Source organism: Rana temporaria, chromosome 5 (genome assembly GCF_905171775.1).
Source record: "Rana temporaria chromosome 5, aRanTem1.1, whole genome shotgun sequence".
NCBI lineage: Eukaryota > Metazoa > Chordata > Amphibia > Anura > Ranidae > Rana > Rana temporaria.
In genome coordinates, this window is record NC_053493.1 from 369,803,035 (window position 1) to 370,091,392 (window position 288,358).

At 45.6% G+C, this 288,358-nt stretch overlaps 1 protein-coding gene across 1 annotated transcript; it reads left to right on the forward strand.

Moving 5' to 3' along the window:
* The first annotated feature begins 99,950 nt into the window (after positions 1-99,950).
* On the forward strand, positions 99,951-224,995 carry BAALC (BAALC binder of MAP3K1 and KLF4). The gene is made up of 3 exons (XM_040354818.1): positions 99,951-100,674; positions 199,528-199,691; positions 224,253-224,995. Exons 1-3 carry the CDS (start codon positions 100,482-100,484, stop codon positions 224,361-224,363), a joined length of 468 nt encoding a protein of 155 aa, XP_040210752.1. The 5' UTR covers positions 99,951-100,481; the 3' UTR covers positions 224,364-224,995.
* The last annotated feature ends 63,363 nt before the right edge of the window (positions 224,996-288,358 follow it).

Below are 288,358 nucleotides of genomic sequence, written 5' to 3' on the forward strand. Positions count from 1 at the left end.
ACAGGCTGGCAGGTGTTGGGCACTGATTGGCAGCTGATGGGCACCTTTTGATGGGGCTGTGCTGATAATCAATGTGCTGATTATCCGCACAGACCCCCCCCCCCCCTCTGACAGGGAGAGCCGCCGATCGTCTCTCCCTGTAAGTGTGAACCTAGGAAAGACGTTTACCAGCACTTCCTGGTTCACGCGATGATCAGCTGTGATTGGTCACAGCTGATCACGTGGTAAGAAGCCTCTGTGAGAGGCTTCATACCACGATTGGAGTTGAGGTGTGTCAGACTGACACACAGCACCTCTGATCGCCGTGCTGCACTCTCCCGCAGGTGCCCGCCGGCTGTGTTATCCTGATCAGGTCACATGACGCCCGGTCAGAATAACTAAACCACTTTGCCACCGTTATTCTGCTATATGTCAGGTGGCAAGTGGTTAAAAAGGGAACAAGGCCATTTGTTATATATCTATCTATATATATTGTGTTTGGTTTTATATATATATACCTATATATCTATCATAATCCGTGATTATAAAAAAGTATTTGTGCCAATGCTGCAAATTATTGAACTGCTTTGAAAGATAAGGCTTCCTTGTTTTGCTCTGCATAGATAATGTTATCTATGTTGCCATAACAATGGGGAGGACCTTCCTCCATCGCCGCTCGTTGTTATGGCAACTTGCTAAACAATCGGCGCTACGGCCGCCGGAGCATCGCGCATGTTTAAAATCAAGAGGTGCATGCTGGTTACCCAGCATGCACCTCTTGATCGGTTATCCAGGAAGAGGTTGTGATTGAGCTTCATATGCCCACACTTATCTTGACAACGGATAGAAGACGATCATCTAAATTGTAAGATTAAAAAAATATATGGGCCAGATTCACAAAGAGATACGATGGCGTATCTCCTGATAGGCCGTCGTATCTCCTGATACGCCGTCGTATCTCTGAGATCCGACAGTCGGATCTATGCGACTGATTCATAAGAATCAGTTCCGCATAGATCTCCCTTAGATCCGACAGGTGTAAGTGACTTACACCGTCGGATCTTAGGCTGCAATCTCCCGCCAGCCGCTAGGTGTCGCCTCGGTTTTTTACGCGTCGGATATGCAAATGAGGAGAACCGCCGATTCAGTAACGAACGCCCGCCCGTCGTTTTTTTTTTCACGTCGTTTGTGTTCGGCTTTTTCCGGCGGATAGTTACCCCTGCTATAGCAGGGGTAACTGCGGCGTATCCTATGTTTAGTATGGCCGTCGTTCCCACGCCAAGTTTTAAATTTTAACGTCAATTGCATACGTCGATTCAGAATTCGGCCCGACGCAGGTTACGCTCACGCTGAAACCACTGACGTCCTAGCGACGTCAGTGTGAGCAATGCACGCCGGGAAATTTAGCCGGCGGCGCATGCGAATTTAAATCGGCACGGGGACGCGCCTGATTTAAATACTACACTCCCCCTAGCCGCGGAATTTGAATTCCGCCGGGGGAGTTACGATCCGCCGGTGCAAGTTTGGAGGTAAGTGCTTTGTGAATACTGCACTAGCCTCTCAAAATTGCGCCGGCGGATCGTAAATCAGATAGATTACGCGGATCTAAAGATCCGCTAATCTATCTGAATCTGGCCCATATATGTTTACTATTCACTAGTAAATATAAATATATTGGCCCGGATTCAGATACAATTGTGTATCTTTAGGCGGGCGTAGCGTATCTCCTATACGCTACGCCGCCGTAACTTTGAGAGGCGAGTATGGTATTCAGAAAGATTATGCTCCCGAAGTTACGGCAGCGTAGCGTATAAGGACCAGTGTAAGCCCGCCTAATTCAAATATGAAAGGTGTGGGCATGTTTTATGTAAATTAAGCGTGACCCCACGTAAATGACGTTTCTAACGAACGGCGCATGTGCCGTCCGTGAACGTATCCCAGTGCGCATGCTCCTAATTATGCCGCAAATAGTCAATGCTTTCGACGTGAACGTAACTTACGCAAAGCCCTATTCGCGAACGACTTACGCAAACGACACAAAATTCGACGCTGGCCCGACGTCCATACTTAACATTGGCTACACCTCATATAGCAGGGGTAACTTTACGCCGGAAAAAGCCTTACGTAAACGACGTAAAAAAATGCACCAGGCGGACGTACGTTTCTGAATCGGTGTATCTACCTAATTTGCATATTCAAAGCGGAAGTCTAGGGAAGCACCCCTACTGGTCAGTGTAAATATTGCACCCTAAGATACGACGGTGTAGGAGACTTAGGCCGCTCGTATCTAGGCAACATTGAGGCGTATCTGATTCTATGAATCAGGCGCCGAGAAGCGACGGCCCGCATTCGGAGTTCTGACGGCGTATCTGGAGATACGCCAACGTAACTCCTTTCTGAATCCGGGCCATTGTATGTATGTTATTACTGCTGTGTGAGGGGAATAAAATATTAAATTTGGTGGCCAGAACTCCGCTTTAAGAATAAAATAATAACTGCACATATTTAAGGAATGGTGCTTTGCATTAGTAAGATGCACTGTGCCCCAAAGGCCGGATAAAGGCAAGCAAAATTTCTGTCTAATTGGGCAACTATGTGGCAAATGTGGTTTAATGTTGATAAATGTAAAGTTATGCACTTTGGGGCTAAGAATATACATGCGTCATACATACTAGGGGGAGTACAACTGGGGGAATCAATGGTGGAGAAGGATCTGGGGGTTTTGGTAGATCATAGACTAAATAATAGCATGCAATGCCAAGCTGGGATTTCCAAAGCAAGCAAAATCCTTTCTTGTATTAAGAGAGGTATGGACTCCAGAGAGAGAGAGATATTATTTGCCCCTGTACAAATCATTAGTAAGACCTCATCTGGAATATGCAGTTCAGTTTTGGGCACCAGTTTTCAAAAATCTATCGGGGAACTGGAGAAAGTGCAGAGAAGGTCAACCAAACTGGTAAGAGGCATGGAGGAGCTCAGCTATGAGGAAAGATTAGAGGAACTGAATTTATTCTCTCTGGAGAAGAGGAGATTAAAAGGGGAATATGATCAACATGTACAAATATATAAGTGGTCCATATAGTGAACTTGGTGATGAGTTTGGTGTTGAGTGTTTCACTTTAAGGTCATCACAGAGGACGTCTGGACGAAAAGAGATTTCATCTCCAAATACTGAAATATTTCTTCACAGTAAGAGCTGTGAAAATGTGGAATAGACTCCCTCAAGGGCTGGTTCTGTGCAGCGCAATCAATTGCTTTAAAAAAGGCCTGGAATATTTCCTAAATGCATATAATATAACTGGAATATTTATAGGTAAAGTTGATCCAGGTAATATCTGATTGCCTCTCGGGCAGAGGCGTATCTAGTGAAAATTGTGCCTATGGCAAGCACTGAAACTGCGCCCCTGTCAAAACATTTGAAACCCATCTTTCAGATAACCAGGGACATGGCGGGGACAGAGAGGGACAGAGAGGGACACTGGGGACCACTAGAGGCTGGTGCTGAAAGTTTTTGGGGCGCGCACATGATGACTTAAAAGTTTTAAGTCATCATCATGTGCGATTGTGTGTGTGTGCCAGGCATCAAATATAGTGCTCAATATGGAATAAATAAATTATAAATATACATAGCCATAGATATCATTAATAAAGTGATTTGTGCAACAGCTGTTCACAAATCACTTTATTACAGTTTATTTATGATATGACTATGCATATTTATTTAATCCACTGAGCATTATATTTTGCTGCTTGCTTCTGGTTGGCAGTTGGCACACATGAATATGATGACAAGGATCAAGTAGTACCTGGCTGCTATCCTTGGTGCTGCTGCTGGGGCCTTCTCTCCTGTCCTCTCTTCTCCTCACCTGACGTCCCATTCCCCGCCCTGGGGATAAGATGATTGAGCATTAGGCTCCGCCACCGTACGTGGATCCGGTCTGGCCAATCATCGGCCGTCATGGGGGCACCTGTCACTCCCCTCCCCAGGCAGAAGGAGAAATATTAGCAATTGCTATGCCGGAACCGCGCTCCAGCAGGGCGGCCACAGCGTCAGGAGATTAGTGCGGGAGGCGGCCGCGGGAGGACAGGTGGTGGTTTTTTCATGCAGGGGGTGGCTTTTTGCTGCCCCCCTCCCTATGGCGCCCATGGCACTTGCCATGGCTGCCATACCCTAGATACGCCCCTGCTCTCGGGGGATCGGGAAGGAATGTTTTCCCTTGCTGGAGAAAATTGGATCAATTGGATTTTTTCCTTCCTCTGGACCAACTGTGGGTATAGGATTGTGTATACAGGATTGTATTATTATTTTTTTCCTGTTATTGGTTAAACTAGATTAACTATGTAACTAAGTAAAAGGCCACATCTGGCCTGCGGAGTGCAGTTTGGAGACCACCAGTGGGCTTCTTGCATCATATGGTAATGAGGACAGATTAGGGTCATAGGTCAGTCATTGTCCTGAGAAACATCTAAAAGGTAAGAAGTATTAAACAAAATAAATAAATAAATACCAATGCAATGTGAATGGGATCCCATCTCAAATTTGACTGCATAAGTGATAAAACGCTTTAAGGCAGAATTTAAAAAACAAACCAATTCCTCCATCCACACATTTAATATGCATGGGGAAATCCTCCCTGCTGTTTCACTGGGCCGGATTTAGATACATTGGCGCATATTTATGGCGGCGTAGCGTATCTTATTTACACTATGCCGGACCAGCGTGGAGAGGCACGTACTGTATTCAGAAAGATATTACTCACCAAGAAGCGCCAGCGTAACGTAAATTCGTCGGCGCAAGCCAGCCTAAGTCAAAGTAGGAAGGAAGTGGGCGTGATCCATTTAAATGAAGCGTGACCCCATGCAAATGAAGGGCTGAACGCACGGCGCATGCGCCGTGACGTCAACGTATGTCCCCCGTCCCTCTGCACATTCTCACAACTACGCCCGGCGTAACCCCTGAGATACCCCGGCCCACTGCCTACGCCCAGTGCATAAATACGCCCAGACATGCACCCGTCAAGTGCAAAAGTACACAAGCATTTTTGGGTCCCAGTACTTTTGTCTTTTGAATTATGTCTGCACCAGGGAGTTTTACGGACCGCAGAATGAAGAACTTCAACCCTCAGGAGAAGGCTATAATTATTAATGGCCTCTCCAAATACAGAGCGTGCCTCTATGGGGCACAGAGTGGCACCACAAGCAAGGACGAGAAAACCAAAATCTATTTGGAGATCACCACCCAGGTGAATGCCCTCGGCGTGGCGGCTAGGAAGCCCAAACATATTCAGAAAAAAATAAATGCTCTGCGGCGACTGGTAAAGGAGAAGCTTGTGGAAATCAGGAGGCATGCCACTGGCACAGGAGGTGGACCAGCTGCTAAGATCTCCCTGACGGCTGATGAGCTGGTCGTTGCCAGGTGCCTGGATAGAGAGCTGGTGGAGGGCCCGGAGGGCTATGATTCTGTGGATCAGCCCTTGAGGACAGGTAAGTGTGTTTTATCTTCTTTCTGGTGTGTAGCATGTGTGGGGGGCAAGGGAACATGTGACAAGTGTGTGGGTCCACCAACATGTGAATGTTTTGTGTCATCCACAGATGTGCAGGAGGGAGCTGGGTCGTCATCGGCTGATGTGCGTCCCACGCCATCCATGGTGGAGAGTGCCCCTACCTCACCTCTTGAGGAAGTGGAGGAGGAGCACGTCGGTATAGAGGATGCGGTATACCTTGTGGAGGAGACCCCCATACCTGGTCCCTCCCAAACATCCTCCCCCATCAGGGATAGCCCCTCAAGGGCCACCATCCCCATCAGGGATAGCCCCTCAAGGGCCACCATCCCCATCAGGGATAGCCCCTCAAGGGCCATCCCCTACAGCCGGCCCCAAGCCTCTCCTGCCCCTAGGAAGGCTACAAGAAAATCAAGGGGTGATCCAGAGGAATTCCAGGATCATCTGGCGAGGGACCAGGCCAGGCAGACCCGCCATATGGGTTCGCTAGTGGGTGATCTGCACCGCGTTGCAGAGAGCCTGGCCTCCTCGGCCAAGAGCCAGGCTGCCTGCACTGTCGCTGTGCAGGAGGCCCTCACCCAGCAGGCTGTACAGAATTCCACCATAAACGAGAGCCTGCAGGATGTGGTTGGCAACGGCTCAGCCCTTCTGACCTGTATGATGGACCTGCAGGCCACCACATCAGGCCTTGTCACTGAGGTCCAGAGCCTGGCAGCTGCTGTCCATGAGGAGGGGAGGCAGACAAGGCGCCACCTGCGCAGCAACACCACCCGCCGGATGCAGGCTGCAACGAATATATATCTCCACCGCATAGCCGTGGCATTGGAGGGCAGCCAGGCAGCCAGGGAGAGACCGGGGGATGTTCCACCACCAGACGCCCCACCCCCCCCCACCTGAGGCCCCCCCCTTCAGGCAACTGCGCACCAGGAGCCTAGGCACCAGACGCAGCCCACGACAGGGCCGATGATTTTGTTTGGGATTTTATTTTATACTCAAGTGCTGAGTTTTGTGATTTATTTTTAGACTCAGGTGATGAGTGTTTTTATTATTTACACTCAGATTATGAGTTTTACTTTATTTTGAATCCCTGCACACGGGGAGTAGTGCAGGCTACAGTGTGACTGGTGTGTGAATGTGGGGGGTGACACTCCTGCTGGCAAAGGGGTGTCACCCTCGGTCGTTGGGGAGAATTTATCCCCACGACCCCTGTGAATGTGGTATGAATGGTCAGCGACATAATTGGAGCCTTGCCGTGGCGTTGCTGCTCCCAAGTCCTGCATGGTGGACTTGGGCTAATCCAATATGATGAGGATGTGGGGTGTGTGCTAGGGACCACAATGGTGTGCATGCGTGCATTCTCCTTGTGCCATGATGAATGTGTGTGTTTCACTTGCAAAGAAGCCTACCATGAGGCATCTCCTGACTGCTCTTCCCTCAGCAGACGGGGTAGCCTCGGGCAGGGGGGAACTGTGTGGTTCGGGGGTCAGGTCATCACGTAGATCAATCTCCAGGCCCTTTCTCATGGTGTAGTTGTGTAGAATGCAACATACACCGATGATCTGGCACACAAAGTTTGGGGAATACAACAGGGTACCCCCAGACATATCCAGGCATCGGAAATGGGACTTCAGGAGGCCAAATGTGCGTTCCACCACTGCACGGGTACGTGCGTGTGCAGCATTGTATCTTCTCTCTCCTGTGGTTTGGGGATTCCGGAATGGAGTCATGAGATGGGGCCCATCGGCTATCACCTGTACGTTGATGGAATGCCAGTGCTTACGATTGCAGTATATGTGCTCTGTGTCACGGGGGGGGGGGGGGGGCCTTAGTGCCACGTGGGTGCAATCAATGGCCCCCACGGTGCGTGGGAATCCTGCAATTCTGTAGAACTCTGCCATTGCCTTCTGCCGCAGATGCTCCTGGGTGGGTCTGATGAAGTGGTGGGACATGCGTCTGAGGATTGCGGGGACTACCTGGTGCACACATCTGCTCATGGTGGGTTGTGAAATCCCAGCCACTACTCCACTTGTTCTTTGAAAAGATCCACTGGCAAGGAAATGCAGTGTTGCCAGTACCTTGACCAGTGGCTGCACTGCATGTACGCGGTGTGTCTTGCTGGTGATGTCATCATGCAGGGTTGTGGCTAATTCCAGGATGGTAGCAGGGCTGAATCTGAAGATGCGATACACCTCTGATTCACCCATGCCAAAGACGTCAATGCGCGTTCGGTATATCCTCTCCCGTGCCCTCCTACGTGCCCGTAGACGCAGTAGTGCTATGACCACGGCTGCCCCTGGCCTGTTGGCATACAGATGTGTTGTCCTGCAAGTGTTGTTGCTCAGGTCGTCTGTAACAGTGCTGCTGTAGCTGCTCTCCAGCTGACCTGTGCAAGTCTGGTGCAAAGTTACCCCTGCTTTATGAGGGGTAACTTTGCGCCGGACATTCCACTTACGCGCACCGCACGTAGCCTGCGCCGGCCAAACGTACGTTTCTGAATCGGCGTAACTCACTAATTTGCATATTTGAATACGAAATCGATGGGAGCGGCAGATCCGTCCAGCGTATATATGTGCACCGGGGGAGAAAAGTTACGCTGGTAGGAAGAAGCCTATTTTCAGGCGTATCTGGTTCTGTGGGTACGGCGCATAGATACGACGGCGCAAATTTACACTTACGCCGCGCATCTCGAGATACGCCGGCGTAAGTGCTATCTGAATCCGGGCCACTGTATACAGACAGCGCCCCCACCCCCCCAACCCCCCATGTCAAAATACACTGATCAGTGCTGCAGCTGATTGGCTGCATGCACTAATGGAAGCAACATTTTCCAACAAGCCGGTTCAACAGGAATGGCCATACATGGATCGAAATTCACCAAGTTCCTGCTGAACCGGTCAACTTTCAATCCATGTATGGCCAGCTTTACTTTCATTTTTAAAACCTCTTCTGTAAAATTGTAACTGGTATCTAACTGTTTGCTAGAAGCAACACAAGAGTTCTCAGTGCAGACAGGTCGATAAAGGAAGCACAGTGACCTTTGGATGTTATGATAGCATGTTACAGCAGTTGGGTTGATTCACTTTAGAGCCATTCTAAAACTATCAAACTAAATAAAAATTTGTTACGAGAGTTTAGGAGATGTTTTACGTATTTGTTCATTTTTTTTTTTTTTTTTTAAGAAAATGACACATTGCGTCTTTGCTTCGGGTAGCTTGCTGCTATTCTCAGACCTGTACTTTGATAGAACTGCCCCCGGAATGACCCTGATAACTTTGTTTGGTCTCTGGTGTCTGAGAGATAAGGCTTCAAGCTATATAGTCCCAAAGGAAATACAATTATTTAGAGCAAAAGTGGATGATTGGTCGTGTGTTAGGCTGTTTGTCTCAGGTACAAGGGATTACTCCTCAGCAGAATTTCTTGATAGTGTTACAGAAGCATATGGAAGGGAAGAGATTGGCAATTTGATGGGAACATTTACCTGTGATTTTGGTGTATTTTCCTGTTCAAATGTGTCTTGTCAAAATACAGTATGCCATGCACCTGTTCTGGTATATTCTCTGACTATAGGTAGCTTTGTTTCCAAAATGAGGCCTGTCTACGCTTGGTTGTCTCAGTTGTCTGAAAATGCATAACATTTTGTTTTTGTGTAATGATGGCAGTATGATAAGAAGTTAGGCAAGTGCTAAAAGATGTCTCCCCTCATCACCTTGAAGGTACTTAAAGCGGTATTAAACCCAAAAACAAACAATTCTTAGATGTGGTGGCTGCATTCGTTGTCTTTTCCTTATCCAATATACAAATAGATAATATCAGCAAAGGACCCCATAAGAGTCCTGGTGGAATTGTGCACATATAACCAAGTATACAGTATAGATTAAAAAATAGAGATACCTCCAGATGGATGTTGTAGCAAAGTCATGTTGCAGGGGCCCCTGAGCATGATGCAGCTACCAGAAGACCGAGGTGATGAGGAGACCATCCAGCTGTTACCCAACGAGCCTGGAATGCAGTCCTAGTTATGTGGCAATAATCGTCTCTTCTGATCTGGTATTAGTAGCATGAAATCTTTCTGCTTCCTCCTTTCAGGATCTTTTCCCAACAACCCCAGAGTCAGTGTCATGGAGATAAGGCTGTACGCAGAGCGCACACCCATATCTCCTGTGCTAATAAGCACACATTTTGTCTAATGATATAATGCATCTGTAGCGGCCTGCTACTTTCTAGCCGGCGCTGCTTTAGAGGGTAGTCTGAGAGTTAGTTGACTCAGACGGTATGATTTTTTACTAAATTTGGGCCTCTGTTCCAGCCATGGCTGTACTGTGAGTGACCACTATTGTTGTCTGGGGTGCTGTTACCATCCCAGGCCAAGGGTGGAAGCAGTCAGGTCAAGGTGCTTTGGGTGTTCCCCTTCGGCAGCCAATCAGAGGGAGTTGATCGTCCCGCCGTGCATGCTGGGGAGGAGTACTTAAGGGACAGACGTCATTAGTCATGGGTCGACATTGATCATGGGTCTGTCGTCCCACCACCCCCCGTGTGTGGCACTCCTGGCCGGGGGTGCATGTTCAAGTGTTCCTGGCTCCGGGACTACGTTGGTCCAGGGTTGTGATCCACTAAGTAGGCCCGGTAGTCAGACTGGGTCTATGCTTGCAGAGTGGTCCTGTGCTGTCCGTCCTGAGGGAGGAAGCCACTCGATGAAGAACCTGTCTTGGAGAGCACCGAGCAAGAGGCTAGTATCTCAGAAGAGACTTTGAACTTCATCGAAGGACGCACCATTACTGAAAGGCTGAATGATGGTCGCCTGTCAGTTCTAAGTTCCTAAGAAGTTAATCGGGAGAGGTCCTGGTGTTAAATCCTGTGCTGAGAGGATTTTGACCGAATACAACTCCATCTTTGGGAAGGTCTGTGGCAGAGACTTTACCAAATTTCCGTGTGACATCCTGGCTGCTAGGCTAGTGAGAGAGGCCTATCTGGGTGCACAATACCCGCTCTGAGTGGTGATGTGGTGATGAAAGCTGCGTGTTTGTGAACAGAAGTTATACACCTGAACCTATTATCTATTACCCTTCCACCTATTTAACTACTACTTTTTATTATTTTACCAAGTCTGGCAAATAAAGCAAAGAAAAATAAGTCTTAGGCCCCGTACACACGACCGGATCTGTCCGCTGGGATCTGTCCGCTGGGATTTATCCGCGGATCAGTTCCAGCAGATAGATCCGGTCGTGTGTAGGGCCTAGCGGACATTTTCAAGCGGACATTTGTCCAGCCGATAAAAATTTCTTAGCATGCTAAGAAATCTATCCGCTGGAAACCTGTCCTTCGGACTTATCCTGTCGTCTGTACAGACTCACCGGATAAGTCCGTCCAATCCCCATCCCTCGCATGCGTCGAAATGATTCGACGCATGCGTGGAAGTATTTACCTTCCAGGGTCGCGCACGTCGCCGCGTCGACGGCGCGGCCACGTCACCGCGGATGTTTTCCGCTGGGATTTTGATCTGATGGTGTGTACAGCCATCAGATCAAAATCCGCCAGCGGACATATCCGATGGAAACAATCCAGCAACTCCTTCGGGGGTAGTGCTACACATCTTATCTAGCACTCTATTTTCTGTATATACCCAAGTAAACAGACCTCACCACAGCTCGTAATCTCTGCTCCATCAGCATGACTGCCCTAGGGAGCAGTGTGCCTGGCTCTTTTATTCGTAAAAGACAAAAGCTATGACACACAGGAAGTGATCGCCACAATAGCCAATCGCTTCCTCAATACAAAATGACATCACAGGAAATGACAAACAGGAAATACTTCCAACAGGATTAGTTAATACAAACAACCAATGAATAATGGCTAAAGGATTTCCTATGGATGTGTCTGAGCAGAGACAGGGTGCATGGAAGCTAAACAAAGAAGTCACATGGCTTTCAAACATGGACTCCGTCTCTGACCATAACAACCCAAAAGCTCCCGTATTACCGCTCATAGGAATCCTTATTCTGCGTTGTTTCAGAGAACAACGCATACCCGGATTATACTACTGTTTCTTGTGGATGGGAGGCTACCTGCAGGTGAACGCCATGAATCCCGACCGTGCTAATCAGAAACAGCAGAGACAAGAGCGTACATCCTCCTATAACCAATAATGTAATTGAAGAGCGAACATATCCCCTCCAGATGAACATCTGTGCTAATGCACAGGGGCCCTTTCTCTGGCGGACATATCCCCACTCTGCAAACACCTCTCTCCAACCTCAAGAAGTTTTCCACTACCAGACGGGACTCAACCAGCGTCAGTCTGCCCCAGTCAGCTCTTTAGAGCATATTAAATATATCTTTATAACATTTCCACAACAGTCAGAAAGTGACATACATGACCATACATTACAGTGTGATATTAGCATGTAACACAGTCAGTCAGTCAGTCAGTCAGTCAGTGTCAGAGGTGGAGTAGGGTGCTTCGGACCTTCCGTTACGAGCCTGCTCCCACCCAGACCTGACAGTCAGCTACTAGGCAGACTACCATTACCTGTCCTGCACAGGGAACAGCTACTAGGAACTACTGGGAACCAGGAATCCAGCTCTCTTCTCTCCTCGTGGACTCCTTCATTCGCCGCAGGTAAGACCCTGCCTCTCAGGGCCTACCATCCAGGGGAACCACTGACGGCCGTCCTTCTCAGGGCAGCCGTCACTCAGACCCCTCACTGCGGCTCTCTATTCCCCTCTTGGGCTCGGCATCCCCACTCGCACGGCCACCCACGATTGTGGTGGCCCCTAGACACCCCACCTGGGTGTATTCTCGGCGCTTCTCGGCGTTTTTTACACGCCCGCGCCAGCCTGCTACTTTCCGCGGCCGCCGCGCCTCAGGAAAGTCCGCGGCTTCAGCCGCGGCCCTACCGGCGCTCCGTCCGTTTTCTCCCTGCGCCTGCCACCAATAGTGCGGGTCTTTCTGATTATCGCCCCCGCACCCCCAGAGGTCCCCTCCACCCCCCTGCTAAGCAACCAGACTGGGGGAATCATTTTCTTACCAACCTGGTTGCCCCCCCAGCCTGGGTCCTGTATCTTTGCCTGGCGGCCATCTTGGTGCACCCCAGCAACAGTGACACCCAGCATCCCCCCCCCCCCTCTTTTTCCCCCTCATTAAGTTCAGCAGTCTTTGACCCAGGGCTTGAAGCCGATCGCCTTTAGGGATCAGGAAGGAATTTTTTTTCCCTGCCGCAGCACATTGGCCAGCTTGCCCAGGGTTTTTTTTGCCTTCCTCTGGACCAAGGACTGCTGAGAGCGAGGATTCTCCGAATCCTCTCTCACCGATCACCCGCACCCCCGCCCACGGTGACTGGCAACAATGGTTAAATTGCGATACTCTGCGGAAACCATTTGGGGTCTGAGACAATTCGCAACAATATTACCTGCCGTCACCAAAAAAGCCTTAAAATCAGATCAACTTTTGAGAATCGATCGACGATCGATCATCAAAAATTTCAACCATTCAACACAGCTCAAGCACATATCATGTGCGTTGCTTAACACTAGATCAGCAGTTAAACACCGATCAGAAATCCATGATTTCTTACTACAAAACGATCTGGACTGCCTCTTCATTACAGAAAGTTGGCTGTCAGACGATTGCAACACCATTCTTGGAGAACTGGTACCAGCAAATTATCGTATCCTAACGGAAAATAGAATAGGGCAAAGAGGAGGAGGCCTGGCGGTGATTCATAAGTCTCATATTGTAATCACTAAACCGGTCCTTCAAAATCCTCTACCTTTTATGGAAACTCTTACGCTTCAACTTCAAGCTCACTCTCAGGAGACCGTTCACATTCTCCTCTGCTATAGGCCCCCTGGGCCCAAATCGCATTTGATTTCAGCATTAACGGAGTTCATATCCACTTACTCCCCTTAACAGCAATCATCTTTTGCTGCTCGGGGATTTCAATTTGTGGGCCAACTCCTCACAGGATCCCATCGCGGATGCCTGCATCGACCACCTGGAAGGGTTAGGTCTTCAGCAACTTATATGCGGACCCACGCATGCTTCAGGTCACACTCTCGACCTAATTTTCAGACAAAATCTGAAAATAAACATTCTGGGTATTGAACCTTTGCCATGGACAGACCACCATGCAATTAGCTTCATAATTCCCAGAATTCCACTAGTCATGAAAGTACCCAAGCCGGTGACAATACACTGGGCTAGATCTCAGAGGAAGCTCCACTCGGAACTCTTCAGATCTACCCTGGGAAACCGAATTGGGGCTATTCCTCCTCAGCTAGCAGCCTCAGATACTTTGGATGCCATAAATGCAGCTCTGCTACAGTCAGCCGACTTAGCAGCACCAAAGCGCAAAGTCCGCAGCCGGGCAAAAAAGTCCAGCTGGTTCAATAACCAGCTGTCGCTATTGAAGCAAGAGCGCAGAAGGGCGGAAGCCGCCTGGATAAGAAGTCCTTCAGAAGACCGCCTCAACTTCTACAAAGCAGTAACTACACGATATCACAAGGAAATTTTCAAAGCCAAGAAACTTCACTTTTCCACGGTGATTAACAGCGCAATGAATCGCCCACGTGAACTCTTCAGGATGGTCACCCAGACCATGAATCCGGGATGTCTTGAAGTCCCCACTTCAGACACCCAAGAGTTCTGCAATGAACTATCGGATTTCTTCATCAACAAAATTGAAAAAATTCGGGTAAGTATTCGGCAAAACAATACTCCACTCAGCCCCCTATTCAATCAAAACACCGACGGAACGCCTCTACAATCAACTAAGTTCACTTTGGAACCCATCTCCATTGATACCACAAAAAAATTCATTGGTGCGCTGCGCAACAGCACAGCACCCAATGACATCATTCCCACCAAGCTACTGAAGGAATGTGCCGACATCCTGGCGCCTCCGATCACACAGCTTATAAATCAGTCATTTAAGGAAGGCATAGTGCCTTCCTGCTGAAAGAGGGCACAATCCTGCCGATCTGAAAAACCTAATTTGGATCCTATGGACCCAACTCACCGCCGTCCCATAACAGGTCTAAATGCTCTGTCCAAGATAATGGAGAAAGTGGTGGTAAATCAGCTGCAACAGCATCTGGATACCCACAACCTACTCGATCCATTTCAATCCGGGTTCCGTCCCGGACACGGGACAGAAACGGCCTTACTGAAAATATGGGATGATGCGCTCGAGGCCGCAGACGAAGGAGAATCGTGTCTCCTGGTTCTGCTGGACCTAAGCGCAGCCTTTGACACAGTAGACCATAAATTGCTACTGAGACGACTAACAGAAGTCGCCGGAGTCTCAGAAGATGCCTTACCATGGTTCTCCTCTTTTCTCGGAAACCGTTCACAAACAGTGAAACTGGGATCTTTCACGTCAGAAAAACGCGCGGTGCCATGTGGGGTCCCCCAAGGATCCCCCCTATCACCGGTGCTGTTTAATATCTATCTTCGTCCTCTCTTTGATATTATCAGTAGCCAAGAACTACTCTATCACTCGTATGCAGACGACACGCAGTTGTACTTTCGCATCTGCCAAAAAAAGGATCATCATCTCAGATTAGAGAAATGTCTCTCTTCAATAGAAAACTGGATGACTAAGAGTTATCTCAAACTCAATAGCGCTAAAACAGAACTCTTTATGTTCAATGCCAGTCGGAAGAGACAACCGACAACTAACTGACACCTTCGCCCATCCTGGGTCAGACCATCTCCCCTAGCTCCAAAGTCAAAAGTCTAGGAGTCACGTTTGACACCTTCATGACAATGGACGCACAAATAGGGTCAGTAGTCAGCGGGACGCACCATTTGATGCGCCTTCTACGCAGACTTATTCCATTTATTCCCAAAGAAGACATAGCAGTCGTGGTGGGAACAATCGTGATTCCAGACTGGACTATGCAAATGCCCTTTACCTCGGGCTCCCCAAGTACCAAATCGCTCGTCTTCAAGTCGTACAGAATACGGCCGCTAGACTTGTGACTGGGAAAAAAATCTTGGGAATCAATCTCACCTTCGCTGAGATCCCTTCACTGGTTGCCAGTGAAAGACAGAATTGCATTCAAAGCACTCTGCCTGACACATAAGTGCATCCATGGGAAGGCTCCTCGATATCTTTGCGACAAGATCAAAACGCACAATTGCAACCGCATTCTGCGATCCACCGACCAAAATCTGGTCAAGGTTCCTAAAACCAAATACAAGTCCAAAGGAGAAAGAAGGTTTGCTTTCCAGGGCCCCAGGCTTTGGAATGCTTTGCCAACCAGCATTCGGTTGGAGCAAAACCACCTGTCTTTCAGAAGGCAGATCAAAACCCTGCTTTTCTGAAAGGCATGAGACACTAACAACTAGCGCCCAGAAGCGATTCAGTTCGCATGTGCCGCGCTATATAAATTTTTCATTCATTCATTCATTCATTCATTCATTCATTCAGCAGCTGACAATAGAGGGCAGAAGATCCCTACAGACATAGAAGTGCTACCAATGCTAGCTTGTTTTTGCAAAGGTGCAATCTCCACAGCTGTCATCCTTATCCTTGCTGCACTATTAGGCATGCCACTGACCCAGTCCTGGCACGTGACATACCCTTATTTATTCCTAGTTAGTGAGCAGCCAACATCTTGCATATGCTTGAAAATCTTTTTTGTAAGTGAGGTTTCCACACTTCCATTCAACCTATATACTTAGATTAAAATACAAATATCACTCTAAAAATATGAACTACCTAAAATTGGACAGTGTTAATTAGAAGAGCAATCAATGGTGTCAGTAGTGTAGAGGACGGTGTCAGTATTGCAGAGGACGATGTTAGTAGTGCAGAATATGCAATAACATGCCCGGCAGATTGATATACATGAGGAGGCTGGGACTTAAATCTAATTGTCAGGAACTGCAGCACAGGGATTACTCCACTGCTACCCAATAAACATGAACTAGTTCTGTTCTTTCCCCCAGCCCCCAGCTGCTGCCCCATAAACACTAGTCCTGCTCCTTCTCCCAGCTGCCAAAGTCCTGTCTGAATAATGTGTTCAGGTTTCAGGCAGACTGAACCCCGGACAAATGACTCAAAACCCAGACTGTCCAGGTGAATCCGGGACAGGTGGCAACCCTATAAGAGAGGGTTGGAGGAAAATTGGTAAAAGATGACACTACGTTTATAGCTGAAAATAGAGAGGAAAAATAATATATTAATTTCCACATTTTATTTGAATTATTTCCAGCCTACTCCTATTAATCTAAACCATGTTGAAGTTTGTAAACTTACTTTGTGAATATCCCACACATCTAATTCCTTGGATTCTGTGACACGTAGTCACTATGCCCTGTAAGTAGGCACTGCTGTGTCACACATTTCACAGAGCCTGCCTTCTGCACTACAGAGGTGCTGAGAGGGGGAGTTTCAGGGGGCAAAATCAGTATAGGAATCTTAGTTTGCAGGCAGCAAGGTACCATAGCATATGCAGTCCAGCCTTTCTTAACCCGTGTTCTGCAGCACACTAGAGTGCCGCCAGAGGTCCTCAGGTGTGTCACAGGATCAAGGGAAGAGAAGGGCTGTCAGATGAATCCGATCTCCGCGAGCGCATGCAATTCACACAGTTGCAAGATGGTTGTAGTGCAGCACAGTCACCCTGGGTATAACTCCAGCTACAGCCACAGCATGTGTACACCCCAGCTGCTGCCTTTACAGCTAAAGGGGGAGCAGTTGGAGGTGGTAAAAACAGCTTAACCATGTAGTTTTACCTTCCAACCTGACATGTGAACAAGCCCTTGGTTCACATCTGTGTGGATGTGTGCTGTGTGTAGGGCAGCCCATTCATTTCAATAGGCTTCCCTACCCACACAAATGCAGGGAAAGAAGTCCCCTGACCCTTTTTTTTAAATTGCGCCGCACCAAAAAACCATGATTGCCAATGTGTGGGGTACCATTAAGAATTAATGACACTCCTTAAAAAGCACAGCATTTGTCTGTGTGTCAAGAACGAGTGCAATTTTGCGTGTGTTCTGTGATACACAGTTACGTGAACCAAGCCTTGGCCTTTTCAACGGCACCCCGACTGGAAAAAGGTTAAGAAACACTGATGTAGTCCCTAGGAATGGGAAGTGGACAGCAGAGGAGCAGCCACAAAGCATGCTGGGAATCCAAGAAGTTATGAAAAGAGACGGACAGCAGACAAGCAGCACTCACAGCATGAAAAGAGATTTTTCACTTAAGCTTATATTGGATTGTCAAACTATTTTTTGTATTGTTATTACAATGCTGATGTTAAAAATGATGGTTTATGCTGTGATCATGGAACTCCTTTAGAGGCATTGTATACTTTCAAATAGTTTTGCTGTTTTAACTAGATATTGTTATATTCCATGTGCCATTTGTTTGCCTTACCTTGTAATGCTGGGCTCACATGTTGTGGCTGCATTTTGTAGTGTCAAGACTAATCGATTCCCCTATATCCCTGTATTGCTGCAGGTAGCCTGTCCCCATTCACCAGAGGGACAGACAACTTCTTGTTCTAGGTCACAACAGTGTCCAAACAATTCCTCACCATCTCCTCTCGGTTGCATGTGGTAGTGCTAATGTGATGAAAACACCTCTTTCAGCATGGTGCGATCTCATGTCTGTGTTAAATCGAATTACTGTTTAGGTCTCACTTGCAGAGCACTAGACTGAGAGACTCAGGGATTGTGGGATATATAGTTTCTTCACAGGAAGTGTCAATTCTCACACTAAAGACAAAGATCATGCATTAACCTGTGCAGTGCCATACCACATGCCTCATGTTTGAACACTAACAGAAACTTTGAACACTGGAATGTGTAGATTTGCTGTACTGTTGGCTGTATATATACAGGCATTTCCTCTCACTTCCCATATTGACTATGGCACAGGTGGCAAAAACAAACCTTACAGGTGTTATACTCCCTTACTTTATTCAAAAAGGAAAAAAAAAGTTTTGCCTATAGATCTACTGTAAGCTTGCAGGGATATGTGTGTGCAGGTGTATATACAGTTATGCTCATAAGTTTACACCCTGGCAGAATTTATGATTTCTTGGCCATTTTTCAGAGAATATGAATGATAACACAAAAACTTTTCTTTCACTCATGATTAGTGTTTGGCTGAAGCCATTTATTATCAATCAACTGTGTTTACTCTTTTTACATCATAATTTCAACAGAAACTATCCAAATGACCCTGATCAAACATTTACATACCCTGGTAATTATTGCCTGATAACATGCACAAAGGGGTTTGAATGGCTATTAAAGGTAACCATCTTCACCTGTGACCTGTTTGCTTGTAATGAGTGTGTATGTATAAAAGGTTAATGTGTTTCTGGACTTCTGACAGACCATTGCATCTTTCATCCAGTGCTGCACTGATGTCTCTGGATTCTGAGTCATGGGGAAAGCAAAAGAATTGTCAAAGGATCTGTGGGAAAAGTTAATTGAACTGTATAAAATAGGAAAGGGATATAAAAAGATATCCAATGAATTGAGAATGACAATCAGCAGTGTTCAAACTCTAATCAAGAAGTGGAAAAGGAGGGGTTCTGTTGAAACCAAACCACGGACAGGTAGACCAACTAAAATTTCAGCCACAACTACCAGAAAAATTGTTCAGGAGGCAAAGAAAAACCCACAAATAACTTCAGGATTATATACAGAACTCTCTGAAAATATGTGGTGTGGCTGTTTCAAGATGCACAATAAGGAGGCACTTGAAGAAAGATGGGCTACATGGTCGAGTCGCCATAAGAAATCCATTACTATGCAAATGCCACAAAGTAACCTGCTTACAATACGCCAAACAGCACAGAGACAAGCCTCAAACCTTCTGGCACAAAGTCATTTGGAGTAATGAGACCAAAATTTTGCTCTTTGGCCACAACCATAAACGCTACATTTGGAGCGGAATCAACAAGGCCTATGATGAAAGGTATGGAGGTGGATCGCTGATGTTTTGGGGATGTTTGAGCTACAAAGGCACAAGAAATTTGGTCAAAATTTATGGCAAGATGAATGCAGTATGTTATCAAAAAATACTGGAGGAACATTTGCATTCATCAGTCTGGAAGCTGCGCATGGGACATACTTGGATATTCCAACATGAAAATAATCCAAAATACATGGCCAAGTCGACCTGTCATTGGTTCTGGGGTGGCCATCTCAGTCCCCTGGACTCAATATCATTGAGCCACTCTGTGGAGATCTCCAACGTGCCATTCATGCAAGACAGCTCAAGAATTTACAGGAACTGGAGGCTTATTGCCAAAAGGAATGGGCAGCTTTACCATCTGAGAAGATAAAGAGCCTTATCCACAAAAACCACAAAAGACTTCAAGCTGTTGTTGATGTTAAAAGGGGCAATAGACTGTATTAAGGAACTGGGGTATGTAAACTTTTGATCAGGGTCATTTGAGTACTTTCTGTTGTGATTATGATTTAAAAAGAGTAAACTCAGTTGATTTATAATAAATGACTTCAGCTGAACACTAACCATGAGTGAAAGAAAAGTTTTTGTGTTATCATTCATATTCTCTGAAAAATGGCCAAGAAATCATAAATTCTGCCAGGGTATGTAAACTTATGAGCACAATTGTAGGGGAACAAATTATACCATAAAACTACATGATCAATGCATGTCTTATGCAGGTGAAAAACAGGTGAATGCAGGTGAAAAACACAAGGTGCAGGTAGAAAGGTTTATAGTGCCTTCAAAATCTTAATACAAAAGGTTAAATAACAGATTGAAAAGATGGGACTTTAGCTAAAAATCATGAAAACTAAGATTATGACAACAACAAATGCAGCTTCAAACTTCAACTTCAAAGTCGATGGTGAAGGCATAAAGATAATAGTCAGGTTCTTCCTTCTTGAATCAATTTTTAAGAAAATAATTTGGTACTCAAGAAAAGCTGCACAGGCTGTCCCTTGGAATAACAAGGATGAAAGACGTAGAAAAGAACATTAAAAGTGCTCATGTGTCTAAGTACGAAGATCAGAACTGACCAGGCCATGTTTTTTTCTGACACTCTGGGCTAGATTCACGTAGATCAGCGGATCTTTAGATCCGCTCGATCTATCTGATTTAAGATACGCTCCCGCAAGTTTGCGAGGCAAGTGGGTAATTCACAAACCACTTACCTCCAAACTTGCGGCGGCGGATCGTAAAACCCCCGGCGGAATTCAAATTCCACGGCTAGGGGGAGTGTACTATTTAAATCAGGCGCGTTCCCGCGCCGATTTAAATGAGCATGCGCCATCCGCGAAATTTCCCGGCGTGCATTGCTCCCACTGACGTCACTAGGACGTCAGTGGTTTCGACGTGAGCGTAACTTGCAACGCGCGGGTTTCTGAATCGGCGTACGCAAACGGCGTAAAAAAATTCAAACTCGACGCGGGAACAAAGGCTATACCTAACATTGGCTGCGCCTCATAGAAGCAGGGGTAAGTATACGCTGGGAAAACCGCTACGGAAACGTCGTAACAACACTGCGTCGGGTCCGCGTACGTTCGTGAATTCGCGTATCTCGCTGATTTACATATTATTCAACGTAAATCAGCGGGAATGCCCCTCACGCCATTTTCAAATTGAAAATAAGATCCGACGGTGTAACACAGTGTAACACTGTCGGATCTTAGCCATATCTATGCGTAACTGATTCTATGAATCAGGCGCATAGATACGACCAGTTTAAGTCAGAGATACGACGGCGTATCAGGAGATACACCGTCGTATCTCTTTGTGAATCTGGACCTCTCTGCCTTTGAACTTTGGTGTTGGTGGATAATTCTACGAATACTATGGACAGCAAGGACAAAAATTAAACCTTCAACAAATCAAGCAAAACCTTTCACTAAAAGCCCAGAAGACGAGGCTGAAGCTATATTATTTTGGAAAGAACCAGTTCTTGCAAAGGTTAAAGGGAAAAAGGAAGAGGACAGCCAGCAATATAGTGGATGGATACAGTTACAGACATTCTTTTTCTTTACAAATGTTTTATTGAGGTATATCAGGTGAGTACAGAAAGTGTAGGTACCAAGATGCTTCCGTTACATTTAAGGGACAGGATAAAAAATTACACAAATACATCTCTTGTGTCACCTTTTAACAAAATATACAGCTAACAAAGTAACAAGAAAACAAGGAGAAACAAAAAAAGAAAATATACGAAAGGAAACAATGTAAGGGTTACAATGTGAGCAAACCAGATTGCATCTGCAAATTATGATAAATGGGTAATGGCGGATCATGTTTAGGGCAAGACTTTCGCCTGTAGAGTACTCATCACTACTGAGTATGTAAACTTGAATGGCCTTCAACCCATCTAGTCATTGGGAATAAGAGCTAGGAGGTCTCAAAGCCCAGTACATATTAGATGGGTAGACTAACTTCCCCATTTGCGGTCAAACATGTGCATAGTATCTAGGAGAGTATGATGCGCTCTCTCCATCAATCTGATGGATTCCATATGTAGGAGCACCTGTGACCATGATATTGAAGGGTGACGCCAGTTTAGGGCGATGGCAGTTACAGACATTCTTAAAGTATAAATAAAAGCAAACTCCTATGCCGCGTACACACGATCGGAATTTCCGATGAAAAAAGTCTGATGGACTTTTTTCATCGGAAATTCCAATCATGTGTGGGCCCCATCAGACTTGTTTCCGTCAATGTTTAGAAATAGAACATGTTTTATTTTTTTCCGATGGAAAAAAAACGATAGGAGATTCCTATCGTCTGTGTGCAACTCCGACGTAGAAAAAAACCCACGCATGCTCAGAATCAAGTCGACGCATGCTCGGAAGCATTGAACTTCATTTTTCTCGGCTCGTCGTAGTGTTTTACGTCACCGCATTTTGGACGGTCGTAATTTGATCTGACAGTGTGTATGCAAGACAGCTTGAACGGAATTGCGACAAAAAATTCCATTGGATTTTAGGCCATCGGAAATTTCGATCGTGTGTACTTTTTGGGGGCTGGCTAGCTGGTAGTTGTGCTATGAAATACATTTTGTTTTGTTTGTTGTGTGCAAAGTCCTTCCATGTGCAACTTGCTCCTAAAGTTAGGTATAAATTGGAGAGGTTACCATTTTTGTTTAGCTTGCTGGAATTGGCCCTGGCACACAATATATGCCTTCAGCTGCCATTGTGCTCTACTGGTGTGTTCCTGGACCTTAAGGAGGAGATCCCTCCAAGCATACCTGCTCCTAATTTATCCATTATTTTATATGTTCCAACACAGAGACTCTTATAGACTAAACTAGTGTTGTACAGGGACTCCCTGACAGGGCAGTGCAGGGAGTCACTCTCACCCTCACACCAGGAATGAAAGTTTGAATCCAAAATTTAGAATTTTGAGTTTCCATAAAAACGGGAACAGAGGGGGAATTTTCCAATGGGGACACTTGTTCCTTTGATTACTGTCTAATAGCTAGATTCAGGTAGGGGCGTGCAACGTTAGGCAGGTGTAGCGTATGGCATTTACACTACGCCGTCGTAAGTTAGATAGGCAAGTGCTGTATTCACAAAGCACTTGCCTCCTAAGTTACGGTGGCGTAGCGTAAATTGGTCGGCGTAAGCGCGCCTAATTCAAATGAGGATGTGGGGGGGGGTGTTTTATGTATATTAACTGTGACCCAACGTGATTGACGTTTTTTACGAACGGAGACATTTGCTCTTGGACCGGCGTGTGATGTCAGTGGGGTCAAATGGGACACAACGCGTTTCAGAGCATGCGCGACGTCACACGCCGGTCCATGAGTAAACGTCTCCACCAAACGAAACACCCATTTTCTCCCCTGGCACCTTGCAGTTTTATAGCCCGGACTAAGAGACTGCCCTCGATGCGCTTGGAGACATTACCACGAGTTAAACAATTTACTTAGAGGTGCTTTTCTGTTCTTTTTTCTATGTCAATACTGTGAGCTGGCTTCACTCCTGAGAAGAGCTGCCTTTTGTGCTTGTTTTTACATGGAAAAAGACTTTGCCATTTTTATCCAGCCTTCAAGATCCACAAATTATAATTGATTGGACTTTTTTCTCGTGGACTTGTCACTACTCCAGCCCTTTTTTAGTTGTTTTAGTATTATTCATTATTATTATTTCTACCTTGACTATTACTTTTGTGAGTCTATTATGTTGGTATCCTAAGCGCTAGCATCCATTGATCTCCAGGAGTCAACTTCAGCTTGAGAGCCCATTCACACAGGGGCAACACGACTTCCAGCACGACTTTGGGAGGGAGGCAACTTGGACACTACTTGAGTATGAATCATCAGGCAACTTACAAGGCAACTTCAAATCGCCTCCAGGACAGGAGGCTTTCCAGTGGCCAATCAAACAACAATCAGCTCTGTGGGAGGGAGGGGGAGGGAGGGGTTTGCCTGAGAAATGTATGTTCTCTTCCTGTATTGTTGCTTCAGTTAAGACAGTGATCTGACTTCTGAGGCGACTTCCATTGAAATCAATGGGTACAAGTTGCCTACAAGTCGCCTAGAAGTCGGATTGAAGTACAGTAGTACAGGAACCTTTTTTGAAGTCGGAGCGACTGCAGTAGTGTACATTAACCACTTAAGCCCCGGACCAATATGCAGCCTAAAGACCCAAGGTGTTTTTACAGTTCGGGACTGCGTCGCTTTAACAGACAATTGCGCGGTCGTGCGACGTGGCTCCCAAACAAAATTGGCGTCCTTTTTTCCCCACAAATAGAGCTTTCTTTTGGTGGTATTTGATCACATCTGCGGTTTTTAGTTTTTGCGCTATAAACAAAAATAGAGCGACAATTTTGAAAAAAAAAGCAATATTTTTTACTTTTTGCTGTAATAAATATCCCCCAAAAACATATATAAAAACATTTTTTTTCCTCAGTTTAGGCCGATACGTATTCTTCTACCTATTTTTAGTAAAAAAAAATCGCAATAAGCGTTTATCGATTGGTTTGCGCAAAATTTATAGTGTTTACAAAATAGGGGATAGTTTTATTGCATTTTTATTTTTTATTTTTTTTTTACTACTAATGGCGGCGATCAGCAATTTTTTCGTGACTGCGACATTATGGCGGACACTTCGGACAATTTTGACACATTTTTGGGACCATTGTCATTTTCACAGCAAAAAATGCATTTAAATTGCATTCTTTATTGTGAAAATGACAGTTGCAGTTTGGGAGTTAACCACAGGTGGCGCTGTAGGAGTTAGGGTGCACCTAGTATGTGTTTACAACTGTTTGGGGGTGTGGCTGTAGGAATGACGTCATCGATCGTGTCTTCCCTATAAAGGGAATGACGCGATCGATGCGCCGCCATAGTGAAGGACGGGGAAGCCGTGTTTACACACGGCTCTCCTCGTTCTTCAGCTCCGGGGAGCGATCGCGACGGAGCGGCTATAAACAAATAGCCGCGCCGTGGTCCCGGATCGCTCCCCGAGCGGACCCGACCTCCGCATGTAGCGGGGGGGGTCCCGATCGGACCCCCCACCCGCTAATAGGCGAGGACGTACGTGTACGCCCATGTGCCTGTACGTGCCATATTGTGGACGTATATGTACATGCGGGGGTCGGGAAGTGGTTAAGATGGCTCCATTCACTTACATTGATTTTCTCATGCAGCGCGACTTGAGGCGACTAGGGGCGACCTGGGGCGACTTGAAGTCGGATCCAAAGTCGTCCGTGTGTGAATGGGCTCTCACTACAATTATTATTAGTAATAACAATAAATATAATAATAATAACAATAAGTAAGGCTTGAACTTCCATTCTTTAATTTAGGCCCCCTCATTATGCCCTATGCCAGGGATATGCAATTAGCGGACCTCCAGCTGTTGCCAAACTACAAGTCCCATCATGCCTCTGCCTCTGGGTGTCATCCTTGATGCTTTCAGAGTCTCGCTATGCCTCATGGGACTTGTAGTTTGGCAACAGCTGGAGGTCCGCTAATTGCATATCCCTGCCCTATGCGTTATATAGCATGTTAAAGTGGTTGTAAGGGCAGAAGTTTTTTTTATGAATTAAGAGGGGGCTGTGTGCAACAGCCCCCCTCAGTCCCCCTAATACTCACCTGAGCCCCATCTCGATCCTACAATGTTGCACGAGAGACTCGGCTGCCCGGCAAGCTCCATCTTCATTGGCTGAGACAGCAGCGAACCACCATAGGCTCCTGCTGCTGTCAAAGTCAGTGAGCCAATGAGGAGAGAGCGGGGCAGGGTGGGCCATGGCTCCATGTCTGGATGGAAACAGGAATCAGCTCAGTTGCCCCTATAGCAAGCTGCTTGCTGTGGGGGCACTAAAAAGAAGAGAGGGGCCAGGAGAGCCAAAGAGGGACCTGAGAAAAGGAGGATCTGGGCTGCTCTGTGCAAATCCACTGCACAGAGCTGGTAAGTATAACATGTTTGTTATTTTTAACCAAAACAACAAGACTTTAGTATCACTTTAATGTGCATTGCATTAAAGTATACAGTAAACAAAAGACAGAGGGAATCACCAGCAATGCAGTCAATTATTATTAAATGTAAAACCATAAAAAACATGTAGCAACCTCCTAGATAGGTGCTAGGATGTAGTTTAATATAGTGTGGTCTTCTGCTTATCAGGCGATTGTTAGGTAAAACATTTATGGTTAACTTTAACCATCATGCTGACCAAGTTTCCATAAAGGAAAAGGCTGCTTCTGTTTTTTACAAATCCAAAATGCTCATTTATGGTTAAAATAGTGGTTAGCCTGGTAAGAACTAACATTATGTATTAGCGTGTTAGGACTATTTTGAGCTGACATCACACAATCAATCTAAAATACTCCAATAAAAAACAGTATACTGTAAATAGAATCTGACTTTCTTTCCATTATCCTGTATAGGTCAATGTGACACCCTGACAAGACATGTCTTTGCTGCCTGTGTAAAGAGTCACACAGAGCGTGAAATGAGAGTTTACAGATAAGCATCATTTATGCTGTTTTTTTCTATGCTCTGTCCTGTTAATTAAATCATAGTCTCCTAGCACGGGTAATATGATTAAATCTGATAAAATGCTGCAGCTCATTATTTTCTAATTAACTATTTCTGCTGGACAGCTGATGCTAAGGCCCTGTACACACGATCAGTCCAAACTGATGAAAACGGACTGAAGTTCAGTTTCATCGGTTCACCGATTCATTCAGCAGACTGATGGTCTGATGGACTGATGGTCTGATGGTCTGATGTGCGTACACACCATCAGTTCAAAAACCGATCGATTCCAACGCGGTGACGTAAAACACAACGACGTGCTGAAAAAAACAAAGTTCAATGCTTCCAAGCATGCATCGACTTGATTCTGAGCATGCGCGGGTTTTGAACCGATGCTTTTGAGTACTAACCATTGGTTTTGACCGATCGGCCAGGCGTCCATCAGTCCGATTTTAAAGCAAGTTCTAAAACTTTGGTCTGAAGGACAAAAGTCCGATGGGGCATACACACGGTAGTGAAAATGGAAGGTAGATGGCGCTTAACCACACAATAGTGATTGTGAAATGTGGAATACCACACAACAACGTGCAACAATTAATAATAAAATACGTTTCCAAAAGCATATGTGAACAGTGATTGCTGAAACAATATAAATCAATATACAGCAGAAATGTCCCACACAGATGTGCATAAATACGCAGATTCCTCTGCAGTGTAAGCAAAAAACACTGAGGTTCACTGTGTTAAACACCAAAAAATAATAAAAATAAAAATAGAGTCCCAATATCATGCATAGAAAGCCAAACGAATCTTGACAATTACTGTGATCTTCCTAGTGGAGAAAAGTAGAAAATGCCACCACCATACTTTTCAAATTTCACTTGTTTCCACCCAAGGTGCTTTGTATATAAAGTGCTCTTACCAGAGCCTGTTGACCACTTTACTTAAAAAGATGGTCATACGGGCTAGTGCAGGATTGTGCCTACACACACATGGATATGGACTATTGAATCTCGTTTCCAGGCGTTCCAGATAAGGATGATATGCAAAAAAAGAGAACCGGTAGACGCCGATAGCGTAATAACGTTTTAATAATAAAAACAACTAAAAACAACGGAAAGCCAAATGGCCTCTTACTTCAAAAGTGCCTACCTGGCACTGGGACTGCAGGCCTGTCACCGCCAATCTGCGGTTCAAAACTTGGGTTATCAGGATCGGATACCACCGCCGTAGTTCCACCATAAACTCCTCCCTGTCAGCTTCACCAGAGCGGGGGGGCGTCTCGTGACCAGGACTGCCTCCAACGTCCGTTTCGATTACTCGTCTTCGGGGGGGGGCGTGCCTGATCACAATGCATCTCTGTATTTGTAGTCAGTATGGCTACTCAATTGTCCAATTAGGGAAAGTTCCAAACTACACAGCCCCAGTGCCGTTTAAGCATTCATCAAAATCATTAACAATACCATAATCAAGCAAATGCATACATTGAATAAAACATCCTTACAATAGTATTGCAAAATTTCTTTCTTAACCACTTCCATACAGGGCACGTATACACCTTCCCGCCCAAGCCAATTTTCAGCTTTCAGCACTGTCGCAATTTGAATGGCAATTGCGCGGTCATGCTACACTGTACCCAAACAAAATTGGCGTCCTTTTTTACCCACAAATAGAGCTTTCTTTTGGTGGTATTTGATCACCTCTGCGATTTTTTTTTTTTTTTGCGCAACAACTAAAAAAAGACCGAACATTTTGAAAAAGATTACGTTTTTATTTTTTTCTGTAATTTTATTTGTAAATAAGTACGTTTTTTCTTTCAATTATGGGCACTGATATGGTGGCACTGATGGGCACAGATGAGATGGCACTGATGGACATCGACAAGGTAGTACTGACGGGCACAGATGAGGTGGCACTGATTGGCGGCGCTGGTATGCGGCACTGATGGGCACACATAGGCGGCACTCATGGGCACACATAGGTGGCACTGATGGGCACTCATGGGTGGCACTGATGGGCACTCATGGGCGGCACTGATGGGCGCTCATGGGCGGCACTGGGCACTCATAGGCGGCACAGATAGGCACTCATGGGCGGCACAGATGGGCACTCATGGGCGGCACAGATGGGCACTCATGGGCGGCACAGATGGGCACTGTGGGGTGGCACTGATTGGCACTGTGGGGTGGCACTGATGGACACTGTGGGGCGTCACTGATGGACACTGTGGGGCGGCACTGATTTACTTGTTGCCAGTCAGTGGCCATTTGTGGGCACTGATTGGCATCTTTTTTTTTGGCATCTTTTTTTTTCCCATTTTTTTTTTTTTTTTAACTTTTTTTTTTTCCATTTTTTTGTGTTTTGCCCTTCCCTGGTGGGCATCCCTGGTGGTCCATGTGGCGATCCGAGGGGGGGCTGCGCTGATAAACAATCAGCGCGAACGCCCCCTGTCAGGAGAGCCGCCGATCGGCTCTCCTATACTCGCGTCTGTCAGACGCGAGTGAGGAAGAGCCATCGACTGCTCTTCCTGTTTACATCGTGATCAGCCGTGGTTGGACACGGCTGATCACGTGGTAAAGAGTCTCCGTGAGAGACTCTTTACCGAGAACGGTGTTGCGGGGTGTCAGACTGACACCCCGCAACAACGATCGCCGCGATGCGCGCCCCGGGGGCGCGCAGCGGCTCAGAATCCTGAGGACGTCATATGACGTCCGGTCAGGATTCTACAACCACTTTGCCGCCGTCAATCTGTCATTGGCAGGCGGCAAGTGGTTAAATAGCTCCTGCACGGAGCTAGACGAAAAAATAAAAAACGGCATCTCTCGGGTCCCTCCGGATGTGCAATGCAGCCATCCAGAGAGCATGATACTCAAAGGTAAACAAATTGAAAAAAATGTTCACTCCGATTGAGTAAAGGGCTGGTTGGATCAGGTGGATCTGAATAAATGAAATTAGTGATGTTGTGATGTTAACATAGTATGCAGCCTGAACAGAAGGGATGTTGGAAAAACGGCCTCCCCAGCTCCCCTCTGCACGTGCATGAGCAAACCAGCGTTTGAGCAAAAAGACAGCTAAATTAGTCTAATCTGGAATACCATAACAACATCCATGCTCTACCTCCAGATGAAGAACCCCTACTGTCTTTACCCCAGAACTAGTGATCAGATGGACCCAACATCCCACAAGAAAATTAGGAATACCGATATATCTAAGGGGCAGCTAAAAATCAGTCATAAATAGAACAAAGTTGGCAGAAATTTACCAGCATACTGATAATCAAGGCGAATCACCAGACTCGCCAGATGATACATATAATAAACCTTTCTACCCAATTGTCTCAAGGTGTATAACAATAATAATGGAGAGACATTACAGATTATATGGCAGATACGATGACTGACCAAATAAAAATATATAATCAAAAAACATATTATATAAAAGGTCAAATGATATAAGAAAAGGGCATGAAGCCCCCATCCCAATTACTACCTCGAACCCAACCTGGGGGAGATAGACTTGAACTGGATAGACATCATAATATCCAGCTCGCGATAGAGCAAAAGAAGATTAATAAACCTGGTAATAATTTCAAAGACCTTAGAAAAACATTGAGGAATCAATCATTGGCCAAAAAACAATTCAGATCTAGCTCAATGTTGAGACCTGATGGTTGCATTGTGCGCAATCTATGGACCCATTTCATTTCATTTTGAGAGACACTACGTGTCATATGGGTCCCACGCCAATTCCTAGTGATTTTGTCAATAGCATAGAAAGTGCAAAGACCAGGGTCACTGTCATGATGACTGGCAAAATGCCTTGAGACGCTATGATTGGGAAAACTCTTTTTTATGTTCGCCAGATGTTCGTTTACTCGTGTCTTTAGTTTACGTGTAGTTCTCCCCACGTACTGTAGAGAGCATGGACACTCAAGAACATACGTAACATGATCTGACCCACACGTAATAAAAGGCTTAATCTTGAAAGATTCACCCGTAGCATTAGATTTAAACTGGGTCAACTTTTTACTAGCACCAGACTTGCGTGTAGTTTTGCATGCTTTGCACCTTGTACAATAGTGAAACCCTGATCCGTCCAAAAAGGTAACCAATTTCTTTGGCGGATCTGGGACATTGGGAGCAATTTTATTTACACGGTAGGTTTGGACTGATGAAACTGAACTTCAGTCCGTTTTCATCAGTTTGGACTGATCGTGTGTACAGGGCCTAAGGCCTTGTACACACGACCAAACATGTCCGCTGAAACTGGTCTGCGGACCAGTTTCCGCAGACATGTCCGACCGTGTGTAGGGCCTACCGGACAGTTTTCCGGCCTAGCGGACAGGTTTCCAACGGACAAAAGTTTTTTAGCATGCTAAGAAACTTGTCCGCTGGAAACCTGTCCGTCGGACATGTCCGCTGGTTAGTACGTCTAACCAGCGGACCGAAATCCCGCACATGCGTCAAATTGATTCGACGCATGCGTGGAAGCATTGAACTCCCGTGTTAGAGAACGTCGGTGTCTTCTACGTCACTGCATTCTCTGTCCGCGGGGATTTTGGTCTAATGGTGTGTACACACATCAGACCAAAAGCTCCCAGCAGACATGTCCGATGAAAACGGTCCGCGGACCGTTTTTATCGGACATGTCTGCTCGTGTGTACAGGGCCTAAGTGTTTCTGTGCAATTACTCCACTGTTAAGCAGGCCATACATGGTCGAATTTCGAAATAATTTTCTTTTGAAAATCCGAAAATGTGTGCGTTTTGTGATCCGATGGTTCCACCATTGATTTTAAAATTTGACCAACCAAGCCTTCAATTTCACCTCCTGTTGCTACGGAAAATAATTTTTGTGTCTGGGAATCTTCTTTTCTTTCCGGGAATTTTCTTTTTTTGCACATGCGCATTTCTTTTTCGATTACATTTCTCGCACGATTCCCCATCATTAATTAGAAAATCGTAAATTTTTCAAAAAATTTCCAACATTATTAAAATTCAATGGCCGCACAAAAATTGGCTGTTCTTAGATAAGATTTTCGAAACAAACTTCTTTCAAAATTCGACCCATGTACTGTATGGCCTGCATGAATGGATTTTTTATATTGTTATGAGCAAAGTTAATTAGGGTTGCCATATGTCTAAAGCCGCGTACACAAGATCGGACTGCCATCAAACAAATCCGTGGATTTTTGTCCGAAGGGCGTTGGCCGTGAACTTGTTCTGCACACAGACGGCAGAACATTTTTCATCCAACATTCACAAAACGACATGGTTTTGCTGCTCTTCAGCGCCACTCTTTGGGCAACTTCTGCTAATGTTTTCTGATTGTTAGCATTGGTTCGGAGCATACGTGTTTGTACTTTGGATTTTAGTCCAACGGATTTGTGTACACGTGATCGGATAATCCAACGGAACACATTTGTTGTCGGACAATTTGGGAGCATGCACAGCCAACAATTGTTGTCGGAAGTTCTGACAACAATTGCCCGATGGAGCATACAGATGGTCGGATAATCCGACCATAACACGTCTGTCAGGCAATTGTTGTCTTAATATCTGATCGTGTGTATGGGCCTTAAGACCCCAAAAGTGAGATCTCCGTTCTCTCTCTCTCTCTGTTCTCAGCGACAGTCCTGACAGTCTCTGCTTGGGTATAAAGAGGTTTAAAAGGTTATGCACATGATTTTAATTTTGTTATTTGATTTATAAAAAAGTTTCGGTATAATGCCAGGAATGAAAAGGAAGTACATAAGAGCACTGCCTAAAATAATTAATGTTTAATTAAGCTTTCCTCACAGAAAAATACCGCATCTTGCCGAAGCGAGCTTTGAAGCTGAACTGCAGGCATTTACAAAATGCCATGTAATGCAAATTGACCAAAAGGTATGCCCAATATTTTTTTTTTTATCTTTTACGGTCTTCAGTTTCTGTTCAAGAACTGGCTTCTACCGAGGTTCTTTGGCTGCAGAGCAGTAATACAGTTAAAGGAAAACAACAACCTCTGCTCATGATGAAAGGTTCTATGAGTTTATTTAAAAGAAAAAAAGAATAAAGTGAAAGCAAAGAGAAAGGGGTTTGTTTGGGACTTTTAATGAGGCACAGGAAAAAAGATTAGAAAGTGGAGAGATTACTGTGCACAAAGGTACCACTTCACTGAAAGGAAGGGCTTTTACAGCAGTAGTAAACCGCTGAAAAAAAAACCCTGCAAGACAATGGCATACTGTGCTAGTATGCATTATGAAATACTCACCTTAGAACGAAGCCCTCTCATTGGCGACCAGTCCCGCTGAGAAGGCGGAGATCTTCTCCCGTCTTTTCTTCCGGGATCGCAGGCTCCAGCGCTGTGAAGGGCCGGAGCCGCAATGACGTCAGTCCTGCGCATGCGTGCAGGAACCCTTGGTTCTGGCAAGAATTTCTGAAGGTCCAGCATACCATGTGCCACTGACATCAGGAGACTGTTAGGCCTCGTACAGACGAGCGGATATCCGATGAAAACGGTCCGCCGGACCGTTTCCATCGGATATGTCCACTGGCGGATTTTGATCTGATGGCTGTACACACCATCAGATCAAAATCCCAGTGGAAAACATCCGCGGTGACGTGGCCGCGCCATCATCGTCGCGGCGACAGCGCGGCCACGTCACCGCGACGTGCGCGACCCTGGAAGGTAAATACTTCCACGCATGCGTCGAATCACTTTGACGCATGCGAGGGATGGGGATCGGGCGGACTTATCCGGTGAGTCTGTACAGACGACCGGATAAGTCCGAAGGACAGGATTCCAGCGGATAGATTTCTAAGCATGCTAAGAAATTTTTATCCGCTGAAAATCCGTCGGCTGGATTTTTATCCGCTGGAAAATGTCCACTCGGGCCTACACACGACCGGATCTGTCTGCTGGAACTGATCCGCGGATAAATCCCAGCGGACAGATCCGGTCGTGTGTACGGGGCCTAAGTGTAGCGCCAGTCTCATGCGGCGTACAGGGCTGAGAGGCAAATTAGTCTAGCGCCCCCATAAAGCGGCTGCACCACTCCGGTATGCGGGCGGCTGGCATTCCGCAACTGTGTCTAATTTTGACTGCCCTATCATCCTGGACCACATACCTTCCTCATTGTGCTATATGTTTTCTGCTGCATCACTGGCATGGTTATATCTTCTTAGTCCTCTCCATAAAATTATCAGAAATTTGTGCTTAAAGTAGAACAATAGGCAGCACTTTTTTTTTTCATTTTGGATAGAGTAAGGGAGGGTTATAGCCCCTGTAATTTTTTACCCTCCCTGTCCCATTGCAGAGATTTCCCTTTACTTTCTGCCCCATAGCCAAGGGAAGTGAGAAGAAAACTATGAAAATTAAGGGAATCTATCCCCCTCAAGCCCTCCGAACTAGTGTCCCACTCGAAAATGTCAAGGTGGGGCTTAAACAGAAAGAGGTGTGGCCTTTGCAGGAATGGGTGGGTCATATTTAAATTAGGGGGTGCACGAGTTTACTCAGGCCTAGGCCAGCACAAAACCTAAATATACCACTGGCTGTAGGTAAAAATAACAAAGCAGGGTTTACAACCGCTTTAAACTACAATCCTGGACAGTTGCTAGCAGGGCTGTGGAGTCGGTAGATAAATGTTCCGACTCCGACTCCTCAGTTTTATGTACTTCCGACTCCGACTCCCCGACTCCGACTCCTCTGTATTAATATGCGAATGTATTTTATACATTCCTTGAGGGAAAGAAACGCAACCTACCACAGGACTACTGGCTGGGAAGCCAACAGTCTACTGCAGGGATCTTCAAACTACGGCCCTCCAGTTGTTCAGGAACTACAATTCCCATCATGCTCAGTCATGTCTGTGAATGTCAGAGTCTTGCAATGCCTCATGGGATGTGTAGTTCAGCAACAGCTGGAGGGCCGTAGTTTGAAGATCCCTGGTCTACTGTATTGCACAGTTTAAGCAAAAGACAAACACAATGAAAACAATCAAGTGACTGGATAGTAGCAGCAGGCATAAACATCAGGAACAGGATCTTTACCAGTTCAAAAATACAAACCACATTATTTGGTTGTTTTAGAACAAAAACAAAGCTTATCTATAATGAACCAAAAACAAAATCTGCAAAACCTAGAAATGGTTTATATTAATCTTGAAATGTAGTTCTAGGCTTAGCAAATGCAAATCAATTCAATGTAGAGTTCTAAGGAAGAGAATTGCCTCTGCCAGATCCTCTTTCATAGAGGCTCTAAAGTCAGACTTTATTATTTTTAGGGCTGAAAATAATCCTTCGACACTGACTTGGGTGTGTGGCATTGCAGTAACTATTCTGGCCACATCACTAACGATCTCTGGATAAACAAGGATGGCTTCTTCAACAGTAAGTTTTGATGAGCGATCATACTTTTCAACTTCTTTTAGTGCTTTATAAAACTCCTGTTGGAATTTTTTTATTTGGACACTTACTGGTTCTCTAACATGCGTTCCCTGTAAAAGCAGAACACAACACTATGGAAAGTATAAGTATTGCAGCTCCTAATTGTGCGTTGCGTGCCATATAGTGAAGCACATGAAAAGCATGCTTCTTCACGGTCACTTAACGTGTTCGTTTTGCGGTTACGTGAGGCACTGCATGCATTGGTCTTTATTCTTACAGTAGAGAAGTCATTAATTATAACTTTTTGTGAATTGGGACATTTAAACTTGCTTTTTTTATTTTTTATTCCAATCTAAATTTAGTAGGAGTCGGAGTCGGAGTCGGTGCATTGTTTGCCGACTCCGACTCCAGGTACCCAAAATTTCCCCCGACTCCGACTCCTCGACTCCGACTCCGACTCCACAGCCCTGGTTGCTAGGTAAGAACACCTTATTAGCTTGACTGGGTCGCCGATTCTTGCTGCAGAGTATATTGCACAACAAGACATTTCAGAAGAAAGAACGTCAACTAATAACATATTCTCATTCACATATTCACAGTCATTCTAGAAAGCCTATTATTACAGTGCCTTGCAAAAGTATTTACCCCCTTGGCATTTTTCGTGTTTGGTTGCCTTTCAACCTGGAAATAAACTGGATTGTTTGAAGATTTGCATAATTTAATTTACAGAACATGCCCATAACTTTGAAGAGGTTTTTTTTTAATTGTGAAGCAAACAACGAATAGGACAAAATAACAGAAAAGGTCAATGTGCATAACTATTCACCCCCCTAAAGTCAATACTTTGTAGAGCCACCTTTTGCGGCTATCACATCACCAAGTCGCTTTGGATAAGTCTCTATGAGCTTGCCATATCTTACCACTGGGATTTTTGCCTATTCCTCTTTGCACAACTGCTCCAGCTCCTTCAAGTTGGATAGTTTGCACGTGAGAATAGCAATCTAAGTATGACTACAGATATTTTATTGGATTGAGGTCTGGGCTTTGACTAGGCCATTCCAACACATTTACATGTGTAGCGCCTGTGTACTTTTCAGTACAGGTGCTATCTCAAATTTAGTGGAATGAGAGAGCTATTTGCTCTCATCCATGTTGTTTGTTTAAATTTGGCTGTCGCCAGCCCTGGACTGTCCTGTGGGTCGTTCTGTGCTCCAGAGATGTAGTTCCATCTCTGGATGGCAGGTGGCGCCAGAGGGGTCCGGGCGGAGGTGCCCTTTCTCCAGCAGCCAATCGGAGTGTTTCCCCCACGGGGCATGCTGGGGGAGGGTATTTCTGTGGCAAACGCCATTTTTCGGGGTTCTTCGCCCGTTCCTGGTTCCAGGTGCGGCACCCACCTTTAGGGTCTGCGCACATCACGGCCCCCCGGCCTGGCCTACCAGGTCGGGGCGCACGTTCGACGCGGAGTTCCTGACTTTGGGCCCACATGGCCCGGAGCAACTGATGCTGCAAAGGGACCCAGTAATTTACTGGGTTCCCTCATCCTATGAGAAGATCCCAAGCGAGTTGTGCTGTTCGGTGGGGAGTCGGTCTGAGGTGAACCCGGAGGCAGGTGATCCAACGGGGCTTAGATGATCCATCGGGGATCTGGGTGACCGGACACTGACAGGCTGTATGCTGCAAACTGTCAGTTGATGACCCCTAGCTATCAAGTCTACCTGAGGGAGATTCAGGCGAAATTGTGTTACTGGAAGGATTCGCTCTACCATTCAAGTTCCTGAGTACTGGGCCTGTGGCAGAGGTCTCACTACTAATCTAAATTTTACTAGAGCCAAGTCGGTGGCAGAGACTTGTTCCTTTCCAGAAGTTCTAGTGACGCTCCGGCTGCCAGGCCTGTGAGAGGGACCTGTCCGGGGGCACTACACCCACTCCGGCTGGAGTGGTGACGAAGTAAGGGTTGCTATTAGAAGCAGGACTGCTTCCATGTATCTATAGGCCTGAATCTGCAAAGTTCTCTCCTTTTACCAATCTGTCCTATCTACCTCAAGTTTCTTGGTCGTGTTGGGCCTCAAATAAAAGCATTGAAAACTTCACCCTGCTATCTGGACATTCCGTTATTGCTCCTCTCCATCATCATCATCCCTGGACACATCATAGAGGTAACCTAATTACGCCGATACCAAATCTAACCAGCGGCTCCTGAGGGGGTAGGGCTACACATGTTTCTCCTTAAACCACTCAAGTGTTGCTTTAGCATGATGCTGCCACCACCAGGTTTCACTGTGGGGGTGGTGTTATTTGGGTGATGTGAAGTAAAATTTTCATCTCATCAGACCAGAGCACCCTCCTCTATAAGTTTTGGGAGTCTCCCATGCCTTTTTGCAAACTCAAAACGTGCCATTTTGTTTTTTGCTGAAAGTAATGGCTTTCTTTGGGCCACTCTGCCATAAGCCCAACTCTATGGAGTGTACAGCTTATTGTTGTCCTATGTAGATACTCCAGTCTCTGCTGTGGAACTCTGCAGCTCCTCCAGGGTACCCTGTGCTGCCTGTCTGATTAAAGCGGGGGTTCACCCTTAGAGGGCACTTTTTCCCCTTAGATTCCTGCTCGTTTTTACTAGGGGAATCGGCTATTTGTTTTAAAATATGTGCAGTACTTACCCGTTTACGAGATGCATCCTCTCCGTCGCTTCCGGGTATGGGCTGCGGGAATGGGCGTTCCTTCTTGATTGACAGTCTTCCGAGAGGCTTCCGACGGTCGCATTCATCGCGTCACGATTTTCCGAAAGAAGCCGAACGTCGGTGCGCAGGCGCAGTATAGAGCCGCACCGACGTTCGGCTTCTTTCGGCTACGAGTGACGCGATGGATGCGACCGTCGGAAGCCTCTCGGAAGGCTGTCAATCAAGAAGGAACGCCCGCTCCCGAAGACCCATACCCGGAAGCGACGGAAGAAGATGCAGCTCGAAAACGGGTAAGTACTGCTCATATTTTAATACAAATAGCCGATTCCCCTAGACCGAACGAGCAGGAATCTAAGGGGAGAAAAAAAAAATTTAATACATGGGTGAACTCCCGCTTTAATGCCCTCTTTGCCCGGTACGGGGGTTTTTGATGTGCAGCCGTCTCTTGGCAGGTTTGCTGTTGTGCCATGTTCTTTCCATTTTGTTATGATAGATTTGATGGTGCTCCTAGGGATCATCAAAGATTTGGATAGTTTTTTATAACCTAACCCTGACTTGTACTTCTCAACAACATTGTCCCTTACTGTTCATTGCAATTGTAGTCCATATTGCTACAAGCAGATGCACTATTTGACTGGGCATCTACATGGAAAATGAGGTTTAATGTTGATAAATGTAAAGTTATGCACGTGAGGGCCAAAATCATGCAAGCATGGTGCCTTCTAGGAGGAGTACCAGAAGCAGAGAGAGTACAGAGAAAGACAATTAAACTGATAAGAGGCATACAAAAAAACAACCTATGTTGATAAGGGACATCTGTAGATAAAAAAACAAACAGCAGCTTTGACCAAAGTTAAATAATGCCGTTGCTATAAGTGTAGGCCATGTACAAAGCAAGACTGGAAAACTTCTAGGACATTGCTAAAAGAAGCCTAGTATTACTTGTCCACCTTCACCATCACAGAAATCAAGATAGGGAAAGGGGATATCACCACTCCAGGTAGGTCAGATAAAGGTAAAACCTCTCCTCCAGTTTGGAAGCCACAGGTGCTGGCAATGCATATAGCAATGAAAGAGGAAGAAGTTCTGGACAGCCACACGCCCATTATTCAAAAAATATAATCAAAAATACATGCCACAGCAGAACGGACAGAAGAACTGACGCGTTTCACGCTAACAAACAGTGCTTAGTCATAGCTCATGAGTCATGAGTCATGAGCAAATGCCATACTTATGTTTGTGAGTATGCAAATGTTTTTTGGTATTTAATAAAGTTGTATGGTGGTAATGCCCTGAGCGTTTGTGCCCTCCTGTGTGTGTTTTATGCTGATAGGTGAGTAAAAATAGTACAGAGTACATTTCACATTCTGTGTCAATTATTCCGAAAAGAATACATTTGTCTTTTCGATTTTAGTTTATTGCAATGTATTAGAAAAAAAATCGAATTCTTAAAGAAACGTACATTTCAATTAAAGCTGCAAAAAACTAGGAAAAATAACAGTACACAGTGTTAGTAATTTATGTCACCGTTGATTACAAGGTCAAAGTCTTTTACAATATTAATATAATCATTGCAACGCATCTCTAAAGACTGGGAAGTAATCTGTAGAAGTACATCTGTTAGTTTGTCCAATGTCATTTTGGAATAAAGAGACCTGAGAGCAGCGTAATCACTGCAAGGTTCCAATCTTAACATCACACCCTACTGTGAGATCATACTTCTAAACAAACAACAAAGCTCCAGACTATGTAGGAAATCACACATATTGCCCATGCCCAAAATGAGAGCCAATGTCACATAAAGGAGAAAGCAGAAACACAGTAAAAAAAAAAAATCCACTGATACTGTATTGGACTTCCCCATATAATAAAGGAGTTACAGAGTTAAAAAGATCACTCACTATTTAGTAAATATATGTTATTTCAAGTTTTTTTGGGATAAAATAGAAAAAGCTTAAATTTCCAGTTCGATTTGTGTCCCATAAGAGAAACGTCTCTGTACTTCCTGTCCTTAAGGCCTAGTACACACGAGAGGATTTATCGAGGATTTCCGCGGATTTGGATCCGATGGAGTGTACTCACCATAGGATCGAAATCCGCGCCGAAATCCCATCGCGATGACGTGTCGCGCCGTCCCCGCTGGACTGGATTCCAGCGGATAGATTTCTTAGCATGCTAAGACATTTTTATCCGCTGGGAATCCGTCTGCTGGATTTTTATCCGTCTGAAAATGTCTGCTAGGCCGTACACACGACCGGATCTATCTGCTGGAACTGATCCGCGGATCAATCCCAGCGGATCGATCCGGTCGTGTGTACGGGGCCTTACAGTATATCACCGAAGTTAAGTACCCAGTAGTAGCGCTATATCAAATAAAACAGGCATCAAACCAGGTGGTAAAGGCAAACTTAATATATTGTCACCCAGTATGGTTGGCAACTAGGCAAGTATAAAATGATTAACAATGATAATATTACAATTTAGCATACAAAGTGATTAACAGTTAGGCCTCGTACACACGACCAAACATGTCTGCTGAAACTGGTCCGCGGACCAGTTTCAGCAGACATGTTCGGTCGTGTGTACGGCTGACCGGACAATTTTCCGGCGGATCGGACAGGTTTCCAGCAGACGAATGTTTCTTAGCATGCTAAGAAACATGTCCGCTGGAAGCCTGTCCGTCGGACATGTTCGGTCGTCTGTACGACTTATCGGACATGTTCGCTCGGCCGAAAGCCCTCGCATGCGTCGAAGTGATTCGACGCATGCGTGGAAGCATTGACCTTCCAGGGTCGTGCACGTCGCCGCGTCATAGTCGCGGCGATGGCGCGGCCGCGTCACCGCGTATCCTGTCCGCGCGGATTTCGGTTTGATGGTGTTTACAACCATCAGACCGAAATCTCCGAGCGGACATGTCAGATGAAAACGGTCCGCGGACCGTTTTCATCGGACATGTCCCCTCGTGTGTACGAGGCCTAAGGAGTAGGCATAGGATGACATCTGGCATCCTGATTGCCATAAACAGTAGCAAGGCCACCTCAAGTGCAGCAGTGAGCAGTAGTACAATTTAATCTACCGAGTGCTGGAACTATACTGCCAGAGCACATTTATGGCATTGACGCTAGTCCTAGACCAACTGGGTATGCACTGTCCAAAAGAAAAGAAGGATATAGCAGAGGGGGCAAAGAAACAAATGGGCTTGCAAAATAATTATTATAGGAGGGGCAGTCCTTTGAGATGTTCTTCTGCCAGCTATCGTTGGGGCCCTTTAACATGCTTTGCTAAAGAATATTGCATGAGATATTTGGGTAATGTATCCAAATATTGCATGCAATATGGAAAATGTCTATTCACTACAGGTTTATGTGGTATTTAGCACACAAATAAGAAACACTCGATGAATATGGAATAAACCTGTCTAAAAGTAGCTTCACTTCAATTCAATTCTGCTTTTAACGAGCAGCGCCCTCTGATTCCTACTGTATTAAATTGTATTGTAATTGCACTGTCTGCCCCAAGTTGTAAAGTGCTGCCTAAACTGTTGGTGCTACATAAATCCTGTATAATAATAATATTCAATTACTAGCTGGTTGTTAGACAGCTGGCACCAGCTGGTTTCCTTAACAACCTGTGAATAGTTGGTTGTTAAAACGGTTTAAGAGTCAACAGCTTCAAAAACTATAGCTGCTGACTTTTAATAAACAGACACTCACCTGTCCAAAGATCTAGCACTGACCTCACCCGACCAGTTTCTTCACCAGTCTTCAGTCCTTAATTGTGGTCAACCGGATGTGACTGCTTGCGACTTCACAGCCTGTTGCTCACTGTGCCTTGCTGCACTGAATGGTCCCACAGTTTTCTGGGACCTGTGTTAAAATCAGGTACCCACTAACCCCCCCCCCCCTAGACAAAGTGCCAAATAAATGGGTGGGAGGAAGAGTGTAACTTTCCCTTCTGGGTAAAATTCTGCTTCACATAAACAACAGAGCCAGAACATAAACAAAAGAGCCAACGGTAAAAACTCATGCCAAAAACGAAAAAAAAAAAAACGGCATGAACCCCTCCCAAAATTCATACCAGACCCTTAGCCAAGAATGCAGCCTGGCATGTTAAAAAAGAGTGGAGGGAGCAAGCGTGCAGCCCCCCTCCTGAAATATACCAGGTTACATGCCCTTAACAGGAGGAGGTGCTGTGCCACCTTGTCCCCATATTGATGAGGACAAGGGATTCTTCTCCTCAACCTTGGCCTGCCGGTTGTTGGGATGTGGGAGGGTGACTTTTTGGTATCTGAAACCCCCCCAGATCCCAGCCACCCTCATGTGAGGACTTTTAAAAAAAATGCTTTTTATTTGACTTGTTAGAAGGGGGGGCTTCCAGACTCTAATAGGTCACCCCCCTGCACCCACACAACTACCAGTCAGCGGTTGAGGGGAAGAAGCCCTTGTCCTCACCAACATGGTAACAAGGTGCTTGCCAGAGGTAATCCCCCCGGCAGAGCACATCACTCGTGCATGCTCGTCCTCCCTCTTTCCTGGCCTGCAGGGCTGCATGCTCATATAAGGGACTGGATACTTAAAAAGTACCGGTGCTAGTCAAATTTAGAAGAGGATAAAGATGAATGAAATTAAATTTTGTGATATTTCAATGAAGTTAAAAAAAAATTAAGGAGAAAAAAAAGGTAAACATTGTGAAGCTCTGTAACAATGAATCACACGCCCCTCCACAGTGCACACTTGTAGGTGTACATTATACAAAGCAGTGGCGGCCCGTCCATAGGGGGCACCTGGGCGCCGCCCCCCCCCCCCCCTTGTAGTCACAAAAAATTTGGCCCCTTTAAAAAAAAAAGGGCCTTTAACTTAGGCGCCGGACACCAGTGCCCTAGGAAGCGCCACACCAATGCAATCACAAGATTGCAGACGTGGCGCTTCATTTGCGGGCTTTTAACCCGCCTTGCGGCGCATTGCAAAGCGCCGATTAGCTTCCCGTCCCTGGATCCACTATGGGCGCCGGGAGCATTGCTTTAGCTGTTACTTCCGGGTGACGTCACGTCGGCGGCTCCATTCTTTGCACGGCCCGAGCAGAGCTGCGAAGAAGAGTAAGAAGAGCTGGCCATGCCGGCCATGCCTCGTGTATGCAGATCTGAATCATCTCACTCACAATCATCCTGTCTGACTCCTGGTCCCACCCTGATCGACCCCAATAACTTGTCAGTCAGCAGTGCACTGGAGTGGCAGTGCATTAACCTGATCCCCACCCATTCACCTCAGAGCCTTATTGTAGTTACACTGCTGATGGGACTTGTAGTTCTCTTCTCCTGGGGCTCAGGTGCATGCAATCCACCATCTTTGTCCAGTTTTTCTCTCACTGCTGGGACTTGTAGTCCCATAGATGGTGAATTGCATGCACCTGAGCCCCAGGAGAAGATGGAGAACTACAAGTCCCAGCAGTGAGAGAAAAACTGGACAAAGATGGTGGATTGCATACACCTGAGCCCAGCAGGTTATAATATAAGGCTCCGAGGTGGATGTCCACCTCGAATGCAGACTGCCTCCCCTGTGTATCTACCGCTCTCAGTGCCATCATGGGGTCCCCAATTTCCGGGCAGCGTGGGCTCAAGGACCAGCTGCTTTGGGGAAAAAGCAGGGGCCCCCAATGCAGCTGGGGCCCCTGGGCAGTGCCCAGGTGTGCCCTCTCATTAAGACAGCCCCGCTGGTGGGGGGGGGTGATTGCTGTGTCCACCACCCCCCTGCTATGTGTATAGTGTAGCACTGTAGCTTACCTGATTGGGGGGGTTGCAGAATGCAGATACGTGCTATTTACTAGGTGCAGATATGTGCTATTTACAGGTTGCAGAATGCAGTTACGTGCGATTTACAGGTCGGAAACCCCTCATTATGGAGGGAACCCCTCATTTTTAACAGTGTCATTTATCAGCTTGTTTGTGCCGATCTGTAAGGCTGCGCATGATCTGTGATGCTGGGGCTTTATACTCTGTCCTGTGATGCTGAGCTGTATACTCCTGAAACTATGAGTGGAAGCAAGTGGAATAGGTGGATTATATAAGGGGCGTGGCTTACAAAAACGGGAGGGGCCAAACATGGAGGGGCGGGGTTTTGCGCCCCCCCATCCTAAAACTTTACCAGCAGCCACTGATACAAAGCATAACACCCACTGGTACGAATGGATCCTTATCGCTGCTGTAGAAGCTCCCTATTTTATCAAAGGTTAAGAGGAAATGTTTTGAGCAAAAATGCCTAATTATTACATCATAACGCCACCAAGATTTTACAAAAAGCAATCATGTAAATGTCAGTGGACTAGGACCACTGACATGAATTATAAATAACCTAATACCTTGCAATTTCAAAGAACATCTTGTGCGTACCGTATTATGCGGCTACAATTTCTGAAAAGCAAATTTATGATTCCATGATTTGTTTGTTTCTTTGTTTCGTCAAAGGCGAGTGAGGATTATTGGAAGCCTCTTGGGGATTGGGAAGTAGGAGGCTGTTGCGCATACAAATACACAGAGACAAATATGGAAATGTAGAATTACTTAACCGGAGAGAAGTGTGCAGAATAATAACTTGTCTCTCTGCAGGAAGGCATCGAGTGTCACATTCATTTACAATTAACAGTAACCTTATGAAGATGGCATTTCATTATTCTCCATGTGCGGGATGATACAATACAGCATCGCCCAGGAGGAAGGCAAGGAGCAATGATAGGCAGATGAAATCCTACTCAACCGGAAATTTCATTGTAATCACATCTATCACAGAGCTACTCTGCAGAGCTTTGCGGAGGCAACCACTGATTCTGGGCATTTGTCTCGGGAAGTTTTATACCATTTTAAAGCTAAATCAGTAGTCTCTATTATACATATTATGACAAACCCAAACAGGACAGGGGCTCTGGGAGGGGACTGCAGGGTGGCCTCTTGCCTACTGAATACGGGCCCTGGCTTTTACGGGAGCACTACTCTTTGAGGGATGTGTGCCTGAGGACACTTGAGTGTTGTTGCTTCGGATTCAAGTCCATGTCTACCCAAAACACACAGACTCTGGGAACTGGAGGACGGAGGTACATGTTTGGGGGCCTCTATGACCAAACCAGCAATGACTGCTTTAGACTGTGACACTCAGAGCAGATGTTAATATGATCAGCTCAAAGCAACAAGGGGGTCTCCTGATTCTGATTCTTAAGTTGTTACGTGTTAAGTGTCTTGTCCCATTGTGTGCCTCCTAGGTGTGAATTCCCATTGTTAATTGAGTCACCTATTGTTTCTGTCTGACCATCTCTTGGAGATGTGATTAATAGTGTGACCGCTTTACATTGTTACCATACCATTGTTGGATGTTTATGCCTATGATAATGTGTAATGTAATTTGTATCCAGGGTTGTAGCCTTGGTGCCGAGTGGTGGGCCCTGAGTCACCTTGGTTGCTAGTTGTTTAGTTAGATTAATGTTTATGTTGGTTGTTCCTTAGCTACGTTAACCTACTGGAAATACTCAAGGCAAGATACAAATCCAAAGGAGATCGGAGATTTGCTGTCCAAGGACCTTGACTGTGGAATGCACTACCAACCACCATCCGACTGGAGTCGGACCACTTGGCCTTCAGGAGAATGATTAAAACTCATCTCTTCTGAGGTAAAGGGTTTCCTTACAGAAGGAATGGAAACAGCGCCCAGAGGCAAGTGTTGCGCTCTAAGTTTTTCACTCACTCACTCATATTCCTCCATACAGTTTTGTTTTACAGGGGTTGGGCTTGGCCCCTTAGTTCCAGTGAAGGGAACTCTTAAGGTGTCAGCATACCAAGACATTTTGGACAATTTTATGCTCCGAACTTTGTGGGAACAGTATGGGGAAGGCCCCTTTCTGTTCCAACATGACTGTGCACCAGTGCACAAAACAAGGTCCATAAAGGCATGGATGAGCGAGTTTGGGGTGGAGAAACTTGACTGGCCTCAACCCGATACAACATCTTTGGGATGGATTAGAGCGGAGACTGAGAGCCAGGCCTTCTCGTCTGCATCAGTGCCTGACCTCATAAATGCGTTTCTGAAAGAATGGTCAAATATTCCCATAGACACACTCCTAAACCTTGTGGACAGCCTTCCCAGAAGAGTTAAAGCTGTAAATCTGCAAAGGGTTGGCCAACCCAATATTGAACCGTACAGACTAAGACTGGGATGCCATTAAATTTCATGTGCGTGTAAAGGCAGGCGTCCCAATACTTTTGGTAATATAGTGTAACATTGATCATATTTATTCACATGATGTGATAACACCATCAAACTCAGTTTTACACTTTAGATCCATTTTTTCTTTCCTAACACCAAGCAGTAAGAAGGGCAACATGACACTGACTACCTCAAAGCCAGTGAACAGAAGTCCATAACCACTTAAGGACCCCTTCACGCCGATATACGTCGGCAGAATGGCATGGCTGGGCACAATCACGTACCTGTATGTGTCTCTTTAAGCCCAGCTGTGGGGTCGCATGCGCGCCGCCGGCACGCGCAAGCGACCCAGTCCGAAACTCCATGACCGCTCCCTGCGGGACCCGCGGACCCGATCGCCGCCGGTGTCTCGCTGTCAGGGACTCACCTCTCAAATCCAGAATCCTTCCAGAGGGTTAAATCAGCGGCGCGCAATCGCGCACCGTCGTGTGCCTGTGGTGCGCGCGCGTGCGTTAACGGCGCGCGCGTGCACGGCGGGAGCGCGCGCAGCGGGGCGCGCGCGTGCGCGCTGACTCCTTGGCGCCAAAACGGCTTTAAATGGACACTGACAGCTCCATAACATTGCTGTCTGATCTACAGTCTCTGAACGCTGTTACCCTGAAGAAACCTGATTATCTGCTATCACCTATTTGACCCGGCTTGTTTGACCTTCCGCACCTCTCCGATCCTGACCTCGGCTGCTATCGACCTACCTCTGATTGATCCACTGTTGCCTGACCTGCCTGCCTGCACAACGACTACTCTCCTGCTTATCCCATCTGAATACCTGAACTCTCTATTGTGATCCGGCTTGTTTTGACCCTGCTTCCGTCTGCTGTCTATTAACCAGCTTGCCTTCTCAGTTGTTGCTGTGAATCTTCTGTCAGTGTCGCGGACCCTTCTTCCGGTTTCAGCTCCAGTCTACACTTCCAGCAGTGGTCTGCATCTACTCACCTATCCAGCCAGCCGGCACTCCTACCCCGCCAGGCTTCTGAGTCTGCTGTTCCATATCCAGCAGCTCACAAGCCGGAGTTGTAAGAGAGGCCTACTCCTACCACCGGGCTCTGGTTACCAGGTACGTGATACATAACAGTATCAGACAGCCATGTCAGAGCCCTCAGGAGTGGCCCCAGCAATGGAGGAGATTTGTAAACACCTCGCATCTCTCACCCAAGCTGTTAAAAATCTACAGGACGGCTACATGCGACTGGAAGGCCGAGTACAGAATCTGTCCGGAGACGCAACTCCTGAATCTTCCGCCAGATCGTCTTCATCAGCCGCTGCTCCAACTGTAGTGATGCTACCACCCGAACCCAGGGTTCCGATGCCAGAGCGATTCACCGGGGATCGCTCCAAATTCCAGAATTTCCGCAACACCTGCCAATTATATTTTGCTCTCCAACCTAGGACTTTTTCTTTAGAAGCCACAAAGGTGGGATTTGTGGTGTCGCTTCTTCAAGGAGAGCCTCTAACCTGGGCGCACCGACTATTGGAGGAAAATGGCACCAACACTGAGACTTTACTTGCTTTCTTTCAGGCCATGGCACAACTCTATGACGATCCTCAGCGAACTGCTACTGCTGAGGCCGCCCTGCTTGCGCTTCAACAAGGCCGCCGAGCCGTTGAGGAGTATGTTTCGGACTTTCGCCGCTGGAGTGCGGACACCCAGTGGAACAGCGCAGCTCTGCGTCACCAGTTCCGTTTGGGACTTTCAGAAAACTTAAAGGATGAATTGGCCCGTATTGGGGTTCCTGATACCTTGGAGGACTTAATTGACAAATCCATACAGATTGACCGACGCCTAAGTCGCCCTGTATGGGTCACTACTAAAGCACCCCTGCCTGCCTCTCGCTACCAACCACCCGTTCATTCTAGTGCGGCCAGCTCTCCTCCTGATACCTCAGAGCCTATGCAACTTGGGGTCATGCGACCCACTCTGCCTCCAGAAGAACGAACACGTCGTCGGCAGCTAAATTTGTGCCTCTACTGTGGTGAGCCCGGTCATTATGTCGCCAACTGCCCCATCAAGATGCGTAAGTGTCGTTTTTCTGTTCCTGTCAACGTCTCCACTCTCTCAACCAATACAACACACCTTGCTCTTTCTCTGTATTTACAGCTCCCAGGAAGAACGATTCCGGTCAACGCAATCATTGACTCCGGCGCCTGCAGTTGTTTTATTGATGCCACCTTTGCCAGTCTGCACCACATTCCTCTTCGAAAGAAAGACTTCAGGCTTTCAGTTTTTCTGGCCGACGGATCCCACATTAAATCGGGTCAAGTGACCCAAGAAACCCTTCCTCTACCGGCTTCTACTTCCGCTAATCACAGGGAATTATTAATTCTGGATGTAATCTCTTCACCCTTGTTTCCAGTGATCCTTGGCATTCCCTGGCTCCGGGTCCACAACCCCCAGATTGACTGGGTCTCTGGAACCTTACAATTTCCTTCCCAATACTGCCTGGAACACTGCCTTCCTGGATCTTCCAGTTTCTCTCCAACCCTGTTATGTCTGAACACCGACCCCAGTTTATTTCAGTCTGTTCCGGAGCCCTATCATGAGTTCCTCGATGTCTTCAGTAAAAAGGGGGCCGACTCCCTACCTCCTCATCGCCCCTATGATTGCCCGGTAGAACTACTTCCTGGGGCCGAGATCCCTTTTGGGCGCATCTTCCCCCTATCCGAGAAGGAACAAGATGCTCTAAAAATCTACATCGACGAGAACCTAAATAAGGGGTTCATTCGTCCATCCACCTCACCAGCAGGTGCTGGTATATTTTTTGTCGCTAAAAAGGATCAGACCCTTCGACCGTGCATCGACTATCGAGAGCTCAATAACATCACGGTTAAGAACCGTTATCCATTGCCACTGATACCCGAACTGTTTCAAAAATTAAGGTTCGCTACTATCTTCACTAAACTGGACCTGAGGGGGGCCTACAACCTAATTCGCATCAGGGACGGTGACGAATGGAAGACTGCTTTCCGTACTCGGTATGGTCACTACGAGTATTTAGTCATGCCATTCGGGTTATGCAATGCTCCTGCCACCTTTCAGCATTTCGTCAATGACGTGTTCAGAGACTTTTTAGATATTTTTGTCATCGTCTACCTGGATGATATCCTGGTCTTCTCGGGCTCATTAAATCAACATCGAGAGCATGTTCGGAAAGTTTTGAATCGTCTTCGTCTACACGGTCTATATGCGAAAGCAGAAAAATGTGAATTCGAGTTGCATACCATCCAATTTTTGGGCCTAGTGATCTCCCCGACGGGAATTGAGATGGACCCCAAGAAAGTGTCTGCTATCCTGGACTGGCCGGTGCCCCTGGACAAGAAGGGGGTACAACGTTTTATAGGCTTTGCGAATTTCTATAGACGTTTTATTAAAGGATTTTCTACCATTGTTGCTCCCATTACACAGCTTACAAAACAAAACTTCAGTTTCCGTTGGAATCCTGAGGCACAAAAAGCCTTCGACACGCTTAAAAGATTCTTCACGACCGCCCCAATTCTCAGCCACCCAAACCCGGCTCTACCCTTCCTCCTTGAGGTAGACGCCTCCGAAGTCGCAGTGGGGGCCGTTCTCTCCCAACGCATGGGAGACAAAGACCGAATACATCCCGTAGGTTTCTTCTCCCGAAAACTCTCCCCTGCGGAGAAAAACTATGACGTAGGTGATCGTGAGTTATTGGCCATAAAGGCCGCTTTGGAAGAGTGGAGATATTTATTGGAAGGAGCTTCACACCCTGTGCTAATTTATACGGACCATAAAAACTTGGAATATTTAAGATCAGCCAAGCGATTGAAGCCCCGACAGGCTCGGTGGGCACTCTTCTTCTCCCGTTTTTGCTTCCACATCACTTATCGCCCAGGTTCAAAAAATATCAAGCCAGATGCTCTGTCCAGAATGCATGACAACCCAAAAGATACCTCCACTCCTGACACCATCCTACCAGAGAACAGTTTCTTACTACTGCACACTGACCTGCTTTCCCTGCTCCGGAGAGCATCTTCGGACTCTTCCAAACCTCCCAACATTTCTTTAGAATCCCGAGATGGACTGTTCTGGAGAGGAAGCCAGATTTTTGTCCCGGAAGACATCCGAGTAGAGGTTCTAAAACACCTCCACGACCATCCAATGGCAGGACATTTTGGGGTTCGTAAAACACTAGAGCTGGTGCGTCGCACCTTTTGGTGGCCTGGATTAGAGAATTTCTGCAAATCGTACATCAGCACATGCCCTATTTGTAATCGGAACAAGACACCTCGAAACCAAGCCTGGGGTTTATTGAAACCCTTACCAGTACCCGACAGACCATGGAAAATGGTGGCCATGGATTTCATCGTAGAGCTTCCTTGCTCCGAAGACTGTACTGCAATTTTCGTGATCGTGGACCGTTTGACCAAAATGGCCCATTTTCTCCCTCTAAAGAACACACCTTCTGCCGTTGAGACTGCTCGTATCTTTATTAAAGAAGTCGTTAGGTTGCATGGGGTACCCTCCAACATAGTATCAGACAGGGGAGTTCAATTTACCTCTCGGTTTTGGAAGGCCCTCTGTGAAATATTACAAATTGAACTCGCTCTTTCTTCAGCATATCACCCCCAGACCAATGGGCAAACCGAACGAACCAATCAGACTCTGGAACAATACATCAGGTGCTTCACTACGTTTTCTCAGAATGATTGGGTCTCTCTGCTACCTCTAGCGGAATTTGCCTACAACAACGCCAGTCATTCTGCCACTGGACAATCCCCCTTTTTTGCCAATTATGGTTTCAACCTAACTTTTCTACCAGATTTTCTTTCAGAATCTTCAGTACCGGCAGTACAGAATACAGTGGAATTCCTCAAACAGAACACCAAATTACTACAGGAAGCTGTAACCAAGGCCCAGGCTGACAGCAAGAGGTTATTTGACAAGAAAAGGAGAGGAGAGCTGGATCTGAAAACAGGGGACCAGGTATGGCTTTCTACCAGTAACCTCAGGTTAGCTTGTCCTTCTAAAAAATTGGGACCCAAATTTATGGGACCCTTTCCGGTCAAAAGGAGAATCAACACGGTTTCATATGAACTTTCTTTACCTGATTCTCTTAAAGTGCACCCTGTATTCCATGTCTCTTTATTGAAACCTGCAGCTCCTGATCCCTTCCCTAATAGGGGTACAAGGCCTCCTGAACCGGTTCATGTTGACGGATGCGAGGAATTTGTAGTAGAAGCCATCCTGGATTGTAGAAGGCGACAAGGACAGAACCAATTTTTGATTAAATGGAAAGGCTACGGACCAGAAGAAAACTCCTGGGAACCTGAAAGCAACATCCATGCCAGAAGATTGGTACGTTCATTTTTTCTTGATCATCCTGACAAGGTGGCCCGACTAGGCATCCGGAGGCTGCCCCTTGGGGGGGGGCAATGTCAGGGACTCACCTCTCAAATCCAGAATCCTTCCAGAGGGTTAAATCAGCGTGCGGTGCGCGCGCGCGCGTGTTAACGGCGCGCGCGTGCACGGCGGGAGGGCGCGCGCGTGCGCGCTGACTCCTTGGCGCCAAAACGGCTTTAAATGGACACTGACAGCTCCAGCACATTGCTGTCTGATCTACAGTCTCTGAACGCCGTTACCCTGAAGAAACCTGATTATCTGCTATCACCTATTTGACCCGGCTTGTTTGACCTTCCGCACCTCTCCGATCCTGACCTCGGCTGCTATCGACCTACCTCTGATTGATCCACTGTTGCCTGACCTGCCTGCCTGCACAACGACTACTCTCCTGCTTATCCCATCTGAATACCTGAACTCTCTATTGTGATCCGGCTTGTTTTGACCCTGCTTCCGTCTGCTGTCTATTAACCAGCTTGCCTTCTCAGTTGTTGCTGTGAATCTTCTGTCAGTGTCGCGGACCCTTCTTCCGGTTTCAGCTCCAGTCTACACTTCCAGCAGTGGTCTGCATCTACTCACCTATCCAGCCAGCCGGCACTCCTACCCCGCCAGGCTTCTGAGTCTGCTGTTCCATATCCAGCAGCTCACAAGCCGGAGTTGTAAGAGAGGCCTACTCCTACCACCGGGCTCTGGTTACCAGGTACGTGATACATAACACTCGCGATCAGTCACCGGAGCTGAAGAACGGGGAGAGGTGTGTGTAAACACACCTTCCCCGTTCTTCACAGTGGCAGTGTCATTGATCGTTTGTTCCCTGATATAGGGAAAGACGATTAATGACGTCACATGTTCCGCCCCGCCCCCCTACAGTTAGAAACACATATGAGGTCACACTTAACCCCTTCAGCGCCCCCTAGTGGTTAACTCCCAAACTGCAATTGTCATTTTCACAGTAAACAATGCATTTTTATAGTACTTTTTGCTGTGAATATGACAATGGTCCCAAAAATGTGTCAAAATTGTCCAATGTGTCCGCCATAATGTCGCAGTCACGAAAAAATCGTTGATCGCCGTCATTAGTAGTAAAAAAAATGTATTAATAAAAATGCAATAAAACTATCTTCTATTTTGTAAATGCTTTAAATTTTGCGCAAATCAATCGATAAACGCTTATTGCGATTTTTTTTACCAAGAATAGGTAGAAGAATACGTATCGGCCTAAACTGAGGAAAAAATATGTTTTTTTTATATATTTTTGGGGAATATTTATAATAGCAAAAAATATAATATAATATCGCTCTATTTTTGTTTATAGCGCAAAAAATAAAAACCGCAGAGGTGTTCAAATACCACCAAAAGAAAGCTCTATTTGTGGGAAAAAAGGACGCCAATTTTGCTTGGGAACAACGTCGCACGACCGTGCAATTGTCACTTAAAGCGACGCAGTGCCGAATCGCAAAAAGGGGCAAGGTCCTTAACCTGCATAATGGTCTGGGTCTTAATTGGTAATCGATACTGCCCTCAAGCTCAATTCTGATTGGTCGGACAGGAAATCCCTCACGGGTCAAGGAAGATTGCTGCAATTCCATGACAACCAGGGTTCTCAACAATAAAAGAATGCAGGAATTGAGCTGAATGTATTTTTGCTCTTTATATTTGCAACATGGTGTTTGCACAAGCTTTTCTACCAGTAAATGGACCAATCTTCCCTATAATTATAATTTCCCCCGATAAGCAGTCTGCAGTATTGGCTTGGCTGTGTCAATGTTTGTTTGATATGTCTCTGGTAACTATGGAATTATTAGCCAGCTCTATTTGAAATCTAGTAAAACAGGGATTACTAAAACTAAGCTGACTCTACTGTAATAGTATGGAGATTTAAAAAACTGTGTGTAAAACACATCATTTGGATGAATATCCTCCTTAAAGAGCATCTAAACGTAAAACATAAATGTTTTTTAAATGCAAAACAGTGCTTCATTGGTTCAATAGATTTCAATGGAGAAGCTCCAAAAAAGCATGCAGTGCCTTTTTTCTGCAATTTTTTTAATCTGCCCAACAACAAATTGTCCAAAAACAAAATGCAAATCGTGGCAAAATTGTTGTGAAATACGGCAACGCTGCGTGTGCAAAAACACTAAATGAACTACAAAAAGCACTGCAGAAACGTATCTAAGGCAAACTGCATAGGTGTGAACCAAGTTTTAGGCAGGCCATACGTGATGTGATTTTCTTTCCTACAACCATGGGTTGGAATCCCTCCTGCGGATCGAGGTATTGTGTTCGGGAGAATACGTGACTATTGCTAGTGACTATAGCCACTGACAATAATTACATGTAAAAATCTGACATGCTGGTTGCACCCTTGTTAATCGATGGATCGACTTGGGTACAATCAGTCTGCCCATAGATGGTTTGAATCCTGCTAAACTGGACAAAATTCAAACCATCAATGGCTGTCTTTAGGCCAACTGTGGGTTAGGACAGGGTGCCCCTTTTTTTTCTTAAAATAATAAAATATGTTACCGTGTTTCCCCGAAAATAAGACCGGGTCTTATATTAATTTTAGTCACAAAAAACACACTAGGGCTTATTTTCAGGGTAGGGCTTATTTAAAAATTCTCTGTCCTGTCTTCCCCTCAGGTCTCCCCCCCCCCCACCCTTATCATGTCAGGAGTCCGGTTTTTTCCCCTTTCCGTTTTTTAGATGTTAAAATCTAAAAATTCTGTGTCCTATCTTCCCCTCAGGTCTCCCCCCCCCCCCACCACCACCACCCCCTCTTATCATGTCAGGAGTCCTTTTTTCCCTTTACATTGTCCGTTTTTTAGATAATCAATTCTGGTACTGTGGTTCAGTGCAGTTTTATACTGGTACGGTATAAAAGTAAAAGTACCTGTTTAACAGCTTTTACCGGTACCGGTATTCTTCTCTTCTCTGATGATTACTGTAGAAGAAGAAGTTTGGCTGTGATGACGTCAGCGCCCTCGTCAGCCGCCTCCGTGCACTAAAGAGGGAGGGGGGTGCAGATGTCCGCAGGAGGAGAGGAGGAAAAAGAAGAGCCAGTGTGCTGAAGACATCTGGTGGGAGGAGGGGAGCAAACAGAATAGCCAAGATCCCTGGCTGACGCTCGCACAAGAGGAAGCAAGAGCAGACATCAGCCGGGAGGAGAGAAGAGGACCTCCGGCGGGGCAGCGGTGGGTGCAAACAAGTTTTTCTTATATATAGCAGCAAAAGGGAAATAATAGCAAGCAATTAAAAAGTTTTTCACAGAGATTGACTAGGTCTTATTTTCGGGGTAGGGCTTATATTGCAGCCCACCCCGATAAACCAGCTAGGGCTTATTTTCGGGGTAGGGTGTATTTTCGGGGAAACACGGTATATTCCCTCTGTGCAATGATAAGGCATGGCTTGTGATGCTCTCGAGCCCCGTACACATGGCCGGGATTCCCATCAGGAAAATAACGTTGTTTTTCCTGACGAGATTCCTGGCAAGATTTTCTTGCCGGCCGAGTGTACACACGTACGATTCAAAAGAACCACTGTTCTTTTGAATGGCACGAACGCGGTGACGTCATCGACTATGACGAGCATGCGCTTATCACATTGGATGCCGTCGCCGCCATCTTGCTTCACCCTACCTATGCCTTGGAAGCTACCGCGCATGCGTCAAACTCATTTCGAGCATGCGCGGGTTTCCATTGAGACAGGTAAGTATACAAACGCTCGGGTTTCTCGGCAGGAAAACACTGCCGAGAATCACAATGAGAAAATAGAGAGCAGGTTCTCTATTTTCCTCGTCTAGATTCTGGGCAGTTTTCTCGACGAGAAACCTCAAAGCCTCGTACGCACGCACAGAATACTCGGCAAGAAAGCTCGGCCAGCAGTTTTCTTGCTGTTTCTGGCCAAGAAAACCATGCGTGTGTACGAGGCTTTAGAGTTCACGGTGAGACCAGGAGATGAGAGGAGCCGTGTTGCAGCCAGGACAGGGCTGGAGTGGTAAAAGTAGCCAAGTATTTGTTTAGGGACTGGGGGTGGGAGAACATGTAGTGGGGCCTTTATTACCCTAATGCATGGAATGCATTAACATAGCTCCCAACTGTCCCTAATTACGAGGGACTGTCCCTGATTTGGAGAAATGTCTCTCTGTCCCTCTTTCCCCCTCATTTGTCCCTCAATTTGGTCTGATCTATATAGTTGTATATAAAATGCACTTTTCCAAAAGTGTTTCCCAGCGCTAAACCTTTCATCCAAATTCTAAATTTCTGCATTTGTAAATGTTAAAAGCAAATATAAAGGAATAGTAGTGGTTAATAAAAAAGCCCTTGTGGATTTAATTAACCTTTTTTTGGTTAATTATCCTTTAAGGGGGTGTGGCAGGGGGCGTGCCCCTTGCCTACATACGTTTTCTAGTAGGTGTCCCTCATTCCCATCTCAAAATGTTGGGAGGTATGCATTAAGGTAAACAACATTATGAGCTTAGAACTACTTTATGAATTCTGGCTAAGGACTAGTGATTTATGGACTTTGCAGGCACACGATAATTATGAAGAGAAACTAGATCATTTATCATAATTATCGTGTGCCTGCAAAGTCCATAAATCACTAGTCCTTAGCCAGAATTCATACAATATTGGGACGGTGGCACACAGGTACCAGTGTGTATCCTCAGTATCACCCTGAAGGGATACATGTTAAATCTAGCCCTTGTTCATTAGAACTACTTTAGGCATAAAAGGACACATAGGCAGAAAATTTCACTGAAAATGGTCAGGAACAATAACATGGAACCTAAAACTGAAATCCAAAACATATTTTATTCATATAAAATGTTTACCACCAATACAAAATGTCATGTAGGAACCCAAATTTAAAGAAAAGATGCTCCCGAACTTTACTTGCAAAACTTGGTATCCTCAGGGTAACCAGGATCTCACCAGAGGCGCTGTGACGTCACCCTCCCCAATTTGGTGTACGGTAAGAAATATATTTTTTCACTTTCCTTCACAGGTGTTTTGTTTTAAATGTGACATAGAAGGGCAGGGGGACTATTTAATAAGCAGGCTTTGAATTTGGGTGAACGCTCTATTTTAACCACTTCCCCTCGGGAAGGATTTTACAACCTTGATGACCAGGCAACCTTTTCCTATTCGGCACTGCACTATTTTAACTGGCAATCGCGCAGTCATGCAATGCTGTAGCCAAATTAAATTTATATAATTTTTTTAACACAGATAGAGCTTTCTTATGTTGTATTTGACCACCACTGGGTTTTTTATTTTTTATTATATAAATGAAAAAAGACCAAAAATTGTGAAAAAAAAACCACAATATTTTTTACTTTCTGCTATAAAACATCCAATAAAATTTAAAAAAATGTTTATTTCTTCATGAACTTAGACCAAAATGTATTCTGCTACATGTCTTTGGTAAAAACAAATCCCAATAAGTTTACATTATTTGGTTTGCGTGAAAGTTATAGGGCCAGATTCAGAGAGAGATACGATGGTGTATCTCCTGATACACCGTCGTATCTCAGGCCCCGTACACACGACCGAACATGTCCGCTGAAACTGGTCCGACGGACCAGTTTCAGCAGACATGTTCGGTCGTGTGTACGGCCGACCGGACAATTGTCCGGCGGATCGGACAGTTTCCAGCGGACAAATGTTTCTTAGCATGCTAAGAAACATGTCCGCTGGAAGCCTGTCCGTCGGACATGTTCGGTCGTCTGTACAGACTCACCGGACATGTCCGATCGGCCGAAAGCCCTCGCATGCGTCAAAGTGATTCGACGCATGCGAGGAAGCATTGACCTTCCAGGGCCGCGCACTTCGCCGCGTCATCGTCGCCGCGACGGCGCGGCCACGTCACCACGTATCGTGTCCACGCGGATTTCTGTCTGATGGTGTGTACAACCATCAGACAGAAATCCGGCAGCGGACGCAGCGGACATGTCCCCTGAAAACGGTCCGGCGGACCGTTTTCAGCGAACAGATCCGCTGGTGTGTACGAGGCCTTAGAGTTAGGCCGGTCGTATCTATGCGACTGATTCAGAGAATCAGTTACGCATAGATATGCCTAAGATCCGACAGGTGTAACTGTGTTACACCGTCGGATCTTAACTGCAATTTTAAAATGGCCGCTGGGGGCGTTCTCGCTGATTTACGGCGAGGATATGTAAATCAGCGAGATACGCCAATTCACGAACTTACGCGGGCTCGACGCAGTCACTTTACGTCGTTTACGTAAGCGTTTTCCCGGCGTATACTTACCCCTGCTTCTATGAGGCGCAGCCAATGTTAAGTATGGCCGTCGCTCCCGCGTCAAATATTTTTTTTTAAGTCGTTTGCGTACGTCGATTCACAAAAGCGCTGGACGCAAGTTACGCTCACGCCAAAACCAATGACGTCCTAGCGACATCATTGGGAGCAATGCACGCCGTGAAAATTCGCGGACGGCGCATTCGCATTTAAATCGGCGCGGGGACGCGCCTGATTTAAATACTACACTCCCCCTAGCCGCGGAATTTGAATTCCGCCGGGGGATTTACGATCCGCCGCCGCAAGTTTTGAGGTAAGTGTTTTGTGAATTACCCACTTGCCTCTAAAACTTGCGGCGGCGGATCTTAAATCAGATAGATTACGCGGATCTAAAGATCCGCGGATCTATCTGAATCTGGCCCATAATGTCTACTAACTTTGGTATACAGTATATACTGGAATTTTTATTATTATTTTTTTTAATACTAGTAATGATAGTGGTGATTGGCAACTTATAATGAGAGCTCTCTGATTAGCGGGCAATCAGTCATTTCATTGGGATCACAGGACAGCTGGGGGGCGTGATCCAGCGCACAGCGGCTGTCCTGCTGTAGTAGATGATGTACGTGGGGTGGTCCGCAAGCAGTTATAGTTGAGGTTTAGCTAAAAAAAAAAATATTCTTTAGGTTAAACTTACCTATAATGAGCTGGCTGCTGAATTCTGTAGCTGCAGGGCTGCCCTGTCCTCTTGCTGATGCTGAACTTCTGGCACTATGGGGGTTCACAACTTCAGATCTCTGCGCTCAGCTGCACTAAAGATGATCTCACAGGGACAGTCACACGCGCACTCCTCCCTCTTCTACATTGAGAAAAGTTCTTTCACTGATTACAGTGCCTGTAACAGGGTCTGTGAATGGAGGAGTGTCTGATCAGGATTCTCTCCCCCATTCACGGATTTTTTGCAGCTCCCCCCAACTGAACTATAGCAGGCCACATGAAATAAACATCCTTTATTTAAAAAAAAAAAAAATACCCCAAAAATTTCACTCATTGTAAATCCATTGTCAATCAGGATGCCCACCACCCACCGACTCACTAGAAAAAAAAAACAGCTGATGGTGCCACTAGAATGACAGCGCCCCAAACTTTTATCAGCTATTTAAGGGAAGGGGTGGTGATACTGGTGACGTCATTGACCAAATACTGTCCTCGGTAGGTTCTTACCAATTGTCTATACAATCAATTCTTTCTGAGTATGCTATATTGCAGAGATCTGGTCTCATCTATTCCCTTTGACTGAGTATGTACAATACAGGTGCAGGTCTGTCACCATTGATGTTGTTGCCGTATTCCCATTTCAATACTGATATCAATTCTTTTAAATAAAAAAAAAAAAAAAAAAAAAAATACTGTTGCTGTACATTGTGATATGTCAGGAATGTAGTCATTCAGAATTGTAAAGGTGTTTTTTAATGAAGCTGTACTGAGAAAAGGGGATGTGTCATTGCTTGTGTGTACATTTCAGCTTGAGCTTCTGAGCTGTGTAAACATGCTTTTTACAACAGGAAGAGAAGAAAACCTTAAAGAGGAGGTCCAGCTTCCTTCAGAAAAAAAAAACTCTTGGGTGCTGCCGCTGCTATTTCTTCTAAGGGAAACTGACAGTGAAGCCTTGTGGCTTCACAACCAGTTCCCTACAGCACATGCACAAAACACGCTGCGCTTTCTAAATGGTCTGGCGGTGGAGAAGGAGCAGGGGGGTCGAACTTCCAGGTGATCATGACGTGGCGCGTTTACCCGGAAGTGGGAGCAGGTACCTGTCAAAAACAGGTACCTGCTCCCCCCCGAAGGGTGCCAAATGTGGGGGGGAGGAGCATGGGCATCCGCTGAAATTTTTTCAGAGGGGGGCGCTTCGGCAGCAGCGATACAGTCGCATTTTACCCTTCGACCGCTAGCGGGGGTTAAAAGAGCCCCCACGTTAAAATGTAAAAACACCCCACTGTGCCCCCTGCATCTTTCAATATCTCTTTGTCACTACTGTGTACCCCCTCTCCACAACTGCACCTCTGGACCCCTTTACATTACACAGCACCCCACAGTTTTGGACCCCTTTACATTACACAACACCCCACAGCTCTGGACCCCTTTACATTACACAGCACCCCACAGCTCTGAATCCATTTACATTACACAGCACCCTGGACCCCTTTGCATTACACAGCACCCTGGCCCCCTTTACATTACACAGCACCCTGCATTACTGGCCCCCTTTACATTACACAGCAGCCCTTTCTCTTGACTGAAACACTACACTATATTGACAGTATATTTTTTTCAGGTCTAAAAGAGGAACCTTTTGGAATGAGGGACAAATGGATTTAATTCCAGAAGAGGGACAGGCACTCTAAATAAGGGACAACTAGAATCTATGCTGTAGGCTACAACTCTGTGTTGTGTTTGCTCTGCGTTTCCAGACTTGCTAAAAAAAACATCAGAAAATAGTCTAGTGTTACCTGTGGCAACAGATGTTGGAAAAAACAAAGCACAGGCCTGGTAAACAATATCAAACAGCGCTCCTCTCCCTCTGTCCTCTGGCGCTCATATTGTATGTCACGGAGCTGGATCTGTGTGCAAGGTCCCGTCCCCCTAGTTCGGCTCGTGTGATAGGCGGAACACTAGAAGACTATCAGACGAGCCGAACTAGGGGGGCGGGACCTTGCACACAGACCCAGCTCCATGACATACGATATGAGCGCCGGAGGACAGAAGGAGGGGAGAACTGCAGTTGCCACTTAAAGCTGCCCCAGGGCCAGTTCGGCCCTGCTCCTGGCGCTCCTTGGAAATTCCAGGGGGGGCAAACGACCCCCCTTGCCCTATGGAGGGGGTGCCCATGGGGAGGAGGAAGATAAGCGGAGCTTGCACTTTTCAGTGTAACTAGGAGAGAGGAGCGGGCCCTGCACTTTAAAAACACGACAGGCAGCCTAGAGCAAATGTAGATCCTATATTTGTATATAAGAACAGAAAATATATTCCAATAATTCATATTTACATTTAAAGTTGAAGTCTGAATTACTTTATGAATAATAAAGAGCCATATAACACATGTGCTTTGGTACCAACGTCTGTCTGCACTTCAGTTGTCCAGTAACCAGCACTGGAATCTGCAGGACATTTACCAGCGATACCACGCAACTCATGATGTCACTCAGCCTCTCTCATGCTATTGACATCTTTGACAGCATCAGGACACAAAAAAAAATGTTTCCCAGTCAGGGTTTGCAATCATACAAAAAAAAAAAAAAAACAAGAATAAATCTGCGCTATCTATGTGAAAAGCTGCCACAAACAATCTAGTGAAACAAGAAAGTGATGAAAATATACAAAAACAATTAAGTGGCGCTAGAAAATGATGATGTTGAAAATGTTATGACAAGGTGAATTGTATAACAATGTGAACAAATAAAAAGTCCATATATAATAAATCAAAAAGCAGTGGGTCGCTGAAAAGATGCACCGCCAGTGAATGATCTCCTATGATGGACGATTGTAAACACCACGGTGAAATGGAAATGGATAAATATGTGAAAAAATAACCACCACCGGGAGGGGAGGCTTACCGGAAATATTGAACCCTAATAAGCATACGCTTAAAGGGTCAATATAGACTGTATGTGAGTTGGTGGAACCACATCAATCGGATCTGGATACACAGAGGAAACGATGGCTTGAAAGCATCACTTTAAACCAGAGCAGGGGGAGTGACAACGTCTTGATGGTAACTCCCAAGAGATCAGACCGTATCCAAGGTACATAAAAGAAAACAAGGTCGCATAGTGTAATACCGTAATATTAATGACATTTATTAACGGTTAAAAACACTTACAGTTCCGATGAAAACAAAGGGCATCAATAAAAGGTTGCGCATGGCAGCAGCAGAGTCCCGACGCGTTTCGCAATAGTTTGCGATCAGATGATGCAAACTATTGCGAAACGCGTCGGGACTCTGCTGCTGCCATGCGCAATCTTTTATTGATGCCCTTTGTTTTCATCGGAACTGTAAGTGTTTTTAACCGTTAATAAATTTCATTAATATTACGGTATTACACTATGCGACCTTGTTTTCTTTTATGTACCTTGGATACGGTCTGATCTCTTGGGAGTTACCATCAAGACGTTGTCACTCCCCCTGCTCTGGTTTAAAGTGATGCTTTCAAGCCATTGTTTCCTCTGTGTATCCAGATCCGATTGATGTGGTTCCACCAACTCACATACAGTCTATATTGACCCTTTAAGCGTATGCTTATTAGGGTTCAATATTTCCGGTAAGCCTCCCCTCCCGGTGGTGGTCATTTTTTCACATATTTATCCATTTCCATTTCACCGTGGTGTTTACAATCGTCCATCATAGGAGATCATTCACTGGCGGTGCATCTTTTCAGCGACCCACTGCTTTTTGATTTATTATATATGGACTTTTTATTTGTTCACATTGTTATACGATTCACCTTGTCATAACATTTTCAACATCATCATTTTCTAGCGCCACTTAATTGTTTTTGTAGGGTTTGCAATCATAAAATGCAGATTTCATAGGGGGACCTGAATGACACCATGAGCTGCATGGTGTCAGTCGTAATTTGTCATCAGTTTCCAGTGTTGATTGGAAAACAAATGGAAGGAAGACAGAATTCAAACATAGTGCTCTGCATTTCTCAAGGTATTGTACATATGTCATATGGCTGTTTAAAGTGGAGCCCCCCTCCGCTGCCAAATTTGGGACCTTTTGAGGGGTGGGGGCGTCCAGTGTTGCCAACCGTCCGTATTTTTACGGACAGTTTGTAAAAACTGCATTTTTTCCCCCATTCGTAAATGTCAGTGGTTGCAGGAATGTGCCAGTAATAATAGCTCAGATCGGTTTGGCTTGGAACTGCGCAAGGAGATTGGAGGAAGGGGGTGATTGGAGGCAGTGGGTGATGGTGGCTGTGGTGGCACCGCAGAGGGGGATGGAGGCAGGGCGTGTTGGTGGCACCGTAGAGGGTGGGAGATGGAGACAGGGGTTGTTGGTGGCACCGCAGAGGGGGATGGGGGCAGGGGACGATGGAGGCAGAGGGTAATTGGAAGCAGGGGGAGATTGTGGCACCGCAGAGGTGATGGAGGCAGGGGGTGATGTGACTAAAAAATGTGCCCTTATTATATAAAAAATAACAAAAATATGTTTTCTTACCTTAATATCTACCTTAAATCACATTGCTATTTGCCTAGCATACTTTTTTGTAGCCTAAATACTGAGATTTGCACCTAAAGTAAAAACGTGGCTGCGCCAGTAAATTTCGGGTGTCGTGCCAATAAATTTTAATCTGGGGGCGTCTACCTGGATTTGACAGGTACCTGCTCCCACTTCTGGCTCAGTTAGATGCTGTGAAGTGAGCCAGAAGTTCGTCTACTCTACTTTGCCCCTCAGCCGGCCCATTCACAGAGCTCATCGCGATTCGCGCATGCGCAGGAGGAAACCGCCTGAGAAGCTGCAAGGCTTCACTAACGGTTTGACTTAGCTGAGATGGCTTAAAGGGGTTGTAAAGGTTTGTTTTTTATTTTCTAAATAGGTTCCTTTAAGCTCGTGCATTGTTGGTTCACTTACCTTTTCCTTCGATTTCCCTTCTAAATGTTTTTTTTCTTTGTCTGAATTTCTCACTTCCTATTTCTCCTCAGTAAGCTTTCCACCATCATCCAAGCGGTGATTAGTCAGCCAGAACAGCTTACTGAACACCTTACTGAGGAGGAACAGGAAGTGAGAAATTCAGACAAAGAAAACAAAGAAAAAAAACATTTAGAAGGTAAGTCGAAGGAAATGGTAAGTGAACCAACAATGCATTAGCTTAAAGAAACATATTTAGAAAATAAAAAACAAACCTTTACAACCCCTTTAAATGAGGACATCACTACAGTATTTGTAGCTGCTGACATTTAATTTTTGAAGGGGGCAAACTCCGCTTTAATATTCATAGAGTACTTCTAGGGTCAACTTCCAATTGTATCAATGCGTTAGTTATATAATTGCTGCTTGCATGTCTAAACAATACTTATGTGTGTTAAGATGAGAAAAGTATAGCTAAAAAAAATTAAATAGTTTAAATTCTTTCATGAATTGGCTTGGGCTTGTGCTGTGGATGAGACCTGAGCGCTTTTTTTTCTGTCTTTATTTCTGGAAACTGCTGTAGAAAATCAGGTCAGAGTGGTTTTTCAAGAAGGGTCGAAGTTGAAAGTATGTATAGAGTAGCTCAAGCTTTCATCTTCAACCAATTAGCCAGCATTTGTTGTAGTAAAAGCCAGGAGTCGGACCAGAGACCTATTGAGTCAATAACCCTCTATCTTGGTACTTTGACTTTCTGCGTAGAAAGATTATTTTTTTCATTAATTGCAAATTGAACTCTAGGCAATGGTCACTCCAATTTAAGCCTACATTGTATGTGTTTTATAAGTTTTGCCCATTGGATGCGGAACGTTTCATGTAAGATTCACAGCATTAAAGTGTTTGTGAACCCTAATAATTGGAAAGATATCTCTCATGGGACTTTGATTTATAAGGAGACCTCTCAGTAAAAGAAAGTAACATAAGCTTAAAGTACCATCATCCTAACCTAATTTAGAATAAAGATAGGGTTCGTTGGCAGTGGCGTCTCCAGCTTTCATATTTAGGGGGGGCACATGGGGGGACAGGGACAAAAGTAGGGGGGGCAACTATAAAATGCAATTATATATATATATATATATCCTGGGGCCCTTTACTACGATCCCACTATGGGCCCTTTCACATGTTCTGCAGTGAGCTCCCTTCCTACTATACTTGGGCCCCCCAGGGTGGCAGAAAACAAGAGATATATGTCACCAGCACACCAAGAAAATATAAGGGTCCAAAGCAGTGGGAGAACTATCAGGGTTGCAAAGGTTGTCTTGCCACCGGGCCCTGGTGTTCTGCCACAGTGGGGATCCCCAGCTGTCCTGTCCCTGCTATTTACAGAGCTGGTCTGGCGTCTGTCTCCTTGGCAGCGGCGGCAGTCTATTAGGACCTAGTGCTGATGACATTATGGGTGCATGCAGGGGAAGGCTGGCACTATTGGTTATAGAGAGCCGAGCCCCCAGATGGTCACCTAGCAGCAGTAATGCTGTATAACCTTCTCTGTTGACATGCTGATCGGCATGTGATCCAGGTGATGCTCCCAGTTAGATCTAATAAACACAGTATTTATTAGCATCAAGAGTACAACCACATAAATATAATCAACAGTATGATCAGCAGCCATGTGGGCTCTATGCCTGTAAAGTGTGGGCTTTAATCAATAAAATCTCTGATATTTAACACTAGGATTTGACTAGGAGCATCACCTGGATTGCATCCCGATCAGCATGTCAGAGAAGATCCACTGCTGCTAAGCAACCTGCAGGGAGCTCAACTGTCTACAACCAATAGAGATGGGCTCGGGTGTGTTTGAAAGCCCACATGCCCGATCACGCCAGGAAGCCGACACTCCACAGTGCTAATCAATGTATGGGCTGCCTAAGAGCTAAGACCAGCCATAGACAGTTTAAATCTCAGCTGGTTCAGCAGAAATTGGCTGAGATTTGAACCATTAATGAGCAGATTCTCTTATAATTATCACTAGTGGTTGCTGTATAGTCACTAGTGATAATCACTGTTTGTCGGGAGAATATAATTGCTGGGCAGGAGGGATATTCCCCTGTCACCACTGTCTGTTGATGGGGGAATCATGCAAGTTTCTTTCCTGCAATCTGTAGATGCAGAAAATAAATTTGCACCGTATATTATCTGCCTAACTGAAAGTGAAAGTAAATTGTGAATGTTTTGAAAGAACAGGAGAGGGGGAGGGAGACAGATCGGGGGGGACAGAAGGGATGGAGATAATGTAGTTCAGTGATTACAGTGTACTGCAGTCTGCAGTGCACACACTTAAACACGGCCCAGGCTAGAATATGTGGTTGTGTGAGCGCTCACATTATGCAGTGTCGGCGAGCACAGGGATGGGGAGGAATCCCCCGCAGAGCTGACTGGGGACGCTCTCCCTCTCGGGGAGCAAAATACAAAAAAAAAATTTTTGGGGGGGGGGGGGGCATGGTGGGGCACAGCATGATGTTGGGGGGGTCAGGGCCCCCTCTGGCCCCCCCTAGGGACGCCTCTGTTTGTTGGGACCCCAGAGGCCCAAGGAAGCCAGAGGGGTAGATGGGGGCAGGTGGACTATATCGGTACTAAGTAAATCAGTTAAGCAAGGAAATATAGTAAAGGTAAAAAAAGTTAAATTTATTAAAAGTAACATAAAGGAGATAGGAAGTACACAATTTTTTTTTAAAATTACAACAGTATTGATTTAAAAACAGATAGATTATACGACCAGCCAACACGTCATAGAGATGGTATAAAGCCCTAATCTGAGGGCGGCGATGAGGCGGAGGGGGTCGTATAGATCAGGATCTCAACTAGTTTCGCTACTTGTGGTAGCTTCATCAGGAGATATTGGTCTGTGCAGACAGATCCACTCGTTTGGGGAAGTCTGAGCCCAACGTGGAGAAAGTTAACTCGCACGGGGTATGAGATGGTAGGAGAATCCCAGCAAAGTAAGGATCTGTGACAACTGTGTAAAATATTCTAATTTTTAAGGCCCTGAGACCTGTCTGGTAATAGGCAGAGACCATAAGGGAAACGCCAAATACAATGCTGGTAGGAACCAGTTGAAGGTTACCAGCAATGGGGGTAACTTAAGTGTAGACCAATTGTGGTGGATGCACCGTAAAGCGTATCTCAGGGCTGAGTGTGTATCGCCTCACTCGGCCCTGAGATACGCTTTACGGTGCATCCACCACAAGTGGTCTACAGACCTGGATATAGAACGGAGCAATCAACACTGCTCTGTATAGAACCAAATTTGCTACACGTCGCCACTCTGCTTGGAGTGGGTAAAGTGCCCCCGGACAGACCCCTATGATAGGCCTGGCAGCCGGAGCGCCACTTCTGGATAATACTGGGAGGAACAGGTCTCTCTCACAGACCCGACTCTGGGGCCCCTGCCACGGGCCAATTTCAATAGAAGACTTGGGTGAATAAGGAAAAGAGAATCCTCCCAGTAGACTTTTCTATAAAGAGTTCCCAGATGACAGCAAGCATACCTGTCAGTGGTCCGGACACCCGATCCCAGACTGGGATGGGTAACGCACCTGGAACGGGGACCCCGCGAAGACTCCCAAACACATGACCCCTGTCCCAGATATATCCTCCCCCAGCATGCCTTGCGAGGCATAAACTCCTCCAATTGGCTGGGTGAGTAATGCTCTGGTTGGAGCAATTTATTTGGGGTACTGTCTGGATACCAGCATTGGAGGAATGGAACTATGGACTAACTTCGAAGCCAACCCGTCTGGGGTCTCCTCCTGTGTTAGTCTCCTGCCGAAAGGGGAGAGATGTAATGGTATGGCCCGTGGGACCCAGAGGCTCTTGAAGGGTGTGGGGTACTCCTGTTTAAGCTTCACCAATGACTCTAGGGATGTCTAGGGTCATCCTATGTCCACTAGGGGCATAGGATGACTGAGAAATGATATCTTGGATTACATGAGATGGGACAGTAATGATAATTCACAATGTATTGCAGGATATCTTGAAATATTACAGGTGGTTGATTCTGAACCCAACAGGTCAATAGGAGAGTGACTCATTCAATGTGGAACATAGACTGTTAAGGGGGTAATTAAGTCTGCTACTGTCATGTAAACTAGCCTTAGTCTGGCTTCTAAAGACCTTTTCATTGTGTGATGTTAATTAACACTGTTTTGTGTGAATTTATATTGATGATAAATGTGTATTGTATAGCAGGTGAGATAGCTGGAGTCTTGATGTCTGTCTTGTCAGCTGTAGCTATTTAGCTCATGTGGATTATATTAGTGCCAGAAAGTCTGACTAAATATGTGTATTGGGCTCCTTGTGTCATTTGTGGGTGGAGTTAAGCCATTGTTATTTGGTTGCTGACTGTATATAAAGAGCCTGAGTTTACCATTAAAGGATCTATCCGTTTTGAACCAGAGAACAGAGCAGTGTGTCTCGTTTTCTGGGGAATCCATATGGGCCGTGTTCGTCTGCTGGATTGTGGAGTGTCGATAGCTGTCGTGGGGTTGGTGGAATGGAATATCGTAAACGGCGTTAACCCCTGACCGTTACATGAGGGTATACAACCGCTTTAAGAAAAAAATCACAAACCTCAAAACGTCTAAAAAACATATACAAACTTAAAAAAAAGCTTAAAAAGCTCAAGCTCTAGTGTGACGTGGGTTCAGTAGCGCTCCCTAAAGCCATGGCACAATTTGCAGGTATTAGGTAGCCAGTCTCTTTAAAATGAAACATATGTAGCTCGGGTTATCATAAATAAAATGTATGGAATGATTTCTTGCCACTGCAGCAAATCCATACTAATACTGTTTCACAAATCCTTTAAATCTTGCCTATCTGTTTATCAGACACTATTAAATATACTGTTCTTATAAGGACAAGAGATATATGACCCGCGTGGATTCCTGGAACAATAGGTGGCTATAGTGAAAAAATGGATATTACCGCGCTTATCAAAGGAGGGGAAACAGAGAGGGGAAGAAAGGGGGAGGGGAAATGAAAGTGATGAGAAGTGGAGGTACAGCTGCGGCACTGGAAGGTGTATCAAACCATAAGCAATTGAAAATGGGGAGGGTAGTGCTGCGCTAATCAGTGGTGGATGGATAAGTGAATAAACAGGTGGGGGAGGGGAATGAAAGTAGGTGTAATTGAAATGAGGAGCAATATAGCCCAAATGGCATCAGCATAAAAATAAATATAAATGATCAGTGAACAATAACAGTAATGGTGCAAATCATATAACTACACAGGTTCCTCTTAATGTGATGAAATACACTATAAGTAATGGTGCAAAGAAATTCCAGGTAACTGTGCTAAGTGACACTCCTATACTGGTGATAAACAGTCCATCAACAGAGTTTGAAAAATATTAACAAAAAATATAAGTAAAATTTCAAAAGTCCAAGAAAGCAAAAGTGCAAGTGTAGGTCCGCAATATGGAGTGAGAGGAAAATGGGTATCCAGTGATCCTTTTAGGGTAAGTAAGGATGTCCCCTTACCTTACTGCTGTAAGGTAACAGCATATAGATCCAACCACATTAGATGGTTCACTCGATGGGCTCTGATCCAACAACGGCAGGTCCTCCTTGGAGTTCTCGTCCCAGATTGGTCAGTTTCTCGCCCCAAAGAAATAAAGCATCGATGGTGTGATACCGTTTTAAAAATTTTAATTCTCAAAGAAAATAGACAGGGATACTCACATAATCCAAAATACAATTGAGCATGTAAAAAAGAGGGGCAATCTGTCGCCAACGTCACCTCCGATACCTCTCAGTGGACTCATGCGCATTCGTCACTATCATGTGACTTCCTCAGGAGTAGTGAGAGGCATAAATGGGATCCTTTTTATAAGGTGACTTGTTTAGTAGCCTACTAAACAAGTCACCTTATAAAAAGGATCCCATTTATGCCTCTCACTACTCCTGAGGAAGTCACATGATAGTGACGAATGCGCATGAGTCCACTGAGAGGTATCGGAGGTGACGTTGGCGACAGATTGCCCCTCTTTTTTACATGCTCAATTGTATTTTGGATTATGTGAGTATCCCTGTCTATTTTCTTTGAGAATTAAAATTTTTAAAACGGTATCACACCATCGATGCTTTATTTCTTTGGGGCGAGAAACTGACCAATCTGGGACGAGAACTCCAAGGAGGACCTGCCGTTGTTGGATCAGAGCCCATCGAGTGAACCATCTAATGTGGTTGGATCTATATGCTGTTACCTTACAGCAGTAAGGTAAGGGGACATCCTTACTTACCCTAAAAGGATCACTGGATACCCATTTTCCTCTCACTCCATATTGCGGACCTACACTTGCACTTTTGCTTTCTTGGACTTTTGAAATTTTACTTATATTTTTTGTTAATATTTTTCAAACTCTGTTGATGGACTGTTTATCACCAGTATAGGAGTGTCACTTAGCACAGTTACCTGGAATTTCTTTGCACCATTACTTATAGTGTATTTCATCACATTAAGAGGAACCTGTGTAGTTATATGATTTGCACCATTACTGTTATTGTTCACTGATCATTTATATTTATTTTTATGCTGATGCCATTTGGGCTATATTGCTCCTCATTTCAATTACACCTACTTTCATTCCCCTCCCCCACCTGTTTATTCACTTATCCATCCACCACTGATTAGCGCAGCACTACCCTCCCCATTTTCAATAGGTGGCTATGTTGGATGAAGCCAGACACTGCAGGAAGGCTCACATTAATCAAAAGACTGATGTTGGTAATAAAACCCACAAGTATTCTCCATTCATCTACAGACTACAGGCAGCGCTTCAACGTACATCATGGAAAAGGAATAAATGATTAGGTAGGAGAAGCTACTTCTATGTCTGCATGCAAACAGCTAAACTTGCAGATTATAAAGAATAAGACTTTTATTTGCTGCAACAAAGCTTAGTCACCCCCCCTTCCCCAGTCTGTGACTTGACAATAAAGGAGCAGCTGCAGACTGATGAGCTCATGCCTCTACTCTCTCCTCCTCTTTGAGTGTTCCTTGTAGTATATTTGTATAGCGGGATATCACCCTTTTTAATGTGATATAAAGACTACCATTTGCTGATCGAGAAGCTCCCTCCTGTGGCCGAGATAAGTTAGAGCCACCTGTTGTTTACTTTTTGTCCTGTTACCACAGAGAGTGCTGGGAGATTGAGTACAGGGAGAAAAGAGACTCCATTTGCCCATGTCTGTTATAGACTACATTACCGAGAGAGCAACTGTACAATCCCAAAATGCCTTGCCTTCCTCACGGCCTGCTAGGGGAGGTAATTTAAGGGAGAGGACGTACTTGGCGCGCTCTCTCTGGACCGCCTCTTTAACCCAGGAGGACACCTGTGAAAGTGTCCCCACGGAAGTAGGCCGGAATTGAGGCCTACCTACGCCCGGGCAGGGCACCATTGAGGAAGAGCGACAGGACCCTCTGACGGAGAATCGGACGGGCTTCCAGTATCCCTGTGACCTGTCTGAGGACCGGAGGCTGCCGTCTAGCAAGACTGTGATCGGAGATCGCGTACGGGGTGTCACGGAAGGACAGGGCCTGAACTGGTTGGGTGAGACGGGCGCCTGCCCAAGACCTACTGCACCTCATGGCCGGGGGTGCGTGTTCAAGTGATCCTGGCTCCAGGACCACGTTGGTCGGGGGTTGTGATCTACTGTGTAGGCCTGGTAGTCAGACTGGGTCAACGTTCACAGAGTGGTCCTGTGCTGTCCGTCCTGAGGGAGGAAGCCACCCGATGAATAACCTCTCTTGGAGAGCACCGAGCACGAGGCTGGTATCTCAGGAGAGGCCTTGAACTTCATCGAAGGACGCACGATTGCTGAGAGGCTGAGTGATGGTCGCCTGTCAGTTCTGAGTTCACAAGAGTTTATTCAAGAGAGATCCGGGTGCTTAATCCTGTGTTGAGAGGATTCTGGAACGAATACGTCTCTACCTTTGGGAAGGTCTGTGTTAGAGTTTCCGTGTGACATCCTGGCTGCTAGGCTAGTGAGAGAGGCCTATCCAGGTGCACAATACCCGCTCTGGCTAGAGTGGCGACGAAAGCTAGGCATGCTGGAAGCAGGAGAGTTTCTGAACAAAGTTATACACCTCAACCTACTTCCTATTACCCTTTCCACCTCTTCAACTATTACTTTTATTCTTTTATCCCGTTGGGTAATAAAGCAAGGAAAAAGAAACCTAAAGTGTGGACATTGAAGTTCTTCTCGGCTCTCAGGCTCCCATCTAATACCCTAGACAGCGAAGGAATAGAGGTGGCATGCCACCCAAAGCGGACCAGCAGCTCCTTCGGGGTAGTGCTACATAAATACTGGGCCAGATTCACATAGAGATACGACGGTGTATCTCCTGATACACCATCGTATCTCAGAGTTGCGTCGGTCGTATCTATGCGACTGATTCATAGAATCAGTTACGCATAGATATGCCTAAGATCCGACAGGTGTAATTGTGTTACACCGTCGGATCTTAACTGCAATTTTAAAATGGCCGCTGGGGGCGTTCTCGCTGATTTACGCCGAGAATATGTAAATCAGCGAGATACGCCAATTCACGAACGTACGCGGGCCCGACGCAGTCACTTTACGCCGTTTATGTAAGGGTTTTCCCGGCGTATAGTTACCCCTGCTTCTATGAGGCGCAGCCAATGTTAAGTATGGCCGTCGTTCCCGCGCCGAAATTTGAATTTTTTACATCGTTTGCGTAAGTCGTTTGCGCATACGGATGGACGTAATTTACGTAAACGTCGAAACCAATGACGTCCTTGCGACATCATTTGGAGCAATGCATGCTGGGAACATTTCCGGATGGCGCATGCGCTATTCGATTGGCGCGGAAACGCGCCTGATTTGAATAGTACACTCCCCCTAGCCGCGGAATTTGAATTCCGCCGGGGGATTTACGATACGCCGCCGCAAGTTTTGAGGTAAGTGTTTTGTGAATTACCCACTTGCCTCTAAAACTTACGACGGCGGATCTTAAATCACATAGGTTACGCGGATCTAAAGATCCGCTAACCTATGTGAATCTGGCCCACTGTGTGTATATATATATATATATATATATATATATATATATATATATATATATATACATATACACACACAAGCTGATAGGATTATTTGCAATACACAGACTACTTTCACATGTTTATCAAGAAAACATCAAAAACACAAGTTTCTCAATACTGTACCTTTATTAAACAGTCACGGTGTAATAAAGCTGTCTCTTTGTAGATATACAGTGAGAGACTTTGAGTAAATGGTCTGAAATCACACAATGTGCCAATTATGATAACATCATCAAAAAAAAGATCTGACTACACCTAGATAGAATTTTATCTAACTTTTAATTAAAATGTAGCAATGATAGATCATAGAGGTATTGCAGCTTTCATTCCGAAGGAGAACAAAAGACAAAAAAATTCACAGTTTTCAAGGACACGTACTAATCCTATGTCCTGTTACCTTAGTTATAAATTCATATTTAATTGCTTCCTAAATTCTGAGCCTGGCTTCATTCTGCTTCTGACAGCTGACATTCTATACCACTTACAGCAGGATAGGGTGGGTATGGGTAGAAATAAATTATCCAACCAGGTCAGCAACTACAGATCATTGGGCCCCATTGCAAAATTTTGAGGGGGGTCCCCCAGTGACCTTTCTCAGTGGCATTGTAACAATACATGTTGTTATTCTTAACTTAAAGTGTGACGAAGGCGCCTTTCACAAGGGGTAGAGGCCGGCAGCGGATTCCCCCGCTCAGCAGGGTATCTCTCTGCTGATCCACGTTGAGTAGGCAGATGACAGATCCGTATCCACTCCGCTGATGCAGAGCAGACACAGACACAGCCCTGTTCTCTGTTCTCTATGGGGCGGATCAGTTCCATTCAACTGTCATCCGAACGAACCACCAGATGGATGGGAAACAAATCCCTATCCATCTGTTTTTAGAGGATGGGATCGGATTGAATGCCTGCGGGTGACACAACGCTGATATCCTCCACTCCATAGAGCAGAAAAGAGGTTCCGATCAGGTATTGCTGAAAAACTGACAGGTGGACCCGATTGGAACATCTGTGTGAAAAGGGCCTTAATCAAGGACAGGCAGATGAACTGTCAACAAAGTTAGTACACTTCAAGGGAGCAGTGCTGTGAACAGTGGTTGTCAAAGAATAGAGGGGCATAAGTCAAGCTTGGCTTGACAATGGGGCTGAATTCCCAAAGCTGTGATGTCACCCCCCCCCCCCAACTTTCATTGTCCATCCATTGTCAGCATTCTCTCCCATCAGCTGCAACAACCGCTCACTGACCCAGGGGAGCCACAGCTTAGTAATCTAGCAACCAGCTTCTGATGAACCGTCTCGCTGGAAAACCAGCATTCGATCAGCGCTCACAGCCAATGGCTGCATCACTAATCAATGATTTCTGATGCGGAAGGGGGAAGTCCCTGGCCCAGATTCAAGTAGATTTTGCGCTGCCCTCGATTCACGGAGCAGCAGCTCCGTAAATTGCGAGGGCGCGCCGGCAAAATTGCCCGGCGTAAGCACGCGCAATGTAAATGATCCCGCGCCGAGCGTAGAGCGCATGCTCCGTCGGGAAACTTTCCCGACGTGCATTGCGGCAAATGACGTCGCAAGGACGTCATTTGCTTCAAAGTGAACGTGAATGGCGTCCAGCGCCATTCACGAATCACTTACGCAAACGATGTGAAATTCTAATTTCACGTCGCGGGAACGGCGGCTATACTTTAGCATTGGCTGCCCCTACTATTAGAAGGGGCAGCCTTACGCTAAAGATGCCGTACGGAAACTCTGTACCTTGCGTACGCAGGGCCCGCGCAACTTTGTGAATTGGTGTTAGTATGCAATTTGCATACTATACACAGATCACAATGGGAGCGCCCCTTAGCGGTCAACGCAAGAATGCAGCCTAAAAAAAAGAGCCTTATGCCACGCAGATTTTAGGCTGCAGTCGGCGTAGCGATGTTCCTGAATCAGGAGCATTCGCTACGCCGGAGCAAGTAAGCAATTGCTCCGTGTAACCTATGGTTACACAGGCGCAATTGCTTCTTGAATCTGGGCCCCTGCTGTCAGAATGCAAAGACACAGTAGGAGAGATCCCAACATCCACATTGCTTGTGTTGTCTGGGGATCTGTAAGATTTTTTTTTTAGTTCAAGCCTCTGGTTCAAAGTTCCACAACTTTGGCCCCTGAGTTTTGCTATGCCACTGCTGATAAATACGTATAGCAAGGTACAGCGCTAAGTAAATAAACTGTGATAAACTTACTGTGTGAACACAAGTGTGAATAAATTACTAAACATAAATTGGATCAATATTATACAATTAAAAACTTGATATAACAAAGAAAATAAAAATAATGAAAAACAGTTCCAAATCTGTGAGTAGGAAATGAAAAACAGAAGAAGCAAAAAAACTCCATATGCTATGATTCACATTGGTGCACATAAATTAAATGTGTGAAAAGAGGAGTCTTCTTCCATCAGTGAAACACCCAAGAGAAGACATTGCTGGAAGTAACAGCAGAGGAGGGTCTGGAAGAAGGAGGCAAAACGCCCAGAGGTCTCCTCATCCTCCAATAGCAGGCCATTCAATTTCCACGTACCTTTCCCCACCTCCACTTCCACCTCCAACTAAAAAGAACAAAACATCAAGGAATGGTCAGAAAAAAGGACAGGGGATATGTTATAGGTTTCACCCTTCAAAAACTGGGATAAGAAAATAAAATCGATACGAGACCTCACCGTCCCTCTATCCAGGGCCGCTGATAGAAATCATGGGGCCTCGTACAACCTACCTGACGGGGCCCCCTTAAGTCCCGCCCCTGGTCCCTCCTTCAGCCCCACCCCTGGCTCCGCCCCCTGGCCCAGCGACTTGACATCGGGACATGCCAATGCCATAAATGTACTGCAGAGACAGTGCTACCCATGCCGCCAATGCCATAATGTACTGCAGACAGTGCCACCCATGCCATATTGTGCTGCAGACAGTGCCACCCATGCTGCCAATGGCATAATGCCATTGGCAGCATAGGTGGCACTGTCTGCAGCACATTACGGCATTGGCGGAACGGGTGGCACTGTCTGCAGAACATTACAGCATTGGCGGCATGGGTGGCACTGTCTCTGCAGGCAGCACATGCGTTATGGGCCATAATGCATGTGCTACCTGCAGACAGTCCCACCCATGCCACCAATGCCGTAATGTGCTGCAGACAGTGCCACCCATGACCCAATGCCATAACGCATGTGCTACCTGCTGGTAGTGCCACCCATGCCGTCAATGCCATATTGTGCTGCAGACACTGTCATCCATGCCACCAATGGCATAATGCCATTGGCAGCATCAGTAGGCACTGTCTCTGCAGGCAGCACATGCGTTATGGCATTAGTGTCATGGGTGGCACTGTCTGCAGCACATTATGGCATGGGTGGCACTGTCTCTGCAGGCAGCACATGCATTATGGGCAGACAGAGCCACCCCTCCTCCACCAAGTATAGTCCAGCCTCAGTACAGACCCCCCTCTCCACTAAGAATAGACCCTCCTTCCTTAGTACAGCCCCCCTTCTACACCAACTATAGTTACCCCTTAGTATATGCCCCCCACTCCACTAGGTATAGACCACCACCTCCCTCAGTACAGACCCCCCTCTCCACCAAGTATAGTCCCCCCTCAGTACAGACCCCCCCTCAGTCCAAACCCCCTCCACCAGTATAAACCCCCTCCCTCAGTACAGACCCCCCACTAAGTACAGACACCCTCTCTCAGTATAGACCACCCCCTCCCTCAGTATAGAGCCCCCTCCCCTAAGTACAGACCTCCCTCAGTCCAGACCCCCCTCCACTAAGTATAGTCCCCCTCAGTACAGACACCCTCTCTCAGTATAGACCACCCCCTCCCTCAGTATAGAGCCCCCTCCCCTAAGTACAGACCTCCCTCAGTCCAGACCCCCCTCCACTAAGTACAGACCCCCTCCCTTAGTACACAACGCCTCCACTAAGTAAAGACCCCCCTTCCTCAGTCCATACCCCACTCCACCAGTATATACCACTCTCCCTCAGTACAGATCCCCTCCACCAGTATAGACCCCCCTCCACTAAGTACAGACCCCCTCCCATAGTACAGACCCCCTTCCTGAGTACAGATTCCCATCTCCACTAACTATAGTCCCCCTCAGTACAGACCACACCCCCTCACTATAGACCCCCCTCCCTTAGTCAATCCCCCCTCTCCAATAAGTACAGACCCCCTCCCTTAGTACAGTCACCTCTTAAGTACAGACACCCTCCCCCAGCTCAGAACCCCTATACTAAGTACAAACCCCCCTTACACTAAGTATAGAGACCCCTCCCTCACTCCACACTCTGTGCCCCTCCTCTATCTACGACAGTACAGTACAAACAAATCTTAGCTCAGCATACACAGCAGTGTCCCTCCATTGGTCTGTGTACACCTCACACCTCACTTCAGGCTCAGGCTTGGGCCGGCAGTGGACATCCCATAGTAAGCATCCCATAGTAAGTGTCACCCTTTCCTCCCTCCTACCTGTTGCAGCACTCGCTTGCAGCTGGAGAGGAGACTCAGACGAGGATCGCGTGCAGCCGCGCCGCCCGGGTGGAGATCGTGACATCATCATGTCTGTGAGATGTCACTGGCTCAGCAGGGAAGTAGGGAGGAGGAAGCAGGACACACGCCAGGCACGGCTGCGGAGCTGGACGTGTTATTCCAGCGGGGTCAGCGAAAAAAAAAACCCTAGGGAGAGTCAGGATGGTGTCACCTGGGCCGCACCCCCCTAGCAACGCAATTGCCCGCTGGCCGGGACTTGAGCCAGCACAGGGAGCGGTGCGGAAGTGGTATTCTTCCGAACCCGAAAAAGAAAAAATAGTCCCTTCCCTGCCGCCATCTAATAATACAAAAAACGACCACAAACAAACAAAAAAAAAAGTAAAATCTGGGGTGTCGGTGGTATGTCAGTATCAAACAGTTGTGGTGGTTGGGAGGATTTTGCAGGATTTTGTTTTACTACATTAACTTATTGATCTGATCAGGTTGCCGGGCCCCCCTGCTGGCCGGGCCCGGTACAACAGGGCCAGTTGTACTGGCCTATCAGCGGCCCTGCCTCTATCAGACAGTCTGGATGCAATATCCATCCCACCATCACCACCAGTCCCCTGCCGGTCTTCATTCCTTCTTACACAATTAAAGTTCCTCCCTGACATTGAGTCTATCCTGTGTCTATCGACCATCTGGATTGAGTCTTTTGGGAGACTTTAAACCCCTGTGTTTAGAGAGACCGCTGTAATAACGGTCATCTACCTGTTGTAAGGAGACTACATTACCACTTCTTTGGGTGTTTCACTGGTGGAAGAAGACTCCTCTTTTCACACATTTAATTTATGTGCACCGATGTGAATCATAGCATATGGACTTTTTTTGCTTCTTCTGTTTTTCATTTCCTACTTACAGATTTGGAACTGTTTTTCATTATTTTTATTTTCTTTGTTATATAAATTTTTTTATTGTATAATATTGATCCAATTTATGTTTAGTCATTTATTCACACTAGTGTTCACACATTAAGTTTATCACAGTTTATTTACTTAGCGCTGTACCTTGCTATACGTATTGTTCTAAAATTTGGTATCTAAATTTTTCTGGTACTGGCAGCTTCCTATCCCATTATCATCGTTTCACATTCACTCATTTACTTTTTAGCGCAGTGTTTTTTCCTGTTAACATTGTTTTTTTTATCACTGCTGATAAATGTTGCCATTCCAAGTCATGGTATATCTAGAAGTAGTTAATCACATTGAACTAGACTTGTTATGTAATTTTAAAGATATTCTTCATTCCTCTGAGTTGACTCTTCAATTCTATTGAGTGCCAGGAACATACCCCAACATTTACAGCCATATGGATAACTCAGTCACCTTAATCCAATCACCAACCAATGTGTCAAAGTAGATGTTGACTCTCCAAGAGATATATGATATGCTGTATACAAATGATTTCTATGAAGTCACTTTGAATTCAATCAGAACATGTTTGCCCAAGGCTTCCCAAATGCTGCACAGATGCTCTACATGCATTTACCAAGTGTTCTCACTCACTTCTACTAAGGGCCCCAGCCTAGTCTGATGAACATTATGACTATGATATTAGGCAAACATTATAGTAATAGAGGAAACAATAGCTGATGTTGTTTTACACCTTGATAATAGAAAATACAGTAGAATTTCTCTGAAAATCTCACACGTGACAAAAAGACATAGCAGTGAGTGATCAGTGATTTAAAATAGCTAAAGGAGAAAATGTGTGCTAAATTATTGGGTGAATCTGGGTTCAACTGGGATGATAAATGCAAGGGTAAAATAATAATCAGCTGATCTCCTTTATGTTATCTTAGCACTGTTTTACCAGCACAATTTTAAGGAGTTGTAAAGGAAAAATATTTTTTTGCTGAGTTTACAGGGTATAGAGACATAGGGCTAGATTCACGTAGATCAGCGGATCTTTAGGCAAGTGGGTAATTCACAAACCACTTACCTCCAAACTTGCGGCGGTCTAGGACGTCAGTGGTTGCGACGTGAGCGTAACTTGCGATGCGCGGGTTTCTGAATCGGCGTACGCAAGCGACGTAAAAAAAGGGGTAAGTATACGCCGGGAAAACTGCTACGGAAACGTCGTAACAACACTGCGTCGGGTCCGCGTACGTTCGTGAATTTGCGTATCTCGCTGATTTACATATTATTCAGCGTAAATCAGCGAGAACGCCCCCCGCGCCATTTTCAAATTGAAAATAAGATCCGACGGTGTTACACAGAGTAACACTGTCAGATCTTAGCCATATCTATGCGTAACTGATTCTATGAATCAGGCGCATAGATACGACCAGTGTAAGTCAGAGATACGACGGTGTATCAGGAGATACACCGTCGTATCTCTTTGTGAATCTGACCTATAATAGTTAACTGATTCCTTTTAAAAATGATTAAAAATAGATAAAAATCAATCATATAATGTACCTACAGTTTCAGTTTCGTTTTTTGCATGTTTCCTGCTTCTCTGCTGCACAGAGCCAATACAGGGCAGTGATGGTTTGGAAAACGAAACTGATTGGTGTTGAGGGGTTTTAGACACACAGTAATCACACCTCCTTGATTAGTGACCACAGAGAGAAGCTCCCATGACTTTTTTCATCAGGAAACAGACAACCAGGAAGTGTTCAGAACAGAGAAGGATTACAGCAAAAACGAACAATGAGGACATGAATCCAGGACTGCAGTAAGGTAAAGGAAGCTATTTAGCAAAAAAAATGTTTTCCTTTAGTGACCCTTTAAGTCTTGCTTTTCCCCATTTTGGAGTTATTATTTTACCCTTGCACTTATCATCCCAGTTGGACCCAGATTCACCCAATAACTTAGCACACATTTTTTGCTTTACAGCAATTACTCTGGGCGATATCTTTGGATGAATACATCTCCATTGTACATATACTGAATCCACCTTGATTCGCCCTTTTGGGGCCTCGCGGGTCATACTCCCACAGCTCCCTTGCCAGACATTCCTGGTTGTCACTTATTGGAATCTTTGCTATGTATACTCCATCTTACCTGATTTGTGAGTATTAGGTCCCTCATGGCGTCCCTTAAAGCCTGAACTGAAATACATCTCTGTTTTACTGTGTCATATATCTTATACAAATGTTTTACTTTACAGATATATATTTACTCCTGAAGAAGTAAACGCTGACTCACGAAACTCGTTGAGATTTCAAGATGGAATTGCCCAAAAAAATCCTGACCAAGATTTTCAACTTACTGTATGCCCATAACGTGTTTCCTATTTACTCCTGAAGAAGTAAACGCTGACTCACGAAACTCGTTGAGATTTCAAGATGGAATTGCCCAAAAAAATCCTGACCAAGATTTTCTACTTACTGTATGCCCATAACGTGTTTCCTGGTCTTGGAAAAGTGTAAATTTATCGGGATGTGCAGGGCCATTGAGCTCTAAAAGTTATTTACTAAAAGATAAAGTGCACCACAAAAACAATCTGACAATATTATATTTTATTAGAGAGAAGTGATAAAACCCTTGTTAAAGCCACACAGTGTTGATCCAGATACACATGAATTGAGACATAACAATAAATATAAATAAAACAAACAATGATGAAAAACAGTCCATAAAACAAAAAAACGCAGCAATCTTCAAAGACTTTCTCCTCTGTGCACCATGATGTATAAACAAACAAGTATAAGAAATGTTGATACTGGACTGAGTTGGCAGCAAGAGAGACCCTTGAACCACAATCCAGACAGAGTATTGGATCTGCTTACCAAATTGCAATGACCACTAAGTCATAGGTGGTCAGAAAAAACACGGGGAATTAAGGTCTCCCTCCAACCTCAAAGTAGTTCCTGGTGGTTCCAAAAGCACTCAAAGATAAAGACAAAAAAAGCGCCCTCATAAAAACTTTGTATTGACAAGGAAAGATTGAATCACTTACAAGATCCATAAATAACAGAGGCTCAACGGGTACAAGACACAGCATAACAGCGTCTGCAGGCTCCCCCCGGGCATAAAAATAAACCAGCCAGTCATGGATGGACAAAAGTGATGACGTCACTGTCATAGGCCTCACCCAACCAAACCCCGTAGGGTTGGAGTCCTTGTACTTTGACTTTTTGTGCTTTTTGTGCCGTTAGACAGGCTTTTTTTCTCGGAAAGTCCGGCCGTGTGTAGCCTCCATCTGACTTTTTTTGTCAGAAGTCCGACAGACCTTAAATAGAGAACCTGTTCTCGTTCTTTCCGACGGACTCACGGCGGAATTTTGCACGGTCAAAAGTCTGACCGTGTGTACAAGACATTATTCTTATTATTTTCCTAGCACAGTATATTTCACTTTATATTTCAAGTTTATATATCATCTTACTGTCAGATGACAAGCCAAGAACAATGCTGGCTGGTTGTAGTAAGTACATTGGGGCAATTATGTCATCAACTATGATGGGCAATAAACAATGGGGCAGATCCACAGACAGAGTACGCCGGCGTATCTACTGATACGCTGGCGTACTTTCAAATTACCCGTGTCGTATCTTTAGTTTGAATCCTCAAACCAAGATACGACGGCATCTGGGTTAGATCCGACAGATGTACGTCCTCGTACGCCTTCGGATCTAAGATGCAATACTTTGGCGTCCGCTGGGTGGCGTTCACGTCGTTTTCTGCGTCGGGTATGCAAATTAGCTATTTCCGACGATCCACGAACGTACGAGCGGCCGGCGCATTTTTTTACGGCTCTCTAGTCTCTAGTCGGCTTTTTCCGTCGTATAGTTAAAGCTGGTATTTTGCGGCGTATAGTTAGACTTGCCATGTTAAGTATGGCCGTCGTTCCCGCGTCGAAATTTGAATTTTTTTTTTTGCGTAAGTCGTCCGTGAATCGGGATGGATGTAATTCACGTCTAAGTTAAAAAAAATGACGTCGTTGCGACGTCATTTAGCGCAATGCACGGCGGGAAATTTAGAAACGGAGCATGCGCAGTTCATTCGGCGCGGGGACGCGCTTCATTTTTTTTTTTGAAAATTTCTGTTTATTGAAAGTTTTTTGGCATAACAAAACACACATTCCTTGGCATAGTACCAAGTATACCATTGGTCAACATGACCATGTACATAAAACAGAGCCATCGCAGATGGCGATAACCAACAGAACGCCCACCCTCCCTCCCCCCTCTACTCAGTTCCCTTCCCCCTGCGCAAAACCTAGCTCCTCTGAAGAAGGATTTACACCTCACTTAATGACCATCTCTGATCGCAGTCTCGATGCACCAAAAGTAACTCAATGTAAGTACAAAATGTAGGAAAATTCAGAAATTATTTACCATTCCTCACTACCCAACCGTCTGATCAGATTCATACCAGGCCCTCCATACTTTTTCAAATTTTCCCACACACCCCCGAGATAAGTACGTTGCCTTGTAATATGGGAGCATAGCATTCACCAGCCCCTTCCAAAATGCTATCTCCGGGGCCCCCGGACTCCTCCACTTGAGCAAAATAGATTTCTTCCCATAGAACAGGAGTATGCTGAGTAACGTCCTATGCGCCCTGGATGGGACCACCTCCTCCACCAAGCCCAGCAGACATACACTGATTTCTCTAGGTACAGGTACCCCCAGTACTCCCGCTATACAGGACGTGACCCCGGTCCAGAACTGCTGAATCTGAGGGCAGTCCCAAAACACGTGATGTGCATCCGCTGGCGAAAAAGTGCACCTCCAACATTCAGGGGGCACCGACGGATAAATCGCTGCCAGCCTAGCCGGGGTATAGTAACTTCTATGCAGGAATTTAAACTGAATGAGTCTGTCCCTAGCCGCCACCAGATATTTAAACGGACGATCCCACATGTCATCCCACTCCTCCCCTTGTATGCCAGGGACCTCAGCCGCCCACCGCTCTCTGCATTTTACCAAAGCCTTAGGACTGATTTTAAGCAATTCCTTATATGTCACCGATAAAGTTTTGGGCAAGTCTTCTGTCATTAGGAGGTCCTCCAATCGCGAAGGAAAGGATGCAACCGTCTGTGTCTCAAACTGTGTCTGGAATGCGTGTCTCAGTCTCAGATACCGGAAAAATTGCGAGTTAGGAAGGTCATGTTTGGCCTTCAACTGGTCAAACGTTAAAAGTACCCCATCACGCGTGATGTCCTTAAGCAGTTTAATCCCCTTACCCGCCCATCCAGCAGCGTCGTCAAATTTATAGAAATGTTGGAGCTTCGGGTTCATCCACAGGGGAGTCGAAGGGGAGACCCCCGTGTAACTAGGACAAGCCAATTTCTCCACCTCCACCCACGCCTTAACCGTGGCCTTCATAGAGTCTGTCAGTGGGAGGTCCTTACCGGTACCTCGATATATCTCCAACCGAAGGGACTCATAAGAGCCCAGATGAGCTGCCTCGAGTATGGTAGCCGAATCCCCCGCGTCTGAACTCAACCATCTATGTACAAAAACTAATTGCCCCGCCAAGTAATACTTGCGCCAGTCGGGCAACGCCAGCCCTCCTTGACCCCATGGTTCCTGCAAAACCTTTAACCCCAGGGACGCGCTTCATTTAAATGAAACACGCACCATAATCGCCGATTTGAATTCGGCCGCCAGAGATACACTACGCCGCCGTAACTTACGGCGCGAAATCTTTAAGGATTCAAAATTACGCCAGGTAAGGTACGGCGGCGTAGCGTATCTCTGATACGCTGCGCCAATCTATTTGTATGTGGAGCTGGTCCAATGAAATTAACTTTGGACAGTGGGATTTGTCTATAATTTGATGATGATAAGCAGGAAGAGGCTTCTTTCCTTTTCTTCATAGAACAGGGAGCCATCATCACCTGCTACTGCAAGGATTAGTCAATAATTTGGAAAATCTCCCTGCGTAAGAAATTTAAATAAAATAAAACTTTTATTGAAAAGCTATTAGCATCAAGCGAGTGCTTGGAAACAGCACAGACTAAATAGCCTGGAGAAATTTTCTGTGAAGTTGTTTTGTAGATTCGCCATCGCAGTGCAAACATTCTAAAGGCTTCAATGAATTTTAACCACTTAAGCCCCGGACCAATATGCAGCCTAAAGACCCAAGGTGTTTTTACAGTTCGGGACTGCGTCGCTTTAACAGACAATTGCGCGGTCGTGCGACGTGGCTCCCAAACAAAATTGGCGTCCTTTTTTCCCCACAAATAGAGCTTTCTTTTGGTGGTATTTGATCACATCTGCGGTTTTTAGTTTTTGCGCTATAAACAAAAATAGAGCGACAATTTTGAAAAAAAAGCAATATTTTTTACTTTTTGCTGTAATAAATATCCCCCAAAAACATATATAAAAACATTTTTTTTCCTCAGTTTAGGCCGATACGTATTCTTCTACCTATTTTTAGTAAAAAAAATCGCAATAAGCGTTTATCGATTGGTTTGCGCAAAATTTATAGTGTTTACAAAATAGGGGATAGTTTTATTGCATTTTTATTTTTTATTTTTTTTTTACTACTAATAGCGGCGATCAGCAATTTTTTTCGTGACTGCGACATTATGGCGGACACTTCGGACAATTTTGACACATTTTTGGGACCATTGTCATTTTCACAGCAAAAAATGCATTTAAATTGCATTCTTTATTGTGAAAATGACAGTTGCAGTTTGGGAGTTAACCACAGGTGGCGCTGTAGGAGTTAGGGTGCACCTAGTATGTGTTTACAACTGTTTGGGGGTGTGGCTGTAGGAATGACGTCATCGATCGTGTCTTCCCTATAAAGGGAATGACGCGATCGATGCGCCGCCATAGTGAAGGACGGGGAAGCCGTGTTTACACACGGCTCTCCTCGTTCTTCAGCTCCGGGGAGCGATCGCGACGGAGCGGCTATAAACAAATAGCCGCGCCGTGGTCCCGGATCGCTCCCCGAGCGGACCCGACCTCCGCATGTAGCGGGGGGGGGGTCCCGATCGGACCCCCCACCCGCTAATAGGCGAGGACGTACGTGTACGCCCATGTGCCTGTACGTGCCATATTGTGGACGTATATGTACATGCGGGGGTCGGGAAGTGGTTAAACATCCCGGACCACTGCAGTGTCAATGGCTTGTTTTAAACACCAAATACCGGCAGGGAGCTCTGTATAAGTGAAAGAACGGATCTGGAGTTTTACATATTAAAGCGGACCTTCAGTCATTTTTTCATCTTTCCATCTATTAAGTTTTCTGCCCTTGTTGTTTAAACTTTGAATATTAAACCATTTTTTCTGCCAGTAAATACCTTATACAGCCCACTTCCTGTTTCTTGTCTGGTAAAAACTCTCTCTCTCTCTCTCTCTCTCTATCAATCGTGTGAGAGTTTACCAGAAAGGGAGGAGGGATAAGTCATAAAAGGGCCAATGAGAGCTGCAGAGCTGGAGGAGTGCCTCTGTGTGTCTGTGTAAATCCAGGAAGTGAACAGACTGAAGCTTCAGCTGCCCACAGTTAAAATGGATGCAGCAAGACTCAGTGGAGGAGATTTTTGCAGCATATTTGGCACATACAGAATCACAGTATATATAAAATAATATCCAAAGTGATTGGAGGGAAGTTTCAGAATGGCAAAGCTGTTTTTATTACAAATTATGTGAGCAGATTGCAGTTCCTCTTTAAAGAAGACCTGTCAGAAATTTGCTACAAGTTTTTTTTTCCAGTTATAAAAGAAAAATACCACAATTCTTTGAAAATGTTCCATTATTGGATCCCTACTGCTTTTAATAAAGGTTTCCTTTAAGGACCTGTGCAGATCATCACATTGCAGTAACTTGTAAAATAAAGGCTTGTACCACAATGCACCAGCAGTGGATTCATTGTTTCATGGATGCCGTGATATGTGTAATTCATGGTCCCCTGGTGTAAGTTTATTGGGGTCATACATAAGGGTTTTTGTTCTGACATGGGTTTGTGAAACATTGGAAGGCAGCATGCAAATTTTGATTTGAATCTTACGCAGCGGTATACTGAGTGCAAATTATTCATATGATGGTGACAGATATTGTACATGCAATGGGCCAAATTCTCAAAAGAGATACGCAGACTTAACTCCATTTTTCTAATTTTACACGGCGCGTATATTTGCGCGCGATCGTCAAAACGACTTAAGCAAAGATTTCCGTATTTTCAGCCGTACTTAAATTAGTTACACCTGCGCATTCCCGGGCGCAAATTACGCTAGGCTCGCCGCTGTTTTTGATAGGCAAAGATGCAAATGAGGGAGTTAGGGCGATTCTCAGAATTAAGTGTGTGTGCCGTATTTTCCGCCCTGTGCGCACCTGTTAGTTTTTCTGACTAAATTTCCACATTATAAAACCAGCCCTAATTTTACACATGCTGTGGAAGGGTTTGCAGAAGGAAGTGACTAGAGGTTAGAGCTCTAGTTGTGAAGGTTGTTGTTGAAAAATGCCAGGACCAGCAATGATTTTGACGGCACTTGCTGCCTTACAGGCACAAAGGAGGAGGAGGGCACAGAGGAGGAGGAGGATGAAGGCACAGGCGCGTGTTTATCGGCCACGCCGTGATATTTGGCAAATGCCAGTTTATGAGGTCATTGGCAACTACCGATTTGATAGGGAGGCCATCCTGGAGATCACCCAACTCCTTCATGAGGATCTAATCGCCCCAACCCTACGTTCCCATGCCCTGACACCTCTTGAAAAAGTTATGGCAACCCTCCATTTTCTATCGAGTGGCTCATTCCAGCGAGCATCTGGAGGTGTGGCTGGGATGGTGCAGTCAACCATGAGTAAATGCCTACATCAGGTGGTCCCTGCCATACTGCGGCGCATGAGCCACCAGTTTGTCATGCCCACCCAGGAGGACCAGCGTGTGCAAGCAATGACAGACTTTTACAATATTGCTGGCTTTCCTAAGATCATCGGGGCGATTGACTGCACCCATGTCACATGTGGCACTCCAGCCCCCCCATGATACTGAACACCTGTTCAGAAACAGGAAAGGCTGGCATTCAATCAATGTCCAGATGATCGTAGATGCACATGGCCTCATCTGGCACGTTTGTGCCAAGTTTCCCGGCTAGTGCCATGATAGTTTCATACTAAGGCAGACCAAGATCTACAGAGACTTTGAGATGAACGTGTATGGAGACAGCTGGCTGATTGGTGAGTGACATTGGTGTCAGGTATGCCCCCCCCCATGATGGAGACATCACAAGGGGCACATGCATGACTAATATCCTCCTGTCTTTTCCTTTACAGGTGACTCAGGATATGCATTGGGACCCCACCTGATGACCCCCTTTAGGAACCCCCAAACACCCGGAGAACGAAAATACAATGAGGTGCACAGCCAGACCCGGGCTATAGTAGAGCGGACTTTTGGCCTGCTAAAGTCACGATTCAGATGCCTGGACAAGACTGGGGGTACACTATTGTATTCCCCAGACTTTGTATGCAAAATTATTGGTGCATGTTGCATACTGCACAATTTTGCATTAAGAAGGGGCATGCATGTGGAGATATCTCCTGACCTAACCCCCCACCCAGGCAACCCCCCCCCCCAAACCCCTCTACCCGGTCTGCTGAGGGCCAGGCAATCAGGAGACAACTGTCTGAAGGCATCTTTGCCCAGTAAATGCATCCTAATACTATTTTTGTTTTTGATTTGCCAAGACCAAATCACAGAGATTATGTGACCTTTAAATCTTTATTTTGGTAAATAAATGCACATTACTTATATGCCAAAGAGAATGTTTATTTTTATTTACAAAACGCACATTAATTATCTCACAATGAGAATGCATGAATGCACGTCACTGTGGTCCCTAGCACAGACACATCACATGCACATCGAATTGGATTAGATCCAAGTACCCCCCCCCCCCCTTTGGTACTTGGGAGCAGTAACGCCCCGCCATGGCTCCAATTATGTCACTGTGCATTCATACACCATTCAGGAACCTAGGATGACTTCTCCCTGGTCCTGGGGATCCCTACTCCACCAAAACTGAGGGTGACACCCTTATGTTTTCAGGAATGCCATCCCCCCACATTCACACATCATTCACACACATATACCAAATCATAAGTACAGTGTAAAAAAAAAAAAAAAAAGTACCCCTGCAAATTAGGGATGTTGCCGAGTGCTCCTTCTGGGCTGCCCACGGGCACGGTCACGGGGACGGCCACGGGGACGGCCACGGCCAACTGGGGGATCTTCACGGGGGGGGGTCTGTGCAGGGGAGGGAGTATTTTCAGGGGGGGGGGACTGTGCAGGGGAGGGAGTATTTTCAGGGGGGGGGACTGTGCAGGGGAGGGAGTATTTTCAGGGCGGGGGGACTGTACAGGGGAGGAAGCAGCCTCCCCTGGTGTCTGTCCTCCTGCTGGCCTTCCCTCCAAGGCAACGGCTATCCTTGTCAGACAGGAAGTTATGTTAGCCGTATTGGCCTGCACAGCCCGGGTATTGGCCTGCACAGCCTGGGTGAGGGCAGTCACCTCCTGGGCCACACCTGTTGTGGCGTTCCTCAGGTCCCACAAACAGGTGATGACCCCCACGGAGTTGGTGGCCACGTCACCCAGTGACTCCCTCATTGCACCCAGGCTGCGCTCCACCTTGCTCATAGTTTTTTGTATTGCAGACAGACTGCGGGTCTGCCGGACATTGTCCCTCAACAGACTGACCGGCAGACGCACCAACCCCCCCCTGTTTTCAGGGGTCGGCATCCTACTTGCCCCTGAGGCTTGTGGCCTTGGAGGAGGAGTTGGAGTGAGCCATGGGTGCTGCTGCATGTTGGAGGAGGGTTGGAAGGGGCGACCCATGATGGTGGCCTGACTTCTGGGCGCCTGTGGGGTTCCCTCAGGGGATGATTCAAAGGTCATATCTTGGCCCATCATTATTTCCTGCCCAATCAGAATATTGTCATCTTCCTCCCCCTCATCCTCCTCCCACTCAACATCCAAATTAGGGGAGTTGTGGGCACTCCCCTCCCATGGCGAATCCTGCCCTTCTTGGGACTCTGCATGAGCCTGTCTTGGGGGTGGTGCAGCAGCCTGCCCTGATGGGCCTGCAACCTCCTGACCTGATGGGCCAGCAACCTCGTGACCTGATGGGGCTGCCACCTCCTGGGCTGATGGGGCTGCCACCTCCTGGGCTGATGGGGCTGCCACCTCCTGGGCTGATGGGGCTGCCACCTCCTGGGCTGATGGGGCTGCCACCTCCTGGGCTGATGGGGCTGCCACCTCCTGGCCATCTGGGGAGGACACAAAACAATCACAGGTTGTTGGATCCATACACTTGGCACATCTTCCCTTCCCCCACCCACACATGCTAATCACCAGATAGAAATTCCTAAAAATTACCTGTCCTCATAAGAGGATCATTGTCAAAGCCAGGCAGGCCCACCACCTGCTGTGGGTGGAAACACTGGGCCACTGCCCATTCCTCCTCACTCATCCTGACTGGGCAGGGTCCCCCTCCTCCAGTGCCCCTGGTATGGGCATGCAGCGTTGCCAGCTTGTTCCGGGACACGCTCCTCAAGTCATTTATTTTTTTTTGAACTCCAGCGATGGTCCTGGTCTCCCCCCCCCCCCGCCGCATTGATCCGATCGGTGATCTTTTGAAGGATCTCCTTCCTCCTGGCCGGGGTGGTGGTGTGGCTCTCAGGGCCATGGAGAAATCGCCCAAATTTAATGACGCCCTGAGCAAGTATATGCTTCTCTGCCGGAGAAAAATTTAGCTTCCTGCGCTTGGGAGCCATGACAGACAACACCCAGCAACAGGGAACTCAGCCAACAAACAAACAACAATACACACACACACCAAAGAAAATACAAACAAGCCAAAATAAAAAATAGACAGACAGCTACTATTAATTCGAAAACAAACAGGCAAAAAAGGAAAACAAAAAATATAAACAAAACCCAAAAAAAACTATTAGGAAAAACAAACAGGCAAACAATCAAAACAAAAAACAAATTAGCAAAAACAAAACACCAACTATACCCTCCAACTCCACAAACACTTTTCTCACTAAACAATCTTACCAACAAACACTGACAAACGGTCAAAGCAGAAGCAACTTGCTTTAGGAAGGGAACACAGGGAAATACTTTTGCAATTGAAGTGTGTTTGACTGGGGCTATTTAGACACAGGGCGATCTTCAAACTAAGTACGCTTGGCCTTTTACCTATCTCACTGATTGCGCTGACCAAAGTTCTGCACATGCGCATTGAGGTCCAGATTCGTGCGCGCATGCGCAGTACGGCCGGCACTTCATTTGCATGGGGTCACGGCTCATTACAATGAAGCACGCCCACTTCATTCCCACTTGCCATAACCACGCCTTAGGCATTGAAACTTAAGTTAAGGATGGCGCAGTTTTGTGCGCAAATGCACTGAGAATACGGTAGTTACGACACCAACTTAGGGCGCCGTAACTTAAATGACATAAGTTAGATAATCCTAAATTTACACATGGTTTTGAGAATTTGGCCCAATGTTTCCAGACACATGGAGTGTGTATAAATGCATTGTGTTACATTGCAAGCAAAAAAATGCATTGTGGTGCTTTGGGTGTGTTCTAGTGGCGGCTGGTGCTCAAATTTTTTGGGGGGGTGCAAAAAACTTAAAAAAACATCAATTGCATCCACTGTGCCCATCAAATGCGGCTACAGTGCCCATCAAACGCAGCCACTGTGCCCATCAAACGCAGCCACTGCCCATAAATTGCTGCCAGTGTGCCCATCAATTGCTGCCAGTGTGCCCATCAATTGCGACTACTGTGCCCATCAACTGCTGCCAGTGTGCCCATCAATTGCCACTACTGTGCTCACCAATTGCTGCCAGTGTGCCCATCAATTGCTGCTACTGTGCCCACCAATTGCTGCCAGTGTGCCCATCAATTGCTGCTACTGTGCCCATCAAATGCTGCTAGTGTGCATTCCCCGCCCGTCCAGCACTTACCTTGTCTCGGTGGGGCAGCGGCAGGGCTCAAGTCCTGCGGGACACTTTCTTTACAGCAGGAACTCGGTTCCCTTTGCAGGACTAGAGCAGCCAAGAGCAGCCAAGCTGCCCGAGCCAATCCTTCCCCAAGCGGCGATGCCCAGCTCGAGTCACTGTCAGGGGCAGGCGAACCTTAGTAATCCTTTATGTTACTGGCCACTTCCTGTATATGGATTCATCGATTAGTATGCCGTCACTTCCTCGATGCTGCAATGTCTCCTGGGAGCTTTTGTCATTGTTCCCAGGAGACATTGCGGAGGTCTGCCGCGAGTTATCGCAGGATTTAGAAAGAACTTGCTTCTTTCTAAATCCCGTGATAACTCGCGGGAGACCCCCGCAATGTCTCCTGGGAACAATGACAAAAGCTCCCAGGAGACATTGCGGCATCGAGGAAGTGACGGAATACCCGCACACTACCCGATGAATCCATATACAGGAAGCGGCCAGTAACAAAGGATTACTAAGGTACAGTGGATCGGAAAAAAAAACCATGCGGTTTAGTAATTATGCATGTGAGCGTATCATTTTTTTTTTTTTTTGGTGGGGGAGTGGATCTTGGGTGGGAGTTCCCACACTTTTTTCCCCAGGACTTGACCCCTGGGCAGCGGGTCATGGCGATGTCCTCCGCGCTCCTCGATGTCTTCTCCTGTCCTCTCTTCCTGTCCTCTGCTATGATTGGACGCCTGATAGGCGGCGTCCAATCACAGCGCCTGTCGTTTCAGCCAATCAGGTGACAAGTAACAGACCCGAGCACCTGATTGGCTGAGAGGCAAGTCAGTGTTAGGAAAACTAATATTCATTCGCTTTCCTAACACAACGCTGAGTGAACAGCGAGCGCCCAACATGGTGCCCTCTGTTCACTTTTTGGACGCCTATTAGAGCCTACGACTCTAATTAGGTGCTTCCAAAAAATACCCTGCTGCTGTAATTCAGGTGCCCGGCGCCCGAAAAGGGCCGGGCACCTGAATAGGGGGTGCCAGCAGCGACCATAGATTTATGCCATGCATGAATCTATCTATGGTGATAGAGAGGTGGCAGGAGAGAGGGGGCGACGCCTAAGTGCCCCTTAAGGACGCACCGCCACTGGACTGTGTTCATTCTGAATGACACTGTGACACATTTCAACTTTGCTGCACATCTGACAGGTATTTCAATCTCTCTCTACTCTATCCAATATGAGAAAAAACTGTATGTGTGAAACACTCAGGTGAGAATGGGGTACTAATGGCTAGTGTTGAGCAGAATACGCCATATTCGATTTCGCGATATATCTCGAATATATAGTCGAATATTCGAGATATATTCGCTAAATTCGAATATTCGTGATATTTTATCTAAATGAAATGATTGCGAATTTTCTCTATTGCGAATGCGAAAATAATTGCAAAATTTCGATAACTGCGGTAGGAGCACTCTGATTGGCTCAGAATATTCTTGATATTTTTTCGAAATTTCGCAAAATGCGAATGCGATATTTACTGCGCAATTTCGACAAATGCTGTAGGAGCACTCTGATTGGCTCAGAATATTCGTGATATTTTACAATACAAAATAATTGCGAATATTCGGCAAATGCGGAAGGAGCACTCTGATTGGCTCAGAATATTCTTGATATTTTACAATACAAAATAATTGCGAATATTCGGCAAATGCGGAAGGAGCACTCTGATTGGCTCAGAATATTCTTGATATTTTACAATACAAAATAATTGCGAATATTCGGCAAATGCAGAAGGAGCACTCTGATTGGCTCAGAATATTCTTGATATTTTACAATAGAAAATAAAAAGTGTTTTGCATTGGTGGTGATTCTTTACTCTATCCATCTGTCACAGCCGTTTGTCAATCAAACACCTTGAAGATTGAACACGTTCATGCTGCATGCTTTGGACTTTTTTTCACTTCACATATCAAAGACATTTTTATGAAAGATTATTTTTCTATTATTGGGACTATATTTCTTTATATATTTGTTTCACTGTGTATTTCACAAGTTATTTGCGCTTGCTTATTTTATAATTTGCCCACATGTCTTGTCACTAGACATATTTTTTATTCTTGTAGAGCGACTCCATTTTCTGTCTTGTATTAATTTATGTTGTATAACATTTTTGAGTTGCTGCTGTATTCTCCCCTTTTTTTAAGGTATGCGCAATTTTTTCCTTCTTACAAAAAAAAATAATATCAAACATACAAATATTCATAACAGAAACATACACAAAGCCCCCCCCTTTTGCATCAGAGACAATCAGAGTTCTCCTACCACAGTTATCGAAAATTCGCAATCATTTTCGCATTCGCATTAGCGAAAATTCTCAATTTTTTATTTTTTTTTAATTCGGCAACATAAAAGGATCGCCTCAGCTTAGCTACTCGGCCCAGGGTCTCTAATCATACCAGCAATGCTTTTAGACGTCGATAGGATGTGATCTGTTTTAAAAATAAAATTGAAAAAATTTGAATATTCGCAATAGCGAATATTCACTGCGAAATTCGAAATATATCGCGAATACTCGAATATGCCATATTCGAGCCGAATATTCGCAATACGAATATTCGTGAGCAACACTACTAATGGCACGGCCGTGCGTCTGCTAAAGGGCAGCGTGATTCTGTGCATGCCAGGAAAGCAGGCAATTTTGTTTGTGTTTCTGACATACAAAGATGGGAACCTAGGCTTTGGACTCTCATGCACATATGGCGTTCAGGAGTTGTTGTTTTTTACTGGTCTAAATGCAGCCTACTGTGTTTGATGGGCCTGCACCCAGGTGTGTAAACTTCCACTGCTAATAAATCAGTAAAAAAATGCCACATTCTGATTAAAGAAAGCTAGAAGACTTTTTACGCGTGTACGCGCAAATCTCCGGCTCCCCCCACCTCTGGCCACATGCGGTATTGCATGCCATAGAAGTCAATGCGGAACAAATGATTTTCATTTCCATTGTCTTCTATGGGGAAACTCGCTTTGATATGCGAGTGCTTTGGATTATGAGCATTCTCCTGGAATGGATTATGCTCGTAATCCAAGGTTCCACTGTATGTGGATTGCCTCTGTTCGTTTACTCTGCATGAGCCTACCACTGAGGCATGTGTCACATCACAAGCATATAGCACATTTAAATGCACTAGTAAAGAGCAACAGTTGCATGCTTTCTAAAGACTTTTATGTGGATCTATGAAATATTTCTGACTCATGTTTAAACCATGTGAGTCTTAATCTGCGTCAGGGTTACCCCCCCGGTTCTGGAAAGTTGGAGAATATTCTGCAAACTAGTGGGCGTGGGCTAGGAGGGTTGTTCTGCAGATTTAGGGGTGATTAGCCACTCCCCAGAAGGTGGACCTAGCAGGGGACTAAGTGAGCCCTTAAATAGGAATGAGTCATGCTGGCAGAGGAGTCAGGAGGGTGATGCAGTGCTAAGGAGGCTGTCAGCAGCCCTTGAAGGGAACCTTCTAGTCTGTGGGCGGGGTGCTCTGCGTCGGGCTGGGACTCAGGTGCTGGCCTGGAAGGATCCTACCACAGGAGAAGTTGGAATGAGGCTTTCCTGAGAGGACAGTGTGAGTTCTATAGCACGGTGCAGAGATTTAGAAGGGGAGAGACTGCCACATGTAGCAGGTCTCTCTGAAAGACAGAGGCGTGCTAAGTCTTCTTTAACCTTTTCCTGGGAGATCTCCAGGAAGTCAGTCGGGTAGACTGGTGAAGAAGCAGCCAGGTGGGTTGGTGAAGAAGTAGCCAGGTAGGATAGCATTTCTTGCAGTAGTAGAGCTGAGAATAGTGTCTACAGGGAAGTTGTACTCCAGGATGCTGTTCACAACACATGTGCTACTTTCCAAAGGGACTGAGAGTTCCTAGCTTGTAAGGGGCTGTTGCTAACAGAGACTGTTAACTACTGAGAAAGAATCAATTGGTGCTGTGCAGGGGATCGATTGGATATGTGCAGAGGATCGATTGGGGCTGTGCAGAGGATCGATCGGATATGTGCAGAGGATCGATTGGGGCTGTGCAGAGGATCGATTGGGGCTGTGCAAATAATTGATTGGAGATGTGCAAAGACTAGATTGGAGCTGTGCAGAGGATCGCTTGAAGCTGTGCAGAGGATTGATTGGGGCTGTGCAGAGGATTGATTGGGGCTGTGCAGAGGATCGATTGGAGCTGTGCAAATAATTGATTGGAGCTGTGCAAAGACTCGATTGGAGCTGTGCAGAGGATCAATTGGGGCTGTGCAGAGGATCGATTGGGGCTGTGCAGAGGATCGATTGGGGCTGTGCAGAGGATCGATTGGGGCTGTGCAGAGGATCGATTGGGGCTGTGCAGAGGATCGATTGGGGCTGTGCAGAGGATCGATTGGGGCTGTGCAGAGGATCGATTGGAGCTGTGCAGAGGATCGATTGGGGCTGTGCAGAGGATCGATTGGGGCTGTGCAGAGGATCAAGTGAAAAAAAACATGCATAACAAGATCAATATTTTTTTTTTTTTGACAGCCGTGTGAATGAAGCCTAAAAGCTTCCTTCACAACTAATGCCGCGTACACACGATAGGTTAGTCTGATGAAAACAGTCTGATGGACCGTTTTCATCAGACCAAACCGATCGTGTGTGGGCCCCATCGGTTATTTATCCATAGGTTAAAAAAATAGGAACTTGTTTTAAAATTATCTGATGGATAAAAAACCGATAGAAAAAAACGATCGTCTGTGGGCACGTCCATCGGTTAAAAACCCGCGCATCCTCAGAATCAAGTCGACGCATGCTTGGAAGCATTGAACTTCGTTTTTTTCAGCACGTCGTTGTGTTTTACGTCACCGCATTCTGACACGATCGTTTTTTTAACTGATGGTGTGTAGGCGTGACGGACCATCAGTCAGCTTCATCGGATAACTGATGGAAAAATCCATTAGACCGTTTTCATCAGACTAACCTATCATATGTACAGGGCATGAATGTGATACTTTATTCCCCTCTGACCAGTGTTAATTTTTGGCAGCAAATTTCAATTTAGTTTTAGTCTTATTCTTAGGACTAAAATGGCATTTTAGTTTTAGTCCCATTCTAGTCTTCTGCAATTGTTTTAGTTTCAGTCGTATTTAGTCTAGTCTTATTTATCTCCAGTGCATTTTAGTCGACTAAAACTCATTTTAGTTGTCTAAAATAAAATGAGTGTAATTAACCACTTAAAGCAGTGGTTCACCCTAAAAAAAAAATTCGAACATTATATTGAGCCGAGTAGTGACAATGACATTGTGCTGACCTTTTTTACTTTCTCGCCGTACATACCGTTTTATCTATATTTTCACCGCGGCTTCCGGGTATGTAATCCTGCGGGACTGGGCGTTCCTATTCACATGCTAAATGATTGACATGGTCCGGACCGGCGCATACAGTGCGTCACGAGTTGCCGAAAGAAGCCGAACGTCGGTGCGCAGGCGCCGTATAGAGCCGACTCGCAGTCCGGCTTCTTTCGGCAACTCGCGACGCGCTGTATGCGCCGGTCGGAAGCATGTCAATCATTTAGCATGTGAATAGGAACGCCCAGTCCCGCAGGATTACATACCCGGAAGCCGCGGTGAAAATATAGATAAAACGGTATGTACGGCGAGAAAGTAAAAAAGGTCAGCACAATGTCATTGTCACTACTTGGCTCAATATAATGTTAGAATTTTTTTTTAGGGTGAACCCCCGCTTTAATACCCGGACCTTTAGGCAGCTAAAGGACCCGGCCAGGTTCCACAGTTTAGGCCGATACGTATTCTTCTACCTATTTTTGGTAAAAAAAATCACAATAAGCATTTATCGGTTGGTTTGCGCAAAATTTATAGCGTTTACAAAATAGGTAATAGTTTTATTGCATTTTTCTAAAAAATATTTTTTTTACTACTAATGCCGGCGATCAGCGTTTTTTTTCGTGACTGCGACATTATGGCGGACACTTCGGACAATTTTGACACATTTTTGGGACCATTGTCATTTTCACAGCAAAAAATGCATTTAAAATGAGTTGTTTACTGTGAAAATGACAATTGCAGTTTGGGAGTTAACCACAAGGGGGCGCTGAAGGGGTTATGTATGACCTAATATGTCTTTCTAACTGTAGGGGGTGTGGCTGTAGGTGTGACGTCATCGATTGTGTATCCCTATAAAAGGGATCACACGATCGATGACGGCGCCACAGTGAAGAACGGGGAAGCCGTGTTTACACACAGCTCTCCTCGTTCTTCAGCTCCAGGGACCGATCGCGGGACTCCAGCGGCGATCGGATCCGCGGGTCCCGCGGTCCCGGAGCTTCGGACCGGGCCGCGGGCGCGCACCCACAGCTGGGCACTAGCAGAGGACGTACCTGTACGTGCCTATGCCCAGCCGTGCCATTCTGCCGACGTAAATGTGCAGGAGGCGGTCCTTAAGCGGTTAAATTGTAATGCATTAGTTATCATTTCTCTACAAATTCCAAACTCATTATATACTGCTGGAGAGAAAAATAAAATATGTTATTGTTTATGTTATTGAGGTATGAACATGCACTACAGACCAGTGTTCATTTGTAAGTAAAATTTCAATTTAGTTTTACTCTTATGTCCCGTACACACGAGCAGTTTTCCAGTCAGAATTCCTCTCAACCCTGCATTGCATGCACACAGTCACACAACAGTTTGGTGAACTTTTGACTGCCAAGAACGCGGTGACGTACAACACTACGACGAGCCAAGAAAATTAAGTTCAATGCTTCTGAGCATGCGTCGACTTGATTCTGAGCATGCACGTTTTTTTTTTCCTGTCGGAAAAGCCTACAGACAAACGGTTTTCCCGCTAGGATTTTTTCCTGACAGGGGAAAAAAGAGATCCTGCTCTTTTTTTTCCCCGGCAGTTTTCCTGTGGGAAAAAGTCAGATGAAGCTTACACATGGCCGGGATTCCCGACAAAAAGCTCTCATCGCTGTTTTTCATACGGGAAAACCGGTCGTGTGTACGGGGCATCAGTTGTTTGACTAAAATGGCATTTTAGTTTAAAGCCCTGTACACACAATCGGATATCTGATGGAATCTAATCCGATGGATTTTTTCATCAGATACCCGATGAAGCTGACTTTCATCAGTCGTGCCTACACACCATCAGTCAAAAATCTGACCGTGCCCGAACACAGTGGCCCAGATTCAGGTACATTTGCGCTTTATTTGCGGAGGCACAGGGCAATGATTTTGCCCTGCGCCCCCGCAAATATTTTGCGCTGCCCTCGATTCACGGAGCAGTAGCTCCGTAAATTGTGAGGGCGCACCGGCAAAATTGCCCGGCGTAAGTGCGCGCAATGTAAATGATCCCGCCGGGGGCGGGAATCATTTAAATTAGGCGCGCTCCCGCGCCGAGTGTAGAGCGCATGCTCCGTCGGGAAACTTTCCCGACGTGCATTGCGGCAAATGACGTCGCAAGGACGTCATTTGCTTCAAAGTGAACGTGAATGGCGTCCAGCGCCATTTACGATTCACTTACGCAAACGACGTAGATTTTAAATATCGCGACGCGGGAACGTGGGTATCCTATAGCATTGGCTGCGCCTGCTATTAGGATGTGCAACCTTACGCGAAACCCGACGTACACAAACTACGTAATTTGCGTACGCAGGGCTCGCGCAACGTTGTGAATCGGTGTTAGTATGCAATTTGCATACTATACATAGATCACAATGGGAGCGCCCCCTAGCGGCCAACGCAAGAATGCAGCCTAAAATCTGCGTGGCATAAGAGCCTTATGCCACGCAGATTTTAGGCTGCAGTCGGCGTAGCGATGTTCCTGAATCAGGAGCATTCGCTACGCCGGAGCAAGTAAGCAATTGCGCTGTGTAACCTATGGTTACACAGGCGCAATTGCTTCTTGAATCTGGCCCAGTGACGTAAAACACAACGACGTGATGAGAAAGACGAAGTTCAATGCTTCCGAGCATGCGTCGACTTGATTCTGAGCATGCGTGGATTTTTGACCGATGGACTTCCACACAGACGATCGTTTTTTTCTATCGTTTTTTTATCCATAGGAACATTTTAAAACATGCTCTATTTTTTTTTTTCACCGATGGAAAACAAACCGTGGGGCCCACACACGATCGGTTTGTCCGATGAAAACGGTCCATCGGTCCGTGTGTACAGGGCTTTAGTCCCATTTTAGTCTTTTAACTAAAATGGCATTTTATTTTTATGCCGCGTACACACGGTCGGAATTCCCGACAAGAAAAGTTCGATGTGAGCTTTTGGTCGGAAATTCCGACCGTGTGTGACCGTCTGGCTTTTTCTGTCTCAAATTTTCAGACGGGAAAAGTTCTTGTCGGAAATTCCGATCGTCTGTATGCAATTCCGAAGCGCAAAAAAATGCTCGAAATCATTGAACTTCATTTTTCTCAGTTAGTCGTAGTTCTTGACGGTCGGAATTTGGTGTGACCGTGTGTATGCAACACACGTTTGAGCCAAAATTTTGTCCGAAAAAATCCACGGTTTTCTTGTCGGGAAATTCCGATCTTGTGTATGCGGCATTATGCCGCATACACACCATCACTTTATGTGATGAAAAAAAACGACATTTTCTGTGAAGTAAAAAATGACGTTTTTGAAACTTCAATTTTCAAAGACGAAGTTGCCTACACACCATCGTTTTTCTCACAAAGTTCTAGCAAAGCGAGGTTACGTTCCACCACGTTTTTCCATTGAAGCTCGCTTCATAAGTAGCTTCTGGGCATGCGCGGATGAAAAAAAACGTCGTTTTAAACGACGTTTTTGCTACACACGGTCAATTTCTGTGAAGTAAAAAACGACGTTTTGAAAAACGACACATAAAATTGAAGCATGCTTCAATTTTTTTTGGTCGTTTTTTAGAAGACATAAAACAACGTTTTCCCCCACACACGGTCAATTAAAGTGACGTTTTTAAAAACGTCATTTTTTTTCATCACATAAAACGACCGTGTGTACGCGGCATTAGTCGTATTTGCTCGGAGTCATTGAACTTCATTTTTCTCGGCTCGTCGTAGTTCTTGACGGTCGGAATTTGGTGTGACCGTGTGTATGCAACACACGTTTGAGCCAAAATTTTGCCCGAAAAAATCCACGGTTTTCTTGTCGGGAAATTCCGATCGTGTGTACGCGGCATTAGTCGTATTTCAATTGTTTTAGTCGACAAAATGAACACTGCCTCTGACACCTGACAAGGATCGGCAGACAATGTTGCCATAATCAATGAACAGAGTCGCAGCAGGTCGCACTATAGATCTCTGATGACGCCAGCAGACACAGATGGGTTACATTGGGGATTCTCTAGCACTGGATTGCTAGGGGAGGCTCAGTGACGCCCGGTGGGGGGAGGTGGCTGCGGTGGGCAGCACACGTGTGCGTGAGCAGCGATGAATGTGTAGTGACGTCACGCCTGCACAAGATGTGCTCTGCTACATTTCAAGGATGGGGGAAGCTACAATCCGTCAAACTCCACCTTCCCCACGGTGTGCCCTGACATAGGAACACAAAGAGATGCTGCATCCTCGTCGTATCCAGAGGCTGCAGCAAGCAGCAGGGGAGACAGAGCGGTCCTCCTGCATCTCCCAGCTACCCACGTCAGCAGAGCTCACTCCCATCCATCAGGGGGAGGCTCATGTTTATTAGTAAGAGATCATGCATTATGTGGAGGAGCAAAAGGGGGAAGATGCATGTCAAAGAAAGGCATGCCATGAATAATTACACTTTATAGGCACAAGCCCCCCCTGATCCATCTCTGCATCACTTTCCAGCAATGACCAGCATGCCGATCTCAGTGCCTGCCTGCTGACTCGGCTCGGTGTTGCCTGGGCTCCCCTCGCCCACCCTGCATCTCCATCTGACAAAATCCGTGCCGCAGCTGGAAAAGTGCGAAAGCTGCGTTTACATTCCTGGATCGCCCAGCCGCTGCGTCGTTTTAGGGTTGCGATGGGCTGCGGAGGAAGCAGAGCCGACGCGATAGAACCTCGCTATTACGAGAGCTGGACGAGGGAGACGGAGTCCACCTGGTTGACCAGCACGGACACGGAAGTCCCCCCTTCGGGACTGGGGCATGCGTGCCAGGAGGAGCACGGCTCAGCGGAGTCCGCCGTCAGGGACAAGAGAGGATCGATTCACCCCGGTGAGACCAGTCACCCTGTCACCTCATCACCTCCATCTCCACCAACCAGATACTGATGTCATGCCATGTAACCTCATCCCGTGCCCATGAGCGACACCATACGCTGCTGTAGATTGTGACTTTTATCTGTCAGGACTGCGCCTCGAAAAATTTGTTGTACGAGCGACAGACTATGAGAATGTAATGTGCAAAGCAAAGAGAATTTTGTTGTGCGATGAGCCAACATTAGGAAAAGGAGATGTCCGGGGACTGGGCTTTGATACTTGGGGGATACGTGAAATCCAAAGCAGCTGACAATTTTGTAGCTGATTTGTGTATTTTACCTGATTATTGATGTCATTAATTGAGCTGATTTGTGGTGGCGTGGGACTACAAGTGCCAGCCTTAATTTGGAGATCCACCCAAAGTATTACCCTGGCCACACACATCAATTTTTACACACAACCTCTGCTCAAAGGAATAGATTGGGCTTGGGATTGTGTAAATATTCAATCGATCATACATAAAAAAAGTCTAAATACTGTCATTCACTGGAGAGGCTCAACTCATGTAAATCAGACTAACGTGTCCCAAAAGAGGAAAGTTCCAGTATGAGTGACTATGCTCAATACACAACATATCCATAGAAACATAGAAAAGTGACAGCAGAAAAAAGACCAAGTGGTCCATCGAGTTTCTTTTTATTTTATATGTTTTAGTTATTTATTTTTTTTCATTATTTTTTTTTGTCTGAATATAGATCTATGTTTGTCCCAAACATGCAATATACACTTAAAGCCCAACACACGATCAGATATTCGGACGACCGTTCGTCTGTTTTTTTGTTGCATGCTAGTCTCATGTCGAAAGTAAAGCGGTTACTTTCCTACGAAAATTCTCGTACGACAGCATACAACGTCAGAAGTGACGTCATGCATTCAATAGTTTTGTATGTATTCTTTCGTTTCTGAGCATGCGTAGTCTTGCTCTTACGATCTTTTTTGGATGAAATCCGTACTTATTAAACGAAAATCGGACTCAACGTTAACATACGACAAAAATTATATAGACTGCACTTCGGGAGTGCAAAAAGTCAGAATCGAATGTCGAAAGGACCATACTAACGGTAAGATTATCGGACGATCAAACGTTGTACATAAATTCCCATCCAAATTTTGGAGCGTGTGCATGGGGTTTAAGAAAATTGTATGTCAGTAGGGCAGTGGACAGTGTCAATTTTTATTTTTATTATTTCATTTTTTTTATTTTTTTTACAATTTTATTTTTAGATGATTTTTTAGGAGATTTGGTGAAATGTCAGGGGTCTAAACTGAGGGGAATCTGCACCACACTGGGTGATTAGGGTGTGCCCAAGCACACCTGGCACACCCTGTGCGCACGCCTATGAGTGCAACTATTCTCAACCAGGGTCCCGTGGAACCATGGGGTTCCTCCAGAGGTTGCTAGGTGTTCCTTGAGCTGTGGCTGATCTTTTTGATGGTGCCTACAGAGTTCAAGGTTCAGCATCACTTAGCAAAGCCAGCAGCACGACACCAAATATCTTTTTAGCTGTCTTTAAGGGTGGAATTCTGAGCACCACTTTAAGGGGGACATTCTTCCTATTGACCACTAATATAAGGAGCAATTGTTCCTATTGACCCCTGATGAATTGGGTTTAGTAATGGGTTCCTTGAGACCTGAAAAACATTTTTGGGGTTCCTCTAGGGATAAAAGGTTGAGAAAGCCTGGTGTAGTGCAAGTGCCTGCCTAATTGCTTACAAATTGAAAGTGTTTAGGTTTGACCTCATATTATATGGTTTTGGGAAATCTAAGAGAAAATTGTACAAGAAAATTGTATGATGTATGGCCAGCCAAAGTCAAGATGAAGTTTATGGGTACAGTAAAACCTTGGATTGCAAGAATAATTTGTTCTGGAAGCATGCTTGTAATCCAAAGTGCTTGTATATCAAAGCAAATTTCCCCATAAGAAATAATGTAAACTCAAATGATTCGTTCCACAACCATTTATTCATAGGTCCTTCAGTTTATAGTCCATATAAAAAGATTATAGCAATGTGATAGGTTGTGTAACCATAAAATGTCCATCCACAAGGGGAATAGAAGCAAAATCCAGCAGGAGCTACATAGTATCAAAGAGAAGAGAGACGCCTCTAATGCCGCATACACACGATCGTTTCGTCTGATGGACCGTTTTCATCAGACGAACCGATCGTGTGTGGGCCCCATCGTTTTTTTATCCATCGGTGAAAAAACTAGGAACTTGTTTTAAAATTATCTGATGGTTAAAAAAACGATCGTCTGTGGGCACGTCCATCGGTTAAAAATCCACGCATGTTCAGAATCAAGTCGACGCATGCTCGGAAGCATTGAACTTCATTTTTCTCAGCATGTCGTTGTGTTTTACGTCACCGCGTTCTGACACGATCAGTTTTTTAACTGATGGTGTGTAGGCAAGACTGATCATCAATCGGCTTCATCGGATAACTGATGGAAAAATCCATCAGACCGTTTTCATCAGACTAACCTATCATGTGTACCGGGCATAAAAGTCTCTTTTATACTCAGTTGTGACATGACACTACTTGTATATCAAGTCAAAATTTATGAATACATTTTGCTTGTCTTGCAAAACGCTCTCAAACCAAGTTACTCTCAAACCAAGGTTTTACTGTATTGCTTATATCGAATACCGAGGATAGTCATTCATAATAGAACATTCTATTTTTTTTGGACACAAGTTAGTCTGATACAACTATTGCAACCACTCTCTGAACAGATCAACACAAGTTACACAACCTACCACAGTTGCTATCAAACTATGAACTAATTGAAACTTTTGCTGACAGGTTTTCTTGAAATTTGTGATCATTTATGTGATTGGACATTGATTGAAAGTGAGTAATACTGCCTGCCAATTGCAGTGTGTATGGTCAGCATTAGAATCAGACATTGCCTGTTTTTTTTTTTATAGTGATAAATATAATTTATTTAATTTTTTATTTTTTGTATGGCTTTAACTACATTTTCTTCCACATTTGTCTTAGAGTGACCCTAAACTCTGGTTTAAAAAAGTTTAATATTTTCAAGTATGTATTCCTAACTCTTAACTCAACTTTCATTGTTCTCAGCCTCCTCCAATTTCCTTTATTTAATTTTTTTTTTGCTGCTGCTAAATTCCTACTTCCTGTTTGAGGGTGTCTACGTCCGTTTTCCATGGTCACACTGTATGTAGGAGTGTAGCCACCCTTTCATGTACGCTCCGGAGATGGCTTATGGACTGTGGGGTTTGTAGTGTGCATAGAGCAGTGCACATGATCGCAAATCGTACATTGCTTGTTCCAAACAGAGAAGGAAAAGGCTATTTGCAAGGACTACTGGGATACATGATGCCTATCCCAGAAACCCTTGCGAATAGCCTTGTGACTTAATAGCCTAGGCCTGGGATATGCAATTAGCGGACCTCCAGCTGTTGCAAAACTACAAGTTCCATCATGCCTCTGCCTCTGGGTGTTGTGCTTGTGGCTGTCAGAGTCTAGCTATGCCTCATGGGACTTGTAGTTCAGCAACAGCTGGAGGTCCGCTAATTGCATATCCCTGGCCTAGGCTAATAAGGAGGAGGAAGTAATGAAGGACTACAAAATAAAGGTATTTACAAGCAACAAAAAAATTTAAAATTGTCCATTCTGAACACTATGAGATTAGGGCATGCAGCACAGACAAACATACAAAAATGGGTGGAACTCCACTTTAAGTAGTAATTGTGTATGGATTACTGTTGGAGAATAAGGAGATTGTTTAGTGTGACTTTAAGAAAATTACTTTAGCAGCTTTTTCTGGCCTCCTTCTTGCTAGTTGCCTGGCTGTCTCCTTTTCATATCTTTAAACTGAAGCAAGTATGTCGCCTGTTTAGTCCATGATCCTGATCTGTGTGATCATTCTGGGCTAGCATAAAAAGCAGTTTCTAAGCATGGCAGCCAGGCAACTAGCATTTTCACAATAGCATAGCTCCCAACTGTCCCTGATTTGGAAAAAAGTCCTTCTGTCCCTCATTCCTCCTCATTTGTCCCTCACCTTGGTCTGATCTATATAGTTGTATATAAAATGCACTTTTTATCTAATTAAAAAGTGTTTTCCAGCCCTAAACCTTTCATCTGATTTCTAAATTGCTGCATTTGTAAAGTCCTAAAGCCAATATAAAGAAATAGTAGTGGTAAAAAAAAAAGCACTTGTGGGTTTAATCCAATCTTGTTTTTTTTTTTTTGTACAATTCTCCTTTAAGGGGGGCGTGGCAAGGGGTGTGTCCTATGCCTGCATACTTTTGCTGGTAGGTGTCCCTCATTCCCATCTCAAAAGGTTGGGAGGTGTGCAATAGTGTCAGCCAACACAGGTTCGCCATTAACCATTGTGTCCATTTCTGCCGACACGGGGGATTAAAAACAATTTTGTGGGGGAAAACATCTGTATTTGTATATGTTTTATTGAATTACATTTATTTAGAAGTCTCCACCAATCTGTTTAACAAAAAGTGTCAAGTGATCTTTCTGTACTTTGAATATATTGAATTCAGCAATTGTTTTGGCGGAACAAAGAGATACTTTTACATTTATAATAAAATTGCCTTTCAAGGATTAGCTGTTGTATTTTGAATTGCATTGCATCAAAGCCACGATCGCAGCCTTGTGATTTGACACGTGTCAACCAATGTGCACAGCTTTGCTGTTGTTGTTAATAGAGCTATTTTACATTTGTGAAGTGTTGACGTGCATTCGGGAAAAAAAAAAGAAAAAAAAGACCCTTTGTTAGTGTGTTGATGTGTTGTAGGGTTACTAATGGCAATGGCAACACAAAACAGACGTTTTTAGCCTTTCCAGCATGTAAACCGACCTATCCCATAGCAATCTCAACTTGACTCATCATTAATGGTTGACAGAACCCAACAGAGTAAAACAAAAAGCATGAAAAGCCACATAATTGTGCATAAAAAAGAATGCCAACATACATGAATAGCACATAAAAAACACAGAAAGGTATAACCCCAGTTGCATTTAAATTTGTGTAAACCCTAAATCGTTTCAGAGTTATTTTTTTGTAGGTTTGCTGAAAAGTTTCTTACTTGGAGATCCTGCCAGGAAAAGCACTTTGTTTTGCAGGCTGACAATACTAAGTCACTCAAAAAAGGATCAAGGGGGAGAACACCAAGAATAATCACAGCGCACCAACCCCTTGATCTGAAACCACCCCATACACAGATGCGCTGGTTTGAAATCAGTGCGCTGATGAGCTAGATGTAGGTTAGGGTTGTCACATGTCTGGGATTTACCCAGACAGTCTGGGTTTTAGATCCTGTGTCCGGGTTTCAGTTAAAATGAAACCCGGACACATCAGTGGCAGCCCTGCAGCACCTGTCCTCCCATCCCCCTCTCCCCTCCTTTCAGCTTTCAGTGTTTTTAACCACTTGCTTACTGGGCACATATACCCCCTCCTGCCCAGGTGAAATTTCAGCTTCCGGCACTGCGTCGCTTTAACTGACAATTGCGCAGTCGTGCGACGTGGCTCCCAAACAAAATTGACGTCCTTTTTTCCCCACAAGTAGAGCTTTCTTTTGGTGGTATTTGATCACCTCTGTGGTTTTTATTTTTTGCGCTATAAACAAAAAAGAGCGACAATTTTGAAAAAAAAATACAATATTTTTTACTTGTTGCCCAATTAAAAAAAACATTTTTTTTTCTCAGTTTAGGCCGATACGTATTCTTCTACATATTTTTGGTAAAAAAAATAAAAATAAATCGCAATAAACGAAGTTATAGCACCTACAAAATAGGGGAGTAGTAATGGCCGCGATCTGCGATTTTTTATTGGGACTGCGACATTATGGCGGACACATCGGACACTTTTGAAACATTTTTGGCACAATTCACATTTATACTGCGATCAGTGCTATAAATATGCACTAATTACTGTATAAATGTGACTGGCATTGAAGGGGTTAACACTAGGAGGTGAGGAAGGGGTTAAATGTGTACCCATAGTGTTCTAACTGTGGGGGGAGGGGGACTGACTGGGGAGGTGACCGATCTGTGTCCCTATGTACAAAGGACACAGATCGGTCTCCTCTCTCCCCTGACAGGACGCTGTCTCTGTGAGAGCCGGCAATGAGAGATGATCTCATATGTTTACATTTGAGATCATCTCTCATTGGCCGCACAGATTGCATAGCAAACGGCCACTCTGATTGGCCGTTCACGGCAATCTGTGATTGGCTGTGTCCAAGGGACACGGCCAGCACAGAATTGACTTCGCTGCACGCTCGGGAGCGAGCAAAGGGGCGGACGTCAATTGACGTCCTCCTGGATTTTCAGGTCCACACTGAAGCCGTCATTCGGCTATAGCGCAGGCCTCAAGCGGTTAATTATATTTGTGGGGGGTGCTTTGACTGGGGTACAGACTGGCCTGGGGGGATTATACTGGGGGACAGATGGACCTTGGGGGATGTACTGGGGGACAGATGGACCTTGGGGGATGTACTGGGGGACAGAATGACCAAGGAGGGATTATACCGGAAGACATACTGACTTGGGGGGGGGGTGTAATGGGGGACAGACTGACCAATTGAATTTTTTTTTATTTTTTTTGAATGAATGACTTGTATAGCGCTACACATGCGAACTGAATCGCCTCTTGGCGCTTTTTCCAGCCAGTGTCTGCTTGGCTGGTGCGGTCATTTTACCCCGTAGGATCTCGACACGCGTGGGACACACAGTCATACACACAGATATACATATACACCATATACACCAAGGAGGGATTATACTGGAAGACAGACTGACTTGGGGAGGATGTACTGGGGTACAGCCTGACCTGCGTTGCATCCATGGCTTTGGCTCTCCAGTGACAGCGGTTCCCTGCTTCCATGCCATCTCCGCACCATTGCCAGTGGCCAAGGCATCCTGGTTGCTTGTATGATCTCTGTCCCAGAGGCTACCTGACTATCACGCTGAGCTTTATTTTATCTTTGTGAGTGCTTTTTTATATTTTCTATTAAAATGACACTTTACATGCTACACTACGGTTGTTGTGCTTCTCTCCCCCTCTCCACTTTTTGTCTCCTACAACACTAAGCTGCAGCATTGTCAGCCTTCCCTGTGCACTTCTTCAGTTGGCCATTGGCCTTCCTTTCCGTTCAGTCTGACAATGCTATTGTTAACTGTACACACGATCGGATTTTCCATTGGAAAAACCTTGGATGGTTTTTCCAACGGAATTCTGCTCAAGCTTGGCTTGCATACACACGTTCACACAAAAGTTCTCAGAACTTTCGTCCGTCAAGAATGCGGTGATGTACAACACTACGACGAGCCGAGAAAATTTAGTTCAATGCTTCCGAGCATGCGTCAAATTGCAGGTCGGAATTGCTACAGCCGATCGGATTTTCCGATAGGAACTTTTTCCCTCTGAAAAATAGAGAACCAGCTCTGAATCTTTTGCTGGCGGAAATTCCGACAGCAAAAGTCAGATAGAGCATACACACAGTTGGAATTTCCATTCAAAAGCTCACATTGGACTTTTGCTGTTGGAATTTCCGATCGTGTGTACGTGGCATTAGGCAGTGGTTTAGGGATCACTGTTACTGGCAGAATTTTTAGGTCCGAAACTTTGCAACAGAATCACCGCAATTCTGCCCACGATCTGAATTTGCACTGCAATGCTGGAAAAACGCAGCACGCATGTTTGTGTATCATTCATTTTTGACCACTTCAGTCCTGGAAGATATTACCCCCTTCCTGACCAGAGCACTTTTTACAATTTGGCACAAAGTTATAGCGTCTACAAACTATAGGAAAGATTTATGGCATTTTTATGATTTTTTTTTTTTACTAGTAATGGCGGTGATCTGCGATTTGCTTGCGCCCAAAATGCGGTGCAGTCTTGCAGCAATTGTCATGTGGCAATTGCATCACATGAAGCTTGTCTCCCAAAAGAGGCTTCTACTCCTTTTTGGAAGACAAGCTTCCTGTAATGTGGTTTTGCAGCGATTGGCAATAGTGGTAAAACCGCACTACATTTTGGTGTCATTAACCGGTTCCTGACCGACTCATGTACATATACAGGGGCAGAATGGCTCCCCTGCGCGAAACCCTGTACAGGTGAAGGGTTTCTTTAACAGTCCCCAGAGAGAGCACGTGCGCCGCCGGGGGGACCGGCCACGCGCATCGGGTCCCCCCGTGTCCAGAGTTTAGCTTCATGGAAACTGAATACAGGGAGGCATTATAGCAGATATGCTGAAAATGGATTTTGGGTTTAGAGTTATTTGTTAGGAAGTCACATGTAATGTTTTCTGTAGTTCACTGTGGAGCATAAAATACAAATAATTTAATTCTTTCTGCATGTGAGTGGGTGTTCATAATTAGACTGCTGGTATAAATGGGTGGGCAGAGTTGAGAATCTCTGACCTACAGAACTGCAGGTGGTTAGATGTCCTTAGAATACCTGGTAAAGCAGAGGATTTTATCAAAGAAGAAAAGCCTGGCGTACTCGAGCAATACCAGAATGAAAGACAAGAGAACTAGTTAGGTAGGCTGTATGTGTTTCCGTTTTTCAAGCTGGTCGGAAGATAGCATTTAATAGAGCGAAATAATACTTTACTATAGATCAGGAGTCTCCAAACAAAATATATGGGGCACCTTGTATAGTTTACAAATATTTGTGAGCAGAAAACAATTCCCATGAGAGTCCCCTTTACATGAGAGTCCCCACCAGAGCCCCCCTTACATCAGGGTCTCCATCAGACCCCCATGTACAGCAGGGTCCCTATCAGGATTCTTACTTGAGGGTTCCCATCAGAGGCTCCCTTACATCAGGGTTCCCATTAAAACCCTCCCCCATAACATAAGAGTCCACATCAGAGTCCCTATCTTATATCAGGGTACCCTGTTACATGGGGTGGGGTGGTTGAAGCCGTGTCTCTGCTGACCTTAATCTTCAAGCTGTGCACGTTAAAAGAGAAGTTTGAAAATGCAAAAATAAAAAAATCATACCTAGATGGCTGCGGCACCCAGCATCATCTGTCTCCCCTCGCTTCTACCCCAAGAACTGAGCGATCAAACATCGCTGATCGCTCAATTTTCCCCCACAGTTCCGTTACTGTCAGTCACCAGCTCTCTGTGCTGCCCATCCAGCTCTTAGTGGAGCACTGGGCTGTGGAAGGGGCGGAAGGAGCTGGCTCAGGCTTTCAGCGGCATGCTGAGAGGTTGAGCCTGCTGCCAGTCCAGACATCTGGGTGGATCCCGACTGTAAAGTCGGGATCTTTTCTGAGCCTCTACCGGCTGAATGACATAAACTGAGAGCAGAACAAACTGCACTCCTGTGATCCATAGGAGAAGTATAGCCAAAAAAGTTTTGGCTATACTTCTCCATTAAGGATACTCCACTTACCATAGCTACAGGCCAGACTAAATCTTGTAGCGGGGGTGGATGTGGCCCTTGGGCCATAGTTTAGACGCCCCTGCTCTAAACTCGACAGCTTCTCCATAGAAAACTTTATTATAGCAGTAATATCATCCAAAACTCTGATACGTTTCGGCCAAAGCTATTGCTTTGATGAATGCTTAGGCCGAAACGTGTCAGTTTTGGATGATGGATTTCTATGGAGAAGACGTCGAGTTGCCGACTTGTACTTGTTATGGATGCTCTATAGGTATTAGTGACTGTTCACCAACCATTACCATGCTTTAAAATGTCTTAATTTTAATATAATTTTTGTTGACTCCCTAGGGAGCCGCTGGTAATTTAGGGTTTCCCCCCCTACCCACTGAGAACTTGCCCTCTATCTGGACCAAACAGCACATTGAGACTCCATTCAGCCTCTTCAGTCAAAATTATCTCTGATCTGCTCCAGTTCTGTCTTGGTTCTCCGGTCTTTCAGCACAAGGCTCATGCTGAGACCTGGCTCAACCAGCAGCCCTTCACACATTGCACTCTGCCAGGGAGAAGGCCCAAGGGAAAGAGTTCTGCAAAGGTGCGCCCAAAGCCTTTATCGTCTCCCCAAACCATACCAAACCATACCTCCTAAACAATCAGGAATTGTATAAGTCAGATTAATATTCATGATGCAGGGCTCTTTCAGATGCATTTTTAACTTGGAATGCAGAATTTGAAAGGCGGTGCTGCCTGTCAAACTCACACTATTGAGTTTAATGGAGCCACGCCGCAACTGTGAACTGAACCCTTGACTTGCAGTTAAAGGGGTTGTAAAGGTAAAAAAAAAAATTCCCTAAATAGCTTCCTTTACCTTAGTGCAGTCCTCCTTCACTTACCTCACCCTTTGCTTTTAAATGTCCTTATTTCTTCTGAGAAATCCTTCCTGTTCTTCTGTCTGTAACTCCACACAGTAATGGGAGGCTTTCTCCCTGGTGTGGAGAAAGCCTCTTGAGGGGGCGATCAGGAGTGTCAGGACGCCCACTAACACACAGCTCCTTTCTCTATCTGCAAAGTAGAGAGTGTCCTGACTTGCCTGCTCGCCCCCTCCTCCCTTACAACCCCTTTAAGGTGCAGTCCCACAGTTTAAAATCGCCATCGGGCAAAATAAAAATAAATAAATAAAAATAACATTCAGGAGGCAGCAGTAGCACCTATTGAATGCCTGCCATCCTCAGATGACAATAAGCACTACTGCTATTATGAAGGAAGCTGTAAGAATTGTACTTTCCACATTTAATTTCTGGAACCTCCTTCCAGCAACAGGCTGAAGCAATCGACCCACCAGGCTTAGGGAAAAACTACAGAGCCCAGCAAAGTAAAAAATTAGCTCAGGCTGGTTACAGTAAGTCATTACATTTTGTCTTGTAAGCCCAGGTTCACACTGGGCTGCGGGAGTGAAGCCATGCGAGTTTAGCTGAACTCGCGTGATTTCACTCCCGCTGGCAGTCCCGATTTCATCCACGATTACAGAGACATCTGTGCAGGTTTCTGCACAGATGTCAATGTAAATCGTGTGCCGAAATCGCAAAAAGTAGCACAGAAACGACTTTTTGAAATCGGTGCAATGCCGCAGATGCAGCGTCGCAACGATTAGGACGGTGCCATTGTCGGCAATTTGCAGCAAATACCGTCGATTTGACATGCCAAATCGCACCAGTGTGAACCAGGGCTTAGGCATAGCTTTGCTCAAGTGTTATGAAAGTTGCTTAGTGTGTTTATCTGAAATAATATATTGCTTAGGTATGAAAATTTGTGGATAATGGAAAACGGAGAACAAACATGGAGTCTACAGTGACCAAATAGACTCCCCGTTTCAGTATCCCAGAAGATAAAAATGAAATGTCATTGGTGACTATGGGTAATTAATGTACTTTGGCTCCTGTTTTCTCCAGTGATTAAATGACTGGATTGTCATTTTATCTCAGATAGCGGTAATCTCACATTTACTGCGCCATTTATTCATAATTGTAATACAGCACTAGGCTTTGTAGATTGTTATTGATCTAAAATATATTGTGGATAGGAAAATACTGCCTGTTTCTATGATTCACACAAGAGGATGGTAGAGATATGACCTCATTATCCTATTTGTTCATGGCAGTCCCTACTTGTAACTGGCACACTCTGCAGCTACACAGGCAAACTAATAAGTCAATAAAAGATTCCCAATACAACTACATTTGATTGACCTCTTTACCTGTTAAAGTGTATCTAAGGCCGTGTACAGACGACCAAACATGTACGATGAAAGCGGTCCGCCGGACCGTTTTCACCGTACATGTCTGGCCGGGGATTTCTGTATGGTGGCTGTACTAACCATCGTACAGAAATCCATGCGTAAACAATACGCGGGGCGTGTCCGCGGTGTCGCCGCGACGATGGCGGGCCTGCCAGTTAAATGCTTCCACGCATGCGTTGAAGTCATTCGACGCATGCGAGGGATGGCGGGCGCTCGGACATGTACAGTAGGTCTGTACAGACGACCGAACATGTCCGAGCGGGCAGGATTCCAGCGGACTGTTTTAAAACAAGTCCAGGAATATTTGTCCGCTGGGAAAAGGCCCGGCGGGCAAATGTTTGCTGGAATCCTGTCCGCTCGGGCCTACACATGACCGAACATGTCTGCTGAAACTGGCCAGCGGACCAGTTTCAGCAGACATGTTTGGTCGTGTGTACGGGGCCTAAAGGTAAAAGTTTTTTTTTTTTTTTTTAGGTTTTTGATAACGTGGTGAGGGATTAGCACCCCTGTCAGGTTTTTATTGCTGCCTGTGCCTCCCCCCACATTTGGAAATGATTCACTTCTTTGTCTGGTGACACTGGGACTGTAAGTAAAATCCAATATTTACAGCTGTCATCAGAACAGAATTATAGATGTAGCGCTACCCCCTCAGGAGCAGCTGGTTGCCTTGGGATCGGCGAATTAAGTCACCTCTAATCGTTGTCCAGGGCGATAGCAGTGAGTAGAGCAGTAAACGAATGTCCAATCAGCGAAATAGGTTTTCTGAATGCTTTATTTCTCGGCCCAACACTACCAACATCAACATGAAGTAGGACAGGAAAGGTCGATGAGGTAAGAAAACCTCGCAGTATCAGGCTTGGATAGAAGACGAGCAATCCTGCTCTCAGTAGTAGTAGATACAGTTCGTCGCCACTCCAGCCAGAGTGGGTGAAGTGCCCTCTGACAGACCCCTGCCACAGGCCTGGCGGCCGAAGTGTCACTTTAAGGATGCTGGGAGGAGCAGGTCTCTGCCACAGACCTGGCTCTGATGGAGCCTCTGCCACAGGCCTAGAACTTGGATGAGCTAAACGTTTGAGCGTATCCTCCCAGTAAATTTGCGCTAGGGTCACCGGTTGACAGTGGAAGTGTACCTGTCAATGTCCCGGGTCACCAGATCCCTGATGGTTCGTCCAAGCCCCTTTGGACGAACTGCCTCCGGGTTCTCCTCAAGCCGACCCCCCACCGAACGGCATACAGCCCGGGAGCTCCTCAGTAGAAGGGGGACCCAGTCAGTCACTGGGGCCCCTCTGTGGCATCAGTTGCTCCGGGCCAGGAGGGCCCAGAGTCAGGAACTCTGCGTTGCGTGCGACCCCAGGCCAGGTAGGCCATAGTGGTGGGGCCCGCAATGTGCGCACACCCCAAAGGTGGGTGCCGCACCCGGAACCAGGAACCCGCGAAGAACCAAGAACAACGGCCTCCGCCACAGAAATACTCCTCCCCAGCATGCCCCGCAAGGGAAAACTCCTCTAATTGGCTGCTGAGGAAAAGCAGCCTGGACCTCTCTGGCGCTACCTGCCACCCAGGGATGGTACCGCATCCCTAGAACGCAGCCTAGCACACAGAACCATCCAGACTTGGCGACAGCCAAATTTGACACAAATTCAGAATGAGAGCAAATTATGTCTCTCATTCTCCCACTAACTTTAGCGTAGCACCTTTACTGAAAGTAAGGGGGCGCTACATAGAATTATTCTATTGTGAACACAACATTCCAGTCTACAGCAGCCATATACAGTATATAGCCCTTCCTTCTACAGCCACCATATATACAGTTCTCCTTCCACAGCCCGCTACCATTTATACAGCCCCTCCTTCCATAGGAGCCATAAATACAGCTCTTCCTTCCACAGCCACCATATATACAGCCCTCCCTTTCATAGGAGATATATATACAGCCCTCCCTTCCATAGGAGCCATATATACAGCCCTCCCTTCCATAGGAGCCATATATACAGCCCTCCCTTCCATAGGAGCCATATATACAGCCCTCCCTTTCATATGAGCCATATATACAGCCCTCCCTTCCATAGGAGCCATATATACAGCCCTCCCTTCCATAGGAGCCATATATATAGCTCTCCCTTCCATAGGAGCCATATATACAGCCCTCCCTTCTATAGGAGCCATATAATCAGCTCTCCCTTCCATAGGAGCCATATATACAGCCCTCCCTTCCACAGCCGCCATTTATATAGATCCTCCCTTTCATAGGAGCCATATATACAGCCCTCCTTTCCACAGCCACCATATATACAGCCCTCTTTTCCATGGCCGCTATATATATATATATATATATATATATATATATATATATATATATATATCCCTCCCTTCCATAGGAGCCATATATACAGCTCTCTCTTCCACGACCGCCATATATACAGCCCTCCCTTTCACAGCAGCCATATATATATACAGCCCTTCCTTCCACAACAGCCATATATACAGCCCTTCCTTCCACAACAGCCATATATACAACCCTCCATTACACAGCCACCCATTATACAGCCCTCCCTTCCATGGCCTCCATATATATAGTCCTTCCTTCCACTGCCCACATACATACAGCTCTACCTTCCACAGGAGTCATATATACAGCTAGGGTTGTCACTTAGTTGTCCAAGATTTACCCGCACAGACCGGGTTTTAAATCATGGGCCGGATTCAGATACTTCGGCGTATCTGTCCGGCCCGCGTGACGTATCTCTGATACGTTACGCCGCTCTAACTTTGGGCGCAAGCTCTATATTCACAAAGAACTTGCGCCCTTAGTTAGAGCTGCGTAGCGTATGTGTTGCGGCGTAAGGCCGCGTAATTCAAATGTGGAAGGGGGGGGGCGTGTTTTATGTCAATGTGTGCTAACCTGACGTGATTGACGTTTTTCACGAACGGCGCATATCCCAGTGTGCCTTGCTCTAAATGACGTCGCAAGGACGTCATTGGTTTCGACGGGAACGGAAATTACGTCCATCCGTATTCGCGAACGACTTACGCAAACAACGTAAAATTTCAAAACTTGGCGCGGGAACGATGGCCATACTTAACATTAGCTACGCCTCATATAGCATGGGTAACTATACGCCGGAAAAAGCCGAACGCAAACGACGTAAAAAAAAAACGCCGGGCGGTCATTCATTTCTGAATCGGCGTAACTCCTCATTTGCATAATCGTCGCATAAACAAACGGAAGCGCCACCTAGCGGACAGCGTCAGATTGCAGCCTAAGATCCGACGGTGTAAGTCACTTACAACCTGGCGGATCTTAGGGAGATCTATGAGTAACCTGATTCTATGAATCAGGCGCATAGATACGACGGCCGGACTCAGAGATACGACGGCGTATCAGGAGATACGCCGTCGTATCTTCTTTATGAATCCGGCCCCATGTGTCTGTGTTTCAGTCCACCGGAAAACCCGGACAAATTATTCAGACAGGAATATGGCTTGGAATAGGGCCTGGCAGGAGGGAGAGGGGGCACTATGCGCGCCACATTACTATTATCTTTTTAGCGCCCAAAAATGTCCCAGGTATTTTACAATCCTATTGTGTATCTTAAAAAAAAAAATTGCTGTGCGCCGCTAAAGTGTTCAGGTTTGGCCTGAAAAAAAAGTGGCATCCCCTATGTACAGCCCTCTCTTCAACAGCCCCCAATTACCAAAGAGAGTAGTCTTTAGCCCCTGAGGCTGAGGTTTCTGTGCTGAGAACACCCTCCCAGCACAGTGACCGAGCTGTCATAGACAACTCTCTGAATTGCCTATATAACTGGGAACATGGCAGGAATGTGCCCTTTGCCTATACTGTATACTTGCTTGAATGTGTCCCACTTTGTCATCTAAGAAATTTGGGAAGTGTTTTCATATACTGATTGCAGCTCTATTGGTCTCTAGTGATGCCATTTCAGTCTGATGTGATTGCTTGCGCTCCGTACACCGACTATTAGGATGACTTTTACCTTGCTGTGTTAGGTACTTGCTACAATAGGCTACACACGATGATACCACATCTTATAAAGAAGAATTTCTGCCTATAAATGTATATTCTCTGCAGAGACATGTTTGACCTGCACTGCTTATGCGTCAGCGTCTTGGTATCATTTATAGTGTGTGGGCAGTATGGATGCCCAGCCGGCTCTCTCTGCAGCATCCTAATGACATTGCTTTATTTACAACAGCAGTTATGAGTACTTTGATGTTTGATGAACAGTTGCATCTATTCCCTACAAAAAACTCATGTTCATTTTCTATAGATATTTGTTGTTAGATGGGCAGTACTGATTTATGTAATTCTGCATTAAAGCGATTGTAACAGGGCACAAGTCCTGCGGGAACGCGTGGGAACGGAGTTCCTGCACTTTTTTTCACAGCAGGAACTCCGTTCCCTTTGCAGTACTAGAGCAGCCAAGAGCAGCCGAGCCGCCCGAGCCAATCCTTCACTAAGGCTCCATTCACATCTAGGCGGGGGTCACTGTCCTGAGCAGGGGGGGGGGTCACTGTCCTGAGCAGGGGGGGGGTCACTGTCCTGAGCAGGGGGGGTCACTGTCCTGAGCAGGGGGGGGTCACTGTACTGAGACGGGGGGGTCACTGTACTGAGACGGGGGGGTCACTGTACTGAGAAGGGGGGGGTCACTGTACTGAGGAGGGGGGGGTCTCTGTACTAAGAGGAGGGGGGGTCTCTGTACTAAGAGGATGGGGGGGGTGTCTGCACCGAGGGGGTACTATAGTTGGTGGGGGGGGGGAAGAGATGTGGATATTACAGTGGGGGAGATTTTTTTTTTTTTTTTGCCGATACGAAAAATGATCCGATCCGAGGAACGATCCGAACCGTGAGTTTTTTGATCCGTTGCACCCCTAGCCAATAGGTATACACTGTTGTCTACGGCACATGTGCACCGTAGACAGCGGCGCAGGCGCAGTAAAATCCCCATTCATAAAAACAGCAATGCCGTATTTGACGGCCCCCCGCACATGCACGGGAGTGACGTCATCGCCGCTCCGGCCAATCACCTGGGAGGAGAACATTTTTAAATGTTTTCAAGTGTTTACAACCACTTTAAGGAACATTTTACGAACAAAGGGGGGGGGATAAAAGTAATACACATGCATGACATTTGAAGTGAAATAGAAAATATTTCCCTGACAGGCTGTCAAAAACCATTGCTACTTCATAGCTGCCATTTGCTAAACATACATTTTCTAAACACAAAAGTCAGGTGTTTTCCCAAAGTGTAACTAAAGGCATTTTTTTTGTTGGTATCGGTACTGACTTAGCCCATATAACTACTATACTATAGCATACTTGTAGCGCCCCCCTACTTTCAGTACGGGCGCTACACTGAAGTTAGTGGGGAATGGGAGGCTTAGTTTTACTCCCATTCACAAATTATGGAAATTCCAGCTGCTGTCAATTCCAGAATTTGTCCTGTGGGTCAGTCTGCGCTCCAGGGGTACGTTATCACCCCTGGGCGGCAGTTGGCGCTAGAGGGATTCTGGCGGACCCACCTGCTCCCTGCAGCCAATCAGAGGAGTTCTTCCCTCGTTGGGCATGCTGGGGGGGGGTATATCTGTGGCAGACGCTTTTGGCGGGTTTGTTCTTGCGGGGCCCGAGTTCCAGGTGCGGTACCCACCTTCGGGGTACGTGCATCCATGGGTCCCGCCACCGTGTCCTGCCATGCTGAGGCCGTGTACCATGCAGAGCCTCCTCCTACTATTGAAAGGGGCCCCAGCGACTTGCTGGGTCCCTGCCTTCTGCTGAGAGGATCCTAAGCTGGGAGCTGTGCGATGGGGGATTGGCCCGGGAGAACCTAGAACCAGAGGTTGTCCAGGAGGCCCAGATGAACCATCGGGGATCCGGTCACCACACCGTATGACAGGTATGCTCAAGCTGTCAGTGGGTGACATTGATTGAACTAACTGGGAGGATTTGCTCAAACTGTTTTCACAAATCCTAAATTGTCCAGCCTGTGGCAGAGGCCTTGAGCCAGGCCTGTGGCAGAAGTCTGTTTCCTCCCAGTGATTTGTAAGTGACGCTCCGGCTGCCAGGCCTGAGATAGCTGCCTGTCCGGGGGCACTTTACCCACCCTGATTTAGGGTGGGGACGAATTGAGCTACACCATTGCTGAGAGCAGGCTTGAATATCCAAGGCCTGATACTAAAAGTTCCTCTACGCTCATCAACCTTCTCTATCGTGTGTCCTGTTGATGTTGGCCAGGTTGGGCCTTGAAATAAAGCATTGAAAAAAACTGAATTGGTGTCTGGACACTTGCTCTTTATTCACACTCACAGAAGTCACCCCTAGACCAAGTCAAGAAGGTAACATAGAAAAGTCCCAAATCAACCAGCGGCTCCTTCGGGGGTGAGCGCTACATACTGTTAGCCCATACTTGCAAGTGCCAGCGCCGCTACAGCAAGCTGGCTGCCGTGGGCTGCATGTGTGCGGCAGCCGGGAATCGGGAAGACGGGTCGGGGGGGCTTTCTCTCATGTGGGGGGGGGGGGGCGGCTTTTTTGGCAGCCCCCCGCAAAGTGCCACCCTAGGCCTTGTCGGCCTAGGCCAAAATACAGCACTGGTGACCAGGCCTTAAAAGCACAAGCCAGCCTAAAATGTAAATCAGCTAAAAGGGTTTACATATTTATGGAATGTTCCCCTAAATACAATCCTAGCGCTTATGTGAATAATTGTGTTGATTACAAATTCACATCAGGCATTATCATTTTCAACATTTATTGTGCATTACAGTTCTGACATAAATAGAATTATACTGTCATAAGAACAAGCTGTATCTGTCGCCACAGAGAAACATGTTCTTTGCCAACACGCTCTTTGTGATGAAGTCATCACCCACATTACTCAGGGTGATGAGGCAACACACACAAGGCCAGGATTAAAACATTGCTTGTGCTTGAGTGGGTAGAAGAGAATGTTCATATCACATTATATTGTCAATATAATAACTTCTAACATATAATATATAGGACAAAGTGAAAAACCAGGGCCAAGGATTGAAAAGATTCATCCAACTTGGGTACAACAAAAATACATTTGTCACTTGTTCTTGTGAAACATTGTGGGGTTCATTTTTTGTAACTTTTGTTTCAGTTCCTGTAATTGTATTATTATTCATTTTTAACTTTTGTCTTTCTTCTGGTATCTAATGAGGGTCCTTTCACACGGGCATTCTACACTGCATTCAGCAGGAGATCTGCAAACAAATCCTCCGTTGTATTTGGAGCAGAACGGGACTGTACGTTACATTTGTGACCTCCCCATCGTCAGTTTTTTTTTCCACATTTTGACAGCGGATGCTTGAAGACCCGTGTTGGATCTATGGTCTGCCAGATGTAGCCAGACTTGTGTGCTTGTTTGCATCAAGCTACCTCCGCTCTGTCACATTCAGGTCTGGCAAAACAAAAAAGGATGCAGACCTTTCCATTTTTTCTCCAGACCAGGACAGACTCAGCTAGGCACAAGTCTGTTTACATCCGGCAGCCCCCAGACCTGCATGGGGCATCCAATCAACAGCACCCCACAAGGTGAATGATAGACTTGGTACATTCAGCCTGCCCAAACACGGTTTTGAATCCCGACCGAGATTTGAACCGTGTATGGCTTGCCTTAGGCCCCTTTCACATTGGGACGTTTTTCATGCGGTACAGCGCTAAAAATAGCGCTGCTATACCGCATGAAAAATCATGCCCTGTACTCTTCAATGTGAAAGCCCGAAGGCTTTCACACTGAAGCGGCGCGCTAGCAGGAACGCTCGAAAAGTCCTGCTAGCCGCTTCTTTACCGCGGTATAGGAGCGGTGTGTTCACCGCTCCTATACCGCGCCTTCCCATTGAAATCAATGGGAAAGCGCGGTAATACCGCTGTAATACCGCGGTAATACCGCCGCAACGCGGGCGGTATTAACCCTTTTTCGGCCGCTAGTGGGGGTTAAAACCTCACCGCTAGCGGCCGAATATCGCGGTAAAAACGATGGTATAGCCGCGCTACAAATAGCGCGGCTATACCGTCACCGCGGCTGACGCTTCAGTGTGAAGCCAGCCTTACTCTTCCAACAACTGGCAATATGCAATATGTTGGGTTAGGTAAGTACATTTTAAAGTGTTCCTCAATGCATTCCCTGCATTAAAGCTGAACTATACTCACCTTGGATTCAGCGATGTGGTGTTCCAGAGCTTTCTGTTGGCCGCTGACATCTTCAGGCAGCCAGCTTCTGGGACTTAGACCCCTTTCACACTGGGGCGTTTTTCAGGCGTTTTAGCGTTAAAAAAAGCGCCTGAAAGAAGCTGCATCTGCAATCCCAATGTGAAAGCCTTAGTGCTTTCACACTAAAGTGCCTGAAAAACGCCCCAGTGTGAAGGGGTCTTATGCGGCGAACACACGGTCGTGTTTCGTCATGAAAAAAAAACGTAATTTTTCAGCATGTCCAAAAAACGAAGTTTTTCCAACTTCATCATTAAAAACGATGTTGCCCACACACCATTGTTTAAAAAAAATTATGAACAAAACCCGGTGACGTACAACACGTACGGCAGCGCTTTTTTGTCTGTTACAGCGTGATGAATGTGCTTACTCCATTATGAATGGTAGTTTTACCTGAACGAGCGCTCCCGTCTCATAACTTGCTTCTGGGCATGCGCAGGTTTAAAACGTCGTTTTAGCCCACACACGATCATTTTTTACAACCCCAAAAAACAACATTTTAAAAAACGAAGCCTAAAAACGATGTGAAGCCCACACACGATGATTTTAAATGACGTTTTTAAAAATGTCATTTTTTTTTCATGCCGAAAAACGACCGTGTGTATGCGGCAATAGCGTTAAAAAAAAGCGCCCGTAAAACGCCAGAAAAAAGCATCATCTGCAATCCAATGTGAAAGCCCGAGTGCTTTCACACTGATGTCCTGTACACACGATCACTTTTTGTGATGAAATAAAATGACATTTTTAAAAATGTCATTTAAAATGATCGTGTGTGGGCAAAACATAGTTTTTCTGAAAAACGACCAAAAAAAAAAATTAGAACATACTTCAATTTTTTATGTCATTTTTTAAAATGTCATTTTTTGTGTCATAAAAAACTATCGTGTATGGGTTAAAACAACGTTTTAAACCCGCACATGCCCAGAAGCAAGTTATGAGACGGGAGGTAAAACTACCATTCATAATGGAGTAAGCACATTCATCACGCTGTAACAGACAAAAAAGCACGAATCGTCTTTTACTAACAAGTAACCAGCTAAAATCAGCCCCAAGGCGAATAGAACTTCCCCTTAATGCCGCGTACACACCATCACTTTTTGTGATGAAAAAAAACGACATTTTTAAAAACGTCATTTAAAATGACCGTGTGTGGGGAAAACGTCGTTTTTGTCTTCTGAAAAACGACAAAAAAAAAATTCGAACATGCTTCAATTTTTTGTGTAGTTTTTCAAAACGTTGTTTTTTGTGTCATTTAAAATGATAGTGTGTGGGCAAAACGACGTTTAAAACGACGTTTTTAAACCCGCGCATGCTCAGAAGCAAGTTATGAAGCGAGCTTGAACGGAACAGAGTGCCGTCGTACGTGCTGAACGTAACCATGCTTTGCTAGAGCATTTTGAAAAAACGATGGTGTGTATGCTCCGTCGTTTTTTAAAATTAAGTTTCAAAAACGTTGTTTTTTTTCATTACATAAAACGTCGTTTTTTTTTATCACAAAAAACGACCGTCTGTATGCGGCATTAGAGTGCTGTCGCTTTGTTCATCATTTTTAAAAAACGATGGTGTGTGGGCAACATCATTTTTAATGATAAAGTTGGAAAAATGTCATTTTTTTTCATGATAAAAAATGAAATTTTTTTTCATCACAAAAAGTGATCGTGTGTACAGGGCATGAGGCGCTGCTTTGGCAGGGCGTAAAAAAAAGTCCTGCAAGCAGCTTCTTTGCAGCGCTTTAGGAGCGTTGAATACACCACTCCTAAAGCACCCCTTCCCATTGGGGCTCTTTTTTAATCCCAATGCCCCAGTGTAAAAGGGGTCTTAGCGGAGCTTTACCAGCATTTTTCGGATGCTGGCAGTGTGAAAGGGCTCTGAAAGCACTCAGGCTTTCACATTGGGATTACAGATGAGGCTTCTTAGGCCCCGTACACACGACCGAACATGTCTGCTGAAACTGGTCCGCGGACCAGTTTCAGCAGACATGTTCGGTCGTGTGTACGGCCGACCGGACAGGTTTCCAGCGGACATTTGTCCAGCCGACCGTTTTCCGGCGGACAAATGTTTCTTAGCATGCTAAGAAACATGTCCGCTGGAAGCCTGTCCGTCGGACATGTTCGGTCGTCTGTACGACTCACCGTACATGTCCGATCGGCCGCCATCCCTCGCATGCGTCGAAGTGATTCGACGCATGCTTGGAAGCTTTGAACTTCCAGGGCACGGCCACGTCCCCGCGTATTGTTTCCGCGCGGATTTCTGTATGATGGTGTGTACAACCATCATACAGAAATCTCCGACCGGACATGTCCGCTGAAAACGGTGGACCGTTTTCAGCGGACTGTGCGGTCGTCTGTACGAGGCCTTATAGGTGCTTTTTTTAACGTCAAAGCACCTGAAAAACTGAAGAAAAACACCCCAGTGTGAAAGGGGTCTAAATCAGTGGGTGATGTCACTCCCACTAAGGCCTCTTTCACACTGACACGTTTTTCAGGCGGTTTAGCGCTAAAAATAGCGCTGCTATACCGCCTGAAAAAATTTGCTCTGCAGTCTTCAGTGTGAAAGCCCAATGGCTTTCACACTGAAGCGGTGCGCTAGCAGGACCACTCCAAAAGTCCTGCTAGCCGCATCTTTGAAGCCGTATAGGAGCGGGGTGTTTACCGCTCCTATACCGCTCCTTCCCATTGAACTCAATGGGAAACCGTGGTAACGGCATTAACCTTTTTTTTAGCCGCTAGCGGGGGTTAAAACCGCACCGCTAGCGGCCTAATATCGCGGTAAATACGGCTGTATAGCGGCGCTAAAAATTGCGCCGCTATACCGCCATCGCACCTCCCCTGCCCCGCGTGAAAGAGGCCTTATGTTTGGGAGTGCATTCAGCTTCGACATTGCCAAATTTCTACAGTGAGCTGCATGTGAGTAATTTTGTGCTATGCTAAGGCCTTGGATTATTCAAAAAAGTAAATCAATTAGATTTAATTACCTTGAAAATCTTTTTTTTTTCTCTCCTGTCACATTTATTTTAAATTTACTTAGGGAGATGCCATCTATATTTAAATTAGACATTTCCATAGATCTACAGCCCTGGGGACGGTGACAGTACTAGCAGAGAGCGTTCTAGTTTCAGCCATGTAGACTGAAACATATAGCAGCCAATAAAATGTATCTTTACTGAATTGGCTTGGATTCAATTTATTTCGTTTCCTATTACATTTAAAAAAGTGGCAAATGCAAGGTCAGTTTATATGGTTGCCGCTTCACCCCCTCAATAAAAAAAACATAAAATTGAAACCAGGAAAAATAATAAAAAATGTAAGAACATAGGGCCAGATTCAGGTAGAAGTGCGGCAGGGTAACGTATCGTAGATACGTTACACCGCCGCAAGTTTTCATCGCAAGTGCCTGATTCACAGAGCACTTGCAGTGAAAACCTACGCCGGCGGCCTCCGGCGTAAGCTCGCGTAATTCAAAGGGGCGTGTGCCATTTAAATTAGGCGCACTCCCGCGCCGGACCTACTGCGCATGCTCTTTTTTGAATTACCCGCCGTGCTTTGCGCGAAGTGACGTCATTTTTTCGAAAAGGAAACGCGCGTAGCGTAATTCCGTATTCCCGGACGGCTTACGCAAACGACGTGAATTTTTAAATTTCGACGCGGGAACGACGGCCATACTTTATACAGCACATACGTGTGCTGTGTAAAGTTAAGGCACCCAAAACGACGACTAACTTTGCGACGGGAAACTAGACTAGGGCGACGTAGCGAACGCGAAAAACCGTCGTGGATCGCCGTAACTCCTAATTTGCATACCCGACGCTAGTTTACGACGCAAACTCCCCCCAGCGGTGGCCGCGGTACTGCATCCTAAGATCCGACAGTGTAAAACAATTACACCTGTCGAATCTTAGGGATATCTATGCGTAACTGGTTCTATGAATCAGTCGCATAGATACTCTGAGAGATACGACGGAGTATCTGAGATACGACGGAGTATCTGAGATACTCCGTCTCGTATCTCTGCTGTGAATCTGGGCCATAGCACAGACCAGAATTTTCAGTACCGAACTTGACATTGACATAGAATTTGTTCTACAGATTGTCCAAGCAACATTAATATACCCAAGCATATGGAAACTGGGGTCTGGGGGTACATATATTTACATTTTTTTGTTTAGCTACATAGTTGTTAAAGCGGATGTGCCACGGGAAAATAATATTAAAAGCCAGCAGCTACAAATACTGCAGCTGCTGACTTTTAATATTAGGACACTTAACTGTCCTGGAGTCCAGCGCCGATCGCAGCAGAGCACGAGCGATCGCTCGTCTCTCTGCTGCTCCCCCCGCCATCCACGCTCAGGGAACCAGGAAGTGAAGCGCTGCGGCTTCACTGCCCGGTTCCCTACGGCGCATGCGCGAGTCGCGCTGCGCCCGCCGATTGGCTCACACGCTGTGTGCTGGGAGCCGAGTGTTCCCAGCACACAACGGGCGACAGACGGGAATGTGTCGGAATGCCCGTCTTTCGCCCGTAGCGTGTGGCCGGAAGTGGGTGCAAATACCTGTCTTTAGACAGGTGTCTGCACCCCCCTCCCCCCTGAAAGGTGTCAAATGTGACACCGGAGGGGGGAGGGTTCCGATCAGCGGGACTCCACTTTAGGGTGGAGAACCGCTTTAAGGTTGAATAAAGACACCAGTTAAACTTGTGGTGTGTGTGTGTGTTTATTTCAAAATTAAATCCCATATCCCTGTATGTTGCAATTGTTTCGATCTAAAAGTTTTTTTGGAACTAGCGGCACTCCCTGCTAATACTACTGCTTGTGGAAGGGAGTTCCAAATCCTCACCGCTCTGACAGTAAAGAACCCTCTAAGCGGTTTATGTTTAAACCTTTTTTCCTCTAGTTTCAATGAATGGCCCCGTGTCTTTACAAACTCCCTCCCACTAAAAAGTTTCTTCCCTATGCTAGGGTCACCAGTAAGGTATTTGTATATCGCTGTCATATCCCCTCTCAAGTGTCTCCTCTGCAAGCATATGTTTAATGCTTGTAGCCTTTCCCCATAACTGAGGTACTCCTATACATTTATTATCTTTGTTGTCCTTATATGGACTCTTTCCAGTTCAAGCACATCCCTCCTGAGGGCTGGTGACACGCTGGCTTGTCATCAATAAACGTGTACCACTCCAGTCAGTAAACTGTCCATAAAAATTAGGTACAACAGTCTAGGCATCACCTGACTGAGTTCCTCAAGGACTATCGGGTGTAAGTGGTCCTGGTGATTTATTTATGTTAAGTCAGGGGTTGACAAATTTGCTTGGAATCTAGGAGCCAGCTAAAAAAGTTAGGAGCCAGAAAATGTGCCCCGTCCCGACGAGCTTGTGCGCAGAAGCGAACACATACGTGAGCAGCGCCCGCATATGTAAACGGTGTTCAAACCACACATGTGAGGTATCGACGCGATTGGTAGAGCGAGAGCAATAATTCTAGCCCTAGACCTCCTCTGTAACTCAAAACATGCAACCTGTAGATTTTTTTAAATGTCGTCGGACGAAATTTTGAGAATTAGAGGGAAGACGATGGCAGTGAAAATAGTGAAGAATTACATTAGAATTGCTGTTTAACTTGTAATGCTTAACTTGTAATACCAACGGCCACCACCAGATGGCGCCAGCTTACACATCTGGTGGTAATAACTTGTAATACCAACGGCTCACCACCAGATGGCGCCAGCTCACAAAAAATTTTTTTTAATTTTTTTTGCCCCCCTTCCAAGCCAAGTCGCCGGTCCAGACCATCCTAGTGCCTGCTACAGTGTGTTCAGTCAGTTTCAGAAGAGAACAGGACTGGTGGAGGTGGTGTCTGAGACTGTTGTGTGATGTCATGGTGCAAAGGGAGCAAAGTCGACCAGCCAGAGCCTTGTGTGTGGGTCTGAGGGAGCATAGCAAGCCAGGCGCAGGACTGTCAGTGCTGTTTGGAGTGGAGGGACCACCTGGTGTGGCACAGGCATAGAGATGAGCACTGCTCCACTCCCCACAGGGCTGGTGCAAGGATTTTTGACACCCTAGGCGAAACCTAATTTTGTCACCCCCTTGGCTCCACCCTGGACTCCACCCCCTGCCCATGTATACCCCACCTTTTTAATGCAGCCCACCAGTGCCCATTAATGCAACCTCACCAGCGTCCATCAAATGCAGCCTCACTAGCACCCATCAATGCAACCTACCAGTGCCCATCAATCAATGTTTGCTTGCTTCCATTCATTCGGGAGTCGGGACACAGACACAGTCCTCCACCGCCACTGTGCCTCTGACATTATGTGCAAACGGAGCGGCAGCTTCCTGCGGATTTTGAGACCTAGTTGTTTGCTGCAGAGAGAAGAGAGTAGGAACACAGTGGCCAGGCACCCCTGGCAGCAGTGCACCCTAGTTTGCCTAGTGGTAGCACCGGCCCTGAGTCCCCAGCAGAAGAGAAACCTTCATTTCAAAAAGCCCTGTAAAAAACTAGTATTTCTCTTGACTGCTGAGGCACAATGAGCCCATGTACCATTAACTGCAACATAGATGCATAGAAAAACCTTCCCCCCTTGCCCCCTCACCCCGTTAAATAAACACACCTGCAACCATTAGTTGGGAAAGAGCAAGGCCACAGCTTTATTAAATCCAAACATAACATGTGAACACTTTTCAACCAGTGCCAGTCACAATTGTACTGTGAGCACACAATTCCAAAAGGGGGGGAGGGGCCTGTCCTTACCATAAGTGCTGGACAGGCCGCCGACTTCAGATTTCTTACAGCCATTTTATGCTGGCAAGGTCAAGAAACCGCAGCAAGCTGTGACATACCATAGAGAAAAGGGGCGGGAGGGTGGGCAGTTCTTCCAACCACGTTTTTTGGAAAGACACAGAATTCTCTAGGGCAATACTTTTATAGAGCTCAGGTCCAGCCCATTCCCCCTAGCAACCAATCCTTGGAGCTACCTTAACCTGCACCTGGCCATGCCCCCACCAGTCAAGGCTCTCTTTTCCTAAGGGGCTCAAGAGGCCTTCATTCCCCTCCCTTTACAGGGTTATGTGTGTATTGTAGTTTGCAGCCCCATTCACCTCCACAGCACAGTGCTCCCCGCAAACTACATTTCCCATGATCCCATTATAGTCCTTTCAGTTTCTCAATTCCCACTGGCTCCCCCTGGTGAGTGGAGGCTGAACAGCCTCATAGCCAGCAAAAGAATCTTGTTTGAGAGCATAGGTCGGTTGTAGCACAATGTCTGACAAAATTCATCAGGTGGAAGGGCTTGAGCACACGCTTGAAGGATTCAATACTGGCTGGTTTGGGGGTGCTGGAGACCAGGACATCATGGCCCAGATTCACAAAGGAGATACGACGGAGTATCTCAGATACTCCGTCGTATCTCTCAGAGTATCTATGCGACTGATTCATAGAATCAGTTGCGCATAGATATCCCTAAGATCCGACAGGTGTAATTGTTTTACACTGTCGGATCTTAGGATGCAGTACCGCGACCGCCGCTGGGGGGAGTTTGCGTCGTAAACCAGCGTCGGGTATGCAAATTAGGAGTTACGGCGATCCACAACGGTTTTTCGCGTTCGCTACGTCGCCGCTAGTCTAGTTTCCCGTCGCAAAGTTAGTCGTCGTTTTGGGTGCCTTAACTTTAGACAGCAAACGTATTGCTGTCTAAAGTATGGCAGTCTTTCCCGCGTCGAAATTAAAAAATTCACGTCGTTTGCGTAAGCCGTCCGGGAATACGGAATTACGCTACGCGCATCGCCGTTCGAAAAAATGACGTCACTTCGCGCAAAGCACGGCGGGAGTTACGAAACGGAGCATGTGCAGTAGGTCCGGCGCGGGAGCGCGCCTAATTTAAATGGCACACGCCAATTTAAATTACGCGGGCTTACGCCGGAGGGCGCCGGCGTAGTTTTCATCGCAAGTGCTTTGTGAATCAGGCACTTGCGATGAAAACTTGCGGCGGTGTAACGTATCTACGATACGTTACGCCGCCGCACTTCTACCTGAATCTGGCCCCAAGGTCCCAGCCCAGTGGGTAGAAGATGCTGAAGATAGTACCATAGCAGTTGTCACAGAACATTGAATCTCCACAAATGACTCCAAGATAAATTGGTGTGCATCAAAGTACCATTCACTCTGAGTGAAATTTGTAGTAAATGTATTTTATTTAAAAGGGTTTTAACACTATGTGGAGCATTATATAGCTTTACATTATCTGAGGAAATCTGACAGATACCATCTGGTCTGGAGGTGAAGTGGATAGATTTCTGAGAAAAAGCATTTGATCTGAATGTGTAATAAGGTTATATAATTCTGGTGAGTTATGAACGCAGTCACAGGTGGTGGGCACGTTTGATTGCCGGGAAGCTGTACAAAGAGGTTGTGGGAAGACACAAGATATACAGAGGAGACATGAATATATTCATCTAACATAGAGGCTTTATTTTTAATACAAAGTTTTTTGAATAGACTTTATTTTGACACAAGTTATAACATTTGTTTTCATAGCACACTATGGGCCAGATTCACGTAGATCAGCGGATCTATAGATCCGCTCGATCTACGTGATTTAAGATCCGCTCCCGCAAGTTTGAGAGGCAAGTGGCTAATTCACAAACCACTTACCTCCAAACTTGCGGCGGCGGATCTTAAATCCCCCTGCGGAATTCAAATTCCGCGGCTAGGGGGAGTGTACTATTTAAATCAGGCGTGTTCCCGCGCCGATTTAAATGCGCATGCGCCGTCCGGGGAATTTCCCGGCGTGCATTGCTCCCACTGACGTCACTAGGACGTCAGTGGTTTCGACGTGAGCGTGACTTGCGACGCGCGTGTTTGTGAATCGGCGTACGCAAACGACGTTAGAAAATTCAAATTCGACGCGGGAACGCCGGCTATACTTAACATTGGATGCGCCTGATAAAAGCAGGGGTAAGTATACGACGGGAAAGCCGCTACGGAAACGACGTAAGAACACTGCGTCGGGTCCGCGTACGTTCGTGAATTTGCATAAATCTCGCTGATTTACATATTATTTATCGTAAATCAGCGGGAACGCCCCCGGCGCCATTTTTAAATTGAAAAAAAGATCCGACAGTGTAACACAGTGTAACACTGTCAGATCTTAGCCCTATCTATGCGTATCTGATTCTATGAATCAGGCGCATAGATAGGACCAGTTTACGTCAGAGATACGATGGTGTATCTGTAGATACACCGTCGTATCTCTTTGTGGATCTGGCCCTATAGCTTCATTCAGACCTGTGAATCGGCCGGTCTCCATTTACATGCAAGAACCCCAGGGTGTGGTTCTCGGCGATTAGCTGCAGGATACAGCCCTACTGAGAACAATGGGAAGCTGCCAGCCTGCCATTGGTTTCAATAGGGCTGCCTCCCGCAGCTAATCGTCAGGAACCCTAAATGGGGTTCTCGCATTAAAATGGAGCCGGGCCGATTCCCAGTGCAGAATGCAGCCTATATGATAGCACAGTAGTGAGTAAAATTGCAAATGGATTTTTTCTTGTGTGTGTAGCCAAAAGACCAGCTATGTCGTTCTGCAACTCAGGAACACTCACAGACTAAGATGTAGCCTTTTTCCACTAGTGCTCAGTGCTGAGACAGTTGAATCATTTCCTGCCAATAGAGTGGGATCACTGTCAACAAGCAGAGCATCTTGGGGCATGTAGTCCCACAGCTGGGACATACTGCATTTACCAGAACTGACTGGGATACACTTACCAGAAAGCTGACAGCTAAGGAGGACACCGGTGAAGGAGATAAATGCCAATGCTAAGGATGGGTTCTCTCTCTTGGAACACAGGACCTGCAGCTACAGGAGCGAGAGGCTAGACTCCTCTGGTCGGTGTGAGTGGGTGCTGAGGCCTTGGTGGTGTGGAGAGCCTTTCCGTGAGTAAGCATTATCCCTGGAGGCAGATCCCCAGCTGCTGGCCTCTCATCGGCAGCGTGGCTATCAGGGGCCACTCTCACACCCACGCAGGTGCTGCTGAATCCATGGGTCATCAGGTTGGCAGTGGGGCATCCTCCATCTGACTGCAGATCCTTCAAGAGCCTCTTCCGGGATATCCTTCTCCGGGAGCCTTGGTATCTCCAGGATTGGTGAGAGGGCAGAATCCCACCCTTAGTATTACATTCAGAGATCTACTGCATGTAGACACCTTTACCTCACCCTTTCTACATGTATTATGAATGATTATTGTCAGTAAACTTGTACTTGCAAACAAATTCTACTGGATTCCTGGATTGTTTATTTCAAGGAACGTGATCCTAATGTGATCTTAACAAAAGGCCTTCTGATGGGAAACACCATGCTTATTCTATTCAACTTTGCTGGTCGCCATTGCACAGCAACATCTTTAGGCAGCTTCATAGCTAGCTGGAGATTCTGGACTCCCTTACTTCAAGGTACTTCTCCACCCAAAGGAATTAACCTACAGAATCTGTTCCTGATTAAATTGTTCAAAGTGTAGCATCGGTTGATCTTAAGGGAGAACTCTTACCCAGGTTTCACATATTGTGTTTCGTTATTTATTTTCGCCTGTGGCATCAGGGCTTAGAGGGAGCCGACTGACTGAGAGCCTTTTCTTTTACGTCTCGCTCCTCGTATCATAGGTCAACTTGAGGTCTGTTGGCCCCACAGTCAGGTTCACTGTTATTGCCAGTTCAATGCATATCACTAAAATTCTGTATAATGCTGAACACTGTAATTTGGTGAATACCCAGTTTACATTTTTGTAATTTTTGTTGACCTAATAATCTCTAGTAAATTATTATCTTGCAATCTGTATTATTCCTTTCAGTGCCTTTTGCACCTTTGTTTGAAATGATTTTATTTAACGAGGTGTTCCGGAAGGGCTGAGGTTGTTCTTGGGTTTAAGGCGCAAAACAGAGAACCCAGATTTACCAAGTGGATCCTCTGGGGGTGGTGCTACATGTACGATTGCCCATTAACCTCCCTGGCGGTAAACCCGAGCGTGACTCGGGGTTGATTTTTTATGCTAGGATCGGTAACCCCGAGTCACGCTCGGGGTGGACGTGCAGAGTGTGCAGCGGCGCGGCTTACCTTTCGCAGCATCCACAGGCAAGTTACTCACCTTGTTCCTGGATCCTGCGATGCATCCCCGCTGTGTGATCGAGCGGGACCTCCTCGCTCGATTCACAGTGTCCCCGTGTGCCGCCGATCTCCGTTCCCTGCGACGTTACGACGCACGGGAGCGGAGAACGGCGCCAAATTCAAAAAAGTAAACAAACACTTTACATACAGTATACTGTAATCTTATAGATTACAGTACTGTATGTAAAAAATACACCCCCCCCTTGTCCCTAGTGGTCTGTCCAGTGCCCTGCATGTACTTTTATAAAAAATAAAAAATGTAATTTCTGCCTAAAAACTGTAGATTGTCCAAAAGTGTCCCTTTATGTCAAAAATGGTTTTAGATCAGCTAGAAAACAGCGATAATAAATTATAATCACTTGCAGAAATGTGCGATAGCGATTTGTGGGGAAATTCGCCATAAAAAAAAAAATAATAATGACAGCGACAATTCTGCAACTGCAAATTTCAGTGATTTTGAGTTGATTACATTATTGAATAATTTTTATTATAATTATATTATTATTTGTTATAATTATTTATAATTATTTATTATATTATAATTTATAATTTTGTTTTAAAAAAAAAAATCATACCCGGGATGCCTACAAGACTCTTGCTTGGTCAGATTTAAGTGAGTTATTTCTAAAAATTACAGGCCTACAGTATAAAACGCCAAATTTCCATGCAAAATAATTGTACCGCTTTTGGTACGTAATTCCAGACAGAATCATACCGCCAGGGAGGTTAGATTGAAATCAGTATTGTGCTTGAAATTTTGTGAATTTATGTTACTAAATGGGTTGGCACTACAGATAGCTGCATTGACTGATTATATGACATTTTAGATAGAGGATAGCGCAATTTTCTCTGTATGAATTAAATATACTATCTCTCTCAAGGTGGCATTTTTTTTTCATTACTTCTGTATAACATGTCTGGCACACCGACATTTCTGGAAATGCCTGATCACCACACACCCAGCATAATTTTTTTGGGTGGATGCCCATAGCGTAGATGAACTATGATTATGAGGTGAGAATGATCTTGAGTGACTTTTGTGAGGAGGATCTTTGTCATCTCTCAAGAATGAATTATAAAAACCGGTCTAACGCTCAACTTCAATATATCAAAATCTAATGTATCCCTAAATAAGTGAGAGACCAGCAAATTGATTGACACATGTAAGGAATAGAACATAAAAAACGTACTCTAATTTATAAAGCCATAATTGGGCAGTTATTAAAAAAACACAACCATTGCAGCTGCGGGAAAAATTACTTATGTATTAAGCATCACCCCCCACTTCGCTTCCATGGTGAAATCTTATAGTTTAATATATTGTGGGACCAGCCCACATGTGGACGGTGTAGAACCAGAGCAAATTATGGTGAATATGTCAGAAATCGCTGGAAGACTCCAAGGGAAAAGTGCCAATGTCATCACATGTATCCTTATGTGTAACTCACAGCATGTGATGAAATGGTCACCTTTCCCTGGGAGTCTTCCAGTGATTCATCAGGCTGGTGGCTCCACCATTTGGCAATTACAGGTTATGCTTCACACAGTTTGAAAAACATTAGTATAGGGATTCAATTGCCAACAGGGGATGAGTTAAGGTCACATACTGTGAGCTAAACACAAGGATACATGTGATGACATGGGCACCTTTCCCTGGGAGTCTACATGTATAGCTTATAGCATGGCACCTCGAATCATCCCTTGACTAAGCGCTGAAGTACAGCGTGAAACGCGTCGGCCTATACTGTACCTTTTTGCTTGCAGTGAATGCATGTGCATTTGAAAATAAAGACCTAATTTGTTTTAGTCATTTTGGAGTGCGGCAGTCCAGAGTTTTTTCTTCCATTTTCTGCTCGAATCATCCCTTGTTGACAATTGACTACTCATAGGAAAGTTCTTCAAACTGTGTGAAGCATAGCTTGTATTTGCCTAATATGTGATCCACGAGCTTAATCAACGAAAGTTCCAAGTCATATAACGCTCAAAAGAATAAAGCGATTCCTAGCCGTCCATGTAGGTCTTGTGAAATCCAGAATGGTCTATTGATTTGTATCCAATGAAACCATGGTCTCTTGTATAGATGGAGGAGATGAGTAGGGAGAGGCATCTCAACAGCTGACAATATGGGAGAAAGGCTTGAAACCTGACTGGTTTCGCCGGTCACGCCGGCTGCTTCAGAGGTACATTTCAACCAATGCAAATGAGAAATGTTTGTTAATGTGCTTAAAATGGCCGCTATTAGTGGCAAATTAGTGTAACGTCACAGCGTAAATAAGCGCTGCAGTGTCATCATGCTTGATGTAAATAAACGTCACAACATGTGTAATCATGATGTTGTTTTGCGTTGTGACGTTTATTTACGTCAAGCATGATGACGTCACAGACTTCTAAATGACCCAGAGACCACCAGAATGGGGTTTTCCCCATATGGCTGCCTAAGACACTGCACAGAGGTGACCCAGGAGAGCCTAAACCTAACTGGGACAACAATAGTAAGCCACAACTTACAGATAGCCAGTCCCATAAGGTTGAAGAGGCGGGCCGAACCACAACCCAACATATGGTACCATGAGTCTCCAGGAAAAAGGATTATATAGGGAGGTGAAGGGAAGAGGGCCAAGCCCAGCACAAGAGCAATTGCACACTCACAGAAAAGGAGAGGCCTATGACATGCAAGGACAAAGGGGGCTGTGATAAGGAATTGACTTTCCCTGGAATTGTCTAGTTTTCTAACAAGTTTAGAGACACATTAAAAGTTACCAAAAATAATTTATGAAAAGAAAGACACTGGGGCAGATTCATCAAAGAGATACGACGGCGGATCTCCTGATCCGCCGTCGTACCTCTGAGTCCAGCCGGTCGGATCTATGAGGCTGATTCATAGAATCAGATTCCGCATAGATCTCCCTTAGATCCGACTGGTGTAAGTGACTTACACCAGTCAAATCTTAGGCTGCAATCTACCGCCGGCCGCTAGGTGTCGTCGCTTTTTTTACGCGTGGGATATGCAAATGAGGAGAACCGCCGATTCAAGTCCGTACGCCCGCCCGTCGCTTTTTTTTAACGTCGTTTGCGTTCGGCTTTTTCCGGCAGACAGCTACCCCTGCTATATGAGGGGTAGCTAATGTTAAGTATGGCCGTCGTTCCCGCGCCGAGATTCAAATTTTTACGTCGTTTGCGTAAGTCGATCGGGAATACGGATGGCCGCAATTGACGTAGCCGCCGCAAACAATGACGTCCTAGCGACGTCTTTTGGAGCATGCGCACTGGGAAATTTCGCCGGCGGCGCATGCGCAGTTAAATCGGCGCGGGAACGCGCCTGATTTAAATTGTACACTCCCCCTAGCCACGGAATTTGCATTCCGCCGGGGGAGTTACGATCCGACGGTGCAATTTTCGAGGTAAGTGCTTTGTGAATACTGCACTAGCCTCGCTAAATTGCACCGGCGGATCGTAAAACACGTAGATCGAGCAGATCTAAAGATCCGCTGATCTACATGAATCTGGCCCACTGCAAGTAAGCATCTAACATTTTTATGTGTTTTTACCCACAATCGGTAAATTTAGGGGCAGATCCACGTAGAATTGCATGGGCGCAGCGTATGTGAGATACGCTACGCCGCTGTAACTTACTTTTTTTATCTTCGAATCCAGAAAGAATTTGCGCCGTAAGTTACGGCGGCGTAGTGTATCTGTCGCGGCGTAACGGCGCGTAATTCAAATCAGCGAGTAGGGGGCGTGTTTCATTTAAATGAAGCGCATCCCCGCGCCGAACGAACTGCACATGCTCCGTTCCTAAATTTCCCGCCGTGCATTGCACTAAATGACGTCGCAAGGACGTCATTGTTTTGACGTGGACGTAAATTACGTCCAGCCCGATTCACGGACGACTTAGGCAAACGAAATAAAAAAAATTTTATTATACGCGGGAACGACGGTCATACTTAAGATTGCGTACGCCACCAAATAGCAGCTTTAACTATACGCCAAAAAAAGCCGACTAGAGACGACGTGAAAGAATGCGCCGGCCGCTCGTACGTTCGTGGATCGTCGGAAATAGCTAATTTGCATACTCGACGCGGAATACGACGGGAACGCCACCCAGCGGACGCCGAAGAATTGCATCTAAGATCCGAAGGCGTACGAAGACGTACGCCTGTCGGATCTAACCCAGATGCCGTCGTATCTTGTTTTGAGGATTCAAAACAAAGATACGACGCGGGAAATTTGAAAGTACGCCGGCGTATCAGTAGATACGCCGGCGTACTCTCTTTGTGGATCTGCCCCTTAGTGTCTGGGTCTCTTTAAAATTGGTCTTATAAAAATACTTATTATTTAACACTTTTGCATGCACATCCCCTCTTTTCTAATTAATAATAATTCTAGTCAGCTTTTGACAATTGTTCTAAGAATCTGTCAGACCAGCTCATTGGTGTGGAGATGACATTTTCCTCATCCTGGGGGATCCTTTTTTACGTATCATGCAATGTCAAACACTGACAGCACGCATCTTGTTTCACAACGCTAATATAGTGACAGCTGAAGGGTCCCAAGGCAGTAATTCTAGATTCCACACCCTGGATTGATGGAGTTCAGCAATCTCTGCATGACAGATGTGATTAAACTTTAAATATATCAGTGAGAGTCGTGCAGTTTGCAGTACATACCGCCTGTGCATACCGTCTGTGCATGTGATTTGCATACATTAGGCAACAAGCAATTTACACATCTGCTAGTTTAATGTGGTTTCTCATAATTGTACAGGAACAGTCGCTGTGCCTTACAGTGTGCAGCATACGCAAGTTATTAAAAGACCACTGTCACATCTTTCTTTCCTAGGAACCCTGCTTTAAAGTGGAACTGTCTCCACATCAACATTGATTATTTTTAATCCTCGTGCTGCTAGCATTAGTAAATAGATAGAAAAGTATGTAGCACCCTGACCCTGGGGTTTAGTCAGGGAGCTCCTCAAAAATGTACTTGCCAGGAGTAATTACCCTGGTCAATTGCTAGAGATCCATTGATTTGTCCCTAAGTTTGGTCTTGCTACACTTTTCTCTTCTACCGCTAAGTGGCCGGGTACTTGATGGTACTAGATACAAGAAGGGCAACCCAAGGTCAGGTTATGGGTGTATGGGGTATCTCAGCCAATGGGCAGGGGCTTTCTTGAATCCCTTGGCCTGCTGGGAGAACCTATATATTCCGGTGAGGTCAGGTGACCTGTGTTCTGTGCCACCTGGATGGCTGTCTGGGTAGACATGTGTTGTATACCCCGGGCTGCTAGGCCAGAGATTGGGCCTATCCCGGGGGGCATCTGGCTGCCAGGCTGTGTGAGGGCCTATCCAGAAGTAAGAGGGCGGCACAGGGTTGGGATTGCGGCTTGCAGTCCAACAATAAGTGACAGGTCTGCCGACCGGAGAACCTGTCAATGGTCGGAGATAGAAGGGAAGCTGTCGCCACTAAGGGACCAATCACCTTTACCAGGGACCACAGTGAGTAACTGAAGCAAGTACCGGAGCAGCATTCTCACCGAACGGGCACGTGGAGAATCTTGAAACTTCAGGTGGCGATCAAGCCAGGGACCCAGCCAGCGGAGGTGACACTGGCAGAGCAGCCTTGTTAGTCAAGCCAAAAACCTTGCCGATTAGCAGGGGTGAAGCTTGAGAAGTATCTGGAGTGCCAAGCTAGGGACCCAGCAAGAAAGTGCGGGTGACGCTTGAGGGAGATACCACCGCAGAGCTTTGAGGAGCTCCAGGGATTTAGAGTCAGTGAATCAGAGGGTCCAGTGAGAGACTGGGAGTTTAAGGGGCTGAAGAACTACAAGTAGAAGATGTAGTGAAGCAAAGAGGACTGTAACAAGTTGTGTTAGGAGCTGTTAAAGACTGTTGCCATAGGAGACAGCATTCCTGCACGTGCAGATGTGGCGCCTTGCTGGGGGCCTTTCCCTGTACAGCTGTCCTCCTATTGAAGTCTCTGAGTCTGCCAATTGAAATTGCAACTGCTCAAGGGTGTCCTGGCCCTAACCCTCTTTCCCCCTTAAAATATAAAAAGGACTGTTCAGAGAAATAAAACCTCTTTTACATCCAAGAAGTGTCTGGTGCCCAATAACTTTATCCATATTGCACCCACTATGCCTCACAACCCACTACATACAGAAGGATGTCATCTATCTTTGGCTCTGAAGGTTCTCTTTAGACTGAAGGAGACTAGAGACTTTGCTACAAGCATATCATATATACTTGTTATAAACTTTTGTTTTTACAATTCTTCAGTTACTTCCTGGTTTCTTGCCTCGGCAAATGATGTCATACTTCCCAGGAGTCTTCAGGAGGGGAGCTTCAGAAATGGTCAGCAGTCATCAATTAATATATCATCAGGAAAACTGCTCTTGGACGAGCTACGATGAAAACGGTCTTTAATAGACATTCAGAGCAATATCCCTTTTGAGATCCAGTCTAATTACCAGTATCTAATTTCCATGTGTAACGGTCACCACCGTTTACGACCTTCCATCCACGACAACAGCTCATCTGACACACAGACAGACCAGCAGGCATCCCATTTTCCCAGAATCAAGACGAGACACGCTCTGTGCTTGTTCCAAATGTAATGGTACTTTAATGATTTCTCTCAGTCTTTTTATATAGTACAACAGGTCACAGAATTTACAGGAACAATCAAACTGTCCCCCCCCCCCCCCCAATCACACACTAAGGCTAATTACTAAACATTCCTCAATTACTAACAACAAAAGCCTTCACCCACTCCGTCTCCGCATACCGCTTGACACCTCTGAGCATCAATAGATTGTAGACAGGGTTATCACACATAAGCAGTCTTTAGTATGCATAATTAGAGTTCTGGGAGCAGACCTGGGATTAACACCTGTCCGTTACAACACCTTTACACAAGGACAATGGAATGTCCTCCAAGCCCTGATGCAATTAGCATGTCACTAGACTAATCATAGAAATGAGTCATAGAATATTGACTGGTTGGGGTCACAATTAACCAACATCTTGTAGTCTCTCAAGATCCTGCAATATGAACTGTCCGTGATGTCAAATCTCATGTAATCCATGAATTACGATTCACTTGCCACTCCATGCCCAAAGGGCACAGAGTGGACTCAGACCCAAGAGTTATCAGTGACGCTGACACAGGAGTATCCCCCATCCTCACAAAGTCTTTGGGTGTCACGGGTCATTCCGTTACATCTCTCCCCTTTCGGTGGGAGACTGACACAGGAGGAGACCCCGAACGGGTTGACTCCGAAGTCCGTCAGTAGATCCAGTCCTCCAATGCTGGTATCCATACCGTACCCCAAATAAATTGCTCCAAACAGAGCATTACTCACCCAGCCAACCTCTGTCTCTCTAAGAGAATCTGCCTGCCGCTGGGGAGAGGCCTGGACTGGCCCTTCTCCCTGGAGTCCTTTCCGCCGCTGGAGAGAAGACAGGGTGACTGGGCTCAGTTCATCATGCTGCTGGGGATCTGGGCCAACTGCCCCCCATCCCTGGGGTATACCAGTGGAGACTGAAGTCCCATCCACTGGTGGTAGAAAATCCCCTGATGCTTGCAAAGCCAAGCCGACATCCTCCTGTCTCGGTGACGCACCATTTTCTGGGGTTGTGTCAGTGGAGACCACAGTCCCATCCACTGCCCCAGGAACTCCCTCTTCCATTAGTAGAGAGCAGAGGCTTGTGGCACTCTGCTCTGTTGCCAGCTCTTCTGCTGGGTCGCTTGGAGTGGAGACCACAGTCCCATCCACTCCCACAGGAACTCCCTCTCCTGCTAGGTGAGAGCAGAGGCTTGTGGCGCTCTGCTCTGTTGCCAGCTCTTCTGCTGGGTCGCTTTGGGGGGAGACCACAGTCCCATCCCCCGATGTCAGCTCAAGCTGCAGTTGTGTGCCGCAGCCAGTAGCATCCTGCCCTGCCGCCAGAGATTCAGCTGGGAGTAAATGCTTTACCACCACAGCTTGTTGCTGGGGAGAGGGGCCAATTGCCCCGGCTCCCTGGAACTCCACTTCCATGGTGACTGGCATCTGTACCTCTCCCCTCTCTTCAGTTGGTGCTGCTGTGACTTCTGCTGCTGCAGCACCTCTTTGCTCTAGCCAAGTGGCATCCACAGCCGCTATAACCCGGTCTATGATCTCTGGTGGAGGATTAGGTCCATACTGTGCCAGTCCACGTCTAACAGCCCGGTCCCAAAACTCTTCATCGGGTGTCCTGTCTGTTACGCTGGGCCTCTCAGCTCTATCCATTTCGACAAGTTGTGCGATAATGTCCCTTCTCTTACGGTTGCAGGCCGATCTGCCCCGGCTCTCCAGTAAGTCCTTGAGGGAAGAGAGCTTCAGCCGTTCATACAGCGTCTCCATCGTCCTGTGTCCTTGTCGCCGTCCTTTAAGCGATGGAATTATCCCACTGCTGTGCCACCACTGTAACGGTCACCACCGTTTACGACCTTCCATCCACGACAACAGCTCATCTGACACACAGACAGACCAGCAGGCATCCCATTTTCCCAGAATCAAGACGAGACACGCTCTGTGCTTGTTCCAAATGTAATGGTACTTTAATGATTTCTCTCAGTCTTTTTATATAGTACAACAGGTCACAGAATTTACAGGAACAATCAAACTGTCCCCCCCCCCCCCCCAATCACACACTAAGGCTAATTACTAAACATTCCTCAATTACTAACAACAAAAGCCTTCACCCACTCCGTCTCCGCATACCGCTTGACACCTCTGAGCATCAATAGATTGTAGACAGGGTTATCACACATAAGCAGTCTTTAGTATGCATAATTAGAGTTCTGGGAGCAGACCTGGGATTAACACCTGTCCGTTACAACACCTTTACACAAGGACAATGGAATGTCCTCCAAGCCCTGATGCAATTAGCATGTCACTAGACTAATCATAGAAATGAGTCATAGAATATTGACTGGTTGGGGTCACAATTAACCAACATCTTGTAGTCTCTCAAGATCCTGCAATATGAACTGTCCGTGATGTCAAATCTCATGTAATCCATGAATTACGATTCACTTGCCACTCCATGCCCAAAGGGCACAGAGTGGACTCAGACCCAAGAGTTATCAGTGACGCTGACACAGGAGTATCCCCCATCCTCACAAAGTCTTTGGGTGTCACGGGTCATTCCGTTACACCATGCTACTATTAGTTTACCTGATACATAGCAGAACCATCTAGTGTCCTTAGCTGGACATACATGTGGATGTGTATGTGTGGGGCCCTTAGGCCTGGGGCGCCTTTTGTGTGACACCGTTGTCTATTTTTACTGTTTTGTATGTATGTTTTTTATCAATGGAAATTACGATGATATATTCCCCATATGCAACATTTAGCATTTAACGGAACTATAAAACACCTTTTAATACAACAATAACGTTTATAATTAATTTTGGTATACCGTGGCTGATTCTCCACAAGTACTTTCAGGGGTCCTCACTTGGCCCCATCTCTATCTCTTTTTTTTTTTTCAGTTTGGCTCTTCTGCTTGATTCTGAGCATGTGTGTTTTTTTGTGCGTCGGAATTGCATACAGACGATCGTTTTTTTCGATAGGAACTTTTTCTGTCGTAAAAATAGAAAACCTGCTCTCAATCTTTTGTTGGCGGAAATTCCGACAGCAAAAGTCTGAAGGAGCATACACACGGTCGGAATATCCGATCAAAAGCTCACATCAGACTTTTCTTGACGGAATTTCCGATCGTGTGTACGCAGCATTACTAGCTGGATCACCAGAAGAAAATACAAGAAAGAAAGCCTGTGAAATAGAGGAATATATTATGTACATCAAGTGCCAATATAAAACCACAGCGCTGTGAGAATAAATAAATATTCAAATCTAAATATATATACAAGTGTACAATGTGATATCACAATTATGAGTGAATAAACTCATAAATTTATAAACATGCAAATAAGTGAAAAAAAGTTTGTGATGTTACAAAAAACGTGAAGTATTTAAAAGGAAAGTTCATGTGACTTCAAAATAGTTGATCCACTCTTCCAGGACTTCCACCACACCTCAGTGTTCAGTGCTCCAATCCCCCTCACAGTGGACACTCACCACAATATTCTGCCTCCCACTCTCGTGTTTGGCTAACGAGCTTGTAATAAGAGTATCTCCAAGGTATCACCAATATAAATCCCAGTGTCAAATTCGAGGAATTTCCAAAATGATAATGCAAAAAAGAGAAAAGTGCAAAATAGTGTAAAAACGTAAGACCAGTTTATTAAAACACTCAAATAAACCTTCAAAAGTTGCACTCACAAAACGAAATCACAAAAACAGCTTTGTGTGATAACAGATCACTGCACACTTCAATCTCCTTAACTGTAGATAACAGTGGTCACGGCGGACCCTCGATTAACTGGATGATCTCACCACAATCCTTGGCACAGCACACCACTTCAAACGATAACTCCTTAACTCGATAGTACAAACCAGCTAAGAGATGGCTGCAAACAGTCCTAGATGTAACTTGGAACTTTTTTTCAAACATGGATTAGGCCACGCCCCGACATGTTTCGACTTCCTGTCTTATTCATGGGTATGGCCGAATCCCACATTCCCCTCTTTTTATATGCTCAGGGTTATTAGCAGCGAATCAGATCAGAGAGTAACGATTAACACACCACCACCTGCGTGTGTGTATCGCACTATCTGACAGCGAGAGCGTCACCCGGTCACGTGTGATGCCGCGTCCAATGGGGTGAGAGCATCGCCGTTTCTATGGGCGGGAGCTGTGTGTAGCGTCTCACTCGTCAGTCCAGCAGCGATGAGCGCGACCAATCGCGCTGCGCTTCTCTTGTGTCCAATCATCCTGCCGGAGAGTGATGAGTGAGCATTAACTATCGTCAGGGTGCCGCGTTGTCCTAACAACGGGGGACGCGACCAACTGGTCACGTGTACCCCGTGGCCAATAGACATTCTTCGCAGCAATAACCCAGACGGAGATGCAGTGTACATATGGTATACTGACATGTCACACAACAGTTTACTGTTTTTAAAAAGGAGAAACCAAACTAACAAATTAGTATTAAAGATTTAAAAGTGTGTGAACACAATAGTACTTTATCAAATGCTGGGGGAAAAAATGATCTTAAATAAGGGGACGGTCTCTCGAGAGTCCCCATGACCACCAATCCTCAGTTATTACACACTAAATAAATAAAATACATTCATTATTGGAAATTAAAAATTAAAAATTAGAATTAGCACTATAACTTTGATCTGATATACAAATACTATTAATAACAGTATTTTTAATATATAAATTATGTATAAAATCGATGCATTAAATATAATGTATACATCTGCACATTACCACGGGAAAATCAAGACCCAAATATTCGGATCAACATGCCTCTAAGTAACATGTCGGGGCGTGGCCTAATCCATGTTTGAAAAAAAGTTCCAAGTTACATCTAGGACTGTTTGCAGCCATCTCTTAGCTGGTTTGTACTATCGAGTTAAGGAGTTATCGTTTGAAGTGGTGTGCTGTGCCAAGGATTGTGGTGAGATCATCCAGTTAATCGAGGGTCCGCCGTGACCACTGTTATCTACAGTTAAGGAGATTGAAGTGTGCAGTGATCTGTTATCACACAAAGCTGTTTTTGTGATTTCGTTTTGTGAGTGCAACTTTTGAAGGTTCATTTGAGTGTTTTAATAAACTGGTCTTACGTTTTTACACTATTTTGCACTTTTCTCATTTTTGCATTATCATTTTGGAAATTCCTCGAATTTGACACTGGGATTTATATTGGTGATACCTTGGAGATACTCTTATTACAAGCTCGTTAGCCAAACACGAGAGTGGGAGGCAGAATATTGTGGTGAGTGTCCACTGTGAGGGGGATTGGAGCACTGAACACTGAGGCCTCGTACACACGACAGAGTTTCTCGGCAGAATTCGTCGAGAATCTCGGTGAAGAGCCGGATTCTGTCGAGAAACTCGGTCGTGTGTACATTTTCGGCCCGATGGAGCCGCCGAGGAACTCGTCGAGCAAATAGAGAGCAGGTTCTCTATTTTCTCGATGGCAGTGGATTTTGGCTCGACGAGTTCTTCATCGGGCTGTTTTTTAAACGAGAAACTCGGTCGTGTGTATGCTAAGAAACCTGTCAAAAACTTAGACACTGGAGACCAACATAGGTAAAACTAGCGTTTGGAATGGAGATAGCACATTCGTGTCGCTTCCAACATTATTTAATCGTTTATTTGCAGCGCTTTACACAATTTTTTGTAAGGGCACAAAACAGCAATATAATAATTTTTTTTTACGATATTCACACAGAGTTCCTTAAAATTAGGTGGAACCTTTTTCTTACTGGACTCAACATTTTTTTTTTTTTTTTATTGTCACCTTATTTTGGTCGTGTGTTTTAAATCCTGCTTTTAATATTCACCTTAATTTTAAATTTTAAAAAAATGCAAATACTTTTTTTTTTTGTAATGTCAAGTTCCCCCCATAGAAACCTTATTGCTTTGTCTTATCTCATGTGTCCCTTTCAAATTACACCTTATATCCAATTTTTAAAAAATAAGAACCTGCCTTCTCACTTGCAAAATTGAAATGTAAAAAAATACAAGGACAAGTATGAACTGTAAAAAAAAAATTTACCATTTATTTTGGTAATAAAAATAAATTTACTATGCAAAAGTCAGCACTGGAGAGCTTGCTGCCATTTGTGCACAGCCAGGTGTGGCCTGATGTGACTGGTGATCAGTTGGAGGCCAAAATGGGGACTTGAGAGGTTCATTCAGGAAGTCACGCATCAAGGTCTTGGCCCCCCCCGAGGTCAGAAACTGGAGCAGGGCAGGCAGATGTCACCAGGTTGTGGTACTACAGCAGCCTGAACTCTGGTACACCACATGGAAGTAAGGGAGTCACTTTCTGGATTTCTTCAAGGCCTTCCTTGGTGGCTTCCCTGCAGCCTGCTCTTTCACCTTCTCTGCAGCCTTCTCAGCAGCCTTCCTCTTCTGCCTGGCTGGAGGTGGTGCCACAGGGGTAGTACTCATGCCAGGAGGAGGAGTAGACGAAGGTGGTGGAGGATGAGTAGCCGACGGTGGTGGAGGAGGAGGTGGAGGAGGAGGAGGAGCAGTAGAAGGAGGAGGAGTAGTAGAAGGAGGAGTAGAAGGAGGAGGAGCAGTAGAAGGAGGAGGAGTAGAAGGAGGAGGAGTAGAAGGAGGAGGAGCAGTAGAAGGAGGAGTAGAAGGAGGAGGAGCAGTAGAAGGAGGAGGAGTAGAAGGAGGAGGAGTAGAAGGAGGAGGAGCAGTAGAAGGAGGAGGAGTAGAAGGAGGAGGAGCAGTAGAAGGAGGAGGAGTAGTAGAAGAAGAAGAGGAAGCAGAATGTTCAGAAGGAGCAGGAGAAGAAGAGGAAGAAGAATGTTCAGATGGAGCAGGAGAAGAAGAGGAAGAAGAATGTTCAGATGGAGCAGGAGAAGAAGAGGAAGAAGAATGTTCAGAAGGAGCAGGAGAAGAAGAAGAAGAAGGTGGGGGAGCTTGAGAAGGAGCATGAGAAGAAGAAGAAGAAGAAGGTGGGGGAGCTTGAGAAGGAGCATGAGAAGAAGAAGAAGAAGAAGGTGGGGGAGCTTGAGAAGGAGCATGAGAAGAAGAAGAAGGTGGGGGAGCTTGGGAGTTATGTGGTGTGTGAGGATGGGGATGGCGGCAAATCACAGTGTCCTCCGTGAGAAGACCCCTCACCCCCTGATTTGCGAGGGTGATGAGGAGGCCCTCAAAGAGGAGGCGTTGGTCTAATGTCATTTCTGACATTTTGGCCAAAACCACTGTTACAAATCCCTCCTGAGCAGTGGGAGGCTGTTGAAGGGTTGCATGGGCGTCCCGAATGAGGGCTAGTGAGGCGTCACGCACCCTTGTATCCCTCACCTGCCTTCTCGGACGCAGACGAAGAGGAGACACCTGGCATCTTGCTTGGCCCAGCAACCTCGTGCAACCCACTTGGGCCTGCCACCTCATCCGCTCCACTTGGGCCTGCCACCACGTTACAGATACTTGGGCCTGCCAACACGTCCAAGATACTTGTGCCTGCAGCCTCCTCCAAGCCACTCACCCTGTCCTCCTCCTGCCTGGCATTTTCCTGATCCTCCTGCTGCCTGGTCTCGTCCTGTGTATGGAAAAAAAGTAAAGTTTTACTATTTAAAAAAAATTTTGTTTTAGTTATTTAAGCTCCTGACTGTTGCATTTTTTTTTTGTCACGACTTAGCTAAGCCAATCATTCTGACCCATGTTTTATGGTCAATCACACCACAAAAATTCATGGCCAATACTGACAAATTTTAGGAATAACACTTTTAGATCTAATTTTTATTTACCTTTAATATCTTAATTTACATCTCTTTAACAACATTTAAACACCACACATTTGCACATTGAAAGTACTATATACCTGGCTCCAGCTGGGCAAATCCGGATCTTCATCCAGGATGGAAGGCTGCTGAGAGGGTTCATCTGCAGAGGGAGCAGCAGGTTGGCTGGAGGGAAGGCTGGACCTTCTGTGCCTTCTGGGGGGAAGGCTAGAAAGTGACTCCCTTACCTCCAGGTGTTCATCCAGGAAGCTCAGTTTGCTGTAGTACCACAACTTGGGTTTAAATACCCGCCCTGCTCCAGCTCCAGACCTCATCGAAGCCAAGACCTTGTTGCGTGCCTTCCTGTAGGTGCCTCTCAAGGTCCCAATTTTGACCTCCAACTGGTCAGTTGTCACATCAAACCCCACCTGTCTCCGCACAAGTGGGAGCAGGCTCTCCAGTGCAGTTTTGCGCAATTCTCTATTTCTAGATATGGGGTCTTTGGTGGCCCACAGAACAGGAAGTTCTTGCCACCGATCAATGAAGATCTCCAAGAAGTCGGGTCGGTTAAAGAGATTCATCTTTTCCTGTCCAAAACCAAGGATAAAAAAATAATGTCACTACACAATCTATAAAGTCAATTACTCTTTCTCACAAGCTAGCCCTTAAAGGGTCACGAATGGATAACTATATTTTTGGAGGAAATGACTGTTTACAGTGTCTAGAGACATACAAGTGCATACATATAATGTGCCTCTAGTTTCACTTTTGGTTTTAAATTTATTTAATGTTTCTGTGAAGTAAAGAGACACACAGAACCCAAAAAAAATTAAAGCAGGGCATATTTTAATTTCTAAAATTATTAGCATTGTTTTGGTGGATTTTTAGACACACAGCTTAGACCACAGTGACAAGCTCCCCTGATAAATTTGAGAGGGAGCCAGAGAACCAGGAAGTGATGATTTATGCAAATGATTACAGCTGCTTAAAAGCAAAAAGGGACAATGAGGACATGAAATCAAGACTGATATAATGTAAAGTTAGTTATTTCTGCCCCAAACAATTTTGGCTTATTGCTCCTTTAAATGTCTGTCTTTCCTGAATATGCCACTGCTGTCCCAAGTTCGAAGCATACCTACACGCTTGTCGTTCAAACGTCTTTCTTACGCAACCCGGTCGTATGGACGCTACATGTGTTCGAGCCTTATATACACTCCGCACACGACATCCGCCCATGCTTAAAAAAAATTGATGTTTCCCCCCCGCCCCTTATCTTCCGTCGCAAAAACGACAAGGAGGAATTGGCAGCAGATCATGTTGGGTCAGTTCCTAGGAAACAGATGACCAGTTGTGTCGAACTAATAAGCCAGATCTCATCCTCATTTGTGTATGAAACGTTAGTTAGAGAAAAGCACTCCCGATATAGTTTGGTCAAGACATAAAAGCGACCATTTGCATCATGTTTAAACCGACTTGTTTTTAGAAGACATCCTGATGAGAAACGAGATTGCCCACACAACAGTAGTTGGATCAAAATGCATAATCAAAGCGTTGTTTACGTACGACGGCACTATAGCGGACCATTACCTTCAAATTTCAAACTGGCTATGTTTTAATTTATGAACCTAAGATGTAGGCCACAAAATCATTCAATCAAGAAAAACATGTAAAATGTAGTTACATACCGGTCTTTGACCCGATCGTTATCTCCGCCGTCTTCCACAAACTGTGAACGCCCCTTTTACTCACGTGGTAGCCCTTTATACACGCGCATGTGGGACTTTACGCACGTCTCCCCGCCCCTGACGTTCATGGTGTCGTATTTTCCCCGCCCCTTTTCCATCTTTTTTTTGTTGGAAGCACATGGAGAATATGGCAGCACGGCGAATCCGTTGTAAGGCCTCCAACATGACCTTTGAGGAAATGGTGGAGATGGTCCTCATCCTCAAAGCAGAGGACTACGATGGGAGGCATGGGCCATATAAGTACCCTAATAAGGTCAAGGCCCAAATAATGGAGAAGGTGAGGAGGAGTCTCCATCAGAAATTTGGGGTGAAAAGGTCAAAAGAACAGATCCGGAAAAGGTGGTGTGACCTTAAAAAACGTGAGCCGGAACAAATGAAGAGGATCAGGAGAGTGATTAGAAGAAGTAAGTTTGTTATATATTTTGTAAGATTTGTTCCGCGCCATGTGTTTTTTATTTCAGGTTGTACTGTAATATTTTTTTATGCACAAGAATTTGTCGTCAAACTGGACGTCCATTCGGAACGACTAAATATTGTGTTTAAAATCCTACAAATTATGACATTTTTTTTAAATTGTGGTGAGATCAATCGTGAAAATTATGTAGATGTGCTATTAAAACCACAAAACTTTTTTTACTAATTAAATATACAGTAAAAGGAGAGTCTGCTCAGCAGTCGGTGACACATGTGGACTCATTTGCATAATTGTTGTCCCCTTTAATAACCCATTTTGGGCTTCACACAGAGCTGAGGTGATCCAGTGTATACTTGGTTGGCTTACATGTTTAAAAGTAGACCAAAGCTACAAGATTTGTCAGGATCTTTGTGAATGCCTTCAATCCTGTGTTTTGCCCTGAGGGGTTTTTCTAAACATCAATAGTCCCAGAAATTGTATAAAGTGAATCATATTCCTCTTTCAGGCCTATAAGCTATAAAAATCCTGTTTCCATTTTCTTCATTCTCGTAGGGCGTCATGAAGCAAGAAGGGAGCAAGAAGTCCAGCAAGCCACACCCCCGAGGGATGGTGATGATGCGCAGCCTGCCACCACATCAGGTAAAGTAACATATAACTAACCCAGCTTCAGGTAATGTAGATGTAGGCCTGCCTAATTTAAAAAAATTGTTTTGTCCCACATTTCAGGATCAGGTGGTGGCTTGGACAGGCATACTAAACAGATGCTGATCTCCGAAATATGGGCCTGCAGAGAAGAGGTGGAGGAGATACATCTGGCCAACAGAAAAATAAACGAAAGAACAAGGAGGGTGGAAACTAAATTAAAAAATTTACTAGATGTTTTGGGGAGAGTCTGAATCAGAAAAAAAAACAAAAAAAAATGTAATATACCAGATTTTGCTGTTTATTTAATTAAAAAAAAAACAAAAAAATAATATAACCAGATTTAGCTGTTTATTTAATTAAAAAAAAAACAAAAAAATAATATAACCAGATTTTATACTTTATTTAATTAAAAAAAATAAAATAAAATAATATAACCAGATTTTATACTTTATTTAATTAAAAAAAAAACAAAAAAAATAATATAACCAGATTTTATACTTTATTTAATTAAAAAAAAAAAAAATAATAATATAACCAGATTTTATACTTTATTTAATTAAAAAAAAACAAAAAAAATAATATAACCAGATTTGACAGTTTCTTTAATAAAAAAAATAACAAAAAAATAAAATAACCAGATTTTAATGTTTATTAAGAAAAAAAACCCAAAAAATTACAAAAATGATTGTATATTGTATGAGAAAAAAACCCAAAAAAAATACAAAAATGATTGTATATTGTATGAGAAAAATGACCAACAAAAATACAAAAATGATTGTATATTGTATGAGAAAAATGACCAACAAAAATACAAAAATGATTGTATATTGTATGAGAAAAATCACCCACAAAAATACAAAAATGATTGTATATTGTATGAGAAAAAAAACCAAAAAAATTACAAAAATGATTGTATATTGTATGAGAAAAAAAACCAAAAAAATTACAAAAATGATTGTATATTGTATGAGAAAAATCACCCACAAAAATGATTGTATATTGTATGAGAAAAATCACCCACAAAAATACAAAAATGATTGTATATTGTATGAGAAAAATGACCAACAAAAATACAAAAATGATTGTATATTGTATGAGAAAAATCACCCACAAAAATACAAAAATGATTGTATATTTTATGAGAAAAATGACCAACAAAAATACAAAAATGATTGTATATTGTATGAGAAAAATATAACAAAAATTTTTGTAGGGTATTTTGGAAAAAATAAAAATAAAAAAATTAAGAAAATAAAGAGCTTTTGAACATCAAAAAAGTGTGTGGTGTTTTTCCTAAAATACGTTAAATTTTCTATGTGTTTGGTTTGGGGGTCACCTGGGAAATGTTTGCTAGTTGATAATGAAAATACACTTAGTTACACTTAGTAAAGAACTCCAAACAACACAAGCAAGACATAACAAGTGTAGAAAAAAGATTATGATTTATTTTGGTGAAAGCTACAATTATGGCAAATTTGCTTGAGATGGTATTGCCCCCCTACCCATGAAATAGTCCATGTATTTGTCCCGGACTTCACGGGCACTCTGGGGGGGCAGTCCTGTGTGGCCAGCTTCAAGGCCCGCCAAAGTTTCTGCAGGGGTCAAATGTTGTGCCTCGGGCCCAACCAGGGCCATATAATTTGGAGATTGTCTCCGCAAAAAATTGTGGAGAATGCAGCAGGCAAAAATAATTGTATTCCACTTATATTCCGCCATGTGGAGAGAGGTGAGGAAAAGGCGGAACCGGCTGGCCATGATGCCGAAAGCGTTCTCAACCACTCTACGTGCTCGGCCCAGCCGGAAATTAAAGACACTCCTCTCTGGGGTGAGGGTGCGCTGAGGGTATGGCCTCATAAGATGGGGTCCCAGGGCAAACGCTTCATCAGCCAGGAAAACAAATGGCAGGCCTTCTACATTCTGGTCATCCGGTGGCAATGACAGATCATCATCCTGAAGGCGAAGCGCGAACTCCGTCTGCCTGAAGGCTCCCCCATCCGATACCCGTCCATTCATCCCGACATCCACAAAAAGGAATTCATACTGTGCTGACACCACCGCCATCAGCACAATACTGTTGAACCCCTTATAATTAAAGAACTGGGATCCTGAACGGGGTGGAGGCACGATGCGGACCTGCTTCCCGTCGATGGCTCCCCCGCAGTTGGGGAAGTTCCATCGGGTCTGGAAGTCCAAAGCCACAGACTGCCACTCCTGTGGTGTGGACGGAAGCTGGGGAAGAAAAAAAGAAAAAATTAGCCACATAACCTTGCAAGCAGATTATACAAAGACATTATAAGCATTATAACATTTCTGGGAACTAGCATATTATATCTAAATATATTTAGACAATTAACACATTAAACACCCCCTCTGATGGGCCAGTGCCCAAGTTTGGGGGAGGGCTAGATGAGTTTGGGAGTACTAAAAAAAAAAAAAATTTGATTATTGGTGAACATAGACTTTACAACACATTTGGGAGGGGAGGGCTAGATGAGTTTTGGAGTCCTAAAATATAAAAAAAATTATATTTAATATTGGTGAACATAGACTTTACAACACATTTGGGAGGGGAGGGCTAGATGAGTTTTGGAGTCCTAAAATATAAAAAAAATTATATTTAATATTGGTGAACATAGACTTTACAACACATTTGGGAGGGGAGGGCTAGATGAGTTTTGGAGTCCTAAAATATAAAAAAAATTATATTTAATATTGGTGAACATAGACTTTACAACACATTTGGGAGGGGAGGGCTAGATGAGTTTTGGAGTCCTAAAAAATAAAAAAAATTATATTTAATATTGGTGAACATAGACTTTACAACACATTTTGGAGGGGAGGGCTAGATGAGTTTGGGAGTACTAAAAAAATATAATTTTGATTATTGGTGAACATAGACTTTACAACACATTTAGGAGGGGAGGGCTAGATGAGTTTTGGAGTCCTAAAATTTAAATAAAAAAAAATTAAATATTGGTGAACATAGACTTTACAACACATTTTGGAGGGGAGGGGGGGGACATTACAATGGATATAACACAATACATTGGGAAGTGACTAGACTAGGTAGGTTGGGGCCCAGGATAGCATGCTGGGGAGGTAAGTGATGGGAAATATGCATGTAGGCCAAAAAAGGGGCATCAAAGTTTACATCATGCATGGGGGCAAAGGGGACATTCACAGCATATTCCAGACATGGTAATTAGGGAAGGAGGAGATAACTACAAGACATTAGCATACATTATAGACATAAAATGTGAGATTAAAGGAGAAAACTTACCCTCATATATTCCTCCTGCAGAACCTGGATGATGGCAGAGCAGGTGTCAGGAATGATGAGGCCCAGAGCCTGGGGGGAGATGCCCGTCGAGAACTTTAAGTCCTGAAGGCTTCTCCCAGTTTCCAGATAACGGAGGGTGGCAACTAGCCTCTGCTCAGCACTGATGGCTTCCCGCATAACGGTGTCCTGCCTGGTAATATAGGGGGACACCAAAGCCAACACGTGCTGAAAGACGGGATCAGACATCCTCAGGAAATTCCTGTAATCAACAGGATTATTTTCCTGAAGCTCCCGCAGCAAAGGCATGTGAGAGAATTGGTTCCTACGGAGCAACCAATTCTTGGTCCATGAACGTGTCCTCCTCCTGTTCATGAACTCCTCATCGTCTAGGTCATAAACAAACAGACCTATACTCAGAAGATGCTTAGCACTAAGTCGGCGACGACTAGGTGCCTGCAACATGGCTACAAGGCTAGTTACGAACGACAAATCAGAATTGCACTAAACAGACCGCAGTGAAGAACAGCAAGACCTATGAAGAACGACCCTGACAATGAAAAACGCAGGGACAGGACCGCAATGTAAAACAATACGACCTGACCGCACGTCTCGATTGCCTAGATACGACCCCCACAAGTACAAACTGAACGGCAGAGATCAATCTGAAAGCACAAAGACTGAAAAGCACGAATCGTCACTCACCAAACTTTTACTAACGCGCGTAAACACGGAATCAGCAAAAGGAGCCCCAAGGGTGGCGCCAACAAAATCAAACCTCCCCTTTATAGTCGCGTCATACGTCGTGAGCGTCATCGCGCCGGAGAACGACCAGATTTTGGTATGTTACGTGTGTACGCAAAGCAAGCCTGCCGAGCTTCTCGACAAGTTCAACAAGGAACTCGACGAGGAACTCGACGGGGTTGGCACGTCGAGTTTCTCTGTCGTGTGTACGAGGCCTGAGGTGTGGTGGAAGTCCTGGAAGAGTGGATCAACTATTTTGAAGTCACATGAACTTTCCTTTTAAATACTTCACGTTTTTTGTAACATCACAAACTTTTTTTCACTTATTTGCATGTTTATAAATTTATGAGTTTATTCACTCATAATTGTGATATCACATTGTACACTTGTATATATATTTAGATTTGAATATTTATTTATTCTCACAGCGCTGTGGTTTTATATTGGCACTTGATGTACACAGTGGCGGAACTACCGCCATAGCGACCCACGCGGGCGCTATGGGGCCCGCAGCCGTGTGAGGATCAGGGGGGCCCGGTGAGGATAAGAGCAGAGTCGACCCTACCATGGGACACAATGGTACCAGCCCGGCCCCCATCCCGTTCGGCCTGCTCCGCTGTGAGGCTAATTGCCAGTGAGAATGGCAGCGCTGCAGCACTCTCCCGGCCCCCCCCCCCTTCTTCCCCGTTGCAGAGAGTGGAGGGAGCGGTGAAATCTCGAGTCGCTGCTAGCACCCCGCCCCCTGCGCACCGCGCATCTCAATCCGTAAGGGCAGGTCATGTCTCGAGTCCTTGCTAGCACCCCCTCCCCCCCCCCCTTCTCAATCTGCGGTGTAGAGGAGGGGAGAGGAGAGATGAGTCTGTCTGCCCATGCAGCTGGGACCGCTGGACATCACTAGCACCAAGCTTCATTCGCCCCCCCCCGCGGGGCAGAGGAGGGGAGGGAGAGCTGTGTCACTGTCTGCTCCTGTAGCTGGAACTGCTAACACCTGACCAAGCTTCCCCCCCCCCCCCACTCGCTTCTCACTGCGCGGTGCAGAGGAGGTGAGGGAGAGGAGAGAGATGTGTCTGCTCAAGCATCTGATGTAAGGGGGGGGGGGCTCTGTGCAACCTCTGATGTAATGGGGGGGCCTCTGTGCAACCTCTGATGTAATGGGGGGCCTCTGTGCAACCTCTGATGTAATGGGGGGGCACTGTGCAACCTCTGATGTAATGGGGGGGCCTCTGTGCAACCTCTGATGTAATGGGGGGCCTCTGTGCAACCTCTGATGTAATGGGGGGGCCTATGTGCAACCTCTGATGTAATGGGGGGGGCCTCCGTGCAACCTCTGATGTAATGGGGGGCCTCCGTGCAACCTCTCATGTAATGGGGGGGCCTCTGTGCAACCTCTGATGTAATGGGGGGCCTCCGTGCAACCTCTGATGTAATGGGGGGGGCCTCCGTGCAACCTCTGATGTAATGGGGGGGCCTCCGTGCAACCTCTGATGTAATGGGGGGGGCCTCCGTGCAACCTCTGATGTAATGGGGGGGCCTCTGTGCAACCTCTGATGTAATGGGGGGGCCTCTGTGCAACCTCTGATGTAATGGGGGGCCTCTGTGCAACCTCTGATGTAATGGGGTGGGGCCTCTGTGCAACCTCTGATGTAATGGGGGGGCCTCTGTGCAACCTCTGATGTAATGGGGGGGCCTCTGTGCAACCTCTGATGTAATGGGGGGCCTCTGTGCAACCTCTGATGTAATGGGGGGGCTCTGTGCAACCTCTGATGTAATGGGGGGCCTCTGTGCAACCTCTGATGTAATGGGGGGGCCTCTGTGCAACCTCTGATGTAATGGGGGGGCCTCCGTGCAACCTCTGATGTAATGGGGGGGCCTCCGTGCAACATCTGATGTAATGGGGGGCCTCCGTGCAACCTCTGATGTAATGGGGGGCCTCCGTGCAACCTCTGATGTAATGGGGGGGCCCTCTGTGCAACCTCTGATGTATTGTGGGGGCCTCTGTTCAACCTCTGATGTAATGGGGGGGCCTCCGTGCAACCTCTGATGTAATGGGGGGCCTCCGTGCAACCTCTCATGTAATGGGGGGGCCTCTGTGCAACCTCTGATGTAATGGGGGGCCTCTGTTCAACCTCTGATGTAATGGGGGGGCCTCCGTGCAACCTCTGATGTAATGGGGGGCCTCCGTGCAACCTCTGATGTAATAGGGGGGCCTCTCTGCAACCTCTGATGTAATGGGGGGGCCCTCTCTGCAACCTCTGATGTAATGGGGGGGCCTCCGTGCAACCTCTGATGTATTGTGGGAGCCTCTGTGCAACCTCTGATGTAATGGGGGGGCCTCCGTGCAACCTCTGATGTAATGGGGGCCTCCGTGCAACCTCTGATGTAATAGGGGGGCCTCTGTGCAGGCTCTGATGTAAGGGGGGCCTCTGTGTGGCCATGACAGGTCCTCTTTATTCTTCTATATACATGTATAGAGCCATGACAGGTCCACCTTAGTTATCCTGATATAAAATAATGAATGTGGGGGCATTTTGGTGGGCGTGATTTTTTTTTTATTTTTTTTGGGGGGGGGCAGCATTTCATTCTTGGTACCAGGCAGCACAATGTCTTGGGCCGGCACTGGATAAGAGCATCGCTGGCATGGTCTCCCAGCCAGGGGAAGAGAGAGGAGAGGAATAGGCGAGCTGTCCGTATCAGCAGAGAGCGGAATTGCCCGCTGTAATAGCTTTCATTAGAACTTCCAGTGTTCCTGGGGCTCATGTCACATAGCTCCACCTCTTGGTCCGGCACCTTTGATCGACAGAACGCCGGTCCAGTGTGGGACATGTGACATCATCAAAGGCGTTGGGCTAAGAGGTGGGTCTATGTGACGATGAGCCTCGGGAAGACTGGAAATTCAAATGAAAGCTATTACAGCCGGCAATCCCGTTCTCTGCTGACCCGGCCGGCTTGCCTCTTCCTCTGCACAGGTGAGGCTGTATTGGGCACAGGCAGGCCAGGCTGTATTGGGCACAGGCAATGCTGTATTGGGCACAGGTCACGCTGTATGGGGCACAGGCAGTTCAGGCTGTATTGGGCACAGGCAACGCTGTATTGGGCACAGGTCATGCCGCATTGGGCACAGGCAATGCTGTATTGGGCACAGGTCATGCTGTATGGGGCACAGGCAGGCCAAGCTGTATGGGGCACAGGCAGGCCAGGCTGTATTGGGCACAGGCAGGCCAGGCTGTATGGGGCACAAGTCACGCTGTATGGGGCACAGGTCACGCTGTATGGGGCACAGGTCACGCTGTATGGGGCACAGTCACGCTGCATGGGGCACAGGTCACGCTGCATAGGGCACAGGTCACGCTGTATGGGGCACAGATCACGCTGTATGGGGCACAGGTCACGCTGTATGGGGCACAGGTCACGCTTCATTGGGCACAGGTCACGCTGTATGGGGAACCGGTCACGCTGTATGGGGCACAGGTCACACTGCATTGACACTAGGGCGGCTCTGGGGGGCCCCATACAACATTTTGCTATGGGGCCCTGTGATTTCTAGTTACGCCCCTGGATGTACATAATATATTCCTCTATTTCACATACTATTCATTTTAAACAGCAGCTAGGCACTTTAACTTCTTTCCATTTGGTGCAGTAGTGGGTTATCAGTCGGGCGCAGTTTTTGATACCCCAATCATCACAAGAAAGAAAGCCTAATAAAGAAAATGAAGGCAGCCTTCACGTCTAATGATTGGTAAGCTGCAATATAATAAATGTTTGCCTTTGGGTTTAATACCATTTTAAAGTTTGTTTTATCAGTTCGGTCACCTTTTTTTTCATCTGCTTTTACATCAGTTTTTTACATATGCCAGCTAGAGTCTTTAAAGGGTCACTAAAGGAATTATTTTTTTTAGCTAAATAGCTTCCTTTACCTTACTGCAGTCCTGGTTTCATGTCCTCATTGTTCGTTTTTGTTCTGATGTTGCTGTAATGCTTCTCTGTTCTGAACAGTCTATTTCCTGATGAAAAAAAGTCATGGGAGCTTTCTCTCTGTGGTCACTAATCAAGGAGGTGTGATTACTGTGTGTCTAAAACCCCTCAACACCAATCAGTTTCGTTTTCCAAACCATCACTGCCCTGTATTGGCTCTTTGTCTCTGTTCATCACAGAAGCATGAAACAGCATGCAAAAACTAAACTGAAACTGTAGGTACATTATATGATTGATTCTTATCAATTTTTAATCATTTTTAAAAGGAATCAGTTGACTATTATGTCTCTATACCCTGTAAACAGTAATTTCAGCAAAAAAAAAAATATTTCCTTTACAACTCCTTTAACCACAGAGACCTGGAGCCATTTTTAAATGCAAAAATGCATGGTTTGGCCTGGTACATAACAGCCATGTCTGGAAGAGAAACATTTTTGGGGAACGCACTGTGCCTTGTGCATTTTTAATTTCTAGCTGTGAATGGTGTACACTTTACAAAAAAAAAAATCACTTTAGTAAATTTAATTTATTATATCTGTGGAAACAGGGTCACGGCATGCACAAATATCAAATATACAATGTTCTTTGCATAATAACTTCAGAATCAGAGAAGCAGCATCAGTCTGTGTTAATTAAAATACATCTGTGGATGGCAGAAAGTAAATACAGTAAATTAAATTTCCCTTTCCAGACAAGGAGAGGGCATGACACCAATAGCAAAAGAAATAAATTATAAATTGAGTTTTGGAGATTGCCAGATGATTGTTTGTCTCCGTGGCTGCAATACATAATCACCAAGGAGTGACTGCTCCCGACGCCATCCCTGCCCCAGACATGTCATTTGATTTAGTTAGCTTTTACCAGCCCAGTGCCGGGCCTTGTATTTAAAAAGCAAAGGGGCCTCCATTAGTTATAGTAACCAATCAGATATCTTATTTATTTACGAGCCCTACAAAGAGAAAATGATGCCAAATAAGCCACCGTTTTCTACAGGCAACACAAACACCTTTAGTACATAAGACCAATTGTGATGCATTTGAGAAAATTTGTATTTGTTTTAGGCTGGGTTCACACTAGTGCAAATTGGATGTGGGTTTTGCTGCATCCAATTCGCATAACAGGAGATTGTGACTGGTTCTCTATGGAGCCGGTTCACATATCTCTGTTGTGGCTGCGGAACGGCTTGCACAGGAACGCTGTGCGTCTTTGGGTCTGTTTCAGGGCTGAATATTAAGGCTGCATTCACACCTGAGCGTCGGTCGTTTTTTTCCGGCGCTTTGTCGCGTGTATTCATGCTTATTTGCGCGTTTGCATACAGCGTTGTCCGACGTTTTTATACTTCAACGTTTTTTATTTTAGCCAATAGGAAAAATGATCATCTTTTCATCACTTGTTGCTATGTTGGTAGATTTTTTTTATCTTCTGCCTGGGTGAAATGTTATATTGATTAACCACTTGCCGTCGCCGCACCGTCATAATACGTCCACAAGGTGGCTCTCCTAGGCGAGATCACGTATTATGACGTCCTGCCTTTTAGCCGCCACTAGGGGCGCACGCGCGCCCCCCGCTCGCCCCCGACTCCCGTGCGTGTGCCCGGCGGGCGCGATCGCCGCCGGGCACACGCGATCGCTCGGTACAGAGCGGGGAACGGGAGCTGTGTGTGTAGACACACAGCTCTCGTTCCTGTCAGCAGGGGAAATGCTGATTTTCTGTTCATACAATGTATGAACAGAAAATCAGTGTTTCCCCTAGTGAGGCCACCCCCCCCCCCCACAGTAAGAACACACCCAGGCATACTTAACCCCTTCCCCGCCCCCTAGTGTTAACCCCTTCACTGCCAGTGGCATTTTTATAGTAATCTAATGCATTTTTATAGCACTGATCGCTATAAAAATGCCAATGGTCCCAAAAATGTGTCAAAAATGTCCGAAGTGTCCGTCATAATGTCGCAATACCGAAAAAAAAATCGCTGATCGCCGCCATTACTAGTAAAAAAAATATTAATAAAAATGCCATAAAAATACCCCCTATTTTGTAAACGCTATAACTTTTGCGCAAACCAATCAATAAACGCTTATTGCGATTTTTTTTTACGAAAAATATGTAGAAGAATACGTATCGGCCTAAACTGAGGAAAAAAAATGTTTTTTTATATATTTTTGGGGGATATTTATTACAGCAAAAAGTAAAAAATATTCATTTTTTTCAAAATTGTCGTTCTATTTTTGTTTATAGCGCAAAAAATAAAAAAACGCAGAGGTGATCAAATACCACCAAAAGAAAGCTCTATTTGTGGGAAAAAAAGGACGCCAATTTTGTTTGGGAGCCACGTCGCACGACCGCGCAATTGTCTGTTAAAGCGACGCAGTCCCGAATCGCAAAAAGTACTCTGGTCTTTGGGCAGCAATATGGTCCGGGGGGTAAGTGGTTAAAGCGACAAAGCGCCCGTAGCAAACGCTCGTTGTCGCGCTAGTCGCTTGAATCGAGCGTTTCCATTACTTTCTATGGGAAATACAAACGCTCAAAAACACCCAAACCGCCCGATTCGCGCAAAAAAGGGTCCGGAATTTCTTTGAGCTTCAGGCGTTCGGCGTCAGGCGTTTTGGGGTGGAGATGTGAACCATCTCCATAGGGAATAATGTATTTTTTCCCCTCTAGCGTTTTTGAGCGTCGCGCTTCAGGCGACAAAACGCTCAGGTGTGAATGCAGCCTAAGGCCTAAGTGACCAATCGGCAAGTTTTCAGGGCAAAGTGACAGATGTTTAACCACTTGCTTACTGGGCACTTTTGAGCCAATTTTCAGCCAATTTTCAGCTCAAATTTTAGAGCTTTATTTTGGTGGTATTTATTCACTACTGGGGTTTTTATTTTTTGTTAATAGACAAAAAATATCGAAAATTTTGAAAAAAAAAAAAACAGTTTTCATAGTTTGTTATACAATTTGAAAACAGGTAATTTTTCTCCTTCATTGATGGGCACTGATAGGCTGCACTAATGGGCACTGATAGGCTGCACTTATAGGCTGCACTGATAAGGTGGCACAGATGGGCACTAATAGGTGACACTGATGAGGTGGCACTGATGAGGCGGCACTGATAGTTGGCACTGATGAGGCTGCACTGATAGGTGACACTGATGGGAATTGATAGGCGGCACTGAGGGGTACTGATAGGCGGCACTGAAGGGCACTGATGGGTGGCACTGATGGGCACTCACATGTGGCACTGATGGGCACTGGTAGGCACTGGTTTACACAAGTTGGTAATCAGCTTTTTTCTTTCTCCTCATGCTGTCAGCGTGACGGGGGAAAAAGCCGATTACCGGCTTCTGTTTACATCACGTGATCAGATGTCATTGGCTGACAGCTGATCACATGGTAGGGGCCCCTTACTCTGATCTGTGATCAGCCGTGTCTCATTGCTGATCTCGCTGATCACAGAGTGTGCCGCCTATGCCCCACAGGGGGCACCATGCTTGGGAGGCTGTGCATGGATGCCCTCTCTGCAATTAAGGCCCGCACTGTAGACATCTTTTGGCTATATCGCGGACGCAAAGAGGTTACAGTTAAACTGCAGGCAAAAAGCTAAATTTGCCAATGAAGTGCACATATGGTAGCTGCTTTACCTGCCAAATGACTTGTATTTCTTTTTATCCTATTCTGAGATATACACAGCTATGCTACCAGTACAACTCTGCATGCCAGAGCAGGAGATCTAAACTTTCTCTACCCACCCTCCCCCAAACCCCTTTTCTCCGTAACATAGTGGGAGTGTCCTGTAGTCCAGATAGCTAGGACCAATGCTGATAACCACCAGGACAGGAAGAGAAGACCTAAAATTCCAGGCTCACTGTATTTCAACAGGTAGTTTTTTTAAATGACTGTATGGGTATAACAAAACACTTTTCATGTTATATTTAGTGGATCAAAAGGGAGCAAATAAGAAAAGTTCATTGTTGGGTTTTACAGACACTTAGGGCCAGATCCACAGAGCAAGTACGGCGGCGTATCTACTGATACGCCGGCGTACTTTCAAATTTCCCGCGTCGTATCGTTGTTTTGAATCCTCAAAACAAGATACAATGGCTTCTGGGTTAGATCCGACAGGTGTACGTCTTCGTACACCTTCGGATCTAAGATGCAATACTTAGGCGTCCGCTGGGTGGCGTTTTCTCACGTCGGGTATGCAAATTAGCGATTTACGACGATCCACGAACGTACGCGCGGCCGTCGCATTTTTTAACGTCGTCTGTAGTCGGCTTTTTCCGGCGTATAGTTAAAGCTGGTATTTTTCGGCGTATACATAGAATTCCCATGTTAAGTATGGCCGTCGTTCCCGCGTCGAAATTTGAATTTTCTTTTTTGCGTAAGTCGTCCGAGAATAGAGATGGACGTAACTCACGTCTAAGTTAAAAAAAATTACGTTGTTGCGACGTCATTTAGCGCAATGCACGGCGGGAAATTTAGGAATGACGCATGCGCATTTCATTCGGCGCGGAGACGCGCTTCATTTAAATGAAACCCGCCCCCAACCCGCCCAATTTTAAATACACCGCCAGAAATACACTACGCCACCGTAACTTACGGCGCAAACTCGCTGACGATTCGAAAATGTGCCAGGTAAGGTACGGCGGCGTAGTGTATCTCTGATACGCTGCACCAATGTATTTCTTTCTGGATCTGGCCCTTAAAGTGTAATTCCAGTAACATTTTACCTAAGACTAAACCTATCCCAACCCCCATTTTAAACCTATTTTGCCCTGTGAAAGAAAAGATGTCTATACTTACCTATTCTGAAGCCAGTCCAGTCCGGGCACATGATCGGGTCCCAGTGCCAGCTTCAGTGTGGAGTAGAGGCAGTGACAACGGCTGCGGAGCCTGTGTGATGACTTTACCAATAGGCTTACTATGGTGCCTCCAGTGTCGGCTGTCTTTCTGCAGCCATTGTTGCTGCCTCTCCTCTACACTGAAGCTAGCGCTGGGACCCGGTCATGTGACCGGAGCTGCTTTAGAATAGGTAAGTTTAGACATCTTTTCCTTTACAGGGTACATAGAATAGTCTTATGCCCCGTACACACGATTGGATTTTCCGTTGGAAAAACCTTGGATGGTGGAAGGAATTCCACTCAAGCTTGGCTTGCGTACACACAATCACACAAAAGTTCTCTGAACTTTCGACCGTCAAGATAGCAGTGACGTACAACACTACAACGAGCCCAGAAAATTACGTTTAATGCTTCCGATCATGCGTCAAATTGTTTCCGAGCATGCGTCTGAATTTTGATCGTCGGAATTGCTACAGACGATCAGATTTTCCGCTAAGATTTTTTTTGCCTGAAAATTTGAGAACCAGCTCTCAGTCTTTTATTGGCGGAAATTCCGACAGCAAAAGTCCGATGGAGCCTACACACGGTTGAAATTTCCGCTCACATCGGACTTCTGCCGTCGGAATTTACGATCGTGTGTACGGGGCATTAGAATGGGACTAGGACTAGATATAATCAAAGGTCCAGATTCACGTAGAGCGGGCGCAGCGTAAACGTAACCGGTTTACGTTACACCGCCGCAAGTTTTCCGATTTAGTGCCCGATCCACAAAGCACTTACCTGGAAATTTGCGGCGGTGTATCGTAAACAGGTCCGGCGCAAGGCAGCCCAATTCAAACGGGGCGGGTACCATTTAAATTAGGCGCGCTCCCGCGCCGGATGTACTACTCATGCTCCCGTCGCAAATTTCCTGACGTGCTCTGCGCGAAATTACGACGCGCCGACGTTTTGTGAATCGCGCCGGGAAAAATAAAAAATTAAAAAAAAATTCAAAAGCGACGCGGAAAAGACAGGCATACTTTAACATGGTGGAGTACTTTTACACCATGTTAAAGGTGCCCTATCTTTGCGACGGAAATCTAACACTTGCGACGCCGTAACGACGGGAAAAATCTTCGTGGATTGCCGTAACTCCTAATTTGCATACCCGACGCTGGTTTACGACGCAAACTCTCCCCAGCGGCGGCCGCGGTACTGCATCCTAAGATCCGACAGTGTAAAACAATTACATCTGTCGGATCTTCTGGCCATCTATGCGTAACTGATTCTATGAATCAGTCGCATAGATAGAAACAGAGATACGACAGCGTATCAGGAGATATATACGCCGTCGTATCTCTTTTGTGAATCTGGCCCTTAGAATTTAACAGGAATTACACTCTAAAATTACACTTGCAGGTCTTGTCCCTCCTCGGCTTGAGACTGGTCAGTAAAATAAGAAGCAGCAGGCTGATGAGCTCTTCAGTCATTGCCACTTTGCTTTCTCTTCCTATTAGCATGCTCCCCATTGGCACATGAGCATGGGAGCACTCTACAGCTTTAGTTACATTGACATTCAACCCACAGTGTGTGGGCTGCTGGCATGTAAAGAAATCTTCCAGGCTTTCCTGTCCTCCTCCTGCGGCTGAACTTACATCGCTGTGGGGTTGTTAACAGCTTCAGGTTTCCAGGCTCAGCTGCACTAAAGATGATCCAATGAGGACACACTCCATCCTCCCTCTCCTCCATTAAGAATTTTTATTTAACTGATTTTACTGCCTCTACCACGGTCTGTAAATAGAGGAGAGTTTGACCAGTCACAGGACTCTCTCAACAGGAAGAGGACAGGCAGCCATGCAGTGAAGATTACTACAGAATCCAGCAGCCTGCACATTATGAATCCAGCAGCCTGCACATTATGTAAAGTCCAGCAGCCTGCACATTATGTAAAGTCCAGCAGCCTGCACATTATGAATCCAGCAGCCTGCACATTATGTAAAGCCCAGCAGCCTGCACATTATGTAAAGTCCAGCAGCCTGCACATTATGTAAAGTCCAGCAGCCTGCACATTATGTAAAGTCCAGCAGCCTGCACATTATGTAAAGTCCAGCAGCCTGCACATTATGAATCCATCAGCCTGCACATTATGTAAAGTCCATCAGCCTGCAGATTATGAATCCAGCAGCCTGCACATTATGAATCCAGAAGCCTGCACATTATGTAAAGTCCCACCGTCACTCGTAGCTGAAAGGCTTCTATAAATGCCAAAAATGCCTAGCATGCCGGGTTAGCAAGAAGCAGCCAAGAAGAAAAACTAGCTTCAAATCACGCTTCGATTTCAAAGAATATAAAATCAAAAAGTTAATAACTTGCAATACTACACACGTCACATATGTCATTGAGTGTCCGTGCCACTTGCAATACGTCGGTAGAACTACCCGACCCCTAAAGATCAGGATCCAGGAACATATCAGTAGAATAAAAAGTGCCTATCCCAAACACAATTTATCACGTCATTTCGAGGAATACCATCAGAAGGACCCATCGGGGCTCATCTTCTATGGCATCGATCTTGTCAAGGATAACTGGAGGGGGGGCAATAAAACAGTTGCGATCTCGCAGAACGAGACAAGCTGGATTTATCGATTAGGTACTTTAGTGCCCCATGGCCTTAATAAGGACATAGATCTGAACTGTTTCCTGGCCAACCCATGATACTGGGGACTTACCCCACACTGACGTTAGGATCTCCATTACTATTATAGTCTATTGCTCTATATTTAGCATACAGTGGTATATAGGCTACCTGCCAATTATACATACCAACTCACATCCCCTAGTTATGATAAGAGAAATGACTTTTCATAAAAGGAGGTATACCACCCACCTAGCTCCTAACTAGAGTCATTACCCCCTGGCACCTCTGTATTGGGGAGTGATAGGATGTGTATTTATGGAGTGGTGGCATATGCTTATTTAAGATTGGACCATTACAACCTCTGGTGTATATGTTAAGTGACGTACTCCCCATATGGTGCTATCTGTGCCCTCCTCTACCTCTGTAGGTCTTATGTACCTATATGGTATGGGAATGTCACATTCTAACCCAACCAGTCTATCATACTCCCGATACTGTTCTACTTCTACACCTATACCCTTATATCAGATAATATTATAAGTTATGGTATCATCACCTATAAGCTTAGGTGTTGACTTCATCTACTTTATCCTTTATTTCATCCACACTGTATTCCCCCTAATATTTTTCTGAGTTTTTCCTTATATTCCTCTGAGAGGTCTTGCATTCTTATATTCACATTCTTATATTCACTTTTATTCTAGACTCCTTGGAGCCGTTTTCAATATCTCCTTATAGACATATGCTTTATTAACTATTATGGATATAGTGTGGCATCTTCGAGCCATCTTATCCATTATATTACTAACATATCCCCAATATTACTTCTCTTGTACTGATATACCGTTAGCCTTGTTTTGAATTATTATTATTTTTTACTATTAACATTCCATATATTCATGTACATATGAGGTTTCCCCTGTTTATGCACTGTTTTTTGTATAAATCGTAAGAGGTGATAAAGCCATACTAATGAAGGGTTAACATGATCCCAATATGTTATATTGTTCAGTCCGCGGTAACCGTAAATATCCCAAGGGAACTGACTGCTTTCAGCTAATCCACTGATTCGGAGGGAGCCCTGCAACAAAATCCTGATTGGTTGATGCCTTAAGTGGGCGGGAGGTTACACGCTGACGTCTCTTATATAAACCGGAAGAAGAGGTAGGCGTGTACCCGCTTCAGAAGACGTGATTGGACGAAACGATCGTCAAGCGGATACACGCATACCCCCACGCACTTCCGGGAGACGAGCTGGGACGCATCTGGAGCGCACGCCGCTCAACTAGCTCTGTCACAAGTACCGGCTAACAAGTGCTTAGTGGGACACTGCTGTTACAGCAGTTTTTTGTTTTTATTACCCTAACGGCTGGCAAATCCAACCAGCCTGGATCCTTTTTTTACAACATTTTATTTATTTTTACTTTTCATATTTTTTATTCCAATATATCTGAGTCCCTGCTATTTTTGTTACCTGTATTTCTTGCTGGCATAGCCAATAAATCTTAGCCTGAGTGCTACCTCTTAATTACTACACTATGGGAGTCCCTGTCCTTTTTATCTCCGGAGGTATATAAAGACAGCCGTCTTTATATTTTTTTGCCCCGCTGTGGAATCTAAAGGGAACGTTGGGAGAATCGAGTGCCTGGAGATCCGAGCTGAGGAGCACCTGGTGGAAATCCCTACTTATGCTTGTTACCCCTGCAGGGGTGTTCAACTCTGGTGAGTGGGGATACATAAGGGGGAGCACCGGAGCCACAGCGACTGCACTTAAATCATTTTGTCTGTTCACCCAGCAAGTCACCAAGATGACACCCACCGAATGAACTTTATATCTGCTGCTGTTTATTTATTTATTATTTATTTTTTATTTTTTACACTTCAGAGTTACTAAATTGGAAGGACTATTTCAATTTTTATATATATACTTTTTTGATTACAACATCAGATGAATGCACACCTGATTGACCACTGATTTGTTACACGTTTTGCTTCCAGCTGTGGATGGTAGAATTATGTTCACAGTGTATAACATACATGAATCTGTATGCCGCTGAAGAGTTTATGTATACACCTGATATATTATTGTTTATGGTTTAATACTTTCTAACTGGTCACATTTTTGAGTACACTTTTACTATTTATTACTACATTTAATTTAGGTAATTCTCATTTACCGCCATCTAGTGTACACTTAGTATCACTATATCACTGAGTATTCAGTTTGGTTATTCATTTATCCTGTTGATCCTTGCTATTTAGCACTAGGATTGTTCACAGGTCCACACCCTGGTCACACAGGGTATACAACAGACAGCGCCACCACCCCCATCCCTCATACCTACATTATGTAAAGTCCAGCAGCCTGCACATTATGAATCCAGCAGCCTGCACATTATGTAAAGTCCAGCAGCCTGCACATTATGAATCTAGCAGCCTGCACATTATGTAAAGTCCAGCAGCCTGCACATTATGAATCCAGCAGCCTGCACATTATGTAAAGTCCAGCAGCCTGCACATTATGAATCCAGCAGCCTGCACATTATGTAAAGTCCAGCAGCCTGCACATTATGAATCCAGCAGCCTGCACATTATGTAAAGTCCAGCAGCCTGCACATTATGAATCTAGCAGCCTGCACATTATGTAAAGTCCAGCAGCCTGCACATTATGAAAAGTTCAGCAGCCTGCACATTTTGAATCCAGTAGCCTGCACATTATGTAAAGTAATTATATATTACTTTACAGGTAAGTAATGTAACTAAAGCTGTATGGGAAAAAAAAAAGTTACGCAAAGTTACGCTTGAAACCATATACACTATATATAACATTGGTAAGTGTTTGTAGTGATCAGAATGAATAATTTTCAAAATGAATGTAATCATAGTGGTTGGCGTAAAAAACTTAACACCAGTTATAACCCTTTTCCTCACTATCCAAAAATAAATAAAAACTTAGCTATTGAGGTCCCCAGTCATCTACTGGCTCTGGCTGAATCCTATTACCTTGCAAATGATTTTGGCCCTCAGTGTAGAATGGAGATTTGATTATATATACTGCTCTCATGTGTGAGTAGGACTTTATTCCATTAAAGCACGAGCGACACTGTGCTGTGACATTGCTCCCCTCCTCCACTGTTCTGCGAGCAACTGTGCTCAGACAAATACATACAATATTAGGAAATGGTTATGAATGAGATCTGTAAAGGAGAGAATGTCAAAGAAGAGACATATGAGCTGCCTGCAGCACTTACCTTCCTAAACTGAAAGCATTGTCTCTAATTTATATTCAAGAGTGTGAATATAACCGCTTATAAAGGGAATTACGCAGATTGTGCTGTGAATGTGATGCAGCCAGTAATCCTGACTTCTTCTTTTCCTCTTGTGTTTCTGTTGGCATTATAAAGACGGCTTATAGTTTATAAAGCACAGCACATATAACTTTATCACAGGATATATAAATATATAATTTTATATACACACTCTATTACCAAAAGTATTGGGACGCCTGCCTTCACACGCATATGAACTTTAATGGCATCCCAGTCTTAGTCCGTAGAGTTTAATATTGCGTTGGCCCACCCTTTGCAGCTGTAACAGCTTCAACTCTTCTGGGAAGGCTGTCCACAAGGTTTAGGAGTGTGTCTATGGGAATGTTTGACCATTCTTCCAGAAGTGCATTTGTAAGGTCAGGCACTGATGCGGACTAGAAGGCCTTGCTTGCAGTCTCTGCTCTAATTCATCCCAAAGGTGTTCCTTAAGGTTGAGGTCAGGACTCTGTGCAGGCCAGTCAAGTTCCTCCACCCCAAGCAACCACATTTCCATTTTCTGCCAGATATCTCCGGATTTGTCCCTCAAAGTTTTTCGGCCTATTCCAGTGTATAGACACTCACAACCTGCCACACAACATTCCTGCAGCTGGACCTCAGCTGCCAATTTTCAAAAATTTGCTGCAAATTGCATCCTGCATTGCACTTAAGGCTACATTCACACCATGGCGTTTCGTTTTGTGGGTGGAATCGGGGTTCTTGTGCTTATTTTGGGCGTCCTGTGATTTTACCGCAATTCGTCAAGCGACAATCGCGGCAGAATCATGCTGCGATTTGGTGCCATTCAAAATAGCGGGGACCCCAAGGGCATTCTGCGATTTGCAGTGTTTCTGAATTGCGGCAATTCCACCCGCCAAACGGAACGCCATGGTGGGAATGAAGCCTCAAAGTTTGTAGCCTATTCCAGTGCCCTGACCCTCAAAAACATTTGTGCCTATTATCTTTCAGATAATGCATTCTTTTATAGGATAAAACCTACTTACGTCTTCCTCTTATATTGTGGCTTAATGAGCGAGTAAACTCTGCTGGGTTTTCTTTGCTTTTTTCTTACCTACAAAGCATACAGTGGGGATCGAAAGTTTGGGCACCCCAGGTAAAAATTTGTATTAATGTGCATAACGAAGCCAACGAAAGATGGAAAAATCTCCAAAAGGCATCAAATCACAGATTAGACATTCTTATAATATGTCAAAAAAAGTTAGATTTTATTTCCATCATTTACACTTTTGAAATTACAGAAAATAAAAAAATGGTGTCTGAAAAAGTTTGGGCACCCTGCAGAGTTAATATCTTGTACTGCCCCGTCGAAGTGTTTATGTGCACTCTGTTTAAGCCTAGGTTCACACTGAGTGCGTGAATGAAATTGTACGAGTTCAGCTGAATTCGCACAATTTCATCCCCACATGTCAGTCCCGATTTTGGGGACGATTTTAGAGACATCTGTACAGGTTTCTGCACAGATATCAAAGGAAATCGCACCCCGAATTCGCCAAAAGTAGTACAGAAACTACTTTTGGAAATTGGTGCAGCACCACAAATGCGGCGTAGCACCGATTAGAATGGTGCCATTACAGGCAATTGCCGCCAATCTGACATGTGATTTGCGTTGTCAAATCGCATCAATGTGAACCAGGACTTAAAGTTTAATTAATCTTTTTAGAAAATGCAGTGGTACTGCAAAAAAAAAAGAAGAAGCTTACAAACTATAATATTAAATAAATGTGTTGCTAGGCAATTTGTAGGAAGTTGGGGGCTTTTGCTTTTTTTTTCTTCTTAATGATTTTAGATCTGTTTTGGCTGCTACTTCCACTGGTTTGTTTAGGCCTATTACAGCTTGATAAAATACCAGGTGTTGCAATCAAAACTACCTAAAACTTTGAAAGTTGAAATGAATCAGATTGGGCTGCTGCTGCTATATTCTGCCAAGCTACAGTAAATGTAAGTTAAAAAAATTATTTACACATACAAAATACCTTATGCTAGAATACACTGTTGATGGCGCTGCCTGTAGAAATTGTACAGTTCAAAAACACCACATACAGCTTAAAAGCATCTTTCAAGCATGCAATTAAAAAATTGGTGTCAAAGTCACCTTAAAAGGACCCTTTCCCCACTGTATGGTATTTTTTGTTTTTTGCTTAGTTTAATGTCCCCCATGGCAGTGCCCAGTAATATATCTGTAGCACCCTGTAGTGTACTACTAGATTAGTACAGGCAAATTTAATTAGGATTCATGGTTAGTTTGTGAGTGTGAAATTGGGTCAGGGTTTACTGCAGGTCAGGCTGGATGACTCATAGTTGCAGGCTTCTGGTACATCTCTCTGGATCTAGAAGCTTGGATAAATTTCTAAAAGTTAGTGGGCGGAGGCGAAGAGGACTGATCTGCATACTTGAGGAAACTTGGCTAACCTCCAGGCAGAATGCTCTGGCAGGGTGGCTGAGCCAGCCCTTAAATATGGTGGAGCCATGCCAGCAGAGGAGTTGGGTGGAAGCTGCAGTGCTGAGGAGACTGCTGGTGGCCTAGGAGGGGAACCTGTGTCTGGGGGAGGAGCCTCCAGGCTGGGCTCAAGCTGGCTTCGGAAGATCCTGACAGTATTATGGTTTGGAAAGGAATCTTACCTAAGGAGCAGCAGGGAGCAAAGAGGACAGAGTGAGTACATCAGCACCCCCAGGGTTTCACAACGGGATAGACTGCCACATGTAGCAAGCCTTTTAGGAGAACAGTGTTGTGCTAACCTTTTCTATCCCTTGCCCTGGGAGATCTTGGAGCAGCCAGATGGGCTGGTAGTTTCTGCAGGCAGTAGAGCTGGAAGCAGTTTAACGGTGGAGTTGGAGATACTCCTGTATGCAGCTTACAACACAATGTTCTACTTTCTAGAGGGACTGAGGCTTTTGCATTTTTTGATCATCAGAGACAGTCAGTGTCTAGGAGGGAGGACAGTTCAGGATCCTATACCTAGGGAGGAAATTGTCCCTGTTTATTGTTGCAGTTAACCTGGGAATCCTATAATTCCTATTCCTATTCCAAGTTTTCACTCCTAATAAAACAACAAAAACCAAGCCTAAAGACTTCGACAACCCCCCACCCCCCGTAAATCGAACATGGACAGATTTGCTCATTCTGACTTGAAACGTGTTGTGCCTTTTAATAAATCTTCTTTCTGTGTTATACACATTGCTAGGCTCGGTTTGGTTTAGTAATTGTAGTATCACAGGGCTGTCATGTACTTATCACATTTTAGCACACGTCCTTTTAAGTGTTGCCACTTTCATGTACTCTGTCGGCACAAGACTCTGTGAAGCTGCGTACTCAGATTTTAAGCAATGGTTTTCATGTTGAGGCTTTATATGAAACATTATTTGCGCTTGATTTCTCTTGCCTGATTTCTACTTTTTTCCCTTCTAGCAGAATGCTACATCTTTTCCCTTCTTATTTCACACATTTGTATTTTTAATAAAGCAGTCCGAATAGCAATGATGATGTGCAAAGTGCATCAATGAATAACAATATATTTCTTATTTTGTCACTTAAAGAGTATCTAAATGGAAACATCAAAAATACTTGCAGTATTTTCCTTTGAGCCCTGGCCGCTTAATGGTGTACCTCAGGGGCGGGGCTTGGAGGAAATGGATTGTTTCTTGCATGATGCCACGTCTCATTTAGCCCAGAAGAGGGCCAACATTGGACAATCGGAGCAGTGAGTCTGCTAAAGACAACACCAGAGATAGGGTGACTTTTGTGGTGAGAGGTACTTTTTCATTTTAAAAATTGATAGACTTTTTTTTAATTTTAATTTAAATATAGGGTTAGACTTTAAAGAAAATGTGCAATAGTTTGCATATTTATTTTCTAAAGTGCCTTGCAAAAGTATTCACCCCCCCTTGGAATTTTTCGTGTTTTGTTGCCTCACAACCTGGAATTAACATGGATTGTTTGAGGATTTGCATCATTTAATTTAGAGAACATGCCCACAACTTTGGAGATTTTTTTTTATTGTGAAGCAAACAACAAATAGGACAAAATAACAGAAAAGTCAATGTGCATAACTTTATCCCCCCCCCCCCCCCCCCTACAGCCAATAATTTGTAGAGCCACCTTTTGCTTTGCGGCTTTGGATAAGTCTCTATGAGCTTGTCACATCTTACATCTTGCAAAACCGCTCCAGCTTCTTCAAGTTGGATGGTTTTCTTTTGTGAACAGCAATCTTCAAGTCTGACCACAGATTTTCTATTGGATTGAGGTCTGGGCTCTAACTAGGCCATTCCAACATATTTACATGTTTCCCCTTAAACCACTCAAGTGTTGCTTTAGAAGTGTGTTTGGGGTCATTGTCCTGCTGGAAGGTGAACCTTCGTCCTAGCCTCAAATCACACACAGAATGGTACAGGTTTTGCTTAAAGCGGAGTTCCACCTAAAAATGGAACTTCCGCTTAACCCACTCCTCACCCCCTTACATGCCACATTTGGCATGTAATTTTTTTTGGGGGGGGGTGGGGGCTTCAGGAGAAGGGGACTTCCTGTCCCACTTCCTCCTTCCGCCGAGGGGCTGGAAAGGCGATTAGCTTAATCGCCTTTTCACAGCCCCTCCCTGTAGGCGAGCGCCTGTTCAATCGGACGGCGCCGCGCCACTCGCGCACTGCCGCTCACGCATGTGCAGTGGGTGCCCGGCCGTGAAGCCAAAAGCTGTCACTGCCGGGTGCCCACACTAAGAATGAAGACGCCGGCCGGCGAGGGGGGGGCGAGGAGCGGAGCCCCGGCCGGCGCGTCGCTGGAGCCGTGGAGCAGGTAAGTGTCTGTTTATTAAAAGCCAGCAGCTACACTTTTTGTAGCTGCTGACTTCTAATAAACTTAAAAAAAAGGTGGAAAACCCTTTTAAGAATATCCCTGTATTTAGCACCAAGCTGTTAAATAAGCTTGTACAGGCATTATTATTATTATTATTATTATAATACAGGATTTATATAGCGCCAACAGTTTGTGCAGCACTTTACAACATGAGGGCAGACATTACAGTTACAATACAATTCAATACAGGAGGGCATCAACTTTTTTGTTACTGATCACTGCTTTAATTCCTTACGTATTCTGAGAGTTTTTATATTAGCTAAAGTAATTCTGCATTGAATTACAAATGGATGATACAGTAGCAGATAAGCTGCAAGCCACCTACGCACAACTGTACACTAAACAGGTATATGAACAGGCAATTTACAGCTAAAGGAATATGATATTTGTCTGTAAGCTGATATTTAGATTCTTATTTTTTCTTTGATTTAATCCAGGATGAAGTGAGCTGTTTTGTAGGCAGTTACAAACGTTGTGACTTTTAAAATAATTATATAGGGCCAGATTCACATAGAATTGCCCTGGCGCAGCGTATCAGAGATACGCTACGCCACCGTATCTTACCTGGATCTAAGTCGAATCCAGGAAGATTTTGTGCCGTAAGTTACGGCGCCGTAGTGTAATTCTCGGCGCGTATTTCAAATTGGGCGGGTAGGGGGCGTGATTCATTTAAATGAAGCGCGTCCCTGCGCCGATTGAACTGCGCATGCTCCGTATTGAAATTTCCCACCGTGCTTTGCGCGAAATGACGTCGCACCGATGTCATTTTTTGAACTTCGACGTGAGTTACGTCCTTTCCTATTCACGGACAACTTACGCAAAAAAAAAAAAATATTAAAATTCGACGTGGGAACGACGGCCATACTTTAACATGGCAAGTCTATCTATACGCCACAAAATAGCAGCTTTAACTATAGGCCGGGAAAAGCCGACTAGCGACGACGTAAGAGAATGCGACGGCCGCGCGTACCTTCGTGGATCGACGGAAAAAGCTAATTAGCATACCCGATGCGGAAAACTACGCAAACTCCACCCAGTGGGCGCCAAAGTATTGCACCTACGATCCGAAGGCGTACGAAGCCCTACACCTGTCGGATCAAAGCCAGAAGCCGCCGTATCTTGGTTTGAGGATTCAAACTAAAGATACGACGCGGAAAATTAGATTCTGTGAATCTGGCCCATAGTGTTTTGCATAGAATTTATGCATTATTATATGCTCAGGATTAAACATAATTTTTTTTTTTTTTATTAAATTTTAGTTAACTGAATATAAAATATGGGTATTTTCACTCTTAGACCCCTTTCACATTGAGGTGTTTTTCATGCGGTACAGCGCTAAAAATAACGCTACTATACTGCATGAAAAAATCATGCCCTGCAGGCTTCAATGTAAAAGCCCGAAGGCTTTCACACTGAAGCGGTGCGGTAGTAGGACCGCTCCAAAAGTCCTGCTAGCCGCATCTTTGGAGCGGTATAGGAGCGGGGTGTTTACCGCGCCTTCCCATTGAAATCAATGGGAAACCGCGGTAATACCACCCGCAGTGCTGGCGGTATTAACCCTTTTTCGGCCGCTAGCAGGGGTTAAAACCTCACCGCTAGCGCCCGAATATCGCGGTAAATACGACGGTATAGCGGCGCTAAAAATAGCATGGCTATACCGTCACCGCACCTCCGCTGCCACTCCCTTTTCATTTGCTTCTATTGAAGATAACCATGTAGCTCAGGGGTAGGCAACCTCGGCACTCAAGCTGTTTTGAAACTACACAGTAAACTGTGCTTCAGTTTGTGAATGAACAGGAAGCCACTCAGCAGGGAGCACTTCCCATTCATTCATTGCCCAGTCAGGCTGAGGTTGTAGAGAAAGGTATGTGTGTGTTTGAGCTTTGGGGTGCACACACTAATGCAATAGACTGCACACACCTATGAAGGCAACGCGTTTCTGTGCACCACAGTGCATTAGTAATGCACTAATACACTGCATCAGAAGGTTAGGTCTATTCTTGTGCTTTGAATAGGATAAATTAATGCACAATATTTCATGACACAATGTTTGTGTGTAAATGCAACCTATAAGAATACACACAGGACTGAATGGGCCATTAAAGTGATTGTAAAGGCAGAATATTTTTTTTTTTAGCTTACTGCGTTGTATGCAGTAAGCTAAAAAAGTAAAAACAAACTGTATTATACAGGTATCTGCACCCCCTCCCCCCCCCAAAAGGTGCCAAATGTGACACCGGGGGGGTTCTGAAAGCGGAGGTTCACTTTTTGTGTGGACCTCAGCTTTAAGGCATTTTTTTAGAGGCTGGCATAGCACCCTATGTAAGTTGTTTTGAAAAAAGTGTTCTGAATACCGAATATCAGCTCTCTTCAGGCTGGTCACATGACTCGCGGACGCTTTCCAGCTCTGATAGATGTCTTACTTCAGTAATTTGTCCGTTAAGCCACCTGCTTGAGTACAGATTTTGAAAATATAGAATTTCCTTAAAAACAATATATAATAATTGTTTGTATATTACTTATGGTAAGTAACCCCATAGCACTCAGGCCAATTCTGACACTTCTCTCCTACATGTAAAAATCATATTTTTTTTGCTAGAAAATTACTCAGAACCCCCAAACATTATGGGGCAGATCCACATACATACGCTGCGCCCGGCGCATATGTAAGATACACTACGCCGCTGTAACTTACTTGGCTTTGGTTTGAATCCTCAACGCCGAACGAACTACGCATGCGCCGTCCGTAAAAACTCCCAGGGTGCATTGCTCCAAATGACGTCGCAAGGACGTCATTATTTTCAACGTGAACGTAAATGGCGGCCAGCCCCATTCACGGACGATTTACGCAAATGACGTAAAATTTTCATAATTAAACGCGGGAACGACCGCCATACTTAACATTGAGTACGCCACCATATAGCAGCTTTAACTATACGCTGGAAAAAGCCGAACGGAAACAACGTAAAAAAATACGACGGCCGGTCGTACGTTCGTGGATCGTCGAAAATAGCTAATTTGCATACTCAACGCGGATTACGACAGGAACGCCACCTAGTGGAAGCCAAAAAATTGCATCTAAGACCCAACGCCGTATGCCTGTCGGATCTAACACAGATGCCGTCTTATCTTGTTTTGGGGATACCAAAACAAAGATACAACGCGCAAAATTTGAAATTACGCGATGTATCAAGAGATACGCCGGCGTAATTTCTTTGAGGATCTGCCCCTATATATATTGTTTTAGCCTACACCCTAGGGAATAAAATGGTGGTCGTTGCAACTTTTGATATCACGGTATTTGCGCAGCAATTTTTTTAAACGCATATTTGGGGGGGAGAAAACACGTTAGCCCAATTGTTTTGTATAATGTGAAAGACAATGTTACCACGAGTAAATAGATATCTAATGTGTCACACTTTAAAATTGCGCACACTTGTGGAATGGCGCCGAACTTCAGTTCTTATAAATCTCCCTAGGTGACGCTTTTACAGGTTGCATGTTTAGAGTTAAAGGAGTTCTCTGAGCTAAAACTTTTAACCCCCGCTGTGCCCGGGCTGTAAAACTATACAAAATAAACTTTCACTTACCTGCCTACGATCCCCCGTTGTTCCGTTATCGCCGCCCGTGCTCCGGTTCCTGTCAGCTTCCTCTTCCTGCGGGTCGGTGACTCACCGTGCGCTCAGCCTATCAGCGGCCGCAGCAATGTCCCGCGCGGCCGCTGATAGGCTGGTAAGCTATGATCTAGGTCAGTGCCAGGGTTAGTGTCAGCACATGGACTGATTGGGTTCCTGTGGTACTTTTGACTCACATATTCCAACCCTGCTGTACAGAGACTGATACCAGTTCAAATTTAAGTACACTGGCCCAGATTCACGTAGAATCGCGGTGGCGTAACGTATCGTAGATACGTTACACCGCCGCAAGTTTTCATCGCAAGTGCCTGATTCTCAAAGCACTTGCATGAAAACTTACGCTGGCGACCTCCGGCATAAGCCCGCGTAATTCAAAGGGGCGTGTGCCATTTAAATTAGGTGCGCTCCCGCGCCAGACTTACTGCGCATGCTCCCTTTTGAATTTCTCGCCGTGCTTTGCGCGAAGTGACGTCATTTTTTCGAACGGCGACGTGCGTAGCGTACTTCCGTATTCCCGGACGTCTTACGCAAGAAGGAAACATTTTTAAATTTTGACGCGGGAACGACGGCCATACTTTATACAGCACATACGTGTGCTGTGTAAAGTTAGGGCACCTAAAACGACGACTAACTTTGCGACGGGAAACTAGACTAGCAGCGACGTAGCGAACGCGAAAAACCGTCGTGGATCGCCGTAACTACTAATTTGCATACCCGACGCTGGTTTACGACGCAAACTCCCCCCAGCGGCGGCCGCGGTATTGCATCCTTAGGCTGCATTCACATCTAGGCGGCCGAAATCGCGGCGTTTTGTCGCCGCAAATCGCGGTAAAAATAGCGGCGTTTTGTACCGCGATTTGCGGCGACAAAACGCCGGTATTGTCCGCCTAGATGTGCCCCAAGATGACCCCCTCTATGGAGATGATTCCCATCTCCTAGCCGAACGCTCGAAGACGCCTGAAAAAAAGGTCCGGGACCTTTTTTCACGCGGCAGGCGACAGGCGTTCGGCGTGGAGATGTGAACCATCTCCATAGAGGGACATCTGTTTTCAGCCCTCTGGCGGCAGCGGCGTAGCGCTACAGGCGTAAAAACGCCTAGGTGTGAATGCGGGCTAAGATCCGACAGTGTAAAACAATTACACCTGTCGGATCTAAGGGCTATCTATGCGTAACTGATTCTATGAATCAGTCGCATAGATACTCTGAGAGATACGACGGCGTATCTGAGATACTCCGTCGTATCTCTGCTGTGAATCTGGCCCATAGTGTGCATTTAACTACTTCAGTACAGGGCATTTTCACCCCCTTCCTGCCCAGACCAATTTTTCGTTTTCAGCGCTGTCGCACTTTGAATGACAATTGCGCAGTCATGCAACACTGTACCCAAATGAAATCTTTGTTTTTTTTCCCCACAAATAGAGCTTTTGTTTGGTCGTATTTGATAACCTCTGCGGTTTTTATTTTTTGTGCTATAAACAAAAGAAAAGCGACAATTTTGAAAAAAAAAACACAATATCGTTTACTTTTTGATTTAATGAATATCACAACTTAAAAAAAAAATACGTATTTTTTCTCAGTTTAGGCCGATACGTATTCTTCTACATATTTTTGGTGAGAAAAAAATCACAATAAGCGTATTTAACCTCTTCCATACCGGGCAGTTATACACACTTCCATACCAGGCCTATTCTGGCACTTCTCTCCTACATGTACAAATCATAATTTTTTTGCTAGAAAATTACGCAGAACCCCCAAACATTATATATGTTTTTTTAGCAGACACCCTAGGGAATAAAACGACGGTCATTGAAACCTTTTATCTTGCACGGTATTTGCGCAATAATTTTTCAAACGCCTTTTTTTGGGAAAAAAATTGTTTCATGAATTAAAAAAATTTAAAAACAGTAAAGTTAGCCCAATTTTTCAGTAAAATATGAAATATGATGTTACACCGAGTAAATAGATACCTAACATGTCACGCTTTAAAATTGCGCACACTCATGGAATGGCGCCAAACTTCGGTACTTAAAAATCTCCATAGGCAACGATTTGAAATTTTTTACAGGTTACCAGTTTAGATTTACAGAGGAGATCTAGTGCTAGAATTGTTGCTGGCACTCTAACGCACGTGGCGATACCTCACATATGTGGTTTATACAGCGTTTACATATGTCGGCGGGACTTGCGTGTGCGTTCGCTTCTGCGCGCAAGCTACCGGGGACAGGGGCGTTAAAAAAATAAATTTGTATTTCTTTTTTTTTTTTATATATATTTATTTCTTTTTTTACACTTTTTTTTTAAATTTTTTTTTTTTTTATCACTTTTATTCCTATTACAAGGAATGTAAACATCCCTTGTAATAGGAATGTGTGTGACAGGTACTCTTTATGGAGAGATGCGGGGTCAATAAGACCCCACATCTCTCCTCCAGGCTGGAAAGCATGAAATCGGTGAAAAAAATTCACCGATCTCATGCTTGTGGTTGCTTAGCAGCCGCAATCGCGGCTTTGTTTACTTACGGGGACCCGGGCGTGACGTCATCACATCGCGCCCGGGTCCTCCGACGGTCATAGAGATGACTGGTGACCATCTGGTCACCAGTCATCTCTATGCTTCCTGCGAGCGCCGGACGATTCGTTCTCCGGGCCCCCGATGGCACAGGAGAGCCCGGAGAAGCACCGGATGGCGGCGGGAGGGGGGGATGTCCCCTCCCGCCGCCTGTAAGAACGATCTAGCGGCGGAACCGCCGCTATGATCGTTCTTACGTTGTGCAGAATCGCCGGCAGTTTAGAAGGATATCTGAATGATGCCTCTTAGCTGCAGGCATCATTCAGATATCCACCCGGAAAGCCCAGGACGTCATATGACGTCCACTCTGAACGGCAGAAGTTCTTTGTGGACGTCATTTTACTATGGGCCGGTAGGGAAGTGGTTAATTGGTTTGCGCAAAAGTTATAGCATCTACAAAGTAGGGGATAGTTTAATGGCCTTTTTTTTTTTTTTACTAGTAATGGCGGTGATCTGTGATTTTTATTGTGACCGTGACATTGCGACAGACATATCGGACACTTTTGGGACCATTCACATTTATACAGCGATTAGTGCTATAAAACTGCACTGATTACTGTGTAAATGTGACTGGCAAGGAAGGGGTTAACACTAGGGGGCGATCAAGGGGTTAAATATGTTCCCTGGCCTGTGATTCTAACTGTAGGGGGAGGGGACTCACAAGGGGAGGAGACCGATCGGTGTTCCTCTATACTGGGAACACATCATCAGTATCCTCACCTCTGACAGGACAAGGATCTGTGTTGCCCCCTAGACGGCCGAGAAACCCAGGACGTCATATGACGTTAATCCGGAGGGACGAAAGGTTCTTGCGGACGTCATATGGCTATACGCCAGACAGCAAGTGGTTAAAAAATAAATGTAATGATTAGAGAGCTGCATTAATTGGTGTATTTTAATCCTGTGTAAATTCATCACTGTGTTAGAGAGTATTCACTCAGTTGCTGGGTTCATTGGGCCAGATTCACAGAGCGAGTACGCTGGCATATCTACTTATACGCCGGCGTACTTTCAAATTTGCCGCATCGTATCTTTAGTTTGAATCCTCAAACCAAGATACGACGGCTTCTGGCTTCGATCCGACAGCCGTACGGCTTCGTACACCTTCGGATCGTAGGTGCAATTCTTTGGCGCCCGCTGGGTGGAGTTCGCGTTGTTTTCCGCGTCGGGTATGCTAATTAGCTTTTTCCGTCCGAGAATGCGCGGCCGTCGCATTCTCTTACGTCGTCGCTAGTCGGCTTTTCCCGGCGTATAGTTAAAGCTGCTATTTTGCGGCGTATAGATAGACTTGCCATGTTAAGTATGGCCGTCGTTCCCGCGTCGAAATTAGATTTTTTTTTTTTTTGCGTAAGTCGTCCGTGAATAGGAAAGGACGTAACTCACGTCTAAGTTCAAAAAATGACGTCGGTGCAATGTCATTTCGTGCAAAGCACGGCGGGAAATTTCAAAACGGAGCATGCGCAGTTCAATCGACACGGGGACGCGCTTCATTTAAATTAATCATGCCCTCTACCCGTCGATTTGAATTACGCGCCAAGAGATACACTATGCCGCCGTAACTTACGGCGCAAAATCTTCCTGGATTCGACTTAGAGCCAGGTAAGATACGGCGGGGTAGCGTATCTCTGATACGCTGCGCCTGTCCAAATCTCTGTGAATCTGCCCCATTGTTTCTATTCACATTTGCTCAATAAAGTTTAGTAACTACATTCTGCTGCATCTCCTTCTAACAATCGCAGCATTATTGCTGGAACATATTGTACCATCACACAATATTGATATCAATGTGCCATTCTGTTGTAGATTTTTAAGACTATTTTTGTCAAATAAAGAATCAATTATGGCACCATTCTTTCATTTACATATGATGGAAACAGGCAAATCTTTTCTACCATATGTCTTTTAAAGTTCATTCCAGTAATCATAGAATTCACAGCACAGATGGATGAGATCTCTTATAATAAAAAAAGTCTCTTGATTAACTTGCCATCTCGTCATTAAATTCACTCTTCCCAACACAATCATGAATAATGAGCACAGTCAGAGGCATTTTCTTATAAAGATATTTTTTGAAATGAGAATAAAAGGATAACAAAGTAAAACTTAAATTAACCATGGGCCCATCTGTAGTGCATTTAATTGCCCGGCAGCAGTTAAGCACCGTGAGGTGTCTGTACATAGGTCAATTGTAGTGAAGAACGCTCTAAGAACCCCAGAACCCAGGTAAATGCTGAGGGCCAGATTCACAAAAGAGATACAACGGCGTATCTCCTCATACGCCGTCGTATCTCTGAGATCCGCCCGTCGTAACTATGCGCCTGATTCATAGAATCAGGTTACGCATAGATCTCACAAAGATCCGACAGGTGTAACTGACTTACACCGTCGGATCTTAGGCTGCAATTCTAGGCCGGCCGCTAGGTGGCGATTCCATTGCGGTCGGCGTAGAATATGCAAATGACTAGTTACGCCGATTCACGAACGTACGCTTTGCCCGTCGCTCTAAATTTCTGTCAATTCCGTCGAGATACGCGTCGTAAAACTAAGGCTGCCCACTAGGTGGTCTAGCCAATGTTAAGTATGGCCGTCGTTCCCGCGTCGAAATTTAAAATTTCACGTCGTTTGCGTAAGTCGTCCGTGAATGGCGCTGGATGCCATTTACGTTAACGTCGAAACCAATGACGTCCTTGCGACGTCATTTAGCGCAATGCACGTCGGGTAATTTTAGGGACGGAGCATGCGCAGTACGTTCGGCACGGGAACGCGCCTAATTTAAATGGTCCCCGCCCCATTTGAATTAGGCGGGCTTGCGCCGGGCGGATTTACGCTACGCCACCGCAAGTTTACAGGCAAGTGCTTTGTGAATCAAGCACTTACGCTGTAAACTTGCGGCGGTGTAACATAAATGGGATACGTTACGCCGCCGCAGCGTAGCCCAATTCTATGTGAATCTGGCCCCGTATGCTTAATAAACTCAGAGCTCAAGTCATAGCTACCTTCAAAATTCTAATCTTTGCGTTTTTTTTATATATTTTTGCAGTTGTGCAGGATTTTACTACACAATACCATATGCGCAAGTACTCTGAACTCCTTGGCCCGGATTCACAGACAGCGGCGCACATTTATGCCGCCGTAGCGTATCTCCTTTACGCTATGCCGACGCAGCGCAGAGAGGCAAGCACTGAATTCACAAAGCACTGCCTCCCAAATCTGCGCTGGGTTTCTCAGGCGTAAGTCGGCGTAAGTGGAAGTGGGCGTGAGCCATGCTAATGAGGCGCGACCCCATGCAAATGATGGGCCGAGCGCCAGACAGATACGTATCGCTACTGGGCATACACCGTCCCGTGGGCGCATCTCAGTGCGCATGCTCACAATCACGTCGGAACAACTGCCTAAGATACGTCGGATCACTGCCTACGGCGTGAACGTAACCTACGCCTAGTCATATTCATGTCCTACGTAAACTACGTAAAATACGTCGGCTTGTGTTCCCTGGTGCAGCCCTTTGCATGGATGCTGCTGAGTTACACCTCCTTTATGGGGCATAACTTTACGCCGGACGTATGACTTTACGCGCACTGCACCGGACGGACGTACGTTCGTGAATCGGCGTATCTCCCTCATTTGCATATGTGAATAGAAAATCAATGGGAGCGCCAAATACGTCCAGCGTAAATATGCGCCCACTCTACGCCGGCGTAGGCAAGTTACGTCGGTCGGATGAAGCCTATTTTCAGGCGTATCTTAGTTTCTGAGTCAGGCGCACAGATACGACGGCGCATATTTGCACTTACGCGGCGTATCTCGAGATACGTCGGCGCAAGTGCTTTGTGAATCCAGGCCCTTGTGTTTGTACTATAAGAGCAATCTTGCTTATCTGCTTGCATCATTTATTTTATTTTATGCAAGTCATAGAGTCATAGAGTTATAGAAAGATAAGAATAAATAAAAAAAATATCCAATTACAAAGTATGACAGAGTTTGGCAAGAGGGTACAGTAATAGCTCATGTAATAAAATTAAAATGTTAAAGTTTCAATAAACCAGAAAAAAAAAAGAAAACTGTCAACTGGAGTTATAAAGCAGGGTGTTCTTGCATAATGCAGTTCATCTACTTTACTGGAAGTAAATATTAATAGGCAGACCTGTTAAAAAATATATTAACCACTTATGGACTGAGCCTGTTTTGCAGAACTGTTTAAACTGTTTGCAAGTTTAAAACAGTTTTTTTGCTAGAAAATTACTTAGAACCCCCAAACATTATATATATTTTTTCTAACACCCTATAGAATAAAATGGCACTCGTTGCAATACTTTTTGTCACACCGTATTTGCGCAGCTGTCTTCCAAGCGCATTTTTTTGGAAAAAAAAAATCACTTTTTTGAATAAAAAAATAAGACAACAGTAAAGTTAGCCCAATTTTTTTTTATATTGTGAAAGATACTGTTACGCCGAGTAAAATGATACCCAATATGTCACGCTTCAAAATTGTTGTCAAACTTTTACCCTTAAAAATCTCCATAGGCGACGTTTAAAAAATTCTATAGGTTGCATCTTTTGAGTTACAGAGGAGGGCTAGAATTATTGCTCTCGCTCTAACGATTGCGGCGATACCTCACTTGTGTGGTTTGAACACCGTTTTCATATGCGGGTGCTACTCACGTATGCGTTCACTTCTGCGCGCAAGGTCGTTGGGACGGGGCGCTTTAAACATTTTATTTTGTTTTCTTATTTATTTTAATTGATTTTATTTATTGTAATCATCCCTTGTAATAGAAAAAAGCATGACAGGTCCACTTAAATATGAGATCTGGGGTCAAAAATACCTCAGATCTCATATTTAGACTTAAATGCAATAAATAAAAAAATAGTCATTTGAAAAAATGACAACAAAAAAATGTGCCTTTAAGAAGCATGGGCAAAAGTGATTTTTTGATGTCGCTTCCACCCTGCTATGCTATGGAGACGGGTGGGGGCCATCCTGCCCTCACTTGTATCCATGGCAAGCAGCGTGAAGGACCCGATTGCCTCCGCCGCTGCCGACGGCTCTGGTAAGCGACGGATGGAGCGGGAGAGCGGCGGGAGGGGTCCCCTCTCCCACCACCGGTGATCTTGCGGCGAATCTGCCACGGAGACCACTATTATCGTTTACTGGACCGGCCACGTTAAAGATGAATGTCTCGATTGTGGCAGCAGCTGCTGCCGTTACCGAGATACTCATCTTTAAAGTGATGTACGTGATGTATGTACGTGAGCCGGTTAAGTGGTTAATAGGCAGATGTTAAAGGGGTTGTAAAGGATTTTTTTTTTTTAAATAACAAACATGTTAGGCCGAGTACTCACGAGCATACATGTCCGATGAAACCGGCCCGGGGACTGCCCGGGGACTTCTGTTCGATGGCTGTACACACCATCGAACAGAGGTCCGCGCGTCAACAATACGCGGGGCGTGTCCGCGGTGTTGCCGCGTCGATGACGCGGTGTCGCCGCGACAATGACGCGGCGACGTGGGCGGCCTGCCTTTAAAATGCTTCCACGCATGCGTCGAAGTCATTCGACGCATGCGAGGGATGGCGGGCGGCAGGACATGTACGGTAGGTCTGTACAGACGACCGTACATGTCCGTACATGTCCGCCCGAAAAAGGTCCGCTCGGGCCTACACACGGCCAAACATGTCTGCTGAAACCAGTTTCAGCAGACATGTTTGGTCGTGAGTACGGGGCCTTATACTTACCACCACTGTGCAGCTCGTTTTGCACAGAGTGGCCCTGATCCACATCTTCTGGGGTCCCTCGGCGGCTGTCTCTGGTCCTCCCCGCAAGAACTCCACACATTCATGTGAGCTCCCTCGACATAGTCACTCACTGTATCACTCGGCCAGTGGCGGCCCGTCCATAGAGGGCGCCCGGGCGCTGCCCCCCTCCCCAATCAGTAAAAAAAAAAAAAAAAAAAAAGTTTATTTAAACATGTCCCTTTAAGGAATTTTTTATTCCAAAAAAGGTCCTTCGGTGCACTGTGTCCCAGCCCCGGACGCCGGGCACAGTGCTGTGTGAGTAGCGCCACGTCTGTGCAATCACGAGATTGCAGACGAGGCGCTACATTGGCCGAAAAAAAATGCCATTGTGGCGTTCTCCATCGCGCCACTTGCTTCCGGCGCGATGGACTGGGTTGTTATGGCTCGGGTGCACACTTTCTGTGTGCACCCGCACGTCTCTATGCTAGTCCCGACGTCTCAGGAAGAACCGGAAGTGACGTCGGGACTCTCGAGCTCAGTGCGCCTGGAAGCTGAGCTATGCTGCCAGCATGCCTGCAGTAACCGGTATGAACCCCCTACCTGCTTAATCAAAGTATTGCAAATAGCGGACATGTATTTTATAGCGGGCAAACGGACCCCTTCCTTCACCCGGCTCTTTTTTTTACATTGAATTTTTGAATTAACATTGTTTTTTTTAATTTAACTGGTGGAAATAGCAGCCGCAACGGCACCCAAAGCCCCCCCATCCCCCCCCCCCCCCGCTTATTCATTTTTTTTCGACCCCATCCAATCACCCCCCCCCCCCCCTTCGGGCTTGTTAAAAAAAAAGTATTTAACATTTTTTATTTTTTTATTTAATTGGTGAAGATAGCAGCCGTAACGGCACCCAAACCATCCCAACCCCAATCCATCACCACCCCCCACCCCCCCCCCCCGCCGCTTATTCGTTTTTTTTGGACCCCATCCAATAACACCCCCCCCCCCCACCCCCGGCTTGTTAAAATGATTTTTTTTTTTTAAATTGGTTTTAAAAAATACACAGGCATTGCTTCAAGTCGCTGCAAAATCGCAGCAAAAAATTGTGGCAGAATCTTGCGACTTTAAGGCTAACGCAGTCTGAAAGTTTGATGCGACTTAAAGCAATGCCTGTGTATTCTGGAGGTCTATGGACCTCAAGTTGCATCAAAGTGCGACCAAAGTAATGCAGGGACTACTTTGAAGTCGCTGTGACTTGAAGTCGCACAGATATGAACGGTTCTCATTGGAAATCATAGGGTACGACTTGTCATGCGACGTTGAAGTCCCAAGTCGCAGGACAAGTAATGCAGTATGTCCGCAGTCTCTGGTCATCTTGTGCAGTATGTCTGCAGTCTCTGGTCATCTTGTGCAGTATGTGCGCAGTCTCTGGTCATCTTGTGCAGTATGTGCGCAGTCTCTGGTCATCTTGTGCAGTATGTGTGCAGTCTCTGGTCATCTTGTGCAGTATGTCCGCAGTCTCTCATAATCTCATGCCCATTTAGAGTCCTTCATAACTAACAGTGTAATTTTTTAGTTTGTTTGCGCCAATCTGTAAGGCTGCGCTATATACCATGATTTGTGATGCTGGGGCTATATACTCTGTGCTGTGATGCTGAGCTGTATACTCCTGACACTATGAGGGGAAGCAAGTGGAATACAGGGGACGGAGTGAGTGTATTCTATAGGGGGTGTGGCTTATGAGAAGTGGGAGGGGCCAAATGTGGAGGGGCGGGGTCTTGCGCCCCCCCCATTCTAAAATGTCACCAGCCGCCACTGCACTCGGCCCCGCCCCCCGGCACAATGGCTGCGCTGCCTTCAATCCATCCACTCTAGCCAATCAATGGCCAGGCTGAGCGGCAAAGAGGATGTCGGGGCGGTATACTCAGAAGTTTTTTCACCTTAATGCATACAATGCATTAAGGTGAGAAAAAAAAACATTTTCCTTTACAACCCCTTTAATGCATTAATCTGATCAAAACAGTTGGAGGTGGGGCTAAGTTGGGAGAAATCAACCAAGTTCATTGTATTTTTAAAAAAATGGTAGTATTCTGATAGTATATTTCTCCCCTTTCAAGTGCTAAATACTAATTATATACTATTTTTTAAACATGTGCATTCATTTTTGTTCGAATGCATTTTCGGGCAAATTTCGGGTATTTTCATTATCGTTTTAACAAACGAAAACGAACGTGCAGAATCCGAAATCCGAAAAGATCTGACATAAAAAAATGCTGTATTTTAATTTTCGTTGCTACGACAGTTCGATATAGATAGGAGATTCGACATGACGCTGACAATTGCAATCTGTGTCTATCGAACCTGTCATTGAATGTGCCTAACCTTAAATCTATTAGTCCAAGATTATTCTACATAGAGAGGAAAGATTCGACATTATAGAGACAGTGTTGGGGTAGACCATTCGACATGAACGACGAAGATTCGACGAAGCAACGAAAAACATACAAACGTCTAATCTGTCATTGAAGGCTTATGGTGTCTGTCGAAAGTTCTAAGAAGATTCGACTAGCAGATAAACTGTACGACGCTGCGATCGTACATTTCCGGTCAAATGCTCTGCCCATAGACTATATAAGAATTCGAATGTTGGTTGACTAGTAATAATAATTAAAAAATATAATTATTTCTAGTGTCATTCAACATTAGAATTCTTCTATAGCTTGTAAATGGAACATTCGCCCGGAAATGTACGATTATGGCGTCGTACAGTTTAGCTGCTCCGTCGAATCTTCTTAGAACATTCGACAGACACCATAAGCCTTCAATGACGGATTCAACGTTAATTTGGATTTTCGGACGAATGCATTTTTTAACGAAACAAAATAAATAAAAACTAATTTCAGGAGTAACTAAATATATTTTTCGGACGAAAACGAAATTCCGAAACGAAACATTTCAGTGTCCACATGTCTACTATTTTTACATAATTATTATATACAGTATAGTGCTAGATACTAGATCACCAAACAAAATAATGGATGACATATCTGAACGTAGCGCAATGGCCTTGTTGAGAAGTACATTAACATGACATTTCCTATCCCTTGGACTCTGAAGCACATTCCATTTCATTTGGAGAGGGCACTCTACAGCTTCCCATCTCGCCTCCCACACAAAAAGACAACTCACAGAGGTAAATAAGCCTTCGCTATAGCATACATTTGTGCTAAAATCGAATTAATGGCTGAACTGCTAGTACTAGATGGAGCTTTCTGCCATGCAACAGGGAAGAATAATGACTGTAAGACCCGAATATTGATTGGCTGGGTTTCGTATTGCTAACTTCCACAGCGGTGACCAGTGATGTGTTATGAACCTATACACTAACAAGATGAATGAATAACCTTCAATTTGCTGAGTGAAGGGTCTCTCCCCCCATTTTTTTTAAAGGTGTCCCTAGATATACACAAGGAGGTTCAGATCATTGGAAGTGGATCTCTGACTACTGAACAATTGATAGCAGAGTGTGCAGACATATGTACAACTGTATTGGCCAAGCATACATGTTTATAGAGGCAGATACTAGTTTTACTGACTATATCTCCTCAAGCCCTAACTGATGTCTGTAGCTGCAGGTACTGTGGAAAAATTCATCCCCAAAGTTCACAGCAGAATCATTAAAGTGTTACTAAACCCAGGACCCTGCATTCACTATACATGGTCTCCCACAGTACACAGAACATGGAAATGCAATCATTTTAGTAAATATAAATAGCTAAATATCTTTTCTCATCAGCAGTATATAGCAGTCTTGTGACTTCTGTGAGTGTCTGGTTAAAGCTTGTAGAAGGAGTTTTCATTCTACTCTGCCATATCAGAATGCAGTACCCCTGATCCTCTATCGGTACAGTGCCGATTGGCCCTATGCTGGTCACATGCATCCTCCCAAGAAGATAAAAACTCTTTAGCAAAACACACCAAACTGAGCATGTGCAACCTGTCCCCTGGCTCTGTATTATCATGAAATATATTGGGAACAGAATAGGTGCAGGAACTCCCCCCTTCTAAGTCACCCCTTGTCTATGCCCACTGCCTACCTTTGAGCACCGTCCCTTGGTTCCACCCCCTACCCATCTCCCACCCACAACAAAATACCACACCCAGAAACAAAAGAGCCACCCATTAACATTAGACAACCCCCCCCCCCCAATAGCAAAAATTGCTCTCCCAGCAACCAGCATCAATAGACCCTCCAACAGCCAACAACAATAGACCTCTACCTCAACAGTAGATCCCTACCAACAACATAAGACCCCCTCAGCACCAATAGATCCCCCACCAGCAACAATAGACCCTCACACAAAAACAGATCCCCACCAGTGACAATAGATCCCTCAGCAGCCAGCATCAATAAACCCTCCAGCACACCCCACACCCCTTGCTATTATATACATACAGTCCTGGAAGTGCTGGAACTGCGTTCCCACTAAAAAAAAGCCCTGGGGGACAGTGGAAGAAGTGGAGGATCTGTGTATACAGGATCAAACAGCCTTTTTACATAATGCAGAGGATTAACCCCTTAGGGTTAACAAGCATACTTTACTGTATATATAGACTAATATTGCTGTTGTGGGTTTAGTTGTGGGTTTAGTGGCACTTTAAAGTTGTTCAAGGGGGCTCTGTCAGTAGCTCAACTCAAGCTTCTCCCCCTCCTAGAGCTCTATGTTTACATTAGGGAGGAGAAAGCTGGAAGGGGGATGATTCACTGCCGGGAGAAGAAGCATAAAGAGGTGAGTCACTGCCGGGAGAAGAAGCATAAAGAGGTGAGTCACTGCTGGGAGAAGAAGCATAAAGAGGTGAGTCACTGCCTGCAGGTGGAATACAGTGAGTGGGGTCGGTCTTAGCAGAGTGAATAGAGAGAGCAGAGTATCTGCTGGCAAGGCAGATGAAGATAGCCCAGTCACTGCTGGGAAAGACCAGGGTGAGCTGAGTCACTTCTGGAAGAAGGAAGCATAATGAGCTATGTCAATGCTTGGAGGAGGAAGCAGGGTGAGCTGAGCCATTTCTGGGAGAAGGAAGCAGAATGAGCTAGGTCAATCCTAAGAGGAGGAAGCATGGTGAGCTGAGTCACTTCTGGGAGAAGGAAGCAGAATGAGCTGGGTCAATGCTAGCAGGAGGAAGCAAGGTGAGCTAAGTCACTTATGGGAGAAGGAAGCAGAATGAGCTAGGTCAATGCTAGCAGGAGGAAGCAAGGTGAGCTAAGTCACTTCTGGGAGAAGGAAGCAGGGTGAGCTGAGTCACTTCTGGGAGAAGGAAGCAGAATGAGCTGGGTCAATGCTAGGAGGAGGAAGCAGGGTGAGCTGAGTCATTTCTGGGAGAAGGAAGTAGAATGAGCTAGGTCAATCCTAAGAGGAGGAAGCATGGTGAGCTGAGTCACTTCTGGGAGAAGGAAGCAGAATGAGCTGGGTCAATGCTAGCAGGAGGAAGCAAGGTGAGCTAAGTCACTTATGGGAGAAGGAAGCAGAATGAGCTAGGTCAATGCTAGCAGGAGGAAGCAAGGTGAGCTAAGTCACTTCTGGGAGAAGGAAGCAGGGTGAGCTGAGTCACTTCTGGGAGAAGGAAGCAGAATGAGCTGGGTCAATGCTAGGAGGAGGAAGCAGGGTGAGCTGAGTCATTTCTGGGAGAAGGAAGCAGAATGAGCTGGGTTAATGCTAGGAGGAGGAAGTAGGGTGACCTGAGTCACTTCTGGGAGAAGGAAGCAGAATGAGCTGGGTCAATGCTAGGAGGAGGAAGCAGGGTGAGCTGAGTCACTTCTGGGAGAAGGAAGCAGAATGAGCTGGGTCAATGCTAGCAGGAGGAAGCAAGGTGAGCTAAGTCACTTATGGGAGAAGGAAGCAGAATGAGCTAGATCAATGCTAGCAGGAGGAAGCAAGGTGAGCTAAGTCACTTCTGGGAGAAGGAAGCAGGGGGAGCTGAGTCACTTCTGGGAGAAGGAAGCAGAATGAGCTGGGTCAATGCTAGGAGGAGGAAGTAGGGTGACCTGAGTCACTTCTGGGAGAAGGAAGCAGAATGAGCTGGGTCAATGCTAGGAGGAGGAAGCAGGGTGAGCTGAGTCATTTCTGGGAGAAGGAAGCAGAATGAGCTGGGTTAATGCTAGGAGGAGGAAGCAGGGTGAGCTGAGTCATTTCTGGGAGAACGAAGCAGAATGAGCTAGGTCAATGCTCGGAGGAGGAAGCAGGGTGAGCTGAGTCACTTCTTGGAGAAGGAAGCAGAATGAGCTGGGTCAATGCTAGGAGGAGGAAGCAGGGTGAGCTAAGTCACTTCTGGGAGAAGGAAGCAGAATGAGCTGGGTCAATGCTAGCAGGAGGAAGCAAGGTGAGCTACAGTAAGTCACTTATGGGAGAAGAAAGCAGAATGAGCTAGATCAATGCTAGCAGGAGGAAGCAAGGTGAGCTAAGTCACTTCTGGGAGAAGGAAGCAGGGTGAGCTGAGTCACTTCTGGGAGAAGGAAGCAGAATGATCTGGGTCAATGCTAGGAGGAGGAAGTAGGGTGACCTGAGTCACTTCTGGGAGAAGGAAGCAGAATGAGCTGGGTCAATGCTAGGAGGAGGAAGTAGGGTGACCTGAGTCACTTCTGGGAGAAGGAAGCAGAATGAGCTGGGTCAATGCTAGGAGGAGGAAGCAGGGTGAGCTGAGTCATTTCTGGGAGAAGGAAGCAGAATGAGCTGGGTTAATGCTAGGAGGAGGAAGCAGGGTGAGCTGAGTCATTTCTGGGAGAAGGAAGCAGAATAAGCTAGGTCAATGCTCGGAGGAGGAAGCAAGGTGAGCTGAGTCACTTCTGGGAGAAGGAAGTAGAATGAGCTAGGTCAATGCTCGGAGGAGGAAGCAAGGTGAGCTGAGTCACTTCTGGGAGAAGGAAGTAGAATGAGCTAGGTCAATGCTCGGAGGAGGAAGCAGGGTGAGCTGAGTCATTTCTGGGAGAAGGAAGCAGAATGAGCTAGGTCAATGCTCGGAGGAGGAAGCAGGGTGAGCTGAGTCATTTCTGGGAGAAGGAAGCAGAATAAGCTAGGTCAATGCTCGGAGGAGGAAGCAAGGTGAGCTGAGTCACTTCTGGGAGAAGGAAGTAGAATGAGCTAGGTCAATGCTAGGAGGAGGAAGCAAGGTGAGCTGAGTCACTTCTGGGAGAAGGAAGTAGAATGAGCTAGGTCAATGCTCGGAGGAGGAAGCAGGGTGAGCTGAGTCATTTCTGGGAGAAGGAAGCAGAATGAGCTAGGTCAATGCTCGGAGGAGGAAGCAAGGTGAGCTGAATCACTTCTGGGAGAAGGAAGCAGAATGAGCTAGGTCAATGCTCGGAGGAGGAAGCAGGGTGAGCTGAGTCACTTCTGGGAGAAGGAAGCAGAATTAGCTGGGTCAATGCTAGGAGGAGGAAGCAGGGTGAGCTGAATCATTTCTGGGAGAAGGAAGCAGAATGAGCTAGGTCAATGCTCGGAGGAGGAAGCAGGGTGAGCTGAATCACTGCTTGGAAGTGAAAGCAGGAAGAAAAGATCTGAGTTGCTGAGAGAACAACTAAAAGAACTTCAAGTTCTTCTAAAGTCTGAAGTTTTTTTTCATCTTAAAGTGGTTGTAAGAGATCAAGGTTTTTTACTTTCATACATTCTATGCATGAAGGTAACAAACCTTCTGTGCTCAGCAGCTCTCCTAATACTTACCTGAGCCCAATCCAGATTCAGCAGCAACTTTCTTCCTCCTCACTGGCTGAGAGAGCAGCAGGAGCCATTGACTCTTGCTGCTGTCAATCACGGCCAGTGAGCCAATGAGGAGAAAGCGGGGAAACTTTGTGTGTGAATGTATACACAGAGCAGCGGCTCAGGAGGGAGTCTGCTCTGGTGCCCCCATAGCAAGTTGCTTGCAATAGGGGCACTCGGCAAGAGGGAAGGAACAGGAGCGCTGGCAGGGGACCCAAGAAAAGTAGGATTAGGGCTGCTTTGTGCAAAAGCAGGTAAGTATGATATGTTTTTTTTTTTTTATCTGCCTTTAACCACTTCAATACTGGGCACTTTTATCCCCTTGTCCCAAGCCAATTTTAAGCTCTCAACTCTGTCTTACTTTGAATGACAATTGCGCAGTCATGCAACACTGTACCCATAAGAAGTTGTAATTGTTTTTTTTTAAACAAATAGAGGTTTCTTTTGGTGGTATTTAATCACCACTGGGTTTTTTCATTTTTTGCAAAATAAATGAAAACATACTGGTACTTAAAATTCTGAAAAAACAAGCTTTTCTTTGTTTCTGTTATAAAATTTGCAAATAAATAATTTATCTTCATAAATTTAGGTCAAAATGTATTCCGCTACATTTCCTTAGTGAATTTTTTTTCAAATCAGTTTTTATTATTTAGTCTCTAGAAAAGTTATAGAGTCAACAAACTATGGTGGTAGATACTGTACAGTCAGTCCAATGTATCTAGTAAGATGCATGGCAGTTTTTTTAAGTTATAATTTTTTTGTCACAATTTTGTCTAAAATAAAGAAATTAAAAAAAAAAATCAATTTTTTTTTTTTTTTTTTTTTACATACTGTCACCAGTGCAGTACACCGCTATCATATACCTGGAGTGGTGGTGATCAGGGACACTGACAGGTGACAGTATGTAAAAAAAAAGAAAATAAATAAAATTAATAATTTTTTATTAAAAAATGTTATTAACATTTTTTTAACACACTGTGACCAGAGCAATACAGTGTTACTATAGTAACACTATACTTCCCTGAGGGAAGTGATCAGGATTTTTTTTTTACACATAATGATTGCTTATACCAGTGGATTTCATTGGTATAAGCAATCATTTTTACTGAATGAAACTGGTTCATTCAGTGTTTTTTTTTTGTGATTAGCTGTGATTGGCCAAAGCTAGTCACATGGTACAGATGGGCTGTGATTGGCCCTGTCTGTACCATGTGATCACCGTGACCAATCACAGCTAGCAACACAATTGTATACAATAGATGGCATGAAAGGAAGCCATCCATTGTTTATTTGTCATGGGATCTTCTGTGATTGGTCACAGCGATCACATGGTACCGACAGGGGGCCGGTATAGTGATCAATCTTTGGCTTAGCAGGCAAGCATAACTAGCTAGATTCAGGTACATTTTCTCAACTTTGCGGCGGCGTAGCTTAAGAAATTTAAGCTACGCCGCCGTAAGTTAGCGAGGCAAGTACATAATTCACAATGTACTTACCTGCTAAGTTACGGCGGCGTAGCCTAAATCGGCGGGCGTAAGGGCGCCTAATTCAAATGTGTTTGAGGGGGGCGTGTTGTATGTCAATGGGGCTTGACCTTACGTTTTTTACGTTTTTTTGCGAACTGCGCATGCGCCGGGCGCCTACATTTCCCAGTGTGCATTGCGGCTAAGTACGCCGCACGGGCCTATTGATTTCGACGTGGACATAAACTACGTAAATCCCGATTCACGGACGACTTACGCAAACGACGTAAAACGCCGGGAACGGCGGCCATACTTGACATTACTATTCCAACTAGGGCCTAGCTCTAACTTTACACGGCCTATCTCTTACGTAAACGGCGTAAAAGTACTGCGTCGGCCGGGCGTACGTTCGTGAATCGGCGTATCTACTCATTTACATATTCTACCCCGACCGCAATGGAAGCGCAACCTAGCGGCCATCCGAAATATTGCAATCTAAGATAGGACGGTGCAAGCCGCCGTATCTTAGATATGTTTAAGCGTATCTCTGTTTGAGAATACGCTTAAACAGAAGTCGGCGTAGATTCTGAGTTAGGTCGGCTTATCTACTGATAAGCCGGCCTAACTCTTACTGAATCTACCTAAACATGTTATTTTTATAAAAAATGCAAACGTTTATAATCAGTTTTAGAACTTCTGCTGTGATTCTGAATGAATATCTCTGCAATTTCTGTACCTACAGAGGTCAGTGAGGGACTGTTTTAAAGTTTATTTAACACTTGCATGTCCACAGCCTGCACACGGGTTCACTTTAAGTAAAAAAAACAAAAACTGTCAGGTTGGATAATTGGGAACCAAACTTTGCTATAATGATTTATACTGTAATCAGGGGGTTCCAGTTCTGATCCTGCCTTCACTACTTGGTGGGTCACCTACTTGGTGGACCCTGTTTACAGCATTGTCAGTTTATTGGACTCACATTTAGCAGTATGCAAAACTCAACAACTAATACTCAACCCCCTAATATCTACTTATACTAACAAGCCACCCTGGGTTCTTGTGTAAAGGCATTTGACCCAAGGGAAGACGAAGAAGTTGTCTCATCATGCCATGTATTAGTGTAATCTTCAAAAGATCTGCAGTTGATTTTTTCCATTTTGTACATGATCGTTATGCTAATCCCTGAAATCCCCATTGTGATACATCTTTTCTCATTATAAAGAGACTCCTGTAGAGAATTAACTATCTCCTGCCTGGTCCTCGCTGTACAGTAATCAATTACACGATTTGCAGCATCTGTTGCAATAATTATGTACCTCAAGTAAGATAACCAGACTGGTCAGCAACAAAATACACTACATTGTCAAAAGTATTGGGTTGCCTGCCGTTACACACACATGAACTTTGATGGCATCCCAGTCTTAGTCCGTAGGGTTCAATATTGAGTTGGCCCACCCTTTGCAGCTATAACAGCTTCAACTCTTCTGGGAAGGCTGTTTACAATGTTTAGGAGTGTGTCTATGGGAATGTTTGACCATTCTTCCAGAAGCGCATTTGTGAGGTCAGGCAGTGATGTTGGACGAGAAGGCCTGGCTCACAATCTGCGCTCTAATTTATCCCAAAGGTGTTCTATCGGGTTAAGGTCAGCACTCTGGGCAGGCCAGTCAAGTTCCTCCAACCCAAACTCGCTCATCCATGTCTTTATGGACCTTGTTTTTTGCACTGGTCCACATCTTTTGGTGGAGGGGGCGTAAAGTTTGGTGCTGTTTTTCAGGGGTTGGGCTTGGCCCCTTAGGGCCAGATCCACAAAGAGCCGCCGTAACTTAAATATTATGATTTAAGTTACACTGCCGCAAAATTTCTACCTAAGTGCCCGATCCACAAAGCACTTACCTAGAAATTTTCGGCTGTGTAACTTAAATCCGTCCGGCGCAAGGCGTTCCTATTTTCATGGGGCGAGTCCCATTTAAATTAGTTGCGCTCCCGCGCCGGACGTACTGCGCATGCTCACGACGTCATTTTCCCGACGTGCATAGCGCGGTTTTACGTTACGCCGAGTTTTGAGAATCGCCCCGGGTAAAAAAAGTTGCGTCGGGAAAAAAAGAAAGATACGGCGGAAAAAAATAAATAAATAAAAAATAAATAACAGCGTCGCGGGTAAGAAGGGTCTACAGTAAACAGTTTACACTTTGTAAAAGCAGCCCTAATTTTACGATTGCAACGTAAGTATTTACGGAGATTTCACGAAGCTAAACCTCTTCGTGGATCTCCGTAAGTGCTCATTTGCATACGCGAAGCGGCATTTCGACTCGAAATGCCCCCAGCGGCGGATGCGGTACTGCATCCTAAGATCCGGCAGTGTAAGTCCCTTACACATGTCGGATCTTCTGCCTATCTTTTGGAAACTGATTCTGTGGATCAGTTCCAAAGATAGAAACAGGGATACGACGGCGTATCAGTAGATACGCTGGCGTATCCCTTTTGAGGATCTGGCCCTTAGTTCCAGTGAAAGGAACTCTTAGAGCGTCAGCCTACCAAGACGTTTTGGACAATTTCATGTTCCCAACTTTGTGAGAACAATTTGGCGATGGCCCCTGCTTGTTCCAACATGACTGCGCACCAGTGCACAAAGCAAGGTCCATAAAGACATGGATGAGCGAGTTTATTTTGTATATTATTGATAAGGATGAGGTACCAGACCTATATAGTTCACCAAATGAGGGTCTCTTATTGAGGCCTTCCTCCCAATTTCCTATTTTCTGATCTATATTTACGTGGAAATGTAACCCCTGATATTACTGTATCTACTTATTTTTCTTTGAAGGTAACTTGCTCATCGCATGCTTTGTTTGAATTGTTTAGTTTTGTGACATATATACTGTAAGTACTACACTTTGTGCTACTCTTCTGTGAACCGAGAGGGTTGAAAAGGTGTGCTTTTGCTGTCTCCATCTAATTAGATATTTACTATCTTTCTGGAGGAGCTTGTTGACTGTAAAAAAGCCTTTCATTATGGGTTTTGGCTGTGTTTTTCATTTCTCATCCTAGAAATTCTTCGATTCAGTAATCTGTAGCACCAGAATGAGTGCACAGTAGCTCTCCTTACCTTACCACTCAAAGTGCCTCTGGATATATTGGACATGTCAAGTGGAATGCATGCACTGTCTAGTGCACTGTATAAGAAGAAGGTTCACCACCATTATTACTTATTGACCTTTTGTTAGGAGGAAAGAAATAGGAAAATAGTCTCTGGCAGCTTTTAAAGCCTTGTAGCCTCTTTCTGATTGCCCCAGCATCCCCCCCCCCTTTTTTTTTTTGAAAATTCCTTTTTTTTATTGAAAATTTTAAAAGACATAGCATACAAGACATACCTTACTTGGCACAACACCAAGCAAAACCTTTGGTCAACATGACCGGCATGCAACATACTAACATAGTACCCTTGCCATCAACTGACAGCAGCCATACCCAAAGTGACCCTCCCCCCCCCGTACTCAGTTCCCTTCCCCCCTTTTGATCAATAATAGCAAACCGAATGAGATAAAAGCCTCCTCCTTCCCCACTTAGCAATTACAAACACCCAGAACCCGATGTACCCGGACTAGGAGAATGACAGACATACCTCAGGATCCCTCCTATAACTTTACATCTATCTCAAATTAACCCGCCCCAGCATCCCCTTAACGCCCTTAAGTCCATCTGACCTTTTCCATTGGAATGTCCGACCCTGTGTATGCCCCTTCGGAGTAATTCCATCGGAGTTTAGATAGAGAACAGTTCCGATGTGATTTTTGTTGGAAAAAGGTCCGATCGTGTGTACGGGGCTTTAAGCAGTTAGAAGGCCGGGTGGCAGGAAGGATCAGCAATCACATGGTCACATGGTCAGAAGCTGGTCCCACTGGCTACCGATCTTTATTTTGGACCGAGAGATGTCTTTGACAGCTTGGTCTTTGTGCTGGGAACAGGGCTCAAGTCCTGCGGGAATGCGTGGGAACGGAGTTCCTGCACTTTTTTCACAGCCCGGGCCAATCCTTCACTAAGCGGCGATGCCCAGCTCGAGTCACTGTCAGGGGCAGGCGAACCTTAGTAATCCTTTATGTTACTGGCTGCTTCCTGTATACGGATTTATCAAGTAGTGTGCGGGTATTCCGTCACTTCCTCGATGCCGCAATGTCTCCTGGGAACGTTTGTCATTGTTCCCAGGAGACATTGCGGAGGTCTGCCACGAGTTATCGCGGGATTTAGAAAGAACTTGCGGTTTAGTAATTATGCATATGAGCGTATCATTTTTTTTCTTTGGTGGGGGAGTGGATCTTGGGTGGGAGTTCCTACACTTTTTTCTCCAGGACTTGACCCCTGGCTGGGAAGATGCAGTGAGCATGTTCTGGAAATGCTAGCTGCCTGCTATCATATTGATCTCATGGCTTCTGTACTTTTTGAAATCCTCACCAAGAACAATTATGCAAATATTGATGTTATTTGTGTAAATGATGTGAGCTGAACCCACTGTTTTCCGGAGTGCATTCTCCACGTGTTGCTTTACAGAATCCATTAAAAGTCAATGACGATGCACTTAACTGCCTAATGGATTTTCCAAAAAAATACGAGGAGAATTTACTCCAAAGCTAGGAAATAGCAACTTAGCTGACAGCAGTTGTGTTCATGGGGATAGAGAGGGAGGGAAATCTCCCCAACTGGAACACAGAATGTTAAAAGACATTTCATTTGTGTTTTCCCAGACATTATTGGTTTAGGGTTTCAACTTTTCTGATTCCAATACATACATGCATGAGTGAGTGTGCGCATTTATTTATTTCTTGCTTGTGCTTTTTTAACCACTTAAGGACTGCCTCCTGCACATATACGTCGGCAGAATGGCACGGCTGGGCACAAGCACGTATATATACGTCCTGTACTTGTACCCAGCCGTGGGTCGCGGGCGCGCTCCCGCGACCCGGTCCGAAGCTCCGGGACCGGGACCGCGGGTCCCGCGGACCCGATCGCCGCTCGAGTGCGGCGATCGGTCCCCGGAGCTGAAGAACGGGGAGAGCCGTGTGTAAACATGGCTTCCCCGTGCTTCACTGTGGCGGCGTATCGATCGCGTCATGCCCTTTATAGGGGAGACACGATCGATGACGTCACACCTACAGCCACACCCCCCTACAGTTGTAAACACTCACACAGTGAACCCTAACTCCTACAGCGCCCCCTGTGGTTAGTTAACTGTCACTGTCATTTTCACAATAAAGAATGCAATTTAAATGCATTTTTTGCTGTGAAAATGACAATGGTCCCAAAAATGTGTCAAAATTGTCCGAAGTGTCCGCCATAATGTCGCAGTCACGAAAAAAATCACTGATCGCCGCCATTAGTAGTAAAAAAAATAAAAAAAATAAAAATGCAATAAAACTATCCCCTATTTTGTAAACGCTATAAATTTTGCGCAAACCAACCGATAAACGATTATTGCGATTTTTTTTTACCAAAAATAGGTAGAAGAATACGTATCGGCCTAAACTGAGGGGAAAAAAAATGATATATGTTTTTGGGGGATATTTATTATAGCAAAAAGTAAAAAATATTGAATTTTTTTCAAAATTGTCGCTCTATTTTTGTTAATAGTGCAAAAACTAAAAACTGCAGATGTGATCAAATACCACCAAAAGAAAGCTCTATTTGTGGGGAAAAAAGGACGCCAATTTTGTTTGGGAGCCACGTCGCACGACCGCGCAATTGTCTGTTAAAGCGACGCAGTCCCGAACTGTAAAAACACCTTGGGTCTTTAGCCAGCATATTGGTCCGGGGCTTAAGTGGTTATGTGGGTAACAATGTACTTATTCTCCAAATATCTTTTCTTCTCTAGGAATTTTAGAAGATGGAAAGTCCACTCAAACATGTGTTACAGTGTCATCCTCAAGCAAAGAAGGGCTTAAAAAAACGAGTTCAGGAACACAGTGTGGAAAACCAAATGTCTACTCCACAGGAACAAAGACTCAGAAACAGAAGAGCGTATGCAGAACTACAGAGGTAACAAGGTTCAGCCCACCAGTTCCATAATTCTCACTTTTCAGCTTTTAGGCTTCATTTTCACTGGCGTTTTTACAGCCACTGTTGTTAGCCTTTTTTACAGCTTAAAAACGCCTGTCCATGTTTATTTTGTAAAAAAACAAAAAAAACATTTTTTTGTGAGCTGGAGTTTTAAAAATGCCGCGGTAGCGTTTTTTGGGCGTTTTTAGCGGTTTTTGCGTTTTCACGAGTTTTTGAGCGTTTTTTAACGTCTGGCGTTTTTACAGCTCTACTCTGGAGCTTCAGAACGCCCTGGTCCTGCGTTTTTTTTACAGCTCAAAAACGCCTATGCCATTTGCAGCTCAAAAACGCCTATGTGGGCATGATGCCATAGAATAACATGGACAGGCATTTTTAAGCTGTAAAAAACGCTCAGAAAAGTGGCTGTAAAAACGTCAGTGGAAATGAAGCCTAAAAGTCAAATCAAGTGCATTGTTTAACATCTGTAGAAGACCGCAATTGGTAGACTTCCCTGCAACTGATTGTGACACTATCCCAGGCCACACATATCTAGATATCTATCACACATTTCCATCACAGATACAGTGCCTTAAAAAGTATTCATACCCCTTGCAATTTTCAACATTTTGTCATGTTACAAGCAAAAACGTAAATGTATTTTATTAGGATTTTATGCGATAGACCAACACAAATTGACACATAATTGTGAAGTGGAAAGAAAATTATAAATTCAATTGTTTTTTGCAAATAAATAGCTAAAAAGTGTAGCGTGCATTGGTGTTCAGCCCCCTTTATTCTGATACCCCTAACTAAAATCTAGAGCAGAAGAGACGTTTTTCAAGTGCTTTAGGCTGCATTCACACCTGAGCGTCGGGCGTTTTTTTCCGGCGTTTTGTCGCGTGTATTCATGCTTATTTGCGCGTTTGCATACAGCGTCGTCCAACGTTTTTGTACTTCGACGTTTCTTATTTTAGCCAATAGGAAAAATGATCATCTTTTCATCACTTGTTGCTATGTTGGTAGATTTTTTTAATCTTCTGCCTGGGTGAAAAGTTCTATTGATTAAAGCGACAAAACGCCCGTAGCAAACGCTCGTTGTCGCGCTAGTCGCTTGAATCGAGCGTTTCCATGACTTTCTATGGGAAATGGAAATGCTCAAATACGCCCAAACCGCCCGATACGCGCAACAAAAAAGGCGTTCGGCATCAGGCGTATTGGCGTGCAGATGTGAACCATCTCCATAGGGGATAATGTATTTTTTCCCCTCTAGCGTATTTGAGCGTTGCGATTCAGGCGACAAAACGCTCAGGTGTGAATGCAGCCTTACAGGCACTATTTTTAGCCCTTTAGCACCTGAAAAACACCTTTGCGTGAAAGTAGCCTTCATGATGACCGTTTTTCATGATGAGAAAAATGCCATTTTTTTAAATTGGTCATTAAAAACGATCGTGTGTAGGCTCCAGAGCATTTTTCTCAACGTGAAAAATGGTCATTAAAAATGTAAAACCTGCTCTAATTTTTCTTGTCGTTTCTCACGTCGTGAAAAACGGTCGTGTGTAGGCTTTAACGAAGGGAAAAAACTGCGCATGCTCAGAAACAAGTTATGAGACGGGAGCACTCGTTCTGGTAAAACTAGCGTTTGTAATGGAGATAGCACATTTGTCACACTGTCTGAAAAGCGCGAATCGCCTCTCACCAAACTTTTACTAACACAAAATTAGCAAAAGCAGCCCAAAGGGTGACGCCATCCGAATGGAACTTCCCCTTTATAGGGCCGTTGTACGTGTTGTATGTCACCGCGCTTTGCCCAAACATTTTTTTTTTTCACAATTGTGTATAGGCATGGCAGGCTTGACAAGAATAATGTCGTGAAAAACATTGTTTTTTCCATGACATTAAAAACGGTCGTGTGTACGCGGCATTAGTGAACAAACAGCATCATAAAGGCCAAGGAACACACCATGGGATAAAGTTGCAGAGAAGTTTAAAGCAGGGTTAGGTTATAAAAAAAAATATCCCAAGCTTTGAACATCTCACGGAAAAACTGTTCAATTCATCATCCAGAAATGGAAAGAGTTTGGCACAACAGCAAACCTACCAAGACATGGCCGTCCACCTAAACTGACAGGCCGGGCAAGGAGAGCATTAATCAGAGAAGCAGCCAAGAGGCCCATGGTAACTCTTGAGGAGCTGCAGAGATCCACAGCTCAGGTGGGAGAATCTGTCCACAGGACAACTATTAGTTGTGCACTCCACAAATCTGGCCTTTATGGAAGAGGGGCAAGATAAAGCCATTGTTGAAAGAAAGCCATAAGAAGTCCTGTTTGCAGTTGGCGAGAAGCCATGTTGGGTACACAGCAAACATATGGAAGAAGGTGCTCTGGTCAGATGAGACCAAAATGTATCTTTTTGGCCTAAAAGCAAAATGCTATGTGTGGTAAAAAACTAACACTGCACATCACCCTGAACACACCATCTCCACTGTGCAACATGGTGGTGGCAGAATCATGTTGTGGGGATGCTTTTCTTCAGCAGGGACAGGGAAGCTGGTCAGAGTTGATGGGAAGAAGGATAGAGCCAAATACAGGGAAATCCTAGAAGAAAACCTTTTAGAGTCTGCAAAAGACTTGAGACTGGGGCGGAGGTTCACCTTCAAGCAGGACAGCGACCCTAAACATACAGCCAGAGCTACAATGGAATGGTTTAGATCAAAGCATGTTCATGTGTTAGAATGGCCCAGTCAAAGTTCAGACCTAAATCCAATTGAGAATCTGTGGCAAGACTTGAAAACTGCTATTCACAGATGTTCTCCATTCAATCTGACAGAGCTTGAGATATTTTGCAAAGAAGAATGGGCAAATATTTCACTCTTTAGATGTGCAAAGCTGGTAGAGACATCCCCAAAAAGATTTGCAGCTGTAATTGCAGCAAAGGGTGGTTCTACAAAGTATTGACTGAGGGGGGCTGAATACAAATGCATGCCACACTTTTCACATATTTATCCAGGCCCGGATTGGCCAATCGGGAGAACTGGGACACCTCCCGGTGGGCTGGTCGGGTTGCGGGCCGCTACCATTTTTATCAGGAGGGGGGCGCAATCAGCCGCGGCCGCTAAACCATTTAAATCAGTGTCAGACAGCGCAGTGACCAGGGCCGATCCGCCCTATACGCAGACTCGGATTGACTCGGGGCCCCGCTCGGAAGCTCTGTGTATCGGCATCGGATTCTATCAGCGTCAGACGTCAGGTGACGTCATTGAGACGGCCGCCGCAAATGCTCATGGGAGCTGTAGTCCGCGAGCGGCTACTTGCTGAAGCTTCCAGCTCCGGAGGGAGAGGGAGGGGAGAGAGAGGGAGGGGAGAGAGAGGGGGTGGATTCGTCAGTCACTCTGAGGAGACTGAGGAAAGCGGCACAGCAGCGGTGAGATCGCATTTTGCCAGTGAGGTGAATGTGATAAAAAAAAAAAAAAAATTGAATGTTATGTGGAAACCCCCCCCTTGAATGTTATGTGAAAAAAAAAACCCCTGAATGTAATGTGAGGGGAAAAAAACCCCTGAATGTTATGTGGGAAAAAAAACCCTCCTGAATGTTACGTGGAAAAAAAAAACCCTGAATGTTACGTGGAAAAAAAAAACCCTCCTGAATGTTACGTGGAAAAAAAAAAACCCTGAATGTAATGTGAGGGAAAAAAAAACCCTGAATGTTATGTGGAAAAAAAAAAACCCTGAATGTTATGTGGGAAAAAAAACCCTCCTGAATGTTATGTGGAAAAAAAAAAAACCCTGAATGTAATGTGAGGGAAAAAAACCCTCCTGAATGTTATGTGGAAAAAAAAACCCTCCTGAATGTTATGTGGAAAAAAAAACCCTGAATGTTATGTGAGGGAAAAAAACCCTCCTGAATGTTATGTGGAAAAAAAAAACCCTCCTGAATGTTATGTGGAAAAAAAAACCCTGAATGTTATGTGAGGGAAAAAAACCCTCCTGAATGTTATGTGAAAAAAAAAAACCCTCCTGAATGTTATGTGAGGGAAAAAAAACCCTCCTGAATGTTATGTGGAAAAAAAAACCCTCCTGAATGTTATGTGGAAAAAAAAAAAACCCTGAATGTAATGTGAGGGAAAAAAACCCTCCTGAATGTTATGTGGAAAAAAAACCCTCCTGAATGTTATGTGGAAAAAAAAACCCTGAATGTTATGTGAGGGAAAAAAACCCTCCTGAATGTTATGTGAAAAAAAAAAACCCTCCTGAATGTTATGTGAGGGAAAAAAAACCCTCCTGAATGTTATGTGGAAAAAAAAACCCTCCTGAATGTTATGTGGAAAAAAAAAACCCTCCTGAATGTTATGTGGAAAAAAAACCCCTCCTGAATGTTATGTGGAAAAAAAAAACCCTGAATGTAATGTGAGGGAAAAAAAAAACCCTGAATGTTATGTGGAAAAAAAAAAACCCTCCTGAATGTTACGTGGAAAAAAAAAAAACCCTGAATGTAATGTGAGGGAAAAAAAAACCCTGAATGTTATGTGGAAAAAAAAAAACCCTGAATGTTATGTGGGAAAAAAAACCCTCCTGAATGTTATGTGGAAAAAAAAAAAACCCTGAATGTAATGTGAGGGAAAAAAACCCTCCTGAATGTTATGTGGAAAAAAAAAAACCTCCTGAATGTTATGTGGAAAAAAAAAACCCTGAATGTTATGTGAGGGAAAAAAACCCTCCTGAATGTTATGTGAAAAAAAAAACCCTCCTGAATGTTATGTGAGGGAAAAAAAACCCTCCTGAATGTTATGTGGAAAAAAAAACCCTCCTGAATGTTATGTGGAAAAAAAAAACCCTCCTGAATGTTATGTGGAAAAAAAAAAAACCTGAATGTAATGTGAGGGAAAAAAACCCTCCTGAATGTTATGTGGAAAAAAAACCCTCCTGAATGTTATGTGGAAAAAAAAAAACTCCTGAATGTTATGTGGAAAAAAAAACCCTCCTGAATGTTATGTGGAAAAAAAAACCCTCCTGAATGTTATGTGGAAAAAAAAAAACCCTCCTGAATGTTACGTGGAGAAAAAAAAAAACCCTGAATGTAATGTGAGGGAAAAAAAAACCCTGAATGTTATGTGGAAAAAAAAACCCCTCCTGAATGTTATGTGGAAAAAAAAAACCCTGAATGTAATGTGAGGGAAAAAAAAAAACCCTGAATGTTATGTGGAAAAAAAAAACCCTCCTGAATGTTACGTGGAGAAAAAAAAAACCCTGAATGTAATGTGAGGGAAAAAAAAACCCCTGAATGTTATGTGGAAAAAAAAAAAAAACCCTGAATGTTATGTGGGAAAAAAAACCCTCCTGAATGTTATGTGGAAAAAAAAAAAAAAAACCCTGAATGTAATGTGAGGGGAAAAAAAACCTGAATGTTATGTGGAAAAAAAAACCCTCCTGAATGTTATGTGGAAAAAAACCCCTCCTGAATGTTATGTGGAAAAAAAAAACCCTCCTGAATGTTATGTGGAAAAAAAAAAACCCTGAATGTAATGTGAGGGAAAAAAAACCTCCTGAATGTTATGTGGAAAAAAACCCCCTCCTGAATGTTATGTGGAAAAAAACCCCTCCTGAATGTTATGTGGAAAAAAAAAACCCTGAATGTTATGTGAGGGAAAAAAACCCTCCTGAATGTTATGTGGAAAAAAAACTCTGAATGTCATCAATTGTCAATTGTCACCACTGTGCCATGCCATTGTCGCCACGGTGCCATGCCACTGTGCCCATCAATTGTCGCCACTGTGCCATGACATCAAACGCAGCTACTGTGCCAGCAATTGTCGCCACTGTGCCCATCAATTGTCGCCACTGTGCCATGCCATTGTCGCCACAGTGCCATGCCACTGTGCCCATCAATTGTCGCCACTGTGCCATGACATCAAACGCAGCTACTGTGCCAGCAATTGTCGCCACTGTGCCCATCAATTGTCGCCACTGTGCCATGCCATCAGTTGTCGACCACTGTGCCATGCCATTGTTGCCACTGTGCCATGCCACTGTACCCATCACTTGTCACCACTGGCACTGTGCCATGCCATCAATTGTAGCCACGGTGCCATGTCATTGTCACCACTGTGCCCATCAATTGTTGCCAATGTGCCATGCCAAACACAGCCACTGTGCCCATTAATTGTCGCCACTGTGCCATGCCATCAAACGCAGCCACTATGCCATCAATTGTCGTCACTGTGCCATGCCATCAATTGTCGTCACTGTGCCATGCCATCAATTGTCGCCACTGTGCCATGCCATCAATTGTCGCCACTGTGCCATGCCATCAATTGTTGCCACTGTGCCATGCCATTGTTGCCATGGTGCCATGCCAAACGCAGCCACTGTGCCATGCCACTGTGCCCATCAATTGTCGCCACTGTGCCATGTCGTCAAACGCAGCCACTGTGCCCATCAATTTTTGCCACTGTGCCCATAAATTTTTGCCACTGTGCCCATCAATTGTCGCCACTGTGCCATGCCATTGTCGCCACTGTGCCATGCCAAACGCAGCCACTGTGCCATGCCATTGTTGCCATTGTGCCCATCAATTACCCGCAGATTGCCCCTTAAAATGACGCCAGATTGCCCCCCCGCCCGGCACTTACCTTTCTCGTCAGTCACCCTCCTTCACGATCCCTCGATGTCTTCTCCCGCCCTCGATGTTGCTTCAGCCAATCAGGTTACTGGTAACCAAATCCGGTGAACCTGATTGGCGGAGATGCGTGTCAGTGTTAACCAGGGAATGCACGCACCGTGCTTCCCCTGGTTAACTATTTGGAAGCCAATTACAGCCCATAGGCTGTAATCAGAAAGCCTATCAGAGCCGGTGGCTCTGATAGACACTTCCACACAGCCAACCAGCTGCCGTTATTCAGATGCCGGCGCTCGCCAGGGGTCCGACCCCCTGAATAGTGGGCGGCAGCGTCGCCGGCGACAATACATAGATTCACGCAATGCATGAATCTATGTATTGCTTTCTGTTGCGGTGCAGGAGTGAGAGGGGGCGGCACTCTTGCGCCCACTATGGACGCACCGCCACTGTGTACTGGTAAACACTGTCATGCCGCGTACACACGACCGTTTTTCATGACAAGAAAAATGCAATTTTTTTAATTGGTCATTAAAAACGGTCATGTGTAGGCTCCAGAGCATTTTTCTCGATGTGAAAAATGGGCATTAACAAGGTAGAGGGCCCCTTAGCAGAATTGTGCTTAGGGCCCCAGAGAGGTCAGGATCGGCACTGCCAGTGACACACTTTAAAAACTGTCTGCCCGCCGATTCCGACTCACTGGCTGCTGAGTGCGCTCCTTTCCTCCTGTGCGTTTCCTCGCCCCCCCCCCCCCCATGGAGGATTGACTTGGGTTATTCCACTGGCGTGCGTGGCGTGACGTCACGCCGGCGGCTGGAGGCGAGGTGAGAGAGGGAGGACTCGCGCAGGGAGCTGTGCCTGTGAGTGTCGGCGCTTGCAGACTGCAGAGCAGAAGTCACGACTCACGAGGAGCCTGCTGCGCCTGGCCTGCCTAGAAAACTAGTGAAGGCTGAAGCTTCAAGTCAGAGTGACAGTGTGCTGTGTGAAAAGTAAGAAATAAATGAAATCATTGTATTAGGGGTTGGGGGGGGGGGGGGGGGGGGTTGGACTGAGGTGACCATAATTTCTTTAATAAAAAAAATAGCAGTTTAAAAAAAATGTTTGTGTTATTTTGAGCTTGCCTTCTCTGACTAAAAAAGAACCCCCCATTAATTGCAGCCTCACTGTGCCACCAAACGCAGTCACTGTGCCATCACACACAACCTCTGTACCATCACATGCAGCCACTGTGCCCATCAAACGCAACACTGTGCCATCAATTGTCGCCACTGTGCCAACACACGCAGCCACTGTGCCAACACACGCAGCCACTGTGCCATCAATTGTCGCCACTGTGCTCATCACACGCAGCCACTGTGCCATCAATTGTCGCCACTGTGCCATCACATGCAGCCACTGTGCCAACACACGCAGCACTGTGCCATCAATTGTCGCCACTGTGCTCATCACACACAGCCACTGTGCCACCAAACGCCACCAAACGCAGCCACTGTGCCATCACATGCAGCCACTGTGCCCATCAAACGCAGCCACTGTGCCAACACACGCAGCACTGTGCCATCAATTGTCGCCTATACTTTGAAGTGCAAAGGAGGGCTCGATCCCTCCATAAAGAGTACCTGTCACCACCCTCCATAAAGAGTACCTGTCACCACCTATTACTGTCACAAGGGATTCCTTGTGACAGCAATAAAAGTGATCAAAATGTAAAAAAAAAAAACACAATTTAATATTATAAAAAAAAAAAAGATTTTTTTTTTAAAGCGCCTCCCTCCACGCGAGCTTGCGCAGCAAAGAGAACGCATACGGAAGTCGCGCCCGCATATGAAAACGGTGTTCAAATCACACATTTGAGGTATCGCCGCGATCGTCAGAGCGAGAGCAATAATTTTAGCCCCAGGCCTCCTCTGTAACTCTAACCTGGCAACCGTAAAAAAAGTTTAACGTGTTGCCTATGGAGATTTTTAGGTACCGTAGTTTGTCGCAATTCCACGAGTGCGTGCAATTATAAAGCGTGACATGCTTGGTATCTATTTACTCGGCGTAACATCATCTTTCACATTATGCAAAAAAAATTGGGCTAATTTTACTTTTTAATTTTTTTAAAATTCATGAAAATAAATGTTTCCCAAACAGTTGTGTTTAAAACACCGCCGCACAAATACCGTATGACATAAAATATTGCAACAATCGCCATTTTATTCTCTAGATTCTCTGCTAAAAAAAATATTATAGTATTGTAGGTAGATAGGAGTATCCTACAGGTATGAAGGTAAATAGGAGTTATCCTGCAGGAATGTAGGTAGGATCAGACAGCCGGTATGTAGGTAGATAAGGAGTATTCTGTCAGTATATAGAGGTGGGCTGCCAGTACATAGGTATATAAGGCGTATCACATGGGTATGTAGGTAGTAAAGTATGCTACAGGTATGTAGATAGATAGGAGTATCCTGCAGGTATGTAGGTATATAGGAGTACAATGACAATATGTTCTTTGATAAGGAGTACTCTTTACATAGGTAAGGGTACTCTGCCAGTACACGAGGAGTATGGATAACAGAAAGCGTAAAGGCGGTGCTGAAAAGGTCAGAATAAAAAAGAAGAAAGCTTTGGAAACTGACGCGGCCAAATGTTCCAAGCTGAGCACATTTTTCCAAAAGAAAACAAATGAAGACGGTGACGAGATGGCCGGTAAGCTAACGTTAGTTAGAAGCAGTGCAAGATGCTAGTGACCGTGCAACTGCAAAACAACGTTGTCTATCAAACTTTTTCTTGTAGCTCTTCAGCAGGAGCCGCCTCTAGTCCAGTTTGCTGCTAACAGTGAAGAGCAAGGCCCAGTAATGTTACCAAGCTCCAGTCATGAGCCCAACACACCAGAATGGGCAGGTAGGATTGTCATTCAGAAGAACGAATAGTAATTTAGTAATTAAGAGCAAATATGTTAACCACTTAACGCCCGCCCACTGTATATATACGTCCTGTTTTTAAAGATGAATATCTCGGTAAAGGCAGCAGATGCTGCCACAACCGAGATATCCATCTCTTCTGTGGGCGGGTGTGTAAACGATAACGGCGGTCTCCGCCGCGAGATCGGTGTTTATCGGTGGCGGGAGAGGGGCCCCCCCCTCCCGCCGCTCTCCTGCGCCCTCCGCCGCTTACCGGAGCTGTCGGTAGCGGCGGAGGCGATTGGGTGCTGCTGCCTGATCAGTGAGGACTTGAGTGAGGGCAAGATGGCCCCCACCCGTCCTCATAGCTTTGCTGGGCGGAAGTGACGTCAAAACGTCAGTCCCGCCCAGCGTCTTAAAGAGACAATTTTTTTGTTGTCGTTTTTTTAAATGACACAATTTCCATTTTTTTTTTTTTTTTGCATTTAAGTCTAAATATGAGATCTGAGGTCTTTTTGACCCCAGATCTTATATTTTAGAGGACCTGTCATGCTTTTTTCTATTACAAGGGATGTTTACATTCCTTGTAATAGGAATAAAAGTGATACATTTTTTTTTTATTTCAGTGTAAAAAATGATAAAATCAATAAAAATAAGAAAACCCCAATTTTTTTTATTTAAAGCGCCCCGTCCCAACGAGCTTGCGCACAGAAGCGAACGCATACGCGAGTAGCGCCCGCATATGTGAGGTATCGCTGCGATCGTTAGAGCGAGAGCAATAATTCTAGCCCTAGACCTACTCTGTAGCTCAAAAAATGCAACGTATAGAATTTTTTAAACGTCGCCTATCGAGATTTTTAAGGGTAAAAGTTTCACGCCATGCCACGAACGGGCACAATTTTTAAGCGTGACATGTTGGGTATCATTTTACTCGGCGTAACATTATCTTTCACAATATATAAAAAAATTGGGCCAAATTTATTGTTGTCTTATTTTTTTATTCAAAAAAGTGTTTTTTTTTTCAAAAAAAGTGCGCTTTTAAGACCGCTGCGCAAATACGGTGTGACAAAAAGTATTGCAATGACCGCCATTTTATTCTCTAGGGTGTTAGAAAAAAAATATATAATGTTTGGGGGTTTTAAGTAATTTTCTAGCAAAAAAAAAACAGTTTTAGTCTTGTAAACGCCGAATCTGAAAAACACCTTCTGTCCTTAAGTGGTTAAAAATTACAATATACTTTTATTATGATTAAATATACAGGTGCACTCGAGTCTAGAGATACAGAAGGAAGTGTGAAAGGGAGAGTAGAGTCGGCTCAGGAACTGATAGCAGAGGCAGCAACGCAGCAGCAGAACCCAGAACCACAAACTAGGAACAAGGCAGATAAAGAGGATTTTGTTGATAGTTTTGATTACTTTACTCGACCTCAGTATCAGGATATACATACATTTTTTTCTTATCATCCTCAACAAATCCTAAATGTTCCTATACCAAAGGTTTATAATAGCAAAGATGGAACAAACCGCAAGTGGCTAACTTATTGTAAAAAAAACCAAGCTCTATACTGTTCAGTTTGTTTGGCATTTGCACCTTTGGTAAGTGATGGTCCTTTCATAAAGGGAGGCATGAAAGACTGGAAACACATTCACCAAAGGATAGTGGAACATGAAAAAAGTAAGACACACAGAGATAGTGCAGATGCTTACTTTCTGAAAATACAAAATGCAGATGTGAAAAGCCTGTTGACTGGCAACCAAATGTCATTACGTGCTGAGCAAGTGAAAAAGAAACGCCAGGTGATGGAGCGTATAGTGGATGTTGTTAAAGTCATAGGCAAATGTGGCCTTAGCTACAGGGGAGATAAAGAAGAGGCAGGTTATAGCTTAGAAAACATTTCTGTTAATCATGGTAATGTCCTGGAGTTGATTCTACTCTTAAGTAGATATGACATTTGCCTCCAACAGCATGTTAACACTTGCATTGAAAACAGCAAAAAGCAGCATGAAACTGGTGCAAAAGGCAGAGGAGGTCTAGTTACTCTGCTGTCAAAAGAGACAATAAATAAAATTGTGGATGTCATTAGCCAACTGATAAAGGTGACTATAGCAGATGAAGTGAGACAAGCTGGCATGTTTTCAGTTCAAATTGACACTACCCAAGATATCACCTCCAAAGACCAGTGTTCAATCATACTTCGATATGTGACAGATGTCGTTCACGAAAGACTGATTGCTATGGTGGACTGTGAGTCATCTACTGGCCAGAATTTTGTAGCGCTTCTGAAAAAAGTGCTACTGAACCTTAATATTGACATTGGCACATGTGTGGGCAACTCAACAGATGGTGCAGCTAATATGCAGGGTCAGTTTAGGGGGTTTTCTACACTCCTCTCTGAGCATTCCCCCAATCAGGTTCATATTTGGTGTTATGCACATCTTTTGAATCTTGTACTGGCAGAGACAACAGGCAGTGTTGTGGAAAGTGCTTCTCTGTTTTCACTGCTTAACGATGTAGCAGTTTTTTTAAGAGAGTCACACATGCGCATGCAGAAGTGGGAGGAGAAGAGTCAGGACAAGCATCACAGACGACTGTGCCCAATAGGGCCAACTAGGTGGTGGGCTAAGGATCAGGCACTAAGTAAAGTGTTTGGGTGCTTCGGGAATCCTCAGGAAGGCTTGTTTTTTGAAGTGCTTATGACTTTAGACACCATTTTAGATGACAGTACACAAAAGCCAACTGTGAGGGCCAAGGCAAAGGGATTTATAGAAGGCTTTTTGAAGTATGAGACAGTGGTCACTGCTCAACTCTTCCTTCGCATTTTTGAGCTTACATCTCCCCTTTCAAAATACTTACAGACAAAGGGAATGGATATCATCACAGCTCAACGTCTGGTTGAGGGGACAGAGGAGGGTCTCAGGAAGTGTGCCAGGGACTTTGAAGGAGTTAAGTTTGCAGCTGATAAGTTTGTGACATGGGCAAATGGAAAGTTGCAAGGGGAGGAAGAGTGTGAGCTTGTAGTGCAGGCTGCCTTTTCTGAGAGAAGGATCAGAAAAAAGAAAAGAATGCCAGGAGAGCTTGCAGAAGATGAGCAGTTAGCATCAGCTGATACTGACTTTGAAGTAAAAGTACACAATGTCATTGTAGACACAGTAACAGCCAGTATCCAAAGGAGATTTTCTGCTAATGCAAAACTTTGTTCAGATTTTGCCTGTTTAGACCCTAGAAACTTTGCTCATGTGAGGGAACATGGACTTCCCAGCTCAGCTCTGGAAGAAATAAGCAAATGTCTGCTTAAATTTGATGACAGGGCTACAGTTGGCACATTATGTGGTGAACTGTACAGCCTTGCATCTCAGTGGGACAGACTAAAAATGTCCCGTCTGGAGGGTTACATTGTCAGGACAGCTAGTGATATCCCACAAGGAGGTGATGAGGATCCTTCAATGGAACAGCAGCAAGATGTCGAATTAGAGAGCAAAACTTGTTCCTCCTGTAAAAACTGTGTCATTTGTGTTCATCTCATTCTCTCTCAGTACAATCTTCTAACTGATGCCTACCATGTGATTGGACTCGCATACAAGTTGCTATTAACACTGTCTATCACACAAGTAGCCTGTGAGAGAAGCTTCTCAACAGTGAAATTCATAAAAAACAGGCTCAGGAGCACTTTAACCCAAAAGAACCTTGAGGCATTCATGCTCATGTGCACTGAGAAAGAAATTCTCATGTCTTTGGACAATGACACTGTGATAGATAAAGTTGCAGAGACCAGTGCTCTGCTCAGGCGTTTATTAATGTTTTAGGGTTGTCCATGTTTCCTAAACTTATGCAGAGGAAAAAGATGAAACAATCATTAGAAACAGAAAGTTATACTGTGAAAAAAAGTCAAATAACAGTGCAATACTTGTTTTATTCTTTAGCTAATGTTCTCATTTGTGAAAAATATTTGAAGTTGTAAAGCAGCTGCTTCCTTGAAAAGGATGATACTATCATTAGAAAGTGCAATACATTTTATTTTAATCTTTTATTTATTTTGTTTAATATATTTGTTTTTGTTATATTTTGTTCTTCATTTCAATGTTTGGATATTTATGAATACTAATTCTTAAAGAAAATAGATTCTGATACTGTCCTGTTATTTATTGTTCTAATAAATCTTCACTGTGAAGCAAAACTTAGGTTACTGTATTTGCACTGAATTGGAAATATTTTTTGAAAAATACTATGAATTACAGGCTGTAGAGAACAGTGCGCCATTGCAACCTTATATTTTGAGGTTTTAATTACATTATTTTAATAATCGTGAACTAAAGTGGGCTGGTCTAAGGCATGAAACTCCAGGGCTGAAAATGAGTCCCACTCCGGCCCTGTATTTATCTGTAAAAAATGTTTAAAATCATTTATAATTTTTCTTCTACTTCACAATTATGTGCCATTTTGTGTTGGTCTCTCACATAAAATCCCAATAAAATACGCCTATGTTTCTGGTTGTAACATGGCACAATCTCAAGGGGTATGAATACTTTTTCACAGTACTGGATCTGAGTTAAACTTTTTACAATTTTTTTACTATTACATACTTTTCAGGAAATATTGTGGTGAGGTCTTGAATGTTCTTATACCTTCCCACCTGTCCTAGCCATTAAAGTAAAACCTTGGTTTCAGAGTAACTTGGTTTGAGAGCGTTTTGCAACATTAACACATTTTTTTAATACATTTGGCATTCATATACAAGCGATGTCTTGATATAAGAGTAGGGTCATGTCACAACTGAGTATAAAAAAGAAGAGGAGCCTCTAAGTGTAGCAATATGCTTACATTTAATGAAGGTACAACATTTAGCAACTTATTGCTACACTAATGCCGTGTACACACGATCGGGTTTATCCAATGAAAAACCGATCGTGTGTGGGCCCCATAGTTTTTTTTTTTTCCATCGGTGTAAAGAATAGAACATGTTTTAAATGTTTCCTATGGTTAAAAAAACGATAGTAAATTTTGATCGTCTGTGTGGAACTCCATCTGTGTGGAACTCCATCGGAGAAAAATCCACGCATGCTCAGAATCAAGTCGACGCATGCTCGGAAGCATTGAACTTCATTTTTTCCGACTCCTCATAGTGTTTTACACCACTGCGTTTTGGCGCGGTCGGAATTTAGTCTGATAGTGTGTATGCAAGACTGATCAGTTTCATCAGATTTCCGATGAAAAAATCCATCCTGATTTTATTCCATCAGAAATCCGATTGTGTGTACATGGCATTAGAGGTGCCTCTCTTCTCTTTTATACCCTGTAAAAAAAATGCTTTGATATACATGTGCTTTGGATTACAAGCATGTTTCTGGAACGAATTATGCTTGCAAACCAAGTTTTTACTGTATATGATGGTGGTGAGAGTGGGGGGATTCTTTTGGAAATTATAATTTAGTTGCCATTGAAAAATGAAGCAGCAAACAGCAATAAGTGCTCCAATGGAAAAATCTTGGTGGGGAGCCCTATGACATAAGAACATTTCTGCAAAAGAGTTAAACCCTTTCCTCATACTTACAAATACAAGAATTACAAGATTTACCCTGTGAGTTACTGCCAAGCCAAGGATTGTGTAATGTCTAAGCAGGGCTGGACTGGGACAAAAATTTGGCCCTGGACTTCATCCAGACTGGCCCACTTTGACAGGTCTCTCTCATGGCGGCCAGACAACTCCCGCACCCCCCCTCAGCCACCCAAGCCCCCCTCTCCCCTCTCCACCTTCACTAGCCACTAGCCATTCTGCTTTATTAGAGTAGAACGGCTGGTACTGGTACTCTTATAGGCAGGACCAGTGGGGAAGCTAGACATTATTTCACCCGGGGCAAAGTATCAGTTTGGTGCCCCCCCTTATGGGACAAGATTAGGCAGAAGTGAGAAACTCCCAGGCCATAGCTGTTGAGTCAGCTGTCTGTCCCCTCCCCCATGTTCCTCTGCCCCCCCCTGCTCCTCTGGTCCTCCCCCCTGCTTCTCTGTTCCCCCCAGGTAAGCGCTGCAGGGAGGGAGAGGAGGGGGGCGGCAGTCCGCTGTCACTAAAGCCGGCCCACTGAGCCATCGGCCCACCGGGAAACTCCCTGTAGTCCCAATGGCCAGTCCATCCCTGTGTCTAAGTCCATATGTGAAACCAGGAAAGTTGAGATTGGTTATGATGGCAAGTACTGCCATATACTGTACAGTATATATACTAAAAATCTTAATGGACATCTCCTTTAACAAGCAGGAAGCTTGAGAGATAGATTGGGACTTCCCATTAAAGTTGAGGGAAATGATCCTTTAACTTTGAATAATGCCATAAAGAAAATTCTAAATTGCCTTATTTTCTCTTTATCAGCGCTTATGAACTCAATTTGGCAAAAAATACTTTCCTTGCATATACCAGTTAATAAACATGTTAAAAGCCTGTTCGTTGACACATCTCACCTTGGTTAATTAGAAAACGTGCTCTTTACCATGAAATTATCTCCAGGTTCAGTGTCTCATACATAATTTTATGCTCTGCCTACTAAAGGGTGGCAAACATTAAATTTGTGTGAGACACTTATCTGGAATTAGTCTATTTAATTTAAAAATGTGGGGGAAAAAATGTAAAATTGTGCTTTTATAATGTCTTTTTAATGCGCTTGTATGTTTTTCAGCCTTAACCAGGTCCAGTAGGTGTCAAGTTCTGCATTTGCATTAAAATTAGCATAATGATATTAGTCATAGTTATTTTCTTTAAAATGTAAGCTATTAGCAGTAAGATAACCTGTTTTAATCTACTATGCTCTTAACTAAAGTCATGATCTTTGAAATCTGAAATGAGTCAGAAGTAACAAGGTACTGTACTTGTAGACATGATAATGCAGTCAGAATGTCTGACAACAAAACTAGGGATTTCTCAAACGTGCATAGCATTAATGTGCATGCCTCATCCAAGCATGCATGCTTTGGCACTAGGAGGACCCCTCAGGCAACCACTGGACTTTGGGAGAGCAGTAATGACTGGCTGGGAAAATCCAATATGAATAATTGATTTTTCCCCTTTGATTAGTCAGCCGGTGGTGTGTCTGCAGAGGAGTGCTCACGACATGCAATATTTCCTTTGATCAATGCAATGATTATTTCATGTCTCTAGTAATTTTTAAAATGCACATATAATATAAAGCACCTAGATACAGCACTGGCTTTAGGTCCATGGTTGTTTACATGGAATTTGCGAGGAAGAGATGTACAGTGAATCATAAAAAAGGACACCTCTGTTCCATGAATGAAATACTTGTGCACATTCTACTGCTGCAACAAAAAGCATTGACATTTTACGTAGGCCAAACATTTAACATTCTATGACATAGGCCTGATATTTAACATTTTTTGACGTAGGACAGATATTTAACATTCTATGATGTAGGCCAGACATTTAACATTTTATGATGTAGGACAGATATTTAACATTCTATGATGTAGGCCAGACATTTATCATTCTATGACGTAGGCCAGACATTTAGGGCCAGATTCACAAAAGAGATACGACGGCGTATCTCCTGATACGCCGTTGTATCTCTGTGTTAGGGTCATCCTAACTATGCGACTGATTCATAGAATCAGTTACGCATAGCTAGCCCTAAGATCCGACAGGTGTAATTGAATTACATTGTCGGATCTTAAGGATGCAATTCTAGGCCGGCCGCTAGGCGGCGAGGCCATTGCGGCCGGCGCAGAATATGCAAATGAATACTTACGGCGATCCCCGAACGTCCGAACTAGCCCGTCGATCTAACTGTACCTCCTTTCCGTCGAGTTACGCCGCGTAAAATTAGGGCTGAGCCCTAGTTGTCCTAAGCCATGTTAAGTATGGCCGTCGTTCCCGCGTCGAAATTAAAAAATCAACTTCGTTTGCGTAAGACGTCCGTGAATGGCGCTGGACGGCATTTACGTTAAAGTCTAAGCAAATGACGTCGTTGCGACGTCATTTAGCGCAATGCACGTCGGGTAATTTACCCGACGGAGCATGCGCCGTACGCTCGGCGTGGGAACGCGCCAAATTTAAATGGTGCCCGCCCCATTTGAATTGGGCGGGCTTGCGCCGAGCGCATTTACGATACACCGCCGCAAGTTTACAGGTAAGTGTTCTGAGAATCAGGCACTTACGCTGTAAACCTGCGGCGGTGTAACGTAAATCACATACGTTACGCTGCCCAGGAGCAACGTAATTATATGTGAATCTGGCCCTTAACATTCTATGAGGACGTGAGCTGTAAGTTGAATAGAGGATAACCTATAAATTTTGTTTTTATACATTTTGCTACGGTATTTGATACTGTACCCCATAAAACAAATACAGATGGTGCAGCGCTCAATTAGAATAAATAAATAAAAAAATATAAAAAAAGTCCATAAAAATGCAGTACACCTCCACAAGTGCCAATATAGATAGACAGATGACTGTGTAGATGACTTCACACGTGCTTAACACAAATCCACCACCACATGAAATGGCCTCTCACCTCACCACCTGGACCCTTTGGTTATAGAGGGTCAAATGCACTTAAGTATGGATATCCGCAAAACCAGCAGAGGTAGAGATGTTACAGGAAAAACAGTCACAGTCATCCCAGGTCATGTAATGAGCAAATGCCAAAACATAGTGCTCTCCGTATATATAAACAATTTATTCGTAGTAAAAATAAGTAAAAACACTCACAAATAGAGCACCACGATCGGTGCCGATATGTACAGCGTGTATGATGAGCAAAGTGATAGCCGCGGGTGACGTCACAGCGCTCCTTCCATAAGGAAGCTCACCCACGGCTATCACTTTGCTCATCATACACGCTGTACATATCGGCACCGATCGTGGTGCTCTATTTGTGAGTGTTTTTACTTATTTTTACTACGAATAAATCGTTTATATATACGGAGAGCACTATGTTTTGGCATTTGTTCATTACATGACCTGAGATGACTGATCGTTTTTCCTGTGACATCTCTACCTCTGCTGGTTTTGCGGATAACCATACTTAAGCGCATTTGACCCTCTATAACCAAAGGGTCCAGGTGGTGAGGTGAGAGGCCATTTCATGTGGTGGTGGATTTGTGTTAAGCACGTGTAAAGAGACTAAAAGGCTTGAAAGATAGACCAATAAATAATGCTTATGTGGTATGGCATCCCAAAAATAATTAGAAAAAACAATGACATACTGTGTTAAACTCAGCTAATTAAGTCCCAGTACTTTCATTATAACTGTTGCTCTCAGAAGAAACAAGAAGTTAGGGAAGACATGTGATTCCTTATGATGCAGGGTTTTGAAAACTAAAGAACATATAGTACTTTAACCACTTACCCCCCGGACCATATTGCTGCCCAAAGACCAGAGTACTTTTTGCGATTCGGGACTGCGTCGCTTTAACAGACAATTGCGCGGTCGTGCGACGTGGCTCCCAAACAAAATTGGCGTCCTTTTTTTCCCACAAATAGAGCTTTCTTTTGGTGGTATTTGATCACCTCTGCGTTTTTTATTTTTTGCGCTATAAACAAAAATAGAACGACAATTTTGAAAAAAATGAATATTTTTTACTTTTTGCTGTAATAAATATCCCCCAAAAATATATAAAAAAACATTTTTTTTCCTCAGTTTAGGCCGATACGTATTCTTCTACATATTTTTCGTAAAAAAAATCGCAATAAGCGTTTATTGATTGGTTTGCGCAAAAGTTATACCGTTTACAAAATAGGGGGTATTTTTATGGCATTTTTATTAATATTTTTTTTTACTAGTAATGGCGGCGATCAGTGATTTTTTTTTCGGTATTGCGACATTATGGCGGACACTTCGGAAATTTTTGACACATTTTTGGGACCATTGGCATTTTTATAGCGATCAGTGCTATAAAAATGCATTAGATTACTATAAAAATGCCACTGGCAGTGAATGGGTTAACACTAGGGGGCGGGGAAGGGGTTAAGTATGCCTGGGTGTGTTCTTACTGTGGGGGGGGGGGGGGTGGCCTCACTAGGGGAAACACTGATCCGGTGTTCATACATTGTATGAACAGAAAATCAGCATTTCCCCTGCTGACAGGAACGAGAGCTGTGTGTTTACACACACAGCTCCCGTTCCCCGCTCTGTACCGAGCGATCGCGTGTGCCCGGCGGCGATCGCGCCCGCCGGGCACACGCACGGGAGTCGGGGGCGAGCGGGCGGCGCGCGCGTGCGCCCCTAGTGGCGGCTAATAGGCAGGACGTCATATTACGTGCTCTCGCCTAGGAGAGCCACCTTGTGGACGTATTTCGACGGTGCGGCGACGGCAAGTGGTTAAAGAAAGGTTGGCATGCAATGACCCATATCTAGGTCGGTTTGGACAACCAAGTGAATAAATGGACCTGAGAGAGGCACTTGTGGAGAATTTGTCTCCATGCAGTGGGTGTAAAGGCCTCACTTAATTCTCTGTAATGCCCAATCCAAGTTCCCTTTCGGGAAGATTAGCATAGTCGGATAATACAGATATGAATTGTCCAAAAAAGCCCATAAGGTGGCAGAGACACCCATAAGTGGATAAAGTATTTAAAGAGACAAAGATGTAGGAATCATAGATTGTTCAAATGCACAGTGCAGTAAATACTGCAGCAAGATTAGAAAAAAAATATACAAAAGAGAATAATGGAAGGGGCCATAAAAAATAATATGAGCAATTTCAGGTAATTACAGATTGAATGTCAAACATAGGTGTATAGAAAATGATTACCTTATGAAAATAGTCTGAATTCAATAAATACAATAATGGGCCAGATTCACAGTGAGAGTACGCCGGCGTATCTACTGATACACTGGCGTACTTTCAAATTTGCAGCGTCGTATCTTTAGTTTGAATCCTCAAACCAAGATACGACGGCTTCTGGCTTCGATCCGACAGGCGTACGGCTTCGTACGCCTTCGGATTGTAGGTGCAATACTTCGGCGCCCGCTGGGTGGAGTTTGCCTCATTTTCCGCGTCGGGTATGCTAATTAGCTTTTTTCCGTCGATCCACGAAGGTACGCGTGGCCGTCGCATTCTCTTACGTTGTCGCTAGTCGGCTTTTCCCGGCGTATAGTTAAAGCTGCTATTTCGTGGCGTATAGATAGACTTGCCATGTTAAAGTATGGCCGTCGTTCCCGCGTCAAATTTTCAACTTTTATTTTTTTGCGTAAGTCGTCCGTGAATAGAAAAGGACGTAACTCAAGTCTACGTTCAAAAAATTACGTCGGGGCGACGTCATTTCGCGCAAAGCACGGCGGTAAATTTCGAGCATGCGCATTTCAATCGGCGCAGGGACGCGCTTCATTTAAATGAATCACGCCCCCTACCCGCCCAATTTGAAATACGCGCCGAGAAATACACTACGCCGCCGTAACTTACGGCGCGAAATCTTCCTGGATTCGAAATTCCGCCAGGTAAGATACGGCAGCGTAGCGTATCTCTGATACGCTGCGCCAGGGCAATTCTTTGTGAATCTGGCCCACGGCTAGTAAATATTAAAAATCTTAAAAATAACATATTCTTGAAATAAAATATCTGACAATACTATGCACACTTTAGAATAAGTCAATATATAAATACCTGCTAATAATAAAAATTCTAAAACATAAATTCATATCATAGGAGAGTACATTTCTTAGAATCCTCTGTCCATTTAGTACACATACTGTATGAGTAGAACTTATAAATTATCAGTGTTTGACTAGTACTCTCTTATGACATGAACATTAATTTTTTTTATGTTTTTAGTTTTTTTTATTCTTATTCTTATTATCATCACCAGATATGTGTGCCATTACTTATTGTGGCTTTTGTGGGATGTTTTATGCTAATATGTTATTTTTTAAAGATTTTTTTTTTTAGACTTCCTAACAATGTTTTTATATATTCTTTGAATTGATACACTTTTCCTAAGCTAATGTATTTTTTTTAATCCTGTGTTTGAAGTTTTATCAGTAATTACCTGAAATGATACACATTATTTTTAATTACATTCTCTCATTATTCTCCTCTGTACCCTTTTATCTAGCTATAGTTTGTACTACACCATGTATTTGAAGAGGTGACCATTCATCATGAAATGTGTTAACTAAATTATCTTTTTAAATGAAGTCCACACATTTTCTGATCAGTGATTCCTACATTTTTGTCTTGTTAAAGAATACATCCACTTACGGGTGCATGCCACTTTACGGGCATTTTTTGACTATTGATATCTGAAAGCTGCAGTGCTACTATGGGACTTATTAAGGGAATTTGTGATGGTTATACTTCATGTGCAAATACTGAGTTGCAGATATGTACTTCTGTAGAAACAGGAACAGAGGTGCCTTAGTCACTTGAGCTCTGGAGAGACTCTCCAATAAAGTACAGTGAGTCAGAAGCAGAACATCAAATAAGATGAAGAGTCGTGTTCAAGAGCGCCTTCAGAGTCCAATTTTCCTCAATTTTCTTATTTTCTTTACACCTACAGGAATTCACGTTGATGCATTAAAGTAAACTTGTGAGCATTTTGTTTTCAAAACTATACAATCAATAGCAGGCACCTCTAAGTGCACCATATTACTTTGGTATATTGGCCCTGCCACCCTGAAAGCCCAAATACCAACCAGCTTTGCAGTCTTCTTGCTCTAACTCCACAATAATTCACCATGCACCTTATCATTGGTCTGGGACGGACAATCCTACTAACAAAAAAAAGCACATTTTGGAAGGGATTGATTTCTGGAGGTTTTGCAGCATAGGGAATTTCACAAATATGCTTACAGGTACAATTTAGAAGTCAAGTCCAGCCAAAAAAATTTTTTAGTAGAGTGGGAAAGAGGAACTTCTTTCCGATTTTTGACTCCAACATGAACCCACAAATAGCAATTCTAATGTACAGTTTTAAGAATTGATGATGACCTATAGAATCAATACTCAATTGGGGACGTGATTAAATACAGCAAATGTTCCTACTATGCCCTGGAGACATTCGTTCTCCCAAGTATTTCCCCTTCTTACAGTACCCCCTATTTACATTTACACTCTTAGCTCATTTGTGGGTTGTTTGGTTAGATAACTGTAAATCTTTATGCAAATCGTAATCGCATTATGGTCCCATTCCAGAGCGAAGTGACCCATAGGGCAGTAATGTTACATGTTGTGTTGTCTAAAAGTTTTGATTTACTTTGCCCTACCTTATTTTATTATATTTTATTTGCATATGTGTTTATATGTAGTAGGTCCTTTATGTAGTTATTCGATGACCTCCCCCCGATTTTTAAGTAAGTTATAATTTACACAACCGGACTATGACCTCAGGGCCACTCATATTGTAAAGTGTTGGGGGTGATGTTATATGTTATAGGATTGCTCGTGTACGACCCTTTTTTTTTGATACGCAGATGTTCTACTGTATATACCGTACACTTTGGCTGGTATATGCAAACATCTTTGAAATCAAAGGAATTATAAAAAATAAATAAAAACTCTGCAATTGTGAGCTGGTATATTTGTGTATAAAAACATACTAGAAAATCCTGTATGTAATAATAGATGGTCCGAATAATGATAATCTATTGTAAGTGTAAAGGGGTTGTAAAGCTTTGTGTTTTTTCACCTTAATGCATCCTATGCATACAGCATCCAGTGGAAAAACATCTTGCACTCTCCGGCCCCCCCGAGCCCCCATTTTACTTACCTTAGCCCCGAATCTCTGTGGGCTCCATCGGCTCCTCATTGGATAGATTGATAGCAGCGCAGTCAATCAAATCCAGTGACACAGCAGCCAGGGGCGGGGCCGAGTCATATACACTTGGTGTGCATAACCGCTGAGTGTAACACCAGAGCCTGCCTACAAGGTAACCCCCTTGGGAGAGAGCTTTGCCGAGGGGGTTAGCTCTTGCGGGGAGGAGCCTAGACAGCCGCCATGGGACCCCAGAAGAGGATGTTTGGGGCCACTCTGTGCAAAACGAATTGCACAGTGGAGGTAAGTATGACATGTTTGTTATTTAAAAAAAGAAAAACTGAACCTTTAGTGTCCCTTTAATAACTAAACTTTTCACAGAAGCATAAAATGCTAGTATACCCTAACTGTTATTTCAGTGTTTGGTAGATGCTGGAAAATTTAGGTGGACCTCCTGAATATAAAAAAAAGCTAACAAGGCATAAAGACACATCAAAAGAAAAATTATATCAAAAGAACAATTTGAAAAATATTTACCTTACGCAGGGTCCTGGGAAAGCTGAATATCCCAAATCTTGTAAAAAGAGACGCTGTGCAAAAATGGTTTCCTGTGGAATTTAATATTCTAAGCTTTAAAACCACATGTATGCATATTGTAAATGTATTTATTAACTCTAAACATACTAGCTAACTTTGAAACTTTAATTCCAGGCAGATATAAAAGACACATATTCATGTAGCTCTGCAATCCTTGTACATAATTAAATATATTTTTCTAAATGCAAACAATGTAATTTGACTCTATATAAGTCTATTTGTATATCCTGTACAGCAGCACTCATACTGATAAAGTGAGCAGCACTAGGAGCCTATGAGGTGTGCTGAATGCCCATGTGCGGACAAGGAACAAGCTGATAGGAGAAGAATGCCTATGAGCAGGGAGATGTCGTGATGTTAGAATATAGTATTCCTACATTAAAGGAAATAAATGTAACTTGTTTTACTCAAATGCATCTGTCTTTATAGCTAGCATAATAGCATTAGGCCTACCATACTCCTTTATATTAGTTAATAAAGGGACATACAAAATACAATAAATACATATATGCAATAGCTATATAGGTCACAATAGAGTGAATATTATTGCACATTTTACACCTGTCATCACCACAATCTTGTGAGTGTACTCAAAGTTTTCCTTATTAAACTGCATACTTACTGCAGTTAGATGGCGCTGTTCCCTTTTATCAATCCATTTATGGCCAGCTTAAGCCAGAATTCTGCTCATGTACTGAACTTCATCTGCATCCTTTTTTTCTATGTAATGCATCAATTATCTTACTGTCTGTCTCATCATGAACTTATGTTTTATTTCTGCAGGCCAAAAGAGACAGCAAACGGATCCCTAAGAAAGAAGTGACAATCAACTTATCAAAAAACATAAGGCAGATGGATACGGACGGGCGCATTACAGAGAACTGCGTCAATTAGTGCTGATCAGAGGAACCCTAGAGGGACACTTTAAGAATCGTTTGAGCACTTTCATTACAGAGCTGAACGCCATTGGGAGAACAGAATCTTCAGAGATTTATCTAATTATCTTACAGAGGTGTTTTGGGCTCTTTTGCAAGTAGATATACGGAGTGGATGTTAAAAATGGAAAATGAAATAGAGGGCCTTGAAGGAAAATCATTCAACAGCATTGGGAAGATGGGAGTACGGCGCACCATGGCTACAATCATAGACAAACTGAGGCACATTGCATATCATTAGGCTTCTATAGATCTTTGTAGTCAAAAGCTTCCTTCAGTGAGCGAAGGGGCGATGCTCAGAATTATGCTATCAGTATGAAAAACAAAGCATCTGAGACTTCTTCCTTTAATAAATCTTATTTATATATTCTGCTTTGCCGTGTCTTAGGGAAACAATTGCCTGATAACCAAAAGAGCGGTGCAAGTTTTATATTTTTACTATATTTATTTTTGTTTTTGCTGCCCTTTTTGTTCCAGGAGTTAATAGGAGAGCTTGGTATTGTGATTTGACTACTCCTGTAGGTTGCTGTGTATTTCTCAATGGCTTGAATTCTGCATGCAATAAATGACAACCTTGGACGCTAAGCCAAATTTTTCTGCAAGAAGCTCATAGCAACATCTATCTGTGACTTCCAAACCTTCATGTGCTTTTAGGATTTCTAATCATGAAAGAAGGTTGGGCAAAGAGTAATGTAGAGGTCACTCAGGATGGACCTGTATAGACATGTTTCCTTAGCATTAATGATGAAAGCCAACATCAGTTATTCACAACTCTGGTCTACAGGGACCAATATTATAAATAATTATGTTCCATTTTCTCCATGATGACTCAAGGAGAGAGTTTGTTTTCTAATAATTATTTCCCCATTGGGATTAATAACATATTCTGAATTTACAAAGTCAGTTAATGATGACGTGCCCTTACAAGCTAATTTTATTTTTTTACCCCCTTATCTCTAATGACTAAAGCTAGCCATAGATATTTCGAATCTCGGCCGGTTCAGCAGGGACCGACCAAGATTCAAATCATCTATGGGCAGGCTGATTGTACCCAAATCGATCCATCAATCTACTGTAGTAGAACCAGCATGTCAGATTTTTACATGTGATTATTGCCAGAGCCTATAGCTGCTAACAATAATCACTGTGTTCTCTCAGCAGGGTTGGCTCCTCATGCCACCCTGGACGGGAGAACACAATAGATCCTTGGGAGAGATTCCCCCATCAACACTGAGGCCCCGTACACACGTCCGAGAAACTCGACGGGCAAAACACATCGTTTTGCTCGTCGAGTTCCTTGTGAAGCCACCGAGAATCTCGGCTAGCCAAGTTTCCCCATTGACTAATGAGGAAATAGAGAACATGTTCTCTATTTGGCTCGACGAGTTTCTCGTCGGTTTCCTCGGCCAAAAGTGTACACACGACCGGTTTCCTCGGCTCCCATCGAGTTTCTGGCTGAATTCTGCCGAGAAACTCGGTCGTGTGTACGGGGCCTGACTGTTGATGGGGAAATTTAGTGATTTTCTTTTCTATAACCCAAGGTTGCAGGTAAGGAAATCACATGATCTATGGCCTGCCTTAGGCCTCGTACACACGATAGGTTAACCAGAGGACAACTGTCTGATGGACCATTTTCATCGGTCAAAACCGATCGTGTGGGGGCCCCATAGGTTATTTAACCATCGATTTAAAAAAAAGCCAACTTGCTTTAAATTTAACCGATGGATTCCTAAACAATGGGAAAAAAACAATCGTTAGTAGGCACAACCATCGGTTAAAAATCCACGCATGCTCAGAATGAAGTCGATGCATGCTTGGAAGCATTGAGCTTCGTTTTTTTCAGCACGTCGTTGTGTTTTACGTCACCGCATTCTGACACGATTGTTTTTTTAACCTATGGTGTGTAGGCACGATGGACCATCAGTCAGCTTCATCAGGTTAACCGACGACAGCGGTCCATCAGACCGTTCTCATCGGATGGACCGATCGTGTGTACGAGGCTTTAGTCTCCACCTATATTGATTTCCTTTTGTTACAATTGCCTGAAGTTCAGTTCCATCTTTAATTAAACCACCACTTGCCCATTCCCCTCCACATTCACAAGCTAAACTGAACAAAACCTCCCACCCCAGTAATTTCTTGGCTCCTTACTGCGGGTGTAGTCTCCTCAGTTGTTTATATTCTCTCCAGTGAAGTTCTCTGCATCATTGGCTGCACTTGTGCAGATCCTCTGTATATTGTACCATAAAGCTGTCATTTAAAACCTAACTACATGTTTACAGTATTTGTCCCTTTAAACAGTTTCTTTGGGACAAGCTGGCCCAAGCAAACTATTTACTTTACTAACAGGTAAATTTCCTGAGCACGCTGTATTAACTGTGTGTATACATGAAATACTTGAAAGATCATGAGCTTTTGGCAGTACACCAGATTCTTTAAAATTCATAATTTTATTACAAAGTTTCTAATTCATAGACTCGCATTAAAATATCACAATATGAGTACTGTCTGAATTGCATTAATCACATCAACATATACACCAGGACCCATCCCCTTGTAGTGTATGAGCGCCAAGAGTTTACGGCTGCCAGTATCAAGGCGGGCTTGGTGTGAGTAGATGTGGCTTATTCAACATGTTTCCTGCAACAGTGCTTTCTCAGGAGCTTAGCCTCAGCTACATACAGTATACAGCACTGTGTTTTGGCAGTGGGATGGGGGCTTCCTATTGAACTCCCAGAACAAAAAAAAACTAGTAATTAAAGTAGAAATATATGGGTCTGGGTATCAAAGAAAGGAAGATCTATATATATGATGTCAGAAAAAATGCATATACTCATGTGCGCTCTGTCAGCTTATAGGAGAGAGAGTGGGCAGTTTAAAAAACTCTCTTTCACAGGGAGTCCATGCATGGAAGCATAAGATGTAATGGTGATCTCAGATTTCACTGTGGAAAGTTGCCAGCTCGTGACAAGCTAGAAGGGGCTCTATGGAATGAAAAAAATTGCTGCACTTAGATGGCACTGCTCTCCTTTTGTGATATGTATTTTTTTTTTTTTTCACAAAGTCTTTTGTGATATGTATGATGTCCACAATGGTGCAGTTTTCTGTTTCTTGTACAATCACTTTCTTTGTGCCACAATATAGGAGTTTAATGCAGTTTAAGTTCCAGAATAGACAAGTTAACCACTTAACAACCGAGGATGTCCATGGACGTCCTCGACTTTGTGCGGTGATATCTGAATGATGCCTGCAGCTACACTCCTATATTGAGGCACAGAGAAAGTGATTGTACAATAAGCAAATAACTGAACCATTGTGGCCATCATCCATATGGATCTTCTTTATTGCTGCTTCCAGATACATATCTTTCTACTTTAAGTTACAGTACATGATTTATTACAATCTGGAATACATATCAGATATTTTGTATCAAATAGATAGGTAGTCACAAGACTTACTCTAAATATGCTGCTCATAGCATGCAATACAAATAAGAAATAGACATGGCAGAGATACATGGTAAAATGAATCAATTGAAGAACATATGTAATAGAGACAAGTAACTGTTGGCATCTAGTGGCAATCCACGTGTTTCCTGCCATTTCAGCCATTCATCAGGAGTGTTATAAAGTAATATACTGGAAAGAAAAATAGACAGGGGTAAATAATAATGCCTTTGAAATAGGAGAGGACAGAGACCTTGTCCCAACAAGGTGGAAACAATTGGGAGACTTACTGTACAGCCTCAAGGCCAGGTCTGGTATCTGCCAAGGAAAGTGCGGGTACGGGCATGGTGTCTCCCCCGGGGTTGAGATGGGGGAACCCTCCAAGGACGTAGAACAGCGCCCAAAGCATAACACGGTGTTCACACTTGGTGGTCACACTTGTGGTTTCCTAACAATGATTACCTTTTTTTTTTTTCATAAAAAGAAAATGCTCCTGCATCTGTAGGTTATCTACATATCTATTGTTACGCCGCGTAAGTCCACGGATGCGCCGTCGTATCTATGCGCCTTATTCAGCAAACAAGATACGCCTGAATTTTGGCTTAATACGACTGACGTAAGTCTCCTACGCCGTCGTATCTTGGGCGCATATTTACGCTGGCCGCTAGGGGCGCTTCCATTGATTTACGCGTCGAATATGTAAGTGACCTAGATATGCCGATTCACGAACTTACTTGCACCCGTCGCTGTAATCTACGCCGTTTTACGTAAGCCGTACGTCGGGCGTAAAGTTATTCCACCTAAAGCAGGGGTAAGTCATGTTAGGGTATGGGCGACGGAACAGCCGTCGTATTTTACGTTGTTTACGTAAGTCGTACGTGAATGGGGCTGGGCGTAGGTTACGTTCACGTCGAAGGCATTGAGCCGGCGTATCTTAGGGAGTATATGCGACGTGATTCTGAGCATGCTCGCGCATGCGCCGTTCGTTTGGCCCTTTATTTACATGGGGTCACACTTCATTGTAATACATCACGCCCACTACCTACCTACTTTGAACTAGGCGGGCTTATGCCGGCCCATTTACGCTACGCCGCCGTAACTTAGGGAACAAGTGCTTTGTGAATACTGGCCTTGCCTCTCTATGTTACGTCGGCGTAGCGCATATGAGATGCGCTACGCCCGCACAAAGATACGCCGCTGCACGTGAATCTGGGCCATAATGTATAAATTGTGTTTGATCCTGGGGTGCATGATCTAGAGAAACCTGTACAGGTCCCTGACTGACAGCATAAATGTACATTGATGTTTGGCTATACCTCTAACACTGTGATTCCAGAGGCACAGTTTCTGGGTTAACAGAGTTGATATATATTAGTTATAGACTGAATTTTACTCTATGACTAGTGTGCTAGCTACTGAACAAGCTGATGTAAGTGGACAGGACACTGCCTTTCACTGCACATGGAAGGAGCACTTCCTATACAGTTCAATGAGTCCTGAAAACAGCATCAGATCAGCAAGTGCATAGCTAGAAACCTACGTACTTTAGCCTTAAGCACATAAAAATATAAAAAAGATATATAGAAAAATCAAAAGAGGAACAACCTTTTACCCCCTAATATTTTGCTACGGGCCATGACACATCTGCAATCCCTGTCAGCCATACTGTTGCTGGTGGGTTGTCACCAGTTATAGGATTTCTAAAAAGCGCAGCGAAAAAATTTTGCTTCCACATTGTCACTCCTTTGCTAGCCAAATTTTCAGTGTCAGTCCCTCATTCGCAGAAACACGGCAGAATGTCACTGGTTATTGGTTTATTGAGGGCAGGTGGGTATTTCTCTGCTCTCTTCAACCACTTAAGCCCCGGACCATTTTGCTGGTCAAAGACCAGGATACTTTTTGTGATTAGGCACTGCATCGCTTTAACAGACAATTGCGCGGTCGTGCGACATGGCTCCCAAACAAAATTTATTTTTTCCCCACAAATAGAGCTTTCTTTTGGTGGTATTTCATCACCTCTGCGTTTTTTTTTTTTTTTTGCACTATTAACAAAACTAAAGCGACAATTTTGAAAAAAAACAATCTTTTTTACTTTTTGCTATAATAAATTTCCCCCCAAAAATATATAAAAAAACTATTTTTTTCCCTCAGTTTAGGCCGATACGTATTCTTCTACATATTTTTGGTTAAAAAAAAATCACAATAAGCGTTTATTGATCAGTTTGCGCAAAAGTTATAGCGTCTACAAAATAGAGGAAAGTTTTATGGCATTTTTATTAATATTTTTTTTTTACTAGTAATGGCGGAGATCAGCGATTTTTATCGTGACTGCGACATTATGGCGGACACTTCGGACACTTTTGACTCTTTTTTGGGACCATTGTCATTTTTACGGCGATCAGTGCTATAAAAATGCACTGTTTACTGTGGAAATGACACTGGCATTGAAGGGGTTAACCACTAGGTGGCGCTGTAGGGGTTAAGGGTGCCCTAGGGAGTGCTTATAACTGTAGGGGGGGTGGGCTGTATGTGACAGGACAGTGATCGCCACTTCTGATTACAGGAAGCTGTGGTCACTGTCCTGTCACTAGGAAGACTGGGGAAATGCTTGTTTACATTAGCATTTCCCTCTTCTTTCTCACCGTGACACGATCGCGGGTACGCCCGCGGACATCGAGTCCGCGGGACCCGTGGTCAGACTCACGGAGCTCGCGGTGTGCACAATGCCGTCTTTTTAAAGGGGACGTATATATACGTCCTTTTGCCTGCCTGTGCCATGCTGCAGACGTATATCTGTGTGCGTCAGGCGGCAAGTGGTTAAAGCAAACAAGTTGCTGTCAGTAATAGTATCGCAAGTAAGACATGGCCCTTAGGCCTAAGCCTGTGTGCTCTGGTCCTGCTATACAAGATAAAAGCTGGACTTCAGGCAGAAATAAAAGCACCAATTAATGCAGTTATATATTCATTGAAAGTCAGTAAATGTATTTTAAAAAGCAACTAGTGTGCAATTTATCTTGATATCGCCTCCTGTAACCCACCTTACAGATTCACTGAGACTGGGAGAGTCAACACTGTGAGCCAATCAGATTGTAATACAATGCATATGTGATGGTGGGAGGAGAGAGAGAGCGCGCAGTGTGACCATGACTGATCACTGTGCTGGTGCTCCTGAACTGTCCAATCAGCAGGCTGGGGGTGTGTACTTTACCAAGCTGTGATGCTGCTGCTGCGTTTAGGCTGCATTCACACCTCGGCGTACAAAATCGCGGCGTTTTGTCCCGCGAATTGCGGCGACAAATAGCGGCGTTTTGTACCGCGATTTGTGGCGACAAAACGCCGCGATTGTGAATGCAGCCTTCACCCCCTCTATGGAGATGGTTCACATCTCCTATGCCGAAAGCCGCCTGAAAAAAAGGTCCGGGACTTTTTTTTCAGGCGGCAGGCGTACGGCGTTCGGCATGGAGATGTGAACCATCTCCATAGAGGTGCATGTTAAATCATCCCTCTGGTGTCTCGGGGCTGCAGCGGCGTCGCACTACAGGCGTATATACGCCTAGGTGTGAACGGGGGCTTAGGGGTGATGATTTGGCTGTGCTGTCTGGCAGGAATGTCTGTATCACAAGGCTGGAAGAACAGCCTGAACATTTAGGCCTCATTCGCACAAGCGTACTACAGCATTCACCCAAAAAATGGCCATGTTTACCTGCACGGGGATGCACCAAACACCTGTGGAGTGTTCAGGCACTCCTATGCATGCTGAATAAGACACAGCGGTTGCAGCTGCCTTGTCTGCATGGGAATGCATGAATCACCTGTGCATTCCTGTGTGGGAAAACATGGTCCTCTCTCGAAAGTATGCTGTAGTATATCCTTGTGAACAAGGCCATATGTATTTCAGATCTGTGTTGGCTACTTGCCTGAAGTTTAGCTTTAAATGGCTTTTCTTGACAAGCCAACAAAAGTCTAAATACAATGTTCTCTTCTCTATGACGTGTCTTTAAACCAGCCAGCAGTTGAAGAGCTAAACCCTTCAATGCGGCTATTCGGCACGACGTTTCTGGACTTGAAGTTGCCCAGCTTAAGGGTAACAAGTTGCCCATGTCTACTATAAACCCCCTCTTGCACTTAAGGGGTTAAATAACTCTTCTGAAGGGCTATTGTAATGTCAAAATGCATATCAACCTGTGCTGTGAAACATTTGTTTGCATCACTCTTTCATTCTTCCTGTGATTGCCATTGTGTTGGATATGTCCTTGCTTTCTTTTCCTTGAATCCGTGATTTCATCTACTGAACTTTATACATACAGCTCCAACCTTGAATAACAGGGCTACGAGGCAGGTCATTAGTCATTGTGGTCTGTATCTTTCTTTCCAGGATTTGTTTAATCTTATCCAATGCTTTTATGATATTTTAATAAACTTTCTTCTATTCAGAAAAGTAGTTTGACTCTTGCAATTTATCCTTTCTTTTAATGTGTTTTTTTTTAAAGGTCTTTAAAAAATAGTTTTTTTCCGCACTTATTAACCACTTAAGGACCGGACCAATATGCTGCTAAATGACCCAAGGGGTTTTTACAATTCGGCACTGCGTCGCTTTAACAGACAATTGCGCGGTCGTGCGACGTGGCTCCCAAACAAAATTGGTGGCCTTTTTTCCCCACAAATAGAGCTTTCTTTTGGTGGTATTTGATCACCTCTGCGGTTTTTATTTTTTGCGCTATAAAAAAAAATAGAGCGACAATTTTAAAAAAAATGCAATATTTTTTACTTTTTGCTGTAATAAATATCCCCCAAAAACATATATACATTTATTTTTTTCCTCAGTTTAGGCCGATACGTATTCTTCTACCTATTCTTGGTAAAAAAAATCACAATAAGCGTTTATCGATTGGTTTGCGCAAAATTTATAGCGTTTACAAAATAGGGGATAGTTTTATTATTTTTTTTTTTTTTTACTACTAATGGCGGCGATCAGCGTTTTTTTTCGTGACTGCGACATTATGGCGGACACTTCGGACAATTTTGACACATTTTTGGGACCATTGTCATTTTCATAGCAAAAAATGCATTTAAATTGCATTGTTTATTGTGAAAATGACAGTTGCAGTTTGGGAGTTAACCACAGGGGGCGCTGTAGGAGTTAGGGTTCACCTAGTGTGTGTTTACAACTGTAGTGGGGTGTGGCTGTAGGTCTGACATCATCGATCGAGTCTCCCTATAAAAGGGATCACTCGATCGATGCAGCCGACACAGTGAAGCACGGGGAAGCCGTGTTTACATACGGCTCTCCCCGTTCTTCAGCTCCAGGGAGCGATCGCGAGGGGGCGGCTAGAAACGAATAGCCGCGCCCTCATCCCGGATCGCTCCTGAAGCCACAGGAACCGCCGCATGTACGGGGGGGGTCCCGATCGGACCCCGACCCACGTCTAGGCAGGGACGTACAGGTACGCCAATGTGCCTGTCCGTGCCATTCTGCCGGCGTAAATGTACATGCGGCGGTCCGAAAGTGGTTAAAGTGGTTCTAAAGTCAAAAGTTTTTTTATCTTAATGCATTATGATAAAAAAACCTTCTTATGCAGCAGCTCCCTTCAGCCCCCCTAATACTCACCTGTGCCCCATCTTGATCCAGCAATGTTGCACAAGGGCACCGGCTGCCTGGGACTCCCCTCCTTATTGTCTGTCAGTTTAGCCAATGAGGAGAGAGAGGGGGTGTCACCTAGCTGGAGCTCCTTGTCTGAATGGACGCACAAAGCAGCAGTTTGGCTCAGGTGCCCCCATAGCAAGCTGCTTGCTGTGGGGGCACTTGGCAGGGTGGAGGGGCCAAGAGCGCCAGCGAGGGACCAGATAAGAGGAGGAAAATGTCATACTAACTGGCTCTGTAATGTGGTTTTGCACAAAGCAGGTAAGTATGACATGTTTAATATTTTTTTTGCAGGAATTAGTAGAAATTTGAGCCATGAATGGCTAGCATAATTAATTGCTTACATTAGGGAAAGAACTAGATGCCCCTTTCACTCATCTAAATCTGTGATCATGTGAAGTTCTATTTTCTTGCTTCTTCTGTGTACCAGAGGCCGGATCCATGTCATTGCCGGCACGACTTGTGCACTCACTATTGGTCCCCTCAGGATCCAAAAGAGGAGTCTCAGCGGTAATGTCAGCAAAATAGGACAACTGCATTACTGGTCAATTGGTCTCCCACACTCGAAAAGTTTTCAGGGGAAGGACATAGAAGGCAGGTTGTAGTAAAAAACTATTTCACAAGTTATTAAAAACAAACCAAAATAACACAGGAGGGGTGAGAAGGGGTGGGAGATGAAGTCTCAGATCCTACCACTGCCAACAGAATGTGATGTATTACAGTCTTGTTTGTACACTGCACAGAGATTTTTCAGCTCATTGGACAAATCTAAGCACCAGACTGAAAGTGATCATTACTGAGGTTGGTAACTCCGCAGCTAACCCTTTCATGTACAAACAATAGTCGTCACCATGTGTTTTAATTAAAACAAACGTACAACACTACGACAAGGCGAGAAAAAGAAGTTCAAAGCTTCCGAGCATGCGTCAAATTGTTTCAGAGCATGCATGTTTTTTTGTTCGGAATTCCATACAGACTAACAGATTTCCCACTAGGATTTTTCCTGACGGGAAAAAAATTATCCTGCTCTCTTTTTTTTTGTGGCAGTTTTCCTGGAGGTAAAAGTCAGATGGAGCATACACACGGTTGGGAGTCTCGGTCCCAAACCCCTGACGCGGCTATACTGGGGTTCCAAACGGAGATTGTCACAATTCAGGTCAGTGGGACTGGGGGGGGTGAGGAGGGGGTCCTGTGTAAGTTCACCTTACAGATTTTTCTGTAAAGGGGAACTTATCCTTAAAGGTTTCTTGGCTGTCTCTTGGGAACTTAAAGTTTCAGCTCCCTCCATACATTTTCTATAGGATTGAGGTCTGGGGACTGGCTAGGCCACTCCGTATCTTAATGGGGTGGATTTAAGAAGCAATTGCGCCTGTGTAACCATAGGTTACACAGCGCAATTGCTTACTTGCCCCGGCGTAACGAGTGCTCCTGATTCAGGAACCTCGTTACGCCGACTGCAGCCTAAGATCTGCGCGGCATAAGGCTCTACGATCGGTGCGGGAACGCGCCTAATTTAAATGATTCCCGCCCCCTACGGGATCATTTAAATTGCGCGCGCTTGCGCCGGGCATTTTGCCAGCGCGCCCGCGCAATTTATGGAGCTTATGCTCCGTGAATCAAGGGCAGCGGAGCAAATTTGCAGGGGCGGAGAGCAAAAACGTTGCCCTGCGCCTCCGTAAATAATGCGCAATTCTACCTGAATCCGGGCCAATGTGCTTTTGAGCCACTCCTTTGTTGCATTGGCAATATTTTTTGGGTCATTGTCATGCTGGAAGAGTCATCCACAACCCATTTTTAGTGTTTTGGCTGAGGGAAGACTGTTCTCATCCATGATATTGCAATACATTGGCCCCTCAATGCGGCAAAGTCAGCCTGTACCTTTAGCAGAGAAACAGCCCGAAATCATAATGTTTCCACCTCTGTGCTTGACTGTAGGGATGGTGGGCCAGATTCACAAAAGAGATACGACGGCCTATCTCCTGATACGCCGTCGTATCTCTGTGTTAGGGCCGTCCTAACTATGCGACTGATTCTTAGAATCAGTTACGCATAGCTAGCCCTAAGATCCGACAGGTGTAATTGAATTACACTGTCGGATCTTAAGGATGCAATTATAGGCCGGCCGCTAGGTGGCGAGGCCATTTCGGTCGGCGTAGAATATGCAAATTAATAGTTACGGCGATCCCCGAATGTCCACGCTGCCCGTCGATCTAACTTTACGTTGTTTCCGTCGAGTTACGCCACGTAAAATTAGGGCTGAGCCCTAGTTGTCCTAAGCCATGTTAAGTATGGCCGTCGTTCCCGCGTCGAAATTTAAAAAACAACGTTGTTTGCGTAAGTCGTCCATGAATGGCGCTGGATGCCATTTACGTTCACGTCTAAACAAATGACGTCCATGCGACGTCATTTAGCGCAATGCACGTCGGGTTATTTACCTGACGGAGCATGCGCAGTACGTTCGGCGCGGGAACGCGCCTAATTTAAATGGTGCCCGCCCCATTTGAATTAGGCGGACTTGCGCCAATCGGATTTACGTTACACCGCCGCAAGTTTACAGGTAAGAGTTCTGAGAATCAGGCACTTACGCTGTAAACCTGCGGCGGTGTAACGTAAATCACATACGTTACGCTGCCGTGGAGCAACGTAATTCTACGAGAATCTGGCCCGGTGTTCTTAGGGTCATAGTCAGCATTTTTCTTCCTCCAAACATGGCGAGTCCAGTTAATGCCAAAGAGCTCAATTTTGGTCTTATCCGACCACAGCACGTTCTCCCAATCCTTCTCTAAATCATTTAGATGATTATTGGAAAAACTTCAGACAGGCCTGTACAGTGCCATGCAAAAGTATTCACCCCTTTGCATTTTTTGTGTTTTGTTGCCTCACAACCTGGAATTAACATGGATTGTTTGAGCATTTGCATCATTTAATTTACAGAACATGACCACAACTTTGAAAATGTTTTTTTTTTATTATTATTATTGTGAAGCAAAAAACAAATAGGACTAATGGGTAATTAGTGGTCGATGGCCCTAATGGGGATACGGCACCTCATCCCTTAAATTGATTAAAAGGAGGGATAGAGGAATATGGGATTATCGCGGTGTCAACAAAGAGAAACCAAAAAAATGTAAACACAATTAAATTCAAAAAAGTTTATCAAATACAGAATGAGATAAAAAGTCTATTTAAGCACATGAACAATACAATATGAACGTGGGAGCAAAGTATCATAATACAGGCCAATGGTCAGGTCTTCCCGACTAGTTTCGCCAAACCTTTGGCTTCATCAGGGGATTATGACGTGACCAGCTCACTGAGTAGCTCTAGAGGAACAAAACAAAAATTAGTTTACCATTTTTTCAAAATGTATTAAATATATGTACACAAAATGCATTAAGTATAGACATAAACAGTTTGGCTAGGATATATGGCAGAGCAATGAAGGCCACGATTCCAAACAGGGTCCAAAGAGATCCAGCCCCCAATACATAAAATCCCACATGGTGCAAACATGCACCAACACCCCAATGGGGTAAAGAAAAGATGGTCAAAAACCTACCCACTGTTCCTATGAGGACCAATCAGGAATCCCAAACCCACTGAGAGGTGAAAGTCGGATCCAGAAAACACAAATGTGACTGTAGAGGGCAATGAAAAGGGGTCCACATTAAAAAAGGCACCCCCACCAATGGAGGAGTAAAACCAAAAGATTCAAATTATTCATAACTGTATGTATATGGCAATAATGGCTCACAGAAACATACCTAAAGAGACTGAAGATTAAAAGAAAAGGCAGGGACGCTGGGTAAATTCAGGTATAGCTTATCTAAGTAAATAAGTAAAAACAAAAAGGATAAAGGAAAATAATTTTAGTTAAATAAAAACATGTATGCCATTGTGTTCTGATCCATCACATATAGATCAGATAAAAAAAAAACATTGAACAAAAGGCTGTAATGTAACAGAGGCTGCATTTGATGGGACACAGGCTGCATTTGATGGAACACAGGCTGCATTTGATGGGACACAGGCTGCATTTGATGGAACACAGGCTGCATTTGATGGAACACAGGCTGCATTTGATGGAACACAGGCTGCATTTGATGGGACACAGGCTGCATTTGGTGGGACACAGGCAGCATTTGGTGGGACACAGGCTGCAATTGATGGAACACAGGCTGCATTTGGTGGGACACAGGCTGCATTTGGTGGGACACAGGCTGCATTTGGTGGGACACAGGCTGCATTTTGGTGGGACAGAGGCTGCATTTGGTGGGACACAGGTTGCATTTGATTTGACACAGGGCTGTTCAGGGCTCCCACTGATTCTGCATTATGGTAATTTGAATGATTTCATTTTATATTACAATGTAATAATAGAAATAATGCGCTTCAATCATCTATTGTTGTGTAGGATCTGGGCCTGCTGTCCCTCCCTCTGTCTCTCCCTCTCCCTCCATCCCTCATTCATCTCAGATGCTAACCACACCACTTTAGAGCTACGCCCACTATTTTGCTGAAACCACGCCCATTTCCACCAAGTGGAAGGGGTCAAAAAGGAAGGGCGGGGTCTGGCGCCCCCCATCCTAATACTTCACCAGCCGCCACTGACCCAACCCTTTCATTAGCCAAATCAAAAAGAAGATCGCTGTGGGTCAAGATTTGACAGAAGACATGTTTTTCCAGCATTGTCAGGGAGAGATCTACTTATGTAGGCTGCTACCGTGTTTCCCCGAAAATAAGCCCGGGTCTTATATTAATTATGCCAACAAAAGACACAGTAGGGCTTATTTTCGGGGTAGGTCTTACTATGTATTGTGCTGTCTTCTCTCCCCCTCTCCCTCCCTGCCTGTCAGGAATCCCCAGTGTGAACGGAGTTAAAATGCTTGTAAAATCCTACAATCAACTCTATTACAGTATTATATAATGTACAATGTGCGTGTTCCTGTAATATAATTGTATCAAATACCTTTGTTATAGTGACATTCTGCGCTTCTCCTCCCCGCATTTATATTACAGAAACACACACATTGTACATTATATAATACGTAATAGAGTGGATTTTACAAGCATTTTTAACTAGGGCTTATTTTCGGTGTAGGTCTTATATTGCAGCCCTCCTGGAAAATAATGCTAGGTCTTATTTTCAGGGTAGGTCTTATTTTTGGGGAAACAGGGTATATTGGCTTTTTTTTTTATATAGTCAGACAACAATTTGAACTCAGTACTGTGGCCCCAACCAGAAGTGAGAGGTGGGAAGCTAAAACCTGGCTGTGTCACAGCATAGAGAGTGCTGAAGCAGTTAATGCGCTCTTTAAGGGTTTTAGTTTGCAACAAAATACAGATAAATTGAATTCTTTCCTTGGGAAAACACCAGATCTTGCCATCTTTAAAATAATACAAAACTCTTTATTAAGAAAAAAATAACGTAAGGGACTTTAGTGGTTAGTTAAATGATGGTCAACGTGCACAACCTGGTCACCATAGAACAATCTTTCTATAAAAAGATCAGGAACAGCAATTAAGTCTTTAAGTTTTACATGCTGGTCTGAGTGTTCAACGGGAGGAATAACTGGGTTTAAATAGCAGTGTTGGATGCTAAGGATTCCTCAGCAAGCTTAGTCTTTCTAGAAAGTGATTTGCTATACTTGACTGCACACAGACATATAGAAGATCTACTCATTCACGCCAAGTAAGCAAATTACAGGCTGCATTCTAGGATGTGCCTGACAAAGGAGCTTCAGGTTATTTCAGTCCAATATCATAAACCGAGTAAATGAAAAGGAAGGTAAATTCTATGACTGTCTCCTGGGCTTGCTGATGCGTTGTTAATTAAACTAATTATGATGTTGACATATATTGCATAGCTATCCTAGAAGCCATCGGAGATACTCAGATTGTTTGTACAGCAGGAAAATCTCTGGATATTTTTTTTTTTTTAGAGAAAGCTCTGGCAATCAGCAGCGGAATCAGAACTAAATGTAAAAATCTATCACTGGCATTCTGTTTTCCTCTGGCATAGTTTAGTGATGGGTAAGTCTTGGACAGACTCCCTAGATGCATGGGTATCTGACGTGAGCCATTTACCTGTGCATTTAAATGACAGCGCAGGAGGTTCCAAACATTGTTTGTAGACCCATTGTCATTCAGCCTAAAAGACAGATGACTTCTGGGGAGTGCAAGACATCATGGCCCTGTCCCCTGAGGAGCATCAATACAGAGGCCTGCACTCACATATATACATCAGAGTGCTGCTGTCTGCATCATTGAGGAACGCTTACTGCCGGGGAAGATCTGAAGGGCAAGAGGACTCTTTACACCATAGATCCATCATGAAGACATTTGGAAAGGGTAAAGAAAAAATACAATAAAGTACAGCATGGAGGGGGGACAAATGGGTAGCCTTACTTTGTATATGAATTTAAAAACCTACTACGGCCACAGTGAAAACTTACCAAATACCAAGCCTCAGAATTCACAACTGTGATCAATTTTATATTCTTTACTTCCCACTTCTGTCTTGCTCTGTACTACATCTGAAGGTAAAGGGGATGCTGGGAGGAGTCAGAATTCTCTTTAAAGTTCAGGAAACAAAAAAACAAATGGAAAAAATTAGAAAACCGCGCTAGACAAATAACAGGATTTAGACGGCAGTTTATAGTGGGATACACACATAAACAGATATAAACGAAAAGGTTGCAAGCTGCGCTAATATTAATGATAAAAATGCACATACATCAGTCCCTATATAGACATATTAAGAATGATACTGCACCAAAATTAATATAGGCCCATATCATAACATGATTAAAGAGCACAAAATGTTTGCAGGCTAACTACAAAGTCCATAGGCTGAACCAAAAAGCAAGGCAAACTGTAGTCCATATATTAGACCAAATTCTCATTGAGCAACACCACAAAGCACACAAAGGTAAGTGCCCACCCCCGTATTAAATGGGCGCTTACCAGATGGCAAGCACAAAAGGCGTCCCAAAATTTTCCGGCGTGCATTGGGCTAAATGACGTCACTAGGACGTCATTTTTTTAACTTAGACGGGACTTACGTACATTCCGATTCACGGACGACTTACGCAAAAAAAAAAATTCAAATTTCGACGCGGAAACGACGGCCATACTTAACATGGCAAATCTAACTATACGCCGCAAAAAAGCAGCTTTAACTATACGCCAGAAAAAGCCGACTAGAGACGACGTAAGAGAATGCGATGGCCGCGCGTACGTTCGTGGATCGTCGGAAATAGCTAATTTGCATACCCGACGCGGAAAACGACGCAAACTCCACCCAGCGGACGCCTGTCGGATCAAACCGAGATGCCGTCGTATCTTGGTTTGAGGATTCAAACTAAAGATACGACGCGGGAAATTTGAAAGTACGCCGGCGTATCAGTAGATACGCCGGCGTACTCTCACTGTGGATCTGGCCCTTTGTTTCTAACAATAGAAAAAAACATTTATCCAAACAAATTTGATAAGGATTTTATATTTAGAGATTGTACTAAAGCATGTCTTTTCACATGCATGTCATACTCAGGTCAGCTGATATCCATTTACTTCAACGGTCTAGTATGGATGGGGAGCTGCTTTGCATTGGGCCCTTTGGTCGCAGCAGCTCCTGTGTTCTGTTGTAGGCAAAGCAGGCAAAATGCAACCTTTTTCCTGAATTTGGAATTTGAACAAATGCAATTAACAATGTTGGGTTTGAATGCAAAAGGCAATGTTCTGCAGCTCCTCTTCTACTGTTGGATTAAAGGGATTAAAAACACATCAAAAGTTAAAGTAAAATACATGCCTAAACTCTGCTTGAGTGCATGACTGTGCCCTTCAAGCAGTGGCGGCCGGTCCATAAGGGACGCAGGGGCACCGCCCCCCTAGTTTGCATCTGACCCCCTGGTTTGCATAATGTAATCATAGAACGATTTATTTTTAAATAACTGATAATATATGACTAACATTTTATATCATCTTAAATTTAAAAAATGTTAGTCATATTATCATTTATTTAAAAATCAATTGTTCAATGTGTAATGATGTGTGGCTGTAAACTGTGCGGGGCGCCGGACAAACAGGTTTCTATCAGGTCCGTCATTTTTTTACAATCATGTGATTAAAGGCTGAGGCTTTAATTGACTTGTTTTATGTTGTCTTAGGGGCGCAGAGCACTGTGCCGCAAACCCTCCCACTTTGTGACTTTAGCGAATCAATATTTGCCATCGGCTTTCAGCTTTTTGTCCCGGGCCAATCAGGACAAGATCAGCTTCTGATGACGTAATTTCTATGATGAAATGTGTCAAGTTGATACGCACAGTGCGCTACGCTGATCCCCAGATGGAATGCACGCCAACCCTGGCAGACAGGTCTTGCTGTTCTTACTATTTGTGCGGGTCAGGGAGAGAATTTATAAAGTTGTAACCTTGTAGCAAGATTCAATAAACTATTCTGGAACTTTTTTTACACTATGAGGATCTGGGGTTTCTTTCTTCTTTTTCATACTGCTCATTAAGAGACCTCAGTGTTGGAACTACGGGATATCATGAGGAGGGACATGGGTATTGGTTGGTTCTTTTCCTCCTCTGGTCATGGAGACAATCAAGCTTGATTTGACTCCTTTTGTCATATGGCAAAATAGGGCCAACTATGTCTGGTGAGTAGGAATTTCTATCATATCCTGCACTTGTGTCCGATTGGAATATTTTGCAATTTGCTGTCCCTGTTGCACATCATCTATCACGTTCCATCATCACTAGGATGATTCTATACACTTTTTCTAATGAAGGTCAAAAAAAATTCTACTGAGTTTATATTTATATGATGTTATTTTTTGGATTTATGTATTTGTTAGATCACATGTATTGCATCAATTTAACTTTTTAGTTCACATGAATTGTATTTAGATTCAATTATTTTTTCACCTTATTATCCAGATGCACTGTTCACTTTAAGACTATTTTTTTGTAAGACCAGAGTAGCCAGAGCTGTTTCTTCACATGGAGTCACCCCTGGTGCATAATTTAATAATTGGAGTTACACCAGTGGATCACTTGACACTATACTTACTTTTTTGTTTGCTACACCAGCTGCTACATAGTACTTTAGATTTAAAGTGGATGTAAACCAACTCTCATCCTTTCTAAACTACTGCCATAGTGCTGATCTATAAGGATATAGATGCCTCCTGCATGTATCCTTACCTGTCAAATGTCTCTCCGCTATCTGGTATAAGAACTGAAAAACTGCAGATTCTGTGGGTGGATCTGTTGTCTGGAGCTCGGTGGGTGGAGTCGTGATGTCAGTAGACTCCCCACCCTGCTCTACACTCCCCTTGTCAACATGCATTTTTTCCTATGCATTCCTTACACTGAATTCTGCTATGATCAGTAACATGCAGTCAAAATCCAGAAAAGTAACCACATGACTTCAGAAAAGGAGTGGGGATGGGAATTAAAAAATAATGCCTGTCTCCAAGCTAGTGCATGAGACATGTAAAGGGGTTCTGGCAGAGTAAGTTTCTCCAGCAGCCATTCAGAGGAACTTTTTCCCTCGCGGGGCGTGCTGGAAAGGAGTATATCTGTGACAGGTGTCATGTGTTCTAAAATCTTTGCGGGGTCCCGGTTCTAGGTGTGACATCCACCTTCAGGGTGCGCACATCCATGGACCCCGCCGGCGTGGCCCACCTGGCCATAATTGCAGACTACTTGGGACCTCACCCGGAGGTACCAGGGGACCCCAGTGACTTGCTGGGTTCCCGATTCCACTGAAAGGATCCCAGGCTGGGTGCCTTTCGATTGGGGAGTTGGTTTGAGAGGGACCCGCAGGCAGGTCGTCCAACAGAGCCTGAACAAACCAATTGGGGATCCGGTGACAAGAGTACTGACAGGTATGTTTGCTGTCATTTGGTGACCAATGTAGAAATCTACTGGGAGGATTCGCTCCATCTACCTATCTAGCTCAGTTATTGTAATTGGCCTGTGGCAGAAGCCCGAGCAGGGCCTGTGAGAGTGGCCCGTTCCTCCCAGAAATCCTAAGTGACATCTTGGCTGCCAGGCCTGTAAAAAAGGGTCTGTCCGGGGGCACTTTACCCACTCAGTTGGAATGGCGACGAGTTACAAATTGGTACTATGCAGAGCAGTACTGACTGCTCTATTTAATATCCAGGCCTGATACTGCAAGGTTCTTCCTCTCTCTCTATTCATCAACTTTGTCCTTCCCAATTGATGTTGATGTTGGCCGTGTTGGCCTGGAAAATAAAGCATTGGAAAAACCCTTTATTCACTGTCTGGTCCTTCGCTCACTGTTTGATCCCAAATCCCAAATCAAACAGTGGCTCCTTCGGGGGTTAGCGCTACAATCGCAAATCTTATACTGTACATTGTGACATAAAAAAAAATCAGGTTTACATCCACTTTAATTTAATTTAATGCTCCTTTTTGCCTTGAGTGTATATACTTTGCTATATTTAGCATTCACTATCAGGACAGGAGGCAGAAGATATGGAAACGGGAAAGAAGACAGGGTTAACACTCAAGCCGCGGCGCCGGGTATCAGGGGAGCCATGATCACTGGAGGGCTCCATTTGTAGGGTAAGTGCGGACCTGAAGGAGTTTGTTCGCGCCCCCCCAAAAAAAAATATTTTGCACCAGCAGCCACTGCCTTCAAGCATCTGTTCAGCATTTTGCCCTCTATTGCACATTACTACGTCAACCACTTTGTAAAAACACAATAATGTCAGGCAAGTGCAGCTTGGTAATTTTTTTCCTGTAGAAGAGGCATTTGAGTTATGATTGTAGGAACATTTTGCACTAAGCATATTCATCTTTGCCTTGCATGAGTCAGGTTTGCGGGGAGATATTTTTATTAGTTTCAGCGAATTCTGTTGTGTAGTCGTATTTGTGTGACCTTAATACTACCAATGTAATTTAACCCTGTGGAAATTAAAGATGATTCACCAAGAAATGTGTTTATAATTTTTTTTTTTTTTTTCAGAATTTGATCTTGGCTAGAAGTGTTTTTCAAAGATATTAAAGCTTTTCAAAGACCTATGAGGGTGAGCTGACAATCACAACTGCCCTACGGCTACTTATAAAATTCTAAGGTATTGTCATCATTCAGTGCCATCTTAAGGCAGCATTCACACCTAACCGCAGCGTTTTGTACCGCGATTTGCCGTGAAAAATTGTGGTGTTTTTTACCGCGATTTGCCGCGAAAAAACGCAGCGTTTTTTACCGCGGTTTTCGCTGGAGGGGTGATTTACACATTGTCGGCTATGCCGAACGCAGAAGCCGCCTGAAAAAAAGTGTCAGGCCCCGTACACACGGCCGAGGAACTCGACGTGCTTGGCACGTCGAGTTCCTCGTCGAGTTCTGGGATGAAGCCGCCGAGGAGCTCGGCGGGCCGCCTTCTCCCATAGAACAACGAGAAAATAGAGAACATGTTCTCTATTTTCTCGTCGAGCTCCTCGGCGGCTCCATCGAGCCAAAACTGTACAGACGACAGAGTTTCTCGGCAGAATCCGGGTTTTGACCGAGTTTCTCTGTGAATTCTGCCGAGAAACTCTGTCGTGTGTACGGGGCCTCAGGGACTTGTTTTGAGCTTCAGGCGTACAGCGTTTCGGCGTTCGGCGTGGAGATGTGAACCATCTCCATAGAGAACAATGTTAAATCACCCCTCCAGCATATTTCAGGCTGCAATAGCGTCGGGCTTCAGGCGTTATAACACCTAGGTGTGAATGGAGCCTCAGGCAGAACTAAACTGTATCTGAGCACCACAAACTGACAATGCAATTTAATAAATTTTTTAATAAATTTTTACTATTCAAAGCAAGGTAGTACATTGGTAGTGAGGGCACATACTGACATGTTTTCCTATTTAACCAACTTCATGGACATCTCCCCTAACAAACAGGAAACCTCAGCACTAATTTCAGAGACAGATTGGGACTTCCAATGGAAGATAAACAGTGCCTTGAAAAAGTATTCCTACCCCTTGAAATTTTCCACATTTTGCCATGTTACAACCAAAAATGTAAATGTATTTTATTGGGATTTTACATAATAGACCAACACAAAGTGGCACATAATTGTGAAGGGAAAGAAAAACGATAAATGTTTTTCAAAATGTTTTACAAATAAATATCTGAAAAGTGCGGCATGCATTTGAATTCAGCCCCCTTTACTCTGATATCCCTATCTAAAATCCAGTGGAACCAATTGCCTTCAGAAGTTCACCTTCCAGCAGGACAACAACCCCAAACATACAGCCAGAGCTACAATGGAATGGTTCAAATCACAGAATATTCATGTGTTAGAATGGCCCAGTCAAAGTCCAGACCTAAATCCAATTGAGAATCTGTGGTAAGACTTGAAAATTGCTGTTCACAGATGCTCTCCAATCCAATCTGATTGAGCTTGAACTATTTTGCAAAGAAGAATGGGCAAAAATGTCACTCTCTAGATGTGCAAAGTTGGTAGAGACATACCCAAAATGACATGATTGTCAGGAGTGTATTGTGGGGGGTAGTATGTATATGAGAGAGGTGCGGAGTGTATTGTGGGGGGTAGTATGTATATGAGAGGGGTGTGGAGTGTATAGTGGGGGGTAGTATGTGTATGAGAGGGGTGTGCAGTGTATAGTGGGGGGTAGTATGTATATGAGAGGGGTGTGCAGTGTATAGTGGGGGGTAGTATGTATATGAGAGGGGTGTGGAGTGTATAGTGGGGGGTAGTATGTATATGAGAGGGGTGCGGAGTGTATAGTGGGGGGTAGTATTATATGAGAGAGGTGCGGAGTGTATTGTGGGGGATAGTATGTATATGGCATGGGTGCACATGGTAGAAAAGTGGTATATGGTGGTGTATAGTGGGGGGTAGTATGTATATGAGAGGGGTGTGGAGTGTATAGTGGGGGGTAGTATGTATATGAGAGGGCTGTGGAGTGTATTGTGGGGGGTAGTATGTATATGAGAGGGGTGTGGAGTGTATAGTGGGGGGTAGTATGTATATGAGAGGGGTGTAGAGTGTATTGTGGGGGGTAGTATGTATATGAGAGGGGTGTGGAGTGTATTGTGGGGGGTAGTATGTATATGAGAGGGGTGTGGAGTGTATAGTGGGGGGTAGAATGTATATCAGAGGGGTGTAGGGTGGGGGGTAGTATGTATATGAGAGGGGTGCGGAGTGTATAGTGGGGGTCAGTATGTATATGAGAGGGGTGTGGAGTGTATAGTGGGGGGTAGTATGTATATGAGAGGGGTGTGGAGTGTATAGTGGGGGGTAGTATGTATATGAGAGGGGTGTGCAGTGTATAGTGGGGGGTAGTATGTATATGAGAGGGGTGTGGAGTGTATAGTGGGGGGTAGTATGTATATGAGAGGGGTGTGGAGTGTATAGTGGGGAGTAGTATGTATATGAGAGGGGTGTGCAGTGTATAGTGGGGGGTAGTATGTATATGAGAGGGGTGTGGAGTGTATAGTGGGGGGTAGTATGTATATGAGAGGGGTGTGCAGTGTATAGTGGGGGGTAGTATGTTTATGAGAGGGGTGCGGAGTGTATAGTGGGGGGTAGAATGTATATGAGAGGGGTGTGGAGTGTATAGTGGGGGGTAGTATGTATATGAGAGGGGTGTGGAGTGTATAGTGGGGGGTAGTATGTTTATGAGAGGGGTGCGGAGTGTATAGTGGGGGGTAGAATGTTTATGAGAGGGGTGCGGAGTGTATAGTGGGGGGTAGAATGTATATGAGAGGGGTGTGGAGTGTATAGTGGGGGGGTAGTATGTATATGAGAGGGGTGTGGAGTGTATAGTGGGGGGTAGTATGTATATGAGAGGGGTGTGGAGTGTATAGTGGGGGGTAGTATGTTTATGAGAGGGGTGCGGAGTGTATAGTGGGGGGTAGAATGTTTATGAGAGGGGTGCGGAGTGTATAGTGGGGGGTAGAATGTATATGAGAGGGGTGTGGAGTGTATAGTGGGGGGTAGTATGTATATGAGAGGGGTGTGCAGTGTATAGTGGGGGGTAGTATGTATATGAGAGGGGTGTGGAGTGTATAGTGGGGGGTAGTATGTATATGAGAGGGGTGTGGAGTGTATAGTGGGGGGGTAGTATGTATATGAGAGGGGTGCAGAGTGTATAGTAGGGGGTAGTATTATATGAGAGAGGTGCGGAGTGTATTGTGGGGGATAGTATGTATATGGCAGGGGTGCACATGGTAGAAAAGTGGTATATGGTGGTGTGAATGAGCCCAATTGTTTGCTCCATCACTGCAGAGACCACCTTGCAGTGACATGTATGGAACAACTGAAGTTCGCAGCACAGCACCAGAATTCGTTTCCCACCTTGCTGCAGACACTGCTCTCACTGACTTCCCCCTCCCCCATCTCAAGTCCCGACACACAAGTTCTTCCTCAAAGCAGCCAGCTCACCTCCCTCCACACATCCGTTGTCCTGTCCCAGAACGAACTCTAAGCTGCCTCCATAGACCCGGGCACCTCCACAACCCGCTCCACTCCCACTGCTTCTAATCGCACTGTGCGGACAGACACAGGGCACAACGTGCTGCGCCGCAGCGCCGAGCACACAGATCCGAGAGGAGAGAGACCGCCGGAGGGTACTGTAGGTGTGCTTCGCTGAGTGGAGAAAACTTCCGCTTCCTTCAACGCAATTCATTGAGAACATCACCATCCAAGTGGTCAGTCCCTCCCTGGGCAGTACAGCGGTGCTCAAAGTAATGGCTGCACAAGCCGCGCAGCCATTACTTTGACAGGTTGTCACTCAAACCAGCCCACTGAGCCATCGGCCCACCGGGAAACTCCCGGTAGTCCCGATGGCCAGTCCATCCCTGGATCTAGCCCACATTCAGGCGTATCTTGTTTTGTGGATACAAAACAAAGATACGACGGTGCATCGCAAAACTTACGCGGCGTATCAATAGATACGCTGCCGTAAGTTCTTTGTGGATCTGGCCCAAGGTATCTTGTGCTAGTGGGGACAATGGGAACAATAAAAAACTGGGGGAGGCTGTAATACTGCTCATTCTAAAACTGAGACATTTTTAGCCAGATTCAGAGAGACTTAGGCTGGCGTATCAGTAGATACGCCAGCCTAAGTCTGAATGTGCGCCCTCGCTAATTTCAGCGTATTCTGGTAACCAGATACGCTTAAATTTGGCTCAGATACGAGCGGCGTAAGTGTCTTACACCCTGGTATCCTAAAGTGTAATTTTTAGGCTGACCGCTAGGTGGCGCTTCCATTGCGGTCGGCGTAGAATATGTAAATCAGTAGATACGCTTTTCAGGAACGTACGCCCGGCCGACGCAGTACAGATACGCCGTTTACATAACGCATTAGCGGCCTAAAGTTATTCCATCAAATAGATGGAATAGTAATGTTAAGTATGGCCGCCGTTCCCGCGTCGAAATTCGAAAATTTTACGTCGTTTGCGTAAGTCGTCCGTGAATAGGGATTTACGTCGTTACGTCCACGACGAAATCAATAGGCCCGTGCGGCGGACTTAGCCGCAATGCACACTGAGAAATGTAGGCGCATGCGCAGTACCAAAAAAACGTCAATCACGTCGGGTTAGGCCTAATTAACATAAAACACGCCCCCTCAGCCTATTTTGAATTAGGCGCCCTTACGCCCGCCCGCTTTAGGCTACGCCGCCGTAACTTAGCAGGCAAGTACATTGTGAATCATGGGCCAGATCCACAAAAGGGATACGCAGGCGTATCTGCTGATACGCCGTCGTATCCCTGTTTCTATCTATGCGGCTGATTCATAGAATCAGTTACGCATAGATATCCATAAGATCCGACAGGTGTAATTGTTTTACACTGTCGGATCTTAGGATGCAGTACCGCGGCCGCCGCTGGGGGGAGTTTGCGTCGTAAACCAGTGTCGGGTATGCAAATTAGGAGTTACGGCGATCCACAACGGTTTTTCGCGTTCGCTACGTCGCCGCTAGTATAGTTTCCCGTCGCAAATTTACACTTTTTGCTGCCCTAACTTTAATCAGCAAGTGTATTGCTGTCTAAAGTATGGCCGTCGTTCCCAACGTCGAAATTTAAAAATCAACGTCGTTGCGTAAGCCGTCCGGGAATACGGAATTACGCTACGCGCGTCGCCGTTCGAAAAAATGACGTCACGGCACGCAAAGCACGGCGGGAGTTCGGAAACGGAGCACGCGCATTACGTCCGGCGCGGGAGCGCGCCTAATTTAACTCGCCCCATTTGAATTGGCCCGCCCTGCGCCGGACGGACTTAGGATACACCGCCGCAAATTTCCAGGTAAGTGCTTTGTGGATCGGGCACTAACTTGGAAAAATTGCGGCGGTGTAACTTAAATCCGAAAAATTAAGTTGCGCCCGGGCTTCGTGGATCTGGCCCCATGTACTTGCCTCGCAAACTTACGGCGGCGTAGCCTAAATGCAATAAGCTACGCCGCCGCAAGTATGCGCTCGCCATCCTGAATCTAGCTATTTGTCCTACTTTTGGAAGAAATCATTGTACAGAATTTCACAATAAAATAACAAAATACGTTTGGTGGTAAGAGGACATAAGACTAAATGAGAGGGCACCATAATTCACATGTGCCTAGGACACATGGCCCATTAGCTGGACCTCCGGATATTTGCTTATTTAGAAGAAGGCATTTTAGGATAATAAAGCACGGGATTTGAAATGTCAATATTTGCTATTAAGGATGAACTCATTGAAACAGGTCTGGATGGATTTTGCAGACGAGAAAGCGGCATATGCTTGTGCTCTCAGGCTGATAAATTGCTTGTTTGGTGATTACAGCAATAGCCTGTTACTAAGTAATAGCTACCATGTTGGTTTTTCCAATAACGAACACAATATGCTGCGACAAGATGTCCCCAATCACTGCTGGTACAGTTCTCTTAGGAAGAGGGAGGGTGGTATAAGCTCACGTGTATTGGGAACAAAGTCTTCAGAGGCAATGTCAGTGATTTCATTTTATTAATTTAATCTCCACATGCACAGACAATACGACTTATTTATTAACTGGATGTCATCTGTACAAACATGGATTGCCATAAGAAAATAGAACCTGTGAATCATAATTAAATTAATTCAAAATCAATATGTGATCCACCTGTGTTCAACAAATGAATCATGAACACATTATATAAATATTGAAACATAAATAAAGTCCACCAGTGTTAATAAAATTGTTAAAGTGCAACAATTATAAATCAATATAACATCCACCAGTGCTCATATCAGTGAAGTCCATCCAAAGGAGCAAGTAAGTCCTTTTCTGGGTTGACAACACACACTTTGGTGTACGTTTATCAAACGGTGATAATTTATCTCATTTCAGTTCTCAGCAGTTCTCAGAAAAAAATCTTCTCCTCTGGCACCCTGTTTATGAAGCTGAGAACATTTGTTCTCAGAATGAGAATAGATGAGAAGTTTTTCCTCTGAGAACACTTGAGATCTGAGTAGAAGAGGGAGGGGCTGCCTGTGATCTCCTCATACACCTGTGTGATTACAGAGCAGCTGAGTTTTTAAAGTGAAACCAAAGTTAAAAAGACTGTGTTATTACATGAAAATAATAAGTGCTTTCTTAACTCAGTTTTTTTACACACATTTTGGCACATTGTTTAAATGTGTGTTTTTAATTGCTAATTTTGGCATTATTTATGCATATTTTGGCATTTTTTTTAACATGGAGCGATCTACAAACTCCTGAGAACTGCTTCTCTCACTGTAATCTCGTGTGATATAGCGGGATTACAGTATGAGGAAGTAAAAAATACAAAAGTTGAACACGAATCAGCACACATTATACACCACATATTAATAAAATAATAAAGTTACATTCCTACCAAACAATATACATTAACCTAATTATTAAAATGCATTGTTTTTATCAATATTTAAAGCTCATACATGTGCCTATTTAAATGTGAATGGTGTATAGTATATGAACGGAAATCCACATATGTAATGCAGCTATACACCATTCATATAAATGAAAAATACATTTATGATCATTCATTTTATTTATTTTTAATAACGTATACAAATATAAACCCTGTATAACTGTAATAGAACAGTCCATGGGTAAAACCATATTCTAGGGTTTACAATTTTTTTTTACTAATAAATAAAAAAATTATATAAAAATGACTTTAATAATAGCATTTTAATGCAGGTAGAATTGATAATATATATATATATATATATATATATATATATATATATATATATATATATATATAATTGATTTAGATATAAAATATATATAAACAATATTTATTTTTATATTTATTTATTTATAAATATAAAAAATATATATATATATCTATATATATATATATATATATCTATATAGAAATATATATATATATATATATATATATATATATATGAGCAGGGCCCTCTGATCATTCCTGTATTAAATTGTATTGTAACTATAATGTCTTCCCTGATGTTGTAAAGCGCTGCGTAAACTGTTGGCGCTATATAAATCCTGTATAATAATAATAATAATAATAATAATATATACACTATAAATTCCTAACCTGCTAATTTTGGGGTGTGTAATAAGTGGAGAAGATGTGATCTGACTGTATGGCTTCTTGTGTGTGAAGCATGGAAGTCAAAAGACTTCCTTCTTCCTCCACAATACTCAGCCAGCTTCCTGCTTCTCTCTCTGATTCTCCACCTCAGAGATGGTGAATCAGAAAGTGAGAATTCTGTCACAGATCGCCAGTGAGGTGCTGAGATCGCACCTTCATAAACTGGCCGTTTCTGTGACAGTGAGTTACAGATTCTCACTGTGCTGAGGTAATCAGTGAAGAACATGTTCTCAACTGATTACCTCAGCTTCATAAACTGTGTATGACCTGAGATCATCAGTGAGAATCGGGATCACCGCTGATCTCACTTTCATAAAAGGACACCTTTATCAGGCTTTGTTTTTGTTTTTCACCTGTGATCCTGCCAGTTTACACCCGTGCAGTCCAAGGATGACAACACTCCTCTAAATCAGGACAACAGAAACAAGATTACAGAACCATTCCCATCTCTTGTCAAAACAGATATACCATCTCTGTTGACATGCTGATCGGGATGTGATCCAGGTGATGCTCCCAGTCAGATCTAATAAACACAGTGGGGTGGATTCAGGTAGGGGCACGCAAAACTGCGGCGGCGTAACGTATGACATTTACGTTACACGGCTGCAAGTTTTACGGGCAAGTGCTTGATTCACAAAGCACTTGCCTGTAAAGTTGCGGCGGCGTAGCGTAAAAGGGGCCGGCGTAAGCGCGCGTAATTCAAATGATCCCGTAGAGGGCGTGGATCATTTAAATTCCCGACGTGCATTGCGGAAAATGACATCGCAAGGACGTCATTGGTTTCGACGTGAACGTAAATGGCGTCCAGCGCCATTGACGGACGACTTACGCAAACAAAGTAAAATTTTCAAATCGCGACGTGGGAACGACGTCCATACTTAACATTGGCTGCGCCTCCTAATAGCAGGAGCAGCCTTACGGCAAAAACGACGTACTCAAACGACATAAAAAACGACCGCCGGCCGCACGTACGTTTGTGAATCGGCGTAAGTATGCAATTTGCATACTCTACGCTGACAACTACGGGAGCGCCACCTAACGGCCAGCGTCAGAATGCACCCTAAGATACGACGGCGTAAGAGACTTATGCCAGTCGTATCTTAGGCTACAGTCGGCGTATCTAGTTTTCTGAATACAGAAAGTAGATACGCCAGTGCAACTTAGCAATTACGCGGCGTATCTATGAATACGCCGGCGTAATTGCTCTCTGAATCTACCCCAGTATTAATTAGCGTCAAGAGTACAACAACATATACATATATATATATAATCAACCGTATGTTCAGCAGCCATGTGGGTTCTATGGGCCAGATTCACAACCGAGATACGACGGCGTATCTCCAGATACGCCGTCATATCTCTGAGTTGCGCCGTCGTATCTATGCGCCTGATTCTTAGAATCAGTTACGCATAGATTTCCCTTAGATCCGACAGGCGTAACTGTGTTACACCGTCGTATCGTAAATGCATATTTACGCTGGCCGCTAGGTGGCGCTTCCGTCGAATTCCGCGTTGAGAATGCAAATTAGCTAGATACGCAAATTCACGAACGTACGCCCGGCCGACGCAGTACATTTACGTCGTTTACGTTAGGCTTTTCCCGGCGTATAGTTACCCCTGCTCTATGGTGGTGTAAGTGCGGCGTACCAATGTTAAGTATGGCCGTCGTTCCCGCGAAGAAATTTGACAATTTTAGGTAACTCGTCCGTGAATGGGGCTGGACGTAATTTACGTTCACGTCAAAACCAATACATCCTTGCAGCGTATTAGGAGCAATGCACACTGGGAGATTTCCACGAACGGCGCATGCGCCGTTTGTGAAAAACGTCAATCACGTCGGGTCCCACAACATTTACATAAAACACGCCCCCCTGTTCCAAATTTGAATTAGGCGGGCTTACGCCGGCCGATTTACGATACGCCGCCGCAACTTACGGAGAAAGTGCTTTGAGAATACAGCACTTGCCCGTCTAAGTTGCGGAGGCGTAACGTAAATCGGATACGTTACGCTGCCGCAAAGATACGCGGATGTACCAGAATCTAGCCCTATGCCTGTAAAGTGTGGGCTTTGATCAATAACATCACTGATATTTAACACTAGTATTTGACTAGGAGCATCACCTGTATTGCATCACGATGCTACACGATGCTCAACTGTCTACAACCAACAGAGATGGTCTCGGGTGTGTTTGAAATCCCACATGTCCGATCCTGCCAGGAAGCCGACACTCCACAGTGCTAATCACAGCCAGTGAGACATTTCCTGATCTGTGCAGCTGCGGACCGGGAAATGTGTCACTGCCTGTGATTAGCGCTGTGCAGTGTGGGCTTCCTGGCAGACTCTGGCATGTGGAGTTTCGAACATGCCCAGCCCATCTCTAACAACAAATTGTGCTTGCCCTCCTGTACATAAGCCCCATAAAGTAACCAGCACTGGGTTCCAAAGTGCTGCTGCCACTGCCATGGAGACAGAGACCAGCGCTGTGAATAGCCGGGACAGGACAGCAACTCTGGTTGTTCCAGCACTGGTGCACACTGGGGGGATTTCCTCATCCACCTATAATGTGTAGATGGGGGTATTGGATCATTTATTTATTTTTTTCATTCAACCTAATAGTTGAATGAAAAAATGTGATCAATGTATGGGCTGCCTAAGAGCTAAGACCAGCCATAGACATTTTAAATCTCAGCCGGTTCTGCAGGAACCGGCTGAGATTTGAACCATTAATAAGCAAATTCTCTTATGATTATCACTAGTGGTTGCTGTATAGCCACTAGTGATAATCACTGTTTGTCGGGAGAATACAATTGCTGGGCAGGAGGGATATTTTCCTCATTTGTTTGGGGTGGGGGGGCTCCCAGGATAGCACAGCGCAAACTTCAGCTCCCTTTGTCCTCTGGCGGGTTGGCTTTACCATGCGTCAAGAAGTACTACTGGGCAGCGGTGCTGGTCACTGTTCGCTGGTGGTTTAAGCAATCCAGGTCTAACCCCCCAGTAAATCTTGAAGCTGCTATTGTAGGTTCTTACTCTGCTCTTACTAATCTGGTCTATAGAGGAACTAGGGCTGCCCCGCAGGTAACTCTCCTGATGAGTACTACAATTCAGGTTTGGGAGAAGGTCACTGCAGTTGTTGCGGCATCTGACTCCATCTCCCCTCATACCCCACTGTGGGGTAACCCCAAACTTTTGCATTTCAGGTCTATCCCAGATCCCATTGTCTGGGCCAGATTTGGGATTGTGAAAATACCACATATTATGCCAGTGGGGACACTGCTTCCTTTTCTTGAGCTGCGTGAAACGTATCGGCTCCCTTCGTGGATGCTATTTAGATACCTACAGCTGAAGCATGCTGCGCAGACGCAGTTCCCCAGGGTGGTTTCAGTTGAGCCACATAGAGTAGATAGGTTCCTTATTTCCCGTGGGGTAGATAGAGTGGTATCCTCCGCTTATCTTTGCCTCACCTGTGTAGACTGAGAGGGTGAATAGATTTTGGAAGACGGACATTCCGGACCTATCGGAGAAGGACTGGGAGTCGGTTCTATCCCAGTACATACCAACTGTTATCTCTGCTAGGGACAGGTTTATCCAGTTAAAAATTTTACATAGGGCCTATTACACCCCCAAAGACTTGCCCGGATATATCGGACACAGTCGGATCAGTGCCCGAAATGTGAACAGTCGATGGGAACATTCTCTCTTGTAACTTGGGCCTGCCCTGTCATCCAGAACTATTGGAGGGAGGTGGTGGCGGAGAATGCGGCTGCTACTAAACCCCCGTTGTCACTGGACCCCAGGGTTCTTTTTTGGGTGCTACAGAATTGGTGACTCACTCTACACATACAAAACTGCAACTGTTTTACCTATGCTTTTATGCCAGGAAGGCGCTGCTGCGACAGTGGAAGCTGGCGACTCCCCCCCACGGTGACTCGTGGCGTGAAATGGTTGACTCGGTGTTGCCTCTTTACAAATTGACATATATGGGCCGCAAATGCCACCAAAAATTTGACAAAGTTTGGAATTTGTGGGTAACCGATAGGTCAATCACTGTCCCCCCCCCCCTCCCCGTCAGGGTTGATACGCCCCAATCTGAATTATGCCTTAGATGTGATTGACTCATCCTGCTGATCATTCGAGACCCTGTAGGGTCTAGCTTCATATATTATCCTATGTATTTCCTGGTAGTCATATTCATATAGTCGTGAGTTTCTTATTGTGATGAAACTATACTGTACCGTTGTTTGGTTTTACTTCCTGTACCTTTTTTTTTTTCCTTTTTTTTTCAATAAAAACGTTTCTGTTAAAAAAAAAAAAACAATGAACACAATGTATGAAGGCCATCAGAACATGGTGCGGAAAACCCACAGTTCGTGAGCATTTCCGCACTGTTTAAATAAAGCACTGCAGCTGGCAGCCAGTGTCAATATTATGTTAATTAATGTCAATATTCCCATCGCACACTTTCCTGAATGGGGCTTTAAGAGTAGCTGTTGCTGAAGCAACAACCTGCTGGAGACATCATAGATCAAATGCACATATTCGCCAGCACACCACGGATCACGAACTAGTGTCCAAATCTTTATTGAACAACGATTACATCACAGAGGACATAGTGCAACGTTTCAGAGTCTCACAGGACCCCTGACAGAGGGGTCCTGTGCGGCGCTGAAACTTTGCACTATGTCCTTCTCTGTGATGTGATCGTTCCCCAATAAGGATTTGGATGCTATTTCATGATCCGTGGTGTGCTGGAGAATATGTGCATCTGAAAGTTTATGTTAATGACTGTGAAAAACTCACCCGTAACAGAGGCTTTTGGAGGGGACTGAATGCTAGCCTCTTGCCTACCAACCTGGGGCCCTGGCATTTGAGGGAGCTGCAAGCATTTGGGAAGATGTTCTGTTATATCAGTGATGGCAAACCTTGGCACCCCAGATGTTTTGGAACTACATTACCCATGGTGCTCAGCTACACTGCAGAGTGCATGAGCATCATGGGAAATACAGTTCCAAAACATCTGAAGTGCCAAGGTTTGCCATCACTGTATTATATAATGCAAAGGGACATTATTAAGGAGGCCATGATGGTCTCTGCCAGCTTGGGGCTCATAGTTGATGTCATCAGAAAGCCCTCTGTAATGGGCCCCATGCCATAAAGCGATTATTGTAAGTAGGTATAGTGTGCCGCCTAAGGGTCTTTCACCCATTGTTTGCGCTAATTAACTCTTCTATTGTCTGAAGGTGTTCTGTGTTTATACTTATGATAATGTGTATTGTAGTTAGTGAGCTAGGAGACAACAAGTCTGACCTGGAAGGTCAGACCTCTGAGTATCCCAGGGGGTTAATTAACATCATGTAGATGTCTGTTGTTGTAATTATATTCCTGTGTGCAGTTTGTATTGTTAGTGTAATCTGTTTAGAAGGGGGGAATGTCCTTCTCAAGTGTATAAAATACTTGTTCAAATAAACAGTTCTTATTCTGGTTTACTCCAAAACTGGCACTGTCTAGTTCTTGGGTTAACTTTAGCCAGATCCACTGGTCTCATGTTCCAGAGCTTAGGAAGCAATATACTGACCCAAAGCACTCAAGCGGAGTGTGGGATGTTCCATTACAATAACACCCTAAATGGAAGTCGCAAACGCAGTGTGTTTGCCCACGCCAGACAGCATGGTAAAAAAAGTACCGTGTAATGCGGTTGTAGTGAGTTTCCAAGAGTAATGCATGCACTACTTTTAATGCGGTGTGATTTCAGCCCATTCAAAATGAAAGAGTACTGTAAAGAAACTGTATGGGAATCGCACAGGAAAGTGATGAGCAGGAAAAACAAAAAATAGTATCCAACGTTTAAAAAAAAACTTTAAGAGATCATAAAGGCAGAAAGCCTTTTATCTTAATGCATTAAGATAAAAAGCCTTCAGTGTAAAGCAACCCGTTAATACTAACCTGAGCCCCCTCTACTGTATATCCAGCGAAGTTGTAAGAATGTCTCGGCTGCCTGAGGCTCCCCTCCTCATTGGCTGAGACAGCAGCGTGGTACCATTGGTGCCTGCTACTGTCGATCAAAGTCAGGCAGCCAATGAAAAGAGAAAGGGGTGGGGCCACGGCTCTGTGTCTGATTGGGAGCTGTGACTCGGCTCGGGTGTCCCCATAGCAAGCTTCTTGCTGTGGGGGCACTGAAGAGGAGGGGGGGCCAGGATCACAGAAGCGGGACCCAAGAAGAGGAGAATCTGGGCTGCTCTGTGCAAATCCACTGCACAGAGGAGGTAAGTACAACATTTATTTATACCTAAAAAAAACAAGACTTTACAATCACTTTAAAGGATAAGTCCAGTTTTTATTTTCAAATGTGTATTTGTTTGTTTATTTATTTTGAGCCTGTAAAGCATTGCAGATCACTGGTGCCATGCAGGTCTCCATAAGATCTGTCAGTGTATCTGTGTACATCCCATACAGACAAGCAGATACACTGACAGGAAGAATCAATGAACTATCACAACGCTCCACAACACCATAGTAGTTCATTGAGAACTACAAGCCGCAAAGGATGTCGGGGCTTGTAGTTCATTCCCACACATAACTGCATGAATGAATGACGTGGCCATGTGGGCAGTCCCGCACGGCCTTGCTGATTTCAAAAAGTGACAGCTAGTATGGAGAACTTCTCCCCATACTGCTGTCACAGGGAGGGGGGGGGATCGAGCAGCGGCTGCAGCAGTGGGCACATGTGACATGTTCCCAAAGGTAAACAGACATTGCCGCTTGGCCAGCAAAAATTTGACTGGATTCAGCACCCGGTTCTCCTTCACATAGCTTTAGTTAAATCAGCAACTGATAAGCGACCCACGTCCAGCCTTTTTAGAACCAAAGTGTCCTCCGATGAATTGACAGGCCTCTCCTGAGACACCGGTCTCGAGCTCGGTATCTCCCGGACAGGTTCCTCATCAGTCAGCTTCCTCCAATTGGACGGACAGCCCAAGACCATCCAGCAAATTAGGGACCCAGTCGACCCACTGGATCCACAAGTCAGATGAATGTGCTCTGGACAAACGTGGTCCCGGAGCCAGGAACACTACGACACACACCTGGAGCCTGGAGGGCCACACACGGGGGTGGTGGGACGACTGCCCAGCTCAAGGGCGGGAACACAGCGTCCCAGAACCAATGGCGTCTGCTCTTTAAATACTCCTCCCCAACATGCACAGCGAGGCAGCCAACCCTCCTGATAGGCTGCTGGGAAGAAATATTCAACTACACTTGACCCTACTGCTGCCACCTGTCGGCTTGGGGTGACACCGACAGTATGCACAAACATACAACCAAATCTGGAGCAGAGTCCCCAAATTTAACTAAATAAAAAGGTTCAGAGCCAACTACCTCTCTGAACTCCCTCTTAATTTACAATAGCACGGGCTCTGAAAATAACCAGGCGCTACACATGCTAATATGGGGTGCATAGTAGCATATTATGGCATAGACCACCTTTTGCAAATTAACAGCCTTCACTCTAAAGTCTAAATGGTAGTTTTTTTCGCATTGATTTTGGAGCGTATAAGTATAAATTTATACCCATTCAGTCAAAAATACATTCATGAGGGCAGGTACTATTTTTGGGCAAGAAGACTTGGCTTGCAACTGGCGTTCCAGTTCATTCTAATGATGTTCAATAGGGTTCAGGTCTGGGCTCTAAGCTGGCCAAATGCACCCCCCCCCCCCCACATCAAACTTGCCAAGCCATGTCTTTATAAGCTGGCTTTGTGCACAGGAACATAGTCATCCTAGAACATAAAAAGGCCTTCCCTAAACTGTGCCTACAAGGTTGTAAGCAAATGATGCAGCAGTAACAGTATCCTTTGCTGAAGACCTCTCAAGTCAATAACTTGGAGGGTGTCCTCATCTTTTTGGCCTTTTATGGTATTAACACTATGGCCCGGATTCACAAAGCACTTACGCCGACGTATCTCAAGATACGCCGACGTAAGTACAAATGTGCGCCGTCGTATCTATGCGCCGACCCACATACTAAGATACGCCTAAAAATAGGCTTCCTACGACCGACGTAACTTGCCTACGCCATCGTATCGTGGGCGCATATTTACGCTGGGCGCATTTGCCGCTCCCATTGATTTTCTATGCACATATGCAAATGAGGGAGATACGCCGATTCACGAATGTACTTGCGCCCGGCGTATAATATACGTGCTTTGCGTAAAGTCGTACGTCCGGCGTAAAGTTATTCCCCATATATGAGGCGCAACCCATGCAAAGGTATGGACCAGGGAACACAGCCGTCGTATTTTACGTCGTTTACGTAGTACGTGAATAGGGCTGGGCGTAGGTTACGTTCACGTCGTAGGCAGTGATCCGTCGTATCCTAGGGAGTAGTTCCGACGTGATTGTGAGCATGCGCACTGGGTTACGTCCACGGGACGGCGCATGCGCCGTTCGTCTTAAGTACTTGTATGGCCCTCGGCCCATCATGTGCATGGGGTCACCCCTCATTAGCATGGCTCACGCCCACTTCCACCTACGGCGGCTTACGCCAAGGGAACCCAGCACAGTTTGGGAGGCAAGTGCTTTGTGAATTCGGTGCTTGCCTCTCTGCGCTACGTCGGCGTAGCGTATATTATATACGCTACGCCAGCATAAATTTGCGCCAATGTATGTGAATCCAGGCCTATGGATTTTAACATGCATAAAAATGTATCGTTTCGGCATCAGACTTGGTGTAAGATGAAGCAAATTAAAATGAATAGAGACCTCTGCATCAATGCCTACAGTCACCACTGCCCATGCTCATTAGAGAAATGCAAACTGAAGCCAATGCCCCGATTTGTGCTTTTTTAGGCATTCACTTCAACGTTCCATATTTGCTTCTGGGGATGTTCAGTTGGCTATTAGCAGGGGCAGCCAATGTTACGTATGCCGGTCGTTCCCGCGTCGCGAAATTTGAATTTTACATACTTTGCGTAAGTGATTCGTGAATGCTGCTGGAAGCCATTCACGTTCACTTTGCCGCAATGCACGTCGGGAAAGTTTTCCGACGGAGCATGCGCTCTACGATCGGCCCGGGAACGCGCCTAATTGAAATGATTCCCGCCCCCTACGGGATCATTTAAATTGCGCGCGCTTGCGCCGGGCATTTTGCCGGCGCGCCCGCGCAATTTACGGAGCTTCTGCTCTGTGAATCGAGGGCAGCGCAAAAAAATTGCGGGGGCGCAGGGCAAAATCGTTGCCCTGCGCCTCCGAAATAAATGCGCAAATCTAGCTGAATCCGGGCCATTCATTCCAGTTTCTTCCTGCAATAACTTTCAGCTAGGTGATGCCGTTCAGTTTGCAAAATAATGTTCATTTAATAACATATAGAGCCGTAATACACTTTAAACCTTTTTATAAGCCAAGAAACAATTTAATCCTTTTACTTCTAAGCAATGCCGCCCACTATACACTGCAGGTTACTAAACCAAGTTAGTTATTTCATACAGCTAAATTATGAGTAGTGAGGAGCTCTGGTGTGCTTAGATCCTCATCTGAACCCAATTGAGTGGGTCCACCAGAAAGCTTTCACTGTACTGGGAAAATCATAAGCAGCTGAGGCATTTTCCACCCTGCAGTCGCATGTATACATGCCTATTATATATGTGTGGCTGTGGGGCGGGTAATGCCTCGGCCACAGGTGATTGGTTCAGTACAGCAACAGCTTCCTGATGAATATGAAAAAGTGTAGCGCTTATTTTTGTGAACAACACATATCAAATGTTGCAAACATACATATATATGAAATCCTAATTTCAGTGACACCAAGTGACTGAGTGTGACCCGTGATTTTTTTTTTATAAATTAAAACGAAGCAGTCCTCTATTGTGACCACACACAAATAACAGTCCAAAAGTGTAGAAAAAACTGCAAGGTTGAAATGAAGAGTCCCACATGGATGTGACCCTCTCTGTGAAAGGATAGAGACACCACCACCGATGTAAGCAGGAGGCTTATCAGATGGTATTGACTTGGTGAGGTTTATACCACCCAAATCAAAACAGGCTTATATAATCAGTCAGCAAGATGCATTCAGCTGGTCCTGAATCCAAATATCAGTCGGCACAGCAAATCACAGTAAACACCAGGAAGTGTAAATACATGTAGTCTTGTTGGAGCCAGAGATACGGTAACCACATAACATGCGTAATGGGAAAAAAACTCACATAGTGTGATACCGTACAGTGGCGTAACAACCGGGGGGGCAGGGGGTGTGTCTGCCCCGGGCGCTGAGCTGAGGGGGGGGCGCCGGTGACCGGCAGCTCTGCTGATATTATAGTGAGCGCCGAGTGAGCGACTCCTCCACTAAGCGCACAGCCCCCCCCCGCCGGTACCTCCCAGCGGCCGGCACGGGCACGCCTGGAAGGATGCAGGGGATGCCCTGTTTGGCATAACACCGGCGCGCGCTGCGGAGGCTCCAAGATGGCGACGCGCTCTGCAGTCTGGCGGCGCCTGCAGGGACTCCTGGTCTCCCGCTCAGCCAAGTAAGTAAGTGTCGCTGGGACGTGATGCCGGGTGGGGGAGAATGGTTTAGCAGAGGCAGAGTGTGTGCTGGGGAAGACCTGGGACAGGCTGCCTTTCCCAGCGCACACCTTGCCTCTGCTACAGGCTGAGGCTGGGACTCCGCTCAGCTGGGGAGACTAGGGAGGGAGCAGCCGGAGCCGGAAAGTCTATGTGCCCACTGCCCAGCATTTTACTTTAGGATGGCTTTGGTGGACTACAAGGCCCAGCATTTTACTTTAGGAGGCTTTGGTGGACTACAAGGCCCAGCATTTTACTTTAGGAGGCATTGGTGGCCTACAAGGCCCAGCTGCTGGGCCTTGTAGTCCACCAATGCCTCCTATAGTAAAATGCTGGGCCTTGTAGTCCACCAGTGCCTCCTATAGTAAAATGCTGGGGCCCAACATTTTACTATAGGAGGCTTTGGTGGACTACAAGGCCCAGCATTTTACTTTAGTAGGCTTTGATGGACTACAAGGTCCAGCATTTTACTTTAGGAGGCTTTGGTGGACTACAAGGTCCAGCTTTTTACTTTAGGAGGCATTGGTGGCCTACAAGGCCCAGCATTTTACTTTAGGAGGCATTGGCGGCCTACAAGGCCCAGCATTTTACTTTAGGAGGCTTTGGTGAACTACAAGGTCCAGCATTTTACTTTAGGAGGCATTGGTGGCCTACAAGGCCCAGCTGCTGTGTATTGTGTAGCAGTCTGTGGGGAATCGGGTAGGTCAGTGTGTTGTGTAGTGGTTGATCAGGTGGGTTAGTGTAAGGGTCAGTATAGGAATAAGATAGGTTAGTGTATAGTGTAGTGGTCAGTGTAGAGGTTAGTGTAGTGGTCAGTATAGGAATCAGGCAGGTCAGTACTATTGTAGGAAGGGAATGGACTCGGGGCGTGCGAAAAGTCAGCGGATTAGGGGGGCTCAAATTACTTACCTTGCCCCGGGCGCTGACAACCCACGCTACGCCACTGATACCGTACAAGGTAGTATTTATTAAAAAGATTAAAAAAATGAACACTCACATTAGGAAGAACATCATAACCATATCACAAAGTGCAAGAGCAATGTGTGTGAATGGGTCCAGCTGACGCATTTCAACTAAACAGTTATCGTCTGGGGTCAGCTTCCTGATGGGCTCGCTCACTTGGGTTTAGACTAGTATCCAAATACGCCGGAGCTCATCACTAGTTAAGAGAAAAATACTGGAAAGAAGGAATGATTTTTTACCGTATTCCAGGTATGATTTTTATTGCTTACCTACATTGCTGTAAGCTGTAAGTGTGCATATCTCATACCTAAATGACCACTGGGGAGGCTGAAAATCACTGTAGTAGTCATGCTACTACAGTGATAGCCATATTCTTCTTGGTCCTGTGCCAAGTGTTTTTTCCTATGCACATTGACCACTGGCGGTCGATTGCTTGGTACTGCCTCCATTCACAGAAAGCCTTGTATTTTTTTCAATGAATACAAGCCATTCTCTGATAGGATGAAGTGGAGATCATGACCCCCCGCCCCTCCTCTTTACGATGTCAAATCAGAGAAGACCTTGTATTCATTTAAAAAAATACAAGGCGTTCTGTGAATGGTGGCAGTGCTGAGGGAGCAACCCCTGTGATCAGTGTGCAGAGGGGAGGCCGCTTGGCACAGGACCTGGAGGACTGTAGCTAGCACTGTAGTAGTACCAACTACTACAGTGATTGTCAGCTTTCCCAGCTAGCTGGACCAATGTAAGTATGCAGTAAAGAGTTTGGCTTTAGAGGCCATTATATAATGTGATTGTCAATAATAGAGGAGGCAGCTGCCTTCAGATGAGTCTTTCAAACTTGCAAACTTTACAGAAGCAAGAGCATGTTGCTCTGCGAAGAGATAGAGTGTCAGCAGCTTTGTAAGTCAGAAAGGAAAGTTTGCTGACATTACAATATACAAACTCACACATATACATACAGTATTCTACATTTTATACGGATGCCTGCAGCAAACAGAGTCATACCATACAACCAACCCACAATTCATGTTCTCATTCACGTACAGGCAAGGCGGTTGTAGGCTGGCAGCCTTTCACTGTACTGAATAGACTGGCACAACAGCCTTGATAATCTCTGGCTTAGGGAATGTGGAGATGCATCGTGGGAAATGTTCTGTTCTGAAGATCCTTTTACAGCACTGAACTATGCCTGACAAGGCAGAAGTGTTCTCTTCAGCTTGAGCATGTGTGCTGAATGGGCACTTTCAATGGCACTTGTGCCTGCCAACATTTTAGTGGGTCTGCACTGAAAAAAGATACCATGAGTTGAAAGAGTGCAAGTGTTATTTAAATGTAGTAAGAGGATTAGCTCCTTACATGGCAATATATACAGATTGCAGTTGGTCCATTTGAAACAAGAAGCTTTATAATCTGCTGATTACTGTTGGTCCACACCTACAGCGCCTTGAAAAAGTATTCATACCCCTTGACATTTTCCACATGTTGTCATGTTACAACCAAACACGTAAATGTATTTTATTGGGATTTTATGTGATAGACCAACACAAAGTGGCACATAATTGTGAAGTGGAAGGAAAATTATAACTGGTTTTCATTTTTTTTTTACAAATAAATGTTAAAAGTGTGGTGTGCATTTGTATTTAGCCCCCTTTACTCTGATACCCCCAACTAAAATCTAGTGCAATCAATTTCCTTCAGAAGTTAAAGGAAAAAAATGTTTTGCCTAAAATTAATGTCTGCAAGGTAGACAGAATAGTGCAATGATTCTGTTAAAAAAGTAAATACCTATTAAATTCCTTCATCTATATAACCTCCGGCGTTCTAGTTTCTGTTCTCTCATTCACTTCCTGGTTTGCGGCGCTCCTTCATGTAAGAACTACATTTCCCAGTATGCCCAGTAATTCACACCTCCTTGAAGTCTCTAATGCGTATAGAGCGTCTTGCCGCACAGATGTAGTTCCCAGGAGGGGGGCAAGCACGTCACTGACCACCGCAGTAAAGCCTCCCTTCACAATGAGGAAGTGAAAAAAGGAATGTCTGCAGGTAAAGGATGCTTATTATGAAAAAAATATTTTTCCTTTACAACTCCTTTAAGAGTCCACCTGTGTGTGATTTAATCTCAGTATAAATACAGCTGTTCTGTGAAGCCCTCAGAGATTTGTTAGAGAACCTTACTGAACAAACAGCATAATGAAGGCCAAGGAACACACCAGACAGATCAGGAATAAAGTTGGGAAGAAGTTTAAAGCAGGGTTAGGTTATAAAAAAATACCCCAAGCTTTGAACATCTCTCGGAGAACTGTTCAATCCATCAACCAAAAATGGAAAGAGTATGGCACAACCGCAAACCTACCAAGACATGGCCGTCCACCTAAACTGACAGGCCGGGCAAGAATAACATTAATCAGAGAAGCAGCCAAAGGCCCATGGTAACTCTGGAGGAGCTGCAGAGATCCACAGCTCAGGTGGGAGAATCTGTCCACATGACAACTATTAGTCGTGCTCTCCACAAATCTGGCCTTTATGGAAGAGAAAAAAGCCATTGGAGAAAGAAAGCCATAAGAATTCCTGTTTGCAGTTGGTGAGAAGCCATGTGGGGGACACAGCAAACATGTGGAAGAAGATGCTCTGGTCAGATGAGACCAAAATCAAACTTTTTTGCCTAAAAGCAAAACGCTATGTGTGGCAGAAAAACAAACACTGCACATTACCCTGAACACACCATCTCCACCGTGAAACATGTCAGCAGGGACAGGGAAGCTGGTCAGAGTTGATGGGAAGATGGATGGAGCCAAATACAGGGCAATCTTAGAAGAATACCTGTTAGGCCGCGTACACATCGGTTCACCGCTGAAGCGGCCTGATGGTCTGATGTGCGTACACACCATCGTTCCAAAAACCGATCGGGTCAGAACGCGGTGACGTAAAACACAAGACGTGCTGAATAAAACAAAGTTTAATGCTTCCAAGCATGCATCAACTTGATTCTGAGCATGCGCGGGTTTTGAACCGATGCTTTTGTGTACTAACCATCGGTTTGGACCGATGGTCAGCCGTCCATCGGTTCGATTTTAAAACAAGTTCTAAAACTTTGGTCTGAAGGACAAAAGTCCGATGGGCCGTACACGCGGTCGGTTTGGACCGATGAAACTGAACTTCAGTCCGTTTTCATCGGTTTGGACCGGTCGTGTGTACGCGGCCTAAGAGTCTGCAAAAGACATGAGACTGGGGCGGAGGTTCACCTTCCAGCAGGACAACGACCCTAAACATACAGCCAGAGCTACAATGGAATAGTTTAGATCAGTGGTCTCCAAACTGTGGCCATGGGGCCGGATGCGGCCCTTTGATCGCTTTTAACTGGCTCTTGGAGCACTATTTCTTCCACTCATACAATACACTATTATGCCATCTGACACCAACAATGGGGCACCATTTCTTCCCCTGACACCAACAATGAGGGATTATTTATCCCACTGGCACCAAAAACGGGGCAGTTTTCCTCCTTATGATACCAACAATGGGGCATTATTTCTCCCCCTAGTACCAAATGTTTTGATGTTTACTTTCAATGGCCACAGTCCGGCTCTCCTAAAGTCTGAAAGACAATAAACTGGCCCTTTGTTTAGTAAGTTTGGAGACCCCTGGTTTAGATTAAAACATATTCATGTTAGAATGGCCCAGTCAAAGTCCAGACCTAAATCCAATTGAGAATCTGTGGCAAGACTTGAAAATTGCTGGTAACAGACGCTCTCCATCCAATCTGACAGAGCTTGAGCTATTTTGCAAAGAAAAATGGACAAAAATATCCCTCTCTAGTGCAAAGCTGGTAATGACATCCCCAAAAAGACTAGCAGCTGTAACTACAGAGAAAGGAGGTTCTACAAAGTATTGACTCAGGGGGCTGAATACAAATGCACACCACACTTGTTTTTAGAGTAACCTGATTTTATAGCCTTTTGATTTGCGAGCAACTTTTTTTTAACCACTTAAGACCCGGACAATTATGCAGGTTAAGGACCTTACCCCTTTTTGCGATTCGGCACTGCATCGCTTTAACTGACAATTGCGCGGTCGTGCGACTTGGCCCCCAAACAAAATTGGCGTCCGTTTCCGTAAGGCAATATCGGGCCTAAAGTTATTCCATCTTGTAGATAGTAATGTTAAAGTATGGCCGCCGTTCCCATTCGATATTCGAAATTTTTACTTTGTTTTCGGAAGTCGTCCATGAATAGGGATTTACGTTGTTTACGTCCACGTCGAAATCAATAGGCCCGTGCGGCGTACTTAGCCGCAATGCACACTGGGAAATGTAGGCGCCTGCCGCATGCGCAGTTGACAAAAAAAACGTCAAAAACGTAAGGTCAAGACCCATTGACATAAAACACGCCCCCTTACACACATTTGAATTAGGCGCCCTTACGCCCGCCCGCTTTAGGCTACGCCGCCGTAACTTAGCAGGCAAGTACTTTGAGAATCAAGTACTTGCCTAGCTAACTTCCGGAGGCGTAGCCTAAACAAGCTAAGCTACCCTGCCGCAAGTTTAAACCTTTCTCTCTGAATCTACCTACTTGTCCCTGGATCCTGCGATGCCGCCCCGCTGTGTGAGCGAGCGGCGTCCTCGCTCGATTCACACAGTGCCTGTGTGCCGCCGATCTCCGTTCCCTGCGACGTTACGAGGCGGAGAACAGCGCCAAATTCAAAAAAGTAAATAAACACATTACATACAGTATACTGCAAACTTATAGATTACAGTACTGTATGTAAAAAATACACCCCCCCCCCCCTGTCCCTAGTGGTCTGCCCAGTGCCCTACATGTACTTTTATAATATAAAAACTGTTCTTTCTGCTTGCAAACTGTAGATTGTCCATAGCAACCAAAAGTGTCCCTTTATGTCAAAAATGGTTTTAGAGCAGCTAGAAAACAGCGATAATAAATTATAATCACTTGCAGAATTGAGCGATAGCGATTTGTGGGGAAATTCGTCATTAAAAAATAAAAGTAATGACAGCGACAATTCTGCAACTGAGCAAATTTCAGTGTTTTTGATTTGATTACATTATTGAATAATTTTTATTATAATAACATTATTATTTGTTATAATTATTTATAGTTATTTATTATATTATAATTTATGATTTTGTGTTTCAAACCTTATCATACCCGGGATGTCTACTAGACTCTTGTTTGGACAGATTTAAGTGAGTTATTCCTAAGAATTACAGGCCTACAATGTAAAACGCCAAATTTCCATGCAAAATAATTGTACCGCTTTTGGTACAAAATTCCAGACATAATCATACCGCCAGGGAGGTTAACGGATCCTATTTACAAAATAAAAAACAAACCTTTACAACCCCTTTAAGCATTAAAGTAGAACTAAAGGCAAAACAGGTTTTGAATAGAATAAATAAGGGATATTTTGTCATCTGTGTCCCATTGGAGAAAGGTCCCTTCACTTTCCAGTCAAAACAGGAAGTAGAAGGAAATCCCTATATAGTAGGGCAAAAAAAAAAACTGGTAGTCACCAGAACGAGAGTCCCCATTGGAATATTACCCCTCTGTTCCTGTTCAGGTGACAACCCAACATTTGGAATTTTTCTTCACTTTCACTCTCAGTGATAAGAGGGGGAAACTCCCTAACGGGGACACAGACAGCAATAAAAACCTGACAGGTGTTCTAATCCCTCTCCACTCTATCCAAAGCGAAAAAAGTTTTGCCTTCAGTTATACTTTAATTAACCACTAGAGGGCCGCGCTATAGACGAAAGACGTCCACAGTGCGGCTCTCAAGTGCCGACTGGACGTCTTTAGACGTCCTGTTGTTGTTGTTCCCCGTGCGCGCCGCTGGGGGCGCGCAGCGGGGAAACAACGTGCCCGGCGCATCGCTCGGGAGCCGATGCGAGTGCCTGGCGGCCGCGATGTCCGCCAGACACCCGCGATCGTTGGTGACACAGCAGGACGTGGAGCTCTGTGTGTGTAAACACAGAGCTCCACGTCCTGTCAGGGAGAGAGGAGACCGATCTGTGTCCCTTTACATAGGGACACAGCATCGGTCACCTCCCCCAGTCAGTCCCCTCCCCCCACACAGTAAGAACACAATGAGGGAATACATTTAACCCCTTCCGCACCCCCTAGTGTTAACCCCTTTCCCTGCCAGTCACATTTATACAGTAATTAGTGCATTTTTATAGCACTGATCGCTGTATAAATGTGAATGGTCCCAAAATTGTGTCAAAAGTGTCCGATACGTCCGCCGCAATATCGCAGGCCTGACAAAAAAATCGCAAATCACCGCCATTACTAGTAAAAAAAAAAAAAAATCATAAATCTATCCCCTATTTTGTAGGCGCTATAACTTTTGCGCAAACCAATCAATATACGCTTATTGCGATTTTTTTTAACAAAAATATGTAGAAGAATACGTATCAGCCTAAACCAAGGGAAATTTGTATTTTTTTAAAAAAAAATTGGGATATTATTATAACAAAAAGTAAAAAATATTGTGTTTTTTTTTTAAATTTTCAGTTTTTTTTATGTTTATAGCGCAAAAAATAAAAATCGCAGAGGTGATCAAATACCACCAAAAGAAAGCTCTATTTGTGTGAAAAAAATGATAAAAATATAATTTGGGTACAGTGTTGTATGACCGCGCAATTGTCATTCAAAATGCGTCAGCGCTGAAAGCTGAAAATTGGTCTGGGCACGAAGGGGGTTTAAGTGCCCAGTAATGAAGTGGTTAATAAAACATAATGCTCTAGTCACTATTCGTAAATGCATGTGTTCTTTTGCGTAACGATCATTATTTCTAGCCATGTGACAGTTATTTACATGGCTCATTGGCTCTCCTTGCTAAAATATAAAGAGCGCTCTGGCAGACAACTATAGTTCTAGCTTGGTGAATTGAACCAATGGTCTGCCATAATATAAGTTTTGCATGTGTGTCTATCCGATGTGAGATTCATGACATTATGGAGTGCAGCATCCATCCACCAAGCAGTAAATTAAATAATGAAGCATGTGTCAATATTTCTGATGGACTCTGGTCCCCAGGCTGTTGCTATCATGCTGTGTCACAACGGGGGAGATGAGCTGGCCAGGGTTACCTAGCAACACAAATCAGACGGTATCGGACGCATTATACTTCAGGCTATAGACAGGATGGTACATGGAGCACGTGCTGCAAGGTTATATGTTCACTGCTGCCAGCTATGTTGAGGTGTAACATGTTTTTATTAAAGCCGTTGTTTATACTTGTCTGTTCACTGCTTGATTTTTTTGTGTGCACTTTCTTTTGCAAGTTTTTGAGTGTCTATGCCTCAATTCTGAAGCTAGGTGGCGCTGTGTGTTCAAATTTTGCTAATATTGTCTAGGACAGAATGACTCCTTTTTGTAGCAAAATTACAGTATAGCTAAAAGCAAAACGTATTTTTTAAGTTTTGGATAGTGTAGAGATTAATTAGAACACCTATTGGATTTTAATTGCAGTTTGTGCTACCATTAACTTCTTGCCGACCGCGCACCGTCATTATACGGCTGCAGGTCGGCTCTCCTGGGCGAGAGCCCGTAGCTATACGGCGGCTCTTTGAGCGGCCACTAGGGGCGCGTGCCCGACTCCCGTGCGTGTGCCCGGCGGGCTCGATCGCCGCCGGGCACCCGTGATTGCTCGTTACAGAGCGGGGACCCGGAGCTGTGTGTGTAAACACACAGCTCTCGGTCCTGTCAAGGGGGGGAAATGCTGATCTTCTGTTCATACAAAGTATGTACAGAGGATCAGTGTTTCCCCTAGTAAGAACACACCCAGGGACATACTTAACCCCTTCCCCGCCCCCTAGTGTTAACCCCTTCACTGCCAGTGGCATTTTTATAGTAATCCAATGCATTTTTTTAGCACTGATCGCTATAAAAATGCCAATGGTCCCAAAAATGTGTCAAAAGTGTCCGAAGTGTCCGCCATAATGTCGCAGTACCGAAAAAAAAATCGCTGATTGCCGCCATTACTAGTAAAAAAAATATATTAATAAAAATGCCATAAAAATCCCCCCTATTTTGTAAACGCTATAACTTTTGCGCAAACCAATCAATAAACGCTTATTGCGATTTTTTTTACGAAAAATATGTAGAACAATGCGTATCGGCCTAAACTGAGGGAAAAAATATGTTTTTTTTATATATTTTTGGGGGATATTTATTACAGCAAAAAGTAAAAAATATTCATTTTTTTAAAAGTTGTCGCTCTATTTTTGTTTATAGCGCAAAAAATAAAAACCGCAGAGGTGATCAAATACCACCAAAAGAAAGCGCTATTTGTGGGAAAAAAAGGACGCCAATTTTGTTTGGGAGCCACGTCGCACGACCGCGCAATTGTCAGTTAAAGCGGCACAGTCCCGAATCGCAAAAAGTGCTCTGGTCTTTGGGCAGCAATATGGGTTAAGTGGTTAAGAAGACACCCCCTCTTCATTTGTCCGGTTTACCATCATCATTGAAAGTGAACGTAAAAGAAAATCCCAAGTTTTAGGTTGTCGCCAGAAAAGTAAGGCCCGGAGTGAAAGAGAATAAAATGAAAGAGTGCAGGGCCGGTGCAGTGTCATATTCTGCTCCCTATCACAGAATGCAGCCTAAGTCACGTGGCGGCGAACTGCGCATGCGCAATGCGTTCCAACGCCAAATGTGATGCGTTCCAGGGGATTCACGACACTACCCCTCAGTGAACCCATCACAATTTGTCACGGAAGTGACGAGGAACCATAACGAGGAGGCATACACAGAGCGGGGGGGGGGGGCGGGACAGAGCAGATACAGATCTAATGATATATTAGGCTGCATTCTGTGATAGGGAGCAAACGGTGACACAGCCCCGCCTCCAGCCCCGCCCCCAAAGCAGAGGCTTATTGAGGTCCGTAAAAAACATAGACTCGGGTGGCCGGGCGGAGGCTTTTAAAACATCCCCCATGTATAATAAAATGTTACATTGTTTTGGTGTGCGCAATAAAGACTGTGAATAAAATGTGTATGTAGGAGGAGAGCTTCTGAATACCTGAGCAACAAACACATTTCCATTTTATTCCTCATTTCAATGGGAAAGTTTAAAGTGGAACTTTAGGTTTGATTTAACTTTGAAGTGAAACGTTACCCAAAAAGTAAAGTTCCGCTCTTCTGTATTTTTTTAGGCTCCATGTACACGGGCCCATCCTTCCAGCTGTACGAATCACCCCCCCCCCCCCACCACCATCCTCCCAGCTGTACGAATCACCCCTCCCCCCCACCGCCATCCTCCCAGCTGTACGAATCACCCCCCCCCCCCACCGCCATCCTCCCAGCTGTACGAATCACCCCCCCCCACCGCCATCCTCCCAGCTGTACGAATCACCCCCCCCACCCCCACCACCATCCTCCCAGCTGTACGAATCACCCCCCCCCCCCACCGCCATCCTCCCAGCTGTACGAATCACCCCCCCCCACCGCCACCCTCCCAGCTGTACAAATCACCCCCCCCACCACCATCCTTCCAGCTGTACAAATCACCCCCCCCCCACCACCATCCTCCCAGCTGTACGAATCACCCTCCCCCCCACCACCATCCTCCCAGCTGTACGAATCACCCCCCCCCCCACCACCATCCTCCCAGCTGTACGAATCACCCCCCCCCCCCCACCACCATCCTCCCAGCTGTACGAATCACCCCCCCCCCCACCGCCATCCTCCCAGCTGTACGAATCACCCCCCCCCCACCCCCACCACCATCCTCCCAGCTGTACGAATCACCCCCCCCCCCACCGCCATCCTCCCAGCTGTACGAATCACCCCCCCCCCCCACCACCATCCTCCCAGCTGTACGAATCACCCCCACCCCCACCGCCATCCTCCCAGCTGTACGAATCACCCCCCCCCCCCACCACCATCCTCCCAGCTGTACGAATCACCCCCACCGCCATCCTCCCAGCTGTACGAATCACCCCCCCCCCCCCCCCCCACCATCCTCCCAGCTGTACGAATCACCCCCCCCCACCACCACCATCCTCCCAGCTGTACGAATCACCCCCCCCCCCACCACCATCCTCCCAGCTGTACGAATCACCCCCACCCCCACCGCCATCCTCCCAGCTGTACGAATCACCCCTCCCCCCCACCACCACCCTCCCAGCTGTACGAATCACCCCCCCCCCCACCACCATCCTCCCAGCTGTACGAATCACCCCCCCCCCCCACCACCATCCTCCCAGCTGTACGAATCACCCCTCCCCCCCACCACCATCCTCCCAGCTGTACGAATCACCCCCCCCCCCACCACCATCCTTCCAGCTGAACGAATCACCCCCACCCCCACCGCCATCCTCCCAGCTGTACGAATCACCCCCCCCCCCACCCCCACCACCACCCTCCCAGCTGTACGAATCACCCCCCCCCCCCCCACCGCCATCCTCCCAGCTGTACGAATCACCCCCCCCCCCCCACCACCATCCTCCCAGCTGTACGAATCACCCCCACCCCCACCGCCATCCTCCCAGCTGTACGAATCACCCCCCCCCCCCCACCACCATCCTCCCAGCTGTACGAATCACCCCCACCGCCATCCTCCCAGCTGTACGAATCACCCCCCCCCCCCCACCCCCATCCTCCCAGCTGTACGAATCACCCCCCCCCCCACCGCCATCCTCCCAGCTGTACGAATCACCCCTCCCCCCCACCACCACCCTCCCAGCTGTACGAATCACCCCCACCCCCACCGCCATCCTCCCAGCTGTACGAATCACCCCCCCCCCACCACCATCCTCCCAGCTGTACGAATCACCCCCCCCCCACCACCATCCTCCCAGCTGTACGAATCACCCCCACCCCCGCCGCCATCCTCCCAGCTGTACGAATCACCCCCCCCCCACCGCTATCCTCCCAGCTGTACGAATCACCCCCACCCCCACCGCCATCCTCCCAGCTGTACGAATCACCCCCCCCCCCCCCCACCACCATCCTCCCAGCTGTACGAATCCCCCCCACCCCCACCGCCATCCTCCCAGCTGTACGAATCACCCCCCCCCCCCACCACCATCCTCCCAGCTGTACGAATCACCCCCCCCCCACCACCATCCTCCCAGCTGTACGAATCACCCCCACCCCCACCGCCATCCTCCCAGCTGTACGAATCACCCCCCCCCCCCCCCCACCACCATCCTCCCAGCTGTACGAATCACCCCCACCCCCACCGCCATCCTCCCAGCTGTACGAATCACCCCCCCCCCCACCACCATCCTCCCAGCTGTACGAATCACCCCCCACCCCCACCGCCATCCTCCCAGCTGTACGAATCACCCCCCCCCCCCACCCCCACCGCCATCCTCCCAGCTGTACGAATCACCCCCCCCCCACCCCCACCACCATCCTCCCAGCTGTACGAATCACCCCCCCCCCACCGCCATCCTCCCAGCTGTACGAATCACCCCCCACCACCATCCTCCCAGCTGTACGAATCACCCCCACCCCCACCGCCATCCTCCCAGCTGTACGAATCACCCCCCCCCCACCCCCACCACCATCCTCCCAGCTGTACGAATCACCCCCCCCCCCCCCCACCACCATCCTCCCAGCTGTACGAATCACCCCTCCCCCCCCACCGCCATCCTCCCAGCTGTACGAATCACCCCCACCCCCACCGCCATCCTCCCAGCTGTACGAATCACCCCCCCCCCCCCCCCCCCACCATCCTCCCAGCTGTACGAATCCCCCCCCCCCCCACCGCCATCCTCCCAGCTGTACGAATCACCCCCCCCCCACCACCATCCTCCCAGCTGTACGAATCCCCCCCCCCCCACCGCCATCCTCCCAGCTGTACGAATCACCCCCACCACCATCCTCCCAGCTGTACGAATCACCCCCCCCCACCGCCATCCTCCCAGCTGTACGAATCACCCCCCCCCCCCACCGCCATCCTCCCAGCTGTACAAATCACCCCCCCCCCCACCACCATCCTCCCAGCTGTACGAATCACCCCCCCCCCCCCACCGCCATCCTCCCAGCTGTACAAATCACCCCCCCCCACCGCCATCCTCCCAGCTGTACAAATCACCCCCCCCCACCACCATCCTCCCAGCTGTACGAATCACCCCCCCACCCCCATCCTCCCAGCTGTACGAATCACCCCCCCCCCCCCCACCGCCATCCTCCCAGGTGTACGAATCACCCCCCCCCCCACCACCATCCTCCCAGCTGTACGAATCACCCCCCCCCCCCACCACCATCCTCCCAGCTGTACGAATCACCCCCCCCCCCCACCACCATCCTCCCAGCTGTACGAATCACCCTCCCCCACCCACACCACAATCCTCCCAGCTGTACGAATCACCCCCCCCCCCACCGCCATTCTCCCAGCTGTACGAATCACCCCCCCCCCCACCGCCATCCTCCCAGCTGTACGAATCACCCCCCCCACCACCATCCTCCCAGCTGTACGAATCACCCCCCCCCCACCGCCATCCTCCCAGCTGTACGAATCACCCCCCCCCCCACCGCCATCCTCCCAGCTGTGAGGATGGCGGTGGGGGGGGGGTGATTCGTACAGCTGGGAGGATGGCGGTGGGGGGGGGGGGTGATTCGTACAGCTGGGAGGATGGCGGTGGGGGGGGGGGTGATTCGTACAGCTGGGAGTCCCAGCTGTACGAATCACCCCCCCCCCACCGCCATCCTCCCAGCTGTACGAATCACCCCCCCCCCCCACCGCCATCCTCCCAGCTGTACGAATCACCCCCCCACATCACCATCCTTCCAGCTGTACGAATCACCCCCCCCCCCACCGCCATCCTCCCAGCTGTAGGCATCACCCCCCCCCACCATCCTCCCAGCTGTAGAGATCACCCCCCACCACCACCATCCTCCCAGCTGTAGGGATCAGACCTGTAGTAAAAAATGCTCGGACCTGTGAAAAAATCGTACCGCGTCACTTCCGGTGCTCGTATGCCAGGAGCACAGCTGATCGCGGGTCCACGGCGCATGCGCAGCTGCTTTTTCTTTGGTCCGTGAATATCCTAGACTGGGGTAGGTCACTTGTGCCCGTCATACGCAGCCAGTGTGCCCACTATTTGCAGCCACTTGTGCCCGTCATACGCAGCCAGTGTGCCCACTATTTGCAGCCACTTGTGCCCATCATATGCAGCCAGTGTGCCCACCATATGCAGGTACTTGTGCCCATCATACGCAGCCATTGTGCCCACCATATGCAGCCACTTGTGCCCGTCATACACAGCCACTGTGCCCACCATATGCAGCTACTTGTGCCCGTCATACGCAGCCATTGTGCCCACCATATGCAGCTACTTGTGCCCATCATACGCAGTCATTGTGCTCACTATATGCAGCCACTTGTGCCCATCATACGCAGCCATTGTGCCCACTATATGCAGTCACTTGTACCCGTCATACGCAGCCATTGTGCCCACTATATGCAGTCACTTGTACCCGTCATACGCGTCAATTCCTTCTTCTTCTGTAGCGGCGGCTGTGGCTCCTGTGTCCGCTCGGCTCCTCAGGCTTCCTCCGTCATGTCTCCTTTTCCGCCAAAGTGTTAGGCATCCAATAGGATCGCCTAAAGCTTTGGCCAATCGGGAGACAGGTTTTAGTGTGAAAATAGCCTCTGGCTCTTATCACGTGCTTCAAGATACACACCCCGCCTATTCCCGCCATAGTATTTCATGTGTCCGTCCTCCGGGGGAGAGAAGGGTGTCCCCGTCCTCCGGGGGAGAGAAGGGTGTCCCCGTCCTCCGGGGGAGAGAAGGGTGTCCCCGTCCTCCGGGGGAGAGAAGGGTGTCCCCGTCCTCCGGGGGAGAGAAGGGTGTCCCCGTCCTCCGGGGGAGAGAAGGGTGTACCCGTCCTCCGGGGGAGAGAAGGGTGTACCCGTCCTCCGGGGGAGAGAAGGGTGTCTGTCCCCGTCCTCCGGGGGAGAAGGGTGGCACCCTCTCCTCCTCCAAACACCCAGGTGCCCTCGCCTTTAGGTTGTCGCCAGAAAAGTAAGGCCCGGAGTGAAAGAGAATAAAATGAAAGAGTGCAGGGCCGGTGCAGTGTCATATTCTGCTCCCTATCACAGAATGCAGCCTAAGTCACGTGGCGGCGAACTGCGCATGCGCAATGCGTTCCAACGCCAAATGTGATGCGTTCCAGGGGATTCACGACACTACCCCTCAGTGAACCCATCACAATTTGTCACGGAAGTGACGAGGAACCATAACGAGGAGGCATACACAGAGCGGGGGGGGGGGCGGGACAGAGCAGATACAGATCTAATGATACATTAGGCTGCATTCTGTGATAGGGAGCAAACGGTGACACAGCCCCGCCTCCAGCCCCGCCCCCAAAGCAGAGGCTTATTGAGGTCCGTAAAAAACATAGACTCGGGTGGCCGGGCGGAGGCTTTTAAAACATCCCCCATGTATAATAAAATGTTACATTGTTTTGGTGTGCGCAATAAAGACTGTGAATAAAATGTGTATGTAGGAGGAGAGCTTCTGAATACCTGAGCAACAAACACATTTCCATTTTATTCCTCATTTCAATGGGAAAGTTTAAAGTGGAACTTTAGGTTTGATTTAACTTTGAAGTGAAACGTTACCCAAAAAGTAAAGTTCCGCTCTTCTGTATTTTTTTAGGCTCCATGTACACGGGCCCATCCTTCCAGCTGTACGAATCACCCCCCCCCCCCCCCACCACCATCCTCCCAGCTGTACGAATCACCCCCCCCCCCCACCGCCATCCTCCCAGCTGTACGAATCACCCCCCCCCCCCCCACCGCCATCCTCCCAGCTGTACGAATCACCCCCCACCACCATCCTCCCAGCTGTACGAATCACCCCCCCCCCCACCCCCACCACCATCCTCCCAGCTGTACGAATCACCCCTCCCCCCCCACCGCCATCCTCCCAGCTGTACGAATCACCCCCACCCCCACCGCCATCCTCCCAGCTGTACGAATCACCCCCCCCCACCCCCACCACCATCCTCCCAGCTGTACGAATCACCCCCCCCCCACCGCCATCCTCCCAGCTGTACGAATCACCCCCCCCCACCACCATCCTCCCAGCTGTACGAATCACCCCCCCCCACCACCATCCTCCCAGCTGTACGAATCACCCCCCCCCCCCACCACCATCCTCCCAGCTGTACGAATCACCCCCCCCCCCACCGCCATCCTCCCAGCTGTACGAATCACCCCCCCCCCACCGCCATCCTCCCAGCTGTACGAATCACCCCCCCCCCCACCGCCATCCTCCCAGCTGTACAAATCACCCCCCCCACCACCACCATCCTCCCAGCTGTACGAATCACCCCCCCCCCCCCGCCATCCTCCCAGCTGTACAAAATTATCCCCCCCCCCACCCCCACCACCATCCTCCCAGCTGTACGAATCACCCACCCCCCCACCCCCACCGCCATCCTCCCAGCTGTACAAATCACCCCCCCCACCACCATCCTCCCAGCTGTACGAATCACCACCCCCCCCACCCCCACCACCATCCTCCCAGCTGTACGAATCACCCCCCCCCACCGCCATCCTCACAGGTGTACGAATCACCCCCCCCCCACCACCATCCTCCCAGCTGTACGAATCACCCTCCCCCCACCCACACCACAATCCTCCCAGCTGTACGAATCACCCCCCCCCACCGCCATTCTCCCAGCTGTACGAATCAGCCCCCCCCCCACCGCCATCCTCCCAGCTGTACGAATCACCCCCCCCCACCACCATCCTCCCAGCTGTACGAATCACCCCCCCCCACCCCCACCACCATCCTCCCAGCTGTACGAATCACCCCCCCCCACCGCCATCCTCCCAGCTGTACGAATCACCCCCCCCCCACCGCCATCCTCCCAGCTGTACGAATCACCCCCCCCCCACCGCCATCCTCCCAGCTGTACGAATCACCCCCCCCCACCACCATCCTTCCAGCTGTACGAATCACCCCCACCCCCACCGCCATCCTCCCAGCTGTAGGCATCACCCCATCCTCCCAGCTGTAGAGATCACCCCCCACCACCACCATCCTCCCAGCTGTAGGGATCAGACCTGTAGTAAAAAATGCTCGGACCTGTGAAAAAATCGTACCGCGTCACTTCCGGTGCTCGTATGCCAGGAGCACAGCTGATCGCGGGTCCACGGCGCATGCGCAGCTGCTTTTTCTTTGGTCCGTGAATATCCTAGACTGGGGTAGCTCACTTGTGCCCGTCATACGCAGCCAGTGTGCCCACTATTTGCAGCCACTTGTGCCCGTCATACGCAGCCAGTGTGCCCACTATTTGCAGCCACTTGTGCCCATCATATGCAGCCAGTGTGCCCACCATATGCAGGTACTTGTGCCCATCATACGCAGCCATTGTGCCCACCATATGCAGCCACTTGTGCCCGTCATACGCAGCCACTGTGCCCACCATATGCAGCTACTTGTGCCCGTCATACGCAGCCATTGTGCCCACCATATGCAGCTACTTGTGCCCATCATACGCAGTCATTGTGCCCACTATATGCAGCCACTTGTGCCCGTCATACGCAGCCATTGTGCCCACTATATGCAGCCACTTGTGCCCATCATACGCAGCCATTGTGCCCACTATATGCAGTCACTTGTACCCGTCATACGCAGCCATTGTGCCCACTATATGCAGTCACTTGTACCCGTCATACGCGTCAATTCCTTCTTCTTCTGTAGCGGCGGCTGTGGCTCCTGTGTCCGCTCGGCTCCTCAGGCTTCCTCCGTCATGTCTCCTTTTCCGCCAAAGTGTTAGGCATCCAATAGGATCGCCTAAAGCTTTGGCCAATCGGGAGACAGGTTTTAGTGTGAAAATAGCCTCTGGCTCTTATCACGTGCTTCAAGATACACACCCCGCCTATTCCCGCCATAGTATTTCATGTGTCCGGCATCCTGGGGAGAGAAGGGTGTCCCCGTCCTCCGGGGGAGAGAAGGGTGTCCCCGTCCTCCGGGGGAGAGAAGGGTGTCCCCGTCCTCCGGGGGAGAGAAGGGTGTCCCCGTCCTCCGGGGGAGAGAAGGGTGTCCCCGTCCTCCGGGGGAGAGAAGGGTGTACCCGTCCTCCGGGGGAGAGAAGGGTGTCCCCGTCCTCCGGGGGAGAGAATGGTGTCCCCGTCCTCCGGGGGAGAGAATGGTGTCCTCGTCCTCCGGGGGAGAGAATGGTGTCCCCGTCCTCCGGGGGAGAGAATGGTGTCCCCGTCCTCCGGGGGAGAGAAGGGTGTCTGTCCCCGTCCTCCGGGGGAGAAGGGTGGCACCCTCTCCTCCTCCAAACACCCAGGGGCCCTCTCCTCCTCCAAACACCCAGGTGCCCTCGCCTTCTCCCACGGACACCCAGGGGCCCTCTCCTCCTCCAAACACCCAGGTGCCGTCTCCTTCTGCCACGTCCACCCAGGGGCCCTCTACTTCTCCCTAAGCCACCAGTGACCCCAAAGCCGGACACACATGCGCTCTGCCCTCCCGTGACCTGATACCCACCGTCCTGGGATGCCATGATGATGGTGTACAAGTCTCCAGTGTGAGGGCTATAGGTAAACTCGCTTCTTTGGCCCGATTGGAGGAAAAGCAGCGGAGGCGATCCAGACCCCAGCACTTGACAGAGATCACAGACCAGTGGTGGCCCCTGCATGGTTGCATGGTGGGCCCACAATGCATGGGCACCGCCCCCGTCACCTCTGCCGCCCTCCCTATTCATGTGCATGGCCCCTTTCAGGACGCCGGACACATGAAATACTATGGCGGGAATAGGCGGGGTGTGTATCTTGAAGCACGTGATAAGAGCCAGAGGCTATTTTCACACTAAAGTTCCTCCTTGCCAATCAGCAGGCAGGTCAGTAAAACCTGTCTCCCGATTGGCCGAAGCTTTAGGCGATCCTATTGGATGCCTAACACTTTGGCGGAAAAGGAGACATGACGGAGGAAGCCTGAGGAGCCAAGCGGACACAGGAGGCACAGCCGCCGCTACAGAAGAAGAAGGAATTGACGCGTATGACGGGTACAAGTGACTGCATATAGTGGGCACAATGACTGCGTATGATGGGCACAAGTGGCTGCATATAGTGGGCACAATGGCTGCGTATGACGGGCACAAGTGGCTGCATATAGTGGGCACAATGACTGCGTATGATGGGCACAAGTAGCTGCATATGGTGGGCACAATGGCTGCATATGACGGGCACAAGTAGCTGCATATGGTGGGCACACTGGCTGCGTATGACGGGCACAAGTGGCTGCATATGGTGGGCACACTGGCTGCGTATGACGGGCACAAGTGGCTGCAAATAGTGGGCACACTGGCTGCGTATGACGGGCACAAGTGACCTACCCCAGTCTAGGATATTCACGGACCAAAGAAAAAGCAGCTGCGCATGCGCCGTGGACCCGCGATCAGCTGTGCTCCTGGCATACGAGCACCGGAAGTGAAGCGGTACGATTTTTTCACAGGTCCGAGCATTTTTTACTACAGGTCTGATCCCTACAGCTGGGAGGATGGTGGTGGTGGGGGGTGATCTCTACAGCTAGGAGGATGGTGGTGGGAGGGGGGGTGATTTGTACAGCTGGGAGGATGGCGGTGGGGGGGGGTGATTCGTACAGCTGGGAGGATGGCGGTGGGGGGGGGGGGGTGATTCGTACAGCTGGGAGGATGGCGGTGGGGGGGGGGGTGATTCGTACAGCTGGGAGGATGGGGGTGGGGGGGGGGGTGATTCGTACAGCTGGGAGGATGGCGGTGGGGGGGGTGATTCGTACAGCTGGGAGGATGGTGGTGGGGGGGGGTGATTCGTACAGCTGGGAGGATGGCGGTGGGGGTGGGGGTGATTCGTACAGCTGGGAGGATGGCGGTGGGGGTGGGGGTGATTCGTACAGCTGGGAGGATGGTGGTGGGGGGGGGGGTGATTCGTACAGCTGGGAGGATGGCGGTGGGGGGGGGGGTGATTCGTACAGCTGGGAGGATGGTGGTGGGGGGGGGGGGGGGATTCGTACAGCTGGGAGGATGGCGGTGGGGGGGGGGGGGGTTCGTACAGCTGGGAGGATGGTGGTGGGGGGGGGGTGATTCGTACAGCTGGGAGGATGGTGGTGGGGGGGGGTGATTCGTACAGCTGGGAGGATGGCGGTGGGGGGGGGGTGATTCGTACAGCTGGGAGGATGGCGGTGGGGGTGGGGGTGATTCGTACAGCTGGGAGGATGGCGGTGGGGGGGGGGTGATTCGTACAGCTGGGAGGATGGTGGTGGGGGGGGGGTGATTCGTACAGCTGGGAGGATGGTGGTGGGGGGGGGTGATTCGTACAGCTGGGAGGATGGTGGTGGGGGTGGGGGGGGGTGGGTGATTCGTACAGCTGGGAGGATGGTGGTGGGGGGGGGGGGGTGATTTGTACAGCTGGGAGGATGGCGGGGGGGGGGGGTGATTCGTACAGCTGGGAGGATGGCGGTGGGGGGGGGTAATTCGTACAGCTGGGAGGATGGTGGTGGGGGTGATTCGTACAGCTGGGAGGATGGTGGTGGGGGGGGGGGTGATTTGTACAGCTGGGAGGATGGCGGTGGGGGGGGGGTGATTCGTACAGCTGGGAGGATGGCGGTGGGGGGGGGGGGATTCGTACAGCTGGGAGGATGGTGGTGGGGGTGATTCGTACAGCTGGGAGGATGGCGGTGGGGGGGGTGATTCGTACAGCTGGGAGGATGGTGGTGGGAGGGGGGGGGGTGATTCGTACAGCTGGGAGGATGGTGGTGGGGGGGGGGGTGATTCGTACAGCTGGGAGGATGGTGGTGGGGGGGGGGGGGTGATTCGTACAGCTGGGAGGATGGTGGTGGTGGGGGGTGATTTGTACAGCTGGGAGGATGGCGGTGGGGGGGGGGGGTGATTTGTACAGCTGGGAGGATGGCGGTGGGGGGGGTGATTCGTACAGCTGGGAGGATGGTGGTGGGGGGGGGTGATTTGTACAGCTGGGAGGATGGCGGTGGGGGGGGGTGATTCTTACAGCTGGGAGGATGGCGGTTGGGGTGGGGGGTGATTCGTACAGCTGGGAGGATGGCGGTGGGGGGGGGGGGTGATTCGTACAGCTGGGAGGATGGTGGTGGGGGTGGGGGGGGGGTGATTCGTACAGCTGGGAGGATGGTGGTGGGGGTGGGGGGTGATTTGTACAGCTGGGAGGATGGTGGTGGGGGGGGTGATTTGTACAGCTGGGAGGATGGCGGTGGGGGTGGGGGGGTGATTCGTACAGCTGGGAGGATGGTGGTGGGGGTGGGGGGGGGTGATTCTTACAGCTGGGAGGATGGCGGTGGGGGGGGGGGGTGATTCGTACAGCTGGGAGGATGGTGGTGGGGGTGGGGGGGGGGGGTGATTTGTACAGCTGGGAGGATGGGGGTGGGGGTGATTCGTACAGCTGGGAGGATGGTGGGGGGGGGGGTGATTTGTACAGCTGGAAGGATGGTGGTGGGGGGGGTGATTCGTACAGCTGGGAGGATGGCGGTGGGGGGGGGGTGATTCGTACAGCTGGGAGGATGGCGGTGGGGGTGGGGGTGATTCGTACAGCTGGGAGGATGGTGGTGGGGGGGGGGTGTTTCGTACAGCTGGGAGGATGGTGGTGGGGGGGGGGTGATTCGTACAGCTGGGAGGATGGTGGTGGGGGTGGGGGGGGTGGGTGATTCGTACAGCTGGGAGGATGGTGGTGGGGGGGGGGTGATTTGTACAGCTGGGAGGATGGCGGTGGGGGGGGGTGATTCGTACAGCTGGGAGGATGGCGGTGGGGGGGGGGTGATTCGTACAGCTGGGAGGATGGTGGTGGGGGTGATTCGTACAGCTGGGAGGATGGTGGTGGGGGGGGGGGGGTGATTTGTACAGCTGGGAGGATGGCGGTGGGGGGGGGTGATTCGAACAGCTGGGAGGATGGCGGTGGGGGGGGGTGATTCGTACAGCTGGGAGGATGGTGGTGGGGGTGATTCGTACAGCTGGGAGGATGGCGGTGGGGGGGGTGATTCGTACAGCTGGGAGGATGGTGGTGGGAGGGGGGGGGGTGATTCGTACAGCTGGGAGGATGGTGGTGGGGGGGGGGTGATTCGTACAGCTGGGAGGATGGTGGTGGGGGGGGGGGGTGATTCGTACAGCTGGGAGGATGGTGGTGGTGGGGGGTGATTTGTACAGCTGGGAGGATGGCGGTGGGGGGGGGGTGATTTGTACAGCTGGGAGGATGGTGGTGGGGGGGGGTGATTTGTACAGCTGGGAGGATGGTGGTGGGGGTGGGGGGGGGGTGATTCGTACAGCTGGGAGGATGGTGGTGGGGGGGGGTGATTTGTACAGCTGGGAGGATGGCGGTGGGGGGGGGTGATTCTTACAGCTGGGAGGATGGCGGTGGGGGGGGGGGTGATTCGTACAGCTGGGAGGATGGCGGTGGGGGGGGGGGGTGATTCGTACAGCTGGGAGGATGGTGGTGGGGGTGGGGGGGGGTGATTCGTACAGCTGGGAGGATGGTGGTGGGGGTGGGGGGTGATTTGTACAGCTGGGAGGATGGTGGTGGGGGGGGGGTGATTTGTACAGCTGGGAGGATGGCGGTGGGGGTGGGGGGGTGATTCGTACAGCTGGGAGGATGGTGGTGGGGGTGATTCGTACAGCTGGGAGGATGGTGGTGGGGGTGGGGGGGGGTGATTCGTACAGCTGGGAGGATGGTGGTGGGGGTGGGGGGGGGGGTGATTTGTACAGCTGGGAGGATGGGGGTGGGGGTGATTCGTACAGCTGGGAGGATGGTGGTGGGGGGGGGTGATTTGTACAGCTGGAAGGATGGTGGTGGGGGGGGGTGATTTGTACAGCTGGGAGGATGGCGGTGGGGGTGGGGGGGTGATTCGTACAGCTGGGAGGATGGTGGTGGGGGTGGGGGGGGTGATTCTTACAGCTGGGAGGATGGCGGTGGGGGGGGGGGGGTGATTCGTACAGCTGGGAGGATGGCGGTGGGGGTGGGGGTGATTCGTACAGCTGGGAGGATGGTGGTGGGGGGGGGGGTGATTTGTACAGCTGGAAGGATGGTGGTGGGGGGGGTGATTTGTACAGCTGGGAGGGTGGCGGTGGGGGGGGGTGATTCGTACAGCTGGGAGGATGGCGGTGGGGGGGGGGGGGGTGATTCGTACAGCTGGGAGGATGGTGGTGGGGGTGATTCGTACAGCTGGGAGGATGGCGGTGGGGGGGGGGGGTGATTCGTACAGCTGGGAGGATGGTGGTGGGGGGTGATTCGTACAGCTGGGAGGATGGCGGTGGGGGTGGGGGTGATTCGTACAGCTGGGAGGATGGTGGTGGGGGGGGGGGGATTTGTACAGCTGGAAGGATGGTGGTGGGGGGGGGGATTTGTACAGCTGGGAGGGTGGCGGGGGGGGGGGGTGATTCGTACAGCTGGGAGGATGGCGGTGGGGGGGGGGGTGATTCGTACAGCTGGGAGGATGGTGGTGGGGGTGGGGGGGGTGATTCGTACAGCTGGGAGGATGGCGGTGGGGGGGGGGGTGATTCGTACAGCTGGGAGGATGGTGGTGGGGGGTGATTCGTACAGCTGGGAGGATGGCGGTGGGGGGGGGGGGTGATTCGTACAGCTGGGAGGATGGCGGTGGGGGGGAGGGGTGATTCGTACAGCTGGGAGGATGGTGGTGGGGGGGGGGGGGGGGTGATTCGTACAGCTGGAAGGATGGGCCCGTGTACATGGAGCCTAAAAAAATACAGAAGAGCGGAACTTTACTTTTTGGGTAACGTTTCACTTCAAAGTTAAATCAAACCTAAAGTTCCACTTTAAACTTTCCCATTGAAATGAGGAATAAAATGGAAATGTGTTTGTTGCTCAGGTATTCAGAAGCTCTCCTCCTACATACACATTTTATTCACAGTCTTTATTGCGCACACCAAAACAATGTAACATTTTATTATACATGGGGGATGTTTTAAAAGCCTCCGCCCGCCCACCCGAGTCTATGTTTTTTACGGACCTCAATAAGCCTCTGCTTTGGGGGCGGGGCTGGAGGCGGGGCTGTGTCACCGTTTGCTCCCTATCACAGAATGCAGCCTAATGTATCATTAGATCTGTATCTGCTCTGCTTTGTTTGGGTACAGCATTGCATGAGCGTGCAATTGTGACAGTGCTGAAAGCTGAAAATTGGCCTGGGCAAGAGGAGCACATTGTACCTTTGTAAAGAACAAGGGGCCAGATTCAGAAAGGACTTACGACGGCGCAGCGCCATGTACGCCGTCGTAAGTACTAATCTGGCCCGTCGTATCTATGCGACTTATTCTTAGAATCAGTTACGCATAGATATCCTCTAGATCCGACAGGCGTAAGTCTCTTACGCCGTCGGATCTAAACTGCAATTTTTTTTTGCCCGCTAGGTGGCGCTTCCGTCGATTTCCGCGTCGAGTATGCAAATTAGCTAGATACGCGAATTCCCGAACGTACGCGCGGCCGACGCAGTAAATTTAAGACGTTTACGTTAGGCTTTTCCCGGCTTAAAGTTGCCCCTGCTATATGAGGCGCAGCCAATGTTAAGTATGGCCGTCATTCCCGCGTCAAAATTTTAAAAAGTTACGTCGTTTGCGTAAGTCGCCCATAAATGGGGCTGGACGTCATTTACGTTCACGTCGAAACCAATGACGTCCTTGCGACGTTATTTGGAGCAATGCACACTGGGATATTTTAGGGACGGCGCATGCGCAGTTCGTTCGGCGCGGGGACGCGCATCATTTAAATAATACACGCCCCCTACCCGCCAAATTTGAATTCCGCCTGGTGATTTACGCTATGCCGCCGCAACTTTACAGGCAAGTGCTTTGTGAATAAAGCACTTGCCTGAAAAACTTGCTGCGGCGTAACGTAAATCGGATACGTTACGCCGCCGCAGAGGTACGCCCAATGTACCTGAATCTGGCCCAAGCAGTTTATAAACATCTGGAGCTTTTTTTTAACCTGCGTTTTAATCGTTGCATATTATACTTTAAAAAGCCAGGATAAAAGAAAAGTAGCAGTGACCAAAAAAAGCAACAGAATTTACTAAGGGGTAATTAAGTTCCGTTTAACTGGGGGTGTAACGGAGGGGGGGTTATTTACGAAAGGCAAATCCACTTTGCACTACAAGTGCACTTGGAAGTGCAGTCGTGTAAATCTGAGTGGTAGATCTGAAATGAGGGGAAGCTCTGCTGATTTTACCATCCAATCATGTGCAAGCTAAAATGCTGATTTTTATTTTCCTTGCATGTCCCCTTCGGATCTACAGCGACTGCACTTATAAGGGCAGTTGTAGTACAAAGTGGACTTGCCTTTCGTAAATAACCCCCAATGTGTCCTTTTCCTATATATTTCGTACTGATAAGTCTCCTTCTTTCTCATCCTAGAAAGTTGGGAGGGATGCCATAATAATTCCCCTATCCTCCCTATAACAGCTCCACCATCACTGTAGACCAGTGGTTATAAACCCTGTCCTTAGGGCCCGCTAACAGGTCAGGTTTGCAAGATAACTGAAATACATCACAGGTGATATCATTTGCTGCTCAGTGATTACAGTATTCTAGTCTGCATCTCCCCAAGGCAATACATAAAACCTGGCCTGTTAGTGGGCCCTGAGGACAGGGTTGATGACCACTGCAGTAGATAATTACTGTATATGAATCAGCTAGCATTACGGTCCCCTCCATCTGTGAATATCTGTCTTCTTTTGTTCAGTCTTAATTGTTTTCTCTGTTTTGTCATCGTCAGTCCTGTCAATCTTTCCATCAATAACAATT

Coding starts and splice junctions, on each gene's coding strand:
- BAALC (XM_040354818.1), top strand. CDS start 100,482: ATGGGCTGCGGAGGAAGCAGAGCCGACGCGATAGAACCTCGCTATTAC. Junction 100,675..199,527: donor GAGAGGATCGATTCACCCCG/GTGAGACCAGTC, acceptor TTTCTTCTCTAG/GAATTTTAGAAGATGGAAAG. Junction 199,692..224,252: donor GCGTATGCAGAACTACAGAG/GTAACAAGGTTC, acceptor TTATTTCTGCAG/GCCAAAAGAGACAGCAAACG.